The sequence below is a fragment of the Schistocerca gregaria genome, chromosome 4, assembly GCF_023897955.1.
Source record: "Schistocerca gregaria isolate iqSchGreg1 chromosome 4, iqSchGreg1.2, whole genome shotgun sequence".
Lineage (NCBI taxonomy): Eukaryota > Metazoa > Arthropoda > Insecta > Orthoptera > Acrididae > Schistocerca > Schistocerca gregaria.
Window position 1 is genome coordinate 206,903,844 of NC_064923.1, and position 288,358 is coordinate 207,192,201.

Here is a 288,358-nt window from a genome sequence, read left to right on the forward strand (position 1 = left end):
GTAAAGTTGTTGTTAACAGAGAATCTGAATGATAATGAGAAGGAGGGCTAGACAAGTAGACTGGGAGCGGGAAAATAAAGCATACGTCACGGAGGAACAGCGAAATGAAACGGTTGAGGCACAGTTTGAACGGAGGGAGGTAGTGCTGTTGAACGGAATTAGCAACAATGAGGCCTATAACATGGAAATCAGGGAGACGAAAGTGATATGTCTTTTCTTGAGGGGACAGACAATGTCAGATCGAGTGTGGTAGAAGATGTGAGCGTACCACAACGTATCAAGGAAGATGTGATTGTTAGAAATCCGGACAGGAAACACAGGGCGGTATCAGAACGCAATGATGTGGACACGAAACCAGAGAATTCCTGTATGACTTCGAATGATCACGATACGTTGGGAGACGAGTAGGACTTCAATCTAGTTGCATTTTTAATGGGAATGGAGATGAAACCAGACAGACTAGAAGGAATGGAGGAGAAAATTAACGAGAGGAGGACGGACATAACCTAAGGACATCACATACATCCATGCCCGAGGCAGGATTCGAACCTGCGACCGTTACGGTCTCGCGGTTCCAGCCTGTAGCGCCTAGAACCGCATGGCCACTCCAGCCGGCGAGCACCTGAGCACCAATATTTCTTATGTCCTTCCTCGTCTCGTTAATTTTCTCCTCCATTCCTTTTAGTCTGTCAGGTTTCTTCTCCATTCCCATTAGAAACGCAAGGTCATCAGTCCCCTACAATTTAGAACCTAACTAACCTAAGGACATCACAAACATCCATGCCCGAAGCAGGATGCGAACCTACGACCGTAGCGGTCGGCGGTTCCATACTGTAGCGCCTAGAACGGCTTGGCCTCTCCGACCGGCGATGACCTCAGAAGTTCAGTCCCATAGTGTTCAGAGCCATTTGAACCATTTTTCTCAGGTAAATCAGATGTGAGAGGAACACAAGTTATGGGCAAATAAACTCCAGGAAGACCTGCGCAAAGTAAACACCAAGGCAATGAAAGGTTTAAATATTGCACATGATGCTAAGAAGACAGCAGAGAGTGCCAAGACAGTTGCAAGTTGCGCAGGACGAGTCGCAGCTGAAGCATCGAAAACGAGTAAACGGATGGCATTGCAAGGACGAGAGGCGGTGATCATTTTGAACAAGACGGTCAAAAGCGTAGAAAAGCGACAAAATGACGCTGAGGAGCGCATCGACACAAAAATACGTGAAGCCATGGATTTTCATGCTACAGCGGTCATGGACAAATTACAATCTGAGCTGCGCAATTTAGGGACAGTTTCGGAGGTAACAACTGCAACTCCAGTGAGCGAGACTCTCCCTTCATTCAAAGTGCAACAGAAAGCGATCAACACGCGCATAGAGAAGAAATTGGAGGAAGCGCTAAAGAAACAAACTGAAATGCGGCCAAGCGCGAAAGCAACAGCACCTGAAACAAATTCAGTCGGGACGGATAACTGTATACCGTTAGCAGGAAGCAGAGGGTATGATGAGACAAGCGTTACATTTTCTCGTAGCCGTGGAGGGTCCACAAATGAGGGGACTTCGAACGAGGACCTCCAAAGGTCACATATTTTCCAAAGGACAGAAGTTGTCGATAAAACGCCATTTGATTTTAAACACTTCCTACAAGTCCGAAAATTCGAACTTTTACGAGATGATGGTAATTTTACTCACCCACGGACTTGGATATCGCAATTGGACATTTCTTTACCACCAAATTGGCCATTAAAATACAAGTTGGACTTTATTTGCAGACACTTGCAAGGGTCAGTTGCGGAGAAAACGTGCGGAATATCACCAACGTGTAGAAGTTACTAGGAGTTCAGGGACAGCTTCCTAAATATCTACTGGTCCAAGGAGACGCAAGAACGCGTAAAATACGAGATCATTGTTGGGAAATATTTCGAGAGTTCAGGCTACAAAAGCCCTCTCAAGTTCCTTGATGCAGTGATTGCCAAAAACGAATATCTTGACCTGCCATGCTCTACCGGTGAAGTCATTCGTCACTGCTACACCAAACGTCGGTCACAATATCAACAAGTCCTAGCTGGCAGGTGTAATGTGGAGCTCAGTACTTTCCGTAACACACTTTACGAATTAGAGTACGCATTCCGAGCAGAGAGCATCAGAGAACACAGAGGAAAGTCTGACAGATACGACGCAGGCCATGTATCGTGTCCACAGTATAACCATTGCAACAATAGGAACGGAAATGCGCGGAATGGAGCGCTTTACGGAAACCATTCAAGGTCGGGAAATTTGAAGTTGAACAACGCAGAGACTGAAATGGGAACTGCAATAACTATGTAATGCGCAACAGAGGGTGGAATGGAAGAAGGAATGAAGGCTACGGGCCACAAAGCAATGGATGGCAAAGCCATGGTTCCTGTTTCAATGACAACAGAAAATGGGCGCAATTGAATAACGGAGGAAACGGAAACAGAGCTCCGATCGAGGAAATTGAGATTCGGTGAAAAAACCCAGTTCGAGGGGCGCTAGGGAATGCTAAGAACCGCCACTGACATTCTGAACAAGCCACAGATAATTTAATGCTCGAGGATAGCCGAACATAAGCATTGTAGCATAAGTTTCTTTAGTTACAATAATTTTAAAGATAACAATCATTTCTTTAGACATTTTGTGGTTCACCATGGTAATTAGCATAGAAACTTCTCCCACTACTGCAAGGTGTAAGAGTTGGCATTGTTAAAATTTCACTGTACCAGTATTTCTTCGTAGCTTGTATCAAGTTTACAGATATACAGTTGGTCAAACCAGAGCTGAATCAATTACAGTTTTTGAGAGTAGAGGTGTGCCGATTTCACGATGGAAACTTCGTTGTTTATTTGTGTCCTATTTCGCGTGAGTAATATGTTATCTTAGCAGTTTTGCAGTTTGCACGAAACGACAGAATGAGGTGTCACAACAACAATGTTCGAGTACAAAAAGAGCACGAGTATTGGGGACGGAGTTATGCTCGTAACATCTTAGAGATCAACTACTAGCACATTTCTTCTGTTCATTGAGTATGAATCACAGTACACGCCCTTGAACGATCCGGCATATTATTAATTCATAGTGTCCTGTGTGAGAGGGGCGTAGTTGAGATTAGTTTGCTAGATTCTTGTAGGTATTTTGGAGGATGGTCGTGTAATGTCCATGCTAAATGCGTGTAGACTTTCTTGTGTGTTTCTCTGTGGTTTCTGACTAGTGCCCACAGCAATGTGTCTTTGCTGTGGGCTCCTTATTGTTATCAACAGTGGCGCGATGTATTTGTGGGATGTTTTTGTCTGTGGATGCCGCCTTTATTGCGATGTTTCTAGCGAATTGGATATTTTATTTGAGCGTGGTTAGACAAATGGGCTATCGTGTCTGATGCGGTTGTGGTTCACTTTGATTTATTTTTTCGCTTTTGGTTTTCGCATGTGGTTTCCGCACTATTGGGCGATGATATTCGTATGGGTTTTTCGAGTAAGAGTGGTTGATCTTAAGCGATTGTTTGTACTATGTGGCGTGAGCACGGAATGTGTGAGTCACATTGCTATGTCTAGGCAGCGTAGTGGGGCGCAGATTAATTTGTGAGAAAGGGATGAACAGAAGATGTCTAACTTGGTAGTCAATTGTCGTTAATATCTTGTGCTTTATGTGGAGTGGAAAATGTTGTACATCAAACTGAGAAAGATTTGTGTCAGTTTCAGCTAAAAAAAAGGGAGAATTTCGAAGCAATGGTTTTAGGGAAGAATAGCGAGCAGATTCGTGACATAGGTTCTCATCCAGATTCATGCCATGCACCAGCGTTAGTGCCACATTAACGTCTACAAGAAAGGGAGTAAACTAATTTGTTTATCTTAAGCAGCAACTGGGTAGCATGAACAAGTAGTAGACTTAGATGGAATGAGTATGAGTGAAGTGAATGTGTAGTGTAAGATGGCTAGTATTTTTTGTTCATGAAAGGTTAGAGGGAAATTACCACTACAATATCATGCAATACAACACTTCATCACCACTTAAGATTATAAAGAAATTTAATCATTTAAAATTATCACTGTAATAATATCATATTATTTATGTAATAGAATAGGATTATGTATTAGATATTGTCAACCCTTTATTCTCTTATTCTGGGAGTAATCTTTCATTACAATTCATTGTATTAATATTGTAAACACATTTGTAAAAACACAGCACTGAATCTCCTTGAAAGGTTTGTACAGACTATTTGCGGCTGAGGCATTTTGGAGAGACTGGTGGGCAGCTGGTAGACATGACGTCATCAGCTGCTTCAATAAGAGTCCGAGGACCTTCGGGCCTCGAGCTGTCGACATGGGCCTGGGGTGGGTGACAACGGAGCACTTTCACTGCCGGTGCCATTACTGGGTCCTTAAGGACCCTCCCAATGAATGGAAGCCCGAGACCGGGCCAGCAGGACGCACTTGGTGTCCGCTGAATGGAGGTAGTAAGTGTCTGGTGACATGCTCGACAGCGATGGCGGGAAGTGATTCTCCTCCAACCTGGTGTCCAAATGCTGCCTGGTTCTTCCCCAGCAACGTTTGCAACAGCAGCCACGCATTGACGACCACCACGTCATCCAAGACAGTCAGTAAACGAGATGCCAATGATTGCTGCCAGAGATAAGGTCGTGCTACACGGCAGGGCTGCCTGTACTTGGCAAACTCATCCCACATACCTGCCTCATCCAACCTGTTGTCTGACGTGTGTAATCCCGTGTTTTCATGTGACAACTGTAAATTTATAAAAAAAATATTTTGGACTCCCTAAAGACATTTGAGAAGGAAGCTGTAGGAGGCTTTATTCTGATTGCTGCCTTATGTGTGTATATATATATATATATATATATATATATATATATATATATATATATATATATATATATATATATACACGTGTCTGAAATGTGCCTTACTGTTTCCATCTTACACATTTACATGTTTTCTCTATGTTTTATTATTATTTTTAGTGTTAATGGACTCATATATTATTTTCGCATTTGGTGTAAAGTTTCACTTATTTGTGACACTCATATATTGTTTGATTATGTTGACACTTATATCTGTCCATTTAAGGGACAGATTTACACATTTTAGATAAATAGGAAGCACAGATAACTCGCAAAATCTTACCTAGTAACAGTTTCCTTTCGGATGAATGTGAGAGCGTGTGTAATCAATGTTCTGTCAAGGAATGAATGTAGCCATGTTATAACTGGGCAGGGGTAGTAATTTTTCCAAGGGGCAGAGAATCCTCAAGACCACAATATTATATTCAAGTAAGGCAATAACCTTCTCTGACCCCAAGTATGGATGAATGATTAAATAAATGCCTGCATGGCCCTGTAACTGATCAATAATTGTTATTTAAATCTGGATTTTCAAGAATATGACCCGATGGAATACCCATCACACTTTATTTTTCATTTATTTTTGTGGGCATGCAGCAGATAGGGTATGGATGACCCCTGGTTGAACGTCATTAAGATAGGGGATAACACTGTGCTGGGATTCATGACGTAGGAAGATTGATTCATGTTCATTTCTTTGATAATGTCTCTACTAAGTGTCACAATTTATTCTGCTCCATGTCACACTAACATTTTTAAAGTGCGACACTCCACATGAATAAATTTGAGAGGAACGGGGAGGCTGTGAGAGACTGCAGTTCACTCTTACTTCTAATTTGGTGTATAGAATACGATCTACGGCGATTTGACTTCATAGATTGTGATGAAATGGTGGGCAACAGTTTATGGTCTTGTTTGCGTGCTCTGGGGAAAGAAATACGGTGAACTTTACCTGCGTTCAAAGGAATAGGGTGCCGACTCAAATGACTGCAGTAAAAGCACGGCGTCAGAGAGGGGGCAGACGTCCAGGTATATGGCCCAGCAACAAAAAGTCGCCAAAAGAAATGTAAACGTTCTGCAAATGTCTGTGGGACAGAACTATTGGCGCCCAGACGTCCAGACTCTGTTTCAAAACATGTTTTGTCAGTGCGGGTTTATGGCTGTACTTTGCAAACTTTGAAATGGACGCAACAGGGGAGATAACAAGCTGTTTATGGAGAGCTGAGCTTCCACCCTGTATTGCGTTAGCAAAAGACACAGAAACGTGTGGAAAAGATGCCGCAAAGCTGAATTTTTCTGTTTGCTGCCAATTAACTTCAAAGTCTCTGATTGGTCAAATCCGTTTGCAGTACAAAGACCATTCTCCAAGCTTAGAATGTCAGGCTCCAGCTCGTGATTGGCTTATGCGAAGCGGGAGAAGTCAGAAAAGAGAAATGTGCCTTTGGAAAGGAGCTGAGGGGAAAACGGGGAGAAAGCAAGAAAGAGCACTCTTGTACAAGTCTCTTGTACTGGCGCTTCGCTAGTAAAGAACTGCAGGTCTCTACCTAAACGGTGAGACTTGTGTCCATTGCCAGGGTGCGACTTAGAGCCTGTGCCAGTCACCTTATGAACTGTCAGAGGTACTGCTGATATCATCACGGTCACAACGAGTGACGCTTGCATGTATTTATTTGTCTTGAGTCGGCCATGTAAGCATTTGACGTATTCCGACACGCACAGTTGCGGCACAGAGTCAAATTGGTTTAGCAGACCAGCAAGGAGGTCCACCTGCACATTGGAATCCATCGGGGTTTCAGAGGCTCTTAGGGAAGTACCTGCGTTCTGAATTAACCGAACTGGACACAGTGTACTTGCATATTTAGGGAACGCGCATTTAATAACAGGTTGCCGCTGTCCAAGACTTCAGTCGCCCAACGCATCATGGTGTGCTGCCTTTACCAGTAGCTTGCTAAAGTATTCGCAGCTGCGACGTCGTGCTATAATATCTGTTTCTCAGCACCCTCTTCTTTTGAACCATATTTTTCCTTTTTTTGTATGGTAGAATATAGATGCTCTGTGATGTCGTAGTTTGATGCCATAACTTGGATTCACGTGCAGGACGTGAGATAGAGCGAGTAGTATTCTGGTTAGTGTCGTGTGTCGATCCCCTTCAGATCACTTTCTCTAACATATATCGAATTTTAGTGAGGCTTTTGTCAAATAAATATATTTTTTGTATGATGTTTCTTTAATTATTTTGTTGTCATGTTTAAGATCGATAAATCGATTTTGAATTAGACTACCATTTCTCCCTGAGTTCTGATTAACAGTTCCTTTGCATTTTTATGGCAGTCTGGATCAGAAACATAAGGAGTAGCATTTTCACTTGGTGTCCACTGCGTGGATCTTTACTTCATTAACAATAGTCTTCTTTCGGTCTTAAATATGATATATCGTCCTCTCCCTTCTTATTGTCTTTTCCACACGCTCCTTTCCCCATCGATTCTGAAGTGAACCTTCTCATTCCTTACCTTATCAGTCCACCTGAATTACCGTATCCTTCTGTAGCACTAGATCTCAAATGCTTCGATTCTCTTCTGTTATGGTTTTCCTACAAACCATGTCTCACTGCCATACAGTGCTGTGCTTCAATGTACATTTTCAGAAATTTCTTCCTCAAATTGAGGCCTGCGTTTGATACTAGTAGACTTCTCTTGGCCAAGTATGCCCTTCTTCGCCATAGCTAGCCTGTTTTTTATGTCCTCCGTGCTCCTTCCGTCATGGGTTATTTTGCTGCCTAGATAGGAGAATTAATAAACTTAATCTACATCATCTGCGATGTTTAGTTTCTCTTTCTTCTTATTTTTGCTGCATCTCATTACTACCGTCTTTTTTCGATTATACTCTCAATTATAATTCTGTACGCACTAGACTGTTCATACCATTTAGCAGATCATGTAAATGTTCTTCACTTTCACTCAGGACAGCGAGGTCATCAGCGAATCGTACCTTTTATACCTTTTCATCATCGATTTTAATCCCACTCCTTAACCTTTCTTTTAGTTCCATCACTACTTCTTCTACGTTCAGACTGAAAAGCAGCGGCGAAAGATTACATACCTGTCTTACACCTTATTGGCTCTCAATTTCAGCAGAGGGCTCAAGGTGTCTCCTCGTAGCAGCTTTAACTAGACAGTAGTGAGTCGGTTCTGAAAGACAGGCACAGTCGAAGTTGCTCTGGGAGAAAACTTGTAAAGATCTGATTGAGTCCTTTGAAGTAACTTTTTTTAGACCAGTTCCCTAATGGAGAATTCCCTAAAATATTACTTAACTGGCTGCCAATCTGTACAATACAGTGTCCTCCCTCATCAGACATCACAACCTTTCTATTATAATTCAAAATCTTTCGTCAATCCCAAGTGAAATGGTCGTTCCGAGTTCTATCTGCAGAAAATGAACTAGCTGTGCCCTGAAATTAAACTAGCGTTACCCAACGTAGCGCAAACTTGCTAATGCCTTATGTTAGCGATTACCAGATCTTTGCACGCAGTTGGTACCTTTCCGATTAGTAACACCGACTACGACTATGTCTCACTTGTAAACCGGTAATTTTAAAGAAGCATGCAAAAAACAACATTTATTAACGTTCTCTTGACCATTTGGCAAAAAAAGAATGTATATTTACTTCATGTAATTGGTCTGTACGCATTCGCAGCTGTGGCCAAATACGGGAAATTTCAGCGTGCAATATACTATGTGCACTGAGCAATCAGAACATTGGTGGGGATGTTAACCACGCAAATACGACACTTGCTAGGAAGCTAGGAGAAACGAAATCGAACACGGATACGTTAGCAATGAAACCTACAGAGCATGTTCGAGGCAAACCTTTGGTACTTAATTTCGAGGCAAAATAATTCTGGAAGAAGAAACCGGACACTCGCACCAGCTAAAACAATGATTCTCAATCGTCTCATAATTTAGCTTCTATCGAAAGGAGGAAAGTTGAAAATAGTAACGAGGATCTCAGGGACTCTGGAGTCCACAACTCATTGCTAACCATGCTTACCACCACTTGTGTATTGCCACTTCAGTGGCTCGCTGCAACTGCTCCGGGTGCCAGCAACCTCTGTGGTCTCATTTACTGTGTCCGACATGAATCTACTTCGGTAAGCAATGAGAATCTTCAGATCTGCAGCAAATCATGGGAAATGGACTACAACAAGTGAACAGATTACGTATTACAACAATAAAATATGCCATAACGAAAAATAGTTACTCTCATGGATATGAAAACACGTTAAAATATACCGAGACGTACTTGTTTTAGATCTTGTTCTAAAATAATAAATCTATAGTGGCATCGCCATAAAACACACATAAAATGAGCTTACCATCCAGCTTCCACTCTCGCAGGCATACCTTCAATCAGGTGCTGGAAAGTTTCTTGGGGAATGGCAGGCCATTCTTCATGGAGTACTGCACTGAGGAGAGGTATCGATGTCGGTCGTTGAGGCCTGGCACGAAGTTGGCGTTCCAAAACATTCCAAAGTGTTCTACAGGATTCAGGTAACGACTCTGCGCAGGCCAGTCCATTACATAGACATCATTGTCGTGTAACCACTTCGCCATAGGGCCTGAGTTCTGTAAAGGTGCTCGATCGTGTTGAAATATGCAGTCGCCATCCCCGATTTGTTCTTCAACAGTGGGAAGCAGGAAGGTGCTTAAAACATCAATGTATGTCTGTGCTTTGATATTGCTAGGCTAAAAAGAATGAGGTGCAAGACCCCCTCTATGAAAAACACGACCACACCATTAACACCACCGCCTCCGAATTTTGCTGTTCCACTACACATTGTGGCAAATTACGTTAACCGGGCATTCGACATACCCACACCCTGCCATTGGATCACCACACTGTGTACCGTGATTCGTGACTCCACACAACGTTTTCGCAATATTCAATCGTCCAGTGTTTACGCTCCTTACACCAAGCGAGGCATCATTTGGCACTTACCGGCGTGATGTGTGGCTTATGAGCAGCCGATCGACCATGAAGTCCAAGTTGTCTCACCTCCATCCTAACTGTCATACTACTTGCAGTGGATCCTGATGCACTTTAGAATCCCTGTGTGGTGGTCTGAATAGATGTCTGCGTATTACACATTACGAATCTTTTCAACTGTCGGCAATCTCTGTCGCTCAACAGATGAGATCGGCTTGTACGCTGTTGTGCTGTACATGACCCTTCCCGTTTCTACGTCACTATCACATCGGAAACAGTGGACCTACACTCCTGGAAATGGAAAAAAAACACATTCACACCGGTGTGTCAGACCCACCATACTTGCTCCGGACACTGCGAGAGGGCTGTACAAGCTATGATCACACGCACGGCACAGCGGACACACCAGGAACCGCGGTGTTGGCCGTCGAATGGCGCTAGCTGCGCAGCATTTGTGCACCGCCGCCGTCAGTGTCAGCCAGTTCTGATGTCCGGAATTAAAAAAAAAGGGGGGGGGGTGGTAATTTTTTGTTTTTATATTTGTTGAAAAGGGAAGAATGAAAAAAGGGTGAATAAAGGTGAAGGGAAGTGGTTCTATTTTTACTGGAATGAACTTATTGATGGACATCACAAAAATGTATTATACCTATATTTTTTTTACTCATCGAAGAAGACAACACAACACATATAAAAGAAATCATCAAACTAATATTGTCCACAGAATGATCGTTTCACAACACACTTTCTAGCTCGACTGACTCTTAAGACTGAACAAGACTCGACTGACTCTACTCTCTCTCTGGACCACAGCCTCTTCACGTCCCTCTGGACCAGAGATTACAACTGGGATTAGCACGCCGATTATTTAATTAATCGTACAGCCGCTGGGCGCGCGCTTGGCGCGTCATTTAAATGGGGTTAAACGCACACCGCGAGAGGCGTGGGCTAGCGGTGTCTTACAGGTATTTTCACACAGTTTTCCGTGGCATACGGAGCTCCAACGCAGTCTTTAACACTGGTAGAATGCCGCGACAGCGTGGACGTGAACCGTATGTGCAGTTGACTGACTTTGAGCGAGGGCGTATAGTGGGCATGCGGGAGGCCGGGTGGACGTACCGCCGAATTGCTCAACACGTGGGGCGTGAGGTCTCCACAGTACATTGATGTTGTCGCCAGTGGTCGGCGGAAGGTGCACGTGCCCGTCGACCTGGGACCGGACCGCAGCGACGCACGGATGCACGCCAAGACCGTAGGATCCTACGCAGTGCCGTAGGGGACGGCACCGCCACTTCCCAGCAAATTAGGGACACTGTTGCTCCTGGGGTATCGACGAGGACCATTCGCAACCGTCTCCATGAAGCTGGGCTACGGTTCCGCACACCGTTAGGTCGTCTTCTGCTCACGCCCCAACATCGTGCAGCCCGCCTCCAGTGGTGTCGCGACAGGCGTGAATTGAGGGACGAATGGAGACGTGTCGTCTTCAGCGATGAGAGTCGCTTCTGCCTTGGTGCCAATGATGGTCGTATGCGTGTTTGGCGCCGTGCAGGTGAGCGACACAATCAGGACTGCATACGACCAAGGCACACAGGGCCAACACCCGGCAGAATGGTGTGGGGTGCGATCTCCTACACTGGCCGTACACGTCTGGTGATCGTGGAGGGGATACTGAATAGTGCACGGTACGTCCAAACCGTCATCGAACCCATCGTTCTACCATTCCTAGACCGGCAAGGGAACTTGCTGTTCCAACAGAACAATGCACGACCGCATGTATCCCGTGCCACCCAACGTGCTCTAGAAGGTGTAAGTCAACTACTCTGGCCAGCAAGATCTCCGGATCTGTCCCCCATTGAGCATGTTTGGGATTGGATGAAGCGTCGTCTCACGCGGTCTGCACGTGCAGCACGAACGCTGGTCCAACTGAGGCGCCAGGTGGAAATGGCATGGCAAGCCGTTCCACAGGACTACATCCAGCATCTCTACGTTCGTCTCCATGGGAGAATAACAGCCTGCATTGCTGCGAAAGGTGGATATACACTGTACTAGCGCCGACATTGTGCATGCTCTGTTGTCTGTGTCTATGTGCCTGTGGTTCTGTCAGTGTGATCATGTGATGTATCTGACCCCAGGAATGTGTCAATAAAGTTTCCCCTTCCTGGGACAATGAATTCACGGTGTTCTTATTTCAATTTCCAGGAGTGTAGTTATGTTTAGGAGTGTGGAAATCTCGCGTACAAACGTATGACGAAAGTGACACCCAATCACTGGACCACTTTTGAAGTCCTTGAGTTTCGCGTGGCGTCCCATTCCGCTCTCTCACGATGTCTAATGACTAATGAGGTCACTGATCTGGAGTACCCAGCAGCAGGTGGCAGCACAATGCACCTAATATGAGAAACGTTTGCTTTTGGGGTGTCCAGATACTTTTGATCACAAAGTGTATGTCTGTACCGTAAGCTCTTGAGACATCGCTGCTGTAAGCCTACACATATTTGTCAATTATAAAAACTGTGCAATATACAATAAGTAAAGAGTAAAATAAGGAGGATCTGTAGGGAGCTGGCCAAACGTATAAGTTATTACAATCACGAAGTCCAATAATTAAAATACGATTATAGTTAAATTTAAAATTGTTAGAAGGAAATGGTTAAGTGAAAATATATGATTTTGAGATGCTGTTGTGGTCATTGTAGATAAAACTATTAACATACATAAGGACAGGCTTATCCAGGGTGTAAATTTTAAGTTGACAAACCAGAATAACTCAAAAATAAAATATATGGATTCCAAAGTTGATTATTTTCTAGAGGGACAACTGCTGGTGCTAAAATTAACTCGCCACCCCAACCTATGGGGGTAGGCGGGAAGCAACTTCAAAATTTCAAATGGGAAAAATCGTTTTTTATTGCGGAATCAGATTCTACATAAAAGCTGGGTACATATTTTCTTAAGTGTTTCTTTTGAGTCTTGGTAGTTGGCGCTAAAATTCAAGATAATCCATGTTCTCACATTTTGCGTGGAAATGGTTATGGATTAATAAAAAATACTTATTTACTTCTTAAATTTTGATTCGATAAACTAAAACTCTCCCTCTCTCCCCATAGGGTGGGGTTTGAGAGAGAGAAATTAGAATATTGGAAATATTGACCCAGTATCAATTTGTACCAGAGATTGGGCTAAGTTTTGTTTGTTTCTTGGCCAACGTTTGTAAAACAACGTTTGAACTACCAAGAATCAAAAGATATGTTTAAGAAAAATGTGTATAATTTTTATGTAGAATCTGATTCTGCAATAAAAATTGGGTTTCCCATTTGAAATTTTAAAGTTTCTTTCCGCCTACCCCCAGGTGGCCAGGGTGGCAGGCTAATGTTAGCACCAGCAGATGTCCCTCTCGAAAATAATTAACTTTGGATTCTACACATTTTATCGTGTGACTCTTATTTTTAGAGCTATTCTGGTTTGTCAAGTTAAAATTTACACTGCATATAGCTAATTTAATATCATGAAACTGATACAATAACCAAGGAAACAAGCGAAAAAGAATGGTAATAAAAAACTAAATTAAATAATCAGCTACATCTGTTTGGAGGAACTTGACCTCCAAGAGGGCCTCACGTACCTGCGACACCCTGTTGCGAGATAAGTATAATAAAAAACTGTAACAGTCATTTAATAAGATTATCTTGCTAATGAGATGTATTACATAAATAGAAGAGTGGCCTAGTGCACATCACATTTTACGTGTGTGCGACTATCCTATGTTTATTTTGTGTGTATTTTGTAACGGTGCCCCAATGGCTTTATTATTTTAGTAAGAGTTAAAAAGCAGGTATGCCTCGTCATATTATAAGGGATGCTGTGGATTGGAGCCCCACAACTTCCAAATCAGAAGATTCTGCCGCCTGGGCTACTCTCAGGGCGAGATCGACGTGTTTTGAAGAGCCCCCCGTCGCCGTCTGCCGCTGCCGTCTGCTGCTGCAGTCCATCCCCCGTCTGCTGCTGCTGTCCAGCGCCGCCACTGCTGCCGCTTCAGCGTCGTTGTCGCCTCTGGAGGCCCCCGTCGTATTTATTCTCTTTCCCCACTTCAGTGGCACCTGTCGCCAGTGGACAGCACATTCCACCATGGAAACCTCCACTACCACCATCATTTACACCTCCCCTTTCCCTGCACCCACCGTTACCTCGTGGAGAGCCTCCTATAGGCTTCCCCTGTCTACTCCACCTCCCTCTCCTTACAGTCTCCTCTTCTTATCCCTTGCCCACCCTTGTATCACCACCTGTATGTTGCTCCTGCATTTCCTCATGCTCCTCCTCCTGACCATCCCCTGTTCCCGCTCTAGCCCTCCCTCCCGCCCCTAGCACCCATTGGAAAAACTTTCCCCTCTCCCCATTCACCATTCTATGACTGCTCATGCTTCCCTGGCAGAGTCACCACCTGCCACACCATAGTCGCCACCACAGTGCCCAACCTCCGTCTGACATAAGGGGCCTGTCACCTCACCCCTCTTCCCAGCCCACCTCCACCAAAAAACCTCCCAAGTGGCCACCTCGCCTACAACCCCTCCTCCAAAAAACCACCACCACCCTTCTTCCTTCCGATCCATGCCCAGGGACACCACACCACCTCTCGCATCCCCAGCCACCAACCAGTATACCTATGTCCTTGCCAACCCCAATCCCAAATTTTTCCTAGATGCCCACACCCTCATCCTCAAAATCAATAAGTACATCCCCAGTGCTCATATTGCCCAACTTATCCCCTGCAGAAGCTCTGTCCCCACCCTCACCCATTTCCTTACCTCCTGCTCTCCTCGTCAGCCATAACCCCCTCATTGTCTGCCAGTCCCAACTGCCAGTCTTGTGTTCATGGAGGCGGCGGTTCTGGCAGAACTGAATGTCCACCCATGCTCACCTCACCTGGAAATTCACTCAGCCTTCCATATCTACAACAGCTCTGGCCCTACCTTCCTCATGTGTGTATTTACAGAGTCTACCTTCTCCATAGATCATCTCCCATCTGGAAGCCCTGATTTTCAACTGTCACCACCCCATTGAACCTTTCCATACCCCACCTCAACCTTACCATTGCCAACACTGTCTCCTCTACAACGGTCACATCACCCAAAACTGCAAGACCCCTCACGTGCTCCCCACTGTAAAGCCTCCCACTTCCTAAAGCAGTTTCCTAACCTCATCTCCTCCTACCTCCTGCAACACCTACAACAAACCCCACTCCACCTACTCTTCCAAATGCATAGCAGAACTCCCTCCCACCAATCCTCAGCTCCCTTTTCCCATTCTCCCCATCGACCAGCGTATCCACCCAACAATTCCCTCTGCCCTCCCCCAATAGCTGACCATCGTGTTGTCCAATATCCACCCCCTTCAAGTGCCCTCACAGCGTCCAATAGATCTTCCTTTTGGCATGCCCCATCTTCTATTTGAATACCTATGCCATCTACTCCCACATCCAGGCCCACTTTACCTTCTCCCAACTAGACACCCTTTTTCTAAGCCCCTCTCTCCTCCTCTATCCGCTTCCTCTGTCCCTCCTACCTCAGTATCGTCTTGTATACCTAAACATTCTATCCCTCCCTGCCAAAAAAATACCTCTTCATATATACCCTGTCCCACAACAAGGTCAACTCCTTAATCCTTAAAGAAACCTTCCTCCAACTTCACCATGATGTCTGCACCTCCCCCTATCTGCTTCACTGCACTGATAATCCTCATCCTCTCAAATGAGGTGGGGTCACTATTGGCCATCTGAAGCACATCCCTGTCTGCACGCTACCTATGCTCAATGACCCAACCGAACACCTTCTCCTCAGCATCTTTTTTCCCTCCATCACCTGTGCCACTACCTATTCCTCTCTGCCTGGGGGCTAGGTGTTTGTGTTGTCCTAATCACTCCATCATCATTCATGAAAAGAGGCCAGATAGGACTGTTTTCAGATTGGGAAAGTGCAGTTGAGTGCCCCACATCATCATCACAACACTATCTATGTCTGCCCCAAAGTTCCTCTCCCTTATGATTGCCACTGACCTCATTGTCAACAGACTTGACCCTGCCACCATTCAGCATTTGCATCAGTTCCTTGCCTCCCTCTATGGTGACCTAGTTCCTCTCCCACGGCACATTTCCTTACCATTATCTCCTCCATCAAAAATGGTTCAAATGGCTCTGAGCACTATGCGACTTAACTTCTGAGGTCATCAGTCGCCTAGAACTTAGAACTAATTAAACCTAACTAACATAAGGACATCACACACATCCATGCCTGAGACAGGATTCGAACCTGCGACTGTAGCGGTCGCTCGGCTCCAGACTGTAGCGCCTAGAACCGCATGGCCACTCCACCTGGCCTCTTCTCCATCCATCACCCCCCTCCTTCCCCCATCCTGCTGCCCCTCCAAATTCTGCCCATGACTTCCATGGCACCAACTGGGATGTTTACTGGGAATCCATTGCCTCACAGGTCGAAAGCCACCCACTTACCTTTCACTATCCCGATTATGTCACCAGTGCCTCTTCCTTCCTCTAGAAGATCATTACTGATTCCATGGAGGCCCACATTCCTACCAAACACTCCCACCCTCACCTCCCTACACTTCCTCCACAAACCGTCCTTCTCCCCCATAAATCTACTGCTCCTTCCTTCTCACCCATGATCGGGATACACTCCTCTGCCACCAACAATAATAACGATACATCCAAAACCTCCTCATAGCAAGGGATCACTGGGACTAGTGACAGACACATACGCACCTTAGCTCTGCCCTCCCTGTCAACTCATGTAAGTACCAGTTGCCTTCCATCACCTTACTGGTAGCCATCCCATCCCACATTATCTCTTCTCCATGACAGCTGCCTCTTCCATGACAACCTCAGTAAGGTTATCCATTTTCCTTACCACGTATATGAGATCTTTTCCATTCCTGATGTTCCCCATTTTGAGTACTCCTTCTTTACCACCATCCTTCAATGCACTGATACCTCCATCCCACCATTTGCCACAAGTTTCTGGTACTGAGTTGTACTGTCGGTAGCAGAGCCAGGATGGGGAAGGTGTAGGCACATTTACTTGGTCCAAGCCTTGTCGACACAAATTTATTATTTAACACTAATTGGTTATACATCCAAGTTAATACAATTAACAGTTGAAAGGAAATTGTAGCAATAGAGTTTAATTTTTTTTAATTTTTTTATTTTTTATTTTTATTTTTTTTTATTTTATTTTTTTTTTTACAGAAGACATGCAGCTCCACTCTGAAACATTACATAGAGGTACTGTTAGTAAAATGTATGTTATATATCATGTGCAGTCATCAAGACCTCAAGAATATTGTTTTGGTTCAACATAAGGTGAAAACACCCAAAATGCACAGATCTTCAAAACAACTTACAAATAAACAATTTAACACGTCACTCACAAAACTACACGAATTATTTCATACATGCAGTCTATTACGAGCTCAACAGTCATTCCTGCCAGCTGTGTGATACCTAAATTTGATTGATACAGAATAAACGCAGCTCAGAAGAATGATCTTTCAACATATTATAAAACAACTTTATAATAAAAGATGAGTGCTCTTTTTCCCATTCAAATTTCTGACTGGCTATTTTTGTACTAGCAAGTTACAGTTGCTGCCTATCACTTGCTACAGACAGACAAACACATCTGTCATAAAATGATTGATTAACGAGGTGGCAATTCAGAGCTAGCAACTTCTTGTAACAACTGATTTTCAAATGCTGCCACGAAAAACATTCTACAAAACAGAATCACACAAATCAAAGTACCACTCACTCCCAAAATCAGACAAATCACACAATATAAATAATGGTTATTTCGCAACAATGGAACTGAAACAGATTACACACTTCTATGTGCTTCTCACTCACAACAGTCCTTTTAAGTGCATACAGCTCAAAATCTATCCCAAGCAGTATTAGTAGAATAGGGAATTTGCAATTTAAACACTCCATGTTTAACAAGATGTAATGTAACAATAATTTGAACAGAACTTCCATAAAATGATCGATGATAGTGGATACCGTGCCATACACTATGAAACAAATTATGAATTATTCACAGTAGACACCTGGCACGTGATGATATTCTGAATTGTTCCAAATCACAAAATGTTGGCTACAAGTATCAATCCCACAATAAGTAATGATCATGAAATTTAATAAAAGTGTATGAAAATTTCGGCCTTAGCCAGGTGACGAGAACAACACCAATGGAGTTTACTGTTACACTCGAGTGCTAGGCCCAACAAACAACGGCTGGTCATGGAGAACCACGCTAAGCAAGCCAGGATTCCGTCCTCCCCACGTGCTCGCAAACAGCCATCTTATCGCAGTCCCCAACGACAGGCACCAGTTGACTCCCAGCCTCTCCCGTCCTGTCGCCATCCGACAACCAGTCGACCGATCGACCAACGGCCTTCCGTCTGCGTCGACCACAGCCCCGGCGCGTACTTGCACCATGCGGACGTGCCTGCTGCTGACTGCCAACTCGCTCAACCGTGGAGTAGCGACGAAGCAAACTGAGACTTAGAGCCGACCGAGTAACATGCGAGTGTCTGCTTTCTGACTGACTCTGTCGCCTCACTGTACCAGCTCCCAGACCGAGCGACTAACCGACTGACCAGACTCGCCGAGACTCACCGGTCCTCTCGCCATGTCCCGACCGATCCGTCCTCCCAAAACTATTGCTACGCGCACCAGCGACAACAGAGCTCAGCGGTCACGCCCCCTATCGCTGCGGCGAAAACAAGTGAATAATCATATGTGGTAAATCAAATGAGCTGAGCCTTGACGCGGCTCAGCCCCCTCAAGACATAAATAATCTCGTCACCACACATGACGTAACACTAGTCGTCCATTTCGAATGCTCCTGGTCACAATTGTGTCACCTACCACCACCTCAAGTAATCACCCCCTCCTCCCTCCTTCCTGGCTGCCCTTGGTTCCATGTATAATGTCCTCCTCTCTGGCTTTTCTCCCCTGCGGAAGGCTTCTCATGTCCTGCTTTTCCTGAAACCCGAAAAACCGATCTGCCTCACCTCGGTGTTCAGTAAGGTCTTTGAGTCCATGCTCTCCCACTGGATTCATCACCACATTAAGCAGCACCACTCGTTCCCCTTACCCAGTGTTTGCTCCTGGCTCCTCTTTAAACGCCAGACCTATGCTGTATCCATCAGTTTCATCAATCTCGTTGCTTCCTTCCTCTCCCGCCATCCCTCCTAACTCGCTATCGACAATACCAACTCCCATACTTTCTATCCCAGTTCCAGTGTGCCTCAAGGCTATTCGTTACGACATCGGCGGACGCTGAGCCATGTAGGCAGCACAGATATGTGCGCACCGCTGGTGGCTCGAACAGACTTTTTAATGTGGCGGTGCCGCTATTGTGTCACGAAAGATAACGGAACCTCCCCAGTGTTCTCTCTCCTCTCACCAAGGCAAATCAAAAGTCTGTCCAAACAGGACACTGAAAAATCAAAAATCAAACGCAGGATACGTCGTCACTTCTCCTGGGTATCTGTATTTCTCCACAGAATTGAAAACAAACAGAAACATAATACCATTATAACAAGTTAATCGATCGTTGAATCCTAACATTTGTGAATTTCGAAAAAGAGTATGAGCCTGTGTCTGTCAACTCATTATGGGAAGCGGTGGAGTAAATAGGTGTAGAAGCACGCCAAATATCCCTAATTCGGACAATATACCACCAATCGTCCAGAGTAGTTAAAGTAGAGGAAAAATGAGGGAGACATTAGAAACACCGAGAGAACTTAGACAAGGCTCTAGAGTGTCGCCGATCCGCTTTAAAATATACACTCAGTACTTATTGGAACGGTGAATCAGTCACACAGAGTGTTGGAATTCCTTTCCAGCACGGTATTACATACTCAGTATCATCTGCCAATGTTACTGACAGCACAAATTAGAGGGGATGTCAAATTGTTGATAAAGAAGTTACGGGAAGCATCAGAACGAGCTGGGCTTCTAAATATGAGGAAAACAGAATATCTAGTAGTGGTAGGAGAGGGAAGGGGTATGGTACTGTGGCAAGAAACTGTTAAAGCTATAAAGCAGCTAAGATCGATCATCCATTCTTCGAAAAGTTGTGATGCAGATGGGGAACGCAGGATCCAGCAAACAAGAAGAGCAATTAAGGTGCTAAATTGACTTCTGGTTAAAAAAATGGTTCAAATGGCTCTGAGCACTATGAAACTTAACTTCTGAGGTCATCAGTCCACTACAACTTAAACCTAACTAACCTAAGGACATCACACACATCCATACCCGAGGCAGGATTCGAACCTGCGACCGTAGCGGTCGCGCGGTTCCAGACTGTAGCGCCTAGAACCGCTCGGCCACCGCGGCCGGCTGGAATTCCGGAAGCTGGGCAGTATCAAAAGAAACAATGAAGAGGACTCTAGAAGGAGTATACTAACATACAGTGCAGAAGGACTGACCTTGGGGGACGGCAGAGAATATGGAGGGCAATCAGAGTATGCAGAACAAAGCGGAGAAGAAGGGAGGAGATTTTTGAGATGATGAATATGGAACAAATAGTCGTACAAATAATTCAGAGTAGATCTTCAGAGATATAACCCTGCACAGCGAAAGGAACAATGATGATGGCCGAAAGCAGGCCTGGGACAGTCGCCGCCAGGAAGGAGTTCTCGTGAACGGCCGAGATTAAAACGGAGAGCGGGAATAATTGGAATGATGAGGAAGAGAGATCTGGAAGAGGAAGAGTGATGGTGAAAGCTGGATAATGGGACTACATGGCAACTTCGGAGAAGTTGAAAAGCCCTTAAAAGTAAAAGTAAGGAGAATCAATGACAGAGGTACAATAAGTGTAGAAAGCAGTGTACTCCCTTCCCCGCCGATTTGAGACCGTTGTCACTGCCAGTGGCAGTATTACACGGTATTAGTGTGTGTATCTTACTTATTGCCCTGTCAATGAACTCAAACGCTATTGGATTGCAGCCTTTAAGGATTTGTCGGGTGAGTCGCATGGCTCCTTAATAACAATACCATCGGGCCGTTCGTCCAGAAAACCCGCGTTACTGTCGTCACAACGGTAGTTAAGCCCCACAGCGAGGAGCAGCCATTTGCTTTCGGCGTGCTGGTCTCGTACCGGCGGCCATGAACGCGAGATGGGCCCCCTCGCAGCCGGCGGCCGGACGCGCGCTGCAGTTGATCCCGCGTTTTAGAGGTCCCAGAGAGCCGCCGGCCCCGAACCTCCGAAGGGGAGCGAGGCGGAGCGGAGCGGCCTGTCTGCCCCGGACTGAAGAGCGTCGTAAAAACTAACATAAAACTCTAGTGATAAGGGCTCTCTCAAGTTATCCCCCCAATTCCGCGCTTTCTTTCCCTGAGGAGGCCGCCTTATTTAACGGACCTCGCTTCGAAACGTTGGCTGCCGGAAGGCGCTGCATTTGTGTGGCTACCACTGCACTACCATTGTCAGCTGTGTACTGTAACAGACTCCCCATAAACTGCAGTTGAAACCTTGTTCAAATGGAGCTGATGGTCTCTTTTGTTTAAAACGAAGCAAGGTGCAGGACAAGTGGCTGTGGATTGTAAGGCTGGCCCAGGAAACTTGCAAGTGCATGTATTCATAGGTAAGTACACTAACTTTCTTATAAATCAGATTACAAATAACGAACACGTTGTCCAGTTGATTAGAAACCAGCTTTAAACAGAAAAAGACATGTTATGCGAAATCAGTTTTTTAATAGAAATACGTCTCCTAGAACAATAATAATGATAAAGCTGTAATTAATAATTTTTCCCTACATAATAATAATGACAAAAACTTATGAAAATAAGTTTTTTTTAAATACACTACTGGCAATTGAAATTGCTACACCAAGAAGAAATGCAGATGATAAACGGGTATTCATTGGACAAATATATTACATGTGATTACATTTTCACGCAATTTGAGTGGATAGATCCTGAGAAACCAGTACCCAGAACAACCTCCTCTGGCCGTAATAACGGCCTTGATACGCCTGGGATTGAGTCAAACAGAGCTTGGATGGCGTGTACAGGAACATGTAACCATGCAGCTTCAACACGATACCACAGTTCATCAAGAATAGTGACTGGCGTATTGTAACGAGCCACCATTGACCAGACGTATTCAGTTGGTGAGAGATCAGGAGAACGTGCTGGCCAGGGCAGTAGTCGAACATTACCTGTATCCAGAAAGGCCTGTACAAGACCTGCAACATGCGGTCGTGCATTATCTTGCTGAAATGTAGGGTTTCGCAGGGATCGAATGGAGGTAGAGCCACAGGTTGTAACACATGTGAAATGTAGCGTCCACTGTTCAACTTGCCGTCTGTGTGAACAAGAGGTGACCGAATCATGTAACCAAAGGAACCCACTCTATCAAGCCGGTTGATACGTCAGAATGGCGATGACGAATACACGCTTCCAATGTGCGTTCACTGCGATCTCGCCAAGCACGAATGCGACCATCACGATGCTGTAAACAGAACCTGGATTCATCCGAAAAAATTACGATTTGCCATTCGTGCACCCAGGTTCGTAGTTGAGTACACCATCGCAGGCGCTCCTGTCTGTGGTCTCCGAGCTGAAAGTCCATGCTGCTGCGAACGTCGTCGAACTGTTCGTGCAGATAGTTCTTGTGTTGCAAACGTCCCCATCTGTTGACTCAGGGATCGAAAGGTGGCTGCACGATCCGTTACAGCCATGCGGATAAGATGACTGTCATCTCGACTGCTAGTGATACGAGGCCGTTGGGATCCAGCACGGTTTTCCGTATTACCCTCCTGAACCCACAGATTCCATATTCCGCTAACGGTCATTGCATCTTGACCAACGCGAGCAGTGACGTCAGGATACGATAAACCGCAATCGCGATAGGCTAGAATCCGACCTTTATCAAAGTCGGAAACGTGATGGTACGCATTTCTCCTCCTTACCCGAGGCATCACAACAACGTTCCACCAGGCAAAATCCGGTCAACTGCTGTTTGTGTATGAGAAATCGGTTGGAAACATTCATCATGTCAGTACGTTGTAGGTGTTGCCACCGGCGCCAAACTTTTGTGACTGCTCTGAAAAGTAAATCATTTGCATATCACAGCATCTTCTTCCTGTCGGTTAAATTTCACCTCTCTAGCACTTGATCTTGGTGGTGAAGCAATTTCAATGGCCAGTAGTGTAGTTAAAATGTTGAAACAGTAAACCAGCTGAAAACGGTATATTACAATAGGTAAATGCAAATACAACCTGCGGCCCCGCAAAAAGGCACACGAAGACCCTCTTCTGTAGACGACATACACTTCACAGCCCCGCTAAACAGGCTGCGGGCCGATAATTCCACGTGTATCCATACCTATGACACTCTAGACTGGCCATGAGTGACCGGCAATGGAACAGATACAAGTCACACAGTGTTCATACACAGGGCACAGCATCAACTACTTCCCTTTCCCTCCTCTCCCTTACCTTCTTCAGGCCCTGGATGGAAGCAAGGAAGCTTCAGAGCGGCCCGGGCAAAGCCTCGGCGAGCGTAGCCACGCCACAAACAGATACACGAACCACTAGGGCGATTTTAATAACAGTAGTGCTCTCTGCACGGCACAAGAGCCTCACTCTCCACACAGACCTGTTCGCGGGAGGCGGTACTCGCCTCCATAAGAAACAAAGTATGTATGAAGCCGTCAGCAAGCTAATGCAGTTGTCCTGTCCAGCCCAGGCAAAATTCGTAGCTTCTGCTAAGAATAAGGCCAGCACACACTCTGCCTAATTTAGACTTCAAGACGATACTATTACACGTATTAATGAGGCATTAACAAGATAAAATTTAATCTTGCATGTCAGATACCTAAACCACAAATCAGAAATAACTGATATAACTGCTCTTAAATCTACACTAGACGCTCACATCTCCAACATTAAAAAAGACTAAAATCAACTTATTTAAAAGACATAAACAAATTTTAGAGCCTTACTTGTTTTGCCTAGTCTAATCATAAAATACACTTCCTCGTAAGTCCAAGCTAGTACGGTAGAGCATACAACCAATAACCAACCAAGGGAGACCGGGGAAACAACAAAGCAGCTAGCACAATGCATAGCGCAATGGGTTCACTTTACGTAGGGCATGCAGCCAGCAAAGGGCCCCCCTTAGCAATGTTCGAAATAACTATCACACTGAAAATGTAATTACAAGGTGAGACAGTATATCAGATGGGTATCGCACAATCAACGATCTCACCCACTCTCACTTGAAAGCACCAGCCACCAGCAAACCCAGGGGTAAGAAATTACCAGGCCGGTGGAGTGTACTAACTGCTCCATAGACAGGCCACCCAAGTGAGTCGGTCAAGCAAAAGCCCCACTCTGGCTCCACCTGTCGAGTTTGTTACACTTGCACGGAGTGACACTTGTACGGAGATAGGAAGTGTTGGCACTTGCACGAAGCGCTGTACCCTGCAGATAGTGGACAGGGTGTTCCAAAAGTACGATACACCGACCTGTCCGCCGCTACCTGCGACGTTCCCCGCACGGAGTTCCCTGTCCCCGCACTAGTTCGTAGAGCGAGTGGCTTTCTCCCGGAGTTCAGTACTGCAGTCGACCTCTGACTGGTAAGTAGTGTTCCGTGCTTTATTGCTGAGATAATGGAGTTCACAGAGGCTACCGAAGGAAGGTATTCAGCGGGCACCATTATATAGTGGACTGCACAAACCAACAAGAGGGAATTGTTGGCGACGTGTCCTTTAAAAACAATAAATGCGAAGAAAGACTATCCACAGGAAATTAAGCAGTTTTAGTGGAAGGTATACACGTTTGTATTCCAGATGAGGAAGCAAATGAAGTGCGAACACATTTTGTGAGCGCAAAGAAGCGGGAAAAAAGAAACAGACGGTACATATTCTTCAGTTTACGTTGGAGAGGTATGACAGTTCTTCAATCAAGGCTACAACTTAGTATCTTTAACATCACACTGAAGTGGGAAGCAATCGTTACCTCGCGTTAGGCGAAAATATGTTGGAACTACAAAATATCACAGAGATTCTGGAGAAATTTTCTTCCATGAAAATTCACTGGTGTCCAAAATTAAAGCAAGAGACTACTGTTTCATCTTCCTACGATTAATTTACGACATAATCATACAAAATGTCAACAGACGTCCGTACGATCGTGTTCTGCACGGAAAAGGGCATTCTTGTCAACAGAAAACCACGCAAACGATTGTCTCACGGCACCTATCAAACGGAGTAGTGTTTCTCCGGTTGTCCTACATCGAGAAGCAAAGGGCTCCGTTGCAATCTTCGAGATAACTATCTGAAAATTTATTTACAAGGTGAGACAGTACATCAGATTGGCATCGCACAATATATATATATATACACTCCTGGAAATTGAAATAAGAACAACGTGAATTCATTGTCCCAGGAAGGGGAAACTTCATTGACACATTCCTGGGGTCAGATACATCACATGATCTCACTGACAGAACCACAGGCACATAGACACAGGCAACAGAGCATGCACAATGTCGGCACTTGTACAGTGGTCATCCACCTTTCGCACCAATGCAGGCTGCTATTCTCCCACGGAGACGATCGTAGAGATGCTGGATGTAGTCCTGTGGAACGGCTTGCCATGCCATTTCCACCTGGCGCCTCAGTTGGACCAGCGTTCGTGCTGGACGTGCAGACCGCGTGAGACGACGCTTCATCCAGTCCCAAACATGCTCAATGGGGGACAGATCCGGAGATCTTGCTTGCCAGGGTAGTTGACTTACACCTTCTAGAGCACGTTGGGTGGCACGGGATACATGCGGACGTGCATTGTCCTGTTGGAATACCAAGTTCCCTTGCCGGTCTAGGAATGGTAGAACGATGGGTTCGATGACTGTTTGGATGTACCGTGCACTATTCAGTGTCCCCTCGACGATCACCAGAGGTGTACGGCCAGTGTAGGAGATCGCACCCCACACCATTCTGCCGGGTGTTGGCCCTGTGTGCCTTGGTCGTATGCAGTCCTGATTGTGTCGCTCACCTGCACGGCGCCAAACACGCATACGACCATCATTGGCACCAAGGCAGAAGCGACTCTCATCGCTGAAGACGACACGTCTCCATTCGTCCCTCCATTCGCACCTGTCGCGATACCACTGGAGGCGGGCTGCACAATGTTGGGGCGTGAGCGGAAGACGGCCTAACGGTGTGCGGGACCGTAGCCCAGCTTCATGGAGACGGTTGCGAATGGTCCTCGCCGATACCCCAGGAGCAACAGTGTCCCTAATTTGCTGGGAAGTGGCGGTGCGGTCCCCTACGGCATTGCGTAGGATCCTACGGTCTTGGCGTGCATCCGTGCGTCGCTGCGGTCCGGTCCCAGGTCGACGGGCACGTGCACCTTCCGCCGACCACTGGCGACAACATCGATGTACTGTGGAGACCTCACGCCCCACGTGTTGAGCAATTCGGCGGTACATCCACCCGGCCTCCCGCATGCCCACAATACGCCCTTGCTCAAAGTCCGCAAACTGCACATACGGTTCACGTCCACGCTGTCGCGGCATGCTACCAGTGTTAAAGACTGCGATGGAGCTCCGTATGCCACGGCAAACTGGCTGACACTGACGGCGGCGGTGCACAAATGCTGCGCAGCTAGCGCCATTCGACGGCCAACACCGCGGTTCCTGGTGTGTCCGCTGTGCCGTGCGTGTGATCATTGCTTGTACAGCCATCTCGCAGTGTCCGGAGCAAGTATGGTGGGTCTGACACACCGGTGTCAATGTATTCTTTTTTCTATTTCCAGGAGTGTAGAAAAATAACACTAGTACACCTTTAAGTATTGGGCCTCTAAAGTGTTGCAAATTGCAATGCATATATCCACAACAACTTTTGAAATGGTGGGTTGTGCTATTCTGTGGCTAAAAGAAAGACTCTTGAAAGATTCCCCTGCAGCCAAGTTACGTAATGTTACAACCAGCCTGCAACGTAACAGGGCATTTACCGGTATTTTTTTTTTCTGTGATATAGGCTGGTATGTTCACAAAACGTATAAGTGTATGACTTCATATGATTTAATTCTTACTTTCGAGAATGTGGGACAGCTCCCCTAATGACTGTGTCACACCTGCTAATTCCATCTTCTATCATTGACAGCAGCTTCTCGAAACAGAACGTGTCCGTCCTGACAAAGCTTCGAAATTCTTGAGGATCTTCGAGCTTCAGTTCTTTCATAAGCAGTGAATATAATCGCCCTGCTCTGTCCCTTCTCTTCAGCCAGGATCGAACTCAGAAAAGTCTGGTTTTATGTTTTCGCCGTCGTTCTGCCCTAATCCGAAGCTTTACTGTCACCGCCAGGGCAATGGCTCCAAAAACAAGTGGGAACTCCATGAGCAAAATGCTGTATGACTACATATACCTGTTTAACCAAGTGTCGTAATATAAAACTAACAGTTGAGTCTGTAATTCAGAAAAGTAGTAATCTACATAAGAGAGTAACACTTACTTGATAAGTAATGATAAAATCAATTCCTTATGAAATAGTAACCTTGAGTTACATAAATAATTTGAAGTGACGTTCCCATAAGTTCCACGGTTCCCCTTGTGTTCCGCGCAGTATAACGAACGACTTGAGAAACGATCAGACAGTTCTGTTTGCGTTTCGCTCGTGATCACTGTCTACTGCGTATGTGCGGCAGGTGTATCCCGCGTGAATGATGAAATAGGACTACGTGAACCACCCTGTAGATAGTCATACTTGGGGCGCTGGTGCATAGGTCTACGTAGAGAGCCTGTAAGAGGGAGAGAATGGACAATGGTGATAGCGTAGCTAATTGGCTGAGAGCCGAGGAAGCCATGTTTTTACCGAACTGACGCTGACATTGTGGTATCGATTTCTACGATGCCACGCCGTAGGTGAGCTCTGCTAGGTTGGCACTACGACATACACCGACGACAGCGCACTCTAGCTGGCGCGGGAGAGCTCTACGAGCTCCGCTCTAGATTCTCCCCATCCCATCAAGAGCAGACGGCCTGGAAACATCGCTTCAGCCACAGCTTGCTATTGAGACTATGTACTACTTACGACGGGTCTAAGGCTTCGCACCTCTTCACAAAGTTATGTATTCAGTTAATACTGTGATATAATAAAACCATTTCTAAGAGCAGTACCGAGAGTATTTCACCTTTTCCTGATCCTACTCACTTCCTACATTCGGCCTACCCGTCAGTTTACAGGAGCAGACCCACGCGCCGTCTTCCAGGCGGGATACAAAAGATTTGGTATGATTATAACTAGGTACTGTGTGTGATTCTGTATTATTGGTTCTCTTCAAGGCTTCGAACGCCAATTCCATTGTACAATTTCTTACAGGTTGTAATACGGTAAGTATAGAAGCACTTTTGCATGTTCTCTGTCGGTTCTATTTATGTAAATTACCTTACAATCACTCTGTTGGTCGGATCTATGACAATACTTTTAGAATTTCACTGCAATTTTAGAGGCAAAATTTTTATTTAAAGTGAATTACTGAGGGTCACTAGTAATATGAATTACAATATCATCAAGGCCAGTCAAGAGGAATGTCTGGTTACTCTCCTGTTGGGCGCAAAACCGAAGTGAAAATGGATATATGATGCTCGTTTTCCCAAGAAACGAAAAAAAAAAATGGTTCAAATGGCCCTGAGCACTATGGGACTAAACTTCTATGGTCATCAGTCCCATAAAACCTAGAACTACTAATACCTAACTAACCTAAGGACATCATAAACATCCATGCCCGAGGCAGCGAACGTAGCAGTTGCGCGGTTCCAGATTGTAGCGCCTAGAACTCCTCGGCCACCCCGACCGGCCCAAGAAATGAAGAAGGACGTAAACAGTGGGCAGTGAAAGTCAACCGAGAATCGTAAAAGCAACTTACGGAAACCAAGAAATTATTTCTTTGTGTGTGAAATAAGTAACTTTCTCCTGTTGTATGCCATTAGTAAGGCCCAGGCAATAACATTTTGTTTTACTTGGAAGGTTCAGAGGCTGTTTACTTAAATAGTGCCTTTCTATGAGAGAAAATAGTTCAATTTCTTTTTAATTGTAATAGTAATTATAAGCATTTTGATATTCTACATTATACAGTAAAATACACGCAAATATCCATAGTTGTGCATAGAGATATTTGCTCATAAGAATAGTAAAGTTTCATAATTAGCCATATTGTTGTCCTCTTAATTTTTAGTTCTGCTTGCTTTTCTTATTACTTTATGTGCTATATATTAGCCACCGGTTTTTCCCTATCTAGTGCACCTCTATTTTTATTGACTCATCTATGTCATCTATATCTCTAAAAGATAATGAGATTTGTAGTACACTCGTGACCCTATTTTACAGGTATGTTTGTCTCATTTTCCTTTAGCAAACTGCACAAAATACTTTTTTATGATTGTAAGCAGATAACATAAAACCACTACGTTTATCCTGGAAATGAGACAGAAAGAGGTTCATGTTTAGACATTGTTCTTTAAAAAAGCTAAAACTGTTAGTTTCTTCTAACTGAAGGCAGTAATTCAGGGGAAAGTGAATGTTAAGATGTATTGGGTTGTAATAGCAGTTAAGTTCTTAGATTGCATCCATTAACAGAGTAAAAACCTTTTATGGTTTTCAGTATAAGCAATTTAATCAATGTGTGTGTTTAGCTTGTAATACTACTTGGTATTTCTGTTTTACATTACTGCTTTTAAACGTTTCAAACAGGTCACAGTTTTTTTCTCCTAACAGGAACATTTTTCTGATGATTAGTGGGAGAAAGCCAGTGTTTATGGAAAGAACAAATCAAAGTGTAATGCTGTACCCACAATTTTCTCCCACTCTGTGACAAAGATACCAATAAAGAAACCCAAGGAGTACCACCTGCCATGTCCTCCTGTGCATAGCAAAGAGGCTAACATATCTACTGTAGTAGATATGAGTAGGTGGAGAATGCACCACACTCATCAACTTCGCAGATGTTGAAAGCCTAAGAAACAATGACAGTGAATATAAATTGCAGATAAGAAGGTTAGAAGATGTTATTAAGAACAGCTGTTGAAATTCGGCAGACATACACTCTGCTTCATGATACTTCCATTTTCTCACAATTTTATTAGGTCTACATAAACATAGACGAATGGCATTTGTTTTAGACATGTACGGAGTATTAAGCTAAAAGATTTGCTTTGGTCTCGTGCGTCAAACATATGCCTTATTTTGCTCGTGTAGTGGCTAGCTTTCTGCTTACGTCGCTACCTAATTGCACGTCCGGTGAGGAATCTGGTGAAAACACGGCGGCCACTGGCCGATTGGCCACTCTCTCGCTATATAGGCTCTCTAGGTCTATGAGCTATGATTTCAGAAAATCGTTTCTCTCTGGTGTGAGAACAACAGTAATAACTTAATCCCCTTAGAATTGATCTTAGTGCCGTGAAGCGGGAGGGAAATAGGAAATTGGGTGGGGGGGGGGGGGCGGGGGGGACGCTCCAGATTATTTTTGGCAGTCAATACGAAAGTTTATACAATGGCGGACGTTAATATCCCATTTAGCAGGGACTATTCTGCTGACAAAAATTATTTGCTTTAGAAAAACTCTCAGTAGAAGAAAAGACAAAACAGTAAGGATGATGGTTGAGTGGAGGTTGAGGGATGGAGAGAACACACCTCGACCGTTAAATAAAAACACCTTTATGGCTCATGATTTCTATACTAAATATAAATTTTGGTTGGTTACAAAGGCCAGAAAAGCCCACCCGGTTAGCCGTATGGTCTAACGCTCCGCTTTCCGGGCGGAAAGGCTTGCCGGTCCCCGGCACGAATCCGCCCAGCAGATTAGTGTCAGCCGGCTGGTGTGGCCGAGCGGTTCTAGGCGCTTCAGTCCTGAACCGCGCGACCGCTACGGTCACACGTTCGAATCCTACCTCGGGCATGGATGTGTGTGATGTCCTTAGGTTAGTTAGGTTTACGTAGTCCTGAGTTTGGGTTACTGATGACCTCCGATGTTAAGTCGCATAGTGCTCAGAGCCATTTGATTAGTGTTGAGGTCCGGTGGGCCGGCCAGTCTGTGGATGGTTTTTTCAGGCAGTTTTCCATCTACCTCTGCGAATGCGGGCTGGTTCCCCTTATTCGACCTCAGTTACACTCTGTCGGCGATTGCTGCGCCAACACTTTTTCCACGTACGCGTACACCATAATAACTCTACCACGCGGACATTGGGGCTACACTCGTCTAGTGTGAGACGTTCCAGGGGGTCCACTGAAGGGCAGAACCGCACAGTAACCTTGGGTTTGGTGTGGGGCTGCGGTGGGGTGAGTGTACTGCTGTAGCCTGTTGCGGGATTGTGTACCACTGAAGGCTCCGGCAGGGACGAAGCCTCTCTGTCGCTTCTAGGTGCCCAGTTCCATACAGTAGTATAAAAAACAACACAGGTGAGGTAATACTTTGTGGAATACGTACATACGAAGGTAATTGAAACATTTCTCGGAGAAAAGGGAACGATAAAACAGTGGGAAGGTCATTGGCTTTGACTAACCATCGCGTGCACTTATATTAAGAGGAAAACCGAATCGTAATCTACGAAAATATTAGCTCATGGATATTCCGCCGATAGTGTTTTGGATGTTGTGGACAAAGCCCGGCTTACATTCTCAAAAGCGGAGCCTAGCAGAGCATGTGTCCGATTTAATACCACAGATCACATGAAACTACCTTCTGCTATTTCAAAACATTAATGGCTACTGGCCAATACTGTGCTAACTTCTCATTCTACGACAGTTTCTGTTTCTAGTTGAACTGTCAGTGATAAAATAACATCTCAGAACATGCGTGATAGGTACAGTATGAGTTAAACCGTAAAAAATTGAGCATCAAATTCTTCCGTACGTAGCTTCGGCCCAGGAAGAGTGACGTATGAAATCATCCTCCACTTCCCGGGGCCAATCAAACTGCAGAGTCCTAACAGATAGATCCTTCTTTCTTTCATTTGGGATCGCCAGGATGGACCCGTAGCGTGAATGAAATCGTTGAGGATAATTAATTGAACTAGCTATCCTATAGGTTACCACTTCCATATCAGCAGATAAAAGATACCTTACATGTGCAATTCTGTCCCATGCCCGTGGCTCCAACGGACATCGAAACTACAGCCGGCTTTTCATCAGAATAATTTACGTAATGGGGAACAGGGAGGAAGGCTAAGAGCACGGAACAAAAAAGCAGTGAATGAGTGGAATTATCACATATTGACCATTTAAGAATACATCTGAAAGCGAGTATGCCATGTTACTGTATAGGACGACTGAGCCTTGTAAGATCGTATTGATTGCGGTCGGCAGATCGTCTCATTTTCCCTCTGTTCGACAAGCTGCGCTGTTGCGCCGCGCCTTCCGGTTTGAACGGTTGCGACATGGGCAAGTGGGGGATCAATCAGTCTGCGGGAGACTTGGAGGAAGGAAGTCGGTTGGAGGAAAGGCGTTTGTCACGCGCAGATGATCGGTGCGTTGACCAATTCTCTCCATTCGTACCAGTGAGAGGTGAGCTAACAGCTCACAAAGGATCTGCGTGTGCGCTTAGTCACGGTCGAAATCGAACGCAGCTGCTCTGTTCTTTAGCCATTTATGCCATTTATGCCATCTTGCGACGTTTGTAAACTATTTGTTCGATCCTATGTCTAACAAAACATCATTGGCTGCAAAAGTCCGCGAAAAATTAATATGGTAATAGAAATTTTTATACTTAGTTTTCCCAACTGTGCAAATATGTATTTGGAAATATTATTAACAGAGTAATTATATACGCTGTTTTTGTAAGAACTAGACGACACACCACCTGACGCTTCTTCATCTGTGGGTGGGGATACAAGATGCCCTTATTTAGCCGGACATGACCGACATTTTGTGGTCGTGTCCGATCAAACATATACAAGTCCGGCCTGTCCAGCTTTTCATGGGCTTTTCACCAATGAAGTAGAGAATACAGAACTAACCCTTGATTCAAACTAATAACGTAAATCACTAATCAAAGTTCTTGGAATTTTGCTACAGTCGAAGGTTCGAATCCTGCCTCGGACATGTATGTATGTGATGTCCTTGGGCTAGTTAGGTTTAAGTAGTTCTAAGTTCTATGGGTTTGATGACCTTAGATGTTAAGTCCCATAGTGCTCAGAGCCATTTGAACCATTTTTTCTTGGGTTTTTAAAGCTATTATCAGAGAAAAATCCAAATCAGGTTGAAGAACATAGAACAAACACAATATATATACATAACCGCCAAAGACTACTGGAAACATTTTAATTTAGCAACAAATTAGAGCATTTTCAGTGGATGAGATGAACTGTTGCTACAACTCAGTAACGAGCAGGAGAGACTATTTATATTTTGTCTGGAAAAAAATGTGAAGTTGAATGACAGATGACAGTACATTCTTTGATTAATGGCAGATTAATGGCAAAATTTCTGTGATTGGAAATAAGCCGTCCACATTTCTCTCTCTCTCTCTCTCTCTCTCTCTCTCTCTATATATATATATATATATATATATATATATATATATATATATATATATAGAGAGAGAGAGAGAGAGAGAGAGAGAGAGAGAGAGAGAAATGTGGACGGCTTATTTCATATATATATATATATATATATATATATATATATATATAGAGAGAGAGAGAGAGAGAGAGAGAGAGAGAGAGAGAGAGAGAGAGATGTGGACGGCTTATTTCCAATCACAGTGTAATGAAGAACTTTAATCGGAATTATTGAATTATTGACATTGGCAGAATATTACCTTGCAACTCCAGACCATAATGCCTACAACAAAAAATAGTTCTACTTCATAAATGCAAAATGGCCAAAAGTAGACAGTACATAGTAAAGCGACACTATCACAAATACTGTGGCGTTGTTATGTAGCTTAGAAATATCGTTCCAAGAGTTCAATGAAATGATTTCCAAGAAAAATAAGGTTCTCGATATGGTAGAGAAATGTTAAACCTTAACCGAGAAATGTTAATACTTAACAATGGGCTGCTCTTCTTTCTTAAGATTGTTATTGAAATGATAGCAGGTATAGCGTATGTTTTCGTTTTTCGTCCCACAAGAAAGGATAATTGTTTATTTCGTTTAATGAATAGATTTTGCTCTATCTTCACGTAAAATTTTCTTAGGAAGAAGACCAAAATGAGAAGGCCAAGCACTTAGTTGCCATCATAACAGCCAGTTTGTAAAGCTTTTTACGCTTTATTATAGTTTAAGCACCTCTTGCAAACAACTGAATGTAATTGATTATTATTAAAAGAATAAAAATACCGAACTACTTCTATTTGAAGTAGGTAATCCGGCTTTAAGCGCAAAATACCTGGCTAAATAAACTGCCAAATCCTGTGGATGATACATCAAGGAAAAGTCTCAGGTTTACAGACTTGCTGTCTAAAGATAGTGAGGCTTCACATCTGTCCACGCAAAGCTACAAACGGCTTCAGTGTGATTACTCAGTTCTATAATATCTCGCTTCCCGCTTGCTGTAAGTCTGCAAGAATACGTCACGGGTTGCTGATGCATAGAGAAGCGAGCTAGCGGAGACGAGGTGGCGGCCCGGCGTCGGGACGGGAGTAGAGGCGGCGTCGACGTCGGCGCCGGCATCAGTCACGCTAACGAGCGGCAGCGGGCGTCGCCCGCCATTAGTGGCGGCGTCGCGGCGCGCCCAGACAGGGCAGGCCCGCGAGATCCGCCAGCTGTACTTCTGCTGTGGATGCTGCTACACTCCTCTTCATACTCGTGCATACAGTTCACACCACGAAGAAATATGGGCCTGTTTAAGGATGGGGCGACTAGATGAGAAGCGCGCAAGAACTGGTGTACCAATTACAAACGACACATCACGCTAGAAGTCGGCGATTGGATATGTGGCAAGGTGAGTGGGATGTTAGAGATAATGGGTGTAGACTGCATGACTTTCTCCATGAAATAAGGGAGCAGTTAAGAATGTAACACATCGATCCAAGCCGCGGTATGGCACATTTGTTAACTGGACACGGAGCTTATCCACGCACTTATGCCTCGTGAGTCTGAGATAGGCAGCTACGTCTACGTGCGGGAAAGAAGGCTCCCGAGAACACACAGTCTTCTTCTGCGGCCAATACGTGAAAAGTAGACATACATTACACTTAGACTACACGGAAACAGACATACGTACATACTCATCAGTAAGAACGAAGAACAATGGGCACAAATAAATGTATTAACAAACAATATTTCAAAACCAAGACATGAAGAATACCTGCGGGCACAGCATAACAGACATGACTAAATGCAACGTAATAATGATCTCCAGATAGAGGACAGCGACACTCACAGTGACAGCCAAATCAGTGAAACTGAAAAGGGACACGATGAAGAGGAAGACGAGATAGAACAATAAATAATATACCTAGAATTATGAATCAAACATAACATGCCAAAATGCACTGATAAACTGTACGTATCAGTCAAATAATAGTTAAGGATAGTAAATACTAGAGCAAAAGTAGGGTAAGGTGCTGGCAATCTAGCCAAGAAAGCACTCAGTGTTGTAAAGGGATTAGTACCTGATGTTAACGCACACGATTAGCAATACAATCTTTTTACTACTAACTATAAACTATTTTGTTGTGAGTGACACGATCAACAGATCAAAGTAACCATTCCGAGGTATTCACCGCCAGTCACAATCGGTGATGGCGTTAACAAATAATTTTACTCTTTTTGCATTCTTATTAAAACTCCAAATGTTATTTATACCTCAAACTGAAGTAGCTGTTATTTTTTAAAAGTATTCTTCTTTGTCAATTGTTGCGGGTAAAAACAAAAAGAAACAACATAAAAGATGACAAACGGAAACTGTAATATGTGCAACCAGTTTCAAAAATCCTGTTACAGGTCTTTAAATTTGCAGTGAATCAGTAAATAATAAAATAAATAATACATTCATAATTCACGCACTGTGTTCTTCACGGTCAGGGGAGAACGTGGTGCTCCTTTATAGTGCGTGTCGTGTCGGAAGGCTGTTTAGTTTCCGTCCTTCTTCACGTCCCGGTGTAGAAAACTATGACATTTTCATTGAAAATTTTGAGCAACAGGCATTAAGTAGTGCTCCTTTGAAGCCTTGTTCTCGGTTCCTCTACGCGAACGATACATTTGTTATATGGCCACACAGCGAACAAGAACTTCATGCGTTCCAAAATTTCTTAAATAGAATTCACCCCAAAATCAAATTTACCTTGGAGGTTGAGAATGAGGTTGGTCTCCGGTTCCTAGATGTGTTAGTATACAGAAGATCCGATAACACTCTAGGTGTAAAGGAAGCCGACTAAGACAAATAGGTATTTAGATGCCTCTTTGCACCACCACCCAGCCCAGAAGCAAGCAGTACTCAACACACTGTCTTCACGTGGCTTCCGTATCAGCGATGACGACAACTTGGAATCGGAGTTGAAGTTTTTAAAGAGGTCACTGAAGGCAAATGGCTAAGATAGTTGTTCAATCTACAGGGCTTTTAGGCGTAATGTTAAACACGCTAATAAGAATGTCGAGGAACCGCTTTCTCCGTTAGATTACCGTTCGTTTATACAGGCGAAAGGCGAAGAACCGTTAAAGAACGCATTAAGGAACACGAACGGCACACGTGGCTAAAACAAAGCGTAAAATCGGCAGTAGCGTAACATCAACAGAACTGAGGCTCTGACGTCCATTTTAATAACATACGTGTGCTGGACAAGAAGCAAACATTTACAGAAGAAAGTTCCGCGAAGCGGTAGAAATTTTCATGAATGCTTCTAATTTCAATAGAGAGGACGGCTATAGGCATCCGGCATCGTGCCTCCCCGCCATCAATGAAGTGAATATTCTGCCTTGGCGTGCGAATGGCATAAACAAGGTGCTGCAAGTCACCGGGGCGGAAAAAAATATTTTGGGTAAACATTCCCGCTCTCCAGTTCTGTCCGTTTTGCATGTAGCCAATGATGACGGCCAACCAATAGCAGTAGGAGGAATTTCAACCAATAATCCAACTCCAGCGTGTGGTATAGTGACATGCTATCCAATGACGATGGGCCACCAATATTATACCTTCTTTTGCATATGTACAGGAATATTAGACTATGACGATGGCCTACCACTGGTAGCCACAAGAATCAAAACTCCCACTTCTTGGGCACAAACGCGGGAAAAGTCCTCTTTATAAGAGAACGCGACACCATTTTCTGAAACTGTTCTAGTAATAGTGGACTCTGGAACATCCTGAAGAAGATCCCAGCAGAGAGGTCGAAACGTCGATTATTTTAGAGGAAGTATGATGCGGCCTAACAACCCTGAAGATTTTAAATTTAGTGACAACGGACACGAGAGCCTGCAGACTCACATAACTAACGGGTGGCTTTACAGCTACAATTGACTTGAAGATGCTCGAAATTTGAACGATACCAACAATCCTTATTAGGAAAAACGCTATGGTAAACTGCAAAAAAATATTACAATAATAACTGATAAATGGCGTAAAAGTATCTTCAGCTGACACCGTGTCGAGCTTTCGTAAGTGAATAACACTGTTTGGGCAATAAAATATGAGCGTGTCACGGTCTCGAGGAGAGCATCTGTTACCGTAAAGCGGTTTCACGCAAAGGCGTCGAGAGGCATCAAAATTTGTTTGTGTGTCATGGCATTCTGGAGGGGGACGCGCAGAAGGTAGGGAAACCGAGCAGCCTTCCGACGTGTTTAGTTTGTTATTCATATCTGTCGACAGAAACTCATCCAGTTAGTAAGGTAACTTGGGACATTCTCTCTCTCTCTCTCTCTCTCTCTCTCTCTCTATCTATCTATCTGTCTATCTAGCTATCTAGCTACCTATCTCGCTTAGCACAGAGCCACTTACTGATGTGACGCACACAAAAGTCTGTTATTTTGGAGAAGAATACTAAAGTAACGCTGGACTAAATAAATTTAGTCTTAAAAATAATGATTCACAATTCGTTGTCTTTACTGCAACCGAGGCCATCGACTGGTTCCAGGATGTGGACGAACTCCTGGCCTATTACGTAAAAATGTTAAGCGGAACACACAGTGTATATAAGGGTCTTGTACAGGCTCGTGGACGTTTAACTTACGACGTCCCATAGCCCAAGGTGAACAAATTTTTAAAATACTGCGATTTCTGGTAACAGTGATAAACTGATAATTATTCAGTTACACGATATGAGAAACGATGCAGTCAAGATTGAATTAGTTAACTATGAGAATAGAAGCGTCTTGGTGAAGTACGTGCTCAGGGACCATACGCGAGAGATGCTGGACAACAAGAGAATATCCAGATCCAAAGGCAGGTATAATTGCTTTTTTTGGAATATTAACTGATCTAAGTCATGGTCCGCTCTGTGAGTAACACATTACTACTTTAGAATTAACTGGTACGTGTAAATAATAAGAGAATATAAGTATTTATTTTCACTACAGTGATATCGTACAGGACAATTTTGATAGGATGAGAAGAGCTTTGTTCGCCCAACACAGAAGACGGCACGTAATTACAATACAATGGGTTCATAATTTTTGAGGTAATAACTTGAATAACAGCGATATGGTATCGTGATTGAATAAAAAAGAATCAGTCTAAATCACAAATGCTTGTTTCTGTTTCTGGTTACTGGTTTGCGCCACAGACCATCTTGAATCCGGTATATAATTTATCTCCATTGACAACACGTGGAGTCGATGCGTGAAGCTAACAGGCACCTGGCGTCAGCACACTGCTCAGACAGCAGTTGACGAAGATGTGTCTCAGCATATACAACGGCTCCACGCATCGACTCCACGCGTCAGCAGTGGAGATAAAAAATGGTTCAAATGGCTCCGAGCACTATGGGACTTAACATCTATGGTCATCAGTCCCCTAGAACTTAGAAATACTTAAACCGAACTAACCTAAGGACATCACAAATCCATGCCCGAGGCAGGATTCGAACCTGCGGCCGTAGCGGTCACGCGGTTCCAGACTGAAGCGCCTAGAACCGCACGGCCAAATCGGCCGGCGCAGTGCAGATAAATACGGTCTGAAGGTGGTATATCTATGACTGAAACCAGTTACCAGCTGAAGGTGGTACATCTATGACTGAAACCAGTTACCAGAAAAATAAGCACCGTTTGCACTGGGGAAAGAATCTTCTTAAATTATGGTGCACTCAAATGCAGAATTTTTCCCATGCCAAAGTCGTAGTGGCTTTACAGACATTAGGGCGTTGACCTAATGGACGCATGTAATGAATATAAACTGAGCCGTGACGCAAGGATCGATATCTCGCGCAACGCTCCTTGGCTCCCCACTTTTTACTCCCTAGATCGTCCACCGCAAGGAGGCTCGCATGTTGCGAGCCCAGAGCTCTCTTACCCCTTCCCAAACCTGACGTCTAATATACATTCCGTAACAACAAAATTATTTCGTTCACACTTGAGGCTCAGTCGCCTAATTACTGGACACCTGTCACTTTTAGTTTCATGATTCTTGCTGACCTCTCTCGCTGGAATGGTGTACTTCATCAGGAAACAGTGAAGATGGCGGACCCATTGCAAAGTGCTGAGGATGTCATATTTACGTAGTACTCATTGCAATAGGCACGCTTTTTGGCGCTAAGAACATCTTGACAAAGAGGTTCCTTTAAAAGATTGGTACCTCACAATAAGGATTGGGATTATTTTAAGGAAAAACACGGGGAAGATGAACCCACATATTTCGTAACTTGTCATTTCATGGACTATACTTTATTGTTTAACAAAAATTATTACGATTGAAAATTAAAAACCTTGTCATAATTGAATAACCACGCTCAAAGTAATTTAAAGATCTCGAAGTGGATCAGTTCATTAATAAAAACTTTAACGGTGTATACCGTTAATAACAGGGCTTAAATCCAGGAATATACAAGAGATTTCAAATACATCTAAGACGTCACACCAACTAGATGCAACTGGAAGTTCGTTCAAAAAATGGTTCAAATGGCTTTGAGCATTATGGGACTTAACTTCTGAGGTCATCAGTCCCCTAGAACGTAGAACTACTTAAACCTAACGAACCTAAGGACATCACACATACCCATGCCCGAGACAGGATTCGAACCTGCGACCATAGCGGTCACGCAGTTCCAGACTGAAGCGCCTAGAACCACACGGCCACGAAGTTCGTTCAACAAACAGAATTTCACCAGTAGAATGAATTACAAATAACTGTCACTAAAAGTACTAACAATTTCCAAGCATGGATAACACTTTAAACAAATAGACAACACCCATCCAAAATGCAGAGAGGATAACAAGTCACAGCAGTGACTATGACTGTCGGAAAGCCCTTAGCAATATGTAAATCTTACTAAAATCCCTCAGGTACAAAATTTACAATCCCCTAAGATACAAGAAAAGTTACGAAGGCATGGAATTTAAACGTGACTCCTAGCTGGTACACACCAGCAGAAACATTAGTAATGGCCTTTAAGTAACTATACAATTCCACAACATATAAGAAAAGTGGCAAATTACAACAAACACACAAGTTTTACAACGAACTGAGTTATTTAATGACTGTGGATAAAAAATCTCAACAGTTCTTGCTCATAAGTAAAAGGCTTTGAGACATTACACGCCTCGGAACTAGCAAAAGAAGGGCCTGCAGGATTCAAAAAATCAGATATAGTCACAACGAACTTCGGAGTTGCAGAACACAACTTGAAGCTTGCGTGCTTGCTCAGCTCTCAATATTTGAATAGATCAAGTGTTCCCGAGTTAATTGGGCGACACTCCGCCGTGGCACGTACAAAATGATCAAGTTTACTTAACTTAAGCTAACACAAAGCAGTTGACAGAGGCACGTGGCTGCGGGCAAACCTAGGCGTCGTGCGACGATGGAAGTGCTGCCACAGTAGGAAGAAAACACGTCTCTGCTCTCGGCCCAGGAAAGAGAAACGGATCAGGAAGGAAACAGTAACCTGACCAAATAAGGCTACAAACGAAAATATCTAAGAGGCAGGAAATTTAAACATTCTGCGGAAGTGCCTACTCATAAAATTGGCTTCACATACAAGTCACGAGCATGACGCTCCTTAATATTACATGAAAACTGACGAAATGAACTACAACTATCTGCAATTCAAAATACCGGGGCACATCCTCTTTTGAATGTGCATAGTCTGCGGCACAGACTGTATTGCAGTCCCAATTACATGAAATCCATTTACAACAAAGAATATTCCTACAATTGCAGTGAATATGATCTGGAAAAAAAACAGATTAAATCAGTTACACTGATCGGTGACCATCCTCATAATTTCTCGCAGGCGTAATGAACATGACAAGTCTAATTCAGGATTAATAGAGACGTGGGCTTACGATAACAATTACGAATAAAAGATCAACACCTAACTCCCCTCAGGTGCGAAAGCCTCCAATTCGTGCAGGTGATCTAAAAGTACTGTAATGTTTCAGCCTCCAGAGCTGGCTAGGTGCTTGCTGATCAGGTTGCAGGCAACGTCACCTGCCCTTCCAGAAACTCGCCCCTGTCAGTACTTAATCCAGCGGAAAAATTTGGCTGCGACCAACTTAACAACTCGCGGCTTCACGATCTCCACGCCCGGGCAGCAGGAGCCCCGCAGAAACCAACACGTCATCCACGTGGCCTCCCGCTAACTGCCACTACCACAGCCCGCCAAACCCAACAACTCACTCGTCGACCAGTAACCCTAGCTCTGTCATAAGACCAGTAACGATGTCGCCTGTGCAACTAGTTAGTGGCGCCAGTGGAGTGGGATTCCCGCCCAATTTAAAGCCGCCATGGCTCAATGGTAACTGTTGACTTGTTTCGCAACCACAAGTACATTACAGATTCAATGTTCAATTTATTGGAGGATTTTTTAATTTTTGATCCAAGTATGACGAATCACCTTCACCAACACCAACTCACTTATCTCCTGTTCCCAGATTCCATCCTCTCTCCTCTCCTGTATGTCCTCTACACCACCGACATGCCAAAACCCACCCCATCTCCTCCAGTATGCCGATGACACTGCCTTCCTGGCCCATCAGCCTACCCTCCAGAAACCCCACCGACCTCTGCAGCTCAATCTCAATCACTCCACCTCTTCGTGCAACCTTAAAATCAATCCCACTAAAACCTAGACAATAATTGTAGGCCCAACAAACCACAGTTTCCGTCCCACCGACATTTACCCTTACAATTTACAAACGTCTTATCCAGCTATCCATCGCGCTGAAATACTTTGTACTAACACTTGATCGCTGAGTAAGATGTAAGTCCCATCTACTAACAGTTCAAAAGAAGGCCCACAATAGATTAAAATTATAGGAAAAACTAACCGGCCAAACATGGGGATAGCATCCTTCCACAATTCACCACACCTATAAATCCCTGATCCGACCCATCCTTTGCTATACAAATAGGGCGTAGACTTCCGCTCCTCTCTCCTTTTATCAAGCTCTACAGACCCTCGAATGTCAAGCTTTACAATCCGCTTCCCCACCCCCATCCGCATCCTCTACCAACTTATAAAATTCCCCTCCCACCTCTTCCACACTGAACACATCCGAGTATCCTAAACGCGAAACTACCCACCCCCTACTCCCCCCTACTACCAGATCCTGGTACTCTGCCGCGCTTCTGTCACCAAGTCCACCAAACGCTACACCTCCACATTCTCCACATCCTCTTCCAACTAAATTTTAGTCGCCTTCCCTTGTTGTTGTTGTGGTCTTCAGTCCTGAGACTGGTTTGATGCAGCTCTCCATGCTACTCTATCCTGTGCAAGTCTCTTCATCTCCCAGTACCTACTGCAACCTACATCCTTCTGAATCTGCTTAGTGTAGTCATCTCTTGGTCTCCCTCTACGATTTTTACCCTCTACGCTGCCCTCCAATACTAAATTGGTGATCCTTTGATGCCTCAGAACATGTCCTACCAACCAATCCCTTCTTCTGGTCAAGTTGTGCCACAAACTTCTCTTCTTCCCAATCCTATTCAATACTTCCTCGTTAGTTATGTGATCTACCCATCTAATCTTCAGCATTCTTCTGTAGCACCACATTTCAAAAACTTCTTTCTCTTCTTGTCCAAACTATTTATCGACCATGTTTCACTTCCATACATGGCTACACTCCATACAAATACTTTCAGAAATGACTTCCTGACACTTAAATCTAGACTCGATGTTAACAAATTTCTCTTCTTCAGAAACTCTTTCCTTGCCATTGCCAGTCTACATTTCATATCCTCTCTACTTCGACCATCATCAGTTATTTTCCTCCCCGAATAGCAAAACTCCTTTACTACTTTAAGTGTCTCATTTCCTAATCTAATTCCCTCATCATCACCATACTTAATTCGACTACATTCCATTATCCTCCTTTTGCTCTTGTTGATGTTCATTTTATATCATCCTTTCAAGACACTATCCATTCCGTTCAACTGCTCTTCCAAGTCCTATGCTGTCTCTGACAGAATTACGATGTCATCGGCGAACCTCAAAGTTTTTATTTCTTCTCCATGGATTTTAATACCTATTCCAAATTTTTCTTTTGTTTCCATTACTGCTTGCTCAATATATAGATTGAATAACATTGGGGAGAGACTACAACCCTGTCGCACACCCTTCCCAACCACTGCTTCCCTTTCATGTCCCTCGACTCTTATAACGGCCATTTGGTTTCTGTACAAATTGTAAATAGCTATTCGCTCCCTATGTTTTACCCCTACCACCTTCAGAATTTGAAAGAGAGTATTCCAGTCAACATTGTCAAAAGCTTTCTCTAAGTCTACAAATGCTAGAAACGTAAGTTTGCCCTTCCTTAATCTAGCTTCTAAGAAAAGTCGTAGGGTCAGTATTGCCTCACGTGTTTCAACATTTCTACGGAATCCAAACTGATCTTCCCCGAGGTCGGCTTTTACTAGTTTCTCCATTCGTCTGTAAAGAATTCGCGTTAGTATTTTGCAGCTGTGACTTATTAAACTGATAGTTTGGGATTGGAATTATTATTTTCTTCTTGAAGTCTGAGGGTATTTCGCCTGTCGCATACACCTTGCTCACCAGATGATAGAGTTTTGTCAGGACTGGCTCTCCCAAGGCCGTCAGTAGTTCCAATGAAATCTTGTCTACTCCGGGGGCCTTGTTTCGACTCATGTCTTTAAGTGTTCTGTCAAACTCTACACGCAGTATCGTACCTCTCATTTCGTCTTCATCTACATCCTCTTCCATTTCCATAATATTGTCCTCAAGTACATCGCCCTTGGATAGACCCTCTATATACTCCTTCCATCTTTCTGCTTCCCCTTCTTTGGTTAGAATTGGGTTTCCATCTGAGCTCTTGACGTTCATACAAGTGGTTCTCTTATCTCCAAAGATCTCTTTAATTTTCCTGTAGGCAGTATCTATCTTACCCCTAGTGAGATAAGCCTCTACATCCTTAAATTTGTCCTCTAGCCATCCCTGATCAGCCATTTTGCACTTCCTGTAGATCTCATTTTTGAGACGTCTGTATTCCTTTTCGCCTGCTTCATTTACTGCATTTTTATATTTTCTCCTTTCATCAATTAAATTCAATATTTCTTCTGTTACCCAAGGATTTCTACTAGCCCTTGTCTTTTTACCTACTTGATCCTCTGCTGCCTTCACTACTTCATCCCTCAAAGCTACCCATTCTTCTTCTAATGTATTTCTTTCCCCTATTCCTGTCAATTGCTCCCTTATGCTCTCCCTGAAACCCTGTACAACCTCTGGTTATTTTAGTTTATCCATGTCCCATCTCTTTAAATTCCCACCTTTTTGCAGTTTCTTCAGTTTTAATCTACAGGTCATTACCAATAGATTGTGGTCAGAGTCCATATCTGCCCCTGGAAATGTCTTACAATTTAAAACCTGGTTCCTAAATTTCTGTCTTACCATTATATAAATTATCTGATACCTTTTAGTGTCTCCAGGGTGCTTCCATGTATACAGCCTTCTTCTTAAACCAAGTGTTAGCTATAATTAAGTTGTGCTCTGTGCAAAATTCTACCAGGCGGCTTCCTCTTTCATTTCTTTGCCCCAGTCCATAATCACTTACTACGTTTCCTTCTCTCCCTTTTCGTACTACCGAATTCCAGTCACCCTTGACTATTAAATTTTCATCTCCCTTCACTATCTGAATAATTTCTTTTATTTCATCATACATTTCTTCAATTTCTTCGTCATCTGCAGAGCTAGTTGGCACATAAACTTGTACTACTGTAGTAGGTGTGGGCTTCGTGTCTATCTTGGCCACAATAATGCGTTCACTATGCAGTTTGTAGTAGCTTACCCGCATTCCTCTTTTCCTATTCATTATTAAACCTACTGCTGCATTACCCCTATTTGATTTTGTGTTTATAACCCTGTAGTCACCTGACCAGAAGTCTTGTTCCTCCTGCCACCGAACTTCACTAATTCCCACTATATCTAACTTTAACCTATCCATTTCCCTATTTAAATTTTCTAACCTACATGCCCGATTAAGGGTTCCGAAATTCCAGGCTCCGATCCGTAGAACGCCAGTTTACTTTCTCCTGATAACGACATCCTCTTGAGTAGTCCCCGCCCAGAGATCCAAATGGGGGACTATTTTACCTCCGGAATATTTTACCCAAGAAGAAGCCCTTATCATTTAATCATACAGTAAAGCTACATGCTCTCGGGAAACATTACGGCCATAGTTTCCCCTTGCTTTCAGCCGTTCGCAGTATCAGCACAACAAGGCCGTTTTGGTTAATGTTACAAGGCCAGATCAGTCAATCATCCAGACTGTTGCCCCTGCAACTACTGAAAAGGCTGCTGCCCCTCTTCAGGAACCACACGTTTGTCTGGCCTCTCAACAGATACCCCTCCGTTGTGGTTGCACCTACGGTACGGCTATCTCCCCACCAGCGGCAAGGTCCCTTACCGACCATGAAATCTGCCCTGATGTATATCCGTCCTACCAGATCCAAACAAAAGCACCTCACCTCTCCTGTTCAGAGCTCTCTTAACCTTCATTCCTCTCCACCCACGTGCTAAGCCTTGGTCGGGACCGGCATCCCTCTTCACTCCCCGCATTCCTCCTACAAAATCAGACAACACAAACAGCCTTTTACGCACCATCCCAAGTCTTACGTTTCCGTGATATCTGTTTTGCTTTAAGTCTGGGACCAACCATCATTTCACTCATGTGTTTCTCCAAGTTATTCTTTTTAATTTCCGCAACTGTCCTTCTGTCTTCTAACTTCTGTGAAACGTTCAGTTAACAATTCACCTAAATCAAGCTTGTACTTTATCACCAAATCTCTATTTTAAATGTTTTAAAACATACAACTGAATCTATGTCTTTTTTATTGTGTCAGACATTCAGTTTGTCAATTACAGTGTCTAATTTTATAATATGGTTCAAATGGCTCTGAGTACTATGGGACTTAACTGCTGAGGTCATCAGTCCCCTAGAACTTAGAATTACTTAAACATAACTAACCTAAGGACATCACACACATCCATGCCCGAGGCCGGATTCGAACCTGCGACAGTAGCAGCCTCGCGGTTTCAGACTGTAGCGCCTAGAACCGCTTGGCAACTCCGGCCGGCTTTATAATTTACAGCCATGTGACTGAAGAGCGGCGACTTGTATCCGCTGATAGCCCACAACCCCACCCTTATCGGGCGATATGAATGAAATAACAGAAAAGGAGAAAAAAGTATGACAAATTTTAATTTTGTTCAAATATGCAAAAAGTAGGTACTTATACACACTGATATCCAAAATGAAAGCAACAAAATAAAATTTTGCAACGTTGCGGCTTTTTTGGGACAAAACAGTATAATCCGATGACAGTAAATTAAAAACAATGTTAAAAGTATAGAACGCAAACAACTGCAATGTACATAACGGTAGACAAAAATGTTCATGGTTGTTTTTCCAAGTTAATGGATTTGCGCTCACATTCCAACAACTGTTAATGTGCTCAGTATGGGGTGTCATCAACTCCGCCGGCAATATAAGCCTGACAAGGACGGACCATGCTGTGGATGATATCATCAGTGACGTTTAAAGGCAGTAGCGTCCATTCTTCCTGCAGAGCTGCTCGCAGTCTTCGAGAGTGGCTGATGAATGCTGGCATGACGTAAGCCCTCTCCCTAGTGCATCCGAAACATGCTATGTGGGATACAAATCAGGAGATCGAGTAGGCCACGCCATTCTTGCAACTCTTCCCTTTCCAAGGAAATATGAACCACCCATGTTCTATGAGGCTGCGGATTTTCACACATGAATGCGGTGTCTCGGCCCACAGCACCGCAAATGAGGTCCCAAGATCTCGTCACGATGCCTGATAGCAGTTAAATCTTTCCAATTCGCCCGTGCAATTTCATGAAGGAGGAGGGGGGGGGGGGGGGTACGAGTGGTACACGTAATCCCTGACCACACTATTAGGGGTCCTTTTCGATCTCGTTCTCTTTCCACAATGTTTGGCCCCCGAAATTGTGTTTCCCGTCCGCTCCCAATGCGAAACTATCGAGAATCACTGTCCAGACTAAATCGGGACTCATCTGTGAAAATAACATCGGCCTACGGTTCGACCGTCCAGATGGAATTTTGATGACTCCATTCTAGACGTTCCCTTCTGTTAAGACAGGTCAGCGGTAGACATACAGCATGTCTCCGATAATAAAGGCCATTCTGTCAAGGCTTCTGCACACCGTTTACCTCAATAGAACACGTCCAGTGGATTCAACAAGCCCACATGGCAATTGCCGTGCAGTACTAAGGCGGTAATTCCGTGCCCTGACAGCCAAGTAACGATCCTCTCTTCTGAAGTCACACGTGATCGACCCTGCTGCGGTCTTCGGGATACATTTTCGGTCTCTATATAGTATCACTGTATCCGGGTAACAATAGTTCGCTTCGCATTAAGCCATCAGCCATTGGGCCAAATCACGTTGTTACTGTCCTGCTTCCTTTCATTCTATGTCCCTCCATCCCGGAGAGTGCCATACTGCACTGTTTGTGACTGTGTACACAGCGATTGTGAATGTGGGGCAACCCAGCAAAGACTACCTCGTTTCTTAGGTGCCATGGCATCATCGTTGGCATGGTTGTCCGTTGACCAGTATGCAACTACCCTGCAGAACACGACTGTACGGACATCTATTCGACAGTTTGTATGATTATATCGTGAATTACACACAAGACAAGGAAATGGCGGTTTGTTGCTTTAATTTCGGACAGCAGTGTGCATGAAGAAATGCAGGAATATTTCTTTTCTATTTTTAAAATAATTCATGACTGAAGGGGTTAGCATCACAGTAGCCTAGAGGAGGCAGTCTGTATGCGGAAGGATATGCTTTCTTTAGCAGCAGTGGCAGTAGGTTTTTCCGTCTGGAAGAATGAACAAGCAACCGGAGTTTGCTGGAGCGCGACCGCCCACACCGACAAACGGAATACATCAGATCATCAGTGCCCCGTCAGCTTAGGAGAGGATAGCAGGTCGTGTAGAGGCAGCAGCTCATGAAGGAGGGAACCATTGGTCGTTGGGGCACGGCCACGATGCTAATGCGCCTATGCTACTACCGGCAATGCCCCTGCCAAAATACTACACCGGATCAGTGCGCTTTTGAAGAGATTGAAAACTGTGGTTGCTCGACTGCATTGTGGGAACTGGAATAAAAGAGCACGTTCTCGGCATCTATTCTGGGCGGGAATGTTGTATGACTGACACCTGCAAGCAATCATAATTGTGTGCCGTTGTGTCATCCACGTTTAAGCAGCGGATGTAATGCTGTTTGGTTAAACCAGTACTAATTTGAGATTCTCAGAGGTTCAGTGACTCGATCACCGGTATAGTTCAGTCTATCGCGGTGCACATTTACTCATTTGTTTTGTTTTTGTTCTCTATAGTTAATAATCAGCTTTTGGAGTTTTTTAAATTGTACAGTTATGGAGGACGAAATGTTAGCTGAATTTTCTCATGTTATTTTATTTGTGGGTCGAGACTACTTTGGGCAGCATTAATAATTTGTTCCGCTATTTCGGTTCTGATTGATGGTCTGTGTCTGTTCTAAGAAATTCTTGCTTTTTGCGCCAGCCACTGTGGCCGAGTGGTTCTAGGCCCTTCAGTCAGGTACCGTGCTGCTGCTATGGTAGCAGGTTAGAATCCTCCCTCGGGCATGGATGTGTGTGATGTCCTTAGGTTAGTTAGGTTTAAGTAGTTCTAAGTCTAGCGGATTTTAAGACAGTCTGAGTTGATCACTCCGTGTATTCGCCTTTGTTATATGTGTCTAAAGATACCTTGTATAAGTGTTCTAGAAGTGCCTGGTGCTTTCGTTATCCGATCAGTGTGTGCTGTGTCGCATCCACATTAGAGAGTGACGCCAGGGTTTGAATCCTGTGTCACTGTGGAGCCGACCTACTGTTCGGCAGATACACCTGACTTTTAATTGTTTATTCAAAATATTATTTTGTTTATCTGCTTACACCCCGGCAGGAGGTCAAATAAACTGTGTTATTGCTTCGAATGATTTTCAGTTTACCACTGACCGGTCATTCCATACCTTAGGCAGCCACTGGTGGCTGATCATGTGTCAGAATCAGTTGGTGGTGAAGAAGCTAAACAAAGCGGCCACATTTGCGAACAGGAGTCACCACGAATGCTGATCTGTGTGACAGGTGAGTGACAAAGCAATGTACGGTTAAACGCTACAACAATAAGAAGGCAGACTGGTTGCTAGTGAAAAGCAAGTCGTTAGTACCAAGGCACGCTGGAAATATGACGGTAGATGAAACTACTGACATTTTTGGTGGGAATTTCAAGGCTATAACGTTTACCGGAAGCATAAGGTCGATAAAGAACACGCCAAGGCGAGAATGTTTAACAAATGTAAGGAAACAGTTTATAATTAAAAATCATCGGCGATTGTGGGACAAGAGAGAGGAGGTGGGGCGGAGAACACATGACTATCAGGTACAAAAGTCAATATCACATGGAGAAAATGATTAAAACCAGAAATAAGTGGTGGAAAAACTACATTAATACCAAAAGGGCCTTAATCCCTTGGGGTGTACCCTATAAGTTAACGACCTGGACTATTGTCAACTCTGCAACGAGAAAAACAGAGAAACGACCAAAGACTGGCATGAGTATGCCTAAATCTCGATGCAAGTGTGATTACTGAACAACACCGTAGGCAATGAATATAGCCATAAACAACGTCTGGCAAAGATGGATCACGACTACGATAATCATAATGCGGTGCTATAGTCACTGAAAGATGACACCATTTTTGACAAGTTCATTCAGTGCTTGTTTTCAACATCATGGAATAAAGCTGAAGTTGGCATCCTTCAAAAGAGGAAGTTGAAGATTCTGCTATCACAATTACATCTCAGCCCATTTATCTAGAAAACAGTTTAACAAAAATACAAGATCTCTTTCTGTATATGAACAAAAAGTGTTTAGGTTCAAAATGGCTCTGAGCACTATGGGACTTAACTGCTGAGGTCATCAGTCCCCTAGAACTTAGAACTACTTAAACATAACTAACCTAAGGACTTCACACACATCCATGCCCGAGGCAGGATTCGAACCTGCGACTGTTGCGGTCACGCGCTTCCAGACTGTAGCGCCTAGAACCGTTCGGCCACTGCGGCCGGCAAGAGTGTTTAGGGCCAAAACTATAATGAATACGGATTCAGAAAGGGACGTTAGACGGGAGATGCCATAAGCCAGGAGCCCTTGAGAGGCGGCACGTCATTCTCACTTTAACAATATTGTCAGGCAGCCTGGGAACCCCGGTGCGACATCTGGATTGGCCTCCACGCCAACAGAACAGTCAAGAGGCGAGATTAAATGAGCAGAGGAACGTTCGATTGATTTGTGCAATTTGAGGGAGGTTTCGTTTTTGCTACCTCGGCTCCGTACCGAGGCTTGGTGGAACGTGGTTGTGATTCTTGGCCTTCTTCGTTTTCTGGGCCTCCTCCGGTGGAGAGCAGATCTTCTACTAGTGGGTCTGGACGAAATAGCCGGTGGCAGTTTCCGTCTGTACCGATAGCAGAACTGCATATCATCTCGGACATCTCGTGTGTGACGTGGGTGAACTTATTCATACTGTGTCGGCTGTCCTACGTTTGACAATTCCAGCTTGCACCGTCATGCCTTGAGTAACATTGGTTTGCTCAATCTGTAAGTAGGCTGTTTAGGTTTTCTTATTGGTAACGCCACAAAGCGCTCTGAATGAAAAATCACTGGCTGTGCAGTGCGCAGTCTGTGGCTAGTTTGCATTGTTGTCTGCCATTGTAGTGTTGGGCAGATGGATGTGAACAGCGCGTAGCGTTGCGCAGTGGGAGGTGAGCCGTCAGCAGTGGTGGATGTGGGGAGAGAGATGGCGGAGTTTTGAAATTTGTAACACTGGATGTCATGAACTGCTATATGTATAATGACTTTTGAACATTATCAAGGTAAATAAATTGTTTGTTATCTATCAAAATCTTTCATTTGCTAACTATGCCTATCAGTAGTTAGTGCCTTCAGTAGTTTCAATCTTTTATTTAGCTGGCAGTAGTGGCGCTCGCTGTATTGCAGTAGTTCAAGTAACCAAGATTTATGTGAGGTAAGTTTGTGAAACGTATAGGTTAATGCTAGTCAGGGCCATTCTTTGTAGCGATTACTGAAAGTCAGATTGCGTTGCGCTAAAAATGTTGTGTGTCAGTTTAAGCATAGTCATGTATAATTTTTCTAAGGGGACGTTTCATATGTCGACCCTTAGCCGAGGATAGCTCTCTGGAATCTTCTGATTTTTTCCCTTAGTTTGTGTAAATGGTGTTGCTTTTGTTTATTGCTAGCGCGTAATTGTAGAGAGAATCTCCTTTGTAGTTGTCTTTCATTGTTGTACAGTAAAATAGTTGTGGCATGCATGTAGATTTGCACCAAATATTTCGCAGCTGCGCTTGCAAGTAACTAGATATTATTTTCAGTGCTCTGTTAATATGTTCTCTTATTTTTGCTCTTCAAATTGTGTTTTTCTGTGTTGTCGTGTGAAATATTGTGACAATAATGGCGTGTGGAAAACGTAATACTAGACTCCAAAGTAAACTGAGAAATGACAGTGAAGACGAAAGCAGTGTGTTAGCGCCGCCGAGTAATGAATTAACTAATGTTCAAAGTAGTAAAGTAGTAATTCGGTAATTGTGCATAGGGAAATGGAGCGGCTGCAAATAATGATGTAGGCAGTGAAACAATTAGTAAACAGGGAACCATTATCGATCGATCGGTCGGCAACAGCTCGCCTTAGGAATCCGAAATGACAGAACACAATATTGCAAATACTGTATACTTAGGTTTTGGGTCCTCGCCGTTTTCTCAAATGAGTCAAGACACGTTTTCTGCTTGTCAAAATGTGAATGTTGCCCGTGAAAATGCACTGCCAAAAAGCATAGAGAAACAGATTCCAGACGCTAATTCATTATTATTGCAATTAACGCAACAAATGGAACAAAATCAGAGACAAACACAGCAAAAGCTTCAAACGTTAGACACAATGGAACAAAATCAGAGACAAACACAGCAACAGTTAGACACAATGGAACAAAATCAGAGACAAACACAGCAAAAGCTTCAAAAGTTAGACACAATGGAACAACACCAGAGACAAACACAGCAACAGTTAGACACAATGGAACAAAATCTTCGGAAGGCAGACACCACACTTGAACAAACGCGTGAAGATTTAACTACTGAGTTACATAACATTGAATCGAAATGTCAAAAAGTCTGTAATGACGTAAAAACACAAATTTGTGAGCATTTTCAACCTATTTTTTAGCGGCATGAAAATGCATTACAGAATCACGAAGCAGCCAGAAAAGAACTGCAAACTATTTTTCGTGAAAATCACGACACCTTGCAAGCTAAAATCCACCGATTCGGTTACGCAACTTGCAAGAACTCAGGAAAACTTAAAGGACACAGTAGGTTCGATTTCGACACAAATGGACACTCGGAAACTTGGTCCACAAAAACACACTGATGAAATGTGTTCACTATCGGAGAAAGTACCCGAAATGTCGGATCAGTTCACTAACTTATCGACAAAGGTAGATGATGATCTGAATGCACAAGACCCGTAGCCATCACTGACACAGAAGAGTATGAACAAAGTAGAAAATTCAAACAAAATCAATATCAAATCAATACACACTACAAAGGAGAAATCCGGGAAGTACAAGATCAGTTGACGCAGGTAATACAAAAATTACATATTTCAGAGGACACTCGCGCTCCAACACGGGATGAGGGACTTAGAAGTACGGAAAAGCCACAAAATAATAACACAGGGCATTTCGGAAATTATGAAAGAAATTGGCAATGTGCACCGAATTTTGAGGTGGAACCGCCGACACGACGTAACAATGACCGATATGCTACTCGCCGACACGATGATTTTGACTATAAGCTGTTCATTACTACAAGTAAATTCAATACATTTAAGAATTCTGGCAACGATATTCATCCACAAGCGTGGCTCCATCAATGCTCTCATTGTTTTCCTCCCAACTGGTCATTAGAGTACAGATTAGAATTTATGTGTGGCTACTTAGAGAATGAACCAGCTGCAAGAATGCGGTCGGTCATTCACGATTGTCACAGTGAAGGAGAATTTTATCATGCCTTCCTCTCAGAGTATTGGTCTCAAGCTACACAGGACAGAGTAAAACATAGCATCATAACGATGAAACATTTAGAACAATCTGAATTTTGCAGTCTTGTGAAATATTTTGAAGACATGTTGCACAAGAATCAGTACCTGTCAAACCCATACAGCCCCTCAGAACTCATCCGCATTTGCTTAATCAAACTACCTGAACATTTACGGCATATTGTTGTGGCAGAACGTTGCAAAGACGACATTGAAGTTTTTCAGGGACTCTTACAAGAATTGGAAACCGACACTGACAATCGCGGGAAGCGAAAACAGGAAGACAACAATAACAGGTCATATCCGTCACAATTCCTCGATGACAGAAATAATAACCGGTCACGACAAGGCTATTATTACAACGCAAATCGCGACCAAAACAGACACCACCCGTATGACAACCGTTGAACACTATTAAGGTAAATACATTGTTTGTTCTCTATCAAAATCTTTCATTTACTATGCCTATCAGTAGTTAGTGCCTTCAGTAGTTTGAATCTTTTGTTTAGCTGGCAGTAGTGGCGCTCGCTGTATTGCAGTAGTTCGAGTAACCAAGATTTTTGTGAGGCAAGTGATTTTTGAAACCTATAGGTTAATGTTAGTCAGGGCCATTCTTTGTAGCGATTACTGAAAGTCAGATTGCGTTGGGCTAAAAATATTGTGTGTCAGTTTAAGCACAGTCATGTATAATTTTTCTAAGGGGACGTTTCAGAACTAGTGATCAGGTGCGCCTCACACTGAAAACTACCAGGATTTTCCTCGTTCTAATTGTCAGAACGCCAGACGGCGTGGTTTGCAAATTGTCGTGGACGCGTCAGAACATTACAGCTGCTGCAGCGCACCGCTCCTCCCCACAACGCGACCTTTCCGCTGCTGCCTGAATCTAGGTGTAAGGAGAAATTAGTGCTGCACTGGTATAGGGTTGTTAAATGATATTCACAGCCCCCTGGTCTCAGATGAGCCATAGTTTGTGGTGTACTTGGTCGTAGTTGATTCCATTTGAATAGAGCTGGGCCACACAGTGGATTCATGAAAACAAAGTTTGCGTTGTGAAAGAGATTAAGTGAGGAGAGAATTTGTTTAGCTTCCACCCCAATGTATGCTTTGCCAGTCAAACACCATTCCTTTTCTGTTTTATGTTCGTCATTTTTGTGCAAGATTTATCAGCTCGTTATTGTTACAATAGGACTAATAAAACTTGTCATTATTTTGTAAACGTAAATACGCTACTGCTCTCATTCATAGTCCATCTACTATTCACTGTTCACTGTTTTTGAGTACACCAGCAATTTAACGTTCAGTCTTATTAAATTAGTTGATTTGATTATTAATTTGAGATCTGAAAGTGACCACACCCATAGGCAACAAAAGTGCCGTGAGTAAATTCACTAATTGATATATAAAAATGAAGTACATAGATTCCGATCTGAAGGTTATTGAGAAGATAATAATTTTTTATGTAAAGATAGTAACATTTTGTTTCACTCAGACATAGATTTATGATTAAATCAAGCAACGGCTTGCAACCTTCTTCAGGACTCAAATGAATAGTATGCCGTGGGAATAATGGCCATCATCGCAGACGCATTACACAAAAAATGGTTCAAATGGCTGTGAGCACTATGGCACTTAACTTCTGAGGTCATCAGTCCCCTAGAACTTAGAACTACTTAAACCTAACTAACCTAAGGACATCACACACATCCATGCTCGAGGCAGAATTCTAACCTGCCTAGAACCGCTCGGCCACTCCGGCCGGCCCGCATTAGACAACGTGTGGTGCCTGGCTTTTCTCTTGTGACTGCGTGAATAGGAATATCTTACCGCACTGTATAGGATCGTAAGGGGGTCATTGGATAAAACGGTACGCAAGGCTTGCATGCCCAGCTGAAAGCATACAGAAAGCTGTTACTAAAGGTTGTCATCAGGGTTCCATCTGTGGGCCTATATTCTGACGTAGCGGCTTAGAACACTTACTGGAGAAAATTTGTGTCCCAGTAGACGTCAGTGATTGACTAGCGCATGCAGATGAAATTGTAATAAATGTGTGACGAGTATGTACCTACATCAAAAACTGCAGAAAGGGAAACAAATGGAATGCATTTTTTATTTGTCTGGTATCAGATATTTATTTCAACTAGAAGTGCCTACTCAAAAAGCAGTTCATCTATTGTTCAAAGGACGCACATTACTCACTTGATACCCTACAATACAAAGCTGTAATGAATCAGTATGTAGGATAATATTAAATGGAGGCACTCTTGTCAGCCGCGCAATTGGACTCTGAAATAATCCAACACCTGGACGAGTACTGGAATCCAGATATCCCGCTTCACACGAAGGTTCGCTTTAATCGCTTCGGCTACCCGAGCATGCATCACGTCCGTCCCAAATTCTCAACTTATCTCATACTATGTTCTAGCATCTCTGTCTGCTTTACCTCATTTGCTCTTCGCAATTCTTGTATTTCCGCAAGAGATGCGGTCCCTATTGTGCATACGCACTGAGGGTATCTTAGCAGTCAAGCTTACAGCAATACTATATACGTCTGGTGTATGTTCTGTGGGACAGGTCGGACAGAAAATGACGCCTCTTCAGGTTTATTCCACGACCGTGAAAGGTAGAATGGGCAGTATCGCGCGTAAACTGTTAATCTCTTTAATGTAGATCGCTTTCATCTAGTGTGTACTCTATAATGAGAATCAGCTATTATTTCTATACTAATGCCTGATTCTCCGTATGTTCTTTTATTCACGTAGTACTGAAGAGAGCTACACAGTAGCTGAATATGATCTGCATTAATGAAATTAAAAACTTACAATCGATGCTGACTTTCGTCTTACCTTGGGCCACAGGCTCAGCTTTTATATATATATATATATATATATATATATATATATATATATATATATATATATATATATATATATATATATATATAAGGCAAAAACATCTACATTTCGAAGGAGGTCATGACATCAGCAGCTGCTGGGCGTTGAAATATATATCAGCGTTTTCAGAGAGGTACAGACGCCAGCTGCTACTGGACATAGGAATAATTCAATGACGCTAGTTGAAAAATTGTGCCAGACTAGGACCTGAACCCGGTCGGTCACCTTAACATCTTTGACTGTTCGAGCACGCTATACAGCGACTCAAGTTTCTGACTTATTAACATTATTGATAGTTGTGGCTGAAGTGTCAAAAATACTGGGTCTGTTCTATCGAATATGGCCGACAGAACAGACATCACATGTAAATAGCATATCTGTAAGTTTGACTGTTATGAAAGCTTCAGGGACGATGCACAATAGCATGCGAATCTGTTGCAGGAATGCAGGAAACGTTACTAGCAATTGAAGTAAAATTGAGACGGGCACTATTGCACATGGAGGAGTAAGCTCAGAATGTACACTAAAGCGCCAAAGAAACTAGTATACCTGCCTAATATTGTGCAGAAGTGCCGAAAGACGACGTGGCATGGACTCGACTAATGTAGTGCTGAGGGGAACTGGCACCATGAATCATGGAGCGCCGTCCATAGCTCTGTAAGAGGACGAGGGAGTGGAGATTTCATGTAAACATCACGCTGCAAGCCATCCCAGATATGCTGAACAATGTTCATGTATGGCGAGTTTGGTGGCCAGTGAAAGGCTTTAAATTCAGAAGAGTGTTATTGGAGCAACTCTGTAGCAATTCTAGACGTGCGGCGTGTCGTAGTGTCGTGCTGGAATTGCCCAAGTCAGTCGGAAGGCACAATGGACATAAACGGATCCAGGTGATCATACAAGATGTTACCGAAGGTGTCACCTGTCAGACTCGTATCTAGATGTATCAGGGCCCGTACCTCTTCAACTGCACACGTCCCACACCATTACATTGCCTCCGCCAGCTTGAACAGTCCCCTGCTGCCACGCACGCTCATGGATTCATGAGGTTGCCTCCGTACCCGTACGAGTTCATCCTCTCGATACAATTGAAACGAGACGCATTCGACCAGGCAACGTGTTTCCAGTCATCAACAGTCCGATGTTGGTGTTGACAGGTCCAGGCGAGGCATAAAGCTTTATTCCGTGCAATCATCAAAGGTACACGAGTGGGCTTTCGGCTCAGAAAACACGCTGTCACTTGTTGATGGTCCAGCGTTGAAATCTGCAGCGATCAGCGGAAGGGCTGCACTTATATCACGTTGAACGATTCTCTTCAGTCGTCGTTGGTCTCGTTCCTGCAGCAATTTTTTTTTCAGACCGCAGCGATGTCGGAGATTTCATGTTTTACCGGATTCGTGGTACTGATCTTACACTCGTGAAATGGTCATACAGGAAAATCCCCAGTTCATCGCTACCTCGGAGATGATCTGTCCCATCGCAAGTGCACCGATAATAAAACCACGTTCAAACTCACTTAAATCTTGATAACCTGTCGTTGTAGCAGCAGTAACCGATCTAACAACTGCGCCAGGTACTTGTTGTCTAATATAGGCGTTACCGACCGCAGCGCCGTATTCTGCCTGTTTACACATCTCTGTATTTACGCATGCCTATACCAGTTTCTTTGGCGCTTCAGTGAAGATCAGACAAGATGAGTGCTCGGATACCCGAAGCAGATAAGGCGACTGCTCCCGTAAACCAGGAAATTTGGTTTCGAGTCCAAGGCCGAAGCAGATTCCAGTTTTCGCCATTGAATTATTCCAGTGCGTAACTGAGGCTGACGTCCGCACGTCCAGTGAAATATTGACAGTTACGACCGCTGTCTGTTGTGTCGGTCATGTCCAACAGGAAAGACACCACAGATATATATTTGCAAGCCTTACTTCTGTGCCATCCTCAGTGCATGTGCATGATAGGGTCGAAACCTTTTGCAAAATTACAGGAAACCCTGTGAACAAATGACGTAAAATAGACATGGGTACTACTACTTAGTGTGCAGTAAATAGAGGCTTTGGCAGGACGTGAAGTGTACTCAAATAACCGAAGGTGTATTATAGCATTCGAATTATCTGTTGCAAGACGACGACCCTGTGCCAAAAAACAGTTTTCTTCTTCCGGAAATATTATGGAAGTGATTTTTGAGGTGCCAGAGGCATTGTTTCTACTGATTACTTTGTAGAGGGTTAAACTGTAACTGGAAAATGCTGCGCAAGCTTTTGTGCCCACTGGACGAAAACACGTCAATTCAGAAACCCTAAAGCACATTTCTAGAAGAGATAGTTCACAGATGTGCCATAACAGCAGGAAAACATGGATTTTTGGATGAACTGTTAGAACAGCCATCCCCTTGAATAGATCTGAACAGTCCGCAGCTCGTGGCCGTGCGGTAGTGTTCTCACTTCCCACGCCCGGGTTCCCGGGTTCGATTCCAGGCGGGGTCAGGGATTATCTCTGATTCGTGATGACTCGGTGTTGTGTGATGTCCTTAGGTTAGTTAGGTTTAAGTAGTTCTAAGTTCAAGGGGACTGATGGCCATTGATGTTAAGTCCCATAGTGCTCAGAGCCATTTGAACCATTTGAAGAACTGAACCCTTGTGATATTTTACAGCTTGTGATGAAATTTGTGGCTGGTCAAAGTTCTGTGCTCATGAAAAAGACATTTTTTTACAGACTATCACTTTTCAGCTACGAAACTACTGACGGGACAGACGTTGGCAAGTGGGTTCGCGCTAAACGGAACTGCGTCGACAGTAAAAGTTCACACCTTCTAAGCTAGCCAACTTTCTGCGCCTTAAACAGTCCAGATAATAATTCCCCACTCTTCTACGTCCACTGATGCATTCACACTGATCTGTGATGTTTCGTCGATATGCTTTGTGTTCCGAAATGTAAGAAGAACTGTTAAACGCATTGTGCAAATATTGGAAAACGTCGTACTAATAGTCGCCTTAAAAGCAAATAAAGTGTGACACGAGCGTTGAGTTTTCTGTTGGGTTGTTTTGGGGGAAGATACCAAACTGAGAGGTAATCAGTCTCATCGGAGTAGGGACGGATGGGGAAGGAAGTCGGCCGTGCCCTTTCAAACGAACCATCCCGGCATTTGCCTGGAGCGGAGTTTTCTGTCCTACCATGTGTAGGTTGTGGTGTCCTGCACCCAGTGGAATCTGCACCAAGTGAAATATGCACCTAAAAAGGTCGAGAAAGGATCCCCACGTCCCAACTACGCGACTTGGTCGGATCGTGGAAGAGCCGATGGCCCACCTCAGCCCACCTTTACGTGATGTTCTGATGAAGAGGACTGGAGATTCTCGAACAAGAACTGTAATGTCATTTTTTTAATCGGAAGTAATTATTACATTTTTTTGTTTTTCGTCGGACCGAATAACCATCTTTTTAACGACCAGATCTTCAGAAAAATACAATGGAAAGCATTAAAAACGAATTACAAACACGGATATTAAAGATCGTATATCTTCTACTCGGCAAAGCACATTTTTAAATAAAATGTTGTATATACCCGTGGATCAGCACACGGTACATACAATGCACACAAGATACTTTTCCATTCTACCTAAAAAGACATTATGCTTGCCTAAGGACCTAACTGAATTACACCAGTAACATGTTGTTCGGGAATGCACCACTAGCCATTATAATTGCTACACCACGAAGATGACGTGCTACAGACGCGAAATTTAACCGACAGGAAGAAGATGCTGTGATATGCAAATGATTAGCTTTTCAGAGCATTCATAGAAGGTTGGTGCTGGTGGCGACACTTACAACGTGCTGACATCAGGAAAGCTTCCAACCGATTTCTCATACACAAACAGCAGTTGACCGGCGTGCCTGGTGAAACATTGTTGTGATGCCTCGTGTAAGGAGGAAAAATGCGTACCGTCACGTTTCCGACTTTGATAAAGGTCGGATTGTAGCCTATCGCGATTGCGGTTTACCGTATCGCGACATTGCTGCTCGCGTTGGTGGAGATCCAATGACTGTTAGCAGAATGTGGAATCAGTGTTTTCAGAAGGGTAAGGCGGAACGCCGTGCTGGGTCCCAACGGCCTCGTATCACTAACAGTTGAGATGACAGCATCTTATCCGCATGGCTGTAACGGATCGTGCAGCCACTTCTCTATCCCTGAGTCAACAGATGGGGACGTTTGCAACACAACAACCATCTGCACGAACAGTTCAACGACGTTTGCAGCTGCATGGATTATCAGCTCGGAGACCATGGCTGCGGTTACCCTTGACGCTGCATCACAGACAGAAGCGCCTGCGATGCTGTAGTCAACGACGAACCTGGGAGGACGAACGACAAAACATCATTTTTTCGGATGAATCCAGGTTCTGTTTACAGCATCATGATGGTCGCATCAGTGTTTTGGCGACATCGCGGAGAACGCACATTGGAAGCGCGTATTCGTCATCGCCATACTGACGTATCACCCGGTATGATGGTATGGAGTGGCATTGGTTATACGTCTCGGTCACCTCTTGTTCGCATTGACGGCCCTTTGAACAGTGGACGTTACATCCAGATGTGTGACGACCCATGGCTCTGCCCTTCATTCGATCCTTGTGAAACCCTACATTTCAGCAGGATAATGGACGACCGCATGTTGCAGGTCCTGTACGGGCTTTTCTGGACACAGAAAGTGTTCGACTGCTGCCCTGGCCAGTACATTCTCCAGATCTCTCTCCAATTGAAAACGTCGGTCAATGGTGGCCGAGCAACTGGCTCGTTAGAATACGCCATTCACTACACTTGATGAACTGCGGTATCGTGTTGAAGCTGCATGGGCAGCTGTACCTGTACACGCCATCCAAGCTGTGTTTAACTCAATGCCCAGGCGTATCAAGGCCGTTATTACGGCCAAAGGTGGTTCTTCTGGGTACTGATTTCTCAGGACCTATGCACCCAAATTCCGTGAAAATGTAATCACGTCATATTTGTCCAATAAATATCCGTTTATCACCTGCATTTCTTCTTGGTGTGGCAATTATAACGGCGAGTAGTATATTTTCCAATTATTTTACTATAGGGCATTCAGTGGTTCGTTACAGAGTTTTTACACTGTGTTCGATTTTCGATTTTTTTATCCCTTGCAATGTCTTTGTGAATTCCTAAGGGATCAAACTGTTGAGGTCATCGGTCCCTAGACTTACATACTACTTAAACTAACTTATTCAATCCGTGACATGCCGCCTCAAACCTCGCGGCCACTCCGCGTGACCCCTTGCAGCGGTATTGCATTGATAATATCTTCAGAGCAGCGCAAATGTCGATAATATGCAGCTTGCGACTTCTTTGAAAATCAACTTGTATCCACTCACGGTACATGCCGTTGACAAGAGTAAGGCCTACGTTATTCTTGGTGCTCCATCTTGCATTCAGAATTGCTCGGTCCAGTTTTGGATTAGTATCTCCGGCAGTGCTAGTAGTACACTAGCGGTGATGCGCCAAAGTATGCATGGGTTTAGTGACGAAAAATTGGCAGATTTGCATTTTGTCCGTGGGTTTACTGAATACAATAGAAGAACGACACGACGACAATGTGTTGATATGTTCCAGCAGCGACTGCAGCCACAACACAGTAGTTGCGCATTGTGCGTAGGAGAAAAGAATTAGCGGAGCCTTTCGTGTTTTTCAGATTTGGTGATTGCGAATTACAGGCTTTTTCGGTTCTGTGGCAGCTTTTTAACAGAAATGAAGATAATTCGGGTAATAAAGCCTATTACGGCGTACTTGCATTATTACTTTGTAATGGCCATCCGGAGGACTGGGTCCTTACACCAAAATACTCAGCAAATATCCCCAAACAAACTGTGAGATTTTGTCGTGGAGTTCTGATTCACAGTGTATATATAGGTGACATGAGTGTGCGCACCTGCTTCTCCCAACCCTAGCGCAACGTGTGCGCTTCCTCTATATCTGACTTATAAACAAGAAAACAATTTTATTTAAAACATCCGTACCGTGCAAACGGCTGTGAAGTGTATAGCAGAGAGTCCGTCCAAGTTGCTCACAAGAATAATACACTGGATAACGGAAAAGAAAATTGAGGATTTGTTAGATGACGAACAGTTTAACTTTATCGAAGATAAAGGCACCAGAAAGGCATTTATGACGTTATGGTTGATACTGGAGGCAAGACTGCAGAAAAACCAAGACGTGTTCATAAGATTTGTCGACCTGCAAAAGGAGTTCGACATTGTCAATGGTACAAAATGTTGTAAATTTTGAGTAAAATAGTGATAAGCTATGGGGAATGACTGCTAATATACAAAATGTACAGGAACCAAGAAGTAAGTATGAGACTGAAAGACAGAGAACGAAGTGCTCGAATTAAAAAGGATGTAAGGCAAATTTGTAGTGTTCCGACCCTACTGTTGAGTTTATACATCGAAGAATAGATGACGGATATAAAAGAATTAGATAGTTTGATTAAAATTCAAGATGAGAGGTTATCAATGACTAAGATTCGCTGATGACATGGTTATCTTCAGCGAACTTGAAGAAGCATTGTGGGTTGTTTTGAATGGAATTAACAGTCTAATGAGTACAGAACATGGACTAAGGATAAATCGAAAAAAACAATAGTAATGAAAAGCTACAGAAAATGAGAGGTTATCAATGACTAAGATTCGCTGATGACATGGTTATCTTCAGCGAACTTGAAGAAGCATTGTGGGTTGTTTTCAATGGAATTAACAGTCTAATGAGTACAGAATATGGACTAATGATAAATCGAAAAAAACGAAAGTAATGAGAAGTTAAAGATTTTTTTTTTGGTCGTCAGTCTACTGACTGGTTTGATGCGGCCCGCCACGAATTCCTTTCCTGTGCTAACCTCTTCATTTCAGAGTAGCACTTACAACCTACGTCCTCAATTATTTGCCTGACGTATTCCAATCTGTCTTCCTCTACAGTTTTTGCCCTCTACGGCTCCCTCTAGTACCATGGAAGTTATTCCCTCATGTCTTAGCAGATGTCCTATTACCCTGTCCCTTCTCCTTATCAGTGTTTTCCACATATTCCTTTCCTCTCCGATTCTGCGTAGAACCTCCTCATTCCTTATCTTATCAGTCCACCTAATTTTCAACATTCGTCTATAGCACCACATCTCAAATGCTTCGATTCTCTTCTGTTCCGGTTTTCCCACAGTTCATGTTTCACTACCATACAATGCTGTACTCCAGACGTACATCCTCAGAAATTTCTTCCTCAAATTAAGGCCGGTATTTGATATTAGTAGACTTCTCTTGGCCAGATATGCCTTTTTGCCGTAGCGAGTCTGCTTTTGATGTGCTCCTTGCTCCGTCAGTCATTGGTTATTTTACTGCCTAGGTAGCAGAATTCCTTAACTTCATTGACTTCATGACCATCAATCCTGATGTTAAGTTTCTCGCTGTTCTCATTTCTACTCCTTCTCATTACCTTCGTCTTTCTCCGATTTACTCTCAAACCATACTGTGTACTCATTAGACTGTTTATTCCGTTCAGCACATCATTTAATTCTTCTTCACTTTCACTCAGGATAGCAATGTCATCAGCGAATCGTATCATTGATATCCTTTCACCTTGTATTTTAATTCCACTCCTGAACCTTTCTTTTATTTCCATCATTGCTTCCTCGAAGTACAGATTGAAGAGTAGGGGCTAAAGGCTACAGCCTTGTCTTACTCCCTTCTTAATACGAGCACTTCGTTCTTGATCGTCCACTCTTATTATTCCCTCTTGGTTGTTGTACATATTGTATATGAGCCGACTCTCCCTATAGCTTACCCCTACTTTTTTTCAGAATCTTGAACAGCTTGCACCCTTTTTACTGTCGAACGCTTTTTCCAGGTCGACAAATCCTATGAACGTGTCTTGATTTTTCTTTGGCCTTGCTTCCATTATTAGCCGTAACGTCATAATTGCCTCTCTCGTGCATTTACTTTTCCTAAAGCCAAACTGATCGTCACCTAGCGCATTATCAATTTTTTTTTCATTCTTCTGTATATTATTCTTGTAAGCAGCTTCGATGCATGAGATGTTAAGCTGATTGTGCGATAATTCTCGCACTTGTCAGCTCTTACCGTCTTCGGAATTGTGTGGATGATACTTTTCCGAAAGTCAGATGGTATGTCGCCAGACTCATATATTCTACACACCAACGTGAATAGTCGTTTTGTAGCCACTTCCCCTAATGATTTTAGAAATTCTGATGGATGTTATCTATCCCTTCTGCCTTATTTGACTGTAAGTCCTCCAAAGCTCTTTTAAATTCCGTTGCTTTTAATGTCACCAAAGGTTGTTTTGACTTTCCTTCCGACAATCATATCTTTTTCGATGTCTTCACATTTTTCCTGCAGCCATTTCGTCTTAGCTTCCCTGCACTTCCTATTTATTTCATTCTTCAGCGACTTGTACATCTGTATTCCTGATTCTCCCGGAACATGTTTGTACTTCCTTCTTTCATCAATCAACTGAAGTATTTCTTCTGATACCCATGGTTTCTTTGCAGCTACCTTCTTTGTACCTATGTTTTCCTTCCCAACTTCTGTGATGGCCCTTTTTAGAGACGTCCATTCCTCTTCGACTGTGTTGTCTACTGCGCTATTCCTTATTGCTGTATCTATAGCGTTAGAGAACTTCAAACGTATCTCGCCATTCCTTAGAAATTCCGTATCCCACTTCTTAGCGTATTGATTCTACCTGACTAATGTCTTGAACTTCAGCCTACTCTTCATCACTATTATATTGTGATCTGAGTCTATATCTGCTCCTGAGTACGCCTTACAATCCAGTATCTAATTTCGGAATCTCTGTCTGACCATGATGTAATCTAATTGAAATCTTCCCGTATCTCCCGGCCTTTTCCACGTACACCTCCTTATCTTGTGATTCTTGAGCAGGGTATTCGCTATTTCTAGCTGAAACTTGTTACAGAACTAAATTAGTCTTTCTCCTCTTTCATTCCTTGCCCCAAGCCCATATTCTCCTGTAACCTTTTCTTCTACTCCTTCCCCTACCACTGAATTCCAGTCGCCCATGACTATTAGATTTTCGTCCCCCTTTACATACTGCATTACCCTTTCAATATCCTCATACACTATCTCTATCTGTTTATCTTCAGCTTGCGATGTCGGCATGTATACCCGAGCTATCGTTGTCGGTGTTGGTATGCTGTCGATTCTGATTAGAACAACCTGGTCACTGAACTGTTCACAGTAAACACCCTCTGCCCTACCTTTCTATTCATAACGAATCCTACACCTGTTATACCATTTTCTGCTGCTGTTGATATTACCCGATACTCATCTGTCCAAAAATCCTTGTCTTCCTTCCACTTCACTTCACTGACACCTACTATTTCTATATTGAGCCTTTGCATTTCCCTTTTCAGATTTTCTAGTTTCCCTACCACGTTCAAGCTTCTGACATTCCACGCCCCGACTCGTAGAACATTATCCTTTCTTTGATTATTCAATCTTTTTCTCATGGTAACCTCCCCCTTGGCAGTCCCCTCCCGGTAATCCGAATGGGGATTCCGGAATCTTTTGCCAATGGAGAGATCATCTTGACACTTCTTCAACTACAGGCCACGTGTCCTGTGGATACACGTTACGTGTCTTTAATGCAGTGGTTTCCATTGCCTTCTGCATCCTCATGTCGTTGATCATTGCTGATTCTTCCACCTTTAGGGGCAATTTCTCACCCCTAGGACAAGAGAGTGCCCTGAACCTCTATCCGCTCCTCCGCCCTCTTTGACAAGGCAGCTGGCAGAATGAGGCTGACTTCTTATGCCGGAAGTCTTCGGCCGCCAATGCAGATTATTTATCAAAATTTAGGCAGTAGCGGGGATCGAACCTGGGACCGAAGACGTTGACTATGAATCAAAGGCGTTCCCCCTAGACCACGGGTTGATAGAGTTATAGATACGAGAACGAGAAACTTAACATCAAAATTGGGTATCACAAAGTTGACGGAGTTAAGGAATTCTGCTACCACGGCAGCAATATAACCCAGGACGGACGGGCCATTGACGGGGTAAAAAACAGACTAGCACTGAAAAATAGTTCATTCCTGCCCAAGAGAAGTCTACTAGTATTACAGATATCTCTTAATGTGAGGAAGACATTTTTGGAAATATACAACTGGAGCACAGCATTGTATGGCGTGAGACACGAACTGTGGGAAGCCCGCAACGGACGAAAAGAGAGGCATTGAGAGTGGTGCTAAACAAGAATGTTGAAAATTAGGTGGAGGTACGATGTAAGAAAATAGGAGGTTCCCCGAAGAATCAGCGAAGAAAGAAACTATGGAAAACACAGGCGAAAAGAGGGACAGGAGGATAAGATATACGTGAAGACATTAGGCAATAACTGCCGCGGTATTAGAGAGAACTGTAGAAGGAAAAAACTACAGAGGATGGCAGAGATTGGAATTTATCCAGCAAAAATTGAGGACGTAGGTTGCAATTGGTACAGTGAGATGAAAAGTTTGGCACAGGAGAGGAGTTGTAGACGGGTCGTGCCAAATTGGTCAAAAGACTGATGACTCAAAACCAAACAAGACAGAACAGACAACGATATAGAAAGTGGATAGTCGAAGGCAGAGTAACCTTATCTTAGATCTTTGCCTGAACCAAAATCTGCACAGCGAATGTATGACTTTCAATTCTTAGTCACGCAATTGCCCAAGAGGCGGTGGTGAACACATGAGATTAGCGTGTTATAGCATGACCTTAAATGCACCATACTTAGTTGTCACAGAGGCGTGAGCGGAGAATTAGGTTACGTTGCAGTCTTGAATCTGGCGTCTTACCCGCTCTCATACCCTACCCTAATCACGAAATGAATTGCTCAAAACCCAATTTTCATAGCCAAACGAGCAATAGTAAATAAAAAATAGGTTATCATGTTGACGAAAGTGAGGTCTAATTTTGCAAAGAATGCCTTTTTTGCATTCAGGTAATCGTGGTAATTAAGATAAATTTATGAATGAGTTGAGGGAAAATCTTTGACCGAATTCTCATTGCCACATGAAGAGTGGGAAAGAGGCAACTGGAGTATCAAATGTTTGATTGATTTTAAATAATAACGGTTAATCAAAAATGGGATCAGTGATTTGAGGAAAAATTACACACTTAATTATGGTCGGAATTTTTATAGTTAAAGAAGAATGGGAAATAGTCAAGTAAGGAAGCAAACTAACCGGAGTGATGTTCCGTTTTTTTTTAAAAAAAAAGCATGAAAGTAATAAGAGTAACTGAGAAAAACTTGTAGAGGGTACTTAAATATTTCAGAAACGACAGCTCTTAGGTACGCAAATAAAGTTTCGAAAGTTACATCTGTTTAAGAACTAGTTATTTAGTGCATAAAATGTTACATTTGGTGATATATTACTTTAAAAAATGCTTATTTAGAATCAGGTATTAATTTTTGGATATTCCGAGAACAGAAAACACTAGGAAAACAACGACATCTTGGGTTGTTGGGTGTTCTGCCGGATATCAGCGTCGTACTTGCACGATATTTCGGTCACGTAGCTCGTAACCTTCATCAGGTGCGACCTGAGACTGCTCCTCTAGTGGACCTGGTCCAGTTGGCCGTTGGTGGAGGGGGAAGGACTTAGGCATAAATACTGGACCAGGTAAACTCGAGGAGCAGTCTCAGGTTGCACCTGATGAAGGTTACGAGCTACGTGACCGAAATATCGTGCAAGTACGACGCTGATATCGGGCAGAACACCCGACAACCCAAGATGTCATTAGATCGCCGGGAGAGCCTGAAGAGTTACACTAGGAAAACAAATGAGGTGCCCAGAGGTTTATTTTTTCAAGTTTTAATTGTTTAGCTGTTTTGTGCATAAAATGTAAGGTTGGTGTGATATTTAACTGTCGAAATGGTTTCCATCTATTCAAGTACAGAATTCAGGACATTTCGAGAATAGAAGGTTCCACGATAGCGAAAGAAGTGATAATAAGATGACACATTATAAACAAGTTTGAAAATATTTTTAAAAAATTAAAATATTATATGTCAAATGGAATTGTGTAAAAATAAAAAATGAAATGGATTAGAAAACATTTGACGCGCCTCTGAATAACGCTCGAAATCAGGTGCTGGAAATGCGGTGCATCAGTTATTTCTTTCGCCTGGTTTGGACAAATCGTTTCACATGAAAACTGACAGAATTTTGCTAAATTTATTTTTTTGTTTTATTCGGGCTTTTCGAAATTTCTGTGTCCGCGGACTGACATTGGTGAAGACGGACTGTATGTTTATACTACGGACAGCTGTTGCGATACGTTGAACACAACCCTCAGTGGCATAGGACGCAGCGCTGTGGAGTGCCGCCTCCACCACTCCATCAGCAGTGGGAAGCTGGCAGCTGCTCAAGTCTCAGGCAAGGCCTTGCTCTTCCCGGAGTCAATACAGCTCCGTCGCTGGCCCCTATTAATAATTTAGACAACTCTGGCTGTCGTTCGTCGTTTGCATCTCGCCTGCAGGATTCTTCTGAAGACAGACGATGCACCCATGACGCATTCATGACTCCCGTCACACTGTTCTGCTTTCTGACTTTCTACAGCAGCTCTCTGTTGCACGGTATTGCGAATTCAAATAATATAGTAAAGACGGGTAAGGGATAGTTCCGTACCGGCTCTTACATTTCAAAAATCTTCAGAAATGTATCTCGGCTTTTTATTATGAGGCCAGAATATTCCCTAGCTGGGAGACTAACAAATTGGTTTCAAGGGATATTTCAATTTAAAATGTATGTCACTGGTGTAAAACAACAATTTTGCTTCTTTACAGACGAAGTCGGGAAAGATCAGTCTGGATTCCGTAGAAATACTGGAACACGTGGGGCAATACTGACCTTAGGACTTATCTTAGAAGAAAGATTAGGGAAAGGCAAACCTACATTTCTAGGATTTGTAGACTTAGAGAAAGCTTTTGACAATGTGGACTGCAATACTGTCTTTCAAATTCTAAAGGTGGCAGGGGTAAAATACAGGGAGCGAAAGGCTATTTACAATTTGTAACCAGATGGCAGTTATAAGAGTCGAGGGACATGAAAGGGTAGCAGTGGTTGGGAAGGGAGTAAGACAGGATTGTAGCCTCTCCCCGATATTATTCAATTTGTATATTGAGCAAGCAGTAAAGGAAACAAAAGAAAAATTTGGAGTAGGTATTAATATCCATGGAGAAGAAATAAAAACTTTGAGGTTCGCCGATGACATCGTAATTCTGTCAGAGACAGCAAAGGACTTGAAAGAGCAGTTGAACGAAATGGACAGTGTCTTGCTAGGAGGATATAAGATGAACATCAACAAAAGCAAAACGAAGATAATGGAATATAGTCGGATTAAGTCGGGTGATGCTGAGGGAATTAGATTAGGAAATGAGACACTTAAGGTAGTAAAGGAGTTTTGCTATTTGTTGAGCAAAATAACTGATGATGGTCGAAGTAGAGAGGATATAAAATGTAGACTGGCAATGGCAAGGAAAGCGTTTCTGAAGAAGAGAAATTTGTTAACATCGAGGATAGATGTGGCAGGAAGTCGTTTCTGGAAGTATTGGTATGGAGTGTAGCCATGTATGGAAGTGAAACATTGACGATAAATAGTTTGGACAAGAAGAGAATAGAAGATTTCGAAATGTGGTGCTATACAAGAATGACGAAGATTAGATGGGTAGATCACATAACTAATGAGGAAGTGTTGAATAAGATTGGGGAGAAGAGAAGTTTGTGGCACAACTTGACCAGAAGAAGGGATTGGTTGGTAGGACATGTTCTGAGGCATCAAAGGATCACCAATTTAGTATTGGAGGGCAGCGTGGAGGGTAAAAATAGTTGAGGGAGACCAAGAGATGAATACACTAAGCAGATTCAGAAGGATGTAGGTTGCAGTAGGTACTGGGAGACGAAGAAGCTTGCACAGGATAGAGTAGCATGGGGAGCTGCATCAAACCAGTCTCAGGACTGAAAACCACAGCAACAACAACATCATTATTTTAAGTAGCATGAAACATTATCTCACCTATGTCAATAGTCAATGAACATTAGTCACATTCTGAAATATGTTTTAATTACCGGTTTGTCAGTCCGATGAATAATTCATTTCTCTTGTGTTCATTCTGGGTATATGGAAACCGGTTTGAACGTGTATTCAGTTTTCTACATAAGACGGTTCAGACACTCTGATGAGGGAAGACGTTGTGATCATTGTCGATTGGGAGACTGACTGCCGGTTGTGGATATTGTGGTTACGTGGCGCGAGGAGGAAAGTAGGTAAACGGAGCAGAGACGACTGGGGAATCATTCTAGCAACGACACTTCCCGAAAACGGGGAAATTCACTGACATGCGCAAAGCTGAGAAAGGGTCGATTGTTACCACCAAGCGCCTAGGAACGATTATGTCGGACATGGGGAAAATAAACCGCTGTTCGAGCGTTGCCTTAGTGAGCATTTACGGAAAGTGGTTGAAGGAAACCCACGAATAGGCGATGAAGTGGTGGACGTCAACCCCTCATCACAGAATGTGAAGGCGGATAGGTGGTCATCTGTCGCTAACTGACGACATAATATAATTATGGTGCAGAAACGTTTCGGAGCACATTACTCATCGCACATTACTGAGAATGTGGCTCCTTAGCAGACACCACCTATGTGTCCCAAATTGACTCTAAGACATCATCAGCTACGACTCCAGTGGGAAAGGGATTATCGTGACTAGATCTTGGATAAATACAAATGTGTCGCCCGGTCTGTTAAACCACGCTTTTTGTTACATCAGGCCGAAGGTCGACTGATTCAGGTGAACGGCTATTCGAAACACCACACAGTGGGCCTGTGGGAACAATATTTGACAACGGGGGATGTCCTCCTGGGCTCACTTGGCAGCTGTAGCGGCAATCGAAAGCAGAGCTACTGAGTATTACGTGAACATTTTGCGGACCACCTGCGTCCCTTCAATCTTGATGTCTTTCCCGTCAGCGATGGCTTCTTCCAGCAGGAGAACTATCTGTGTCAGCCGGCCGTGGTGGTCTCGCGGTTCCAGTCGTTTCAGTCCGGAACCGCGCGACTGCTACGGTCGCAGGTTCGAACCCTGCCTCGGGCATGGATGTGTGTGATGTCCTTTGGTTACGTAGGTTTAAGTAGTTCTAAGTTCTAGGGGACTGATGGCCACAGCAGTCGAGTCCCATAGTGCTCAGAGCCATTTTTGAACTATCAGTGTCACCTTGCCAGAATCGTGAACAATGGTTTTACGAGCATGATAGTGCTCTCACTGTGATGTCTTGTACACAAAACCTACCTGATCTAATCCTGATGAAAGAGAGGTTGGATACTGTCTGATGCAAACTCCGCCCATGAACCACTGACCCATAACCTTTTTTCTGGTATCACATATCTCCGGAAACCTACCAAGGACTTGTATAATCCATGCCATGTGGAATCGCTCCCGTATTACGTTCAAAAGGTGGACCAACGCTGTCATGTATTGATGACTTACTGACCTATTCATTGTCCAATCTGAGGCAGTTAGAAGCCAGCCATAGCATTCAAATACAGGTAATCACAGACACAATTCAGGTGGATAGTTGTAGACGGTAGCGTTTAGGCACACTAACGGTAGAGGCCTGTAAATTGCAGGTGCTCTAGACAGCCGTCCAATGGTAGAAGTTTCAGTTCAGAGAATTTACTAGTTACTCCACACGCCACCTAGACGCCGTTGTAAGGCGCTGTAAGTGCGGCAAATACACTCCTGGAAATTGAAATAAGAACACCGTGAATTCATTGTCCCAGGAAGGGGAAACTTTATTGACACATTCCTGGGGTCAGATACATCACATGATCACACTGACAGAACCACAGGCACATAGACACAGGCAACACAGCATGCACAATGTCGGCACTAGTACAGTGTATATCCACCTTTCGCAGCAATGCAGGGTGCTATTCTCCCATGGAGATGCTGGATGTAGTCCTATGGAACGGCTTGCCACGCCATTTCCACCTGGCGCCTCAGTTGGACCAGCGTTCGTGCTGGACGTGCAGACCGCGTGAGACGACGCTTCATCAAGGCCCAAACATGCTCAATGGGGGACAGATCCGGAGATCTTGCTGGCCTGGGTAGTTGACTTACACCTTCTAGAGCACGTTGAGTGGCACGGGATACATGCGGACGTGCATTGTCCTGTTGGAACACCAAGTTCCCTTGCCGGTCTAGGAATGGTAGAACGATGGGTTCGATGACGGTTTGGATGTACCGTGCACTATTCAGTGTCCCCTCGACGATCACCAGAAGTGTACGGCCAGTGTAGGAGATCGCTCCCCACACCATGATGCCGGGTGTTGGCCCTGTGTGCCTCGGTCGTATGCAGTCCTGATTGTGGCGCTCACCTGCACGGCGCCAAACACGCATACGACCATCATTGGCACCAAGGCAGAAGCGACTCTCATCGCTGAAGACGACACGTCTCCATTCGTCCCTCCATTCACGCCTGTCGTGAAACCACTGGAGGCGGGCTGCACTATGTTGGGGCGTGAGCGGAAGACGGCCTAACGGTGTGCGGGACCGTAGCCCAGCTTCATGGAGACGGTTGCGAATGGTCCTCGCCGATACCCCAGGAGAAAGAGTGTCCCTAATTTGCTGGGAAGTGGCGGTGCGGTCCCCTAAGGTACTGCGTAGGATCCTACGGTCTTGGCGTGCATCCGTGCGTCGCTGCGGTCCGGTCCCAGGTCGACGGGCACGTGCACCTTCCGCCGACCACTGGCGACAACATCGATGTACTGTGGAGACCTCACGCCCCACGTGTTGAGCAATTCGGCCGTATGTCCACCCGGCCTCCCGCATGCCCAATATACGCCCTCGCTCAAAGTCCGTCAACTGCACATACGGTTCACGTCCACGCTATCGCGGCATGCTAACAGTGTTAAAGACTACGATGTAGCTCCGTATGCCACGGCAAACTGGCTGACACTGACGGCGGCGGTGCACAAATGCTGCGCAGCTAGCCCCATTCGACGGCCAACACCGCGGTTCCTGGTGTGTCCGCTGTGCCGTGCGTGTGATCATTGCTTGTACAGCCCTCTCGCAGTGTCTGGAGCAAGTATGGTGGGTCTGACACACCGGTGTCAATGTGTTCTTTTTTCCATTTCCAGGAGTGTACGTACGCCTTATCATGTGAAGCAAGTATGATACTAGTTCATGAGAGACGCTATGTTAGTGGATTCATAGAGGTTAGAGTGGTATAGGAAATATGTGAAACTGCTGGAACAGCAGTTCCCACTCCAGAGAGACATCTCCATCCATAGACCCGGGCAAATTGTTGTAAAGCACTGTTTTTGCTAGCCGTAATAGGAAGGATAATGACATTTATCTTTCAACTAAACACTGCTGCTACAAAACATGGAGTTTGTTAGCATAACACGGCTAACTACGGAGTACTAGAAGGGGATGAACTCAACAACGTTGCTTAATGAGTTGCAGAGTCGCGCATGAGATCACTCAGTCAGACGTCGGGTAAGCTAGGACACAAGTCTCTTTTCCCACTTAAAGTGCCGGTGCAGATGTTTGTGATTCACTGCTAGTGGTCGTTATTGCAGTTACCTCTCGCCACACAGACTCAAACACTGACTTTCGTTGCGCCAATCTTCGAATTCTTTGCTTCATCTAATGCTTGAAAATCCCGTTCAGTGTAGTAGTTAATTTGAATGCAACAAAGAAATTTATTTAAGACCCTTGAGTCTCGTGACTCTCCTACTAGTATGCTTATCTAGTAAATAAATACGCATCCCTCGTAGGTGCGCCTTTACAGTTTAAGGTGCTGATCCCAAAAATCCTTTGATGTTCCTGAAAATTTGTGTTTTGCATGTGCTCCTAACCGCTGGAAATTGCAGACTGACCTAAACGCCGCTTTAAGCCCTAATACATTTTCTCTATCGTATGGTAGGGCATGAAAGTGCGTTAATAATCAGGTAAGTGAATTTTATCCATGCTGTTGAGCTCCGTGACGCCCTATCAATCAGGTAGTTTTAAATTTTTGCTTATTCAGGTTTTCGAGTCATCCGCTACAGTCTTCCAGCTTTGCAACATTCCTATGAATAACAGCATCGTCCACAAATACCCTCATGGAATGTTCATCCGTATCCACTAGATTATTAATATTAATTGAAAACAATAATGGTCTCATCACATTTTCTAGGGTACCCCTCCATTGAATTTGTCGTTTTTGTTGCGTTTAATTTATGTGTTGAGTTTTATCTGCAAGGAACTACTCAATCCAAAAACAGCATTGCCCGATACTCGGTAAGCTCCAATGGTAATTTCCTTTGGCGCTCTGAGTTTCATGGTCGAACCGAACCAACTGAGTTTCTGTTTACGGAATAGATGTTAGGTTTTTTTAAAGTGGAAATACCGAAAGCCGCATTACATGCTCCGAATTATTTGTGGTACTTCATCATCGACGGGCATCAGGCCTGTGACGTGCCCAACTGTGTTCTGTCAGCACAATCAGCCATTGATTTAGTAAGAGTCAGTTGATTACCTTGAGACAGGGAATATGGCATCGAAACCTTTACGAGTAGCCACCCTGAATATGGGACTTAGGACCAGACGCCGCCACTGGGTGCGTCTAAGTCAGGCCTGGTCAACATTTGCACTCCCGATTCTCCTCAGCGCTCCCGCCACCACCACCACTGCGCTATTCGTAACAGCTGTGTGAGTGAGACGGCAATACGCCGAAGTCTGCACATACGGGTAACTTACGAAGACGTGTTTGCAACAGAGTGCAAGTACTTGTAACAGGCGAATATTGCAGCATAGTATCATAAGCAGCATTTTATCACTTGTGTTTATTTTCTACTTCTTATTTTTCTGCCAAGTAAAAACTTTTATTTGTCGATTAAGTAAGGTCATTAGATAGTCCTAATGACATGAGTGCAACTACAGAAAGCTTTACGTAAAAGCACTGAACACTAAGGTCTGATGTTTGTATAATATGTAATATATGTGGGACAGGGGGAATAATTCTGGTAAAAATCAGTGAACCCTTAATGTAGAAAACACTTTGTGAATTTCATAACAGAGAATTAAAACGTTCGCTCACATGTGTTGATCAAACAATGAAGTACCTTTAGCGGCTTGTCTGTCCGTCCACGATATTGCTCTTCGGATAATATTATATCAAAGTTTTTAAATTTCGGGATTGGGCAAACAGGTCTTTGAACTGAGTGCTACACAGTATGTCTCTCACACCAAATCGGAAGTAATGAGGCGCATTAGCAGCCAAAAGAGAGAGCGACCTGAAAAACAAACAGAAATACGTTTCGTGTGACGTAATGCCTTTCAGAACTCATCAGGAAATATGTTTATTTTGGCTGGTGCCGCAGTTAAGGTAAATTTTGTAAATGATGCTGCTGCCATTTGACTCCAATAACTCTTATTTTATTTGTTTTCAGTCCGGATTTTGGCCTCCGGCCATTTTCAAGAACAAAAATTTATTTATGTGACAAAAGACAAGTTTCATATCTTTTGTCACATAATCAAGTTTGTGTACTTAAAAATGACATAAGGTAGGAACGTGGGTTTTACAAGAATACAATAAAATTATTGACTTCAAATGGCGACAGCATCATTCAAAAATATCATGTGAAATATTTCAACCTCCAAGACGTAATCAGTCATGTCTCGTCCACAAATAACTGTATTGACTGTCATGAACGTGAATCTGAGTTCTTCATATGATTACTTTTTGGTTAACAACAGATGGGGGAGGGGGAGGAACCAGACTGATGAGGTTGGGGGAAAGATTGGGAGGAGAGGAAAGGAAAAAAAGGGATGAGACAAGAGAGGAGGATATAGAAAAGAGAGGTCTGGGCAGATGCGGGAAAGAGTGGGAAAGGCAGTGGAGGGGAGAGCAGAAATGACTCTGGGGAGAGAAAGAAGGCAGAGACAGGGTAGGCGAGGAAGAAACAGGAAAAGGACAGAGGAATGGAGGGGGCCTCGGGCATGGATGTGTGTGATGTCCTTTGGTTAGTTAGGTTTAACTAGTTCTAAGTTCTAGGGGACTGATTACCACAGATGTTAAGTCCTATAGTACTCAGAGCCATTTGAACCATTTTTGAATGAGGGGGAGGTGAGGATCAGAGTTGACAGGAGGGGTAAATGGAGAGAGAGAGAGGTCATCATCCGGAAGTCGACGAAAGACACCTTGGGAAAGGAGAGGAATGGTGTGGATGTGGAAGGGGGTAGGGTGGACACAAAGGTGAAGGCGCGACATATGGCAGGGGTTGGAGAAGAGAGGAGCAACCAGGGATGAGGGGGATAAAAGTGGCAGGAGGGGTGGAGGATGCAGATATGTTCGAGGAAAAGCAGCAGATGGGAGAAAGGTCTTAGAGGATCCGCGTGGGAGATGGGAGTTGCATACAGAAGGTGAGGTGGAGTGCATGGCGCTCGAGGATCCGGAGGGATTATAGAATATGGGGTGGGGGTGGATATCTAGGTGGGACTGGCATAACAGAGGATGGGATGGATTAAGGATGTTTAGGTGTGGAGGATGGTAGAGGGGTTCAACCCACATGTCCAGAGTTTGAGGAGTTGGAGGCGGTTGTGGGCTTTGGATTAGATAGAGTGGAGGGATCCAGGTGAGGTGACGGTCAATGGTGAGGCCAAGGTAAGTGACAGTGCGTGAGAGGCGGACAGGATGGGCGCAGATGGTAAGGGAGAGACCAAGGAGCTGGAAGGAGCGAGTGGTACGACCTATGATTATTGCCTGGGTCTTGGAAGGATTGATTTTCAGGAGCCACTGGTTACACCATGTTGCAAAAAGGTCAAGGTGACTCTGGAAGCTCATAATAGTGCAATGAGATATTAAGCACTTTGCTTGTGCCTTGGAACATAGGAAAATTAATGCAATTCCCATTAGGTACTAAACGATTTGGCTTCTCGATTTTTTTTTTTTTTTTGTATTTATTTCTCACAAGGGCTTAGACGACATAGTATTTCAGATGCAGAACATAAATCTAACGCAAGTAGTACTGTCAGCAATCTGCTTGCCTTCTGACAAGGCGACTGCTGTCCTCTAGCGGCCTTTATTTTCCTTTTCCTCGCCTTCACTGAGCCGCAGTCGCCGCTGCTTTCGCAGCGCTAGGCAGGGGCGCGCTCGCGGAGCGCTGTTTGGCCAGGCCTGATCTAACCCGAATATTCCGAATGTCCCTCCAGTGATTATGAAATTCCAACACCGGTATATTATTATGGACAGTTAATTTCATGTTGTTGAGTTATTTTTTGCAGTGAACTTTGTTGAGTACCGGCTGCGAATTATTTTTATGTTGGCATAGTTTAGTTATAGTACCCAGTGTCGGAAATTAACGTAAGTTTATTGACACAACGACTGGTTTTTAATGCAGCTCCCCACGTTGGTCTATCCCGTGTAAGCCTCTGCATTTCTCCACAACTTTACAACTACATTAAATGGACTTTGTTACTGTCGTCAAGCCATGGGTCATAATACATTTTTTTTATAACTAATAACTATCAACATTCTCTGTAGTACCACATTTCAAAATTTTATACTGTCTTCTGTCTGAACTGTTTATCGTCCACGTTTCACTTCTGTAGAAAAGAGTCTGAGAATACACAATATTTCGTTTACACCTGATGTTAACAAAGTTGGCCCTTTCAGAAACTCTATTCTTGTTGATGCTGGCCATCATTTTATGCCTTCTATACTTCGGCAATAGTCAGTCATTTTGCTGCCAATCTATCAATGTTTATCTAATGCTTTTAGTGTCTCGTTTCCTAGTTACATTCTCTTAGCACCGCCTAATTTAATCAGACATCGTTCCACTATCCTTGCTCTTCGGATATTCATCTTCTAACCGCTTTCAGTAGACTATTGATTCCTTTTAGCAGATCTTCTGGTCCTTACAGATTTGTCGATAGCGTTGTGATTCAGGCAGAGCCTTAAAAGTTTTATTTCTTTGTCCGAAACTCTCAGTATACCTTTTAAGTAATTTTTTGATGATTTTCTGTTCACTTCTTTCAAACACAAAAGATACTCTATCTTCCGCAGAGGCCGGCCGTGGTAACCGAGTGGTTCTAGGTGCTTTAGTCTGGAACCGCGCGACCGCTATGGTCGCAGGGTCGAGCCCTGCCTCGGGCATGGCTGTGTGTGATGTCCTTAGGTTAGTTAGGTTTAAGTACTTCAAAATTCTAGGAGACTGATGACCTCAGAAGTTAAGTCCCATAGTGCTCAGAGCCTTTTTAACCATTTTTTGTTCCGCATTATCTTTCCGCCTTTAGACACCATCGTCCCTACAATAGCACCATAGTTGCTTTAATAGCATGACGGTTGAAACGTCCCCTTAGAAAAATTATACACGACTGTGCTTAAACTGAAACACAATATTTTTGGCGCAACGCAATCTGACTTCCAAAAATCCCTACGAAAGAATGGCCCTGACTAACATTAACCTATACGTTTCACCTCACAAAAATCTTAGTTACTCAAGCTACTGCAATACAGCCAGCGCCACTACTGCCGCTAAATAAAAGATTCAAACTACGGAAGGCACTAACTACTGATAGGCATAGTTAGCAAATGAAAGATTTTAATACAGAACAAACAATGTATTTAACTTAATAGTCATAATATATATAGCAGTTCATGACATCCAGTCTTACAAATTTCAAAACTCCGCCATCTCTCTCCCCACGTCCACCACTGCTGGCGGCTCACCTCCAACTGCGCAACGCTCTGCGCTGTTCACATCCATCTGCCCAACGCTACAATGGCGACTATTACAACAATGCCAACCAGCCACAGACTGCACACAGCACAGCCAGTGATCTTCATACAGAGCGCTACGTGGCGGTCGCGTTACCTATACAAGAACCTAAACAGCCTACTTACACGGTTACTAATCGTTGACTCCTTTGTGATCTAAAAGATCACTTGACTTTCTAGGTAAACGTCTGAAATATTTCTTTCACGTAAAGGAGCTGTTTGAAGCAATCGTATGATACTGAGTTCAGTAATTCGTTGGAAGATTGATTCACTTTACTCGCAGTTAGCCACACGTTATTTCCTCAGTCGATACTGCACGAGCTAATCACCGCTGCCTCTACCGAATTTTCGTGCTACCTACTTACGACTCTTTACTGCCGACCTCTAGCCCAAGTGAGGTCGGATTCATTTTCGACGTAGCATCACCTAATGTTTCTGCTAGAAGCATTGCATCTCTTGGGTAGTCTAATATTTCTTTCAAATACAAGCGCCACAGGTTGTCCAAAATTTCTCTGCTTTCTATTTCGGCTTTCTAATTACAGCAATTGGGCAAAAAGAAGCCCACCTGAATATAAATGCAGATGCTATCGAAGCATGGAGGTTGCACTGTTGTATTTGATCACGAACGGCACCAGTGCAATATCCTCGACATCATCAGAACCGTTTTCTGGAAGTTGTGTCGAAGCTATTGAATTCGAACATGTGCATAATATTTCTGCTCGTGGGATGGGTGCTTCAGCAACCCAGGAACCGAAATGTTTTCGTTTCCACAACCATCCTACCAAAGTTTCATACTGCAAACAGGGAAAGTGGTAAAACATCATTCGGCAAGTCACAATACGGGCAGAAGTCTGTGCTGAGTGGTAGTGATGGAGTGTCATTGAAGAGGGTTGTGACAAAATATCAGAGGACGACAGTCGCAAAAGTCACTGGATGTCGCACTCACGAGGCCAGTCGGCACCAAAACAATACCAATGAAGCTCCATAAGCAAGGAGTTACAGGGAATTCCAAAGTTTCCATCGATGATACAAATGTCCATAACAGCACAACGTGGTGTCGTAGCCATAAAACCTGGACTACGGACCAGTGGAAGAATTTCATTTGGTCGGATGAGTCTTGTTTCATGCTTGTCCAGATTTCTGGCCGGATCTACGTCCCGAAAGCGAAGCACGGCGGGGACCGGGTGATAAATGAGCTGCCACTACGTGGTGTCCCATGGGCCCCATGGTTACTCTGCAAGGTCTCTCATTACTGCCATGTAACCATTCTGACTATTCTGGTTCGTCACGTCCATTCCATTGTACAATGTTTTTTCATCAGTGGTAATGCTCTATTCCTGGGAGTCAAGGCCCTTGTTCACACAGCTCGCTTCATCAAGGACTGGTTTTGAGAGCAGGGTGATGAATTATCGATTCTCCCATTCCCACCACCCTTACTAGATACCAATATTTTTGAGCCTTTTTGCTCTGTTTGGATAGAACTGTGCGTGTTCGCTATCAACGTGCATCGTCGTAACCTGAACTAGCCATTATTGGGCAAGAAAAATATGTTCGGCGCACGGCTGCTTCCTGGTACAGATCTAAGTTCTATTGCTGTCATGCGACCGCATGTTACGAATACATCAATATAACAGGTTATTTAAGACCAGATGAAAAAATAGGAAAATTATTCTAGGACTTGAGAGAGCTGAGAGCATGGTTAAGAACTCTGATCATTTCTTGTAAGGAGGAAAGCTAAAACTTCAAACTAAATACTTAGGAACATCACACAAAAAGAAAACTACAAAGGAAACAGCATGGAAAACTAACTCAGAAAATCCTAGGGTGGGAAGTCTATACCACACGTGTATAATATTAAATATAGTGAAAGTAATTATACTATATGCATCGAATAGAATGACAGAAACTAGGTAGCTTTCAAAAACATGAACAAAAGAAATAAACATGAAGCAGAAAAGGAACCTGATTTTTGCAGTGAAGAATTATAATTTTCTGTTCAATGGAGAAAAGGAGCTATGTTACAGAGGCTCGTGACGAAGACTTCTCACTACAAAACAACAAGGAAAGAAAAGTAATAAATTAGTAAGATCTGCACATAAAGGAAGCTGGGAAAGATATAAAGACATACATGGACGTCCATATACTGCATTCATATTTAAAAAACCAAAACAAGGAAGAAAGCAATGCGGAAAATTGAGATTTAAGCAGACAAGACTGGATGATGTTCTGTGAAAATGTGTGGTCCGGAGAAAAAGAGAAGGAGAATGTGGAAGCTGTAGAAATAAATAGTTGGCTTTCAGAAGGTGATAAAATAGACTGCGAGGAGTTTCAAGTAGCCTTACAAAGCTGTAAGAACGGAAAGGCTGCTTAAGAGATAATCTAAATGAACATTTCAAATACTTCTCAGAAGAAGCTATGTATTTGTATATGCTTTCAGATTTATTAAATCAGTGCTGGCAACAAAGGAATGTACGTAAACGGAATGAACGAAAGCAATAGAAACACTCATTTTTAAACGAGGGTCAGGAATGTGGAAATTTTAGAGGTAGCCTATAAGTCTCTTAAATAAGATATACAAAGTACGAGTATATACGATGTATATTCGTGGGAAAAAGAGAAATAACACCACATCTGATCGAAGTTATCCGAATTATATATAAAGGTATACAGATAAATGTAAAGTGAAAATCTGTAGGTATTAATGAAGGATTCAGACAAGGGTGTTGTATATCACCGATACTATTTGTTTAGACGACGTTGTGAGGAACAGGAAACTACGGATTATAAAGTTTTACATCGAAGACAGCTCCAAAGGAAAACATGGTTTTCTGGTATCCAGAATATAGGTGCAGACAGGATGGCTATTATTGAATTTCCCTATCCGAGACAGTAGTACCCAATTTTATAGCAATGATGTTCATACTTTACACGACTACCATTATTATTGTTGTCAGTGTCACGACCTGCTGTTAGGCGCCGGTACCGGTACGGCGACTTAAGTGTGAAACACAAGCATTACAATTCCACAATTCAACATGGGTATGAAAAGGGGAGCAGGGCTTTACCCGCAAAGATCTTTTACCAAACAACATCAATAGTACGGCGCGTATCGACGCATCAGAGGAATAAGGATAAGTCCTCTATCCGCATCGGGATGAAGAGCAGCAATAGAAAGTAGTAAAAAGCTCCTGGAAAAGGCCGATGGCCAACTGTGCCACAAATTGTTGGAGAAATTACTAGTGTTTTTAAGATTGTGACTGCTGGACGCAATGTGCTTGCTTCAACCAGTGCACGGGCTGCATCGTGACACCTGAACATCCCGTGCTGTTGTTGTTGTTGTTGTGGTCTTCTGTACAGAGACTTGTTTGTTGCACCTCTACATGCTATCCTATACTGTGCGAGCATCTTCATCTCGATTACATACTGCAACCTGCATCCTACTGAATCTGTTTAGTGTATGCACCTCTTGGAATCCCTCTACGATTGTTACCCTCCACGCAGCCCTCCAATACTAAATTGGTGAGCCCTTGATGCCTCAGAACATGTCCTACCAACCGATCCCTTCTTCTGGTCAAGTTGTGCCAGAAACTTCTCTTCTCCCCATTCCTATTCAAGACTACCTCATTAGTTATGTGATCTACCCATCTAATCTTCAGCATTCTTCTATAGCACCACATTTCGAAAGCTTCTATTCTCTTCTTTTCCAAACTATTTACCGTCCATGTTCCACTTCCATACATGGCTACCCGCCATACAAATACATTCAGAAAAGACTTCCTGACACTTATATCTATACTCCATGTTAACTAATTTCTCTTCTTCAGAAATGCTTTTCTTGCCATTGCCAGTCTACATTTTATATCCTCTCTACTTCGGCCATCATCAGTAATTTTCCTCCTTAAATGGCAAAACTCTTCCACTACTACACGTGTCTCCTTATCTAATGTACTTTCCTCAGCATCACCTGATTTAATTCAACTACATTCCATTATCTTTGTTTTCTGTTTGTTGATGTTCATTTTATATCTTCCTTTCAAAAACTGTCCATTCCATTCAACTACTCTTCCAGGTCCTTTGCGGTCTCTGACAGAATTACAATGTCATCGGCAAACATCAAAGATTTGCAAGTGCTGCTTCTCTTTCTTGCCCCTTATAACTGCTATCTGGTTTCTGCACAAATTGTAAATAGCCTTTCGCTCCCTGTATTTGACCCCCTCTACCTTACCCCTGCCACCTTCAGAATTTGAAAGAGAGTATTCCAGTCTACATAGTCAAAAGCCTTCTCTGCAAATTCTAGAAACGTAGCTTTGCCTTTCCTTAATCTATCTTCTAAGATAAGTCGTAGAGTCGTGTATTACCTCACCTGTTGCAACATTTCTACGAAATCCAAACTGATCTTCCCCAAGGTCGGCTTCTACCACTCTCTCCACTCGTGTGTAAAGAATCCGTGTTGTTATTTTTCAGCTGTGACTTATTAAACTGATATTTCGGTAATTTTCACACATGTCAACACCTAATTTCTTGGGTATTGGAATTATTATATACTTTTTGAATTCTGAGGGTATTTCGCGTGTCTCATATATCTTGCTCACCAGGTGGTAGAGTTTTGTCAGGGCTGCCTCTCCCAAGGCTATCAGTAGTTCTAATGGAATGTTGTCTATTCCTGGTGCCATGTTTCGACTGAGGTCTTTCAGTGCTCTGTCAAACTCGTCACACAGAATCGTATCTCCCATTTCGTCTCCATCTCCGTTCTCTTCCGTTTCTACAATATTACCCACCATACATAGCCCTTTTATACACCCTCTACGTACTCCTTCCATCTTTTTGCATTCCCTTCTTTGCTTAGAACTGGTTTTCCATCTGTGCTCTTGATATTTATAGAAGTGGTTCTCTTTTCTCCAAAGGTCTCTTCAATTTTCCTGTAGGCAGTATCGGTATCTATCTTATCCCTAGTGATATGTGCCTCTATATCCTTACATTTGTCCTCTAGCCACCCCTGCCGCCTGCTTTATTTGCTGCATTTTTATATTTTCTACTTTCATCAATTAAATTCAATATCTCTTCTGTTACCAGTGGATTTCTACAAGTCCACGTCTGTTTACTTACTTGATTCTCTACTGCTTTCACTATTTCATCTCTCAGAGCTACCCATTCTTCTTCTATTGTATTTATTTCCCCTGTATTTGACAATCGTTCCCTAATGCTCTCTCTGAAACTCTTTACAACCTCTGGTTCTTTCAGTTTATCTAGATCCTATCTCCTTAAATTCCTACCTTTTTGCAGTTTTTCAGTTTTAGTCTACAGTTCATACCAATAAATTGTGGTCAGAGTCCACTTTTGCCCCTGGAAATGTCTAACAATTTAAAACCTGATTCCTACATTCTGTCTTACCATTATATAACCTATCTGAAACCTTTCGGTGTCTCCAGAATTCTTGCACGTGTACAACCTAGTGTTAGCTATGATTAAGTTATGCTCTGTGAAAAATTCCACCAGGCGGCTTCCTCTTTCATTCCCTACCCCCATTCCATATTAACTTACTACTTTTCCTTCACTTCCTTTTCCCACTATCGAATTCCAGTCTCCCATGAATATTTAATTTCTTCAATTTCTTCGTCATCTGCGGAGCTAGATGGCATATAAACATTTACTACTGTAGTAGGCGTGGGCTTCGTGTCTATCTTGGCTACAATAATGCTTTCACTAGTAGTAACATACCCGCGCTCCTATTTTCTTATTCATTATTAAACCTACTCCTCCATTACCCCTACTTGATTTTGTATTTATAACGCTGCCACCGAACTCTACTAATTCCCACTATATCTAACTTCAAACTATCCATTTCCCTTTTTAAATTTTTTAACCTACCTGCCCGATTAAGGAATCTGACATTCCAAGCACCGATCCGTAGAACGCTAGTTATGTTTCTCCACATCACGTCGCCCTCCTGAGTAGTCCCCGCCCGGAGATCGGAGTGGGGGACTATTTTAGCTCCTGAATATTTTACACAAGAGGACGCCATCATCATTTAGTAAATCCTCATGCCCTCCGGGAAACTTATGGCTGTAGTTTCCCGTTGCTTTCAACCGTTTGCACTTTCAGCACAACAAGGCCGTTTCGGTTGATGTTACAAGGCCAGATCAGTCAATGATCCAGACCGTTGCCCCTGCAACGACTGAAAAGGCTGCTGCCCTCTTCAGGAACCACAGGTTTGTCTGACCTCTCGATAGATACCCCTCCGTTGTGTTTGCACCTACGGTACGGCTATCTGTATCGCCCAGTGGGGCATGCAAGCCTCCCCGCCACCGACAAGGTCCATGGCTCATGAGGGGGGGGGGGGGGGGGGGACATCCCATAGTTACATTGTTTCGGACAGCAGCAGAGCAGTATCTCTAGTACAGTTTCAGGCTGTTATGGATGCAGATGTTTGTCATACTGACCAGCGTTTGGAGTATGGTACGTAAACATAGTCCGTAGTCAACAAAACTTACCCTTTCTTGTGGAAATTAAAATGTGTTTCCTTGCGATGGTTTATTCGTTATTTCTTGTCCATCCGTCCTTACAAATGTTTTCATAAAGTTTGATTGTCCTAAGATTACACGTTTATCATGGGGGCCATCTCAGGTAGCGAAAGTTTAATTATAACCACCTGGTATTTAAGATAACCTGTGGAGCGTTGTAAATGAGCTTCATAGAATAGCATGGCAAGACAACTCAAGCATATCGATAAATAAAACCATGTCCATTGCATTGCAAAGTACACATCTTTTAAGATGTAAATTCATTTTATAAAACAAAACTCTTGGGTAAAGTTTTATAAAGTTATGGCAGCTCCCTGAGAACCATATGAATGCAAAACATGACCTATGAATTCTAGAACACATAGGAGGCTCGAAGCAACCCACATGAGGTTTTAGAGAACAATCCAGGCTGTAACAGGTAGGTACAAACTCAAAAGATAAAAATGCATCAGTTTCCGATATACGGCGTGAGTCACGTAAGAAGTAAGAGCCCTTTTATTTCGTGAACGACGTCACATATCGAAACGCGCTATTCATAAAATGTTAGAGCGCCGAAAGGCACGTATTTTTTTGTTTGAATGTTTTTAGCGCTGTTATCAAAGGAGATATTGGAGTAAGTACGTTTTTTAATGGAACTGTATACTTTTCATAACTGCATTAGATAGCTCTTGAAAATACAATTACAGTGATATAGCATTTGTGAATGTTGACGTAGAAACACGTCGTAAAAAAATTCGAGAATGTGCTAGAATTTTAGAGCACGGTGGCTGGAAACGGCATTTGCGTTGCAAACACTGCTATGCAGGGGTTTCGGAACAGCCTGAATGGTAGTATACCGTACGATAAGCCTCAGCTGCGAGAATAAAGCTTTATATCCTCTTGAATCTGATGACTTAGATACAGCTTCCGCTATAAATGTCATTTATGGAAATACGACATGGGCTAGGATCTGGTGTATCACAAAGGGCTTGGGAAAACTGGTTCACATTTGCGTATCCTCTAAGATTTACATGAGTTCAGTCGTCAGAAATAAAATTTGGAATGTTACGGACTTTACGTAAGTCGTTTCAGTGTATAATACTCCCCAATCACTACCTTGCTCCCCTTGTTGCTGGATGTCTAAATTCAGTATTTATCTTCAACACTACTAAGAGTGTACTAATATCAACCTGTGTTAACTATATCAAAACACAAGGAAAATTTCTCTAAAACATATCGTTGCTGCTTTCCATTTGCAGAGTTTTTGAACTTTTTAACTTTTTCTTAAAAGCGTAACATTGCACAATACTGACAAGGTAGCAAACGTTTAACGTTTTACTGAAAGTAATTTGATATTAAATTATTTCATTATTATGATTCCATATGCTGTACGCAAGTGTGGAATATATGTACTGAAAAGACTTGCACGAGTTTCATTTAATGTTTCTTTGATTAAATATGAAAACCGTTAGTCTAGGTAACCCCAGATAAAACAAGACGAATTTATGTTGTCTCCTTCGATGCGATTGCAGCCAGTGCACTATCTGATCGTGTTACAATCTCTAATATAGCTGTCTGATTCCTATTAAATGTACAGGTTGAGCCAACCAGTGACGCTACGAATTTTACTATTTGTCACTGTTTGCGTAAAATAGAGCCAGTCAAGCCTTTCTGAGGTAACGCAGATATGTTATGATGAGCGTATGTCATAAAGACAGCGATCATAATCGCTCAGAATTTACTGGACAACCAAAACTGTCTAGTCATGGACAAACACTTCTCGGCGCGATAGATACCGCTTACCCGACAGAGATTGAGGTAACCTCAAATGGAGAAAGTTCACATGGGCTGCAATGAAACCCAACTAATTCTTCCTTCGCTTCTCGCATGTGTACGATACGTGACCTGCCGCCAGATAAGGTTCATCCCGTCGATCGCTTCCAACGCCACGCTGACAACTTAAAGAATCGGAGAACCTCGTTACTTCAGCTTGATTGAATAAACGCTGCTTGGACATAGAGTGTTGCTGAGAGAAGTTTCAAAAGTGTCACGAGAAATTTCTGTGTTGTTTGGGCTGTATTAATGGACCATACATCTGCGTCTCTAAGATGAACTGTCCCGGACATGAATATGAAATGCCTTGAAGAATTTCATTAGTATCTGAACCAAGTACTTGTTGGTTTCGACAACACAGTACTAAGCTGGACGCTAACAGAAAAAAGGGTACAATGTGCAGACAAGATATTGTTCTAAAATGGTTCAAATGGCTCTGAGCACTGTGGGACTTAATTTCTGAGGTCATCAGTCCCCTAGAACTTAGAACTAGTTAAACCTAACTAAACTAATGATATCACACACATCAATGACCGAGGCAGGATTCGGACCTGCTACCAAAGCGGTCGCGCGGTTCGAGACTATAGCGCCTAGAACCGCTCGGTCACTCGGCCGGCAGATATTTCTCTCTGTAATCGTATCTGCAGCATGTGTTATGTTCGAAGCAAGATAAAGAAAAAACAGATTTACTTGGTCATTGTTCTTCTGTAACGCAAATTACAAATTAAAGAAAATTGGTGGGTGAGGCCTGACAGACACATCATTGTAGGAATATGCACAAAATATTTTATCAAAAACACAAAGTTTGTCAATTAGACACGTAAAAATTGAACACTTTCCGTTGCAAGAGTAGAGCGTAGCCATGGGGTTACTAAATATTTTAAAATGAATAAATGTAGTTAAAATATCACTGTATAGGAATAGATTGTTAAAACTGATCTCTGATGTGAAGAGGTAGAGGATATTAAACTGTGCTCTTTGTGATAAGAAACAGGCGGTCTCGAATAAGTAGTTTTTTTTATTGACACAGACGTGTCACACCTTATGGGAAAAATTTAAGGTCATAGTAACTGTTCAAAGTCTTAACTGCCTGACTCATTGCACGTATTAAAGCTTCATATAGAATCTGGCCTCTCTCTCTGTCGAATATCTATCTTGCCTGTTGTGCAATAAGATAGGGAGTTGGGACTCCACCGGTTACTGAGCAGTAACGCGTCGTCTTTGACATGACTCATACACTGTAAACAGTGACACATTCCGCCATGGACACGTACAGACGTTGGTGTACTTTTATCAACAGTATCGCCATGAACTTGGAACGGGAGGGCAGCTTCCCACAAAGTGGTTTATCCTGTTTGCACTTTATAAACTGAGGGGTTATTAATGACATACTGATCCAGTTGTGATTAAATGATGCTGTCATGGATGGTGTGTTTAGTCACTCATTTGTTTCCTTTTTTCTTCTTCTTTTTTTTATTTTCTGTTATCAATGTCTATACATAAATAACAAAATTGACGGAAACTTGCCATTGAAGGAAAAAAAGTGGATTTTTGAAGTGTTATTGGAAATGTGGAAACATGCAAGAACTGCCGAGACGAAGGCGGTGAGAGTTTTTTACCGAGCCACCGTTACGTGTAACGATAACAGATTTAAGCGACAGATTTCAGAAGGAACATTGGACGGTGTAGCAGGAATAAATTACTGAAGGAGTAAAGGGAGGGGGGCGGGCTGCAGTGGTACAAGTTTCCACAGGTTCCCCAAATAAGTTCGTACGGCGAGCTTCGCGTCAATCAGGTTTAGGCAGATCAAGTGTCCACCGCACTTTAAATTTAAAAAAACCGGAAATCCTGTATTCCCAGGTTGACTCATGTGACGACTGAGGACGATCTGAATAGGCGCCTCGAACTTTGTGAATGTGTTTCCTATAATGCATAGCTCGCTAATATCATTGTTTGGTCTGACGAGGTGACGTTTAAACTTACTGGAACTATAAATCAGCATAACTGAGTCAGCTGAGCGGGACATAATACCCCTGTTGTGGGAGAACGAGATCTTAATCTTCGTTGGATCCCAGTGTGGTGTATGTCTGATAGAGGACGTGTAGGGCTATTCTTTTGGGAGAAGAGTGACAGGTGTAAAGTACCCTACCAGGCTGCAGGAACGAACTGTACCGAGATTAAGTAACAGTGTGATCTTGGATCAAACATTTGTTGAGAGATGGGTTGGCTGCCGAAAAAGAGCTGAATTTCCCCACAGATCTCCTGATCTAACGCAGTCAGACTTCTTTCAGTGGGAAACTGTGAAGAACACTGTCTATGCAACAAAACCACGTACGCTGGGTGATATGGAAGAAGCGGTTGTGACTTCCTGTGAATCCATTCTAGTGCCAAGAATAACATTTGTGTGTGTCGATATATTCCGCAGAGTTGCAGATGCTGTACCGCTGCTGATAGATGAACTTTGAACATCTTCAACAGTAAAAAATTTTCAGAAACGTCGTGACTCTCTATGTGAATTAAAAATTAATAGTTCCTTGTTCGGACTGTTAAAGATGAAATAGTTTTTGGGGCACCCATATCAAATCCCATAGCAGAGATTTGTGACGTTACAACTTACACAAAAACAGAAACAGAGCCAGACCCCAACCCCACGACAATGAAGAAACCAATGAAGCAAATTAAATAAAGTCAGCTAAGGTTCGTCTTATGCAAACACACAATTCATCACTGTGGAACACAGTGATTTAAGGAGATTCTCACATTAATCGCCTTCGGTGCTCCACTGGTACTGCAGCGGACGAAATCTCGAAAAGGTACATCCTTAGGTGCAGGTGACTTCCGTCTGTCACCAACTCCTCAAACGCAGTAGAGCAATTACGCCTCCTCCAAGGGGCGAGTCGAACATCACGGCGCACAGCAGTGGCTGGGCATGCGGCTATCTACGCTGGTCAGCGGCAACACCAATACCCCAAGGCCGTCAGCGAGGAAGACTGAGGGTGTAACTGTTGCGCAGTGCTCCTAAATCTGGCAGATTGGACAAGGCACACCCTGTAGAGGAATGTTACAACACATCAGAGGTGTAACAGAGGGCGACATCTATCGATATGTATCAATACACCCCTGAATCATGCAAACTGCAAAGTGGGTTAATTTTAAAACGGGGAGGTGGGCCTAGCAGATGACGAAAAAATACACCTCCATAAAAAATTAGTACACTCTTTATAGGTTAAAATACAAGGTGAAAGGATATCAATGATACGATTCGCTGATGACATTGCTATCCTGAGTGAAAGTGAAGAAGAATTAAATGATCTGCTGAACGGAATAAACAGTCTAATGAGTACACAGTATGGTTTGAGAGTAAATCGGAGAAAGACGAAGGTAATGAGAAGTAGTAAAAATGAGAACAGCGAAAAACTTAACATCAGGATTTTTGGTCACGAAGTCAATGAAGTTAAGGAATTCTGCTACCTAGGCAGTAAAATAACCAATGACGGACGGAGCAAAGAGGACATCAAAAGCAGACTCGCTATGGCAAAAAAGGCATTTCTGGCCAAGAGAAGTCTACTAATATCAAATACCGGCCTTAATTTGCGGAAGAAATTTCTGAGGATGTACGTTTGGAGTACAGCATTGTATGGTAGTGAAACATGGACTGTGGGAAAACCGGAACAGAAGAGAATCGAAGCATTTGAGATGTGGTGCTACAGGACGAATGTTGAAAATTAGGTGGACTGATAAGGTAAGGAATGAGGAGGTTCTACGCAGAATCGGAGAGGAAAGGAATATGTGGAAAACACTGATAACGAGAAGGGACAGGATGATAGGACATGTTCTAATAGATGAGGGAATGACTTCCATGGTATTAGAGGGAGCATCAAACCAGTCAGTAGACTGATAACAAAAAAAAAGAAAAAAAAAGTTTCCAATTCACTCTAGACTTACTGCCGGCTGGTGTGGCCGAGCGGTTCTAGGCGCTGCAGTCTGGAACCGCGCGACCGCTACGGCCGCAGGTTGGAATCCTGCCTTGGGCATGGCTGTGTGTGATGTCCTTAGGTTAGTTCGGTTTAAGTAGTTCTAAGTTCTAGGGGACTAATGACCACAGCAGTTGAGTCCCATAGTGCTCAGAGCCATTTGAATATTTTTTTTTTTTTTTATTTTTTTTTCCCAGATATCGACCCATGCTGAAACACACAAGTGGTGTAGCGATTCTGAGGTCCCAGATATCGACCCATGTTGAAACACCCAAGTGGTGTAGCGATTCTGAGGTCCCAGATGTCGAGCCATGCTGAAATGCCCATGTAGTGTAGCGATTCAGAGGTCCCAGATATCGACCCATGTTGAAACACCCAAGTGGTGTAGCGATTCTGAGGTCCCAGATGTCGAGCCATGCTGAAATGCCCATGTAGTGTAGCGATTCAGAGGTCCCAGATATCGACCCATGCTGAAACACCCAAGTGGTGTAGCGATTCTGAGGTCCCAGATATCGTCTCCACGGACGGAAATACAGGTGCTGACTCTGGCATCCAGTCGATTGTGCAGACAGCGAACACTGTCCTGGAATACGTCATGCCACGCCTGCTCGACTTGTTCACGTAGTTCTGTAATAGTTGTTGGCTGACATGGCGCACGAGTCACCTCTGCCCCATAGTATCCCACACGTGCTCAACTGGGGTAAACACTACATTATATGCAAAGTTTGTCCTAAGAAATATATAGGGCAGAGCGGTAGAGTTCGAGTTTAATCAATTACACTTAAACACCACAGCATTCTAGCTAATTTTCATCGTTTATGCGATCAAGTATCAATAACTAATAAAATTCAGTACTATTCTGGATTGTAAACGGAGAAACGCAGCGCTACTAGCCACGAGTACAGCACACAATGCACATCCACCATCTCCGTTTCGCCAGCAGTTTAGTTCGACTTAGTCGCTTTTGAAGGCCGCTTCTTCAATTTCGAACCTCGGGTTGCTCTGCCGTCACACCGGTAAGATAGTCCCACATTATACTACACTACATAGTGTCTCCACTAAACACGTTATTAGTGACTTTTTTACTGTCAGTGTGCCTTTTTCTTAAATTAAGAAATTTATATGAAATTAACGAATCACGACTTTGTCACTCTTCGTTCGACAATATAATGCACACAGTATTCACTGAAAAGTATGAGTTGACTAGGAGCTATGAGTATATCTAAGACCTTTTAACATTGTGGCAATATTTTAGATACATTGTGGCAATATTTTAGATATTACCTTTATTATAAAATGTCGAATCAAAGACACCTTCACCGTCTACTTTTCCAGTTTTACTTGATTTCTGCAGTTTCGGTTTTCACTACGTCATCTTCAGGCCTCCTTCTAGATGGGTAGGAAGAATCCAACTTCTGTGCAATCGAAATAGGGGCCAGTATTCAGTGACTTGTATTCTAAGACTTCATTCACACAACGTGATCCCTTCATTGATTATTTTCGAAAGTGGCGTCTTCGTGTACCCCTATTTAGATTCCACACGGGGTTGAGTTTTTCTTACATGTTGCTCAGAAACTTGACATAGTAAAACGCCGAAACTACTCACAAAAATTAAACCAAAATTGCAAATATAGACTGCTAAATGTGATTTTGGTTTGATTTTACACTACTGGCCATTAGATTTGCTACACCACGAAGATGACGTGCTACAGACGTGAGATTTAATCGACAGGAAGAAGATGCTGTAATATGCAAATGATTAGTTTTCAGAGCATTCACACAAGGTTGGCGCCGGTGACGACACCTACAACGTGCTGACATGAGGAAAGTTTCCAAACGATTTCTCATACACAAACAGCAGTTGACCGGCATTGCCTGCTGAAACGTTGTTGTGATGCCTCGTGTAAGGAAGAGAAATGACTACTATCACGTTTCTGACTTCGATGAAGGTCGGATTGTAGCCTATCGCGATTGCGTTTTATCATATCGCGACATTGCTGCTCGCGTTGGTGGAGAACCAGTGACTGTTAGCAGAATATGGAATCGGTGGGTTCAGGAGGGTAATACGGAACGCCGTGCTGGATCCCAATGGCCTCGTATCACTAGCAGTCGAGATGACAGGCATCTTATCCGCATGGCTGTAACGGAACGTGCAGCCACGTCTCGATCCCCGAGTCAACAGATGGGGACGTTTGAAAGACAACAACCATCTGCACGAACAGTTCGACGACGTTTGCAGCAGCATGGACTATCAGCTCGGAGACCATGGCTGCGGTTAACCTTGACGCTGCATCAGACAGGAGGGCCTGCGATGGTGTACTCAACGACGAACCTGGGTCCACGAATGGCAAAATGTCATTTTTTGGGGTGAATCCAGGTTCTGTTTGCAGCATCAAGATTGTGGCATCCGTGTTTGGCGACATCGCGGTGAACGCACATTGGAAGCGTGTATTCGTCATCGCCATACTGGCGTATCACCCGGCTTGATGGTATGGGGTGCTATTGGTTACACGTCTCGGTCACCTCTTGTTCGCATTGACGGCTCTTTGAACAGTGGACGTTACATTTCAGATGTGTTACGACCCGTGGCTCTACTCTTGGTTCGATCCCTGCGAAACCCTACATTTCAGCAGGATAATACACGACCGCATGTAGCGGGTCATGTAGGGGCCTTTCTGGATATGGAAAATGTTCGACTGCTGCCCTGGCCAGCACATTCTGCAGATCTCTCACCATCTGAAAACGTCTGGTCAATGGTGGCCGAGCAACTGGCTCGTCACAATACGTCAGTCACTGCTCTTGATGAACCATGGTATCGTGTTGAAGCTGTACACGCCGTCTGTTTGACTCAATGCCCAGGCCGTTATTGCGGCCAGAGGTCGTTGTTCGGGGTACTGATTTCTCATGAACTACGCACCCAAATTCCGTGAAAATGTAAACACATGTCAGTTCTAGTATAATAAATTTGTCCAATGAATACCCGTTTTCATCTGAATTTCTTCTTGGTGTGCAATTTTAATGGCCAGCCGTGTATGTTGAACACCCGAAGTCCCACAACCATGCTTTATAGCGATGGACTTATTTACTTTTATTAATTTTAATATTCAAAAAGTTGAGGCACTGTTCTTTACAATGTAGGTTGCAACCGATGATATGGCTTTAGGTGGCGAAGCCGGTCGTGTATCAATAAAACAACAATTTTACAAGCTGTCCGCGGAATTCTTCTTAACGCCATGCCTTTCAAAAGCTGCGAATGCCCAGAATATAAAGTACTTTGTAGTCACGTATGTACTAAGGGCCGCGGTGTTATACGATATGAACGTGATGTGCCCTGGAGGTAATATATCTTATGTCTAGTGTGCTTATCACCACAATGCATGTCGCTGTGCACATAATAGGTCTCACCTACTTCCAGTTTCCCGTACCTCAGTGGCCGAACAGAACGCAGGCTTCGTGTATTAGAACACCCCTTCCTGCTAGAGAGTTCTGCCACGTTCATCTGCAGACGGAGCACGGTGTAGTCTCAGCAGTGGCTGTTCTCAGGAGCTGTCACGTGCTCAGAGAACGGCCGCTGTCTGGGAAAGCGGCTTCATGGCTGCGCTTGTACGAGTACGCCCACGTCTCAGATTCCCATTAGCGGCTAAGCCGGGGGCACTCGTTCTCATTTAACCGGAAACGCCAGCTAGCATCTTCAAAGCGTCGTAAGCTGCTTCATGCACGAAGAATTGATAAAACGAGGTTCCCCTTCTCCACGCTATCTCTCCGTTCCTGTGGCAGTGGCCTTCTGTGTCACCCAATAAAGCAGATTCAACACATCTACATCTGCATCTACATGATTACTCTACACTTCACAACCAAGAGCCTGGCAAGGGTCATCCAACCACCTGTAAGCTACTTATCTAGCACTTCACTCTCGAACACCGCTCGAGAAAATGAATACTTAAGTCTTCCCGTGTGAGCTCTGATTTCTCTTATTTTACTACACTGAACATTTCTCCCTGTGTATGTGGGCGCCAACAGAACATTTTCACTCTCTGAGGACAAAGTTGGTGATTCAGTTTCATGAGAATGTCCTGCCGCATCCAAAAACGCATATGGTTTACTGACTACCACCCCAATTCGTGTATCATATCCGTGGCACACTCTCCCCTGTTTCGCGATAATACAAAACGAGTTGCCCTTCTTCGAACTTTTTCGATGTCCTCCGTCAATCGTATCTGATCCTGATCCCACAGCGCACAGCAATATTCCAGATGTCGGACAAGCGTAGTGTAAGCAGTCTCTTTGGTATACCTGTCACGTTTCCTAAGTATTCCGCCGATAAATTGCAGTCGTTGGTTTGCTTTCCCTATAACATTATCTACGTGATCGTTCCAATTTAAGTTATTCATAATTGAAATCGCGAAGTTTTTAGTGGAGCTTACAGCATTTATATTGGTGTGATTTGTCGTGTAAATGAAATTCAGCTGATTCTTTTTAGCACTCATGTAAAGAGATTCACACTTTTCTTGATGTAGAGGAAACTGCTACTTGGTGCAACATACAGATGTCTTGTCTAAATCATTTTGCAATCCGTTTTGATCATCTGATGATTTTATATTACGGTAAATGAGAGCACCAACTGCAAGAAATCTAAGAGGACTGCTCAATTTGTTTCCGAAATAGTTTATGCAGATCAGGAGCAACAGAGGCCCTATAATATTTCCTTGTCGAACGCCAGATATTACTTCTGTTTTTGTCGATGGATTTCCGTCAATTATTACGAACTCTGACTTTTCTGACATAAAATCACGAATACAGTCAAACAACTGAGATGTTATTCCATAGGCACGCAATTTAATTAGAAGTCGCTTGTGAGGAACGGTGCCAAAAGCCTTCTGGATGACTAAAAATATGGAATCAGTTTGGCGTCCCCTGTCAGTACTACTCGTTACTTCGAGAGAATAAAGAGCTGGTTGTATCTGGCAAATTCTGCGCAACATACCTACGATGTTACAGGGTGGACTGTATGTTTCATAAATTCAAAAATATTTTGTCACTTCTGTAAATTTATTTTGCATACTAGGACAGCACCATATCAACTCTCTCTTTCATTTAATCACTTACCTAAGTAGGAATTATAAATGTTTACTCAATAATGACAGAGATATAAATAACTGAATAATTATACACTAACAGAAAAAGAAGGTAGCGATACGGAACGAAAGTAAGGGTAGAAGTTATGAGCAAAAGAAACAAGACTTTTGGGGTTTAGGACACTCACTGCAAGTCGTCTAGCGTGCTTGCTAAAACTAGTTGGAGACGATGTGATTAAACGTCCGAAGTTTAGGCTGAGCATACAACATATGCTCAGCTAAATTCGTAATCCGTATCTCTCATTTTCACTCATTCTCATCTGCAGAATCAGAATATCACTCAAAGAATAACAAACATGAACGTAGTCGTTGTTTTGAAACTATATTATAGGGTAGCTGCAACGGCCTAGAGAAGGCTAAAATACGAACTCAGAACATCGTGGAAAGTTGTTCCTTTACAAAAGCTTGGATGTGGTAGCTACCCCAAGAGGCATTAAAATTTACTTCCTCAAAGAAAAGGAAAAGATAATAGAAGGTTTAATGAAAAAATCATGAGAAACAATGATTAGATTATATGTACTATTCGTTCTAAGAGATTCAAAGATTTTCCAACAATAAATATTTACAAAGAAAACTAGGTATGCCAATGAAGCTTCCATTGATCACAAGTGGAATAGTCCTCTTAGATGTGAAATAATTTTAAAAAGTTTTAAACTTGTTTTCACTGATACGATAATAGGAAACTATTCCCTAAACATATAAATGTTCAATACAGGGAGGTGCATATGATAATTCTTAGACTAATAAAACCATGATCATCACTTATATAAATCATTTTCCAACATTTATTTTCGAGAATGCTGGCAGTAGTGAAATTCACCGGAGATTTTGTCGCTTAACTTAGGCATATTTGAGTCACTCAGGTACGGTTTCATTGATAAATTATTGCTTACACAGAGAACTTAATATATTTCTAAACTCGGAAGCAAAATTAGTGCACGAAGACCGTCATTTTCTTACAGACGCATTATGTCCTTCTCTTTTTATTTAGAAATAATATAAAGATATTTGTAAATTCTATTTTATTTTATTTTGTTTTATTTTATATTTGTTTGCAAGTTAAGAGATTAATGTCCGAACGCACAGTTCTCATGTTGTTCAGCTATTAAAATAGTGACTGCACGAGTTGAAACAAGCGGTGAACAGCTTCAGAACAAAAGCATCACCAGAATGGGTAATGTTCATTGCTAGGCTTGTATGCTGAAGATTAAATGAAAATCAGAAGGGAAGTGTCTCTATCTTACAGTGTCTGCATGGTTTGATGCAATATTGCAGCGTACTGTACAGACACTGTAAGATACAGACACTGGCATACTGCTTTAAATCACTTCGAAGCAAGGCAATCTGACGAGTAAGTACAGTGTCTCTCATTGTGCTGGAATCATACGATTTGTAAGTGAGCACTGGGGGACGTAGACACTAGGACATATGGAAGTTAGGGTCTGGTCGTAAGTCGTGCACGGATAGACAAAGCAGTCATGGTGACCACTCGCGTAAAGGGGTGAGATCAGGGTTCGAGCCCCCATCCGGCATAGATTTCCGAATGTTACTAGTAAATCGCATAGCCTACATAGACAGGAAAGGTACTCTGAAAATTGTGGCGAACTCCTATAGAGCACGACTGAATTTCTAAAGTGTTTTCTTGTCAGTATTATTAAAGGTCTTTCTTGACTACAGAGTAAATATATGAGGCCAAGCACCCATGCATGGTCTTGTGTAGCGTCTTTTACTCGTAATGAAAACATCCTGGGTCCCGTGAACGAACGCCACTACAACTTAAATTCTCAATAAAAATCATCAGGAATGTCGGCCGAAGACCTCCGAGATAAGAAGTCACCATCATTCTGATAAAGGCCATAACAAGGAGGACGGAGGAATGTTCAGGACACTCTCTTACTCTTGGATTGGGAGCCTGCCCCTAAAGGCGGAAGAATCAGATATGATCAACTGCATAACAACGCAGAGGGTAATGAAAACCACTGGATTAAAGATACATAATATTTATCCACAGAACATGTAGCCTGTAATACAAAAAGTATCATTATAATCTCTCCATTGCCGTAAGATTGCGGACTAGTCCACCATTCTGATATCCGGAAGGGGACTTCCAAGCAAGAAATAACAATGAGAAAATGATTGAACAGTCAATGAAAGGGTGAACTGTCTGCGAGTCGGTTGGTTACGGAAGCTATAAAATCTGAAAAGGGAAATGCTAAGGCTCAATCTACAGGTAGCTGGGATCAGTGTAGAGAAAGGAGGAGAACACAAGGACTTCTGGTAATACGGCTATCTGTTGACATCAACATTTGCAGGTAATGGTATAACGGGAGTAAGATTCGTTATGAATAGGAAGGTAGGGCAGAGAGTAAGTTAATGCGAACAATTCAATGACAGGCTTGTTCTCATCACAATCGACAGCAAGTTACAACCGACAGCAATAGATCAAGTATACATGGTTGGTTGGTTCATTTGGGAGGGGACCGAACGGCGAGGTCACCGGTCCCAGCGGGCTAGGGAAGGATGGGAAAGGAGTTCGACCGTGCCCTTTCAACGGAACCATCCCGGCATTTGCTTGAAGCGATTTAGAGAAATCGTAGAAAACATAGATCTGGATGGCCGGACGCGAGTTTGAACCGTCGTTCTCCCGAATACGAAGTATACGCGCCGACGTCACAGGTAGAAGATGAAGAGATAGAGGGCGTATATGAGGATATTGAGAGGGTAATTTAGTACGTAAAGGAGGTGAAAATCTAATAGTCATGACGGATTGGAATGAGTTTGCAGGGGAAGTAACAGAAGAAACGGTCACGGGTTAATATAAGTTGGTAGTAGGAATGAGACAGGAGAGAGACTAATTGAGTTATGCAATAAATTTTCGCTAGTAAAAGCGAATGCTCGGCTCAAGAATCGCATGAGAAATACTTGGAAAAGGCCCGAAGCTACGGCAAGATTCCAGTTAGATAATTTCATGACCAGGCAGAGATACCTAAATCATATATATTATTGTAAGTCTGACAGGAAGCAGATATAAACCCAGATCACACTTTGATAACGACTAGGAGTAGGATGAAATCTAAGAGACTAATCAGAAAGAGTCAGTGTGTAAAGAAGAGCGATACGAAAGTAGTAAGGAATGAAGAGATGTTCTCTGGGAGTACCCATTATTTTTTCTCTTTTAGTGAAAGTGTTTATGTGAGACTGCTCAAGCGGTCTTGTAAGGTGCCAGACAAATCCAACACCTTCCATGAAACCCCAGACATGATAAGCAAATCCAGCAGTATGTCACATAGCTCCGAATAAATCCTGACATTAAATTAACCAAAGTAATAGGATCAACGAGTGAGCAAATGGAATACCACAGACTAACACAAGAACGCCTAAATGCATGACATACCTTCCCACCGTGAAACAGACGCAGTTCCGGGGGGAGAAACGAGAACAGAAATCAAGAGCAGAAATGTGTTAAGCTAGAAGGCGTGATGGCAAGGGACGGACTGGACACCCATGTCGCCTGATGACCACCAGGACCAGACCCCAGCCCATGTTAAAACATAGAACCCTCTAGAAGAACAGTATAGACCTTACGATAACACTAAATGGGCCACACCAGCTGCAAGTTTTAGCGTGAGACTTTTTCGCGTGTCTGTTATGTTGCAAACTTTAAAAACATTGCCCCACCACGAAAAGCAGAACGTTTCTCATTGGATAGACAGAATTTTGTAGGCGGAGCTTAAGGTTAACATTGAGACGCTGATTGGTCAGTTGAAAACACAGCCAGATACTTTTTTTTAAACCAACTTCGGTAAATTGTAGTAAGGAGAATGGAGAAAAGAGTTGCTTCCGAGACGGCGATGTGCATGCAGCTGTGCTGCCCGCTGCCCCTTGACACTGCCTAAACACCGACAAGGTAATGAACGCACGCGATGCCGTATTTATGAGCGCATAAGGCTTCACTCAGAACTGCAGGAGTCTCATCTGTGACATGCCCTGTTTACATAATACTAGTGTCGATCGTCAATTAAATCTCATGGTGTTCACATTTGCTACTTGAAGTAAAAATCTCAAACGTGATGATTTTTCTGTTATATAATTACTGAGAAGCCACATCAGCCACTGTAATTTACGACAAGTTAGATAAGTAATTAAAGAAAATTGAGGGTTACTGTAGACCATTTTGATAGTTTTCTCTTTTGTGAAACTTAATTTAAATCTAGATTAGAGATATAATATGGCATAGGTCATCCTCCGATCCATTGTAGAACTTGCAAACCCATTCAGGGAATTTTCGTTCACATTTTTGTTGAACGCAGTTGGTTTTTATCATCCTGTATTAAAATATTTCCTTTTATCAATAGTACAATTTATAAACAATGTTTTGTGAGTAGAATAAAATTTCCAATGGTAAACGTAACTGCTTTTTCGACGTTATTTTAGCAGCTAACTAAAAATAGGAAAGCCTTGAACCCCTTCCACTAAATTTAGTTAGTATTAAGATTCTTTTACAGGGATTGCAGTGGAGCTGACGCTGAAAACATTAAGTATTTGATTATATCGTTGCTAGTCTCAGTAAACTCTTCTGAACTCTACATGTCATATGTGGCCTGGCGTCTCCTTACCAGCAACAGGTCCCAGGTTCAAACTAGTCAATTCCCTAAAAAACACGCTCAGAGCGTCGTTGCGCGAAAATGGTAGGGACACACGACTTAGAACAAACAGACACCACGCAGAATGTTAGAGTCTGTATGGATAAAAAACTCATTACGACTCCGACAGAGAAAGATTATCTCTGCCTCTTGATATGAAAACTCTGCCGATATAATGTGGAACATCAGGTGTACTATGAACTTACTTATTTCAGATTTAGCAATTTCGCAGAGGAATCGGATGGTATGATTGCAGCTAAACTGTAAATAGCGGCATTGTTGGAAGCTACCAATTTGACATAGTATTTAATTTGATTAATTACGATAACATTTCATATCATATAACTGAATGATGTATCCTAAAATGTAGCTATGAGGATCACTTATAGATAAATATAATTTTATGAATGGAAAAGATACGTTTAATTCTTTGGTTATTTTAACGTCTCCCTTCTCTGTGGCTCCGAAGATTATTTGATGTCTCCTAACTCGTAGGGAACTTTGTATCCTAGGAAATCAGTAAAGCGTGCGCCACGGTCGTTTATATTCTATTTGGCGATCACAATTTGTGGACTTCCATCGAAATTAATGCACAACTTGGACACTGATTCCCATGCTACAGAGTGAATACGTCATAGCACCCAAAGATGCTTCCCCGCGGCTAACGATTATTCCTCTGAGTATTTTAAGAATTTGCAGAGCCTACGATTGTCGAAATTCTCCAGAGCCGCTGCAGTGTTACTCCAGGAGGCTGACCTCGACATTGAGAGGCAGACAGAGTGTGATTAAGAACTCTAACTGTCCTTTAGATACCATTAATCATTTTGCTTTCTAGACTTGAGAATTTAAACAGGAATTAAATTAATACCTTTGAGTCTGGGAGATATTTGTGTTAAAAATATTGGGGCAGCTACTTCTCTCGGCCAAAAGTTTCCATTCAAGTAACCAGGTATTATTCAGTCATAATAATTTAACTTCAATTTAATGGAGAGAGAAGTTAAAGTACCACGATTACGAATAGCTCAACAAGCAGTTTAGTCGAAGAGTAATAGATATCTCTAAAACGGATATCCACAAAATCTGGATAGCAAAACACAAGTACAAAGAAATTAACTGTGAAGTCATCATGGAAACTGAAGATATACTTCAGTTAATTGAGGAGAGAAGGAAAACCAAAGATGTTCTGGAAGATTCAGGAATAAAGAAACACAAGTTATTTGGGAATGAAATGCATAGGAATTACAGGGAAGATGAGGCGAAATGGCTGCATGAAAAATGTGACGAAACCAAAAAGAGATTATTGTCGGATGGGCTGACTCGGCATATAGAAAAGTCAAAACAACCTTAACCTTCATTGAAATTAAAAGCAAGGGCAGTAACATTAAGCGTATGACGGGAATATCGCTGTTAGTTGTAGAGGAGTGAGTTCAAGGGTGGAAAGAGTACGCTGAGAGGAGAACTTGTCTGATGACACAAGCCGACAAGGAGGAGACAGGGCGTCCAGTATTACAATCAGGATTTATGAGAGCTATGGACCACTTAAGACCATATAACGTAGACGGATAGACAACATTGCATCGGAGTTTCTAAAATCACTAGGAGAACAAAACGACTGTTCACGTTGATGTTTAGAACGTACAAGACTGGCGATATACAATCAGACTTTCGGAAAAACATCATCCACACAAATCAGAAGGCAGCAAGAGCCAAAAAGTGCGAGAATTATAACACAGTCATCGTATCAGTTAATGCATCCAAGATGCTGATAAAATTAATGTACAGAGGAGTGGAAAAGGAAATTGTCGATTTGTAAGATGACAATCAGTTTGGCACCAGAGAGGCAGTTCTGACGTTGCGGTTGGTAATAGAAGCAACAGTGAAGAAAAGTAAAAACACGTTCACATGATTTATTGACCCGGGGAAAGTGTAAAATGATGCAAAATACAAGAAATTTTGAGAAAAATAGGGGTAAGCAATAGGGAAAGACGGGTAATATGCAATATCTACAACAACCAGATCAGATAGTAAGAAAGACAAAGAACGATGTGTTCTGATTGAAATGGATATCAATGGCAAATGCGCTGATGGCAATGCTAACGTAAATGAAAGTGAAGAACTAGAGCATGTGTTAAAAGTAAAGCACAGTGTAATAAGTACAGAATACCTACACAGTAAATCAAACGAAAGCTAAAATAATGACAAGCAGCGGAAATGAAAACAGCGAGAAACCTGACATCATAATTGGTGATCACGAAGTAGATGAAGGGAATTTTACTACGTAGGGAGCAGAATAACCAGTGATCGACGGAGCAAGGATGACATCAAAAGCAGTCTAGCACTTCCAAAGAGGGCATTCATGGCCAAGAGAAATCTACTGGTGTCAAACATTTCTCTGAATTTTAGGAATAAATTTCTAACAATGTACGTCTGGAGCACAGCGTTGCATGGTCGTGAATCATAGACAATGAGAAAATCAGAACAGTAAAAAATCGAATGATTTGAGTTGTGGCACTACAGAAGTATGTTGAAAATTAGGTAAGCTTATAAGGTAAGGAATGAGGAGACTGGCTGCAGAAACGGCGAAGAGAGGATTACATGGAAAACACTGACGAGAAGAAGGGAAAATGATGTGTTAAGAGAGGAGGGAGCAACTTCCTTGAAATGACATAGCTGTAGAGGGTAAAAACTGTAGACGAAGACAGGAATTTGGATACATCCACCAAATAAAAGAGGATGTATGTTGCAAGCGCTACTCTGACATGAAAAGTTTGGCACGGTAGAGGAATTCGTAGCTGACAGCGTCAGACAAAAAAAGAGGCAAAAAAAGCAGCAGAAGCAGAAATCATTGCTTCACAAATGTTGCTTTACGTCAGCACATATTGTCATGCTGAACATGCTGATACAATCATTGGCTCGTATCTGTGCCTCTGATATTTGTGTTCATTTGCTTCCAAGTATACTGTTTACTTCAGTGCAGTATGGGGCCATGCCTTAATCACGAAAACACTTCCATATTGTAATACTACTAGGTACTTCACTGTTGCCGGTACCCATAAACCAAGTAACGTTCTTAGCGTTCTCTGTGCTTTAGCTAAGCTCAAATCCAATCATTGGATTGACCAGATGCAGCATGGTTCATCACTCCAAATTCCTCGTTCCCAGATATCCACTGATCAGTGGCGTTGCTCTTTTCCCCAACTCATGTGTCAGCACCGACTACAGCTATGCGTGGCTCATGAGGGCTGATCGCCCATTCCGCCTCATTATTTTTATTCCGCCCGCACCGTCATTGTGCTATCTAGATTGCTGGTAGCTCTTGGTAATTTAGTATTGCTTATGTTGATTTCATACACCCTCCGCAATGCTGGACGCTTCATGTCCGTCAGTACATGACGACTGCCCGGTCTTGGTTTAGCCGTGATTGCTCCTTTGCGTTTCCACTTCACAATCACAATACCACCAGTCGAATTGGCCAGAAGGATAAGGATGTCACTGATGGATTTGTTGCTCGGGTGACATCCAATGACAAGCCCATTTTCAATGCCACTGAGCTCTCCTAGCCGCCCTGTTCTGCAGTTACTGCTTCTCTACTGTCAACGCAATACTACCCGCGCCCTATCCTGCAGTTACGTTTCCTCCGACGGCTACTTACGGTGCGCCAGGAGTATAAAACTTTGTCCACATCATACACACCTGCATACCATACCGTTGCTCAGCTTCCTCTGGCACGGCTATTTCATAACTAGCAACGAGCGACGCGCCCTATGGGATTCGCGCACAAGATCGCCTCTCTGCGATGTATATGGCTGGTCTTCATGTTTTCCGTCGCGGTTGGAGCAGATTTCCACCTTGGCTCCTTCGGAGACCCAGACTTATTTTAGATTTGACTAATTTTAAGAAAGATAGTACACCAGATTTTACATTCCAATCTCTGATTTTGACACTTTAGATGTGCATCACGGTTTTACCGTCGTTTACACTGATGGCTCCAAACAGGAGAATTTCTTTGGTTGTTCTGTAGTGTTCCCTGATCATGATACCCGTTTCCGCAGCGGAGCTCCACGCGATCCTGACGGCAATGGAGCGGATGAATCGTGTTCGGGGCAATCGATTTCTCCTCTGCTCCGATTCTCTTAGTGTCTTACAATCACTGCAGAACTGAGGAGATGGTCCAGCTGATATATGACCAACTGTACTTGCTCCAACGTCGGGGTACGGAGGTGTCCTTCTCCTGGGGGCCTGGTCATGTAGGAATATGGGGCAATGAACAGGCCGATCGGGCTGCCATGGAGGCCTGCAGAGGGCAGGATGTGGTCCAGTGTCCTTTTCCCTTGCAGTCTGTCATTTCTGCACTCCAATAGAAGTGCATGGAGTTGTGGGAGGAAGAATGGCTAGCTGTCACGGCCAATAAACTGCCGTTGGTGAAGTCAACAATTCGGCCGTGGCGTTCCTCCTGCCGGTTGCTCAGGCGGGAAGAAGTGACCCTCACACGTCTTCGGATCGTTAAATGTCCTCTCACACATAGCTTTCTATTACGGCGGGAGGATCCCCCATTTTGTGATGCTTGTGGTATGCACATATCTGTCCGGCACATTTTAACAGACTGTATTTTATACCGTGATGCAAGAGCAGAAGCACAATTTGATGGGGATCTGCCCTGTATTTTAGCTAATGATGAGACGTGTATGTCTAGGGTTTTAAAGTTTTGTGATATGTCTGGATTCTGGCCTAAACATTTAGGCTGGAGGTTTTAGTGTATTGCGAAGTGACTGGTTCCTCTTTTTTTTTCCTCGCGGTCAGCCCGCCACTTCCATGTGCTATATTGTTTTAACATCCTCTACCACTTTGTTCCCGTGTTGTCCATGTTTTACTGCTGACGGCATGCTTCGTCCCACGCTTCGGTCTGGGTAGACACTATTTTTCAAAGCTTGTTACCTGTGTTTTACGTTCTGTTTTATCTTACTGTTCTGAGTCTTTTCTTGACACCAGTCTCAATCTGTTACTGAGCGGGCGCTGAAGACCTTGCCGTCGTGCGCCCACACAACCCTCTCCATCCATCCATCCATCCTCTGAGGACACAAGTCCCCCTACGTCGTTTTATACTACTGGGTCATCATCTCGCGGTATCTAGGAGTCAATTCCGAATTACGTAGCGGGCTGTTCGGATACTGTTGATCAGTTAGAGTACAAGGAGCTAAGTGACAGTCTCAGTTTTAATTTCAGTACCGATTATTTCTTTACAGGCCAAGATGGAAGAATCAGTACTCCACGGACGTATTCTCCTTTTATGCAATCTCTAACAATAAAGATACAAATCAAGCTTAAATTATGATTTTGGTCGTGGCAACAGGACTGTAAAAATGGAAATTATTAGGTGGGTGCATGAGTTCACTGCGTTTTTGTTTTGGATGTTGGTATTCAGGTTCCTATGGGTTTACGTATCGATTTTAATTTTTTAATTGGGGTTCAGAATCGGTGTTAGAGTTTATATGTTGTCATTTTATCGCTTGGAGACAGTACGTGTATCTATAGACGCTAGAAAATTGAGTGCTAAGTGGTGATATCGGAACATTTCCGGCATATTCTTCTGTTTTAGTTCAGTAGAGGGGTGAATGCTGTGGAGACAGCCAGAAACACTTGCACCATGTATGGTGGTAATGCCTTTGGACAGGATAGGGCAAGACAATGATTTTCCCGTTTTAAGGAGAATCGTTTTGACATAAGGTACAGGATGAGCTTCAGAGTTTTATAGCGAGCGTTTAAACGCATTAATCCACAATAATCCACGTGAGAGTGCTCTAGAACTGGCAAATGTGACAAACTGTTACCATTCCATCAACGTGAGAAATTTGGACGCTAAGGGGAAGGATCAAAAATCGGGTCTTTGAGTACCGCATGCTCTAAGACAAAATCACAAAACCAAAGGGTGGCCCCATATTGAAATTCTGATAGCTCGTCATCAACTGACTAGTGAACAACACCGACCATTCCTACCCCTACTGGTGACGAGAACTGAAGAGAAAAGATTGGTTTAGCCCAAAGAAAGCAGAAACTCCCCATACAAAAACCTACAGGCATCCACAAAAGTTGTGCCTCTGGAGGGACAGCGACTTTGTGGTATACTACGAAATTTTCCCCCGAGGTGTTCCCATCGCTGCTGACATTTGTTGTCAACAACTGAGACGTCTTGCAGACGTAATCCAAGAACAACGACCAGGAAGACTGCGTGATGTGATGCTACTCCACGATAACGACAGTCCGCATTTTTCTGGACTTACAAAAAAAAACACTATACAGTTGGGTTGGTACGTCATTCCACATCCACTTTACGCACCTGATGTTTGGCCCTCAGATTTTCACCTTCTCCGCTCTCTATCGACCGCCCTTCAAGGAACTTCCATTTCATATAAAAATGCACTCCGAACATGGCTCGACGAATTCTCCGTCTCAACACCATGTGATTTCTACAGTCGCGGAATCTAAAAGTTACCCCAACGTTGCCAGAATGTTGTGAACAATGACGGAGACTATTTTATTGTCGATTAAAGTCTTCGTTATGTGTACCTGTTGCGTTTACTTGTAAACTTGTAGAAAAACGCTACGAACTTGTGCGCCAACACAATATCTTACTGCATTTCATGTTAACAGGACGCCATGCCACTTATGGAGTAAGGGTCTTTGATTTGGAATTAAAAATATTTGAGGTTTGCTCGCAACGTTGCTTAAATACTGAATGAAAATCATCAGCAATGGCGGCCGACGGCTTACGGTGTAAGAAGTAATTCATGTATCAAGCCCATCAGTTCCATTTCGGTCATCCAGTAGAATAGCCTACCGCATTATGGGCACGTTCCAGTAATGCCGTCAAACTCTGTTCAAATCTCGCCATGGCTATGGTCTATAATCTTTTGGCTGATCATTGTGAGCGTCTGGTGTGTACCGGTGGGGGACAAGTGACTGGGTTCCCTTCAACATTGACGGCATAAAAGCTGAAGTTTTAGCTCAGTTTGTGGAAGCAGAAGGGGGAGGGGGTAATAGAGTTCAGAAAACAAGGCTTCATTGAATTGATTCAGATGTGTCACAGAAAAGAGATACGATTTTAAAATTCACAGGTGCCAAATACGTCTATAAACCAAAGTCCAATCACACTGTCTGAGAAGGTTGGAAAAGGGAGGATAGATAAAACACTGAAACGTAGAGGAACTATACCAACAGAAAAGGCTGTGTCGCTAAAAATACGTAGTCTAATAATTAAAGCGACGACGAAAACGGTGATCAAAATTTTATTTAGAGAGGAATGCTACAGGCAATAAACTTAAGAGAGACGAAACAGCTCAGACAGAAACTATGCAGTTCATTTCCGTAATGCAAAGAAAAGTTTTTCTACAGACTTTTCTCACACCACTTGTTTCTTGGTGTTGGGAACAACAGTCTTTCCCGACACGTAGATTACAATGTTTATTCACATTAAACACTATTTCAATTCCTGAAAAAAAATTGTTTATCTAGGCGAAATATGTCCCCTATTCGAAAAATGTGCTGCGTTTGTCATACGGAACCAAGGAACTATAGTGGAAGCGCATATCAGTTCCCGACAGAGTCGTCCGCTGGAAGAATTAAGATAAGCACGTGCATGAGAAATGATGCATGGAGACCAATGTACCGTAGCTCACTATTTCACATTTCGCCGCAGAGACAACGACCATCATTAGTGAACTCCAGTTCCGCCAACATTTTGCGGTAAATTGAGCCTCAGCTTACTGTGTAAGTCCTTGTAAGGATTCCATAGTTTTCTGGATTTTATTGGAAAGCTCTGCTGCCACATTTTATTCGAAAAGACTCAGGTCGACATCCTCACTGTATTCTGAACACTGAGATATAATGACGGGAAAATGTCGCAGCACCAAGAAGAAGTTGCGCAACATAAACAAAAGCTGGTAAGCGTGTTTCTAAAACTCAAATTCGGTATCAAATTTCTTTCCAGTCGCATAAGCATGGCGCTTCAAGAGCCACTATGAGCGTGAAAATTAGATTTGCTTTCAATACACGCTGTAACGGGCCTGAGTGTTAGTTGCCTTTGGGATTGAACGTGGTGGTCAAGGAATTGTGCAGTCGCAACAACACTGGTCTCTAGGCGGCCATATGCCGCTAACGAGAAGGAAGATCATCGTGTTCGACGTATGGCTCTGTCGCAATGTACCGCATGTGCAGCAGCAATTAGAGCATCAGTTTGCACCACACAGACACAACGACATGTTACAAATCTATACGAAGAAACCAGTCATCTTAGTTACTGTGTTAAATTTTATTATTATTTCACAATGAAATTTTTACCTTTATTTAGACATCTTCGGATTGGCTGGCATTTGGGAGAGTTGAGTTCTGCGGTACCGCATATAAAATATCCCAGCTGGAAAATGGCTCTTGTCAAATCTTTAAAAACACTGCACGGAGATATTTTATTATGGTATTTCTCTCGCAGTCCGATGTTAACCAAACTGGATCAGAAGCACACTAAATCTTTAATTACTGGAGTCCTGATCCCGACTTATTAGCACAGGACTGCGCTACTTGCCGTAATAAGGACAGGGCGCATCTTTTTTAAAGCTTTGATAAGGGGCATTTACCTGCTGGTCTAGTTTATGCGCCTTGGCACATGTGCCCTCCCCTACCAAACATCAACCAATCAGAATATGACTAAATAAATGTGAAGTGCGTCCTAGAGGAATGATACAAAATTTCACACCTCAACCAAGTCTTCTTGTTTCTTCATATCATACTTATAGTAGCTGTAATAACCCTTTTATGAACTGGAAAATGTGTTACAAATTGGTTACTTCAAGAAGAGCTTCGAGCCAAAGGCTTTACAGCGTGCAATCCACTGATCGCAAACCACGACCATTGGCAACTTCAGTGGTGTGACGCCCGAGTTCGTATTTGCGATGTGAAATCGATAATGATCATTGAAGGGGAGGCGGGGATCTGTTGAGTTTTCTGATGAAAGCTGGTTCTTCCTCGGTGTCAGTGATGGCCGTTTGTTGGCTAGTAGGATGCCAGTTGAGAACTTGCAAACCAATCTGTCTGCGTGCTGGACTCGCTGGACCTACACCTAGAGTTATGGTCTGGTGCGTGATTTCATATGATAGCAGAAGAACTCCCGTGGTTGTCCCACGCGCCCTGAGTGCAAAACGGAAAGATAGTCCGATGATTCGGTTTGTTGTGCTATCACTGATGAATAGCATTCCTCGGCGTAATTTCCAACAGGATAACGCTCGGTCAATTAATGCTGTTTTTACCCAGCACGCTCTACAAACTATAGACACTTTGGATTGGAGTGCTCGATCACCAAATCTGTCTATAATCGAGCGCATATGGGACATCATCGGCCGACAATTCCAGCGTCATCCACAAACAGTATTAACTGTCTGTGTATTGACCGACCAGGTGCAACAGGCATGGAACTAAATTGTACAACGCAATGCTTGCAAGTTTGTATGCTTTCATTCGACGTTCTGTCGGTTACATCAGTTATTAGTACACCAGCATTTGCAGTGGGTTATCTTGGATTTATATTAGCTTTTAATCTTGCAATGTTAATCACTTAATCCTGTTACCTAGAGGAATTTATTCCAGACATTTTATTACTCGACAGTAATTATTTTTGGTGTTGCGATTTTTTTCCCTCAGTGTGTATAAGAACACACGTATAAATGTTGCGAAATATTTTCCGTAAAATAAATAAATATGCAGTCACTTCTATCGCTTGTAAGATATGCCTTGGAACACACTTCTAGCGTAGTTTCCAGCATTTCATTTGCCATACGTACTGTGTTCAAAACCGAGGACTTGAACCAATTTTTTCACGGTAATGCATGCATGTCTCTTACATATGATTTCTTTTCGCATCTGCTTAGTAACTAATTTCAAACTGATATACCATTTATCGAGGTGAGCTGTACGGCCATTACTCCACCATTTCAGCATGTCACACTTCATTAAGTACGTCTGTTGAACCTCCATCTACATATCACTTGGAATACGAGGCGTTCGGCTTCAGTGCGCCAGTGCAAATTCAATCTATATGCATTATTTTTTAGGTACTGTTTTAATTGTAAACGATCACACTGAAATACCTTACCTTCTATCAAGAGGAATTAGAAAACCTTAAAAACCAGCAAATGCATCAACCATGAATAATAATCTAAGTGTTCGATCAACGTGGGCCTACTTCTCCTGAACTCTATGGGTTTCCTGAACTAAACTGCTATGCGACCTATTGTGCCCACCTACACAGCTCCAGACTGCAAAACTGCTAAGAAAATGCATTTCTGTATTAAAACCATTAAATGCATAATCCAAGTGAGGAACTGAAAACCCAATGGATCTTGTATATATCACGAAAGTTTCCTTAATAGAACGCTAAACTATTATATTTTGATGTTAGTAATGTATTTTCATACATGGAATTTCAAGAATGTCTCACTGTTCTGACAGAATAGATAGGTGAAATTTAGAACAGATATGTAGGGAGCGATCATCAATTTTCCAACCTTAAATAGAAACTGTGAAATTTAGATCAGATATAGACTGAAGCGTCAAAGAAACTCCTATATGCATGCATATTAAAACACAGAGATATGTAAACAGCCAGAATACTGTCGGCAACGACTATATTAGACAACACGTGTCTGGTGCAGTTGTTAGATCGGAATTTGGACGGCGAATCTCAGACCGGGGAGAAAGGCGATACGTCTGTACAAAATCACAAAAGTATCGCGCGGTCCGGGCGAACTACATCAGTTCGCCGAGAGGTTTCTTCAAGGTAGAGGACGAAACGGATGGTCTGTAAAAAACTTGAGAAAGTACACCTATTTGTACGACACCAGTTCTAGAAAAATATGGTGAGAAAAGCAGACTCATGAGTCATGACTGCAGAAGAGCTGAATGCTACTAGTAAGGACGAATATGTTTTTATTTTATACAATTATTTTATTATGTAGTTGTTATTTATTATTATGTACCCCTTACATGTATTTACAAACTATGTCTATTGAAGTGATAAAGTAGATTATCCCGACGTATCAAATACTGATGATTTTCACGGGTTTGCAGCCGGGTTCCATCGTCCTGACGACAACACTATATTATGGCTGACCATCAGGCCGCCATCTTCAGGTGAGATTGAGTGCACAATCACGCCGGAACTGAAGGGACCTCAGATTCGGCGGCTCCTTTACACCGCGGGTACTGGCCGTTGCGCGTGCGCGAGCAACGGAAGAGCTGCCCTCTGTGAGGCGAAGAATTGCAGCAGCGCCAGCGGTTAAAACTGTCAAAAGCGAGGAATCGCAAAATTAAAATGCAGCCGGTCGGAAACCAGACCGTTGTTGTTTTATCTTTGACAAAATACGATGACACATCTTGCTTAAAGTAAAACCCTTATCTCTGTTAATAATATCATCAGACAGACGTATTTGAATTGATTCTTTCAATGCACAATACCAGTAACGGGAAGCCGAGGCAACTATTTGCGTCTCTTTGAAGGACATATTGTGCCCTTCATTAAGACAGTGTTCGGCAACGGCTGACTTTTCGGGCTGCAGCAGACGTGTATGCCGTTGATGTTCTACACATCGTTCTTGAACAGTACGAATGGTCTGTCCAATGTAGGCCTTGCCGCAGTGACAGGGAGTCTTGTATACCCCAGGCTTCCTCAGTCCCAAATCATCTTTAACCGATCCAAGAAGGGATCTGGTTTTGGCCAAAGGCATAAGGACGCTTTTAATATCATATTTCCTGAGGATTCCTGAAATTTTCGAAGAAATACTTCCCACAAAGGGTAAAAAAGCAACAGATTTGGAGGTGTCCACCGTTGGTTCTCGTGGGGGTCCAAATTGAAAAGTACGAGTAATTTCGTGATCACAATACACATTCTGCCTGAAAACAACCTTAAGGTGATCCAACTCCTGTTTCAAGTTATCGGAATCCGAAACAGCATAAGCCCTCTTGACCAGTGTGCGTAAAACTCCCAAGCGTTGATGTTGTTTATAACAACTTGTGGGATGGAGGTATGAGTGGGTTTTCGGTATACACTGTGGCCCAAACTCCCATTTTCTTTCTTATGAACTAAGACATCGAAAAAAAAGGTAATTTGACATCATTTTCAATTTGCATCGTAAATTTGATTCGTGGATGAAGGCAGGTAAAATTATCTAAAAATCGATGAAGAGATTCCATTCCATGTGGCCAAACGATGAAAATATCATCCACATATCTCAAAAAAACATGTTGATTTAAGAGAAGATGTCCTAAGTGCCATATGCTCACAACCTTCCATAAAGAGATTGGCGACAACAGGGGAAATACACTCCTGGAAATTGAAATAAGAACGCCGTGAATTCATTGTCCCAGGAAGGGGAAACTTTATTGACTCATTCCTGGGGTCAGATACATCACATGATCACACTGATAGAACCACAGGCACATAGACACAGGCAACAGAGCATGCCCAATGTCGGCACTAGTACAGTGTATATCCGCCTTTCGCAGCAATGCAGGCTGCTATTCTCCCATGGAGACGATCGTAGAGATGCTGGATGTAGTCCTGTGGAACGGCTTGCCATGCCATTTCCACCTGGCGCCTCAGTTGGACCAGCGTTCGTGCTGGACTTGCAGACCGCGTGAGACGACGCTTCATCCAGTCCCAAACATGCTCAATGGGGGACAGATCCGGAGATCTTGCTGGCCAGGGTAGTTGACTTACACCTTCTAGAGCACGTTGGGTGGCACGGGATACATGCGGACGTGCATTGTCCTGTTGGAACAGCAAGTTCCCTTGCCGGTCTAGGAATGGTAGAACGATGGGTTCGATGACGGTTTGGATGTACCGTGCACTATTCAGTGTCCCCTCGAGGATCACCAGAGGTGTACGGCCAGTGTAGGAGATCGCTCCCCACACCATGATGCCGGGTAATGGCCCTGTGTGACACGTCTCCATTCGTCCCTCCATTCACGCCTGTCGCGACACCACTGGAGGCGGGCTGCACGATGTTGGGGCGTGAGCGGAAGACGGCCTAACGGTGTGCGGGACCGTAGCCCAGCTTCATGGAGACGGTTGCGAATAGTCCTCGCCGATAACCCAGGAGCAACAGTGTCCCTAATTTGCTGGGAAGTGGCGGAGCGTTCCCCTACGGCACTGCGTAGGATCCTACGGTCTTGGCGTGCATCCGTGCGTCGCTGCGGTCCGGTCCCAGGTCGACGGGCACGTGCACCTTCCGCCGACCACTGGCGACAACATCGATGTACTGTGGAGACCTCACGCCCCACGTGTTGAGCAATTCAGCGGTACGTCCACCCGGCCTCCCGCATGCCCACTATACGCCCTCGCTCAAAGTCCGTCAACTGCACATACGGTTCACTTCCACGCTGTCGCGGCATGTTACCAGTGTTAAAGACTGCGATGGAGCTCCGTATGCCACGGCAAACTGGCTGACACTGACGGCGGCGGTGCACAAATGCTGCGGCCAACACCGCGGTTCCTGGTGTGTCCGCTGTGCCGTGCGTGTGATCATTGCTTGTACAGCCCTCTCGCAGTGTCCGGAGCAAGTATGGTGGGTCTGACACACCGGTGTCAATGTGTTCTTTTTTCCATTTCCAGGAGTGTAGAACTCCCCATAGCCACATCGTCAGTTTGTTCAAAAATTGCTCCATTAAATAAAAAATATGTCCATGTCAATACATGGCGGCACAGCTCACTAGTTTTGTCATCCAAGAGCTGACCAATTAGCAATAAAGACTCCTCCAAAGGTACCTGAGTAAAAAGTGAAACAACATCAAAGCTCTTCTGCAGTCATGACTCACGATTCTGCTTTTCTCACCATATTTTTGTAGAACTGGTGTGAAGTGTCGCACAAATACGTGTCTTTTGAAGTTATGTCCTACTGACAAAATCGTCAAAAAAGTTTCACAGACTTGAGTTGCGACATGGGTTGATCTCTGACTGGTAGTAAGTATTGGTAACAGCGGTTGCATAGGCCGTATGACTTCTTTTCGATCATTAGCTAAACATTCAATGTCATTCTTCGTTATAATGAAGTTTTGCAAACAGGGAGCTGCTTAAACTATGCAATCCGCGGTTGACTTATCTGTATTGGTCTCGGAAATACGACAATTTAATAGCCAATATACCGAACATGTTTTCAACGACACGACGTACAGGCAAGAGCTATAATTTTTTTTTCTCGAGGATCGGAGATCATTTCGTCTTTTGAGTAAGGTGTCATTAGGTCCATTTGAAGTGCAAAGACTTCGTCACCAACGACAACGTGAGGAAAAGCGATATGTGTGCCAAGTAGTGGTTTTGAAAGCAGACTTGTTTCTTCAACAGTTTATTGTCGGTAGAATGTTGAATTCTCAAAAATAGTACCCTCGCTATGTCGTCCGTAGGTTTATATATCAACGACTATGAACTTCTAGAGTGTGTCCACTAACACTAAAAGAAGGAGTGAATAATGATTTTCGAAACAGTAGTAATCAGACCCACTTTTCTTGGGACATTTTAACTTAATGTGTTTCCAACAAAGTTTGGAAAACCTCTTAGCGCTAAAAAACCTTCCTCATCTTTTTTCCACATCTGTGTCGTGAGAGGGGGCAAAAAGTTGGACTGTAAAATATTCCACATTTGTCGACAAACTTCACTCACTACGTTGGAAACATTTGAAAGCTCCAAAAAGCGATGGTCTGTAAACTGTCACCTGAAGCTAAATACCTCCACAGATGCTGAAAATTACAATCTACGAGTGTTACACAAACAAAGGAGGAAGGGAGAAGGAACAAATGGTTGAAAAGCATAGCTGCATGCGTTGGTACATATGACATACGCTATTTCTCGCTTCAGCGTGAAAACATTTCGTTATATTACAATTTTGCAGTGAAATCTATGGAAACTCATTTTCGACTACTCCGTTAGAAATAAAGATATCTTAGGGGATGAAAATTTCCATGGAAAAATCACTATTTAACAGGCAGCGTTATAAAAACCTCGATACATTGTAATATCTGTGTATTAATCTCCGTCCATTCATTGTTTTAAACTTCATTATTGTAATCTCACATTGTCACGTGTTCCTGAGACATACCATGTTTTAATAATGAAAGTCATGTAACTTAAATTCAAACTTTTTTTAGGTGATGGAGCCAAATCAAAGTGGAAAAATTTACGGGACAGTTATTTGAGACACAAGAAAAGCTTAAAACCTTTAACGTGACAGGCTAAACAGGATCATGCGTGGCCGTGGGGTGAATACACGCAGTTTTTTAACGATAAGCTTCGATCCCGCTCTACGATCAGCGATATATAAAATGTCGACATTGAAGATTCCAGATCACTTGACAACGAAACTGCTAAACCTGAAAGTGAAATTGAGTTAGAAGTAGCTCTTCACTCTCCATGAATGCCACCCCCCTCCTCATAGGGAAAAAAATGAAAGCTGGATCTATAGCCCTAGATGATCCATCTCAAAACTTTTTAGTTGACAATGTCACTGCTAATTTGCAAGCAAACCTGCTAAACGTGACTTTGATGGCGTATATCACTTGTTTCTCAGTTATGCAGACACGTTCAGAAAATTCTAGCCAACAACACAGGCAATGCCGAAGACAGAGCTAACTACACTCACAACAGAAATTAGAGAACTTGGTACACCAGTTGAATCACCTGAAGTATCCACACTTCGCTGTCCATTGCAGTCTGATAATTCTTCAATGAATAATAATATGGCATTTGGCTCACTAGATACGTCGCCAGATTATGATAGTATGAATCCCATTGGCTCATCAAGCAATGTTTGTAATGTACATTACTTTTTACTATCTTCGTAATGTTACCTTACATATTGAAATAGAGTTCATATAACATAGGCACGACTACATTTTTGATTAACTTACCTCAAAGAAAGAGCTAATCTTTTCCTAGTTTCAATAGGACTCCTCCAGTTCGTATTTGATTTCAGAGTCCTGTTGCAGTGGATCATTTAAATCCTCCAAACTTTGACAGCCGGCCGGGGTGGCCGAGCGGTTCTAGGCGCTACTGTCTGGAATCGCGCGGTCTCTACGGTCGCAGGTTCGAATCCTATCCTGCCTCGGCATGGTTGTGTGTGATGTCCTTAGGTTAGTTAGGTTTAAGTAGTTCTACGTTTTAGGAGACTGATGACCTCAGAAGTTAAGTCCTATAGTGCTCAGAGCCAGTTGAACCTTTTTTTTTGTCTTGACATACGAAAATGTACAAAACATCTATCTTCATGTAACAGCAGTTCCTTAAAGAGACGGTGGTATTCAGCAAGTTGTTTTGTTTTTTCATTCATCAGGTGCATCCAATAACGTCTTTTCCTTCTGCTGCACTTTAGTGCTGAAAGAAGCGAGAGTTGCTACTCAACGGAGCTACTCGTTTTCCAATAAAAATCTGAAAAACAGTTTACGCAGTGCAAAACACTACTGTGAACCTGCTCTGCGGAAAACTGCCACAACACTAACAAGCCTTTAATTGTCCGCCGCAATTTCTCCAGCGTTGCGCAGTAGCGTTCTTTAGCGTTGGAGACACAAGGTTCGTTGAAATAGAAGGGAGAGTAACAGCATGTTGGTCCAGGTTGGATGAATTTGGTGATAATGTGGCCACAGTTGGTGTTTCGACATTTCCCGCATGCATGTCAGAAAGACACATCCGTCACACTAATCCCTTGCCTATAAGTCGCTGCTTATCGTAGTAGCGCTACTTTGCAACAGTGCAGCTACACTTTCGAACTGAAAGTAGCGCATTGTGTCCAGACAAGTCAGCCCGTGTATCAGCGTACTTCTTTTCCATTAATTTACATTTCAATTTGGCACTGGTGCGGTGACTCCCTTAATCGAACATTGGATGTCAGTTTCAATACCACAAGCGTTTTTGATAAAATGCTGGAGGTCAACACGGAGTACAGCTTTCCGCTACTATGCAAGCGGATTCTAGTAAATAGCTCTACATGAAAAGCCTATTCGGGTAATACCTCCTGGATTTCCAATTGCGTCCTGATGCCCGCATGAAGTGTACATACAGAAAAATGTGATGCGAACTTATCGTTTCATGGTTTGTTATTCCAGATCATGGACGAAATTCCAGATTTATTCAGATTTCAATACGAACCCCTATGTATGTAGATATAATCGGCTCAGAACAGTTTTGAAGCGGTCCCTTAAAGCCGCAGTTCAGACGTAGCTATTTCAGTAACGGACGAGATAAATCAGCTACGAATGATGCTATCTCGTACTCTGTAAGTAGAGGAACGACAGACCGCTTTGACAAATTCTTCTTTAATCCCTCTTTGTATTCATCAAACGCACTCATATTTGGCTGGCGGGTTTCTGTGTTGAAGAATTAAGGTTCAGTCTCACACAGCGTATTAAGATCAGCCGAATAAATACGAAAAGTCGCTTTTTCGTTCGGGAGCGGCCTTCGTGGAGGAAGAGATTTGCATCACTTTTTTATACAATGCTCAACAGAGCAAGAACTTTCATCTCCCTCTCGGGAGGAAACATCAGAAGTGAACAAAAACGATACGAGTATTCTCTCAAAACGAGTTAAAACGGTGCCGCGACAAAATCTGATATGCTATTTTATTTCCGTGAAGGGACCTGGGTGGAGCGTAGATTCTGCTCGTCGTGGCGGCGCCAACCTCAGGAAACACGCAATTATTTTAAAGCGGGCGCGAGGATAAAGTTGGCACGGAGCCGGTGAGAGCGAGCCAGATACAATTGGAAGTGGATCTAAAGCGGCCCATCTGTCTGCTCGCAGTGTTGGGTAGAGGGGGGCTTGGGGCGGCCAGGCAGTAACGCAATTAAACTTGCAACTTCTTAGGCCTCGCCGAATGGCGGCTGCTGTTGGCTGCAGGTGTAATTACGCCTCCCCTGGGTGCATTAGGCCTACTGTTGTGCCCTGCAATCTCTCCTTCTGCCTGCGGCCAACACACAAACACACACACAGGCGCTAAGCCGCGGATCAAGTCGCATTATTACGCCAGTCTCTACACCGATAAATACCGCAGGCGTCATAACTGGTGTATTTGTACTTCGTTTGTTTACAACTCTGTATGATGAATTACGACACCAGATATATTTCATTCTACTTGCACTGTCATAAATTTAACTCCTTCAACTCTCTTTTAATCATTCACCACTCTTCCAACTAATCTCATGCTGTCCACCCCTTATTCTTATCAGGTGCCAACTTCCCCGTGTCACAGTAGCCGTACACTGTACGTCCTTAACTATTATTTGTTGGATGTATTACAGTCACCGACTTTCCTCGAGTTTTAACTCTCTAGGGCTCACTAAGTTTATACATATCTATAGAGTGAGCATAGGCTACTGTGAATGTTTTCAACTTCAAACCAGGCTAGTCACGTCATTTTGGGACGACGCTGCTTGTCTGCAATCTGCGATAATAACGAAAAGTTGAATGTTACATTATTCACCTTGTTTCATACACATTTACGCACGTGTGAGTTTCAGTAACAGCTATAGTGCAGTACTGTCGTTGCTACGTGTGTAAAGAGAAGTTACTTTCCATGAGTATGTACAACAAACGTATTATTGCAAATGTCATAATAATATGAGGCACTTCATATGTTGAAAAATATCGACACACGGGACTATGAATTTTGTACTGTAGACATAATTTCTGTTATTATATAGCCATCTGTTTATGAGACAACTGCTAGATAAATTTGAAAATGTGTCTGAGTAAACCTCCAGTCGGTGTATACAGACCAGTGCTAAGTTCGTATGCAGATAAAATCTGTACGTGACAGGCCGATTAATCTCCAATTTACGCAGACCCTCAAACTCTTGTGTGAGTCTAAGGTTTTCTGCATGGGAAAGTTCCTGTACAATGTAATTGTATAGTAATTTATTAGAACTGATTTAATAACATGAGTCAGTGAAACAGAAAATGTAAAAAAAAGTTGTCTGTTTCTTTTTTTCCTCCAAAATTAGAGCAATGATCATGTATTCTTTTTTTAATTTTTTGATCATATTGTGTTTTTTTTACTTTCATAATGAGATGGCGAAAATATGTTATAGTTATTTTACTTGTATATAAAAACCAGAAGGGCAAATAAAGGAAACATGGACAAGCGAGTGGTATAAATCCCTTACTGTTGTTACTATAACAATTTCGTAGTTCCGAAAGAGTTGTTTTCTGTGACACTTAGGTGCTGTCTACAGTGACATTGTCACAGAATTAATTACAGCAATGATTCGACAATATGAATAAGTGCAATAGAAAAAAAGGAGAAAAAGATTCTTGGCTGAAACTTCTTATCGCGTAACCGAAAAAATTTATATAATGTGGAATCTGAACTACCATGTTGTGGCGAAAAATTACAATTCTATTGCTCTTCGATTTTTGGTATCAAGGTTTAAGATGTCTTTAAATGTTTCCACGAAATTTCGCTTTACTTCTGAAAGTGATCCATGTGTAGTGGCTTTGCAATAACATTCGAAGTACGCTAAGTGCTGTACAGGCTAAAATGCGCCTTCGCAAAACCACGTGATTTGGGCTGCTGCAGATATTGCTGACAGAATTCTCGTTCCGTGCATCTGAATGCCCACTCCATAGAAATTTATACTATATGAGAGCTCCCTCCAGTACATCGCTGCTAGCCGGGTACCTAATTCGTCAATGCTGTAGGCTCGCTACTCGCTGGATGCTGCGAGTAATTACCCTACAGTTGTTCAGATATCGAGTAGAGTGCCTGCACAGTGTAACGCCGCACGGCTGAAGTGACCTTGAAGCAGCCAATCAAGGCCCAAGTTTCATGACATACGGCGATGGTCATAGTTCGAGACACTAACCAATGCCTAGCGAGTATCGAAACGAGCAGCTAGACGAACAGCGGTCGAACGGAGAGGGAAGACGCAGTGGGTTTGATTCGTTACCACCGTGCCATGCCGGTAAGCAGGAAGCAACGAGCTGCGAGGTGGCAGCCTGAATACACGCTAGCGTCCTGCGGATGTGCAGGTTTGCGGCTATTTGAAGGGATTTATCTAGCTGGCTGTTCCGGGTGGTAATAGTGTCACACGCCGAGGGCATAGGTGTGGTCGCTGTTGTTGGCGGACATATACTGTGAATGTCTCGGACTATGTCTCCAGAATTATGTCTCCCCTCTGCTTCTGTGGCTGCGCTTTGCATTTTCTGACACGGCACAGTTCCAGTTTTGACTGCTTTTGTTATTGGATGTTGTCCTGCCAACACTTCTTATTTACCAAAGGCCGAGAATGGAAACAAATCATGAGCGCCTTATTCTGTCCGTAAATAGCTGTTGTACGCGATTCATGAAAACCCCTGATCCTTTCTCGTGAACTTGTCGCTGGCATGTTCCTCCGGGCATGCTCGCATGTTTTGTCATGTATGGAAGTTTGGGTGTGGCCGTGAGTCGTGCTTACAAAGCGTAAGTCGTCAGCAGCCTACGTGCTGCAGGCTATTCGCTTTGCGGTGCGCTTGGGCATCTAAACGAGTCAGGCAGTTTTTTACTGCAAGTGTTGAAACGTCCCCTTAGAAAAAATGTACAAAACTGTGCTTAAACTGACATACAATATTTTTAGCGCAACGCAATCTGACTTTCAAAAATCCTTACAAAAGAATGGCCCTGACTAACATTAACCTATACGTTTCACAAATCACTTATCTCACAAAAATCTTGGTTACTCGAACTACTGCAATACAGCGAGCGCCACTACTGCCAGCAAAATAAACGATTCAAACTATGGAAGGCACTAACTACTGATAGGCATAGTTAGCAAATGAAAGATTTTAATAGAGAACAAACACTGTGTTTATCTTAATAGTCATAATATATATCAGTTCATCACATCCAGTCTTAAAAATTTCAAAACTCGGCCATCTCTCTCCCCACATCCAGCACTGCTGGCGGCTCACCTCCAACTGCGCAACGCTACGCGTTGTTAACATCCAGCTGCCCAACACTACAATGGCGAGCTGTTTAGGTTTCTTTATTGGTAACGCCACATAGCGCTCTGTATGAAAAATCACTGGATGTGTTGCGTGCAGTCAGTGGCTGGTTGGCATTGTTGCAATACTCGCCATTCTAGTGTTGGGCAGCGGCAGCTGGATGCTAACAGCGCGTAGCGTTGCGCAGTTGGAGGTGAGCCGCCAGCAGTGCTGGATGTGGGGAGAGAGATGGCGGAGTTTTGAAATTTTTAAGACTGGATGTGATGAACTGATATATATTATGACTATTAAGATAAACACAGTGTTTGTTCTCTATTAAAATCTTTCATTTGCTAACTATGCCTATCAGTAGTTAGTGCCTTCCATAGTTTGAATCGTTTATTTAGCTGGCAGTAGTGGCGCTCGCTGTATTGCAGTAGTTCGAGTAACCAAGATTTTGGTGAGGTAAGTGATTTGTGAAACGTATAGGTTAATGTTAGTCAGGGCCATTCTTTTGTAAGGATTTTTGAAAGTCAGATTGTGTGTCAGTTTAAGCACAGTTTTGTACAATTTTTCTAAGGGGACGTTTCAGTGTTCGTTCATGATCAAACCAGTTCACACAAGTTTACTACTTTATTTGAAGTATTTCTTGCTTTTAAGCACACGGTTTCGTCTGAAATGAACAGAGTGCGAATTATAAATTCATTGTTATTATGTCGACAAATGAAAAGGAGAAGAAATAATCGATTAATTTGGGTTTATCCAATTAATGAAAGAAGAGTTGAGGCAGGATGACACGAAATTCTTCAGTTATTTCGGAATGTCGGTGTCTGCCTTTGACAGGCTCAATGGGCAGTTGAAAGATACTATTCAGCGGAAAAATACCAAAATGAGGAATTGTAATCAGCCTGTAGAAATGATGGCAATAACACTGAGGTAAGTTTGGGATAATCATTTTCAAACAAGTTTTCAAGTAACGGTAGTTATTGATAAAATTCCGAAGAAAGATACAAAATACCTACATTATCAAAACTTTAAATAAACAAACACAGATTAGTACACAATATAGTATTAGAAATTGATGTCCATTGTAGTCGACGAATTGTAATTTACTGAAGAACTACTTTCAAAATCTCCTTCAACACTCACAGGAAAATTTTCATAATGTTCAGCTGCAGATTTTTTTTTCCTTTGTGGGTTGGGAAGGTGGAGGAGGTAGTTCATCTACGGTAGACATCGAGGAAATTGATGGTGCGTCATAATCTGGGTGATGCAGAACTTGTGAGGGATACAAAGGCAGAGTTCTGAATGCACAATGCATTCGCCCTGGCTGGGATACTGGAGTACATACAGCATTATGAGGTGAAACTGAGGGAATCGTTGGTGAGGCATAATGTGAGTGCTGTGAAGTGATAGCAGTGAAATGTTGTTGAGGTGGTACGGATTGGTATGTTGTTGGAGATGGTATGGCGTTGATTGGCTATGTTGCTGGGTGTGGGTAACGGATTATGTGGTGCCACTTTGATAGTGACAGGGAACAACCTTCTGATTCTTAATATTGGAAATCACTCTTACAACTTGAATTTGAAACTGTAGCCATTCATTATTATCAATCTTCTCGGTATGTGGTAGCAGACTGTGGTAGAAGGACATTGGGGAGTTTGGTTTCTCAGGTTCTATTTTTGCCAATGCCTTTAAAAGCCTGAGATCTATTTCGTCCGTTTTCTTGTACTTCATTCGAGGTTGAGTAATGGACAGAGATTTTTTCTTTGTTCCAGCTGTTACGTTTACTTCATGTTTATGTTCTGACGAGGTTGCGAAGGGGCATCAGTTTCATCCTTGTTCTTTTCTTCTACGCTGAAACTTTCTGTAGTCTCTGTTGTTTCATATACTTTTTTAAAAAAACTGGCGTTCGAGGAGGAGGAGATAGTGTTCTACATTCGGCCTGCCCTTTCAAAGAACCATCCCGGCATTTACCTGAAACGATTTAGGGAAATCGCGGAAAACCTAAATCAGGATGGCTGGAGACGGGATTTAACCGTCGTCCTCCCGAATGCGAGTCCACTGTGCTAACAACTGGAGTTTGTAGCTTGTGAATCGCTCAATTTGCTTTCTTTTGCCCTTTTTTCCTTACCTAAAAATGAAAATAATTAACACCTACATTAGCTGTGATAAAATACACAGTAATAATTCGTTAACTATTCACATTTTAAATATTTTTTTTTTATATCAAGCAAGTGGATGTACTTTGACCGACCTTTATTATTCCCTCAGAGTAGGAATCTCAACCGCAATAGTGATAGAGACGTTTGTCGAGTACTGTGGAATGTTATGCAAAGCGAGTGCATACCTCCCCTTACAAATGAAATGTGGCAGTCAGTAGCAAATGGATTTGAGCATGCAGCAAACTTCCCTCATTGCATTGGGGCATTAGATGGAAAACATGTCTGCATTGTGAGTCCAATAGAAAGTGGATCTATGTATTTTAATTATAAAGGATACTACTCAGTTGTGTTCATGGGCACTGTCGATACGAAGTACCGATTTGTTTGTGTGCATATTGGTAGCAATGGAAAAGATTGTAACTCATCGATTTTTAAACAGACTCAGCTGTGGAAATGTACCTGATGAGAAGTGCCTACTAGGCATAGAAAGTCCGAAAGTGCCACTTTTTTTTGTTGGTGATTCAGCATTTGGGCTACATAAACATCTGCTAAGGCCTTATTCTGGAACACATTTAACAATCGAGAAACGAATCTATCGATTGCGCCGACCAAGGATGTGTTTTCGGCATTCTTACTAACAAATGAAGAATACTCCATCGACCATTAAATGTCCAACCACACTTTGCCAATGACATTGTTAAAGCCTGCATTATTCTTCATAATTATGTTAGGGATAGAAATGGATACATTGTTGAGGATACATCGTCAATTATAGGGCTGGAAGATATTCAGGCAGAAAATACTGTAGGAGGAAGCCTCAAAGCAAACAGTGTGAGAGACATTCTGTGTAAATATTTTGTTTCAAATGTAGGAAGCATTTCCTGGCAGAAGTCCATGATATAAGGGTATTCCGAACGGTATGATGTCGAGAACATATAACTGTGGAATAGACCGCCTGCACATTGAACACAAGCATTCCAGTACACGACTTATTTTTCGTTATTGTATCATTAGAAGTAAGTTGCAAAAATAATAATTTTGAAAAATGTGACATTGATACTGTTGTTCAATAATGTTCGTTTTTGTAAAATAAAACATTTGTTAATAATAGCCTACCATGGTTGTCACGATAATAAAAAAGTAAATAAGTAATTAAGTCAGGAAACGCCTGCAATGTGAAGATCCTGTTCCACTGCAAAGATTGAGCGCCATCACTTCTAGATTCTATAAGTCGAGTTTCTTCTAGTACATATATGTGAAAAAGCATGTCCTTACCAAAATCATTCCTCTCCCTTTCGTCCAACACATCAAAGTAGCTACGAATTCCCTTGCAAGCTTCATGCCAAGCGTTTCTGACAGCACCTCTGTCTTTGTATATGTCGCGGGTTTTGCCCCACAGAAAAGGCCTTTCTTGAATTAATGAAATTAAAATTTCATTATCTATGTCTAGATTACTCATGTCTGAAAGAAGAAACCAGTTAACAAATGTGAACACCACGACTCGACTCTATTCACACTGAACATAACAGCTGTCGACGGTAGAAAAACCGCTACGTGTGTAAGCGTGCATTTGGTCAAGTGCGCCACTACTTTGGCTGTGGCGGTAGAATTGCGGTCGGCGCCAGAGGCAGCCGGCGGTCACACAGCTACCGCCGACAGCAGATTTACCGCTCGTTTTTTCTTCCGCTTAATGTGCAAGCTCTGACTTACTCCTGTGCACCACTGCTGGAACGGCGGTAACGGTCAACTGACCGCTGCGGAAAAATCCGCCGTGTGTGCAACCAGTCTAATAGTAAGGCGATCGCTCGTGACACGCAAGAAATCCGGGTTCGAGTCCCAGCTCGGCATAAATTTTCATTGTGATCATTTCATTACACAGCTGATGGTCCTCCGTATTCACAACAGCGAATATACACAGACGGGAAAAAACTCCAACACCAAAAATAATTAATGTTGAGCAATGAAATTTGGTGAATACATTTGTCTAGGTACATATTTAGGCATTTAATATTGCAAAACCATAAGTTAATGTAAGCGCGATATACGCCATTGCAGACGTGAAATGCTGGTACATAAATAACTAGTGTAACCACCAGAATGTAGAATTCAAGCGTGCAAAAGTGCTTGTACTGTGCTGTAAGCGTGCCGGATGTTAGTTTGTGATTTCTATGCCTATTGCACTTGGTCAGTCAATACAGAGACGGTTAACGCTGGTTGTGGATGACGCTGTAGTAGTCATCCAATGGTGTTTTATATAAGCTCGACTGCAGACATATCGGATGACCGAGCATTCCAGGGCAACATGCCGACACTCAATAGAGCATATTGGGTTACAACAGTGGTATGCGCACAAGCGTAATCTTCTGGGAAACACTCCCTGGAATGCTGTTCATGAACAGCAACAAAATAGGTCGAATCACCAAATGAGATACAAATTTGGAACTCACCGTGCATAGGATAGCAACGAGAGTACTCATGCTGCCATAGGAAATCGCAGCCCAGTGTGTCTAGCACCCAGATAGATTGGTTACTGAGCTTCAACTGGTATCCTTCCAACCACGACACGGCCATCACTGGCGCAGATGCAGAACGTTCTTTCATCAGAAAATACAACAGACCTACACCTTACTCCAATGAGCTCTCGCTTAACACCACTGAAGCCGCAAATGGTGGTTATTTGGGGTCAGTGGAATGCACGCTACAGGTCATCTGTCTCGGAGCTGTCCTATTTGCAACAGTTCGTTGTTTCACTGGGGTGACAACTGTAACTTAAATTGCTGCCGCACATGCAGTACGATGCGCCTCTGCCATATTCCGAACACGGTGGTCTTCCCTCTCGCTAGAGCCACGCGGCCGTCCGGATCCCGGTCTTGTTTCTACCTTTCATTCCCGTGACCACTACCGCCAGCAATCATGTACAGTGGCTACTCTCCTGGCAAGTCGGTCTTCAGTATCGCAGAAGGAACATCCAACTTCTCGTAGCCGTATTACACGACCTCGTTCAACTCAGTGAGGTGTTGAAAATGATCTCTACGTCACCTTAGAGGCATTCCTGGCTAACATCAAATCTCCGAGTCCAGTCTCAATGGTAACTAAAGCTACCACCGCAACAGCGTGAATTTAAAGAAAACCTGATTTGCCTCCTAATAGTGACGCTACTATCGCCAATCTTAAGCGAGTAGCGCGAAATTTGAATAGATATTTCCTAGAAACAGGCCTACCAACTTTCGTTTATGTCGCATAACTCTTTCTTCTTCTGTTTCATTTTCTTCTACTACTGTCAATAGAGGAGTGGAATTGCAGTTTTACTTTCTTTCAGCATAATACATTGTCGCCTATAAAACTTTTAACACCAAGAACGAAAAAAAATATAATCTCACTTATTGAACTTACATTTTCGTACAGTGTATTAGTAAGAAGATACGATTAAAATTATACGTGATATGATATCATCATCATTAATTTTCTGCTGCATTAGAAGCTCCTTTTTGTCTCAGTTTGCTGCGTTCTAATTCTTCCTTCTTAATGTTGTTGTATGTGCCGCAGTTCTTCACAACATCCAAAATCTGAAATCTCTTCCTCCTTTATCTCTTCTTTCCATCACTATACTCTTGTAAGGTTGTTTTCATAATTGCCAACTGGTAGAAACAATGATTTTGACACTGCTGATCTTGGAGCCAAACTGACACGGATGACAGCCACATGTACCTACTGAGGTACCTCCATGCCAGAGTTCGTGAATCAGCGATTAGTACCATGAACGTCGTTCACGAATATGTCACCAGACGTTTTCAGCGGGTAAGAGATATGGAGAAGCTGCTGCCCAGGCAACATTTGAAGAATCTCTTAATCAAGAAGTGTCAGCACAACACTTCCAATGTACGCCTTGCGTTACCTTTTTGATACATACCGTCACAACGACATTGAAGGAAACAGCCACCAGCCTTTGATATCAGAGTAGCATTAGCAACCTAAGTTCTCAGTTGTTTACTGGATGCATTTCAACCTCTGTCTTCCACTAAAGTGTCTACAGCTCGCCCTAGTATCATACAAGTAAGTCATTCCCTAACGTCTTATGAGATGTCCTATCATCCTCTCCCTTCTCCATGTCAGTGTGTTCCATGTATTCCTTTCCTCTCCGATTCTGAACCAAACCTCTTCATTATCAGTCCACCTGATTTTCAACAATCGTCTGTAGAACAGAATCTCCAATGCTTAGATTCCCTTCTGTTCCATGTTTCACTATCATACAATGCTCTACTCCAAACGTACATTCTCAGAAATTTCTTCCTCAAATTAAGACCTGTGTTTGATACTGGTAGACTACTCATGGCCAGGACTGCCCTTTTTGCCAGCGCTAGTCTGCTTTTTCGACTGGTTTTGTTATTAGATGTTGTCTCCTTTTGGTGTCCTCCTTGCTCTGTCCATAACTGATTATTTTGGTGCCTAGGTGGTAGAATTCCGTAACTTCATCTACTTCGTGAACATCAACCCTGATTCCAGAACGAAATTTTCACTCCGTAGCGGAATGTGCGCTGATATGAATCTTCCTTGCAGAATGAAACTGTGTCATATCAGCGCACACCCCGGTGCAGAGTGAAAATTTCATTCTGGAAACATCCCCAGGGTGTGGAAAAGCCATGTCTCCGCAATATCCTTTCTGGCACAAGTGCTGGTTCTGCAAGTTTCGCAGGAGAGCGTCTGTGAAGGTTGGAAGGTGAGAGATGAGGTACTGCAGGACGTATAGTTGTTAGGACGGCTCGGGAGTCGTGCTTGGGTAGCTCAGTCGGTAGAACATTCACCTGCGAATAGCATAGGCCCTGAATTCGAGTCTCTGTCTGGCATACACTTCCAGGAAATATCAACCCTGATGTTAAGTTTCTCGCTATTTTCATTTCGGTTATTTCTCATTACGTTCGTCTTTATTCTATTTACAAAAATGGTTCAAATGGCTAAGAGCACTATGGGACTTGATTTATAAGGTCATCAGTCATCTAGAACTTAGAACTACTTAAACCTAACATAAGCACATCACACACATCCATGACCGAGACAGGATTCTAACCTGCGACCCCAGCGGTCGCGCGGTTCCAGACTGTAGCGCCTAGAACCGGTCGGCTACCCCGGCCGGCTTCTATTTACATTCAATCCATATTCTGTACTTATCAGGCTGTTCATTCCATTCAGCAGAACACGTAATACGTCTTCATTTTTACACAAGATACCAATGTCAACAGCGAATCGTATCATTGGTATCCTTTCACCTTGAATTTTAATCCTGTTCTTCAACGTTCCTTTCATTTCCATCATTGCGTCTTAGACGTACAGATTCAACAGTAGGTCCGAAAGACTGCATCCCTGTCTCACATTCTTATGGAGCACTTCGTTCTTGGTTGTCCACTCCTATTATTCCAATTACGTCCAGCTTTGTCGTGAAAATATTTGGTGTCTAGAAAACCTGTGATCTCGGTTCGCTAGACGAACACCCAGACAAATCTAAATAATGAGTTTTATAACGAAATGAAAAGATACAGTACTCAACTTTGCAATTACACTGATGTGTCGCAAGTAAAGGGTGACATATGAAATAATTCTAAGTCTATGCTACATATAGATTACAAGCCAGGTGACTGGATTTAACGCTTCTGGAGCTGCTGTTACACCACTTTACACTGTCGAGCTCTTTTTCCAGGTCGACAAATCCTATGACCGTGTCTTGATTTTTCTTTAGCCTTGCTTCCATTATCAACCCAACGTCAGAAGTGCCTCTCTGGTGCCTTTATCTTTCCTAAAGCCAAACATATACTCATCTAACACACTCTAAATTTTCTGTTCCAATCCTCTATTTGTTATTCTTGTCAGCAGCTTGGACGCATCAGGTGTTGAGCTGATTGTGCGAGAATTGTTGCAATTGTCAGTTCTTCCGATCTTCGATATTTTGTGGATGATATTTTTCCGAAAGTCAGATGGTATGTCGCCAGACTCAAACATTCTACACACAAACGTGAATAGTCGTTTTGTTGCCACTTTCCCAAATGATTTTAGCAATTCTGATGGAATGTTGTTTATCCCTTCTGTCTTCTTTGATCTTAAGTCTTCCAAAGGTCTCTTAAGTTCTGGTTTTAATATTGGATTCCCTATCTCTTCTACCTCCACTCCTGTTTCTTCTTCTATCACACCAAACAAATCTTCCCTCTCATAGAAACTTTCAATGTATTATTTCCACCTATCCGGTCTCTCCTCTGCACTTAAAAGCGGAATTCCCTTTGAACTCTTTATATCACCACCCTTACTTCTAATGTCACCGAGCGTTGTAATGACTTTCTTGTATGGTTAAGCTGTTCTTTCGGCAATCATTTCTTTTTCGATTTCTTCACGTTTTTCAGGCAGCCATTGCGTCTTAGCTTCCCTGCACTACTATTTATTTAATTCCTCAGCGACTTTTGTTTCTGTATTCCTGAAGATTTTTGTACTTCCTTCTTTCATCGATCAACTGAAGGATTTCTTCTGTTACCTATGGTTTCTTCGCATTTTCCTTCCTTGTACCTATGTTTCTCTTTCCAACTTCTGTGATTGCCGTTTTTAGCGATGACCATTCCTCTTCAACTGCATTGCCTACTGAGTTATTCCTTATTGGTGTAGCTATAGTCTTTGAAAAGTTTGAGCGTATCTCGTCATTGCTTAGTAGTTTCTTATCCCGCTTCTTTGTATATAATTCTTCCTGACTAATCTCTTAAACATGAGCCTACTTTTCATCACTATTACATTGTGATCTGAGTCTATATCTGCTCCTAGGTTCGTCTTAGAATCCAGTATCTTATTTCGGAATCTCTGTCTGACCGTGAAGTAATCTAACTGAAATCTTCCCGTATCAGCATGCCTTTGCCAAGTATACCTCCTGCTCTTGTGATTCTTGAAATGAAATGGAAAGAAGACAAGGATTTCTGGTCACATGACTGCAAGTAATACCAACAGCAGCAGGAAATGACATAACGAGAGTAGGATTCGTTGTGAGTACGAAAGTGGGGCAGAGAGTGTGTTGCTGCGAACACATCAGTGGCAGACTTCTTTTTTTTCAGAATCGACACCAAACCAACAACGATAACGATAGTTTAGGTATAAATGCCGACGTCGCAAGCTGAAGATGAAGAGACAGAGAAAGTATATAAGGATATCGAAAGAGTAACGCAGTATGTGAAGGGGGAAGAAAATCTGATAGCTGAACCGGCCGCTGTGGCCGTGCGGTTCTAGGCACTTCACTCTGGAACCCTGCCTCGGGCATGGATTTGCGTGATGTCCTTAGGTTAGTTAGCTTTAAGTAGTTCTAAGTTCTAGGGGACTGATGACCACAGGTGTTAAGTCCCATAGTGCTCAGAGCCATTTGAATCATTTTTGGTAGCTGCGGTGGCCTGAATATCAGTTGTAGGTGAAGGAGTAGAAAAAACGGTTAGGTGAATATAGGCTTGTGACAAGGAATGTGAGAGGAGAAAGGCTAACTCAGTTCTGTAATACATTTCAGCTAGTAATAGTGAATACCCACCTGCTTAATGTGTCATAAACGTAACTCCTGTTGTCAACTTGCCGTCTGTGCGGAGCAGAAGTGATCAGGTTCTGCATCCAACGGCACCACACACCATCACGCTAGTTATTTTGCCCATAGGACGATGTCGAATGCAATGTGGCAACGTTTCTTCTCCACGGCTTTTCCACTGAGTAATACGTTATACAGGTGCTGTACATGCAACAGATATTTGGCTTTGGAGGTCATGTGGTGCTACCTCCAGAATTGACATTGGTCGTCTTGCTATCAGAACGTCACTCTCTGCTGCCACGTCAAAGTAAGTCTGCGGTGCTACACACTTCGCACTGTAAATAAGCTGCAAACAAGACCATTTCATGACGCAGGGTGTTCGAAGGGGCTATACCACTGTGACATGTCAGCACTTATCGTTGGTCGCGGAAGATGACAATGACCTGTCTTCGTGCTGGGAGCTCTGGAAGGCTCTCGGGCTGCTGTGGACGGCGGCGAAGAAGTGGTGTTGACTGCAGTGTGGCAAGACAGAAGCCTGGCGGGCAGGGCGTGGCTGGCAGGCCGAGAGAATTGGCCAGGATCGGGTGGTGTACTTGGAGTCCTGCCCAAACAGTGTTATTGCGGAAGTATTAATGCTTGATCGGAGAACGTGATAGCTGCATTTTGTGGCGACATAAGTACGTACGAAACCGACGTTTGAATTGAGGTATGATTGTAGTGTGCCCCTTTTGAGAGTTTACTGAAGAATCCTCTTGGAACGCTTCACTGCTGTTGTCACGGTCTGTCTCTCGTGAAATACCGAGTACTGTTTTTGATTCGGAGAAAAGGTGCTGAATTTAATAGTGGCCAGACGTTCATTCATGCGTCCTACGTCCAGTAGGAGGGCGAAGCCGCTCAGGAGGAGGGAGGGGGAGGAGAGGGAGCCCTGAGGAGGAAGCAGTAAGAGGGGGTTGGTAGTAAGGGTAGATGTCAGGGCGAAGCTCATCATGCGGGAGGGGTAGACGGTGGAAGTTGCGTTGGTAAAGGAGATGGAGGGTGCTGAGATGGAGAGGGGGTGGGACAGCTAAGGCAGGACCAGAGCCACCTATTTATGCCAGTGCGCTTGCGCGGAGGCGCCAAATTCGATGGCCAATAGCGACGATATCAACCGATAGCTGCAAAGGACAGCGACGCCACCTACAGGATGAAGAACCAAAGACTTCGGCGCACGCACGGAGGCTGCCGCTGCTGCTCTGCGCCGCCATCGGCCGCCCCAGCGACCTCTGTCGGAAGCCGCAAGCAAAAGTGCTCGTCCGCGTAGGCGCGTGATTATCCTCTCGTTGTCAACGGAATATTTATGTTGCTGGCGAATCATCATCCGTCGTATGACCAATACTACTCCCCTCTGATCGATGCGACTTCAATATGGCCACTGCTGCATCCCAAGCTGTACTGAGCTGAAAGCCTGTGTCCCTTTTTACAAGTGCCAGCCGCGGTGGTCTCGCGGTTCTAGGCGCTCAGTCCGGAACCGAGCGACTGCTACGGTCGCAAGTTCGAAACCTGCCTCGGGCATGAATGTGTGTGGTGTCGTTAGGTTTAAGTAGTTGTAAGTTCTAGGGGACTGATGACCATAGATGTTAAGTCCCATAGTGTTCAGAGCCATTTTGTTTACAAGATTCCTCGAGCTACATATTTCCACTGCTTCCTTAGTAACACTGTCCCAGTACGAACTCGTCGATGCGTGAACTTTGGTGTGTTGGTGACTCGAACAATGGCCTGTACTGAGACAATGCTCGGCCGCTGCAGACTTCTCTGGTTGCTCCAGACGAGTGTAGCGTCGGTGTTCAGTACAGCTCTGTTCTACAGTGCGACAAGTTTGTCCGATGTTCGACATGCCGCAGCTACAAGGAATCTCGTGAACACCTGGTCTTCTTAGGCCAAGTCTGTCCTTAGATGACCCCAAGAGAGCTCTGAGTTTTTCCGGCAGACGAAAGACACACTTAACTTTATGCCTCTTCAATAATCTTCCTATTTTTGAAGAGACACCGCCGATGTGTGGGAAGATGACCATTCCCCTTTGTTCTTCGCCTTCTTCCAGTTCCTCACGTTGGGTAACCCGCTTCGGGTGTAAGGCACGGCGAATCTCCCATTCGGAGTATCCATTTTGTTGGAAAGTTGGATAAGCTGTCTGAGTCTGATGTGGTTCGTGCACTGTGAACCAACGTCCTTCGTTGCGAAGGATGGTAACAGCTAGTGGCATGTAAGAGTAAGTCCGTGTATGTTGGTTTACGGTACACTGCGTGACCTAATGTGCCATCTTCTTTTCTCTGTACCAACATGTCCAAGAATGAAAGTTCGCCGTTTTTCTCCATCTACATAGTGAACTTGATGTTGGGATGAAGCGAGTTAAGATGCTCAAGAAAAACATTCTTGAGGCGACTAATAAAGTCTTGTGAGTTACGGATAGGATGCTCACACTTTCCTACTAAAGGGCTCAGTTGTGTTGCCAGATGTTTCGCGAGATTATACGTTGGTGACCCAAATTTTTCTTTGCTTTCCTTTACAGCCTGCTCAACGTACAGGTTAAGTAACATCGGGAATAGGCTACAACCCTGTCTCAGTCCCTTCTCAACCACTGTTTTCCTTACGCGACCATCGACTCTTGTAAGTGTCGCCTAGTTTCTATACAGGTTGTAAGTAGCCCTTCGCTCCCTTTATTTTACGCCTGCTACCTTCAGAATTTGAAAGAGGGTATAGTAGTCAACACTGTCAGAAACTTCCTCTAACTCTACAGATGCTGTAAACGTAGTTTTGCTTTCCCTTAACCTCTCTTCCAAGGTAAGTCGTAGGGTCAGTATTGCTTTGCTTATGCCCATATTTCTCCGAAATCCAAAATGATATTCCCCAATTGTACCAATTTCTCCGTTCTTCTGTAAAGAATTAGTGTTAGTATTTTGCAACCATCACTTGCTGAACCGATAATTCGATAGTATTCACACCTATCCGTACCTGCTTTCTTTGGAATTGGAATTAAATTCTTTATGAAGTCTGAAGGTATTTTGCCTGTCTCATACATCGTACACAAGATGGAAGCATTTTTTCATGGCCGGTTCCACCAAGGCTATCAGTAGTTCTGACGGAAAGTCATCTACTTCTGGGGCCTTGTTTCGAGATAGCTCTTTAGTGTTCTGTCGCTTTCTTCTCGGATTATCATGTCTCGTACCTCATTTTCCTTTACGTCTTCGTCCATTTCAATAATATTACCCACGAGCACATTTCCGCTGTAGAGACCCTCTGTATATCCTTCCCACCTTTGAACTTTCCGTTCTTTACTGAAGACTGGTTTTCCATCTCAGCTGTTGAAATTCAGACAACTGCTTCCCTTTTCCCCAAAGGCCCCTTTAAATTTCCTACAGGCTATAACTGTTTTTTACCATTGTGAAATTTGCTTTTAAATGATAACATTAGTTCTCTAGATATTCCTTCTTAGCCGTTTAGCACTTCCTGTCAGTTTCATTTTCAGACGTTTGTATTATCTTTCGCCTGCTTCATTTCCTGCATTTTTACATTTTCTCCTGTCATTGATTAAATTTAGTATACCTGTGTTTGTAGCAAGCTTTGTCTTTCTACCTATGTGATCGACTGTTGCCTCCACTATTTCATCTCTCAAAGCTACCCATTCGTGTTCTATTGTATTCCTGTTCTTATCGGCTGTTTCCTAATTCTCCCTCATTCTCCCTCTGCCAATCACAACAACTTCTGGTCGTTTCAGTTGGCCCATGTCCCATCTCCTTTACTCCCTAACTTTTTGCAATATCTTCATTTTCAGTCTGCTGCTCATAATCAAAAGATTTTGGTCAGAATCCGCACGTGCCTCTGGTACCAAGCCATATGTCTTACCATAATATAATCAGTCTGAAATCTTTCATTGTGCCCAGGTCTCTTCCACGTGTACAATCGTCGTTTATTATTCTTAAATCGAGTGTTACCGATGATTAAATTACGCTCTGTGCAACATTGTACCAGACGTCATGCTCCTTCATTCCTTTTCCCCAATCCAAATTCACGTAATAGTTTTCCTTCTCTTCCTTTTCCTATTATCAAATTCCAGTCCACGAACAAATGTTCGAATGTGTGTGAATTCCTAGGTGACCAAACTGCTGAGGTTATCGGTCCCTAGACTTACACACTACTTAATCTAACTTACGCTAAGGACAACATACAAACCCATGCCCCAGGGAGGACTCGAACCTCTGGCGGGGGGGGGGGGGGGGGGGGGGCTAATCCGTGACATGGTGCCTCTGTTCGCGCGGCCACTCCGTGTTGCAGTCCAGAACACAATAAAATTTTTTCTGTCGTAACTGTTGGAATAATTTCATTTATCTCATTATTTATTTCTTCAATTTCTTCATCATCTGCGGAACGAGTAGACGTACGAGCTTGTACAGCTGTGGTGGGCGTGGACTTCGTGTTTATCCTGGCTATAACAATGCATTAACTGAGCTCTTCATACTAGCTTACCCGCATTACTATTTCCTATGCATTATTAAACCTAGTCCAGTTCCCCCTATTTCAATTTGTGTTTGTAACCATGTATTCCCCCGACAAGCAGTCCTGGTAATCCAACTTCAGTCGATCCATTTCTCTTTTCAAATCTTCTAACCTACCAACCCGATTAAGCGATCTAACATTCCATTCTCCGTTCCGTAGAACGCCATTTTGTTTATCTTCTCATGACGACATCCTCCAGAGAAACCACCTCCCGGATATTAAAAGGGGGACTATTTTACCTTCAGAATGTATTTTACCCAAGAGGATCATTTAATCACACAGTAGAGCTGCAAGCTCTCGGGAAAGATTACGGCCGTACTTTCACAACGGTTTGAGCTTCATTATGCCTCCAATAACAAACACAACACCTATCTTTCCTGTAACATATGAGACAGAATCTACAAACCGCCAGAACTGAAGGAATACCGCTAATTTATCACTATGCAATTAAGCCCCGAATGACTTGAGAAGCTCCAGAACACGGTACCCGTCGCGCTTACATCGGCGACACATGAGCTCCAGCAACACGCCGACGTTCCTCCGTGAGGACGGTAAGAGGCGCGTGCGTCGCTCGGGGTGTATTGTGCCACGTCGTTTAGGCCTCGCATGCGCGGTGGCGCGGCATCAGCTAACACAGCGCGTACCGTCGGCGCCATCCGTATTTGCTGAGTATTAAATTAAACTCTCTCTGATGCGAGAGGACTGTGATAGCGGCCAGGATGAGCCAATGTTAATGTTTTGGTTGTTCCAGAACTCCGGTCACCTTTTTTCACATTTTAAATATTTAATTATCCTGTAGGAACTGGGCGTAATTCGTTTCGCGGAGGCGAGATGTAGTACGATATTCGTACCGTGCAGCCATTCGGAAGAGCAGTGATGGTGTAAACTGCCTCCAGATCTCAACTTGTACGTAAATAATACTTGGCTGTGAGACTATGTTTTGTCTTTACAGCGACAAGTGAATTCTTGCATTTTAACTTTTTTTTTGCTTGCGAAAGGTACATCGAATACATAAGTTCTTTTTTGTGTGTGTGCTTTTTTTTTAAAATCCTTTCGGAAAGTACATCGAATTCACAAGTTCTTTTGTGTGTGTGTATGTTGTGTGTGCGTGCTCGCGTATGTGTGTGTGAGTGTGAGTGTGAGTGTGAGTGTGTGTGTGTGTGTGTGTGTGTGTGTGTGTGTGTGTGTATGTGTGTGTGTGTCCGCTACCAAACAATACAATCTAGAAGCTTCTAAGGTTAAAGGCAAGCATCAGGAAAATTTACTAGTACTGCCAGCGACCGTTACAGTCATAAATGAAAAAGCAGCAAAATTGTCTTGTTCTCATTCTTTATTACAGCCAAACACACCATATCTTGTAATTACGTCCGTACATCGCACTCTCGAAAGTTATTTTGAACTGTATTTTTAGTAGTTACGGCGGACATAAATCTAAACATGAAGCTCCGCCAAGAATGTGCAAGGCTATTCATTAGTCTCTCGAAAGATAAATCACGAGGGGCGTGTAATGTCCCATGCATTAACCAAGGAAATTATGCCATTCTTTTATCTGTTACATGTCCTACCGGGTGGTAACATTCACAAAAAAAATATGACTTTAACGTAATCCAAAAGTGAATACGATCTTTGGAAAGAAAAAGCTGTAGAAGACAGAATCACACTACGTCACACTCTATAATATTGAAAATCATTAATTAATTATTGATCTTTGATGTTAATGACTGAGTTATATGAAATCACGCACGCTCACACAATAAAGTTCAGCTAAGTGCATTCGTTCATACTTGAGTAATACAATCACAACAATACTTCTTCACATGCAGTTGCTTGTTTCAACAATCGAGACAGAGTGGACTTTCTGTTATATGAATATCATTTTATCTTTCTTCCATTCAAGCGAGTCTAAAGCAATGACGCACGAAATCCTACATTATTGAGTATATAGTATCTTTGGATTTCTGCTGGCACACCAGCAGAGATAAAAACTACCCGAGGTACGCGCTCGCAACTTCTGCTACATCGACCCAAGGGGCGTCAAATATTGTTTACAACGCTAATAGTTATGGTGCCATTCTGTACTGTTCGCTTTTAAGGATTAAAATATATTTTCAGTATGTACAGGGTTTTATCTTTGCTGGATATAAGTATTTCAGTAGGGGAAGGGAGCGTAAGGCGAAATTGAATTTTCATGAAACTATGGCTCTTAACAGAAGCTTGTGGCATAAATATCTCGAATCTACAAACTGTAAGGTATCACACCAAATATTTATAGCTAAGGTAAAAGTACATTTTATAGGATATATAAACGTTTTGCTGAATATTTGCATAGTGGTCACTTTTCCCTACCTAATGGGGTACAGCGGCGTGTTCTCTGCTACCAAACCGAAATGTCATAGACTTATAGTTTTTAGTTCACCTCTGATTATTATTAGGAGAACAGTAATGCAAGTGAGAAAGAAACGCGTTGCCATACATTACTGGCACAAAAACATTAACAAATGAGAAGTATTGATTATTCCTAATGATGTATAATGTGTGTAGAAACCTTGCGTAATCGGTTCGCAAGACAAGTTCTCGAACAACAAGACAAGTACAAATACTTAACTTCGATGGATATGTCGCAAGCAAAGGGCGACATACAAAATAAACAGTCTTCTTCAGAATAGACAAACGCAAGTCTGTGATACTTAGATATTGCTAATGATAGAGGCTACAATGCATCGACTAATGAAGTGGTTAACGTTGAAGCTGCTATCGAAACGGGCTGTCACCTGACAGATGCGGTGTTCATGTCTCCTTCATCTGGGGGACGGTGCTGTCGCATTGTCGTCCTAGAAGGAGGTCAGTTAGCGATTGGCTGACCTCTTCCCACAGGGGTCTTTTCTTTTCCCTGTCGTCCCGAAAATAGACGGACCGTCGCGGTGTATGGAGCACGACTACTGGGGAGGGGGGAGGGGACAGAAGCCTGGAACGGAAGCTGTGGCTGCATGCGAAGTCACTTCCGGTCGAAACCTGGCGTCCGGGAGTCTCTCTGGTGGAAACGTCCCCCGAAAAACGCCTAGAAAGGTATATGTCCACCTTGTGAGGGCCATACCATGATGTAGAAGGTGTCTTCCGGTACGGCATGGGCGGGTCCAGCTCTATCGGTAGAACGAGAGGAGGCGGAGGGGCTGAAGGCTCCGTCTCCATGCGGTCTTCCTGCGGTGTATTGTTGACACCGTCTGGTGGCCGCTGTCACCGCACTTTTCTCGCGATCCGTGAATCTGGCGGAAAAACATCACCGTTCACATGACAGTAGCGAATTTCTTTGTGATGTCGGCGCCGCAATCATCTGGGCCTAAGGTGGGATGGATGCGTGCGCCAACTCGACGAAGGATTTGGACTCGCGCCCGCCGTCTGCTGCCGCTAAATCCTATTAAAATCACACTATCATGCGGCACGAAGCGGTACTTGCGGCCTTCCTTCGGCGCCGGATGCTGAGGAGACTGGAGCAGGTGCAGCAGCGTCCGATGGCAACGGCAGTGAAGCAGTTCCACCGGCGATGGTCCATCTCGTGGATGTGAACGATAGGAGACGAGAAACAGTTGCAAGGCTGGCGTGTGCGGTGAGAAGTTTGTCCATCTCCTGCTTGAAGGTTCTGTCAAAACGTTCCGCTTCACCATTTGACTTTGGATTGAATGGTGCACTAATTAGATGCTGTATGCCATTGTCTTCACAGAATGTTCCAAATTCATGTGACGTGAACTGAGGACGTTGTGCGACTCTATGACTTCAGGAAAACCTTCGAGGTAAAAAATAGAGGACAACGCCTGATCTGTTGTCGAGTTCATTGGCACACCAAAAGGAAACTTTCTATAAGTGTATACTACAGTCAACCAACTAATGTTCGAACGCTCTCGCAAACTCTATGTGCACATGTTGCCATGGTGATTGCGACTTAGGCCAAGTAGAGAATTTTTGGGGCGGTGCGGACAGATTTTCCGCACATGCGTAACCCTGTGACGTCACCTTTCTATTTGGACGTCCACACCCTCCCAAGTACAGTGTCGACGGGCTAACTGTTTCGTTACGATGCCTCAGTGTCCTAAATGAAGTAATTGCAACAGTTCTGTTTGCAAAGCTTTGGACATCAACACACGTGACTGTCCACTGTCATTCTGAACAAGAATCACGCCTTGCTGTATAGTGAGGCTATGCCGACGTGCAAAGAATCGGCGCACTACAGAATTCCTTATGCTATGCAATGAGCGAGGCCAAGATGTGCGAATGTATTTTAGCAAAATGTTCAAACCCGAATCAGCTTCCGTGGCCTGTGCAATTTTCTATATTTCAGAGGAGAGAACTGAAGCAATTCAAAATCGTGTGCATCGCTGTGGCAAGATGCAGAAGAAGCGTCAAAGTCTGCATCAGTACCAATCGGATGACGTGAAAGTTAGTCCGAATGACCATATTGAGCTGTCAAACGGTACACGATCTCGTACTGGTATCGAGGCAACAAAAAATAGTATCGTTGCAATTTTTAGGTAGTTCTAACAGGAATCGGCTTCGTCGGATGAAACATGGACTGCAGTGGTTTGGGAACCGTTACTAAATAGAATTTTATGCCATACAAATAGTGGTGGAATTTGGTAACACTATACACAATAGCCAATGTCTCTTTACTTGTTAATAGTTAAACTGAGCTGTTGACAACACTTTTGATGCGAAAGCAATAGGTCTCTCTGCATCACCAAAACTGTACGAAAGCACTGCACTGATTCCCTAAGAGGAAGTTTGACACTTGCTACACAACTGGTTTGTCAGGATCGAAGTGAACCAAGCATCGTTCACTGAGCATTGTGTCTTTAAGTTTTTGAAAAGCTACTTGGCACTCATCTGTCCCAACAAAAAGGATGCAAAACAACCACGATTTGCGCAGCATTCGGTATGAACCGAATATAACAGTTCATTTTCCCTAAGACTGACGGCAATTCTGTGACACTGTGAGGAACGGGCAGGTCACGTATGGCTAACAAATGTGACTGAAGAGGAGGAACACCTTGACTATTTATGAAATAACCGACATACTGAACTCAGGTTTAAAAAATCACAGTTGTCCAGTCTACACCTTAGTCCTGCATCAGATAACACACAAAACAAAGCGCGAAAATTTGCAATGTATTTTTCAGGTGTACGACCTGGTACGACAGTATCGTCCAAATAGTATGAACAGTTTGGTACTTTATCAGTCAGCTGTTCTAAATACCGCTGGAACATGGCGGCCACGGAAGCACTGCCACAAGGCAAACGCAAATATTTAAACAAGCCCAAATAAGTGTTCACAACGTACAACGTTTGAGATTCTGCATCTAGTGGTATTTTAAGATTTTGCAAGCTAGTTTTAGACAGTTGTGGGGGGCTTAACAGTTCACATGTGTTGCGATTGACCAATGTAACAGAGGCATCCGTGTCCAATAGAAATTTCACAAGTTTTCCACTAAGATGCAAATGGACAAAAAGTTTACTTGATACTTTTGCTAATGCCTGCAGCAGGCTTTGAATACACTGCATTGAGTACGTGGGGCCTTGTGACGAGATTTTCGTGAGTGGGCGGAATTCTTATTTTTGCTCCATTGCAAACATTTGGATTATACGTGACGTTTCTTGCCACAAGCGCAACACTCTGCTTGTCTGGACGGGCAGTCTTGGCGTGTGTGCTGTGAGTATTACCAAGGGCATGACTTAATACTGTTCACTGATGTAGTCGCCTGTTTAGAGAACTGTTTACGTGGCTTGGTGCAAGTGTGCTGTTGCTGCTTGCTGGGCCGGTCGTTAGCAAGGGACGACTCAACCCATCAAATTTATTGGCCGCTACGGCACCTGAACCATACTGATCTAGAATTTGGACAATGTGATGAAATGATGGATCTGACTGTTTCAGAATCAGCTCTCTATATTTCACATCAGTTATATTGTACACGATTGCATCACAAAATAGCCTGAATATAAAGCACCACAAGCAAATTTGAATTTGCATTACCTCTCCGTATCCTGTAAATCTGTTACCCACTCGCGATAAGTTTCTTCTGACCTTTTCATGCAACTAAAGAATTGATACCTAGCTGCCGCCACATTTACTTGTTGCTTGGTGTGTTATTGCGTTCGACATATCGAAATTAATTAAACAACCAGTTCTTAGTTGCCATACATTTCTTTATTACAAACACATACTCTTAATCAAAATAACAGTAACAACGATTATAATAAAAGGCACCTGCCCTACAGAACTACCACTAGGACTCAGACGAAAACATTAATCCAATTAAGCCGGCCGAGGTGGCCGAGCGGTTCTAGGGGCTACAGTCTGGAACCGCGCGACCGCTACGGTCGCAGGTTCGAATCCTGCCTCGGGCATGGATGTGTGTGCTGTCCTTAGGTTGGTTAGGTATAAGTAGTTCTAAGTACTATGGGACTGTTGACCTCAGAAGCTACGTCCAATAGTGATCAGAGCAATTTGAACCATATTACTTACATATACGAGGTTCACATACACTTCATTCCCTGAATATAGTAATAACATATAAAATATTCTTAAAATGGGGCCATTTCCATTTTAAGTTAAAAATTAGTGATGGACGTGAGCAGGCCGAAAGGTCCTAACAGACTCAGGAGATTCAAGGAACAGAATGAGAAGTAGAACTATACTCAACTTTGAGCTACAATTAAGCTTCCAGAAAACCACAACCCTCCACCGGAACATGGAATTGCAGGACACTAACAATGTAACCATAGACACCGATCCAGGACCCTCTTCCACCATGATACCCGGATCGGAGTTTGCTAGCGTCGACCACTGTCAATTATCTGAAACATAACCACATCAGCGGCACACAACTTTCTGGCGCATCAGGTACAAAAAACATATCTGCCCAACTGGTTATAAATAAACCTTTAATTATACAAAGCACAAAATGAACCCAAGCAGAACTAACCTACGTGACCCCTTTCCCAGTAACGGCTCTTATAATTTGATTACCCAATTCTCTAGAACAAACAAATAAAATAATGACATAGAAAAAGGAAATAGGGAAAATTATTTCGGCCCAGTCTCGAACGCCAGACACAGACTTACGCACTACTTGATATGAACACTAGCTACGCATTAAGCATGGGTTCATGTCTATTTGTTGCGCCTATCTAGCACACTCTTAAATGCCGTCAACTTTTTCAGGCGGCTAGACCAAATACAGTGACAAGTAACTGAAACAATAAAGATAGTTTTCAGCGCAATTGGGGATTCTATTAACATGCACAGAAGTCACCAAGGAACAATTCGACGACTGCAGTTCATTCACTTTGAGTAGCATGTAACAGCTGCGAAGGAAATCTGTTCATCAATCTCACGGAAACCCCAAACACCGTCGGGAGCGGATCTGCATTCAAACGGCTAAACACGCCACAGCAGCTGCCCACGCTTCTCCGTCGTACCGACTCGGCCACTCGCCACGCTGCATATATCCAAAGCGCCATATGTCACTGGCGCTCACACGGCTGATACCCGAACTCAAGCCGAGCAGAGAGCGCGCGCCGCAGTTAAATAGACATCCCCCAAAGATGCGCAGAATACAAGCAGGCATCGAAAGTCCACTCACAACGATCGGGATGACAAATCGATGGAAACTGGCACCAGCAGCGCACCGGGTCATTGCTCATAATAGTTCGTTAGAGAACCTACAACCTGATCATGGGAAAGTTCACTCAGAGTGGCGTTAGGGAACAATTTCTGAATGGAGCGTAAGACTGCACTACCAACAACTGACGAAAAGAAATGTGCACTACTTGCTACAGCAAGAAGAAATGCAGATGATAAACGGGTATTCATTGGACAAATATATTACACTAGAACTGACATTGTTTGTAGGCTGTTTAGGTTTTTATATTGGTAACGCCACGTAGCGCTCTGTATGAAAATCACTGGCTGTGCTGTGTGCAGTATGTGGCTAGTTTGCATTGTTGTCTGCCATTGTAGTGTTGGCCAGCTGGATGTTAACAGCGCGTAGCGTTGCGCAGTAGGAGGTGAGCCGCTAGCAGTGCTGGATGTGGGGAGAGAGATGGCAGAGTTTTGAAATTTGTAAGACTGGATGTCATGAACTGCTATATACATTATGACTTCTGAACACTATTGAGGTAAATACATTGTATATCCTCTATTAAAGTCTTTCATTTGCTAACTGTGCCTATCAGTAGTTAGTGCCTTCTGTAGTTTGAATCTTTTATTTAGCTGGCAGTAGTGGCGCTCGCTGCATAGCAATAGTTCGAGTAACGAAAATTTTTGTGAGGTAAGTGATTTGTGAAAGCTATAGGGCCTTTCTTTTGTAGGGATTATTGAAAGTCAGATTGCGTTGCGCTAAAAAACATATTGTGTGTCAGCTTAAGCACAGTCATGTACAATTTTTCAAAGGGGACGTTTCAACATGTGATTACATTTTAACGCAATTTGAGTCCATAGATCCTGAGATATCAGTACACAAAACAACCACCTGCGGCCGTAATAACGGCCTTGATACGCCAGGGAAGTGAGTCCAACAGAACTTGGATGGCATGGAAAAGTACAGCTACCCATGCAGCTTCAACACGATACCACACTTCATCAAGAGTAGTGACTGGCGTATTGTGACGAGGCAGTTGCTTGGCCACTATTGGCCAGACCTTTTCAATTTGTGAGAGATCTGGAGAATATGCTGGACAGGGCAGCAGACGAACATTTTCTGTATCCAGAAAGGCCCGTACAGGACCTGCAACAAGCAGTCGTGCATTATCCTGCTAAAATGTAGGGTTTCACACAGATCGAATGAAGGGTAGAGCCACGGGTCGTAACACAGCTGAAATGTAACATCCACTGTTTAAAGTTCCATCAATGCGAACAAGAGATGAGCGAGACGTGTAACCAATGGTATCCCATACCATCACGCCATATGATACGTCAGCATTGCGATGACGAATGTGCGTTCACCGCGATGTCGCCAAACACGGATGCGACCATCATTATGCTGTAAACAGAACCTGGATTCATCCGAAAAAATGGCGTTTTCCATTCGTGCACCCAGGTTCATCATTGAGTACACCATCGCAGGCGCTCCGATCTGTGATGTAGCGTGAAGGGCAACCGCAGCCATGGTCTCAGAGCTGATAGTGCATGCTGCTACAAACTTCGTCGAACTCTTCGTGCAGATGGTTGTTGTCTTGCAAAAGTCCCCATCTGTTGACTCAGGGATCGAGACGTTGCTGCATGATCCGTTACAACCATGTGGATAAGATGCCTGTCATCTCGACTCCTAGTGATACGAGACCGTTGGGATCCAGCACAACTTCCCGTTTTACCCTCCTGAACCCACCGATTCCATATTCTGCTAACAGTGATTGGATCTCGATCAACGCGAGGAGCAATGTCGCGATACGATAAAGCGCAATCGCGATAAGCTACAGTACGACCTGAAACGTGATGGTACTCATTTCTCCTCCTTACACGAGGCATTACAACAATATTTCACCAGGCAACGCCGGCCAACTGCTGTTTGTTTATGAGAAAACGGTTGGAAACTTTCCTCATGGCAGCACGTTGTAGGTGTCGCCACAGGCGACAATCTTGTGTGAATGCTCTGAAAAGCTAATCATTTTCATATCACAGCATCTTCTTCCTGTTGGTTAAATTTCGCGTCTGTAGCACGTCATCTTCGTGCTTCGTGGCGTAGCAATTTTAATGGCCAGTAGTGTAGTTCTGAAACTGAAACACCTGTGTTAGCTGCGCTGCATCTATCACTTGCAGCTGTGGCGGCTGAGCAGGAGGTGTGAGAGGTCGGTTGCTTATTTTGGAATAGGCAAATGCGGTAAACAGACAATGCAAGTAATAAAAAGAAGCCACAAGCAAAGAACGTTTCTGCAGCGCCCACCTGTAAGCACTGAATAACAAAAACACCAAAAGAGACACTGTTAAATTATGTAAACACCTCCCCCCCCCCCCCTCCCTCTGCAAAGAAAAGACAAGGCGTACTTAATGCGCCGGCAAAACATAAAAGCCCACGACAAACCACGCTCTGGGTTTATAGAGTTAACAGGTTGTCGCTATGTTATTGCTCTACTATCACAGCACCAATTTATTCGCACATATGCTCGCCATTTTGTTGTGTCTTGGAATGCTGCACACTGTGTTCACGAGACAAAAAATCTAACAACTCGTATTGGTTAGTTTTATTACAACGAGACAAGAGCAAATACTTAACGTTGATAGGTTTGTAACAAGCAAAGGGCGACACACAAAATAATCAGTCTTCTTCAGAATAAACAAATACACGTTAATTCTGTGTTGTAAGAGGTCCATAATTAAAGAATTTGTTGCTAGCGCACTCGAGCTGATGTAATTTCAATGTATTGCTCACGCGCTGCCTGCGATATGTAAGCCAGAAGAGAATCTGAGACCAAAGAGTAGTATTGACTGCAGTAGGAACTTGTGTATCAGTAGCAGTAAGTAGTTGCTAGCGAGCAGTCGTGTCTGGTGTATGGTGTTGGCTGGGCCGGTCGTGTGCAGCGATGGCAGAGCCTGAGCGTTGTAGGATAAGGTAAAAGCAACCTCGCGCATATGTAGTGTTGTTACATCAATTCCCATGAAAATGTTTTAAAAAAATCTGTTAATAATAATCTTTGTCATAAAAAGTAACTTTCGACATTCGTCTCAATTTAAAGAATTCACTAATTTCTCCAATCCTTGACCATCCCGATTATTGAAAAGAAAAATCAGTTCTTTCCTTTTATATAAACAAATACATCGGCCAGCATTGCACTTAGCTGCGCCAGGAAAATTTCTTATAGGAGCAGATATATACGCGTTATCCGGCGATCTAATTAAGGTAAGATTTTTCAGTTTATTCAGAATGATGTATCAGGGCCATGACGCAGCATTGCTGACGTCCAAAATTTATCAGGTTAAATTGACTGTCAATTATTGAAAAGTTATAAGTGACCCACATTTTTTTTTATTGAGAGATTAGTCACATTTTATTATTGATATGTTACGCAATTTTCCTGTTGTTAGGTTATACTGAATGTGAACGACATAATTATATTTTTTTACTGTTGAGAGATTTAGGAATTTTTCTGCTTTGAGGTTACACTAAATGAGAATATTATTCATATTATTTTATTTTGTGGGGAGGTTACACTTGTCGACAACCGGCCAGAATCGTATTTTTGTGAATTTCTGAGAAGTAGTCAGCTATATATCTGCTCTTATTTACCTAATATTAAAAGTAGTTTGCATTTGGCGCAACTCATTTACTAATTTGTCACTGTTTCTTTCACAGACCATCGGCAATTTATTGCTCTTTGTTGTAATTGTATTTGTTCCAATTTGCTTTGTCCTTGTTTGATTTTGTGCTTAGCTTTGATCTGTGAAAATGCCGCGAAAAACCGCTAACAGTTCATCACGATGTGCAATGAGTGAAAAAGCTGACTCGAATAATTTGACCGATCATACTGGCGACAGTCAGTGTTATAGTGATAATCCTCTAATTACAGATAATCAGTGCGTGCCGATCACTAGTAATGATTTTAATGCTAATGATGAGCAAACAAATTCAATTGTGTCCTCTGTTAATTTAACGACAATGGATGACGTGGCACGTTCCGTTACAATGAACGCTGCCCAGTTTAACACACCTGATTTGCAAAATTTACACAGTAAACAGATAAATTTTTCTCACGAAGATGAACAATGTAGTCAAAATACGTCAGATTTATTTGATTCCGAGGTAGTGACCCTCAGTGCACATCCAATTAGCAAACCTTTTCGAGAATCAGACAATGACCAAATGGTTTCACAAAACGTGACAAATGCAGACACACCATCACACAGTACAGAGAATAGAGTCGGTAATTTTGGCTTGGATAAAGTTGTAGCATTATTGCTACAATTCAATGAAAAAGAAGACGTCAAAATCTTCCGGGTAGTTAGGCCGCGTTTTATTTCCTTCTAAAATAATCGACGTTTCGACCCCTCTGCTGGAATTCTCTTCAGGATGTTACGGTGTCCAATATAGCTAGAGTGTTCTACCAATAGTGGACACCATAACATCGTGAGGCAACGGCCTTGCCGCAGTGGATACACCGGTTCCCGTCGGCACTTGGATGGGTGGCCATCCGGACCGCCATGTTCTGTTGCCAGCCTCGTGATGCCAATTGAGGAGCTACTCGACCGAATAGTAGCGGCTCCGGTGAAAGAAAACCATTGTAACGACCGGGAGAGCGGTGTTCTTAACCCACGCCCCTCCTATCCGCATCCTTATTTGAGGATGACACGGCGGTCGGATGGCCCCGTTGGGCCTCTTGTGGCCTGATGACGGAGTGCTATAACATCCTGAAGAAGATCCCAGCAAAGGGGTCGAAGTGTCGATTATCTTAGACAGAAATATGACGTGGTTTAACAACCTAGAAGATTTTGACTTCCGTGACAACGGCCGCGTACGCCTGCAGATTTACACACTGGCCTTAGCTTTTGGTTTTCTTCAAACTTCCATTTCTTCATTATAAGTTCTTCATCTTTCTTTCTTTTAGCGTCAGCCAACACATTTTTATAAGGGTTTGAAGTGACTATTGCAGTCTTTCCTTTCTTACTCCTAGCTTGTCTTTGATTCATTCTTTGTTTCTTAGGCAAATGTTTTACATCCTTTGTGCTTGTGTGAAACATATCTGTTGGACGCTGAGGGGAATCTTCTCTTGGCTTATCACCTATAACTGAAGGCAACCTGCGCTTGAAGACAGCTCATACGTTGATTCTGGAAATGAATCAGTTGGCCTATTTTAAGAAGGTATAGCAGTTTGGCGTCCAGACGGAGCAGCACTTGCAAAAGACTTAGCAATTTGGCAATCAGAAGAAGCAATATTTGAACAAGACACAATAGTAGGTCGCTATGCAAAGGAATGTCAGTAACGTCAGCTGCAATAGAGTCTTCATCGGTAAACACGTTAGGGTCTAGAGGGAAAAATTCCACCCTTTTTAAAACCGTTGATTACTGTCATTGGAATGGCTGCTCGAAGAAACGCTTCGCTCAAGAGTGCAGATATCTGAAACTGTGTAATATGTCTTCCTGGATTACTGCGAAGAAATTTTTCACAAGTTTGTGCGCAGGAAGTTTCAAAAGGAGACATAAATGCCACATGGAAAGGTAGGAGCTTGTGGCTGTAGTGTGGGGGCAACCGCACAATAGTTGTATGGTTTTCTGTGGCCGTATCAATGAAACCTACGTCCTTAGTATGAGTAGAGTGAGCGTCTAAGATTAGTAGAACTGCATACTGAGCATTTAATTTTGCATATTTTGAGAAAATGTTCAAACCAATCCAAATAGCTTTCACTCTAGGGTGGCACGGAAATTCGGTTCCTCACGGAGCCCCATTTTTAAGGTCAACAGTCAATCTTCGCCTAGGGAAGATTACAAAAGGTTAAACGAAATTTCCACCTGAATACATGCCCACTACAAAAGTCGACAGCAAACCTTCGTCAGCTGAAGAAGGGGATCCTTTGAGTTCAAACACTTTGCTGTACTTAGACTGAACTGTCAGGAAGACCGGTTTCATCTACATTATAAATACGATACGCAGAATGAAATCGTTTATTAGCAATGTTTTAGGGATGTCAAAAATCTTTTCTGCTTTCACCTTGTTAACGCTTCTACTCCAGTCACAGAGGTAGTCCTGGCTTCCAAGATCCTAATATTAGGATGCCGTTCTCCAAAAAACGCCATCAAGACATTGCCTGCCACTTCAGACGATGGTATTTTGTTGCGCTCTGCCATCTGGAATGCTAACCGTCGCCGGTCATTCGCTCGAATTCCTTAAAATCTGTTTTCAATTAAAAATGTAATTAAATATTTCTTGGTCTTGTTCTTCACTGAACACTACCCTTCAGATGTCCATAACCTTTTTATTGCCAACTGCTTCTCTGTTTTTTCCTATAATTCTTTGTTTTAGAGCGTTACGTGCAATGTCGAATTGCTTAGCTGACACTGAAAAAAAGCATATTATCATTCTTTACTGTTTTACTTGCGTTTTGCATCGCAATAGGGTCCCATATTTGTATTCTTGGCGCCCTGAAGCTCTTAAAATCTTTGCAGAAGAACAGAATAACGGATATTAGTTTCGTGAGAAAAGCTATTTGTAATTTTTTTAATTCAGTTGATGTTGTTGTTGTTGTTGTTGTCTTCAGTCCTGAGACTGGTTTGATGCAGCTCTCCATGCTACTCTATCCTGTGCAAGCTGCTTCATCTCCCAGTACCTACTGCAACCTACATCCTTCTGAATCTGCTTGGTGTACTCATCTCTCGGTCTCCCTCTACGATTTTTACCCTCCACGCTGCCCTCCAATGCTAAATTTGTGATCCCTTGATGCCTCAAAACATGTCCTACCAACCGAACCCTTCTTCTAGTCAAGTTGTGCCACAAACTTCTCTTCTCCCCAATCCTATTCAATACCTCTTCATTAGTTACGTGATCTATCCACCTTATCTTCAGTATTCTTCTGTAGCACCACATTTCGAAAGCTTCTATTCTCTTCTTGTCCAAACTAGTTATCGTCCATGTTTCACTTCCATACATGGCTACACTCCAAACAAATACTTTCAGAAACGACTTCCTGATACATAAATCTATATTCGATGTTAACAAATTTCTCTTCTTCAGAAACGCTTTCCTTGCCATTGCCAGTCTACATTTTATATCCTCTCTACTTCGACCATCATCAGTTATTTTACTTCCTAAATAGCAAAACTCCTTTACTACTTTAAGTGTCTCATTTCCTAATCTAATTCCCTCAGCATCACCCGATTTAATTTGACTACATTCCATTATCCTCGTTTTGCTTTTGTTAATGTTCATCTTATATCCTCCTTTCAAGACACTGTCCATTCCGTTCAACTGCTCTTCCAAGTCCTTTGCCGTCTCTGACAGAATTACAATGTCATCGGCGAACCTCAAAGTTTTTACTTCGTCTCCATGAATTTTAATACCTACTCCAAATTTTTCTTTTGTTTCCTTTACTGCTTGCTCAATATACAGATTGAATAACATCGGGGAGAGGCTACAACCCTGTCTCACTCCTTTCCCAACCACTGCTTCCCTTTCATGCCCCTCGACTCTTATTACTGCCATCTGGTTTCTGTACAAATTATAAATAGCCTTTCGCTCCCTGTATTTTACCCCTGCCACCTTTAGAATTTGAAAAAGAGTATTCCAGTCAACATTGTCAAAAGCTTTCTCTAAGTCTACAAATGCTAGAAACGTAGGTTTGCCTTTTCTTAATCTTTCTTCTAAGATAAGTCGTAAGGTCAGTATTGCCTCACGTGTTCCAACATTTCTACGGAATCCAAACTGATCTTCCCCGAGGTCTGCATCTATCAGTTTTTCCATTCGTCTGTAAAGAATTCGCGTTAGTATTTTGCAGCCGTGGCTTATTAAACTGATAGTTCGGTAATTTTCACATCTGTCAGCACCTGCTTTCTTTGGGATTGGAATTATTATATTCTTCTTGAAGTCTGAGGGTATTTCGCCTGTCTCATACATCTTGCTCACCAGCTGGTAGAGTTTTGTCATTACTGGCTCTCCCAAGGCCGTCAGTAGTTCTAATGGAATGTTGTCTACTCCGGGGGCCTTGTTTCGACTCAGGTCTTTCAGTGCTCTGTCAAACTCTTCACGCAGTATCGTATCTCCCATTTCGTCTTCATCTACATCCTCTTCTATTTCCATAATATTGTCCTCAAGTACATCGCTCTTGTATAAACCTTCTATATACTCCTTCCACCTTTCTGCCTTCCCTTCTTTGCTTAGAACTGGGCTGCCATCTGAGCTCTTGATATTCATACACGTGGTTCTCTTCTCTCCAAAGGTCTCTTTAATTTTCCTGTAGGCAATATCTATCTTACCCCTAGTGAGATAAGCTTCTACATCCTTACATTTGTCCTCTAGCCATCCCTGTTTAGCCATTTTGCACTTCCTGTCGATCTCATTTTTGAGACGTTTGTATTCCTTTTTGCCTGCTTCATATACTGCATTTTTATATTTTCTCCTTTCATCAATTAAATTCAATATTTCTTCTGTTACCCAAGGATTTCTAGCAGCCCTCGTCTTTGTACCTACTTTATCCTCTGCTGCCTTCACTACTACATCCCTCAGAGCTACCCATTCTTCTTCTACTGTATTTCTTTCCCCTATTCCTGTCAATTCTTCCCTTATGCTCTCTCTGAAACTCTGTACAACCTCTGGTTCTTTCAGTTTATCCAGGTCCCATCTCCTTAATTTCCCACATTTTTGCAGTTTCTTCAGTTTTAATCTACAGGTCATAACCAATAGATTGTGGTCAGAGTCCACATCTGCCCCTGGAAATGTCTTACAACTTAAAACCTGGTTCCTAAATCTCTGTCTTACCATTATATAATCTATCTGATACCTTTTAGTATCTCCAGGGTTCTTCCACGTATACAACCTTCTTTCGTGATTCTTAAACCAAGTGTTAGCTATGATTAAGTTGTGCTCTGTGCAAAATTCTACTAGGCGGCTTCCTCTTTCATTTCTTAGCCCCAATCCATATTCACCTACTATGTTTCCTTCTCTCCCTTTTCCTACACTCGAATTCCAGTCACCCATTACTATTAAATTTTCGTCTCCCTTCACTATCTGAATAATTTCTTTTATTTCATCGTACATTTCTTCAATTTCTTCATCATCTGCAGAGCTAGTTGGCATATAAACTTGTACTACTGTAGTAGGTGTGGGCTTCGTATCTATCTTGGCCACAATAATGCGTTCACTATGCTGTTTGTAGTAGCTTACCCGCATTCCTATTTTCCTATTCATTATTAAACCTATTCCTGCATTACCCCTATTTGATTTTGTGTTTATAACCCTGTAGTCACCTGACCAGAAGTCTTGTTCCTCCTGCCACCGAACTTCACTAATTCCCACTATATCTAACTTTAACCTATCCATTTCCCTTTTTAAATTTTCTAACCTACCTGCCCGATTAAGGGATCTGACATTCCACGCTCCGATCCGTAGAACGCCAGTTTTCTTTCTCCTGATAACGACATCCTCCTGAGTAGTCCCCGCCCGGAGATCCGAATGGGGGACTATTTTACCTCCGGAATATTTTACCCAAGAGGATGCCATCATCATTTAATCATACAGTAAAGCTGCATGTCCTCGGGAAAAATTACGGCTGTAGTTTCCCCTTGCTTTCAGCCGTTCGCAGTACCAGCACAGCAAAGCCGTTTTGGTTAATGTTGCAAGGCCAGATCAGTCAATCATCCAGACTGTTGCCCCTGCAACTACTGAAAAGGCTGCTGCCCCTCTTCAGGAACCACACGTTTGTCTGGCCTCTCAACAGATACCCCTCCGTTGTGGTTGCACCTACGGTACGGCCATCTGTATCGCTGAGGCACGCAAGCCTCCCCACCAACGGCAAGGTCCATGGTTCATGGGGGGAGGATTCAGTTGATATACTATTCATAAAACAAGGAATTGGCTAAATCAATCTTCGGAAGTAGTGACCATCTGTTGGGAAAACTGACCACCCTGTTCACTGTTCCCGGCTTGTTGCGTGGCCAATTTTCCCGACCGGACCCCTTGTTTGTATCAGTGGTTCACACGTGAAGCAATACCACCGAAGGAAACGACTGATATTTGTAAGCCGCATTGCGTGAATCGTGGTATCGTAAATACTCATTGGTCTATATAAAAGTGCAGCAACTGAAGTAATATCAGTGATATCAGTGACTTACCTTATCCTCTAACGTCAGCAGGTATCATACTTGATACCTCTAATCTAAAAATTTTTCGACAGCTTTAACGAAAGCGCCTACCGGCATCACAGAGTATACATTCAGCGCAATCTGCTCGTCATTTGTTTAAACTTCTTCACGCCATCCACAGGTAGCAGCAGTAGCTGGAAACTGAGTGTTACGACGGCATTCAGCACGTAGGAAATTAAAAAAAACGTAGATATGCTTAACATTTGCAATTTCACACATTTAGAAGCATATTTGTAATCGCAAATGTTTCATTTATCTACTTAATTGCAGATATCATTCCTGATACCTCGGGACTCTCTTTCTATAAATCTCCTGTCATTGTTTATTTGGTTATAGTGGCGCGTGTGCCTGTTTCTTCATTTTTTACTAAATGTTCTTCTGTTTGTTGTCGTTATCTTGTATTAAACTACGTGTTTCCCTTACACTGAAATATATTGGGTATTTATTGTATTACTTTGATTAAAGGAATGAACCCAGTAATCTCATTTTTCCCTGCTGTAGGGCTAACTGATGAGGAGATAGCGGAACTTTTGGCAGTTGAAGATCCAAATATTCCTGAATTTGAGCTGTCTGAAGAAGAAGATGAGACTGATGAGCTGTCAGATCATAAACTCCAGCAGCTGAGTAATCATCTTCCGTATCAGATGACGATAGAGTTCCTTTGAATCAGTTCCAACACAGAGGTGCAAAACGGAGACACACAACAGAGTTAAGTAGTTACTAGATACAAATTTGTACCGCATATTTAACATACAGTTTGCAAAGATTTACGTTACTTTACATTAACTTCTAGGTTTAATCCTAAAGTACCAGAATTTGCAACACCTGAAATTCCAACTGGACAGTCACCATTTGAATATTTCACGCAATATATTGACCAAATATTGTTTGATGATACGGCTTATTTTATAAATTTACGTCATGTTACACTAACAGGACTGTAGTGGAGCAGAATTAGGGAAGTTTTGGAGGAGTTAGTATGTTGACTGCATTACCTCGGTTCCCTAGATTGAGAATGTGTTGGGAAAGGCGAATACGTCATCCACCGATTGCAGATAGAATTAGCAGGGACAGATCTTACCTGATAAGAAATAATCTGAAACTGGTTAATGAGAAGGCTGTATTAGAGGAAACCAAACGAAGTGACAGTTATTGGAAGATACGACCACTCCTTGACAGAGTAAGAGATGCGTTTCGAAACCATCCCCGACCAACTCATGTATGTATAGATGAGCAGATGATACCGTTTACAGGTTTAGTAAGAACAAGACAGTACGTTTGGGGTAAAATCCATTCATGTGGCTTGAAAAACTTCGTGCTAGGTACAGCCAACGGTATTCCATACTTGACTTTTTGCTATACCAAAGAAAGGGTAAAGATATCACGCCTGGAAAAATTCCAGTATGTGACAACCTTGATATTGCTCTAAAACTTTCAAATCCCTTGCCGTCTGGGTCACATCTGTCCCCTTACTAGGTAGTCTCCTAGCTCATGGGTCAGTCTTAGCAACTGGAACTATCATGCATAATCGTGTTCCAAAAGCTGTAAATGTCAAGAGAGATTTAGATTTGAGAAAGGAGGGGAGAGGTTCTTTTGATCAGGTTGTAAGGAGTGATGAAAAAATAGCTGTAATGAAATGATTTGACAATAAATCTATTTACGTTGCATCTTCTTCTTTTGCTGTTCATCCCACTGTCCCATTTCAACGTTGGTCAAAGAAAGAAAAGGTTTATGTCCAAAATTTTAGGCCAAATGCAGTTACCAAATAAAACATATATGGGCGGTGCGGATCTCCTGGATAGTGTAGTGGGAAAAAACACATTGAGGAGCAGAACTAACAAATGGACAGTACGCGTGATCCGCCACTATAGATTTTACTGTTGCAGCAGTTTGGGTAGAATATAGGCAAGCAACTCAGAGTAATGAGAAAAGACATCATGCAATATCAAGAGTTCAAGCCTGATGTTGCACAAAATCTTATTTTCTATGGTGTATCAGATAATGAGCAAAGATCAAACTCGGGCATTGATGATGAAGAGGGTGATGCTGATGAAGATCCACCAGCAAAACGGGCAAGAGCACCAAAAGCTTTACCATCTTTGCCATTTCGGGTATAAAATGCTAAGCACATGCCTCAGATGATGAACAACATATAGATCAAAATGCAGGTTATAGGGCTGTAAAGGTCTAAAGTTTGTACAATGCAGCACATGTCAAATGTTCCTGTGCTTTACATTTGAAAGAAATAGTTTTGCTCTTTTTCACAACAAGTGAATTTGAACTTATGTTTCTCACTCAAAAACAGGATTATTTTATATGTTAAGAATAATTTTGTTGTAACACTCATACATATTACTTTGTATTATATATGCTTATATTATATATGCTTATATGTAAAAATGAAAATAAATTTTTTCTCTGAATTTTTGACTTATTTGTGCCCATATCGCTTGTGACTATCAGTTTCAATAATATCAGACTTCCGACCAATCTTCAGGACTCGAGAGGTTATAAAAAACAATCGAAAGAACTAAACGTTTTCACAGAAAGGTAAGGCAGCAAGCTTCTTTTGTCAACATCACTAACAATACTATTGGTGTCGATTATACCTAGTTTGGCCACTTCTCAGTAGGAAGCAGCATTATTGAAGACATCAAAGAAGCAGTGGCCACTTTTCCCAAAGTGGACACTTTACCCGTATTTTCCCTACATTCTTTTCATTCGTTTGTTTTGCACCTTTACATTATCATGTATAGCTCTCTCACATGAAGCTTTTATCATTTAGGTAGTGAATAATGTAGTTTTAACTATAGCAAGTGATATTCAGATCATACATATTTCCCTAGGCAGTTCGGCAGTTTCATCGGCTGAAGAGCACTTAGAAAAATTTTGCTTGTTATTTCGTTACATTTGAAGGAATACATTCCTTCAGCGTCATAGTTTTGGTTTCTAGTCATGAGATTGGACTGCTTTTTGCAACCAAGATATGACTATGTTTATTATGTATACCTCACCGTTTCGGCTTGTTCCGTGGAGAGATAGAAAGGCCAAAAAGAAAAAAATGCCTGCAGTTCTCGAAACAGTACGACGAACGATTATTGTTTACAAGAAATACTTCAAATTAACTCAGATTTTTACATATGAAATTTCAATTTACAATCAAGAAAAATAAGCGAAAAGTATACCTATTCAAAAAAGCACATAAAAATTCACTTGGCGCCTTCCTGAGAGACAATCCCCACTCATTCCAAATTAATAATACAAGTGTAGATCAGATGTGACTTAAATTCAAAGAAATAATATGGCAGCAATTGAGGGATTTATACCACATAAATTAACAAAAGACGGAGCTGAGCATCCTTGATTCACAAAACAGGTTAGAACACTGTTCCAGAAACAACGAAACAAACATGCCAAATTTAAAAAGACGCAAAATCCCAAAGATTGGCGATCTTTTAGAGAGGCTTGAAATTTAGCGCGGAACTCAATGCGAGATGCTTATAACAGTTTCCACAACGCAACTTTGTCTCGAAACCTGGCAGAAAGTCCAAAGCGATTCTGGTCGAATGTGAAGTATGTTAGTGGCAAGAAACAATCAATGTCTTCTCTGCGCAATAGCAATGGAGATATTATCGAAGACAGTGCTGCCAAAGCAGAGTTACTAAACACATCCCTCCGAAATGCCTTCACAAAAGAAGACGAAGTCAATATTCCAGAAGTCGAATCCAGAACAGCTGCCAACATGAGTAACATAGAAGGAAATATCCTCGGAGTAGTGAAGCAACTTAAATAACTTAATAAAAGCAAGTCTTCGGTCCAGAGTGTATACCAGTTAGGTTTCTTTCGGAGTATGCTGATGCATTAGCTCCATAATTCGCTCGACGAAAAATAGGTACCCAAAGACTGGAAAGTTGCATAGGTAATACCAACGTTCAAGAAAGGTAGTAGGAGTTATCCAGTAAATTAAAGGCCCATATCGTTAACGTCGATATGCAGCAGGATTTTACAATATATGTTGTGTTGGAACTTAACGAATTGCCTCGAGGAAAACGGTCTATTGACACACAGTCAACATGGGTTTAGAAAACATCATTCCTGTGAAACACAACTAGCTCTTTATTCACGTGAAGTGCTGAGTGCTATTGATAAGGGATATCAGATCGATTCCGCATTTCTGTATTTCCGGAAGGCTTTTGACACTATACCACACAAGCGGCTCGCATTGAAATTGCGTGCTTATGGACTATCGTCTGAGTTAGGTGACTGGATTTGTGATTTCACGTCAGAGAGATCACAGTTCGTAGTAGTTGACGGAAAGTCATAGAGTAAAACAGAAGCGATTTCTGGCGTTCTCCAAGGTACCGTTATAGGCCCTTTTCTGTTCCTTATCTATATAAACGATTTGGGAGACAATCTGAGCAGCCGTCTTCGGTTGTTTGCCGATGACGTTGTCGTTTATCGATTAAGAAAGTCATCAGAAGGTCAAAACAAACTGCAAAACGATTTAGAAGAAATATCGGAATGGTGCGAAAAGTGGCAGTTGACCTTAAATAACGAAAAGTGTGAGGTCATCAACATGAGTAATAAAAGGAACGCGTTAAACTTCCGTTACACGATAAATCAGTCTAATCTAAAACCGTAAATTCAACTAAATACCTAGGTGTTACAATTGCGAACAATTTAAATTGGAAGGAACACATGGAAAAAATTGTGGGAAAGCCTAACGGAAGACTGCGTTTCATTGGCAGGACACTTAGAAAATGTAACAGACCTACTAGGAGACTGCCTACCCTACGCTTGTCCGTCCTCTTTTAGAATACTGTCTCGAGATGTGGGATCCTTACCAGATAGGACTCACTGAGTACATCGAAACAGTTCAAAGGAAGGCAGCACGTTTTTTATTATCGCGAAATATGGGAGACAGTGTCACTGAAATGATACAGGATTTGTGATGGACATCTTTAAAAGAAAGGCGCTTTTCGTTTCGACGGAATATTCTCACGAAATTCCAGTCACCAACCTTCTCCTCTGAATGCGAAATATTTTGTTGACACCGACTTACATAGGGAGGAACGACCACAAAGATAAAATAAGGGAAATCAGAGCTCGTACCGAAAGATATAGGCGTTCACGAGATCGGAATAATAGAGAATTGTGAAGGTGGTTTGATGAACCCTCTGCCGGGCACTTAAATGTGATTTGCAGAATATCCGTGTAGATGTAGATGAAGATATTTCTTTCTGGTAATTGTGTGTATTTAAACCGGGGACCTAGGAACGATGGAGAAACTTCGTCCCACCGTAGCCCTCAGTAGTTCACAATCCCACAGCAGGCCATAGCAGTCGACCCATCCCACCCCCGCCCCGCACCGAACCCAGGGTTATTGTTCGGTTCGGCCCCCAGCGAACTCCACCCCGGGAACGTTTCATACCAGAAGAGTGTAAACCCAAATGTTTGTGTGGGAGAGTAATCATGGTGTACGTGTACGTGGAGACAGTGTTCGCGCAGCAATCGCCGCCATAGTGTAACTTAAAGTGGAATAAGGGGAACAAGCCCGCATTCGCCGAGGCAGATCGAAAACTGCATTAAAAACTATCCACAGGCCGGCAGCAACACAGGACCTCGACACTGATCCCCTGGCCGGATTCGTGCCGAGGGCTGGCACTCCTTCCCGCTCGGGAAGCAGCGCTGCAATTATAAAATATTTTTCATACACCCTATGCCATTCGCTGTATGTTCATGTGTTACAAGTTTAATTTGTCGAGAGGAGGAGTGTATTTTAGGATATGTGTCTTTCATCAATAATTTCAGAGAATCAATCCCTTTATCAGTAGATTTGTTGTTGCATTAGTCTTGTAATATTTTTTTCTTTTTTATGCGGTGCCGTGACGTAATCTTGATCGGTAGACAGGTGAGGTTTTCGGATGGAAAAGTTCGTTGAGCATCAGCCAAGGTTCTTACTTGTTGGTAGAGCTCACTGAGTTCCACCAAAGAAAATGGTACTGTTTGGTTCGCCACCCAGTATCGGATGTCATTGAACATGAAACAAGAAAAAACAAGTCAGATTACTTGCTTATTCAGGAACAATTATGAAATTTACGAACCTACAGCAAGTTGAATATTTGTCTGTCAGCAACTTCTGTTAATCAGAACAACGAAAAGCCAGTACAAAATATCAACTTTTACTTTTTTTTATTCACTCGATAACAAGTTTCTGCATCTACATCTACATTTATACTCCGCAAGCAACCCAACGGTGTGTGGCGGGGGGCACTTTACGAGCCACTGTCATTACCTCCCTTTTCTGTTCCAGTCGCGTATGGTTCGCGGGAAGAACGACTGTCTGAAAGCCTCTGTGCACACTCGAATCTCTCTAATTTTACATTCATGATCTCCTCGGGAGGTAAAAGTAGGGGGAAGCAATATATTCGATACCTCATCCAGAAACGCACCCTCTCGAAACCTGGCGAGCAAGCTACACCGCGATGCAGAGCGCCTCTCTTGCAGAGTTTGCCACTTGAGTTTGTTAAACATCTCCGTAACGCTATCATGGTTACCAAATAACCCTGTGACGAAACGCGCCGCTCTTCTTTGGATCTTCGCTATCTCCTCCGTCAACCCGATCTGGTACGGATCCCACACTGATGAGCAATACTCAAGTATAGGTCGAGCGAGTGCTTTGTAAGCCACCTCCTTAGCTGATGGACTACATGTTCTAAGGACTCCCCCACTGAATCTCAACTTGGTACCCGCCTTACCAACAATTAATTTTATATGATCATTCCACTTCAAATCGTTCCGCACGCATACTCCCAGATATTTTACAGAAGTAATTGCTACCAGTGTTTGTTCCGCCATCATATAATCATACAGTAAAGGATCCTTCTTTCTATGTATTCGCAATACATTACATTTGTCTAAGCTAAGGGTCAGTTGCCACTCCCTGCACCAAGTGCCTATCCGCTGTAGATCTTCTGCATTTCGCTACAATTTTCTAATGCTGCTACTTCTCTGTATACAACAGCATCGTCCGCTCAAAGCCGCATGGAACTTCCGACACTATCTGCTAGGTCATTTCTATATATTGTGAAAAGCAATGGTCCCATAACACTCCCCTGTGGCACGCCAGAGGTTACTTTAATGTCTGTAGACGTCTCTCCATTGATAACAAGATGATGTGTTCTGTTTGCTAAAAACTCTTCAATCTAGCCTCACAGCGGATCTGATATTCCGTAGGCTCTTACTTTGTTTATCAGGCGACATTGCGGAACTGTATCGAACGCCTTCCGGAAGTCAAGGAAAATAGCATCTACCTGGGAACCTGTATCTAACATTTTCTGGGTCTCATAAACAAATAAAGCGAGTTGGGTCTCACACGATCGCTGTTTCCGGTATCCATGTTGATTCCTACAGAGTAGATTCTGGGTTTCCAAAAACGACATGATACTCGAGCAAAAAACATGTTCTAAAATTCTAAAACAGATCAACGTCAGAGATATAGGTCTATAGTTTTGCGCATCTGCTCGACGACCCCTCTTGAAGACTGAGACTACATGTGCTCTTTTCCAATCATTTGGAACCTTCCGTTCCTCTAGAGACTTGGGGTACATGGCTGTTAGAAGGGGGGCAAGTTCTTTCGCGTACTCTGTGTAGAAACGTACTGGTATCTCGTCAGGTCCAGTGGACTTTCCTCTGTTGAGTGATTCCAGTTCCTTTTCTATTCCTTGGACACTTATATCGATGTCAGCCATTTTTTCGTTCGTGCGACGATTTAGAGAAGGAACTGCAGTGTGGTCTTCCTCTGTGAAAAAGCTTTGGGAAAAGGTGTTTAGTATTTCAGCTTTACGCGTGTCATCCTCTGTTTCAATGCCATCATCATCCCGGAGTGTCTGGATATGCTGTTTCGAGCCACTTACTGATTTAACGAAAGAACAGAACTTCCTAGGATTTTCTGTCATGTCGGTACATAGAATTTTACTTTCGAATTCACTGAACGCTTCACGCATAGCCCTCCTTACGCTAACTTTGACATCGTTTAGCTTCTGTTTGTCTGGGAGGTTTTGGCTGCGTTTAAACTTGCAGTGAAGCTCTCTTTGCTTTCGCAGTAGTTTCCTAACTTTGTTGTCGAACCACGTTGGGTTTTTCCCGTCCCTCACAGTTTTACTCGGCACGTACCTGTCTAAAACGCATTTTACAATTGCCTTAAACTTTTTCCATAAACACTCAACATTGTCAGTGTCGGAACAGAAATTTTCGTTTTGATCTGTCAGGTAGTCTGAAATCTACCTTCTATTACTCTTGCTAAACAGATAAACCTTTCTCCCTTTTTTTATATTCCTATTAACTTCCATATGCAGGTATGCTGCAACGGCCTTATGATCACTGATTCCCTGTTCTGCACTTACAGAGTCAAAAAATTCGGGTCTGTTTGTTATCAGTTGGTCCAAGATGTTATCTGCACGAGTCGGTTGTCTGTTTAATTGCTCGAGGTAATTTTCTGATAGTGCACTCAGTATAATGTCACTCGACGCCCTGTCCCTACCACCCGTCCTAAACATCTGACCGTCTCTAATGACCTAGTTGTCGACGGGACGTTAACACTAATCTCCTCCTCCTCCCCCTCCTCCTAAACATCTGAGTGTCCCAGTCTATATCTGGTAAATTGAAGTCTCCGCCTAAGACTATAATATGCCCGAGAAAATTTATGTCCAATGTATTCCAAATTTTCTCTGTTTTTCTGCTACTAATGCTACTGAGTCGGGAGGTCGGTAAAAGGAGCCAATTATTAACCTAGCTTGGTTGTTGAGTGTCACCTCCACCCATAATCTTTCACAGGAACTATCCACTTCAACTTCACTACAGGATAAACTACTACTAACAGCGACAAACACGCCACCACCAGTTGCATGCAATCTATCCTTTCTAAACACCGTCTGTGCATTTGTAAAAATTTCGGCTGAATTTATCTCTGGCTTCAGCCAGCTTTCTGTACTTATAACAATTTCAGCTTCGGTGCTTTCTATCAGCGCTTGAAGTTCCGGTACTTTACCAATGCAGCTTCGACAGTTTACAATTACAATACCGATTGCTGCTTGGTCCCCGCATGTCCTGACTTATCCCTGCACCCTTTGAGGCTGTTGCCCTTTCTGCACTTGCCCGAGGCCATCTAACCTAAAAAACTGCCCAGTCCACGCCACACAACCCCTGCTACCCGTGTAGCCGCTTGCTGCGTGTAGTGGACTCCTGACCTATCCAGCGGAACCCGAAACCCCACCACCCTATGGCGCAAGACGAGGAATCTGCAGCCCACACGGTCGCAGAACCGTCTCAGCCTCTGATTCAGATCCTCCACTCGGCTCTGTACCAAAGGTCCGTAGTCAGTCCTGTCGACGATGCTTCAGATGGTGAGCTCTGCTTTCATCCCGCTAGCGGGACTGACAGTCTTCACCAAATCAGATAGCTGCCGGAAGCCAAAGAGGATTGCCTCCGATCCATAGCGACACACATCATTGGTGCCGATATGAGCGACCACCTGCAGATGGGTGCACCCTGTACCCTTCATGGCATCCGAAAGGACGCTTTCCACATCTGGAATGGCTCCCCCCGGTATGCACACGGAGTGCACATTGGTTTTCTTCCCCTTTCTTGCTGCCATATCCCTAAGGGGATTACGCGCCTGACGTTGGAGCTCCCAACTACCAGTAAGGCCACCCTCTGCGACTGCCCGGATCTTGCAAACTGAGGGGCAACCTCTGGAACAGGACAAGCAGCCATCTCTGGCCGAACATCAGTATCAGCCGGAGACAGAGCCTGAAACCGTTCAGCCCTCCTGAATGTCTTTCACCCCCTGCCACACCTCGAGACAACCTCCCACTCTACCACAGGTGAGGGATCAGCCTCAATGTGGGCAGTATCCCGGGCAGCCACAGCCGTAGTCCGATCGGGGGATGCGTGGGACGAGCTGGCCGTTCCCGATAAACCCCCATCCGCACCCCCACAGTGATGCCCACTGGCAACAGCCTCAAGCTGTGTGACCGAAGCCAACACTGCCTGAAGCTGGGAGGGAAGGGATGCCAACTCAGCCTGCATCCGAACACAGAAGTTGCAGTCGCTATCCATGGTAAAAACTGTTGTGCAAAAAACGTCTGAATTAATCTACAGAGAGCACAAACAAATCGACACAAAATGTAAACGGTTATTACAATACAAGATTGCCTAGTAAATTCAGTAATGCTGCTACTTGCGCACTGTTGACACACTGCTTGGCGGCGGAAGGAGACTACGCGATTTTACACTATTCAGGTACTAAATCGCGATGCTACAACTCAAATACTATAATACGCCCGAAATTTATGAATTAAACAATGCAAGTACCAAAAACACGCAAAGAAATTAAGAATTAAACTATGTAACAAATGAGTGAGCTAGGAGTATACGACTTTCTGCTGGCAGCTGCTTATCCAACGGCGGCAGGGAGCACACCTATGCTTGCCTTTTATGTGCACACCTTCCTTATCTCCACCTTCATGCCAGTTCGCTTACTAGTGAATACATATCATAGCACTTAAATGTTCATGTTGGCGCTTAGCATACATCAATCCGTTTTATTTCTGTCGCATGGTGCCATATGATCCTCCTAGACCGCCATCCCGACTCTCATGTTTATTCAAAACGAACTCATTTCACAACTAGACTGTGAATTAAAATATTCCGCTAATACCTCTGCTTCACATCGTCTGGTGGGGGCGTTATTGGTTTAGCAAATTTTCACATAAATGGAGAACTCAGAGGGTGTCGTTTCTGATTTTTATCCCTTTACTAGCTTTGCGCCAGCGGCTTTGCTCGCGTAGACTGTATGACCTGCCGAGACTTTTTATTGTTTTTATTTAATTGAATCTCTAAATTCAAAAATTACATGACGTTTTAAGCTTTCCACGCTAATTATGGCAAGCATAGTCGCCGAATATACTTCTCACCAGAAAGGGATTATGGTAGCTGGGATCCAAAGTTCCTGCTAATCATATGTTTTGCGTTCTTGTAGAGGTATTTCCATAGCAACTTCCATCCCGTAACAGTATTCCTTCACATCTAACCACAAATACCAATTGTCATAGATACAACTTTAAAATTTTTTGAAACGTAATGAAAAACTTTCTCAAAAATTTTCATCCGCTACTGCACTTCCTTAGGGGCTGAATTTCCAGAAACACTAAAAGACATTTTTTTTTATTTGTAACCGAGATGTGAAATACCAGTTGTCATAGACGTAGCCTTAAAAATTCTTTAGTAGTTCTTTAGTAATCATTTATTTTCAAAAACCATTCACCCATTATTTTACTCTCTTAGTGGTTGATCTTTTAAAAATGCTGAAACACGTCATTTTCATTTTCTGACTGAGAAAATTAATACTAGTTTTCGTAGTTGTAACTTCAACATTCCCTTGACAATGACATACTTTCAGAAAGCGTTTCATCCGCTATTTCTCCCCCTTAAGAGTTGAATTTCCGGAAACAGTGAAACATGCCTTTTTTCATCTACAACCAAGAAGCCAAATACCAATTTTCAATTCGCAATGAAACATTTCCATAGAAGTTACACCTCCCTCCTTCACCCCCTTAGGGGCTGAATTTCCAAAAACAGTGACATGCATATGTTTTATTTCTAAAATAGAAAATGCTTGCACAGTGAAACATTTCAATAAAAACTTTCTTTCCCCATTTCTTCTCCATAGCGGTTCAATTTCCAAAAACACCGAAACACGTACTTTTCTTTTGTAACCAAGAAGTCAAACGGCAATGTTCATAGACGCAGGTTTAAGAGTACTTTAGTTTTTTAATAATTTAGTTCATTTATAATGATATATTATAAAAGAAAGCTTTCGCCCAATATTTCACCCTTATAGGGTTAAATTTTCACAACTGCTGAAGTACGTATATATTTATTTCTGACAGAGACCAAACACCACTTTTCGTAGGTCTCTCCTTAATAGTGATATTTTTCCAGAGTACCCTTCATCCCCTATTTCACCCTCTTTTTAAACGACGCCAACTGTATAAGACGCATATTTTATGAAAATTTCAAGTTTCTAAACTTAGCGGTTGTAGCTGGGCGATGACGAGTTAGTCAGAAAATGGTTCAAATGGCTCTGAGCACTATGGGACTTAACATCTATTGTCATCAGTCCCCTTGAACTAAGAACTACTTAAACCTAACTAACCTAAGGAAAGCACACAACACCCAGTCATCACGAGGCGAGTTAGTCAGAATATTGCCTTATATATGTAGACATTAGCCCGAGGCACCACACCCCGTGGATAAATTTGTCATGAATGCTATACTCTGGGCCATATAGCATGAGCGTAGCGTAGCTCCACGAAGACCCTCCATGGAAAACCGTAGGATGAATGCTTTTAGCAAGCAGAAACGACTGAAATTAGCTATTCCACACTAATTTTTCTTGCGTAAAGTGCAAAACACCTCCACAATCCACTGAAGGACCATGCAAAATAACATGTGCACCTACATAGTTCTCGATATTAATAGCAATATTATCAGTTGCTTTATACATTGTAGGGTGGGTACGCCTTCTTCTCCCGTAATTTCGTGGTGGCATCTTCTGTGTGAGCGGTCTATTGCTGCTGGTCGCGCGGCTGTACCAAGACTGACGCCTTCTTACCACAATCATTACTTATATAAACGAAACTGTTGCATCTTTGAGCCCCCCGTTCTCGATGTACTCTTGTCCGATTCGTAGCTGATGCTACAAATTTCCAAGCCCGGCGTTGTGTCATTGTAATGTTGTCGCTTTAATTTGTTATGTGGAAGCGGTGCTGATAGACAATAAAAGAGGGTTAAAAGCTGTGAGCTATCTGAGGAAGTTAACGTTGCATTACTGAGCAACTGTTTCACCAGGTATCCAATCTAGCTTACCAAATTTCCAACCAGACTAACATTAATTATAATCTTTTAATAGTCATACGAAAACCGGTGATACATATATAAAAAAGAGAATTTAAATAAAAATAAATAAATCAGTTTATATTTGGAAATTCATTTTAACATTGATCATTGAAACTTCAGCATATTAAACTTGAGTCATAACTAAGCTGGTGCCTTATTTTGGATAGTGAAAATGTGAGTTTGTAATCTTACGGAACACATCAAATAGGGAGCCAAGATTGGGAGACTACATACAACACTACATTCATAAAATAACACACGAAGAACATTGAAGCATATGTAAGAGAAAATTAACCACAACCAACCGATTCAATTTTCACCCAAAGAAGTAACGTTCGTAGCGCAATCCTGTCCGTCATGTAGTTACCACACCCTGGTATACTAAATTCGTATGAATCTCTGTGAAATCTTCCCGAAAAGAATAGCTGAGAGCTACTTTGATGATTACACCACATGCTTCACGTGGTTAACTTGCTTTACACAAAGAGTGTAATGCCACAATAATTTTGATAATTAAAATAAATTAGATCAAAAAGCAATTTACAAAAGAAAAACCTCGAACTGGTTACTATCGTCTTACTATTAACCTGATGGGTCAAACAATTGTATAAGCACGTGGTACTGGTCTCACGAAGTACACCCCACGTGGATTGAACATAAAGAAAAGTTGCTATATTGAAAAATATTGTTAAGGCAAGACGTTATAATCTCAAGCACATTCGCATTTAAGATTGATGATCTTAGTTAGAGTTACTGATCAACACGTGGTTCCACTTTACTCACAAACTAGTGACAAAGCAACTATTGTAAAATAATCTGAAGTTCGCACTCGAAATACACTGCGTTGCAACTTAAGATAACATTAGATATTTTAGAGATAAACCTGAAATAAAGTTGATTAAATTTTCAGTTAGGCTGAACTTAAGAAATCCATTGTCCTGCGGACTTAGCAGACACGCGCTTAGCCGGAGATCTTACCACTTCAGACGCTCGCCGCGGACAGACTGACCTGCGCTCCTACCGAGCGTGCTTCCCGATACAAAACGGAAGTGACCAGAGGGGCAGCTTCCTATACCAACATGACAAGGGACGGACAGAACCATACTAAGGATAGAAACCTCTTTGCTTTTAGAAAGCATAGCTACCTGTTCCGACGTTGGTCCTACTGTTCTCTAGCAGACAGGCTTGTCTGCTACTCTCAAGCATGCAACTAGAAATACATTTGCTCATTCATCCTCTCACACAGAAGGGAAGGGGGATGACAGTATCTTATCATATACAGTACATAAAAGAAAGCGGATGTAGGTTCCGTATGAGACTGTGTGACATGAATTGCATATAAACTGTGTTTTAATGTGTAGTAGTGACAGATCGTTCTTGTTTATGTGGAAAAGTAACACGTTCCACTACTCAGTCTCCTCGCAGATAGTCAGAAACGCCACAGTAAATTTAGAAGAGGAATTTATGCCGTAAATGACAACAGATTTAAGAAATTAACATGAAAGGAATCTAACAGAGACCTTTCATCATCATCCCGTAAACATAGTGTTGCCCCCACATCGCGAGGTGAATTGTGCCATACAGAGGCTGACGCGTCTAGTTGTGTCCGTGGTGTTTTACTCCACATCCGGCCGGGAACATAGTTATCCACAGAGCCTAGTGCGACTGATCTGTTGTCATTTACTGTCCTTTACTTCGGCTAATTCCTTATTCATCCTATTGCATTGGTCGCTAACAGCGTTTCTCCGCAGCAATAAGCCTCAGTTTCGTTTTTCAGTCTTTTTTATTTTGGTTTATTTTTTTTTATTTTTTTATTTTTTGAGACATCAGTCTTCTGAGTGGTTTGATGCGGCTCTCTACGAATTCCGCTGCTGAGCCAACCTCTTCATCTCAGAGTAGTACTTGCAACCTCCGTCCTCAGTCCTCTTATGCAACTCTGTATCTATCAAGCCAGGGAGATTACGTTCCTCCGCTAATTTTGTGTAAATCCTAATAATCGCTTCTTGGGGCTTCGCATCAGCGAGATGGGAAATTTCTTTGTACTTTGACGACGTCCAAGAAGTAAACTCTGTGACTCGAATTGATTACATGTTATTTTCTCTTATTCAGAAGCGAGTTTATCTACTGTATTTGCGTATTTGCTAGCTCCCGAATAATTTATGATAAATCGCACTTCATCTGCTTTATCTCACCAATTTGTGTACCTTTTCGGTCTATTGACATGCGATAATTTTAACATGGCTATTTCATGGAGATTACGCCTCAGTTTCATTGAGGAAAAAGAAACAATCTCACCACGCTGGGAAGTGTCACGTTTTCCCTGACCTGCATCTCCACATTCTTCTCTCTTTCTGGTGTGCAAAACGAATTAAAAATTCTGCAGATCATGTTCAGATCAATCGAATCTTTCTCTGATTTATCAAGGGAATTTAATAACAGATAATAGGAGTGACCGTAAGGTCATATCCACTACTTCTTCTCTAATTAACAATGTGGGCTTACGCAGTGAAACAGTTTTCGGTGAGCAGTCGAAGCAGGGGGTCACGTGCAGTCTTAGGACACAAAAAGAGGGGCGGGGGAGATGCACGGTAATGTTCAGTTGTGGCGCCACAGTGTGGAGAACGAGGCCCACTAGAAAGACAAGCCGTGGTGCGTACGTCATAACAAGGGACACTGCAGGTTTGTCCGCCCCGATAGCTGAGCGGTCAGCGCGACGGATTGCCGTCTACAGACCCGGGACCGATTTCCAGCTGGGTCGTGGATTTTCTCCGCTAAGAGACTGGGTGTTATGCTGCCTTCATGACCATTTCATCCTCATCCGGAGCGCAGGTCGCCCAATGTGTCGTCGAATGTAATAAGACCAGCACCACGACGGCCGGACCTGCCCCGCGAGTTACCTTCCGGCCAATGACGCCAAACGCTCATTTCCATTTCCACTGCAGGTCTTACGAGTACCAACTTCCGTTTCCGGCGGGAGCGAGTAACTACACTGAAGCGCCAAAGAAACTGGTATAGGCAGGCGTATTCAAATACAGAGATATATAAACAGGCTGAATACGGCACTGCGGTCGGAAAAGCCTCTATAAGACAACAAGGGTCCGGTGTAGTTGTCTATCGGGTACTGCTGCTAAAATGCCAGATTTCAAGATTAAACGAGTTTCAACGTGATGCTTAAGTCGGCGCACGAGTGATGTGACAAAGCATCTCCAAAGTAGCGATGAAGTGAGAATTTCCCCTTACGACCATTTTACGAGTGTATCGTGGATATCAGGAATCGGGTGGAACATCAGACCTCCGACATCGCCGGGGCCGGAAAAAGATCCTGCAAGAACGAGACCAACGACGACTGAAGAGTATCTTTCAACGTGTCAGAAATCCAGCCCCTCGCCAAACTGCTGCAGATTTCAATGCTGGGCCATCAACAAGTGGCAGCGTGCGAACCATTCAACTAGACATCATCGATATGGATTTTCGGAGCCGAAGGCCCACTCGTATACCATTGATTGACACAAAGCCTTACGCCTCGCCAGGGCCGTCAACACCGATATTGGACTGTTGATGCCTGGTCGTCGATTCAAATTGTATCCAGGGGATGGACGTGTACGGGTATGGACACAACTTCATGAGTCCGTGGACCCTGCATGTCAGCAGGAGACTATCCCAAGCTGGTGGTGGCCCTGTAATGTTGTGAAGCGTGTGCATTTTGAGGGAAATGGGACCTCTGCTATTTCTAGAAACGGCTCTGACAGGTCTCACGTACGTAAGCACCCTGTCTCATCACTTACATCTACAGATGTCCATTGTAGATTCCTACGGACTTTGGGAATTCCAGCAGGAGAATGCGACATCCCAAAGGTGGTATAGATTGTCTCCAGGAACAGTCTCCTGAGTTTAAGCACTTCCGCTGGCCACCAAACTCCCCAGACACGAACATTGTTGAGCATATCCGGGATGCCTTGCAACGTGCTGTTCAGAAGAGATTTCCATCCACTCGTACTCTTACAGATTTATGGGCAGCCCTACAGGTTTCATGGTGTCAGTTCCCTCCAGCACTACTTTACAAATTATTCGAGTCCATGCCACGTTGTGTTGCGGCAGTTCTGAGTAATCGAGGGGGCCCTAAACGATATTAGGCAGGTCTACCAGTTTCTTTGGCGCTTTACTGTTTTTCTCCTTAATTGCGTCTCTAAATGACTACAAGTTATCTATAGCGCACGACAAAATTAAGACTTTTTTCTGGGAACCTTTTCAATCACGTATCGGTTTCCTGTGGGCGCTGCCCGGTGCCGAGCTTTCGTAAAGTGTGGTGGAGAAGCCGACTAGTGCGACGTCACGAGTTCGTTGCAGGGCTGATATATCTCATTGGTCCCGACGGAGAAGATCAGCTTTTGCCAGCGAGGAGACAGTACTGACAGACAGGCTTCCACTAAGACAACACTGTGGCGAATGTTACCTGCATAGGGACGACCTACGTTTGCCATGCTGCTCCCTTAGGAAAACATGGCCTGTTTTTCAAGCCTTGTTTAATATCCATGGGAATTAGAAGCATAAGGGAAAGAGGGGGAATGTTTCCGTAAATGCCTGGACAGAAAACAAGTGAAACATTTCGTAGTATGTCCGTGTGTAAAGCGACATGCGGGCGCTGCTACCGTGAGATGAGAGAAGCTTTGCCACCCGCTGGCAGAAAGAAGCGTCTAGAGAAGTCGTGAAAAACAGTGTCATTTCAGTATTTTTCTACACTGCGGACATCGAATTGAAAGCTATTTTTACAACCCATAGTAGGAGTAGAACTACAAACACTTTTGGCGGAAGCTAGGAAGAAATCTTATCTTTGGTGGACAAAGCTTTTTAGCCTCAAATGACGTGGATAGCATTGAGAGCGCGGTGTTCATTTCAGATTTAACTTCACTTCAGACTAAAAGCGGCTTATCAACTTCTTAGCAACGTTTGCAGACTCTTACAGACTTCACACTTTAGCCAGACTTCGGCAGACTCCAATTCAAACTTCACATGGAAGGAGCGTGAACGGTAGTGGAATTAGAGAACTAGATTGGCATACTGTAACTAGATTGGCAGCTGTGGGAATTTTGGTGACTGCTGAGTTTGCTCAAAAATGGCTCTGAGCATTATGGGGCTTAACATTTCAGGTCATCAGTCCCTATAACTTAGAACCACTTAAACCTAACTAACCTAAGGACATCACACACATCGATGCCCGAGGCAGGATTCAAAACTGCGACCGTAGCAGTCGCGCAGTTCCCGACTGAAGCGTCTATAACCGATTGGTCACAAAGGCCGGCTCCACGTTTGCAGCCTGCTCACAATATCGGTAAGATGACACAGACCCTTCGGCGATCTAGAGCGCTTAAGGTAGGACTTTGCTCGACTGAAGTAACTTCACGCAAGCTGAGAATGATTGAATTCACAGGTAAGTGCACCTGTTGTCTCTTCCTTTCTCTCAATTACGCTGTCACTGTTTTCATTTCCATGAATCTGTTAGGAACAACTCCTTATCAGACAGCCGTCTCAGACCATCAACCTACTTTCGTTCGTAATCGATTTCATGTTTCAGTTTAATGTACTTGAAGTGTGCATCGAAATGTTAAAATATTTTCTGATAACCCATGCACCTACAATTACCTAAAAGGAAGTAGGGATTTTACTTGTACGATGCATTTAATTTTGTAAACATAACAACCCTCCCACGAAATTATTCAGTATAATAACTGTGGAAATGTTGGTTCTTGAAATTCAGTGCTACGGCCACCTTTTTGCGAAAACAGTGTGAAATTTAACTCTCCTTGCGTAACTTCACTAAACATTTGGATTTCAAGGAGCGATCTGCCTCTAATTAAGTCCAGATGATGCAGATCAGACAAGCTTACACGACGCATTTCGCAAAGTCTTGGCTAATTTCTTGAGACGCCGCCTAAATCTAATCTATCCCCAGTTCAAAAATAAATATTATAGCAGTAAATGGCTTTCAATCTAATCTGTAAACTGCGGCACAGACTTGTGAATTATTTTAATTGAGAATCTGATCCAAGTAAGCCAGTATGAAAAAAGTATGAATAGCCACTTGCGTTTGGCCACTCCATCGACGAAGACGTCCTTCCCTTGGGATGCTGTGGCTTGACTTTTTCATTAGTTTTCCTTCTCTACTTAAGGCTCAGTTACTGTGGTTCCAATGAAAACAAAACTGCACACAGTATAGTACCGGCTGATCAAAAAGTCAGTATAAATTTGAAAACTGAATAAATCACGGAATAAGGTAGATAGAGAGGTACAAATTGACACACAAGCTTGGAATGACATGGGGTTTTGTTAGAACCAAAAAAATACTTAAGTTCTAAAATGTCCGACAGGTGGCGATACATCTGATCAGAATAGCATTAATTAGCATAACAAAGCAAAGATGACGTTCTTCACAGGAAATGCTCAATAGGTCCACCATCATTCCTCAACAATAGCTGTAGTCGAGGAATAATGTTGTGAACAGCATTGTAAAGCATGTCCGGAGTTATGGTGAGGCATTGGCATCGGATGTTGTCTTTCAGCATCCCTACAAATGTCGCTCGATCACGATAAACTTGCGAGTTCAGGTAACCCCAAAGCCAGTAATCGCACGGACTGAGGTCTGGGGACTTGGGGGGCCAAGCAAGACGGAAGTGGCGGCTGAGCACACAATCATCACCAAACGACGCGCGACAGAGATCTTTCACGCGTCTAGCAATATGAGGTGGTTGTAATAAATCCCCATGTCATTCCAAGCACGTGTGTCAATTTTTACCTCTCTATGTACATTATTCCGTGTTTTGATAATTAAATGGAAACCATAGCTGCAAATAGGCGTTGATGTACTTCATTAGGGACATGTTGAAAATACATACCCCGACCGGGAATCGAACTCGGGTCTCCTGCTTACCTGGCAGACTCTCTATCCATCTGAGCCACCGAGGGCACAGAGGATATCGCGACTGCAGGGACGTACCCCTTGCACGCTCCCCGTGAGATCCACATTCCCAACATGTCCACATCACTACATTCGTAGTGCTCCTAAGAGATGTTTGGCCATCGTACTCATTACTCGTGGCAGATTAATCTACCAAGTCCCGTACGAGTTCGGGCATAGTGTGTGCGTTTGCACAAGAAGGTCACTGGCCGGGAAGCCATATTTTAACTATACATGACGACAGTATCTGTTTCCGAAAGAACAGTTACCGTAGATGACGATGCAGCTTTGCTAGAAATGAAACGATAATTAAATGGACACCCTAGCTGCAAATAGGCGTTGATGTACTTCATTAGGGACACGTTGAAAATGTGTACCCCGACCGGGACTCGAACCCTGGATCACCTGCATACATGGGAGACCCTCTATCCATCTGAGCCACCGAGGGCACAGAGGATAGCGCGACTGCAGGGACTTATCCCCTGCACGCTCCCCGTAAGACCCACATTCCCAACATTTCCACACCACTACATTCGAGTGCGCCTAAGAGATGTTTGTCCATCATACTCATTACTCGTGGCAGATTAATCTACCAAGTCCCGTGCGAGTTCGGGCATAGTGTGTGCGTTCGCACAAGGTCAATGGCCGCGAAGCCATATTTTAACTATACATGACGATAGTATCTGTTCCTAATGAAGTACATCAACCCCTGCTTGCAGCTAGGGTGTCCATTTAATTATCATTTCATTTCTAGCAAAGCTGCATGGTCATCTGCGGTAACAGTTATTTCGGGAACAGATACTATCGTCATTCCGTGTTTTATTAAGTTTTTAAATTTATACTGACTTTTTGAGCACCCGGTACATACAATACGCTAAAAATAAACTTTCCTCGTCCTCGGATGGGCGCCAACTACAATTTGCCTCGGATCGGCGAAGCAGAATATCACGTTCTTTTATTTGCTACTTGAACTCTCTGGTAATAATATTCATAAATTAATCTGACTTTAATGTAATTCATAAACAAAGTTTAGGTAGAAAAGTCTGCTTTGAAGTGCAGGTTCATTGTCGCAAAATAAAATTAATGTCGTACACCGATTTAATAATGAACCCTTTAGGTAGAATTATAATGCCTCACACTCTGTAATATCTTCCGGTTGCGGCAAGTCACTAATTAATTTTGATATTTGATGTTAATGTCTAGATTTACGAAATCATGTACACTGACACAATTAAGTTCACCTAAACGCCATTCATTCATACGTCAATAACACAGTGACTGTACGTTATCAATGAGCACTTGCTTATTTGACAAATGCAGGCAGAGAGAGATTTTCGATATACGAATACCGTTTCATGTTTCATTCATTGTTATAGTGATTCAGAAGAAATAAAGCACGAAACCCTAAATTCCGCTGCATATAGTGTGCTTGGATTTCTGCTCGCACACCAGCAGAGAATGAGGCAGTGCGAAGTACGCGCTCGCTACCTGATCGACTACCAGTACTAAGGGGTTTTTTATGAAGCTCAACGGTTTTCTTGTTTATGAAAGGGGTTTTATCAAATCACTTGCGATTGGGAAAGTAAGGACAGGCGTAAATTCTTATAAGAAAGGACAGATACTGTGGGTGAAAAAGAGGACTTGATAAAAGTTCCATTAATTCAGTACAATGCCCGTATTACATGACTAGAGAAAACCCAAAGGCAGGTAACTGTGAAATGCGCTCATATAATTCAACTTTTGAATGAACCGCATTTCGTACAATTGGTGAACAGAAACAAATCTTCATCCATTCCTATGGCTGAAAACTCTGTTAAGACATGCAACGACTACAGAAAATGGCCTTTCTTTTCAACGTATGTGATAGTAAAATGAGATAACAGTAGAGTCTCCGCAATAAGATACGATTACGCCACCTTCCATAGAAACTCATTGTTTTAGGGAACAATGTACGAAATCCTGAATACCAAGTGACATAGAACGTACACCTAATATTGCACAGGGTCTGACTATTATGAAAAGCATGAGAGTTTATTCTGATAATGTCACTCTCCTAAACCGTATAAATGTAACGTTCATCGATCGATTGAACACTTTGTGTCTTACACTTCATTTATATTTAAAGGTATTTAAGTAAAACATTACATTAAAATAACTTTTTAATGAACAGCAATGGTGCTTGGGTCTATGATACTAATCTAAAAATGTATTAATGTGCAAAAGAAATTTTTATTTTGTACTTAGGTACACGTCGAAATACCTATAGGAAGGTGTTCAACGTATGTGGACATAATTCTAGTTACAGAATTTTGCATGTAAGTCACTCTCCCTTTTTACTTTATATTTGTTGACTTCTGAGGTACGAGGGAAAGTTTATTTACTCCATTCCTTACTGAACTGTATTCAGCAGAACCTGGTCATTCATTTGTAGTTAGAGTCTGCTTACGTGGGACTAATAGCAGAAGATCGCCGAAATACGCAATTACGCCCAACACTTTCTGTTTTTCTTGTACCCTTTCCAAATAGGGTTACAGATTAATGTCCCAAAATTTTGAGGCAATGATTGAGTCCTGAGGGGCTTTTTGTTGAAACTTGATAGAATAAATCCACATAAGCCCTGTAGTCTAAAGACATTTATAAATTAACCTAGAGAATTAAGGTGCCTCAGACACGCAAATAAAGATGACTTCCATAGGTTGGCCAAGGCACCCAGTATATCAGTCACAACAGTGGCCACTGTGCCTCTGAAGGATAGTATGGGGTAAGATGCCCTATTTTCGGATGGTGGTCTAATTCCGGACAGGTGGTTATTTGCTCCCTGGACAATGCTGCAGATGCAGATCCTTGTGCTTCCGCCATATTAGTGTACTGCTAACTGCGAAGCGCATCAGTCACATTTTGTGCTCGCAGTTGATTTTTCGTTAGTACCTAACATTTGATTGTAATATTTTGTAGGAACGACGAAAGCATCACTGCTGCATGAAAGTAGCTTGAAATTTTAATCCTATTTATTAGTGATACATTCAATGGAATTTGTGAATAGGCATTTCTAATCAGATTGTACAGAAGCCCAATTTCGACCCACATAAAATGTATCTATAGATTTCGTTCTTTATTACTTCTCAGGAGACGGCAGGGAGGAAAAGAAAGTGATGATTAGAGGAAAATATGAGAAAAGCAATGGAAACTGTTAGAAATAAGGAAACGGAATTCTTACAGGCCTCCAAAGTGTTTTAAGTGTTAGAAACTACACTTGTAGATTACGTAAAGTCAGGAAACCTGGAAGAGAAACTGGGCTCTGGCTTAGTAGGCAGAAAATGTGCTCTAGGAAGAGCTCTCAGCTTCAGATAAAATTCAAAGGAGCAATTTTAAAAGATCTAGGAGAGTTTTCAAAAAATCGAAAACATCAAAGTACTCAAATGGCAAGCCAGAAGCACACATAGGTTGTTAAAATGAGTAGGCGTAAAGAAAACCGACATGTGAGTTACCACGTTCTAAGGTCAGCGAATGTTCTATTTACCTTGTCTCGACAGACGATAAAGACAACGCATACAAGGAATGCATTTGTTGTTTTATTCCATACCAAGTAGATTAATCGGAGAAAAGATTGGATAAGGCGTTTAATATGTTTGCGTTGTGTAAATGAAATGTGTGCTAGGACAGGGAAGCATGACTGCAAGATGTACAAATGTGAAAACTGCAAATGATAGCCCCAATGTAGTTATAAGTGTATCATTATTGTAGTCAAACTGTTATTTTTGTGATAAAACTAAATTACTATAGATATGCAATCGTCAAGGTTCCCAGTGAAATAACCCTATCAAAAATTAAGATCTACACTTGTAAGTAGGCTGTTTAGGTTTCTTTATTGGTAACGCCACATAGCGCTCTGTATGAAGATCACTGGCTGTGCTGTGTGCAGTCTGTGGCTGGTTGGCATTGTTGTAATACTCGCCATTATAGTGTTGGGCGGCTGGATGTTAACAGCGCGTAGCGTTGCGCAGTTGGAGGTGAGCCGCCAGCAGTGGTGGATGTAGGGAGAGAGATGGCGGAGTTTTGAAATTTGTGAGAATGGATGTCATGAACTGATATATATATATATATATATATATATATATATATATATATATATATATATATATATATATATATTATGACTATTAAGGTAAATACATTGTTTGTTCTCTATTACAATCTTTCATTTGCCAACTATGACTATCAGTAGTTATTGCCTTCAGTAGTTTGAATCTTTTATTTAGCTGGCAGTAGTGGTGCTCGCTGTATTGCAGTAGTTCGAGTAACCAAGATTTTTGTGAGGTAAGTGATATGTGAAACGTATAGGTTAATGTTAGTCAGTGCCATTGTTTTGTAGGGCTTTTTGAAAGTCAGATTGCGTTGCGCTAAAAATATTGTGTGTCAGTTTAAGCACAGCCCTGTACAATTTTTCTAAGGGGACGTTTCATATGTCGACCCTTAGCCGAGAATACCTCACTGGAATCTTCTGATTTTTTCTTGTAGTTTGTGTAATTAGTGTAGCTGTTCTTCATTGCTAACGCGTAATCATAGAGAGAATTTCCTTTGTAGTTGCAGTCTTTCATTGTTGTACAGTAAAACAGTTGTGGCATGCATGTAGGTTTGCACCAAGTATTTCGCAGCTGCGATTGCAATTAACTAGATATTATTTTCAGTACTACGTTAATGTGTTCTCTTATTTTTGCTCTTCAAATTGTGCTTTTCTGTGTTATCATGTGAAATATTGTGACAATAATGGCGTGTGAAAAACGTAATACCAGGCTCCAAAGTAACCTGAGAAATGACAGTGAAGACGAAAGCAGTGTGTTAGCGCCACCATGTAATGAATTAACTAATGTTCAAAGTAGTAATTTGATAATTGTGCATAGGGAAATGGAGTAGGCTGCAAATAATGGTGTAAGCAGTGAAACAATTAGTGAACAGGGAAGCATTATCAATCGATCCGTCGGCTAAAGATCGCCTCAGGATTCCAAAATGACAGGACACAATCTTGCAAATACTGTAGATTCAGATTTTGCGTCCTGACCGTTTTCTCAAATAAATCAAGACACATTTTCTGCTTTTCAAAATACGCATATTGCCGGTTCAAATGCACTGCCGAATAGCACTGAGGAACATGTTCCAGACACCAGTGCGCTGTTATTACAGTTAATGCAACAAATGGGACAAAGGCTACAAAAGTTAGACACAGCGCTTGAACAAAATCAGAAACAAAGGGGACAAAATCTTCAAAAGCTAGACACAACGGAACAAAATCAGAGACAAACACAGCAACAGTTAGACACAATGGAACTAAATCTTCGGAAGTTAGACACCACACTTGAACAAACGCGTGAAGATTTAACTACTGAGTTACATAACATTGAATCTAAATGTCAAAAAATCTAATGACGTAAAAACACAAATTTGTGAGCATTTTCAACTTATTTTTTCGCGGCATGAAAATGCATTATACAATCACGAAGCAGCCATAAAAGAACTGCAAACTATTGTTCGTGAAAATCACGACACCTTACAAGCTAAAATGTACTCAGTTGCATCCACCGATTCGATTACGCATCTTGCAAGAACTCAGGAAAACTTAAAGAACACAGTAGATTCGATTTCAACACAAATGGACCCTCTGAAACTTGGTTCAGAAAAACACACTGAGGAAAGTACTCACTATCGGAGAAAGTAGCCGAACTTTCGGATCAGTTCACTAATTTATCTGCAAAGGTAGATGATGATCTGAATGACACAAGACCTGTAGCCATCACTGACACAGAAGAGTATGAACAAATTAAGAAATTCAAACAAAATCAGAATCAAATTAATACGCAATACAAAAGAGAAATCCGGGAAGTACAAGGTCAGTTGACGCAGGTAATACAAAAACTGCATATTTCAGAGGACACTCGCGCTCCAACACAGGAAGAGGAACTTAGAAATACGGAAAAGCCACAAAATAATAACACAGGGCATTTCGGAAATCATGAAAGAAATTGGCAAGGTGCGCCGAATTTTGAGATGGAACCGCCGACACGACGTAACAATGACCGATATGCTACTCGCCGACATGGTGATTTTGACTATAAGCTGGTCATTACTGCACGTAAATTCAAAACATTTAAGAATTCTGGCAACGACATTCATCCACAAGCGTGGCTCCATCAATTCTCTCATTGTTTTCCTCCCAACTGGTCATCAGAGCACAGATTAGAATTTATGTGTGGCTACTTGGAGAGTGAACCAGCTGTAAGAATGCGATCGGTCATTCACGATTGCCACAGTGAGGGAGAATTTTATCATGCCTTCCTCTTAGCATATTGGTCTCAAGCTACACAAGACCGAGTAAAACATAGCATCATGATGATGAAACACTTTGAACAATCTGAATTTTCCAGTCTTGTCAAATATTTTGAAGACATGTTGCATAAGAATCAATATCTCTCAAACCCATACAGCCCTTTAGAATTTGCTTAATGAAATTGCCGGAACATTTAAGGAATATTATTTTAGCAGGACGATGCAAAGACAACATTGAAGCTTTTCAGGGACTGTTACAAGAACTGGAAATTGACACTGACAATCGCGGATCGCGAAAACAGGAGCACAACAATTACAGGTCACACCTGTCACAATTCCGCGATGACAGAAATAATACACGGCAAGGCTATTTGTACAACGTAAATCGTGACCAAAACAGACACCACCCATATGACAACCACTGGCAGAGTAATAGTTACAGAGAAAGATCGCATTTTCGTAGTAATGAATATTACACAGACAATCATAGAAACAGACAATATGGCAACCAGAACTATTATTATCACGGGAGACAGAATAATGTAAGACGCAACGGTCCAGCGCGCAGTTACGATTCTGGGAGAAATTCGCCATCACTTAACCGACAAGAAAGAAACTACAGGAACTACCGACATGACGACAGACGATATAATCATAACGACGGACCTGAATTTCATCAGAACTGGCGAGATTCAAACAGAGCAGGGCCTTCTCGGCAAGGTGATTTTGTAGAAGTTAGGTCTCCTAATCCCAATAACGACTCGCACCAACAAAGAGACAATGACTCGCACCGCAGGCAGCCACGTGCGCCGGCTGGCTCCGAGAAAAATAACATAAGACACTAGCCTTGAGAAACATTTTTGCTTTCCTTACCGACGTATACAACATAATTGCTTTTCAGTTGACAGTCTGCGTACTAGGAAGAGTAAAGTTTTACACCGCATTTCACATGTAAAACCGTTTATTGAATGATAATCTGCTGTTTAACTTAGTCTTTGCCATAACATTTTTCACTTCACATTACTAGTATGCTTTGTCAGACTTAAGAAACTGTTACTATGCAACAATGTTTGAAGTTAAATATCCAGTCTAGAACCTAGGGAACATTTTTATACAGAAATTACGAATGCATTGTTACAGTGAACAGACGACATAGTGTTGTACCTGTATTTGTACAGTCTTGCTTGTTAGTTGCACGATTACGTAACGACTATCAGGCTTACATATTTAGAACATATGCTGGTACTGCTAACGAGATTTTAATGCAACATTTTGGTTTACTTGAGAACGCATTCTGGATTTAAAGTACTTTATTTGAGATTAAAGATGACTTAGTATTTGGTTTCTTTGACAGCTACGCGATTATATCACGACGCTACTAATGTGTGACAATTTACATTGTTGCTTTTGCGGTGCATCTGTTTTATATCTGAACAGTTTTTCTGAATTCTTCTGGAAAGTAAAACATGTTTTAATAGTAACTTTTGCGGTATAGCTACAAGGAGACAGCCTTTTCCGTAGCTCAACAATACGTTACAGCACAGTACTTTCTTCATCATGGCAATAAGCGTAATAACTAAGATATCTATACGCAAAGCATTTCAGTTTTGTTTATCATGAGGTAAGTACATTGACTTCTTCAGAACTTAGCTTTCGAAGGACGATAACTACGACACTTCCACAGAGATTATCTTGCAAAAAGACGCATGGTTTAGCGCTACAATACACGTATTTGAGTGATTAATTTTGTACTTAAGACATTTATTTGTAAAGATATTTGAAGTACAATGATACAAAAGTTTTCCGTGATATATTTCATTCCATTGCTGTAACCTGTAACGCTTGAGGGTATAATTACATTAATCCTCAGGGGGGTACACGCTTACTTTGTGTACCATGTGTATGGCAAGCACAAGGAGCCCTAGGTAATATGGTATTTGCTTATACAACTTTACACATCGGTACCATATTTCTCTAACACAGAATTACACAGCTATCTGATCATTTAACTGAGAGAGACAAATATTTATTTTACTACATCAGTGGCAGATGTTTACGTAATCACACGGTTGGATAACTTCACACTTATGAAACTGTATCTTGTCTGTACTTTGGGAACTGTTCATATTTTTTCGGAACCATTTTGATACTATGAGAGCTTTGAATGATGTATTTGGTATGGAATCGTGATTTTTTTAGTACGTTTGAGGCAGATGACACTTTTGACATGAGCAGAGTTTTTTTTAGGTTTTGAAATTATTGGAGGAAGCTACGACGATTTTGAGAATTTGACTGAGGTGTTATGATGTTATTACGATGATTATGTATTACGCTGTTGCGGTATGTGTATGATCAATAGGCTGATGCTATGTGAGGAATTTGATTATGCTACATATTTATTATGATGAAATATTGAAGAAGTGTATGCGAATATGTATATGTATAATAAGGTAAGGAATAATGAGTAGTGGTTAGGGACTCTGATTTGTGGAAAAGGTTGTTGGAAACCAAGAATCGAACTTTAAGAGTTATGAAATGTATGTAAATGTGTGAATGTATTACAATGCCGACGAAAGTTTTTTGGACACTGTTATATCAATAGGATTTTGTTTCTACAGATGAATAACGCAAATTCTTGACATGTGACATTTTTATATGAGGCTGCCACTGTAGCGGAAACTGGTGTCGTAAATATTTCGGTAAGAAAGTGAAGTAACCACGTGCAATTAATGCGTCGTGGGCACCCAGCTGCGCGACAGCCACCTGGAAACAAACCATTAGTGTGTGCCTTTCAGAGGCCCAAGAAAAAAAGAAGCCATTATCCTCGCTATTGATATTCCTTTGTAGGAAGCATCGCAAAAACGACACGCTCATTACTTGGGAAAGATACTTATTTACATCTGCACACCTGATAATGACAAGCGTCTTTCTACGAGAGTTCAGAGAATTTGTACTAACTTAAGAAATGTCACATGACTATTGAATGATATTTTTATGCCTTGCCTTTCATAGTTGCTTATTTCATTTGATATCTGGTTTCCAGCTGTGTTGCAACATTCGTTTTATGAAATAAAATTAAATGCATTTGCTAATGTAAACACTTTCTGTCAACAGATCTATTAAATAATCATTTTATGATCAACGTTCTTCGAAAAAGGAGCACTTCAAAAGGAAAGAACAATAAGAAGGGATTAATAACAGTCGCTGCATACTTCATTTTCTTTTCAACTACTTGGTAATTTTTTGTAGAATTAGCTTTTGTGGTGCACCACTTTAATGACATAGACATTAAGATGTGAATATACATTTCCCTTATCTGCATTGTTGTCTTTACTGTAATATTTTTTCTGCTTGATATTTGTCATGTTTAGATATAAGTTATTGCATTTGCTGCTGCTGTTTGCCAGGCATAGTGATACTAAATTTCACTTTGTATTACTCTGTTAAGCTAGTTTTACTACTGATTTATTTTTCTTGTTTGCTGCTCATTGCCTTATATTTGTTGTAATATTGCTGCTTGCTTTGACAATTTCCAATTTTTTTTCATTGCTGTTTGTATTACATGTTTTGTGCTGCTGCGTTGCGTCGTCCCTTAGTTTAGCATCTGAGCTCAGTAGGTTTAAGTTAGCTTAAGAGGGGGTAGACTATATAAGAAAGTAACTATGATGAATTGGAAGAAAAGCATTGAGAAACTATAAGAAAATGGTTTGGCCAAAAAAAGTAGTGTACAGTGGAGAAAAACTATTTTTGAAAGAGAATGTGAACAGAATACAGAAAGCATGCTAGGATAGGATTTTTTTTTGGCTGGAGCAAATGCTGACATAAGAGGGACTTGGCATGAAGTTTTGGGTTGGACTGCAGTACCAAATGTTAACCTGAAAACAAACCCTGTCCTTTCATTTTGTGTTATCCCACTATATGTTTGGGTACCCTTGTGTATTTGTTTTCTTCCTGTCTCTGTGTATGGTTCATAGATTTTTTTCTATTCTAATACTAAGCTAAATTCACTATGAGGAGGAATACTGTTATTCTCAAATATAATTCGCATTAATAACATGTTATTTACTTCGTAAAGATGTTTACACATTATTTATTCTGTTTTGTTCTAATGCTCATGTGTGAAGTTGAGGTTTCGAAAGCTATTCTGACATTTTATATATTTACTTATGTCATAATTCCTGTAATACTGATGTATATGTTATTTCGTTTCTTTTGTAAGACCTGCATTACCACAAATGTTATATGTATTGTCATGTTCTTCAGTGATGTATTTTGTACCTTTGTTATTGTATTCTCATGTTATAAAATTGTAATTGACACCAGTTCATCAAATTAAGTAACTTGTAAATTACATTTCACTGCGCACGTTTCTGTTGGTCATAGAATATGGACAATATGTGAGAAGTAGGGACTAATAGTGTTTGCACGTGTGTTAATATTCAGCAAGGGACTGGATAACAGCATTGCTGGTTCTAAGGACATTTCAAACAAATTCTTTGTGAGTGGACAAGTGGTGGTTTATGGACTTGCTATATTGCCCACAAGACTCTTCGATGGTGATTGTGCACCTGCACAGTCGCAACAGTTGGCTGCTAGCCATCTCTACAAGGACTGAAGTGGGTCTGCACCTTCGATGGCACACCAATACCATTATTTCTACAAGGACTGCTGTGGGTCTGCACCTCTGGTGGCCCACCAATGTCATAATCTCTACTAGGACTACAGTGGGTTTTCTCTGTGATGACCAACCTTCCAATAGTCTTCAAAACTTCGACTGACTCTGCTGTGGGTTTGCTCTGTTGTGGTCCATTACCTGTCTGCATGTCAAGTGTCAGCACTGTCTTTCTGTTGGAAGGACAACACTACTTCTTCAACACTGCATGGAAATCCACTACTTCCATGTGCATTTTCTTTTACTGCTCAGACATTGAAACACTGCTATTTTTCTGTGATGAACGTTCAGGACTGTCTTTATGGACTGTGAGAAAATTTTAGCTTTTGACCAACATTGTATCAATAAGTGTGTACATTTTATTTCTTTGTTATTGTAATTATAATTATGAAAAATGTTTTCAAATCTGTACTGGCCACTGCCCAAAACAATTTGTAAAATTTTTTGTGGGGAGCATGGGGGCTATGTAAGTAGGCTGTTTAGGTTTTTTTATTGGTAACGCCACATAGCGCTCTGTATGAAGATCACTGGCTGTACTGTGTGCAGTCTGTGGCTGGTTGGTATTGTTGTAATACTCGCCATTGTAGTGTTGGGCGGCTGGATGTTAACAGCGCGTAGCGTTGCGCAGTTGGAGGTGAGCTGCCAGCAGTAGTGGATGTGGGGAGAGAGATGGCTGAGTTTTGAAATTTGTAAGAATGGATGTCATGAACTGCTATATATATTATGACTATTTAGGTAAATACATTGTTTGTTATCTATTAAAATCTTTCATTTGCTAACTATACCTATCAGTAGTTAGTGCCTTCCATAGTTTGAATCTTTTATTTAGCTGGCAGTAGTGGTGCTCGCTGTATTGCAGTAGTTCGAGTAACCAAGATTTTTCTGAGGTAAGTGATATGTGAAATGTATAGGTTAATGTTAGTCAGTGCCATTGTTTTGTAGGGCTTTTTGAAAGTTAGATTGTGTTGCGCTAAAAATATTGTTTGTCAGTTTAAGCACAGTCCTGTACAATTTTTCTAAGGGGACGTTTCACACTGTCTGAAATCGAGCACCCTTTTAGTACAGTCTCCTAAATCCACAAATTCCTTAAACATAAATTATGAAACGTAATCTGTTGACTTTCACTGTAAAACGTCATATATAATCAAAATCTATAATGCTTTACATAGGTCAGTCAGTTTTGGGGGCTTTCAGATGATTGCTTAGCTATCCAAAAATAGGGCACTTTAATTTATGCAAGTTTTGGGGTTGTTTGGACAAATTTACTTGGAAATCGATCAAACGTTTCAAGTACAGTGTAACTGACAATGGTGCATTGAGAGCACTGTGATTACATTTTCATTACAGTAGTATTTTATTAAATGAAACATTAGAGATACCCTCAGTGAGCGTTCGTTTTCTCTTTCACCTATGCAACATTCAAAATCGATGAGCGTTCCAAGCAAACTTTTCCGTTTTGTGTATGTTCTAAATCAAACTTGTAAAAGGTTTTCGCACAATTTCACATGAGTGGTGTGACAGGATTTTGGTGATCATGGCCTATTCATGCATGAATAAAATCATAATTTCCCTTACAACCCATTTGTCACACTCTCAACACAATGGCTGGTTCAAATGGCTCTGAGCACTATGCGACTTAACTTCTGAGATCATCAGTCGCCTAGAACTTAGAACCAATTAAACCTAACTAACCTAAGGACATCACACACATCCATGCCCTAGGTAGGATTCGAAGCTGCGACCGAAGCGGTCGCTCGGCTCCAGACTGTAGCGCCTAGAACCGCACGGCCACTCCGGCCGGCACATTCTGAACACACTATTACATTTTCCTCTTTTCTCATCCCTTTTCTTAACGTATACAGACATTTCAAGCAACAATAATGGTAATGTTCCTTGGTTGCTAAACAATTTGGTTGGGTAACTACCCCGGAGGTCCTTTCGCTGACCAACAACGGTAAAAATACCGTCTCGATTTTCCTCATTATAGTTACTTTCTTATGAATATTACTTCTCCGCATCCCCTTTTCTCCGTACTTATTGTTATCTGTCGCATACTTGGGGAGCAAAGGTTCTTTGCAGCTGCTGTGACACTGAGAACAACCACTGTTTATTTGCTATTCTTGGTCCACAACGGACATTTCATTCACCTGACAGCAAGCACCCACCATGTGTCTGGGCAGAAACCATTCCACACTAGTCCCATATCAAGGAAAAGGTTCTCTCATGGTCAGGATCCCTTTTACAGATTAATGTGAGTGAGAGGGGGAACCAAGTTTGGCGGTCAACAACAGTAATTATCAGCTTTATCCGAAAGACAAATAACATAATTTTCAACCCTGTACCATGATCATCCAACGCGACGAAGTCGGAAACACAACAGAATTTACAACAGAGACTGACACACCTGACTTTGTACTCGACGGATGTAGGAAGTCATTCTCGAAAAACTCAGAGACGAGTGTATTTCTCAAAGGTAAGAGAACTCTAAAACAACGTCTATGTAATATGTAACACTTCCAAAATAGTCACTGTGAAACTCAGAGTTCAGAAATTGTTCTGTTTCGAACTTGTCATAGACTGCAGAGTGGAATGTGTATGAAATATCGATAGAAATTTTTCTGTTTAATATTTTTAATATGACTTTCTGAGAAGCACCAATTTTTCTGTCCTTTTTTGTTACCCTGATATGCTTCGGCAGCTATGACTTATCTTTGTATTTTGCGTTATTCATGGAAAAAATGCTGTACTGGCTTGAATGGCCCACGTTATTAATGTAGGCTTAAAGTTACAGGATACGCGCCTACCTCTGACGTGACTTGTCACTTAAAAGTGGATCAATCAATAAATGTATCATGTCGGTTTCTTGATCAAATTCAATTAGTTTTGTTGAATCTACCAAGGAATCACAAAGTGTCAAAGCATATTAGAGGCGAGAATTATGCCGGCTATTCTTGTAATTTTCTTTTTTGGAAGACTTTTTTTTTTAATATTGCCCATCCAGACGGTTATTCACGTCTTGTACGTATTACCTCTCGACGACGAGAGTGGGGGACTAATGAGAAAAGCGGAATGCCAGTATTTAAAGCGAACTGAACTCATCGTTACTTGAAGTATTCACGGGCAAAACATCAAAGCAGTGTTTGTCTTGTTAATGTAATGTCTAACGACGAACTAAAAGCTTCAAAGTCATTTATTTTTGCATTTCATTATGTACTTTCAACGAGAGTTCACAGCTTGCGTACAGGTACTTTGAGAGTGAACTGTGGTCAGGCAGCGCATAGTGGACCGAAGCCTGGGGCCCTGTGGAGCTGCTGCGGTTAGACGCATATTAAAGCGGTAGCATCTACCGGCCGCCGCTGTTCCTGCCAACTTGGTGAGCGCTCATAAGCAGTCGGGCAGCCGTGTAGAGTGGCCGGCATACGGCACTGACGGACTCCTGCAGAAGCAGTTCTCGTCCACACCAAGGCACGACGATTTTGCAGTTCCCTGATACCAGCAAAATAAACGCGGTATCTAATAATTGCACCAAACTGTTTTTACGAGCCTGTTCGTTCTATACGTATTTGTATCCATACTCCGCAAACCATCTTAAGGTGTGTGGCGGTGGGTTCTTCAGGTACCGATCGCACTTTCGCCTCCCCTCCTCCATTCGCGAACAGTCCAGGGAAATAAGAATATTGATACTCTTTCGTATGGCCTTTAATATCTCTCATTTCTCCGACATGGTCATTTCGTGAGGTGTGTGCAGGTGGAAGTATGTTGTGCGGCTCTTCTGTGAATGTACGCTCTTGGTTATTCATGACATTTAATATTCCAGAATTCGGAACAAGAACAGCTGCCAATACTCGCGTAGCGAAGCTTACATCATGTGATAAAATTAAGTAGAATCCGCGTCAGATGGCTCAAGAAAAACTAATCAAGTCCTTTAGTCCAGATTGTTAGGTATGCTGATATGGGAGCCCCATACTTAACTCTCATATACAACTGCTAGCGCAACGAAAGATCTGTACCTAAAGACTGTAGAGCTACACAGAGATCTGTACCTAAAGACTGTAGAGCTACACAGGCCATGCCCATGCTCAGAAAAGGAAATAGGAGTAACCTGTTTAATTATAGAGCTATATCACTATGGTCGAATTACGGTCCGAAAATTATGAATTACCTAGACGAAAACGATATGTTGACAAATTGTTTGGAGGGACTCTGAAAATAACGTTCTTATGAAACATAACGTGCTCTTCATTTACACGAAATAATGAGTGCTATTGACTGATTCCATATTTTTAGATTACAGACGAATTTTGACACAGTTCCTCAAAAGCGAACTCTAATTAAACTGAACTTTCAGCATTGCAACGCGTCAGCAATCATAAGTACCGAAATAATTATGAAAAATCCGCCTCGATTGCACAAACTACCTGGTGTTTAGCTAGGTTTCAGTGTGGGTAACCACGCCTTCTTCAGAACAAATATAAAACAGCTTGCCTAAATAGGCATGGTCAAAGGCTGAAAATCAAGCGGCAAGACCACATATTTTTTTTTTTTTTTTTTTTTTTTTTACAAATAAACGGTACATATGTAGCAAGTCAATAACATTACTTATCTCATGAGATAAGTAAAAAACAAAAAATTTTGGGGGTCTTGCCGCTGTAGGTGTTGACTTTAGCCTTTGACTATGCCTATTTAGGCGAGCTGTTTTATATTTGTTCTGGAGAAGGCGTGGTTACCCACGCTGAAACCTAGCTAAACACCAGGTAGTTTGTGCAATCGAGGCGGAGTTCTCATAATTAATTCTAATTAAACTGCTTCCCTACGGAGTACCGTTTAACTGGATTCATAATTTCGAATTAGAAAGGTCACAGTTATTGTACCCGACGGAAAGTGCTCGAGTAAAATTGAAGTGATATCTAGCGTCCTCAAGGGAGCGTTGCACACCCTCTTCTGTTCCCTTTCCGTGTGAACTATTTAGGAGACAATCTGAACACCCCTCTTCGACCTCAGGTGTTTCTCTCGTTTACCGTGTAGTACAGCCATCACAGGATAGGAACTAGTAGCAAAATGATTTAGACAAGATATCTGTATGATTCTCAACAAAAAGTGTGTAGCAATCCATATGAGCGCTAGAAAGAATCCGCTAAATTCCGGCTGTGTCTTAAAATACACAAATTTAACTGCTGTGATGCCAACTAATACACATAAAAAAAAGTTTTGCATGACCTCGGTTCCCAGAACTCGTGAAGATAAACATTGACTGCGGATGTTGTATCATAGACACAGTACCTTTGACTGTTCAGAGATGTCACTACACCCGTGCAAAGATGTTAACAACCATGCAAGAGCAGCGCCTATTAGACGGAGGGGGTTCAACAAGCGATCAGTTCCAGTCATTCCACCAGGATGGAAACACACGGCTCGTATTGTCTACAGTTCAACCATGCCTAGATTATCAATACCACGGCTCGATCGCGTCCGCGTTGTTACTTTGTACCACGAAGGGCTCTCAACAAGGGAAGTATCTTGATGTTTTGGGGTGGCATTAGGTGGGGCCGACGTACGCCGCTGGTGGTCATGGAAGGTGTCATTTCGGCTGTACGATACGCGAATACCATACTACGACCGATAGTGCAACAATATCAGCAGCAAATTGGGGAGATATTCGTAATAATGGACGACAATTCGCGCCCCCATTGTGCACATCTTCTGAATGACTTCCTTCAGGAAAACGACATCGTTCTACTAGAGTGGCCAGCATGTTCTCCAGATATGAACCCTATTGAATATGCCTGGGATAGACTGAAAAAGGCTGTTTATGCACGACGTGACCCACTAACCACTCTGAGGGATCTACGCCAAATCGCCGTTGAGGAGTGGGGCAATCTCGACCAGCGGTGCCTTTCCAAACTTGTGAATAGTATGCCACGACGAATACAGGCATGCGTCAATGCAAGAGAAAGTGCTACTGGATATGAGAGGTACCGGTGTGTACAGCAATCTTGACCACCACCTCCGAAGGTCTCTCTGTATGGTGGTATAACATGCAATGTGTATTTTAATGAGCAATGAAAGCGGAAGAAATGATTTTTATGTTGATCTCTATTCCGATTTTCTATACAGGTTCTGGAACTCTCGGAACGGAGGTGATGCAAAACGTTTTCTTTGATGTGTGTACTTACAGAGTGCATTTACGAATAATTTAAATTTGAACGATCATGTAGATAATATCGTGGGACAGACTAACCAAAAACTCGGATTTATTGGCAGGAAAAAGATGTAAAGAGACTGCCTGAACTATGATTGTCAGTCCTGTCTTGGAGTACTGCTGTACGTAACAGGGTCCTCGTCAGATAGGACTGACAGAGGACAGCGAAACAGTTCAAGCAGGGGGAGCTCGTTTTGTATCATCTCGAAATAGGGGACAGAGTGTCACGTTTATGACACGATAGCTGGGGTGACAATCATTAAAACAAAGGCGTTTTTCGTTGCCACAGGAACTTTTCACGGAATTCCAATCGTCGTCTTTCTCCTCCGTATATGCATCTTTTTTCTTTTTTTTTTTTTGTGCCCACCTACACGGGGAAAATTATCATCATAATAAAATAGGGGAAATCGGAGAGCGCACGGTAAATTTTAATCTTCCTTTCCTGGGCGCTGTTTGAGAGAGGAACGGTAAAGCCTCACTGCAGAGTTGTATTTCAGTCTGATGATTTGACGTGTTCTGCTACCATTCATGAGGAGTATTCCAGGGAGTACTTTTGAACAGCATAACTGTCGCCACATCCCGCTGTTGTAACCCAACATGCCCTGCAAAGTGCCGACATGTTGCATTGGCCTGCTCGATCACCAGATCTGTCTCCAATCGAGGACATATGGTACATCATCTTACGACAACTCCAGCGTCGCCCACAAAGAGAATTAACCGTCCCTTTATTGTCCGACCGAGTCCAACAGACATGGAATGCTACCCGACAAACTGACTTGTACAATACAATGCATGGATGTTTAGATTCTTGCTTTCAACAGTCTGGAAGCTACAGCAGTTCTTAATGTACCAGAATTTCACATTTGCGATGGCTCATCTCGCGTTTACATTAACGTGTGCTCTTGCAGTGTAAATAACTTAACCCTGTGTTTGGTAATGTTGCTCTGAAGCAACATGCTCTCTCTTACGGTCTTGTGGACAGCCTGGCCGGATACGGGCCGCTTCTTGTCAGTGTTGTTATCTGTTGACGCTCCCTGAACACGATTCAGCATATATTTGTTCTAGTCGTTGGCAGAGAGGAGCTCAGAAATCGTTTGTTTGATAGCGTGTAACGGTTAGATATGACTAAGCTGTCAGTATTCTAAATTCTTTTATGGTTTACGTGGTAGAACTTTGAAAAAGTAAGTTTATCTGCAATTTAATTATAGAATATGTCTGCCATTGTAATATGAGGTATTATTTGGGGTTCATAAGGAAATCTGAAGGGCAGCGGAAAGACACATTGTACACGTTGCTTTCGAGCAACATTGCCAGTAAAAGTAATTGGAAAATAGCATCACGGCTGATAGATACGTTTGTTTGCAGCTAAAACGAAGATGCATCCAGTGAGTTTTTACGGAAAAAGGTAGTGTAAAACCACCAAATTTCCTCCTCCGGACCCTTTGCTTTCTAACTGCGACAGCTCAAGTGCGGAACTAGATATTCTAGCGGACAATTCTGATGAATATCGGGATCACCAGCTTCAAATTTCGCGAAATAATACGTTGATAATCGTAGCAGAAACGGATACTGATGATGAAGTGACAACACACGAAGTAGTGCCACATCACGAATGTGACATAAGTGGCACACCGGGACCATACACCTCCACCAAGAACAGAGCTCCCCCATCAAGTCAGTTCAAATTGGTGAAGGAAGATCTTATGCGTGTGTATTCAGACGTGTCTCATGAATTAAGTGAATCGTGTAGTGAAACTCCTTTAAAATATTTCAGGAAACTATTTGACTCTGAAATAATAAGACTGATTATTGATCAGACAAATCTATGTTCTCTGTAGCAACATCGTCATCGCTGAATACAAATGAAAATGAAATGGAGCAATTCATTGGCATGCTAATTTACATGAGTATAATAAATTTGCCTTCATATACTGATTACTGGGCTCTGTCTACTAATACAGAAATTATCTACAGTTTTATGAATTGGAAAAGAATTCAGAAACTCCGCAGATACCTTCACTTCTTGAATAATGAGAATTCTGACAGTCCTAGCGACAGGTTGGTGAAAATTATACCTGCCCTGGACACTGTAGTAAGCGAGTGTCGAAATCTTGATGCAGAAAATGTATAGTCAATTCATTAAATTGTTGTTCTGCAAAGAGGTACCAGTGTATTCAGAACAAACCGCAGAAATGTGGCTTCAAGATTTTTGTACTAGCAGGAGTGTCAGTAATTATATGCGATTATATTCCACATACTGGTAAAGGTATGAATGCAGACTTATCAGAAGATGAGAAAAATTGGCATTGGTGGCCAAGTTGTAATTCTACTATGTAAGACAATAGCTCAGCCGCTCAACTCAAAGGTGTATTTTGACAACTTCTGTTCTGTACTGGAACAGTTCATTTTCTTGAAGAATAAAATTACATAGTTTCTCTGACAACAGTACGTAGGAATCGTGTAAAAGATTACCCGGCTACTGAAATTATGATTACAGGTTGTATGAAAATTCAGGAATTATAGCAGTTAGGTAATGTGCTAAGCAAGTTCATTTTGTGGAATAGAGCCAGTTAAGGCGTGAAACTTTGGAATACTGTTCGAAAACGAAAGACATATGTGCCATATCCGAATACTGTCAGTTTCTACAACAAGCATATGGGTAGGGTAGACCTTGCAGGTAGCGCCTCTCAAGTCAAAGCGCTGGTATCTCAGAATTTGTGGCTGGTTGTTGGACCTATGTGTCGTCTGTGTATGGTTACTTGACAATTGCGATACGAAAATTTCATTAAAATCATTTCGAGTAGACATCACTAATGCTTCGATGGGTGCAAACAAAAAGAAAGCATAAAAACATGTAAGGAATCGCCACCTCCCTAGAAGAGAGCAGAGATTCCAGAGCCCGTACAATACGTGGGGTTTATAGCCTTGACCGCTGTCTTATTAATGGATCAAAGGGTCAATGTCGTTATTTACAAGTTGTTACTCAACAGTCGAGTGTTATAAGTGCAATATAGTTCTGTGTCTTGTGCCTGGAAGAAATTGCTCCAAAGCTTTTTATTCAAAATGTAATTGATATGTGAAATTATCCATCATTGGTAATCTTTGTTTTCAGATTTAGTGTGTATCATGAGATAGATATTCTCATATATGAAGACAATAAGTTCGTTGAGGACGCATTCATCACAACTGAACTTAAGTGAAGCAGAAAGTAGATTCTATTCAAATATTGGTACATCAGTTTCACTGTTTGGCAAGGTTCCTCTGAAGCAACATTTTTTTTATATAATGAATAAATATTACAATTAATACATTCATTATCGTCATTCTAAGTCTATACAATGGGGATAAAGAAGTTACTTTTTTTCCACAACTTTTATATTTGCGAAATAAAGAGTTAAATATGTTACCTTGGCAAATGTAGTGCCGGAGTGTTAATAGTGTACATTAATATTATTCTTTGGTGTTGCGTTTTATTTTTCTGTCGCTCTGTTATGCCTCCCAACTTAGATAATTTTCGCTGCTTACATTTGATACAAATAGTGCACGTAAATGTGGCAAGCTGTAGTCAGGAAAAGTAACTAACACACTTGATTCTAGCATGAATAGTCAATGAATTGGGTAGGTAAGGATGGCGTCCGTCTCGGTAACTGAGTATGCAGTGCGGCAGACTGCTATGCTGGGGACTCGTCTTCGCTTTCCGGTAGGGGGGAACTGAACAAGATGCACTCAGCCAACTGAGAAACAACTCGACCAAACAATAGTGGCTGCAAGTTCAAGAAACCCGACAATGGCCGGCAGACCAGTTTGTTGACCACAGGCCTCTCGATATCGCATCTGATGACGCCATTGACAGAGGACGACACGGCTGTCGGCCGTACCCGATTGACCATCTAGGGCCACTACGTCGAACTTTACCTTACCTTACGTAAGGACTTTAATTAAAATTCACTACAATTGCTTATATTAACACTTTTAACATCCATTTTGGACCACACCTTGTAGATAGCTAGAATAAAATTAATTAATAACATAGAATGAACTTTTTGAATAAAGACAGTCCGCGATTAAAAATACTGACATGTAAATTCTATTCACACTTACGACAAGTCAGTAGCTTTGGTGTTCGTTACTACGACTAATCAAGACTAACGGAAAGTTATCGAGCTGACTCAGCTGGAGTACTTCAGTACATGTCACTAGTAGACGTGCCCCTCGGTCGGTGTGCTGTCAGCGCGGTGGTTTGCCAAGCGAAGGGGCCCGGGTTCGATACCCAACCTAGTCGGGGATTGTCTCTGTTCGGGGACTCGGTGCTGTTTTTTCCTCATGCCCGTATTGTCATAACTGACATGCCACTGTTAAGCTGGCTGAATGTGCCCCTCCATAAGGTCAGTAAACTGAAGGAAAGAAATATTAGACAATCACCGGCGTATTGGTATCGGGTGAAACGTGGAAAAGACAGCATCCTTAGGTGACGTGGGCGGTTTTGTGTATCCGTGGCCAGGTCAGACTGAAAGAAATCTAACAGCAATACGTCCGGCGTAGCCACGCACACAAACACAGTCTGCAGCGACATCCCAACTGTACACAAAGTTTTGCGCATCAGACGTAACAGAGAGAATGTCTCCCAAGAGGAGTGCAACTAAACTTCATGTGTCCTGCGAAAATTTGCCCTTCTAGCATCCGAACTTTTGATTAACCAAGCTTCAGTGTTTCAGGAGTAACGGTACAATCCAATGCTAGAGACATATTTGCCAAAACTACGCTAAGTCTAAAAGTATTCCAAAGTAATGTTTAGTTAACCTTTATGTCTCCCATAACCTTTAAATGCCACTACTGCAGTATCAATTCATTTAAAGATCCCTGATCACAGTTTTGGGCCGTCCACTGTGCACAATCAATGGCCTGTGGACCTACATCAAGCGAGAGGTCACTCCCACAAATGCAGCTGTGTTTTCTGGGGGGTGGGAAGGGGGATGGGGGCGAACGGGGTAGGGGGGTGAAGATAAATGAGGTTTGTTTTGTGTTTCATTGTCTGGAGAGATTCAGTGTTCCTTACATAGCTCCCATCTGAAACAAAACTTTACGGCATCTAAATGTTTTTAAATTTCAGGGTGTAAAAATGAAGTCTCATATTGTCATTCAGTGGCCTACACAACGGCGTCATTAGTACCCTTTGCACTTGGGATTCAGTTCACAAAGATTGTATGGTGCAATGATAGAACGTTCTGGTCACCATTTCCCTAAACTCGCTTTATCTTCATACGAACACATGAAACAAAACTGAGTCTGCAGTAGTCGAAAATATACCCATTTAAATGAATGAAAGCTCGAAACGAAAGAAGTATTACTTACCCTGAGGGTTTACGTGTGTGAAAAAATATGAACTCAGTGATATAATAAATATGTGATATAAGAGATACTAAGCATACTTTAAACTTTCTAAAGCCCAAGAGCTACATGCACATATGTCTCAATCACGTGATCTCATTAAAATTTTGTTCGGCGACACCCTCGTCTCAAACTTATCATTTGCTAAGAATTAAAAAAAGATTCCTATACATAAAGTGTGGGCTATCGCTAATACAGTATTAGATAGGACAGTTTATGCGTTGCAGCTTATCTTGGTTATTGCAAAGATCAAACAGAGAAAATATGAACGAACTTCAAGTGTTGCCTCGAGTCATAGTATTCTGGATCATGGTGACAGTTTCCTGTATTTAGTCAAGGACTATAATGAACATGGGACAGTTGCTTGTGGTGCTATTGATAACCTGATAGAGGTATCGCAATATCTCAGACATGTGACACTTCTTGAGGCTTTCTAGGCACAATTGAGGACTGCACGTCCAACATATGGTGAACCGATATCCCCGGAGCTGCAAACCAGTTGTGTGATCGATATTATTGTTTAAGGCGAATACAAGGACCGACTAGATAACATCACAGTTAGAAATAACACATATAAATGTAATGCAGGCAAATTAAGAAAATATAAAATTTATGTTCACACAACTGATAAGAGCATGCATAATACTGCATGTTTAGGCACTGTCATTGATAAACTGCCTTGTAAGGCGGTTGTAACTACGAGAAAGCGGTCATTAAGTTGATAATTAGCTATGCGAATAACCTCTATGCATCCGCTTTATTATTATCGGTACTGTGTTGCCTTAGTGCTACTACAAAGGGATGTGGTCCTGCGGCTTAGCGTAGCTTTCTGTAACACTCCAGTAGATTAACTACAGGTAATCCTAGGGATTCAGTCTACTTATAAAGCTGGAAGATACCACTACTGCGCTGGCCCGGAGTGTGTCCATGATATCACTGGACCTTCAACCACGAGGGAAAACCAGACAAAGGCCGCAAGAGATCTCTGTTTCCTTGACATGTTTGAGATATAGTAGCGCATCTCTTGTTACATACAGTAGGCCCTTTAGTATGAAAGGATGGGATAGATTGACTGAGCTTAGGTTAAAAGTAGATAGTGTCGGAAGTATCATGCGGCTTTTCGCGGATGATGCTGTAGTATACAGAGAATTTCCAGCATTAGAAAATTCTAGCGAAATGCAGGAAGATCTGCAGCGGATAGGCACTTGGAGCAGGGAGTGGCAACTGACCCTTAACATAGACAAATGTAATGTATAATGAATACATAGAAAGAAGGATCCTTTATTGTATGATTATATGATAGCGGAACAAACACTGGTAGCAGTTACTTCTGTAAAATATCTGGGAGTATGCGTGCGGAACGATTTGAAGTGGAATGATCATATAAAATTAATTGTTGGTAAGGCGGGTACCAGGTTGAGATTCATTGGGACAGTCGTTAGAAAAAGCACTCGTTCGACCTATACTTGAGTATTGCCCATCAGTGTGGGATCCGTACCAGATCGGGTTGACGGAGGAGATAGAGAAGATCCAAAGAAGAGCGGCGCGTTTCGTCACAGGGTTGTTTGGTAAGCGGGATAGCGTTACGGAGATGTTCAGCAAACTCAAGTGGCAGACTCTGCAAGAGAGGCGCTCTGCATCGCGGTGTGGCTTGTTGCACATGTTTCGAGAGGGTGCTTTTCTGGATGAGGTATCGAATATATTGCTTCCCCCTACTTATTCCTCCCGAGGAGATCACGAATGTAAAATTAGAGAGATTCGAGCGCGCACGGAGGCTTTCAGACAGTCGTTCTTCCCGCGAACCATACGAGACTGGAACAGGAAAGAGAGGTAATGACAGTGGCACGTAAAGTGCCCTCCGCCACACACCGTTGGGTGGCTTGTGGAGTATAAATGTAGATGTAGATGTAGATAGACGTTTATACATTATTGACCCCTTGGACAGGAAATACAGATGCACTTGAACTAACAATCTGTCCAAATAACTGAATTCGTAATTAAGTACGGCAATGAATTGTTAATACAACGTAAATTGAATAAAAATTTGTATGAATTTAGTGCCATAATAAAACAACCACAAACAAGTTGAATCAAACAACGTTCAGTATACACTCGGTTTAAAATTCAAATATTTAAAACAAACTCTAACCAAATCGACTGAAATAGCAATCAGTTTTTTAATCAAGCCTCACACCAAATACAATGTAAATAAATTAAAAAAATATGGTTTGAAAACACAGTAAAGAATAAGTCAGTGAAAGCAACTTCAGCAGAATGTGATTTTATGCATATTAGAACGATGAAGAGAACTTCAGCTTCCCTTGTAGACCACGGCCCTTATCCGCTGCATTCTTCCACAACTTTTATCTTCATATTTGAACATCAGTCCTCTTCAGCATATATAAACACATACAAAATACCGCAGACTAGGATGAAACAGTTCAGTATTAGAAACGAGCGACAACTGTTCTTATTCTCTTAACGAACAAGTGCAGTGCCACATCCACTCCTACGGTACCATTAATCACAATGTAGGGAAATATGTAAGAAACGGACTGTCCGCTCAATCACACACCAGCTGAACGAAATCTGTATTGTACACAGTACACTGTAGGCAGCCAACTTAATGTGTTCTATTCACAGATAACTGTCCGAAAATTCCAATTTAAGAGGAAGCACATCACAGTGTCTGTTGAGGAGAGAATGCTCACTAACACAGCTAGCGACATACATAAATCAAATGTACAAAGTGTTTCTGTCACAGCAGGAGCACTGACACACTACAATAATGTGACAAACGTCATGGGTTACATCCTAATATTGTCAGACCTTTTTCCGGGTGCAATGCAGAAACCCTAGAAGTCGTTGGAAATCACCTGCAGAAATACTGAATCATGCTGCCTCTATAGCCGTCCATAAATGCGAAAATGTAGCCGGTGCTGGATTTTGTGCACAGACTAACCTCTCGGTTGTGTCACATAAATGTTCGATGAGATTAATTTCAAGTGATCTGAGATTACATTCGCTCGATTTGTCCAGAATATTCTTCAAACAAATCGTGAACAACTGTGGCCCAGTAAATTGGTGCATTGTCATACACAAAAATTCCATCCTTGTCTTGAAAAATGGAATCCATGAATATCTGTATATGGTCCCCAATTAGCAGTTGTAGCAGAAGACCCAGACCATTCCATGTAAACACAGCCCACACCATTATGGAGCCACCACTAACATTCACAGGGGCTTGTTGACAACATGGCTCCATGGCTTCGAGGGGTCTGCGACACTCTCGAACTCTACCATCAACTCTTACTAACTGAAAACCGCACTCATCTCACCAAGCCACGGTTTTTCAGGTGTCTACCGTCCAACCGATATGGTCAAGAGCCCAGGAGAGGCACTGCAGCCGATATCTTGTCATTAGCAGACATTCGCTCCGGTCATCTGCTGCCATAGCCCATTAACGCCAGAATTCGCCGCACTGTGCTAAAGGATACGTTCATCATACGTCCCACAGTCCTACTTGCCTGTTAGCAACGAAGACTGCACGCAAACGCCGCTGCTCTCGGTCGCATTGCCCGAAATCTGGTATTCTCGGCACACCATCGACACTACACATTTCGGAATACTGAATTGCTAATCATTTCCGAGATGAAATGTCCCATGCATCCACTTTCGAAGTCTGTTAATTACCTTCGTGCGACCATAATCACGTTGGAAATCTTTCCATATGAATCACCTCAGTACACATGTGAGCTCCGGTAATGCACTGCCCTTTTAAACGCTGTGTACGTGAAAATACCGTCATCTCCAAATGTGCATAGCGCTATCCCATGACTTCAGTGTGTAACAGTTTCCAATAGCTCTAGTCCGTTCATGCCAGCCAACGCCCATCCAGTGCTGTTCGTACCGCGACCATTGTGCATGTCGACGAACTTGGGCAATTCCAGCAGGACTATGCGACACTCCACACGTCCAGAACAGCTACACAGTGGCTGCAGGAACACTCTTATGAGTTTAAACACTTCCGCTTCCAGCCCACTTATCAGACACCAACATTTTTGATCATATCTCGGATGTCTTGCAACATACTGTTCAGAAGAGATTTCCAACCCCTCGTACTCTTATGGATTTATGGACAGCCCTACAGGATTCATGGTTTCATTTCCCACCAGCACTTCTTCAGACATTAGTCGAGTCCATGCCACGTCGTGCTCACGGGGAACCTACACGATACTGGACATACGTACCAGTTTCTCTGCATCTTCAGTGTATTACGTTCACTGGATATATCTTTCCAATAAGTTTATATACCATGATCCAAAGCAGTTCTGTAAATATTTCATTCTTGACAGTAATCATTTTGTCTTACCAAATAACTCACTCTTAAATTTCCTGCACTCAATTGATCACGACGTAAATCACGCTTCCCCAAATGACATGCGCGGCATTTTCCTGAATGGCATAAACCTATCGATCGAAACATTGTTTTATCAAGACATTTAATATGTAAGTTTATTGTACGACGCATTTTGCCTATTTAATGTCAGATGCAACAAATTATAATCAGTTTAAACGCTACCAGTAAATGTCAGCGATTGCAACGGTGGACATCTGTCGCTTATGTCTACCGGCAATTCGAGCGATGGGGAGCGTAGCGCAGTTGTTACCTTATTCTCGCCACATCACTTAAAACTTCCGAACTGATAGGCTGTGAGTGATGTATAAAACTTTCTCCTAATGTTTTCTCTCCGACCGCGGGAGACGTCTTCAGAGGTAAAGAGGCGAACAGTAACCCGAATTCTAGGGGGCGCTAAATATATGGGCAGTTTAGAGGGCACTGTAGTCTATCACGTGACGACGGCTACAAGAGTATCGGTGATAGTACCAACATTCTCGACTGGAACTAATCGATCGTCTTATATGTTGACATCTAAATTTTATCTAATTCAACACCTTCCTCTTTTCTGTTAAAATTATTACAATTTCTGTAAATCTCAAGTGACTCCCTATACATTTGCGCATGATTACCTATGTTTTCGATATGGCGATCGTATCGCTGAGTTGTGTAACAGAATCACCCTCTTGGTGAACATCTTCATCTAAGGTCGATTTATCCGTAAGTCCCAGGCTGCAGTTTCTCTCGAGTTCAACGAGACGGGTGTTAACACTTCTCTTCGTGGTACCAGTGTAAACCTGTACACAATTGCAAGGAATTTTATATGCACCCTGATTTGTCAAAGGATATCGTATATCTTCTGCTAACCTTAAACATTATTTTATCTTCCTAGTGATTCTGAAGCTACCTTTCACGTCATACTTGTTCAATACTTTCCCCCTCGTTTCAAACCAGACGCATCCAAAAAATTCAGTTGCCGTTATTCTCCATCTCAATAGAATCAACCCTAAAATACAATTAACTGTGTAGACGTAAGTAATGGGCAACTGAATTTTTTGAATATGTCTCTTAACAAGAGAGGGGACGTTGGATCATAGGGTATACGGAAAAGCCACGCATACTGACCATTACCTTCATAAGGACTCTAACCACCACCCCCGGCAAAGACAGTTGTGATGAAAACCTTGGTAGACAGAATGACCAAAATTTGCGTACCGACTAATGAAAAATATGAAGTTTAACATCTACCGTCGAAAGTAAAGAAGAATGGTTATTCCAATAAGGAGATAAATAGAGCACTTCGCCCTACGGAAAAACACAGGGTCGACGAGGAATAACGGCTGCCCAAGGGGCAACGTTTTATTACCGTTCATCAGGAGATTACAGATCGAACTGGGAAAGTATTGAGCAAGTATGGTGTGGTAACTACCTTAAGACTCACCAGTAGGATAAAGTAAAGACCGGCAAAAGATATACAACATCCTTTAGCTATAGCGAGTGTACTTAAATTCCTTGTAGTTGTGACCTAGTTTATATTGGTACTACGATAATAAGTGTTATCACCCGTCTGTTTGGACACATGGGACATACGGATAAACCGACCGTAGCGGAACATATTTACCAACAGTTGGGTTAATGAGTACAGTTTTCCGAAATTCTTCCACCGAAGAAGAAAAGTACATATTTCAGAATTTGATTGAAGAACAATTGCCAATGTTAGTAATTTATAAGTAGATATTTATACGTAGATATTCTCGATGTAGTGAAGTATGTTAAATCACTTCATAAAGGCACTCCTGTGTTCCAGATTGTATACCAGTTGGGTTTTTTTCAGAGTATACTGATACAGTAGCTCCATATTCAGCAATCATATACAACCGCCCGCTTGTCGAAAGATTCGTACCCAAAGACTGGAAAGTTGCGCAGGTCACAAGATTACTCAAGGATGGAATGCAAAAATATCACGTTGATGCCCACCTGCATAAAAATAAATGATTGTCGTACTAAAATAATAGAAATCAGAGCTAGTACGGAAATAATAAAGTGTTCGTTTTTCCAGCTAGATGTTCGAAATTAGAGTGGTAGAGACAAATTTTGAAAGTGGTTCGATGACCTCTGTGCTACGTACTTAATTCTGAATTGCAGTGTAATGATGTCGATGTGGACATTTTCAGATCTGCAGAGGTGTGCTCCAGCCGTTGCCAGTATCTTCTTTGTTCAAGCAGCTCCACACGTCACAAGGGACCCCGTACAGGGAAAATTTCTGTGGAGCTGAATCGAATCCAGGTCCTTCCAAGCCGAAAGCAGCGACGCTAGCCATTCGGCTACACAGGAGACCTATGTAATAATTTTTCAGACTTTAAATTTTATTGGGAAACAAGTACTTTACAACCCGGCATAGAAAACTGCATTATCAAAGGTCACTTCAGTACTGGGCAGCAGGGTTCCGTGCTTGAATAAAACTGAACTTTATGCTGATAATAGCGTAACTGACAACAAGGCTACCCAACCAGACAGGCCTCAGAAAAGGAAGCAGACGAAATGTATCCCACATAGGGAAAAGGGTCTCCTCTGGCGTAGCGAAGCAGATGCCTCCCTGATCTCGAATTTTTGTCCTCCAGATCCCGGCCCAACAGCCCCCTACCCATAAAATCATTCTAAGACTTGAGAATTTAAAGCGAAAAGGAGGGATGGAAATATATTACGATAATTACTGGCAAGAAAAGAAGATATTGGGAGTCATTGCATGGAACTTTCCTAGAATGACAAGCAAATACATTGGAATAGAGAATGAAATGAATCGACTGTAAACAGACGTAATTGTTTTATTTGAATCTAAAGGAAAGGAAGAAGGAATTAAAAAGACTTTAAATTTTATCCATTTTTTGGTCTGGGGTTGATAGACATAAACTGACAAATGCTGTTGTTTCCATTCTAGTAAAAAAACGCTCTCAGCACTTGCATCAAAGGCTTCACATTTTTTAATGAACGAGTTGTCATCGTTAAAATTATTTTATTTGGAATTTAAATGGTTATAATTCATGGGTATGCGCCGAACTATGGTATACCACAGCAAAATAAAGATCATTCTGCCAGAACTTAGATCACCTACTCGAGCAAGTTAACAACCACCAAGAACTAATAACAGAAAAAGACTTTAATGTAACAGTGTGCTCATAAGAAAAAGGTGTATTAGTAAGGGAATGTGGAGAAAAAATGGTTGAAGGACCTGGAGAAATCTCATAGAAATTACGGAATTCTGTAATCAGTATAACTTGACAATTCTGAAAAAGCGTTAGTAACATAAATATACTTACAGACATTCATGGGAAAGAAACTCATTACAGAGAAATCATCAATTGATTGCATTATCACTAAACTAAGGTCAAAAATTGTAGTTTTAAACTGTAGATTCATTTAGGGACTCAACTGTGTATCTGATCAGCACTTAGTTTATTTGGGAGAATACCTCCCTCAGCTTGACAACTGGCTAACGATAGAGCGATAGAAACTCAATGGAGCAGGTAGGTTACAAGCCCTTTTCCCTGAATCGATTGAGAATGACCGATTTATTTCAACGAATGCCAGAGGATAACAGTGTGGGAAGATATATTGGGAATATTAAACAAACGGTCAGGAAAATTCTAGTGAATGTACTGGGAACTACGAGTAACAGCGCAGATAAACAAGAGCCTCTGTGGCTGTCGGATGGCCTTAAGAAAAGAGGGCACACAGAAATTTTTACCAACTAAATCACAACACAGAGAATATTAGCACACAATAAATCAGAAGTTAAGGAACAGCATTAATCAAGAAACGAACAAGATACTGGAATCGGAACACTTTCACATTTGGTGTTTACTACATGTATTACGAACTACAGAAGTGTAGTATGCAATTACGAATGTGGTGCGAAACAACGTTGCATTACACAAAACTGGCGCTAATAGCATAGGCATTTAGTGAACACACGCGATACAGATCTGTAAGTCTATGGTATAGGTGATAAGTTGAGAAAACCGCCCCGAAACACATGAAGCACAAAATGCCACTGTTTCCTGCGCATGTAATCCGACATTAGTATGGGATATGATCACCATGCACACGTACACAGACCGCACAACGGCTTGGCATACTCTGGATCAGGTGGTCGAGCAGCTGCTTGGGTATAGCCTCTCATTCTTGCACCAGTGCCTGTCGGAGCTCCTGATGCTTCGTAAGGGTTTGAAGACGTGCAGCGATACGTCGAGCGGGAGCATCCCAGACGTCCTCGATGGGAATTAGGCCTGGAGAACAAGCCGGCCACTCCAGTCACCTGATATCTTCCGTTTCAAGATACTCCTCCATGATGGCAGCTCGGTGGGGCCGTGCGTTATCGTCCATCAGTTGGAAGGTGGGACCCATTGGCCCCCGGAAAAGGCGGACATACTGGTGCAAAATGACGACCCCATACACCTGACCTGTTACAGTTCTTCTGTCAAAGACATGCAGAGGTCATAATGCCACACTACACCATCAAACGACGACCTCCATACAGGTCCCTTTCAAGAACATTAAGGGGCTGGTATCTTGCTCCTGGTTCACACCAGATGAAAACCCGGCGAGAATCACTGTTCAGACTATACCTGAACTCGTCCATGAACGTAACCTGGGACCACTATTCCAATGACCATGTAGTGTGTTCTTGACACCAGGCTTTAAGGGCTCTCCTGTGACCAGGGGTCAGTGCAATGCACCTTGCCCAAGTCTCCGGGCGAATAAACCACGTCTGTAGACAGTGCGTCTGGAGACAACTGTTCCAGTGGCTGCGGTAAGAACCCGAAAAAGGATACCTGCAGTAATTCGTGGCCGTCTGCGGGTACTGATGGTGAGATGTCGGTCTTCTTGTGGTGTTGTACACTGTGGACGTCCCGTACTGTAGCGCCTGGGCACATTTCCTGTCTTCTGGAATCGTTACCATAATCTTGAGATCACATTTTGTGGCACACGGAGGGCCTGTACTACGACCTGCTGTGTTTGACCAGCCTCCAGTCGCCCTAGTATTCTACCCCTCACAACGTCATCAATATGTGTTCTTTGAGACATTTTCAACACACAGTCACCATTAGCACATCTAAGAATGTCTGCACACCTCCTCGCTGCACCGTACTCTGCAATGCACCAACACATCTGTGCGTATGTGGACTGCTGCCAGCGCCACCGTGCGACGCCCGCAGTTCAGATGCACCGCATGCTCATACCCCGAGATGATTTAAACCCGCAAACCGCCCACCAGAGCGTTGTTTCACCATGTATCGGGATTATCCTTAATGTATGAACATGAGTGTATATGAGTAATATGACAAATGAATATTACAGATAGATCTGTAGATCTCGTAGTGAATAGTGGCACTAATTTTGAAGTACAGATTAATGACGGCACACTTATGATACAAGTAGAAAAAATTAAATACGTGACGCATATTTCGGCAAAAGTGGATTGGGTAACGCAGAAGTAAAATACAGAACCAATAAATAGGAAAGTAATTGGCTGTATGAAGTGTTTGGTGGGACAAGAATATTTCCCATAATAATAAAAAAAAGACTGTGAGTATTCAGGCTTTCTCAGTAAATCTCGATGATAAAATGTGTTGTTCTCCAGCAACGTTTCAGCAATTTTCTTACTTGCCATCTTCAGGCGAAGTGTCGGGTTCACGTCTCGTCTGAATCTTTATAGCCGTTGGACCACGGGCTTCTCTGCATCCTTGGAAGGCCAATCATGCGCGAGCGCAATCGGCGTGGTGGCGTGAGGTTTGGGTGAGGGGGACGGTGTGAGGGGGTGGGGGGGGGGGGGGGGCTTGCAAGCCGAGTACTGGCGTCTCGTCTCGGCGCTGCCTGTTTATTCCATCCACCGCCACCGACCTGCCCCCATCGGTGTGTTCCCTTATTATTCATGATTAGGCTGTGTTCCATGCGTTGCTGAATTGTAAGGCACTATCCCGATAGACCAGGTTATAGCTGACCCGTATCTCCACTGCCTCCTTAATAGTAGAGTCCTTTCGCTCTGTACAGTCTCTTCGTTTCTGCACCGTACTCTGCAATGCACCAACACATCTCTGCGTATGTGGACTGCTGCCAGCGCCACCGTGCGACGACAGCAGTTCAGATGCACCGCATGGTCATACCCCGAGATGATTTAAACCCGCAAACCGCCCACCAGAGCGTTGTTTCACCATGTATCAGGATTATCCTTAATGTATGAACATGGGTGTATATGAGTAATATGACAAATGAATATTACAGATAGATCTGTAGATCTCGTAGTGAATAGTGGCACTAATTTTGAAGTACAGATTAATGACGGCACACTTATGATACAAGTAGAAAAAATTAAATACGTGACGCATATTTCGACAAAAGTGGATTGGGTAACGCAGAAGTAAAATACAGAACCAATAAATAGGAAAGTAATTGGCTGTATGAAGTGTTTGGTGGGACAAGAATATTTCCCATAGTAATAAAAAAAAGACTGTGAGTATTCAGTCTTTCTCAGTAAATCTCGATGATAAAATGTGTTGTTCTCCAGCAACGTTTCAGCAATTTACTTACTTGCCATCTTCAGGCGAAGTGTCGGGTTCATGTCTCGTCTGAATCTTTATAGCCGTTGGACCACGGGCTTCTCTGCATCCTTGGAAGGCCAATCATGCGCGAGCGCAATCGGCGTGGTGGCGTGAGGTTTGGGTGAGGGGGGTGGTGTGAGGGGGTGGGGGGCTTGCAAGCCGAGTTCTGGCGTCTCGTCTCGGCGCTGCCTGTTTATTCCATCCACCGCCACCGACCTGCCCCCATCGGTGTGTTCCCTTATTATTCATGATTAGGCTGTGTTCCATGCGTTGCTGAATTGTAAGGCACTATCCCGATAGACCAGGTTATCGCTGACCCGTATCTCCACTGCCTCCTTAGTAGTAGAGTCCTTTCGTTCTATACAGTCTCTTCGTTTCTTCATAATTGATACGTGTGTTCCTGACTCAGGCTGATTTTGCTACCGCGAATTTTTCTTTTTGTCCGAGGAGAACACTTCTCACATGTTCAGAGATGCGTTGTGTTATGCAACGCTGCGTCTGTCCAGTATGTTGTTTCTCACATGCACAGGAAATGCTGTAAACACCCGGTGTTCTTAGACTCAAGTTGTCCTTCATTCAGCGCAGCATATTTCTGATTTTTGCTGGATGATGGAAGATGGTTTTTGTCTGGTTCTTAACCAGTAACCTGGCAATATCTGCTGTGGGCGGCCCTACATACAGGAGGAACGCCAGACCTTTGTCGTTCTCTCCTTCCTAAAGGTCCTCCTCATTCTTCTTCTTGCTCATCTTGAGGGAACGTCTAATCTGCGTTTCGGTCTATCCATTCTTCTGGAAGGTTTTCTTCAGGTGCTGAATCTTAGTAGATAAACTGTCCTTGTCGCATATGTCTGAGCTCTCAGGACAAGCGTAGTGAGCATGGATTTCTGTTGTGCTGGATGATGGCAGTTGTTGGCGTTGAGGCACAGGTCTGTGCGTGTTTTCTTTCGGTAAACCGAGAGTCCCAGTACCCCATCCCGTTTCTTCATTATTAGGATATCGAGGAAGGGCTGAGAAATTCCGTTAGTGTGTGTTCACCTTGCGCCCAGACCGCAGAAGTATCGTCCACGTTCCGATAAGAGACGTTGGGTTTAAAGCGTGCTGTTTCCAAGGCGATATCCTCGAAGTATTCCATGTACAGACTGGCGATACATGGTGCCAGTGGGGACCCCAAAGCGACTTCATCCAACTTAGTTTCAAGGAGTCCTCTAACGGTACTGTCTTGAAGACGAATGTAACATCAAAGCTCTCCATAGTATCATTTTTGTCAAGACGCCACTCAGTGACTGTCTTAACAAAGTCCGTGGAATTCTTAATGTGGTGGGGACAGTTACCCACAAGAGACTTGAGTAGTTGTGTCAAGTGTTTGGCTGTACCATAGGTAGGAGAACGTTTCTACTATCGGGCGTAGTAGACACTTTATCTGTAGGTGGCAAATAAGAAACTTCCTTAACCCTTGCTGGAGAACAACGCATTGACTCACTAGACTGTCAACCCGAGAAGATTTTATCGAGATTCGCTGAGAAAGGCTGCATTCTAATAACGTACACATACGGGGAGGACATACATTGCACTGTCAAATCGCGGCAAATACTTCGGATCAAGAAGGTAAGTTTGCTCAGCACACTCGCGTTCTCGCCACTTTGTCGGGATAAGGACGTACTGCCGCAGTTCACACACCTGCGACATCTTATCTATACAGCAAGAACCAAACGCATCCTGCAACGAGCCAGCTCGGCACTGGTGAGTGAGCACACACACATCACACGGTCTGAACTGGACAAAATTGGACGGAGCTTACTCGCATGCCATGTGAAACTGGCTTCGACACTCTCACCTTTCACATTGGAGAGAGTAGTTGGCAGTATCTTCGCCTCCAGTTAACTGTGCAAGAGTAAGGCCACCAAGAAACAACAAAACAAGTTCCAACGACTAATAGGTGCGCAAAGGCAGGAGCCTGACACAGGGGATTCGAGGACCATTGTCAACCCGTATCTTCGCCTCCAGTTAACTGTGCAAGAGTAAGGCCACCAAGAAACAACAAAACAAGTTCCAACGACTAATAGGTGCGCAAAGGCAGGAGCCTGACACAGGGGATTCGAGGACCATTGTCAACCCTAACAGCAAGGAACTGGATGAGGTTTCAACGTCTGTGCTATTCCAAGGATTAAACTTTGCACCGGTTCCGAGCACATTACGAAAACTAGAGATCATCAGCAGCGTCGTACAGGCCATACGCGGGCTGCCGTCTTAAGCCGCTGAAGAGGTGAGGCAGGAGACCTGCAGAACACCAGACAAAGTAAGAACGCCAAAAACCAATATCTCGGAGGTGGAACGCAGAGCGATACGCAGCTTCAGAGAAGGGTGCAAATACTGTCATTCTAGCAGCTCGTGGCCGTGTTGCTAAGAGCGGCTGATTACTGGCATAAGATTAATTCGCTGCTGCAGGACCAGGCCTACAAACAGGTGGAGAAGGACCCTACAACAGCTGTGACTAGAAAGACCATCGGTCACCTTAACAACTCAGGTCTGAACCAGAAACTGATAAAAAGGATTTATCGCATAGCTCCGATTCCACCACGGTTATACGGCCTAGCCAATATCCACTAGAGGGAGGAACCACTATGACCGGTAACAGACATGATCAATTCTCCCACCTATGGTACAGCCAAACACCTGGCACAACTACTCAAACCTCTCGTGGGCAAACTTCCCCAACACATCAAGGTTTCCATGGAGTTTGTTTAGACACACAAGGAGTGGCGTCTTGACAAACATGATATTATGATCAGCTTTGACATAACATCTCTGTTCACGAGAGTACCGTTAGAGGACTCCTTGGAAACACTGGTGAATCACTTCGACGAAGAAACAGTGGAATTATTCCGCCATGCACTCACGACAACGTATTTCCAGTGTGGTGGAAGTTTTGCCAACAGTTGGATGGAATCGCTATGGGATCCCAACTGGCACCATGTATCAGCAATCTGTACGTGGAATACTTCGAGGATATTGCCTTGGAAACAGCACGCCTTAAACCCTAGGTCTTGTATCGGTAAGTGGACGATACTTTCGCGGTCTGGCCGCACGGCGAGCCGACTCTAACGGAGTTTCTCAACCATGTGAACAGCAAACACGAGAACATCAAGTTCACAATGGAATTGGAAGAAAATGAGTGCCTACACTGCCTCGATATCCTCATAAAGAAGAAACCAGATGGCACACTGGGACTCTCGGTTTACCTGTGCCTCAACGTCAACAACTGCCATCACCCAGCACAACGGAAATACGTTCTCACTCCTGATAGCTCATGACATACCCGACAAACACAGTTTATCTACTGAGATTCAGCACCTGAAGAAAACCTTTAAGAAGAATGGATACACCGAAACACAGATTAGATGCGCTCTCAAGATGAACAAGAAGAAAAAGAAAGAGGACCTTCAGCAAGAAGAGAACAACCAAAAGTCTGGTCCTCTCGTACGTAGGGCCGCCCACGGGCAAGATTGCCAGAATACTGGAGAAGAACAATATAAAAATCATCTTCCGTCCTCGAGCAAAAATCAGAAATATACTGGGTTCAATGCAGGACAATTTGAGTCTAAGAACACCAGGTGTCTATAGCATTTCCTATGAATGTGAGAAACAATATACTGGACAGACGCAGCGTTGCATAACACAATGCATCTCTGAACATGTGAGAAGCGTTCGCCTCGGCCAAAACGATAAATCCACGGTAGCGAAGCACAGTCTCAGTGAAGGACACACGTTTCAATTTGAAGAAACCAGTAGACTGTGGGGAGTGAAAGGCTTGTGGGACTGGAGATATGGGTCAGTGATAACCAGGTCAATCGGGATAGTGCCTTTCAACTCAGCACGGCATGTAACACAAGAATAAGACCAGAGAGCACCGATGGAGACAGGTTTGTGGCAGCGGATGGAATAAAGAGACCGCACCGAGACGAGACGCTAGGCCCCAGCGCTGGGGCTCTCACGCCCCCCCCCCCCTCCCCGCCCCACCCAACACATCCCACCACGCCGATTACACTCGCACCTGATCTCCCCGACCGACGCCGAGGGTGCAGAGAAGTCCGTGGTCCAACGTCTACAAAGATATGGACGAAACGTGAACCCGACATTCACTGAGTGGCAGCCAAGCGTGGAGCATTGGTTCCGCTTACTCGCCCTCGTTCAGCCATGGGGCAGCGCTTGCACGGAAGTAAAACGAGGAGTGTATACCGGCTCTGTTTTTATCAAAACATTGACGGGAACTATCAACGAGGTCTCGCAGCGTAGCAAATGGCACTTGGAAAGTTTTGCATGGCGTCACCTGACAGCAGGATTCTCGTGTCTTCTCTTCAAATGGGAATGTCGAGCTTGGAATGTGCCTTGGTGTCGCAGCAGTCTACCACTGTGGTCAGAAGACGCGTCTTGTTGTTGACTGTTGATGCAGGCCTCTTCGCAGGTGTCTCAGCTGCCGCAGAGCCAGGGTGTGAAACCCCCCCCCCCCCCAAGCTTTGGGAAATAGTGGTCCAGAACCTGGCAGCTGGCCGCGGAGCCAACGAGAAGGTTTCTGTCGCCGCCGTCCAGACCTCCGCGTCCGCCAGCACAGTAGATCCAACAATCCAAACGGATAACCTAACGGTGCTGGCAGCAGCCTCCCTTTCCGCTCCAGACATGGCACAAACACACTTACTGCTGTAATACAAAAAACGCCAGCTCAATCATACATAGTCAGTACTTGTGATCCCATCCCTCCTCCCTTTGTCCTAAGTCCGCTCCTGCTTGCCAATGTCAGAAATAACATCACAGATTACATGTTATCCCTGAGTAAAGGCAAGCAGACGAACTGTCAGCCAATCTGAATCCTCCCGAAACTCACCACCTGCACCCAACCCTCCACCCGATCCAAATACCCAAACACCCCACCACCACCACCACAAGTCCACTCCATCAAAGCAGCGGCATGCAAAGAAGGAGTAGGATAAGCATTCCAACAGAAATAAAATGTCCACCACAACCACTCCCTCCCCTCTGAGGAGCCGGCACCCCCGACAGTCAGTTGCCTCCCAGGGAGGGAACGAGGAAACCATAACCCCGGAAGAGTACTGTGTAACCGGGCAAGATTTGGATGGTTTCTTGTTGGCAAGGAACACCTTTCACCAGCTGAACCTTCCGGCGGCCCGGGTAGTAGAACCCACCCCAAACAGGTTTCAGGGGCTGGCTGATGAGCACAGACAAGAAAAAACAACAAAACAGAAACACAAACACAGAAATATGTCACCCACCGTCTCCCTCAAATTGTCACAGCGCTTCCCTCAAAATTACAAGGAACTCTTCGAGCTGTTAAAAATGGAAATCGGGGGAGACAGTTTCAAGGCAAAGCCTGCTGGTAGTGAATAAATAAAAATACCTCTTCACACACTGGAAGACTACAACACAGTCAAAACACTTTTCACCAACAAAAAGATACCCCATTACACGTTCTGTACAACTAAAATATTGTCGTCAGTGACCTCCCAAGACAACTGTTCCCACAGGCCATTAAAACAGACCTGACTGCCCAGGCATTCGTCGTCAAGGGTGCTCAGCGGATGGACAAAATTGAAAGTAAATGGCCTTAACTCCAGGTTACAATGCCAGATATCCCCCAGAACACCACTGAGCCATTGCGCTGCAAAAACAAGATGGTGCAGTGCTTCAGGTTCATGGGCTGAACCATATCGCCGCATACTGCACAACGGCGGTAACATTCATGACGTATGGCGAGGCCCACGACACGAGGTCCTGTCCACTAAAACCCACAGACCCACAAATATGGTACACGCTGTGAGGCAAAAACCACAGAGCGGCTTACCAAGGTTGTGAGGTCCACAAAAGACATACACAGGAATCAAAAGGCGCAAAGGCCACCCCCCCCCCCCCCCTCAAGCACAAAAGCAAAATACCACCACCACTTCTAGACACACAAAGAAATGAAACACATCAACACATGCAGACAAGACTTGGGGTAAGAAAGACCCGAAACCCCAACAAATCCCGCCAGAGTGGTCTCTCCACAAAGAAGCTACGAAAGCGTAGCCCTGTCACCACAACATCAACCACAAACCCAAAAACTACACTAGGTAAGACAAAACAACAAAGACTAGGTGCCCAGCAGAGAAAGCGCTAGCGAACCTGTAACACAACCTGCAACAGAATAAAAACTTTTCCAGCAGTTCCCAAACACTCCCCTCCCCCCGCTGGATCAGCTGTTAGGTATGATGGTCCAGATGATGAACTTTGTCATGGACCCTCTGCGACTTCACTAGTAGCAGCAAAACCCTATCATGGATAGACAACCAAATATCCAAGGCCTAACAATGTGCGCCATTACGCAGACGGCATTGTTATTCAAGTGGTCGAATTCAGATAGCTGATGAAGGAATTCTCAATCGACATATGCATGACGGCTGAAACCCGCCTCAAGCCAGGAATCAAAGTGACAATTCCCAGTTACAATAGTTACCATGTACAGGCCAACACAAGGTACATAAAAAGAGGGATCCCCCACCACCAGTTATACATACCAGCTACTAATGAAATTGAAGCAGTGGCAATGGAAGTTACCACTGCCACCAGACCCCTAACAGTAGTTGCAATCTATGACCCCAAATGAAGAGATCAATGAGGGAGATATGGCAGCTTTAGGTCAAACTGAAGGCAAACTCCTAATCGGAGGCGACTTGAATGCCAGGAACCCAGACTGGAACTCTAGAATAACCTCCAGAGCAGGCGCAAAACTGCAACAACTAGCCCGCAACCACCACTTTGAAAACTGGGTTTAAGTCGAGCCCACTCACTTTCCTAATAAAGGAGGTAGGCCCAACGTATTAACATAGCTATTACTAGGATGATCACATTGTTTGTGGCTGTGAAGACAATCAACAGAATGTCCTCTGACTACAATCCTGTCATCTTTGGTGTGGGAGAATGGGTAGCAGTCCTGTGGTACCAGTCACCCCACAAACGTACAGACTGCCAGCGATACCGAAAACCTGTCACCTCGGATATCGCTCGCTCTCCGCCACCTGCTGCCCTAACAGTAACAAGCGCTACAAGACCTAACAGACACCATTCTGCAGGCAGCGGAAGAGGCCATCATCCCACAAACGGACGGGCGGCCCCCACAAATACAGCTCCTGGAATATTTGCTAACTCAAATTCATCACAAGAACAAATTGGCAAAATAATGGAAGATCGGGCGGTCAGGAGGCTGCTCAATCGTGTACAGAGAGAGCTGAATGTAGCGCTCATTGAGCACAGAAACCAGCAATGGAACAACGGCATCGCCGGCCGAGGTGGTCTAGCGGTTCTAGCCGCGCAGTCAGGAACCGCGCAACTGCTGCGGTGGCAGGTTCGAATCCTGCCTCGGGCATGGATGTGTGTGATGTCCTTAGGTTAGTTAGGTTTAAGTAGTTCAAAGTTCTACGGGACTTATGACCACAGATGTTGAGTCCCATAGTGCTCAGAGCCATTTGAACCATTTGAACAACGGCATCACAGCTCTCAGAGTAGACGATAACACCCTGTGGCAAGCAACCAAGCAATTCACAAAGAGACTCGCTAGGATGCCGCCATTCCAGAACACGACAGTGTCACTAACCAGTTAGTTAAAAACCTCACACCCATGGCGATCACACACCTCGCGAACGTCTTCAACGAGATTACTTGTTCCCACGAGTTCCCAGCTTCCTGGAAACATGCGGAAGTGGTAGCGGTAAACCAGAGAAAGGCCCTCTATTCCCACAGCATTACAGTCCAATTAGCCTCCTGCCAACTCTCAACAAGATCTATCAGCGCCTCCTGCTAATACCCATACAGGGATGTACCACTACAGAGCAACTTCTGCCGAATTTCCAATTTGGATACCAACTGAACCACTCTACCCCACAACAGATCACGAGAGTGTTTGAAGCAGCCACAGAGGGCCTAAAACCACAGAGGCTGTCTCAGGATAGTGCTGCTAGACGTAGGCAAAGCCTTCGACTCAGTACGGCATAGAGAGATAATATACAAGTTCTACAGACAAGGGTTCCCTGGGAGCATAGTTAAGCAGATTAAAAGCTATCTAACGGACAGAACATTCTCTGTTAAAGGAGAAACCGCCGCCTCCACCAAAAGGCGTATTCGTGTTGGGGTGCCACAATGATCGGTCCTGGGGTCCATTTTGTACAGCCTGTACAGTGCAGAGACACCATTGGCCCCCTGGTGCACACCGCACAGTATGCAGATGACACAGCCTTCTACACACATAATGCGAACAAGGACCTGGTCATTCATAGGCTACAATGGGTTTTAGATCACACAGAAACTTGGGCCCATCGCTGGCGCATCACCATCAACTCCGAAAAGAAGCAGGCTATGCTGATCACCTGAGGCTCGGAAGGCGCGGACCTCCTCAACGCCCCCCCCCCCCTTTACAACTTCCCCTTAACGGATCCCCAGCTCTTCTGGGGCAGAACTGCCAAGTGGAAACCCCAAACAGACAAGGTCCACAGAAATATCCATTCTACACCCAGTCCTCAACACAACCAGCTCCCTTCCCTACTCTATAGGAGCAAATGCTTATGAGGTGCTTATACGGCCACTAATGGAGTATGCATACCCTGTCTGGGATACGCCGCGAAGCAGCACCTGGACAAGCTCCAGAGGCTGCAGAACCGCGCCCTCAGGAGAGCACGGCATCGACCCCTGGGATTCCCCAAGACGACCTTCACGCCGCAGTTGAAATCCCACTCCTAAAAGAGCGTTTCCAAAATCTGGCAAGGGCCTTCTACGAAAGCTCTTACAGGTCAGGAAACGTCCTCATCCACTCCCTAGGTCGGTATGGCATATCCTGCGACTATCTCAAACGCCCAATGACGATCTTCGAGGAATAAGTCGAAGAGAAAGTCAGTGCATCCAATCCCTAATCCTCATCCCTCCACCCTAATATCATTCATCTTGCCAACACCATGCGAGTACCAGACACACGCAGGACATTCACCACATTATGCAGACACCCAAAAAACACAGAAATAATCACACACACTAGTAAACAAGTGGAGTAATACCCGATAGGCTACAAACTCCCCTACACACTTCCCCAAAGAGGGGAAAGTATCTGATGAGAGTGACTGAGTGTGAACCCGACACTTTGTCTGAAGATGACAAGTAAGAAACTTATTGAAACGTTGCTGGAGAACAACGCATTGACTCGTCTGTCAACCCGAGAAGATATTATTATCAAGAAAAGACTGTGTAGGAACACGTCCTACACTAGTGGTCAGAACTATGGATTTTAAATGCTGATCTCAAAAGAAGACCAATACCAGCGCAAAAAAAATAGTTACAAAGGAGTGCCACAACATCAAGAGTTGAGGAAAATACTAATGATAAATTACGACCTAGTATTTGGAAAAATGACCAGTGATAGATAGGATTAAAAGAAAGTAATACAAATGGTTTGGACCTTTGTTGAAATTGTCTGATCAGCGATGGCCAAAGAAAATTTTTGAATGAAAATAACTTGGAATACGGAAACAAAGCAAACCACAACATTCTTGGAAGGACCGTTTCAACAAAATAATGGCGCATCGTGAAATGCAGCAAGTTATTACGAGATGACATTCTTTGCAGTGAGGCAGGCAGCTGTCTAGTACGCTGGCTGCAGGATGGCTACACTTTTTCGCTCTGCTCACAGCACATATGACGCTGCCTGCCATGAGAACTACATGGCGTAACAATCAGTGGATAAGAAGATTCACACCCTCTACGAATCTAAATAATCTATATTAGTTATTATCCAATTTTGTTGGAATTTGGTACAGAACCTATTGTTATTAATGGAAAGATTCTGTCAGAATTTCAGGGTTTTATTTATTAGCCGGCCGCGGTGGTCTAGCGGTTCTAGGCGCTCAGTCCGGAACCGCGCGACTGCTACGGTCGCAGGTTCGAATCCTGCCTCAGACATGGATGTGTGTTAGTTAGGTTTAAGTAGTGCTATGTTCTAGGGGACTGATGACCACAGATGTTAAGTCCCATAGTACTCAGAGCCATTTTTTAAATTTATTATAGTTTAGGAGATAAAGATAATTACCTAAAAGTCTTAAAACCTACGCTCGTTTTTTTTTTTTTAACCAAGTTAGGAGCACTAACAGATTGACTTTCATTACCATTTGCAACCATTAGAAAGTTGTAAGAGCATAAAAATCAATGAATTAGAATTTTAAAACATTAGTCACTTGGCATTACGTAAAAAAAATCAGTCACAACTATTGTTTGATTATACACTCCTGGAAATTGAAATAAGAACACCGTGAAGTCATTGTCCCAGGAAGGGGAAACTTTATTGACACATTCCTGGGGTCAGATACATCACATGATCACACTGACAGAACCACAGGCACATAGACACAGGCAACAGAGCATGCACAATGTTGCCACTAGTACAGTGTATATCCACCTTTCGCAGCAAGGCAGGCTGCTATTCTCCCATGGAGACGATCGTAGAGATACTGGATGTAGTCCTGTGGAACGGCTTGCCATGCCATTTCCACCTGGCGCCTCAGTTGGACCAGCGTTCGTGCTGGACGTGCAGACCGCGTGAGACGACGCTTCATCCAGTCCTAAACATGCTTAAAGGGGAACAGATCCGGAGATCTTACTGGCCAGGGTAGTTGACTTACACCTTCTAGAGCACGTTGGGTGGCACGGGATACATGCGGACGTGCATTGTCCTGTTGGAACAGCAAGTTCCCTTGGCGGTCTACGAATTGTAGAACGATGGGTTCGATGACGGTTTGGATGCACCGTGCGCTATTCAGTGTCCCCTCGACGATCACCAGAGGTGTACGGCCAGTGAAGGAGATCGCTCCCCACACCATGTTGCCGGGTGTTGGCCCTCTGTGCCTCGGTCGTACGCAGTCCTGATTGTGGCGCTCACCTGCACGGCGCCAAACACGCTTACGACCATCATTGGCACCAAGGCAAAAGCGACTCTCATCGCTGAAGACGACACATCTCCATTCGTCCCTCCATTCACGCCTGTCGCGACACCACTGGAGGCGGGCTGCACGATGTTAGGGCGTGAGCGGAAGACGGCCGAACGGTGTGCGGGACCGTAGCCCAGCTTCATGGAGGCGGTTGCGAATGGTCCTCGCCGATACCCCAGGAGCAACAGTGTCCCTAATTTGCTGGGAAGTGGCGGTGCGTAGGATCCTACGGTCTTGGCGTGCATCCATGCGTCGCTGCGGTCCGGTCCCAGGTCGACAGGCACGTGCACCTTCCGCCGACCACTGGCGACAACATCGATGTACTGTGGAGACCTCACGCCCCACGTGTTGAGCAATTCGGCGGTACGTCCACCCGGCCTCCCGCATGCCCACTATACGCCCTCGCTCAAAGTCCGTCAGCTGCACATACGGTTAACGTCCACGCTGTCGCGGCATGCTACCAGTGTTAAAGACTGCGATGGAGCTCCGTATGCCACGGTAAACCGGCTGACACTGACGGCGGCGGTGCACAAATGCTGCGTAGCTAGCGCCATTCGACGGCCAACACCGCGGTTCCTGGTGTGTCCGCTGTGCCGTGCGTGTGATCATTGCTTGTACAGCCCTCTTGCAGTGTCCGGAGCAAGTATGGTGGGTCTGACACACCGGTGTCAATGTGTTATTTTTTCCATTTCCAGGAGTGTATTTTGTTGTGTGAGTGCCTGAGGATGATTTAGAGAGTGCATGTGGGACATACGTTAAAATTTAATATTTCATTTCACGTAAAACCTTGTTCAGACGACCCGTGCGAAAGTTATGTTGCAGCCACGATTGTTTGCGTGAGCACGCTTTTGTATAAAAGCAGCCAGAATGGAAGTTAGAGGAAGAATAAGTTTTTTTTTTCAATTTGAAGAATATTTTCGCGCTTTGCTTATTTATATTTATACAAGAAATTGAAGTTTTGCTGACATTAATTACCATCAAATTAGTGATTGGGTAAGGCAAGATTTGTCTCGATAATGATCAGGATGGAATGTTTTGATTGATCGTTTAGATCAACAGCCAATCAGAACTAAGCTGTTCCCGCACGAATAGAGGAGTGGGCAGAGAGTCGCTTGCTAGCCGGCCTTGGGATAACACGATGTTAGATCGCTAATCAAAAATGCTCTGAAAGATGAGGAAACAGTGAGCTAATTTCGGTTCGAAAGATTGTGACTGAAGTGACTGGAGCTACGAACATTTAAATGAAAGTTTGGTCTTTCTGAGTTAAATACTTTGAGAGATATGGGCGTGTGAACTTTCTGGTAGTAGTAACAACCCCGTGTGGCGTGTTTCGCGCTCTGTATGGAATATTTTGGCGAGCACTTCTGAAACGACTGAATGTCTAACTCTCGAATAGTTGTGGGTCTGTGAGTGGTAGAACGAGAGAATTAGTTGGGGCTGACTTGCTAAAATTTTGGCTGCTTTTTCGAGTGAATATTAATTATACAGACAGTAAACTTCCAATGATAACGTTTCACCATATTAAATACGGAGTTGATAGCCATTTAATGTGTTTCAATATAAATAAAAAAACTGAGTTAATCTAATTTTAAACGCTTTTCTGCAATTTGACTGAATATCCCGAACGCCCTATTTTTTTTATCATGAAATTTCATGAACTGACTTTCAACTCTGTGTGGTAGGTATTAGGTAGTGGTTTTATCCACGCTGCTTTACACTGCCTAGCACGTATATGCTACGACAGAGTGAAGGGACATCGCAAGAATCTTATCGAGGCTGGTGGACTGAACGATAGCGTTAACAACAACGCAGACGACCGACCCCGCCCTGCCACAATCGCATTGTACGCAAGATTAATGCCCTGAAAAGAGAGGTCGGGCAGAAGATGATAGGAATATAGAAATATCTTGTTATTAATTGCCGTTTTATTAATTATTTGCAAATAATAATAATAAAAAATGCTAAAGAAATATAAGCAAATTTTTGGTATAAATACAATGATGAACTAAAACGGCATCAGTACTTGCTTAATACCGTGTACATCCACATTCGGAACGCAATACAGCACCGATTCTGCGTGGCATAAATTCGATACATATTCACAGGGCACGCAATTTCCATAAATAACATGGATCTGGAGCCGGATATACCATTGTCTGTACATACGGTTTCACGCCAAGCAAGCTTTTTCGCGTCGGCCAGAGTGGCCGAGCGGTTCTAGACGCTACAGTCTGGAACCGTGCGATCGCTACGGTCGCAGGTTCGAATCCTGCTTCGGGCATGGATGTGTGTGACGTCCTTAGGTTAGTTAGGTTTAAGTAGTTCTAAGTTCTAGGGGACTAATGACCACCGCAGTTAAGTCCCATAGTGCTCAGAGCCATTTGAACCATTTGAACCAAGCGTGTTCGCCTAGATATCAACATGAGTTCACCATAAAGCTCCTCAGACTATTGAAACCCGATTCTGCCTTTGTTATGAGGTAAGTTATCCTGCTGGAATACGCCATCGCCAATCAGGGGGAACTTTGACCATGAAAGTGCATAATAGCTTTCAAGTAGAGGTGCCTTCGATTAGTACTACAGATTTAATAGAAGTCCAAGTGCAAGTCCCCCATGGCTTATTGCCTCACCTGACTGTGTTATTGGCGTGGTGCATAGCCTATTACGAGCAGCAGTACGTCTGGACGACGGCACGTCCAGATAGGGCCTGATGTATCAAGAAAAGTGAATCATCCGACCAGGCGACAAGCTTAGATTCGTTGACGGTCTAATCACGGTGACCTCGTGCCTACTGCAATCGTAATTGATAATGTTGTCTAGTCAACATGCGAAACTGTGCGGATTGTCTGCCATAAAGTATCTAGGCGAAACTATCCGGAACGACTTTAACTGGAATTAACACACAAAACTGATAGTGGAAGAAACAGATACCAGACTCAGCTTCATCGGAAGAATCGTAAAGAATTGTAACGCATCCACGAAAAAAGTGGCTTATAAGGCGCTTGTTCGCCCGATTTTTGAGTATTGTTCCTCTATCTAGGATCCCTGTCAGGTAGAACTGATAGAGGAAATAGATAAGATTTTGTCGCGGGATCGTTTATGTGGCGAGTGGGCGTTACGGAGATTCTAAAACAATCCACTGGCAGACGTTAGAAGACAGGCGTTGTACAATATGGAGAGATTTACTATTGAAATTTCGGCACAGCACTTTTCAGGAGGAGTCGGACAGCGTATTACATCACCCCACGTAAGTCTCGCGCATTGACCACGAGGAGAAAATTGGAGAAATTAGAGCCAATACAGAGGCTTGCCGACAATCATTCTTCCCATGCAGTATTCGCGAATACAACTGGGTTGGATGGATGAGATATCGGTACCGAATGTACCCTCCGCCGCATACCATTAGGTGGCTTGCTCAGTGTGATGTAGATGAGCTCTGTGTTCATCGTCGTGCACTGAACTCCGCCTGCCACAGTTCGCCGTCCACCGTGCTTTATAGAACTTGTAATTCCACTGCCATCATCTGTGCTAAAGCGAGGACGTCTAACATCTTGTCACCCACTCGTGGTTTCACGAGCACCTTCCGTAGATACTCACAGCACTAGCAAGCCATCAGCCGACCAGTTTCGCCGTTTCCAAGATAATCGTTCTCAGGAGCCTGGCCGTAACAGTCTGCCCTTCGTCAAAGTAACTTATGTCAATGGATCGCCCATTACTGTCCCGTATCATCGTCAGAACGATTTCCCACTCGTCACTATTTCGCTTCTAGACCTTTCCTACAGCGATACGACCCGCAACGCCACCACGTGACAAACAGATTCGCGGTGGGCAATGGTCATGACGTACTGGTTCATCAGGTGCCGTACTTTTCATCCTAGGGTAACTCCTGCTACCTACGTCCTCAAATATTTGCTCGGGTAACTCCTGCTACCTACGTCCTCTAATATTTGCAGGATGTATCTACATCTCTGCCTTCCTCTACAGTTTTTACAACTCATGTCGAATGTTCTACCATCCTATTCCTTCTTCTTTCTGTATTTTCCATATAATCCTTTTCTCGTCAAGTATGCGGAGAACCTTTTCATTGCTTATTTTATCAGTCAATCCAATTTTCAACATTCTTCTGTAGTACCACATCTCAAATGCTTCGATTATATTTTCTTCCGGTTTTCTCACAGTCCTTGTCTCACTACCATAAAACGCAGCACTCCAAACGCACATTCTCAGAAAGTTCTTCCTCATATTGAGGTCTATTTTTGATACTAGCAGACATCTGGTGGCCTGGAATGCCCTTTTTGACAGTGGTAGTCTCATTTACATGTTTTCTTTGTTCCCTCCGTCATAGCTGATTTTGCTGCCTAGGTAAGAGACTTCCTTAACTGCATCTACTTCGTGATCACCAATTTTGATGTTAAATTTCTCATTGTTCCGTTTTCTGCTGTTGCTCACTACTTTCCTCCTCCTGCGATTTATTTCCAATCCATATTTTGCCCTTATTAGATTCATCATTCCATTTAACACATGCTGCAATTATTCCTCACTTTCACTGAGGATAGCAATATCATCAGCGAATCGCATCATTGATATCCTTCCCACCCTGAATTTTAATCCCACTCCTGAACTTTTCATTTATTTTCGACATTATTTCTTCGCTGTCTAGATTGAACACTACTGGTGAAAGTCTCCAGAGCGGTGGCGGGTTGCCGGCATCGCCTCTCGATTTCCAAGCGCCACTACCTCGATCTGTCGTGTGACGTACCTCTGGTTTGAGGCCACTAAGATCTTTGCTCGAGGTTGTTGATGAGGACGGGGAGTGTTTTGGCGCGGCGAGCTGCAGAGGGGTAACGGAGCGAGGAGGACGGTTTGAGAGGTTAGCCCGGCGAGTAAGGCGAGCAGCTGCGCGAGCGTCTTGGGTACGGAGCCCGGCGAGTGGTTGCTGGGCATATTTCTGGGCCGATTTGAACCCGTGGCTGTCTTCGAGTGCCGCCTTCGTACACAGACGTGGCAAACCGATGAAAGAGTTGAAGCTAGTTTCACTGTGCTGAGTTCTGGACCCCCTTTGGAACCGGCAAGCTTCAGCTTGGATTCGTGAACTTCCGTTACACTTCAGATTTTTATGTGTTAACTGTTATTTTATTATTGATACTTATAGGTCTGTTACGATCATCGCGATTTCTTAGCTCATCTATTTGACCAACAGTCGGTTCCTTCATTGCAACTGTTGTTTGCTTTTTCTGAGTCTATATTGGCCTTGGTTATCTGTTAACAGTTTTTTCCAGTTCGGCTATGAACATGTATTGATTTTTCTTCAGTCTTGATTCCATTATCAACCACAACGTCAGAACTACCCCTGTGGAACCTTTAACATTAATAAAGCGAAACTGATCGTCATGTAATTCATCCTCAGTTTTCTTTTCCATTGCTCTGCATTTTATTCTTGTCAGCAACTTTGGTGCATGGGCTATTAAATTAACTGTGCGATAATTCTTGCGGTTATAGGCTCTTGATGTCTTCAGAAATGTTCGATCATGTTCCCAAAGCGCGATTGTATAGCGCCAGTCGTTAATAATCGCTTTATTGTCATCCCCCCCCCCCCCCCCAAGATTTTAGAAATTGCGGTATAATGTTGTCTGTCTCTTCTGCCACATTTGATCTTAAGTCTTTCAAAGCTATTTTAAATTTTGAGTCTTATACTGGGTCTCCTTTTACTTCTTATACTGGATCTCCTATCTCAGACAAGTCTTCTACCTGATACGCCGCTTCAATCTACTCTTTCCACTCCACCTATCCGCTCTCTCCTCTGCATTCCCACTTCACTCTTAATGTTACCACTTTTGCGATGTGAAATGGAAATTCTGTGTTCAAAGTGAAGAGTATCAAACAGATGGAATACCGCATTTTACTTTTTAGCTTTGTAATTACATTGATATGTTACTCATTTTTATGACAATATGGGATTCTCTTATATTTGTTAATTTTCATTGTAATATAGGTACAAATATCAACAACAAAATTAAAACGCAAACAAGAACAATAAACAGATTGCCGCAAAGAACAACACAATATAATCTAACACAAACAAATACACTAATATCGTGACAACAACAAAGAATAAGCAGGACAAAGAATAAGAAGACTTATGATCACACACAGTGATATACCAATATGAACACAAACACACAAACTCAAACACAAAATCATCTCTGTGAGGCTGGTCCCGTCGGAGGTTCGAAGTCTCCCTCGGGCATGGGTGTGTGTCCTTAGGATAATTTAGGTTAAGTAGTGTGTAAGCTTAGGGACTGATGACCTTAGCAGTTAAGCCCCATAAGATTTCACACACGTTTGAACATTTTTTTTAACAAAATTATCTTTTCTAAAAGACAAGGCCCAAGAATAGGACACAAAACACACAACTGTATCGAGAAACATTCATGACCGAGCAAAAGAATTACATTTCAAAAATGTAATATTTCCGCCATGAGCTGGTAAAATTCTTTATTTATACAGCCATTTTCGGTCGACTAATTATCATCACGCTTATCCAAATATTCTGAGTTTCATGTTAGGTGGGATATCAAATTATTGTCGTCACATGATTTAACCGTGAAATAGATACTATTATTTATTTATTTATTTATTTATTATCATATCATAACATAAATTACATGCTCAATCTATAAAAACTGTGCTAGGTTGTGGATGTAATTTATATTATGATATGATAGCAATGTCTAATTCATGGTTTTATCATTTGGTGATAATAATTTTATATTTTGACTACTACTTTTGTGAAATTGATGACGGTCAGTCGACCGAAGCTGTTTGTATAAACATAGAATTTCACTAGCCAGGGAGCCGATATTACGCTTTTCAAATTCGTCGCGCACCACCTCCTTCGATGTACACCAGAAAGGAGGAATGTGTAAAGTAGTGTCGCACATGTGATAGGAGGGACATATCAAAAACAAGTAGAACGATATCCCATACAAAGAAAACATGAGAGGCTGCAAGTGTGAGACCAGTTACTTCACGTTTGCAGAGTATCTCAAAGAACACAATCACAATCCAACTTTTAGGGAAAAAGAAATTAAAATAAAAATGGTAAACAATAAGAAACCCCTTCTAGCCAACAAAGTAAATATCATCTACACAAAATCACAGTAGAAGAGATACCATTTTAAACAGTCAGACTATCATGACAAACACAGTGTTCGTATTAATAGAGAGTAAAACAAAATTCTGACAATTGACGTTTAGCACATTCGCGCGCAACCTTATTTGGGCCTACTACTCCGAAATTCCCTCAAGATAATTTTTGAACCAAAAGTCGTCTAAACCTATGAACCATACACACACACACACACACACACACACACACACACACACACACACACACATACACACACGCACGCACGCACACGCACATGCACAAACACACACACACTCACACACACACACACACACACACACACATAGGGAGAGGGAGAGAGAGAGGAGAGAAAGATAGAGGGAGAGAAAGAGAGAGAGAGAGAGAGAGAGAGAGAGAGAGAGAGAGAAAGAGAGAGAGAGAGAAAGAATATAAATTAACACACGACAGGTTGGCAGCAACATTTAAACACAAAAAAACACATGAGGTGTATAGGTGAACAATCGGTGTTACGGAAATAAGTAAGTTAATTCTGATATTTATGCCAGATTAGCAGTGAAGTGTTTATATAATTAGTTTAAAAAAAAGATTTCGAAATGATTATGGTGGAAGAGTGCCCATAACCTGTGATCAGGAGACAGAAAACGCAGATTTTGGCAAGAATGACGAATAACTGTAAAACTTATGGTGTAAACTGTTTCATTAACATGTATTTTCCAAAAAAAAAATCCAGAAATAATAACTTAAAAATACTCGCAAACGGCTAAACATATCTGGACGCGCAAATAAATATTACACTGCTGCAAGGAAAAGAAACCATAAAATAAAAATTTACTAGCTGCGGAAAATAGCCACAAGAGCAAATCAAGATTCTTGTGTTATTTAATGAGTTTATGAGTAATAAAACCACACACAAATATGGTTGTTGAAATTTTAATGAGTTATTGCTGTTGATTTTTTCACATATCCAATGTATTATGTATGTTATTTTCGGCATGCCAACCGCATTACGAAATAAATAAAATTCCTCACTAAATACACAGCTACATGTTAACTGCTTGGATGGAAGATATTACAATCAGTTATTTACTTAAGTCATATTACTTTATCTCATGACACTCATTCACGCCAACACATACACATGTACATATTAATGATTCAAGAAATATTCTGTGGAATACAAATGCTTCTCAGGCAAAAATGAGTCCAGCGTGTAGTTAAAGTTGATGTTATTGGCAGCATATTTAATTCATATGAAGTAGGCTGCATAATATTACCTTCTATGTCTAAGTAGTGAACAGTCATTCTTATGACAGTGATGTATTTATAAACATTACTATTTCCAAAGTCGGAGCTCTTGGCAATATCAGAAGTAAATGTATTGTGGATTAGTTATTTGTGTGGTATACTACTTCAGCAATGGCATGCTACAGTCTAGAAAATGTACACCACATATATTCCTTGCAGTATGTGATGGGTAATTCACATATTGCGGTTTTAGCGGAAAGACATACCTGCAATCTAAATTAATAACTACTCCATATTTTATTTCTGCAGATAATGCTTTCCAGATCTTTAGCGAATGGTGTTAAAAGTTCAGTTCGTCAGTAGTTAATATCTGTGTTATCCTACGTCTGAAAGGGGTTTCTAAAATAGGATGTCGGACACAAATGTATAACGCTATTGTAACATGTATAACGCATGTTTTGTTTTCTGGAGTTAATCAGCTAATGAAGTATTATAAGAGATTTAATCGTTTTCACAATTTTTATCTAGGTTTTTGACTAACAAAATACTGACTGGATATGTGCAAGACTGATTGTCACAGGAATCTCAGTGATTTTATGTTTTACCGATTGCACCAATTATCAATATGTTTACTACCATATGTTCTCATGTATCATATGGTAATTTATCTTAATATTATAATGACTAGATCTTTAGTTGCCGTTTTGAGTGCCCTGTATACGGTCTTAATTTGACAGTCAGAGTTATTAGTATATTTTTAGCTACACATTCAAATTTGTTTCATTAGCAGCAAGACATTATTGACTCCTTTTGTTAGTAGTGGCGTCTCTAATGATAAGTGGAAGATTAGCGTTTAACGTCCCGTTGAGAGTGCGGTTATTAGAGACGTTTCACCAGCTCGGAGTACGAAACGATGGGGAAGGAAATTGGCCGCGCTGTTTCAAAGGAGCCATCCCGGAATTTGCCTGGAGCGAATTGGGGAAATCATGAAAGCGATGCTACATTTAAGTTTTCACTGGAAGACAGCTGTTAAAGGTTGTATGAAACTCTCAATTTATTAAACTTACAATAGCCACCTAATGTATAGCGTACATCACTCCAGCGGATCTTGTGAGATTTCACTTCAAATAGTTATGAAGACGTGAATTATCCTGTATTGTCTACATTGGCTACTGAGTATCCATTATGGCAGCCGAAGTGGCCGAGTGGTTCTAGGCGCTACAGTCTGGAACCGCGCGACCACTACGGTTGAAGGTTCGAATCCTGCCTCGGACATGTGCGTGTGTGATGTCTCCGTTGCTCATGTCTGGGCATCTGCCCATGTAGTTTTTAAAGGTCTTGTGGCTTTTGCCTTAATGCCTCCTGTCTCAGCTAGGGTTTCCAGATGCATGGTTTTGTTGGATTTTAACATTTTTTTATATATATTTTCTTTGTTAATTTTTTTGTGTATTTTGTTTATGTTTTACTGTGACGTAGTACCTAAAGTGTCTGGTTAGTGTGTTCTTAGGGTGTTTATAGTTAATATGTAGTGGGTCAGATCCCAAGCTAGTGATGGTCTCGTATGGTGAGTTTTCTGCATTTGTGTAGAAAGACTGTGTTCTTTGCTGGATGACTGATTGTGGGTGTGTTTGTGTCTATGTGAATGAGTGTGTTTGGTACGAACCAGGGAGCGTCTGTGATTATCCTGAGGGCCTTGTTTTGTACTATTTGTACTTTTCTAAAGTGAGTGTCTGCGGCCATGCACCATATCTCACAGCCATAGAGTATTGCATTAAGGACCACCATCTTCCAGATTTTTAGCTTTACTTCGGTGGACAGTCCGTTGCCCTTGAGCAATGGATATAACTGGTACAGCCTAGCCGAGCCCCGATTACATGCGTCGGCTATGTGTGCATTCCATAAAAGTTTGCTGTCAATTTTCAGACCAAGGTACTTTACTGTGTCACACCAGGGAAGGTCCCTTCCATCGATGGAGAGTTGACGGTTGGGTGGCCTTCTCCTGGTTGTGAACATAATTGCATTGCACTTAGTTGGATTTAGTTTGATTTTCCAGAAGTTGCACCATTGCGTGATCTGGTCAAGATGCCTCTGGATGTTTAGAACGATGTAATTTGTCTTTAGGTTAGTTAGGTTTAAGTAGTTCTAAGTTCTAGGTGACTGATGACCTCAGAAGTAAGTCCCATAGTGCTCAGAGCCATTTTTTGTCCATTGTGAATAACCATGTATAGCTGAGTGCATATTAATTTCGTTCAAAACAACTCTATACGTAAAAACATTCTATATTTTTATGAAACTGCTGTGCAATTTAGGTATAAAGGTTACTACTGAAAACAGTTTATAAGTGTTAAGTAATAATTATGTGTCTGTTGTTATGGTCTGATACTAAAATCACCATTATCTCGTTACTTGTCTCGTTTTTTCCCATGTATGTCTCACTAATGCGTCGAAACTTTCTAGACACATTAGCACATTTTACTAAGAGAAATTCTTCAAATTACCGTATTAGTTTATATCCATATGTTTCTATTTGTATTCCTGCTCGATGATCACATCCTATTAAGGCATAAAGTCGACGCCGGTACGCCAGTCGGCAATGGGAAGAGCAGGAATGGCTGTGAGAACAGGTCAGCCAATCGCATACTGACCGACCTCCCTCCAGGACGACAACGCAACAGCAGCGGCCTATACGTGATGATGACAAAAGCGCCGCACCCGACTGGTGGCAGCGCACTTCGATAGCCGACGCTTCGTAGCTAGATCAGCAGTCCCTAACGTTCAGTTGAATTTGTATGTCGCCCTTTGCATGCGACACATCCATCAAAGTTAAATATTTGTATTTGCCTAGGTGTAATAAAACTCATTAACACGTTTGATTGCATGTCTAGCGAACCGAGTATGCCGGACTCTTAGACACAACAACAAGGAGACGAAGAAGTCCAAATAATATGGTTCCGACGATATAAGAACAATAACATGGCGACACTCTATTAACGTTTCGAAACCCGATCCACCAGTTGCCATAGATTGTCTCTGTTTTGTTGTGTTGTAGGCCTTTGTATTTTTATACGCCTTAATTCTACCGTGTCTTTTCTTGGCAGGAGTGTATTGACAAGTTTTAATAGTGTTTTTTAAAGTTTTTTTTCTCTTCATCTTTTTCAGAAGGGCATTGGAGAAATTTTCTTTGCTCTTGTGCTTACTTGTATTGCATTTGCCTATTCCTTAATAAGCAAGCCACCTCTCCCACCCCCTGCTCAGGCACCTCAGCTGCAATCATAAGATGCAACGCAGCTAACACAGATGTTTCAGTCTCAGACGAAGCAGATTCATCCCTTCTAAACACAGAGCAGCAGTTACTGGCTGACTAAGCGACCAATGTAGCACGCCCAACAGACTAACATGCAATAACTGTAGCTACCAGTGGCATACCATATTTCCGCCAGTTTAACGGTAAAGAAGAGGAATCGCTCGAGTGGTTGCAACAGTATGAAGCCCACAACATTGCTCAAAACGTATCCGAAACTGTGAAACTACATTACCTTTTGTCAATGGTAGCCTCATTAAGAAATTGTTTCCAGAATGAGATTTTCATTCTGCAGCGGAGTGTGCGCTGATATGAAACTTCCTGGCAGGTTAAAATTGTGTGCCCGACCGAGACTCGAACGCGGGACCTTTGCCTTTCGCGGGCAAGTGCTCTACCATCATTTTTATTTATTTATTTATTTTCCATAAAGATCACTCTGTTGAAAGGAACTTGTAGATCATTTCATGGTATTGTATGTGCATTAGATATTGAGCGGTGAGAGAAGCGTGAGGTTCATTATCAGCTGTCAAATGTGCACACCGACTGCACGCGGTACATCCTAACTGCGTGGGGGGAGGGGGGGGGGTCGTGGAAGACTACCTGAAGATAGCTGGCAAAGGTTTTCCGATAGTGTGACCATCTATGAACCTCATTGTGGGCTTGCTGCAAGAAATACCAAAAGTCAAGTCGCATAGAGGTACGCGATCGTCCATCCTTTGACCCAGATGATGGACTGTGATTTAGTCGCCGGAAAGTAGTCACTCTCCGGATGTAAGAAGGAAGCAGGTGTAATATGTTGCGGGGTCACACGGAGGTAGCAAGCCACCATCTGTCTTCCTAGGAGCCATACTTCATCCACCGCGATACAAGTTAAGCGGTGATGGTCGTCATCCACTTGTGGAGTGGAGTGTCCACTAGGCCAATTGCATGGAGCCGTTGGTTGGTGTTGAACTTGCCACAGTGCCCGAACGAAGGTAGGAAAGCATTTTTGGTACACATGTCTCCAAATCTTCGGCCAATGCAACTTGGGGTGTTTGAGTTCAATGACATTAAGACTTATCCGTCGTAGCAGCCAAACATAAAAATCCTTGGCGCATGGCGGTCTCGTGGGCGGAAGCTCGTCTCTGATATAACTAAGTTCCACGATAAATGTTGATACATGGGCAAAATGTGGCGTACTGTTGCCCACCGCCACCGGAGGTGTGAGGGACGCTGGAACTAGGAAATCCAGTAGGCGGGATGTAAGGGAATCACGCCCGCTACGCCATTGCTTGTACATCGTGGCTAGAAGGAGCGCCGTCGCTCGGCAGCGAACATTCGTAAGTCCGAGTCCCCCCTTGTCCGTAGGGAGCGTGAGCGTTGCGTATCGCACCTTGAGGGGCGACCCAATCATCACAAAATAGCCTAGTGCTGATTGAAGTCGATGCCCGAGCGTGAGTGGTAGGGGCAGGATCTGCGAAATATGCACCATTCGAGAAACCACATAAGTGTTCAGATATTCAACTCGCTGCAAAGGATCAAGGCGCTGTAGGAGATGTTGGCGGACCATGGTACGTGTTGTCCGTAAAATTCGTCGGTAGTTAACTGCCGCAGTATGTTTCACAGATGAGGTAAAGTCTATGCCGAGATAGCGGAATCGGTGCACATAACGAAACGGACTGATTTCTTCCGGCGTAAGGCCCCTTCCAACCGGCATTGCTGCCGATTTGTTCATGTTCACTGCACTACCCGCAGTCACACTGTGGTCCAACAACAGTTGAAGGACCGTCATCACCTCTTCCTCAGAACGAACGAGCAGCAGGAGGTCGTCCGCATAAGCACGACATTTGAAGGTGTAGCCCCGCAGTTCATCCCAGAAAGAGAATTTGTTAGCCTCCCAATTAATGGTTCCAACGCTATCGCGAACAGCAGCATCGAAAGAGGGCAGCCCTGGCGAATTGATCGTCGAATTGCAATGGGCCCAGCTAAACGCCCATTAACCTGTACCAATGATTGTGCGTCCCCATAAATCCTTCTAATGACACCAGTAAAACGGTCTGGAAATCCCATTTGTTCCAGTACAGCGTACAGATAGTTGTAGCGCACCTTCTCAAAAGCACTGTCAACATCAACCGCCACCATCGCCGCTTTAAGCCGGCACTCCTCCGCCAGCGCTATCACATCACGGCATTTGCCAGTAGCTGTTTGCACATTCACCGATCCACCCGGTGTCGTCTGTTCGGGAGAGAGAACGCTACGAATTAACATACGACATCGCGACGTAGCAACCGTGCAAAGATCTTACAGTCGGAATTAAGCAGGGTGATGGGGGGATAATGTGTGACCGTAATTCCTAGCTTCGGTTTATGTAATGGCACCAAGAGGCCTTCCATAAAAGCCGGTGGAATAGGCACATCGGAAATTAACATCTCGTTGTACATATCCGTCCATCGCGGTGCCATATCGTTGCGAAATTCTCGATAAAATTCAGCAGGAAGTCCATCAATGCATGGGTACCGATTCAACGCACTCTTTGCGATCGCATCATGTACTTCCTCACAACTAATAACTTCCAGTAAGGTTCCCGCGGCTTCCACCGTCAGTGTACGGGAGACGTACGTGACTATACGTTCGAGGTCATCGTCAGAGGCTGTTTCTTCCCGATAGGTGTGTTAGTAATGGTCGACGAATGCAGAGACAGTGTCCGCTTGACGCGTCACTTTTCGGTCTTCGCGCGTAATTAATTCCCGTACCAAAACGCGACGTCGGTGCTTTCGTTCATTCACGACGTGGTGCATGGAAGGAATCTCGTGCATTATCGTATCGTGACATCTGGCGCGCACCATGGTTGCCTGAAGATTTTTCCGAGCTAAAGCCACTAGTTTAGCTTTTATGCTTTTGCGTTCGATCCAGATGTCCTATCCTGGCCGACCATCATCCAGGTCGCGCAGCGCTGCAAAATAAAAGTCGGTCGTACGGCGGCGCCATTCTGCCATATCCCTGCTATATGAGATGAACGTATGGCGAAGCGCCGGTTTAGCATGAGTCAGCCACCAATCAAGCTTCGTCGCATACCTTCCAACCCTTCGCTCGCACATCGTCCATGTCTCAAAGATCCGTGGACGGCATTCAGGATCTTGTAGATATTGAATGTTTAGTTTCCAAGGGGCCACACCTCTCTACGGGGAAGAAGCACCGTACAGATGTAAGCCTTGTGATCGGAAAATGCCAATGGCCAGCGTTCCGCGTCCTGGACATCATCTGCATGATCCCGTGAGATATAAATGCGATCTAACCTGCTCGCCGAATGACTTGTCACATAGGTGTATCGCGGTGCATCTCCATGTCGTAATTCCCACGTGTCACTAAGTACAAGGTCGTTGACTACGATTCGCAACTCCTGCGTGATGTTTGCTTGCGGCCATTGTCTTTTTGGCTGAGAACACAATTGAAATCTCCACCAGTTATTACACATTCATAACGTCCATGGAATAGTGGGGCAATGTCTTCTGCATAAAATCGCGCCCTTTCCCGCCGCCGATTGTTTCCCGACGGTGCATAAAGATTGATGATGCGTGTCCCGAACGTCGTGAAAGCCATTCTCCTGGCCGACGGAAGATAACACACGTTTTCCACTGGGAAGCCATCTCACACGTAAACTGCTACCCCACTCCCACTGTGATCTCCATGAGACGAATACGATTGGTAGCCTGCGATGTATGGGAGTGCAGCTATGTGGACTTCCTGCAGCAAAGCAGTATCCACATCAGACGCCCAAATCGTTTCCTTCAGTAAATGTATTTTGGCCAGTGAACGCACGTCATTTATATTTAATGTCGCAATACGGTTCGCATGGCGTTGAATCCCACTCTGTCGAGGCGCAACATCTCCCTGCATCGGCGCTGGGGGCTGAGTTAGGAGATTTTCTCTCGCCCCTCTCCCTTCACCTTCAGCAATTATTAGGCCGTCTTCGTGAGTGCCGGCTGTCTCTGTATGACCTCCGGCACCTCCTCAATATCTTCATACCACATCTTTGCAGACAGTGATACATTCGTGTCCATAGCCACAGCATCTGCATCTGGAAGCCAACTTATTGTGATTCCTCTTCAGCATCACCACGTCCCGGTGCCGTCAATGTGACACCGCTGCGGGTCTGATCGAACAGTTTCCATTGCATAATCCTGTTTCGTAGAGGCTGTTGTGTCGTCTTGGGTCACAGTCACATCGTCGTCGGGCAAGGGGAGTCATCCCTAGGAGATGTCGTGCGACGACGTCGTTTCCTCCTTTTCGGGGAACATTGCTTGCGTGATCTTCCTTCAGTGTCCTCAGATTGTAGGGGATCACGGTTGCCCGACAGAAAAGCATCCGTAGGAACTGGAAGTGTTTCGAGTCTCATCGTTTTACTTGGCGGGAGTTTGGTCGAAATTGATGTTGTCGTCACAGAGTGTGTTCCAGACGGAGCAGCATCCGTAGTGGCTGGAACTGCTTCGTGTACTATCGGTGTGCTTGGTGGGAGTTCGGTCTCATCTGATGTTGTCGTCGTAGATTGTATACTCGATGAAGCAGCATCCACTATCATCCCGACGTCTGCTACAAGGTTTCGGAGAGTGCCATCTTGATCTTCCACCGGGGCTGTGTCCTTTCGGTCATCAGCGGACGCAGTAAGGGCTTTGGCATAGGTGATCGGTAGTACTGTCATCGCCAGCGACGGCTCCCGCACATCTGAAGGCAGTTGCGTAATCCGCCGTTGCCTACAGTTCGACCTGATGTGTCCCTCCTGGCCACATCCAGAACATATTCGTGGTTGCCCATCGTAAATCACCACCGCCCGACAACCACCAATTGTCAGATAGGACGGTACATGCTTCTGAAGATCAATAGTGATCTGTCGCACTCCGTTAAGAACGGAGTACATGGCGAATTGTGTCCAGCGTTCTGCTGTGTGGCCATGTACCGTGCCGTATGGCTTAAAAGCCTCGATAACTTCGTCAGCCGGGAGCTCAAATGACAGCTCAAAACACGTATTGTCCGTACACCCAGAACAGCATGTTCTACAGTTACCGTGCCGATATTCCCGTCACTATGGCAAAATCGGAGACCTGCTTTTGTCGCCTGTAGAATTCTCTCACACGTCGCGTCATTTACCATCTTAACATACACTGTGGGACTAATGATGGACAGGTGAATTCCGACAATATCGTTTGGCGGTATCTTGACGTCCTCTCGAATGAATCGTTCCACAGCTAAAGCCTTTGACCGTTCGTAGTCTTTGCAGAAATTGAATCGTAATGTAGTTTTCCTGTACTTGTTCGCCATGATCGTTGTTACTAGCCCGCGCGTAGACTAAGTCTACAAGTAAACAAACACTCACACATGCCGCACAGGCGGAAGTATCGGACCTCCGCTTCGCACGGCCGCTAGCCCCGAACTACGACAGTGGCATACCACACTGTCGCCAGTCACAATGTTGGCTTATTTTAAAGTGTTCAATTTCTATGTAAGAATAATAGTCTAGGAAAGTAGCATGCCTATTCTGCATAATAAACGATGCTGTGTGGCCCATGATCCACGTTGTAGCGTTGTTTTTTGCTCGTGGATACCTCAGTTTTTGTGGCTGAGTGATCTCTAAAAGGTCTACACCACTGGGCGTCGTACGGTCTATCACTGACAATCGTTGACGAAGAAATGTTGTAATTTCTTCTGCATGTCTGCACGTGAACCTATGAAGGAGCGTATCGACTCTTCGGCATGCGTCCCAGTTGGGCGTTGAATGAAGGCCTATTTTATGTAGCTTTTCATTCGTTGCTACTTTATCGTTGACTGTGACGCGTGATGGTAACATGTCGTTGTGCACATTCCCCCGTATTATATTCCAATGTGTATGTGGATGTTTTTCTTCGAGACGATTCCTGTGGTTTGCTGTCATGAGAAGGTCATAAAGCTTCCTGTTCGTCAGGCTTCCGGTATCGACGATGTTGTGTCGAATGTAGCTCATTTCCTTGTAGTACAGTCGCACATGTCGGTAAGAAAGTGGAATGCCGGCGATACTGACGGGTGGGTCAAAGCTATGAGGCTTCCACCGCTGAATGAGGTTTGTGATGAGACTGGTCCTCCGGGTACGAAACTCCTTCCTGATGCGATTTAGGAGCAGGGTGACACATTTTTTGTGTACTTTAATGAGGTTAAGGCCACCTTTGGACGAAGATAATGTTAAGGTATCGAATTGAACTTTGAAAATATGCCCCCTAAAAATAAACCAACATAACGCTTGTTGTATACTCTTGGCTAGGTGGTCGGAGATTGGAAGAATTTGCGCCAAATAACTCATCTTGCTCGTAATGGCGATCTCGATGGTCTTAACTTTCTGTAGTATGTTCAAGTCACGGTCGGAGTGAAGCATCAAAGCAGCACATAATTTATTAAGCATGTGTGACCAGTTCTTCGTCAGGAATTTGTCTGGTTTGGCCTCAAAAGTAACACCGAGGGTTGTGTGAGAATCCTTTACCTTGCACCAGGTAACATGGGATATGTCTCCGATACCGCCAACGATCTGCAAAACTGTGGTTTTATTTCTATTGAGTATTGTTCCTGAAAGAAACGTGAATGTTTGTAGAAGAGTTGCTGCTGACAGAAGTTGTTGCGATGACGACACAGTTACGCATATATCGTCAGCATACGCAATGCATGGGATAGTGACAGACTCGACGCTAAGCCCGATCCCCCTTTGCGCTAAGTTGTTCAGTAGCGGCTCTACTGCAATGGCGTACAAAATCATTGACAGAGGACATCCTTGGCGGATGGATTGCTGAATGGAAACTTCTTTTGTAAAATGGCCATTAATGAGAATCCGTGAAGAGGCGTTTGTAGTAAGTTTGCGAATTAATTCTGTGAGATGAGATCCAAATCCTAGTTTGTTCATGCTTTGAAAGAAGAAATCATGACGTACACGGTCATAAGCCTTCTCAAAATCTAGAAAGATCAGAGCGCCCTGTCCTTTAGTTTCAGCATATGAACAGATGATGTCCCTCAAATCGCAGGCAGTTGAGATTGCACTTCGACCTTGCACTGCACTGCACTGTACTGGTAACTGCCTAAAACCTTGTACATAACGGTTTGCATCCTTAGCTTAATCGATCTGGTGATGATTTTGAAGTCGGCATTCAGGAGTGTGATGGGTCGCATGTTTTCGACCTTCCTGCTGTTACCTTTTTTTCGGTAAGGGCAGGATGATACCTTCCGTAAATGCCTTGGGTATGACTTCCAGGTGCCAGAGTTCATTCGCTATCTCTAGGAGTGTCGGACCGAGGAGGTTCCAGTATCGCTGGTAAAACTCGGCACTGAGACCATCGGGTCCTGGTGATTTCCCTTTCTTTGCACTGTGGACCGCCAGTCGGATTTCGTCCTCTGTGAAAACAGATTCCAGCTTTGCATTATCCTGTTGTGACAAGCGACAGCTCAGGGTCCTAAGAAAATCCTTGCACGAGTGTTCATCAACGGGTTGCTTCTTGTAAAGTTGACTATAATATTCGTAGACGTGCGAGATGATGTCACGTTGCTTCGTGATGGCATTCTCAGCGTCATCAACGACGGCTTCAATCAACATGGCTTTACACCGTTTCGTCGTTTTCACGATGTGGTACAGAGAGGCCCGTTCTTCGGCGGCAACGTCCTTAGGGTGGGCTCGCACGATGATGCCATGCATTCGTTGGCGTTGTATCGCCGTGATTTTCGCTTTATATCGTTTGATCTTTTCTTCGATGTCGCGAGAAGGATTGTTAGTGCGACTGTACAGTTCTCTCAAACAGCGATAATAAAATTCAATAGTCTGTTTCTGCGAAAAGCTTTTTTGTCGGGCGTAGCTCATGAGGGTGAGGCGTAATTTAGGCTTAGCACACTGAATCCACCACTGTAGAACGCTAGCGTAACGACGTCGGTGCCGCTGGAGCTGTTGCCACGTTACGTTCACCTCCTCTTCAAGTTGGGCATCCTGCAGAAGGCTGACATTCAATTTCCAGTAGCCCTTCCCGCGGTAAATTGGCTGGCGTTGTAGGTTGAGGTAACACTGATATGCACAATGGTCGGAGATGTTGACAGGAGCTATGTCACAGTTCACAGTGTGTCGCTGGAGGGCATCGGACACATAGATCCTATCCAGCCGACTGGCAGAATGACTGGTTACGAAGATGTACGCTACCTGTTCACCGTGTAGTTGTTCCCATGTATCGTGAAGACGCATGCCATGAATTAAATGTTCAAGTTCGATACATCTGTTCGTGTTAGGAGTTTGGTTTCTGTCGTTGAGCACACAATTGAAGTCACCACCAAGGATGAGATGTTCACGATAAGCGCTAAGAAGGATGGGAACCACGGTTTTATAAAATTTTGAACGATCTCTCTTATGAGTGCTACCTGAGGGGGCGTACACGTTAACAATCTGAACACCGTTCACTCGAAGAGAAATGCCACGATCACTGGGCAGCCGCTGCACATCCGTAAAGGGTATACCGTCGCGCAGAAGGATGGCAGTGCCTACAGCATCCTGAAGATTGATGTTATCAACAAGAACGTAACCGGGCACTTCTAAGGCTGTGACTACCTCCTGTAGGAGGGCAATGTCAACGCTGGTACCATTCAAGAAATCAGTTAGCGAATGGAGTTTCACCGCACTTTGAATTCTATTGACGTTAAGTGTGGTAATGTTTGTTGTAGGTTTGGCTGTCACCCACGATGGTTCAGAGGACAATGAGCTCTGAGTTTCGGATCGTCCTTCTCTCCGGCTTTGAACCAAACTCGTTGGTAACGTTTGGAGTACGAAACGAAATGTCAAAACCAATAACGGGTCAGGGAGGGGAAGGTCGCAGCGCGATGGTCATGCGCGAGAGCAGCTACTGCTGCATCTCCTCGTTCTGCTGCCACCACGGCTCATTGCTGTCGGGGTGCTACGCGGTGCTCGCACCGTCCTGCCCGCCACCGCCGGTTGAGTCTGTCAACGTGGTCGCATCCGCCTAGCCACCACGCGGGCCTGCGACTGACAGCGAGTTCCTACGGGAGCGTTGCTGCAGCTGCTTGCTGCTCTGCTCCCTCTTCATCTTAGGCGTTACGGTGCTCTGATCCCTCTCAGCGCTCAGTAGTGCCTTCAGGTGTTTGGTTTGTTCACGAATGCGTTCTTGCCTCGCGGTGTCCTCGCAGCGCACGGAGCAAGAAGACTGAGGTTCAGTCTCGCTGCCACTTTCTGACATGTGTACGGGTCTCAAATCATTCGACTTTTCCTCTTTGTTACTATTCCATTTGCTTCTCCTTCGGCGGCCTTTCTTCGTGTCTGCTACAGTCTCTACCGATAGGGTGGTTCAGGCAAACTGATCTGCACCCGCTCCTGTAACTCACACGGCTTAGTTTCAGAGGTGGCTGGCGCATCGTTGGTATCCAGCGGTAACTGCCCCGGTGACGATGACGGTGCCGAATCGACGTCCGTCCTACCGCGAATGTCTTTGGCACTGCATTCCATATGAACTGGTATCTCCACCTCGCTAACATGTTCCGCTAACATGTCCCCGCGACCACCTCACTCAATAGTGGAACAAGCTTTTCACTACCGTCTGCAGCACATTCCCGTGGAAGTTGAAATGGACGTCGACGTGTACAGTTCATCCGCAGATGTTGAGTTGAATGGCAGATCGAACAGGTAGGGGGTTGGCCAATGTAAGTTACCTGTGCACGACAGCCGCCAATGGCAACATACGAAGGTATATGCTTTTTCAAGTCTACACGTACACTTGGCACCCTGCTGTTAACTTGGTAGCGATAGGCACTCGACCATTTTTCATTTGTAACTGACAAAACAGCGCCGTACAGTGACAGAGAACGTGCAATCAGATCATTAGAGCACTCAGGTGGCACATTAAATACCCTGACGGTTCTTACTCCGTATCCCGAAGGTACGATTTGGACATTACTAATACTGCCATCATTATGGCGGAATGGTCTCACACCAACATGCTCCTCAACGAATTTCTCATAAGTGTCACTCGAAATAAATTTGATAAATAACGAGTACTGCACAAGTCCAACTGGAACGTGTCGACTATATCTTCAGGCAATTTCAAATCCTCAAATATCCACTCGTGAATTTCAAACGCCGTCGGTCGCAAGGCAGCGCGATCGAAAACACACTGAACGCTGTTCGCTCTGTTATTTGTCGACATCTTACTTACAACAGTTATACAGAAACAAACGTTAACAGCGCTCGCACACGCTGCTCAGCTCTCCACCTCAGCACTGCTCGCGACGTAAACACTGGCCCGCGCTACCGACCGTCACCGCGCGATGTGCACTGGCCGAGTGCCGGAACACGACTGAACTGAGCTACTGAAGCACGACTCATGCCCGGTACTCACAGCTTTATTTCTGCCAGTATCTCGTCTCTTACCTTCCAAACTTTACAGAAGCTCTCCTGCGAACCTTGCAGATCTAGGTTCGCGGGAGAGTTTCTGTAACGTTTGGAAGGTAGGAGACGAGATACTGGCAGAAATAAAGCTGTGAGTACAGGACGTGAGTCGTGCTTTGGTAGCTCAGATAGTAGAGCAGTTGTCCGCGAAAGGCAAAGGTCCCGAGTTCGAGTCTCGGTCGGGCACACAGTTTTAATCTGCCAGGAAGTTTCAAAAAATTGTTAACTAAAGCCACTCCAAGTGAACGTTCCTACAATTAGGTTGTAGATGCACTAAGTAATTACTATGAGCAACGAGTGAATGTGGTGGCAGCTAGGTACCAAATCTTTCTTATCAAGGGAGGGTTAGGACAAACGTATCGCGAGTAGGTAACAGATTTTCAGGGTATGATAAGGAAATTCAAATGTGCGTATATTGCTTTATATTCCGATGTTATGTTGTGTGATGCGGCCGTGTACAATGTAACTAATGTCAGAATTAGAGAACAGATTTTTAAATAGTCAGATCTACCTTTTCATCACATAGTGCAAATTCTAGATCGATATGATTCAGTTGCTGTAGCGGCTAATAAATGTGATGGGTTGAGTCGTCCCTTGCTCATGACTGGTCCAGTAAGCAAAAACAGCACGCATGTGCAAGCCATGCAAACAGCGCTCTAAACAGGAGACTACATCAGTGAACAGAATCATTTCATGCCCTTGGTGATATTCACAGCACACACGCCAAGACTGCCCGTCCAAACAAGCACAGAGTTACGCTTGTGGCAAGAAAAGTCATGTATAATCCGTATGTTTGCAAAGGAACTAACATTAACAATACCGCCCACTCACTAAACTCTTTTCACAAGGCTCCACGTTATAAGTGCAGTGTATTCAAAGCCTGCTGCAGGAATTAGCCAAACTAGCAAGTAAACAGTTCCTTCAGTGCTACGCCAATCCAACAAACGTTTTGTTTATTTGCATCTGAGTGGAAAACGTGTGAAAGTTCGGTTGGACACGTGTCCTTGTGTTACATTGCCGAATGGTAACACATATGAAATGTTAGGCTCTCTACGCCTATCTAAAACTAGCATGCACCTAAAGGCTTATAATGAACAAAACAATCCCATTCTTGGAAAATGTACTTTCCCTCTCATGTATAGCTCTCATATTCGAACTGTGACTTTCACTGTGCTACAATCACACGATACTGGGAAAATATTTGGCCTTACTCGTTTGATTCGTTTGGCATTCAAATTCATGACAATGTGTTGTCAGTGACTGCATTCAGTGCCAAAGACAGTATTGATAGCTTGCTGAAAGGATTCCTGGAAGGCTTTCCAGAAGGTTTAGGCAGGTTAACAGTTTTGTTGCACATATTACTATGAAGGACAACGCTCAGCCGAAATTTTGCCGTGCCAGAACTGTTCCCATTGCATTACGGGGCGAAGTGGAGCTATAGCGCGCATTTAGCTAATCAGTGGGCAAATCTAATGGTTTTGTTTCCCAAACCGTAAGTTCGTATTCTCCTCTGAGTTAACTTTAAGTATACAGTCAACCCACAATCTGTGATTTATACTTACTCAGTGCCTCGCCCAGAAGGTCTCATATACACATTAGGCGCTGGTTGCTACTTTTCAAAAATTGATCGGCGCGACGCATATCTCCAAATACCACTAGATGAAGAATCTCAAACGGTGTGTGTTGTGAACATTCATTTGGGCTTGTTTAAACAGCGGCGTTTGCCTACTGGCAGTGCTTCCGCGCCCGTCATTTTCCAACGGTACTCGAAACAGCTGACTGCTCAAGTACCAAACTGTTCAAACTATTAGGACGATATTGTCGTAGCAGGTCGTAAACCTGCAGAACACATTGCAGATGTACTTGCTTTGTTTCGTGTGTTATCCGATGCAGGACTAAAGAGTAGACTGGACAAGCGTCATTTTTTAAACCTGAGTTGCAGTATCTCGGTCATAAACAGTCAAGGTGTACACGCCCTTGAGTCACATTTGTTAGCTATACGTGGCCTGTCAGTCCCCGCAATGTCACAGAATTGCAGTCAGTCTTAGAAAAAATGAAGTACACTCCTGGAAATTGAAATAAGAACACCGTGAATTCATTGTCCCAGGAAGGGGAAACTTTATTGACACATTCCTGGGGTCAGATTCATCACATGATCACACTGACAGAACCACAGGCACATAGACACAGGCAACAGAGCATGCACAATGTCGGCACTAGTACAGTGTATATCCAACTTTCGCAGCAATGCAGGCTGCTATTCTCCCATGGAGACGATGGTAGAGATGATGGATGTAGTCCTGTGGAACGGCTTGCCATGCCATTTCCACCTGGCGACTCAGTTGGACCAGCGTTCGTGCTGGACGTGCAGACCGCGTGAGACGACGCTTCATCCAGTCCCAAACATGCTCAATGGGGGACAGATCCGGAGATCTTGCTGGCCAGGGTAGTTGACTTACACCTTCTAGAGCACGTTGGGTGGCACGGGATACATGCGGTCGTGCATTGTCCTGTTGGAACAGCAAGTTCCCTTGCCAGTCTAAGAATGGTAGAACGATGGGTTCGATGACGGTTTGGATGTACCGTGCACTATTCAGTGTCCCCTCGACGATCACCAGAGGTGTACGGCCAGTGTAGGAGATCGCTCCCCACACCATGATGCCGGGTGTTGGCCCTGTGTGCCTCGGTCGTATGCAGTCCTGATTGTGGCACTCACCTGCACGGCGCCAAACACGCACACGACCATCATTGTCACCAAGGCAGAAGCGACTCTCATCGCTGAAGACGACCCCGTCTCCATTCGTCCCTTCATTCACGCCTGTCGCGACACCACTGGAGGCGGGCTGCACGATGTTGGGGCGTGAGCGGAAGACGGCCTAACGGTGTGCGGGACCGTAGCCCAGCTTCATGGAGGCGGTTGCGAATGGTCCTCGCCGATACCCCAGGAGCAACAGTGTCCCTAATTTGCTGGGAAGTGGCGGTGCGGTCCCCTACGGCACTGCGTAGGATCCTACGGTCTTGGCGTGCATCCGTGCGTCGCTGCGGTCCGGTCCCAGGTCGACGGGCACGTGCACCTTCCGCCGACCACTGGCGACAACATCGATGTACTGTGGAGACCTCACGCCCCACGTGTTGAGCAATTCGGCGATACGTCCACCCGGCCTCCCGCATGCCCACTATACGCCCTCGCTCAAAGTCCGTCAACTGCACATACGATTCACGTCCACGCTGTCGCGGCATGCTACCAGTGTTAAAGACTGCGATGGAGCTCCGTATGCCACGGCAAACTGTCTGACACTGACGGCGGCGGTGCACAAATGCTGTGCAGCTAGCGCCATTCGACGGCCAACACCGTGGTTCCTGGTGTGTCCGCTGTGCCGTGCGTGTGATCATTGCTTGTACAGCCCTCTCGCAGTGTCCGGAGCAAGTATGGCGGGTCGGACACACCGGTGTCAATGTGTTCTTTTTCCATTTCCAAGAGTGTATTATATTCGGTTCATCCCGGATGCTGCACAAATCGCAGCTCCATTGCGTCGCAGGAGCGTCCCCTGTGTTTGAACAGATGAGTGCGAAGCAACTTTTAAAAAACTTAAAGATGTATTGTTCAGTGATCGATGCTTGGTTCCATTTGATCTAGATAAACCATTGTGTTCCAGGTTGCCGCTTCCTCTTAAGGAAGTGGTGCAGTGTTTTCACACAGAATTGGCGATAAATGAAGGCCTATTGCTTTCGTATCAAAAGTGTTGTCCAAAGCTCATTGTAACTATTTACAAATAGAGAAAGAGACATTGGCTATTGTGAACGGTGTCACGAAATTCCACCACTATCTGTATGGGAGAAAATTCTACTTAGTGACGGATCACAAGCCTTCGCAGTTGTTGTTTCATCTGATGAAACAGTTTCCTGTACGAAAAGCCCAAAAAATGCAAAGAACGGATTTTTAGTTGTCTCAGAACGGGATTATGTGTGGTCCGACAGTTCCACATAGCAATTCGGACGCACTTTCACCTTTTTCCGACTGGCCCTGATACAGACTTTGAAGCTTCTGCTGCATCTTGTTGTCACATCGACTGCTCAGGATTCTGAATTGCTCCATGCTCTTCCTCTGAAATACTGAAAAATTGCACAAGCCACGGAAGCTGATTCAGATTTTATTTTGCTCCAGTCGCTTATCTTGGCCTCGTTCATTGCACAGCATAAAGAACTCTGAAGTGGGCCGAAACTTCTCACATCGGCTTAGTCTCCCTATACAGCAATGTGTGATTCTTGCTCAAAATGGCAGTGGACATTCACGTGTATTGATCCCTAAGTCTTTGCAAAAAGAAGTGTTGCAGTTACTTCAACAATGACACTGGGGGATTGTTCGTATTAAACAGTTAACGCGTCGACACTGTACTTGGCGGGCAATGAACACCCAAATAGAACATATGACGTTACAGTGTCACGCATGTGCAGAAACTCAGGTCGTTCCGCTACAAAAATTCCCTGCTTGGACTAAGTCGCAATTACCATGGCAATATGCGCACATAGACTATGCGAATCGTTTTTGGAACATTCGTTGTTTGATTGTGGGAGACTCTTACAGCAAGTTTCATTTTTCTGTGCCAATGACCTCCACAACGTCACACAGCACAGTTAAGTTGTTGTGCTCTATGTTTTGCCTCAAAGGTTTGCCTGAATTCAAAGTTACGGACAACGGCCCTCAGTTGACGTCAAATGAATTTGAAACATTCTGTCAACGCAATGGCATAGAGCATCTAACAAGTGAATCCTCCCATTCCCAGTCCAACTGGGAAGCGGAAAGTTTTGTCAGAACCTTCAAGCAGCAGATGACCAAACTTCGCACCACACACACCAGGGATCAAGCATTGCAACTGTTTCTCGCCTCCTGTCGTTCGCATCCACGAAATGGACCATTGCCGGTGGAATTGCTTCACGCCGACGCCATCGGACATTGCTCCACCTGCTCCACCTTCCTCACCATTAGGCGCCGTAGGAAGGACGCAAGTATTGCTCCGCGCTTCATCGTATTGTGTTTCTCAGTGTATTTAGCGGCAGCAGATGGTGGGCGCGAGGCGAGATCCTTCGTCGACTCCGCGCATGCGTGTATCTCATTTCAGGCCCAGACGGATTGCAGCGCTGACATCACAATCGAATTCGCCATTTTGATGTGCACGGTGATCTTACTGTACCTCTTCCCTCAGATTCACCGATCCCGACGTCAGCAGCCGCCAGGGGGTTGCCATCACGACACCGCGGGACGACTCCATGGAGACGAAGCCTTCGCTTCCTCCGCCTTCTCTCGTCTTACCAAGGTCAGCCGGCCGGGATGGGCGAGCGGTTCTAGGCGCTACAGTCTGGAACCGCGCGACCGCTAAGGTCGCAGGTTCGAATGCTGCGTCGGGCATGGATGTGTGTGATGTCCTTAGGTAAGTTAGGTTTAAGTAGTTCTAAGTTCTAGGGGACGGATGACCTCAGAACTTAAGTCCCATAGTGCTCCGAGCCATTTGAACCATTTCGATGGAGGTGAACCCCTCACGCCGCAGCGCCCGACATCTTCTACATCATGGTATGGGCCTCAGGAGATGGGTATTTCCTGGGACGTTTGCACGCCAGAACGGAGGCCGAATGGCGGGGTACGACAGGAAGTCTGACGTCCCCTGAAGCCACAGCTTCCGGTCCGGTCCATCAGAACGTCACGATCCTGCCTACCCCCTCCCCCACCCACCCCCACCCTTTGTCGTGCACCATATACGACGACAGTCCGTCGCTTTTCATGGAAAGGGGGGGGGGGGGAGGAACGTTACAGCCTAAAGTCAGCGCCGACGGCTGTAAGAAGAGCTAATCACAGGCTAATCGACCTCCCTCTAGGACAACAACGCGACAACAGCAGCCTCTAGGTGAAGAGGACGTAAGTGCCGCACCCGGCTGGTGGCAGCGCAATTCGATAGCAGCTTCCACGTTAGCCACTTCCTTAGCCGACGAATCGTAGCCTCTATAATTAGCAGTTAGAGATCAGCAGTCAATGCCCTTCAGCTGATTTTGTATGTTTGCTTGCGACAAATCTATCAAAGTGAAGTATTTGTATTCGTCTAGTTTTAATAAAACTCATTAACACGAGTTGTTTTATTGCTCGTCTAGCGAACCGAGTATATATACAAGACATCCGTCTCTCTCCACAAGCACGTTATAAACAGCTCTTCCATACAGTTTACAAGTAAATTTAGATTTTCCATGTCTGGCTTTTATATACACCTCCATGATGGATTCATGACAGAATTACTTGTACCACATTAACAGCAATGTCATTGTAGATAAACACAGACTGTGAGCGCTGTCTACCGAAAAACACGTAAAATTCATCCTCTGTCCAAAGAAATGTAGTGTCTTGTCGAATGCCGTTGTTAGCGTGAATTTAGTTCTGAATTTCAAGCTCTGGTGACGCTGCCTACCCTTTGCTTTAATAAAACGGGCTGCTCTTTGTACCATACTGAAAAAACAACGTCTGTCATTATAGGTATTTTCAGAGGTTTTAGTGGCGGGTTAGTCTGAAAGTTACGTTTGCGGATGAATTTCATCTACGATGGAGTCACTAGGCAAATACAATAATAAATTAGGTCTGTCTCAGAAATGTTTGATGGAAGCCTTGTTGTCCATATCTTGTATTAATGATTTGTCAGACGGTATTAATATCTCAGACATTTTTCCAGGAGGTTCTCTTACCTGTTACCTTAACTGCGGAAATATCCAATCTGTCCTTGTAAGATTACAAAGTGGCACATAAGATCGCTATCTTGTTTTAAATGTTGATCGAGGACAAACTGAACATTTTACAATGAGCAGAAACTTGGAAAACAAAATTATAGTTTAACAACCAGGAACCACCATATCATTTGGCTGGAGTGAATTAGGGAAATCAAAAACATAAATCTCGATGCTCGGAAAGGTGACTGGACAATCGTGGTCCAGAACACAAGTCCAGTCTGCTAACCACTGCACCACCTCGTCCGAGGCAAAATAATGGTTTACTACGATTATAATGTCAGTGAGTCACAATTGGAACCAGTGAACATGTAACCTCCTCTTCACTTATCGACCTTAATGACAGTGAAAAATTAAACCGCGTGTACCTAATGGAAATTTAAGAAAAGCAATCGTCACCGAAGATAATTTGTCGGTAAAGAGGGAGGAAAGGGTCACATCTAAATGAAACGAAAAATGCAAATGAAACTGGTGGAAATTAATTTTGAAAAGGGATAAAGTTAATAAAAAAAGTAAATGTGCGGCCGTTACGTTAACAATTAACAAGCGGTAATTAGATATTTGAGATTTGGGGGAAATTACGGTCGCCAGTCCTATGGACAATTACTATAGTCGCTGAAAAAGAAAGGTTATTACACATATAATTAGCACTAGAAGCGTGGCAACTGAAGGTTGACACGTGTAGTGTGAAAACTGAAAGTTTGTCAGCAGTAATAAATTTCGCTACACTCTGACTTAATTTAGCAAAAGAATTAATAAAACCGGAAAACTGAAAGTTAATTTAGTGACTGAAATTGATAGTGAGCTTTGTTTCTGAAGCACATCGAAATTCAGTAAAATACGGTTAGTCTTGGGCTACCTCAACAATCATTTAAAAAGCTACTTGAATCTACGCAATTTAGAAATAGGAGATTTAACTTTGAACCTGAATTAAATGATTCTGAACAATTAACAATAGTAAAATTTAATACGTACCAAGCTGAGCTGTAGTCACAGGTAAGTTAAAATATGGTAACAAAACTCGCACTCTTAATTAGTGCTTGAGTAATCTAAATTTTGTAGCCAGCTATGAATACTTTAATTGAACTTTGAAATTAAAGCAGTGAAATGGAATGATATTACTTTAATGCTGGCGTTTGAATTTCAACGACACTCGGGATCATTTCGGAAAAGGAAGGGACCCTGCTTGGTAATGCAAATGGGACAATGAGGAACAAAGGTTCATGCTAAGTTGCTGTAATTTTGATGCAACAGTTTGAAAAGCTGAGGTCTGCCATACAGTTCTAAAACTTTACGTGCTTTTAGCCTTCCTTGTGGTTGATTGAAGGTTTGATGTCGTCGATCGAGGAGGTGGCGACAGTCACTCATTGTCGGCCGTCGCTGTTGCAGAAGCTGGATGTTGGCACGGCCACCAGGCGAAACGGGCTCTTGATATGCACCAGCTAATGCTTCCTGTCCGCGACACCGTGTCAGAAAATAACATAGCAAGTCGAGCGCAATTACATGCTGCCAAACCCTGAAAGCGCGGCAACTCGCGGGAGCGTCACACAACACAGCTGTTCAACCGCATTACCCCGCGGCAGAGTTAACACTACCAAAGATCCTAAACACTTTGGTTCTCCACACGACCTTTCGATGTATTCGTTCGGTAGCATGGTTTTCCCTAGGCAAGACCCAGCGTAAAAATACAAATAATATTTACAAAACATTACAAAACAAACCAATTATATATATATAGTAAAACAATTACAGTATATAAAGACACAGAAATGTCATATCTTGATTGAGGTAGCAAAACAAGGAAAAAAATTATAGTACAATAGATGGAAACAGGAGGATATGCATTTCCGTCGTTATACAAATAAACGGATCTCACAATGTGTGGGGATGGGAAGTCGAAAGGGTCACGTAAACGAATCACTTTAATAGACGTGGCACACAGACGTGACCTAACAAACTGTACTGTAACACTCATTACACTGTAATCCGGGAAAATTATCCTTTTCTCTTTTCTTTCAATACCTACAGTAACTCTGACTGTAGTTTGATAAGAATGAAAACCGTAGCGGGCGGTGAACTCGATATCTGCAGCGGAGACAAAACCCTAAGTGAGGCGCGGTCTTATTAGTGAACGAGGAAAGCAGTGGCTCGCTGGGATGAAAGATTCCAGCGCCCGCTGTCAGAGACAATGGCGCCTTCCAACAAAAAGTCTGCCCCCCCTTTTCGGTCTTTTCTTCGCCCGCTGCCTCTTTAAAACAGCCACCAAAGAGAAAGGTCGCAGACGGCGGTTTGGTCGGAAAAGTAGCGCCACAAGAGAGAAAGCAGGTTAATGAGGGTGAGATATGACCCGCTCTCCGCTGCCCGCAAACGGCTGCGGTACATCTGCCCGCCCGCCCTGGGATCACGCCGGGAGGCAACGCGTTGTTTAAGGGGCCCAACTCGTTTCCAGCCCCGACGACGTGGCTGGCTTTGCAGAGGAATTATTTAGAGGGCTACTCCCTGTGGCGCGTTAGTGCAGTGGGCGAGCAATGAGACACAGTGGCTTGTTTCACGTAACATGCATCGTTAGCAGCGCTACATTCTGCAGCGCTCCGATGGCTATGTTTTGTTGCACCGCACTTAAGATTTTCTTTACTTCTTTTGGAAGTCTGACGACTTTTACGATACAGTGAAATCCAAATGACACTAATTCGTCTCCTGTCTCACGATGACAATAAGAAATAAATAAAATATTGTCCCGATTATAGATTTCCTTTATCTCTTTCGCAAGCACGCGAGAGTTATAAATGATGTAGACATACTGGACAACAGGGAAACAAAAAACTGGTTCTCCGGGTTAGTAGCAGCCTTAATAGAATGGAAAATGTCGATAAAGGATGTCGGGTGATGTACTAGCCAAAATGAGAATTTGGAGCTACGGCTATTAAGAGTTTGAATGATTAATACGCGGTGTCTAAGGACATTAAGTTTGAAGAAACTGGAAGAGAATCAGGAACGCATGGAGACTTGCACTACAGATCTTGCGTCCAGGAAATTTGCCATAAGGCACCCAGAGCTCAGCAGCACAGGGAGTTTATTCATCGTTTTGGTGAAAAATTGTGTCTGTGAAACACTTCAGCACATCACCAACGGTAGAATGTTACAAAATAAGAAAGTACTATTGATTTAAGATGGAGTCCTCAAATTCTGTGTACAGAAAATGTTCGTGTATTGACACGTTCTAGTGACGTGGATACTCTGAACGCATGCTGAGGGTTTCTCACTAAAGAGCAGAAAACGAAGGCACAGTTGAGATAGTAATTTCAGCATTGCGTATAGGTTTACCTCTGCAGCTGTACTCCGCAAGCAAGTTGAGGTGGAGGCTACTTCGTATAGCACTGTCACTTCCTTCTTTGTTTCTTTTCCAGTTGCGAAAGGTTCACACAAGGAACGATCCCTGGTAAACCCCCGCGTGGGCTCGAATATCTCTAAATTTATGGTTCAAATTGCTCTGAGCACTATGGGACTTAACATCTGAGGTCATCAGACCCTTGAACTTTGAACTACTTGAATCTAAGTAACCTGAGGACATCACACACATCCATGCCCGAGGCAGGATTCGAACCTGCGACCGTAGCAATCGCGCGGTCCCGGACTGAAGCGCCTAGAACCGCTCGGCCACCGTGGCGGATTCTAAATTTATCTTCATTGTCTTTGCATAAGATATAACTATGACGTAGCAATACATTTACTGACTGTTCTAGGAAAGTTTGCTTTCGTAATAATATAGCACCTCGTTATGCAGCGTTTGTAAAATGTATTGGCCAAACTTCTCGTTACGCTACCGCATAAACTAAGTGAACCTATAACGAAATGCGCAACTGTTCTTTGGATCCTCTCTATTTCTTCCCTGGGTTGTATGTGGTCCTCATCCCAGGCTGACGATAAATATTCAATTATTGGTCGAATGAAGAATTTATAAGCTGCCTCCTTTGTAGGTACTACAATTCCCGTGGATTCTTATAGTGAGTCTCAAGCTGCCATTTGCCTTGCATGTTAAGCATACATGCTTCTAGATGTTTTATGAATGTGACTCCTCCCATTGACAGTTCTGCAATCGAGTGATGGTTCTTCCTGTCTTTCCATGCACAGTAAGGGACATTTATTTGTGTTGAGGGTCTCTTAACAGTTCCTGCACCAAGTGTCGATGCTCAGCAAGTCTTTCTGCATTCCACTATAATTTTCCAACTCTGCGACTTCTCTGGCGTCTGCAGTCTTCCTACTGCCGCCGTCGTGGGCAATGCTCGATCTCTGGGACCGCATCTTTCTCTCCAGGCTGAGTGCAGGGTTCCAAGCCAGACCCCAGTTCAGACCCAGGCGCCGCTTCCCTCACCACCTCCAGTAGCCGCGTCGCCGGCAGCACCATAGACACCAGGAGAGGAACGGTGGAGGGGGTAACGGCTAGTATATATAGGGCGCCGAGAGGAACAGCACAGCATTCGCGTCAGGAAGCGGCTGAAGATGGCAGTGTGTACGTCTGCCGAAATATTGTGGAGAAATTACGACGCTACCCGGTCGGATACCCGAGAGTTGTTCAAATTGGAAATACTCCGGCAAAACTTAAGATAGCTATCATACTTGCTACTGAAGGTGCGGCCAGTCACTTTTTGCTAGTTAACAAATAATTTTGTGTCCTTGATGTTGTTAGACGTGTACTTAAATCTCTCGGCCGCCTGTACCAAATCTGATTTGCTGTAACTTCGCATTTATTGTATAATGCAGCTACTATTCTACAGCCACGCAAATTACTTCTTTTTAGCGTTTAGTTTCCCAGTATTTAACACCAGCTTACATCCGTCATAAATATAGCACATAAAAGTAATGTTCGTGCCAAAAGACAGACTTTTCGAAAGCCCTAGATATGGTACAGACCGTGTCAGAGATTTAGAAGCCAATGGGATCATTTAGAGCAAGCATTACTAAAGTCATAAGAAAGTAAAACGCGGAAACCATCACCAATAAACATAATGTGTATTATCTTTTATGTGAAACGACAATAATTTTGATTGCATTCTCATGCACTTAACTGATAGATCGACAAACGTGCATGATCAAGCAAATTGTACAAGCATGTTAGACTGTCCATAGAGAAATTTTGCGCTAGCAACTATTGGGACTGTTCAAACTGCATCATGCTTAATCGATTTTCAGTCACGCAGGCCTATCCAAGCATACAAAGTACATATGCTTGAGCGCGTGAACCGACAATGTGCACGCTTGTACAAGCAAACCACACTTGTGAGGCAGGCTTCGTAGCGATCCTAAGTAGAGCGACATAAAGTAGATCATAGAAAATTGCGGGACAATCTTATTCGCTTAAATTAAAGCAACCACTCTTGTAACAGCGTTAAATCGAAAGCCTTTTACAGTAAGGCAGAGAGGGTTGATCTACATGTCTCACTTTTAGCAAAACAGAAAAGTTAATTCAGGTATAAATAACAACAGTAATAACTTAATGCATAAACAAAACTTCAGCATATTAGATAAATACGTCGGTAAAGAGTGCAGTCGTTACGTTTACTATTTTGCGATTGGTTGTTGATGAAAAGCGCGGACTGACGCGGGAGAATGTTGTTTTTCTATTGGCTGGTGAGTAAACTGTCCAATGGTAAACCAATATTCTTCGCGCGCCTTTCTCTGCTCGTAGAGAAGACTTAGAGTATTCTAGAGAGGAGTCGGAGCCTATCCATGAAACAGGAAATGATAAGTTGCCGGATCTAGCAGTATTTCATACATTAAAATTGTTGTAAGGTGACAGCACATTTATTCCGATGGGTGTGTAGAAATTACGGAATTTTTAAGTGAATTTTGTGACGAGAGAAGAGATAACTTCCGCGTGGCGTATTGAGCAGGTCGGTGGCTAAAAACTGTGACTGCATGAGGTACCGACAGACTTAATATTGGTCTAGCATTCTCAATCAGAAACAATCCATATTTTTGTAGCTATTACTTTTTCGCGAACTGCAACACTATAAACTAGCTAACGTGAGTGAAAGGGATTGTGAGTGACTGTGTTAAGTCTAGCACGGGCTTGGCAGTGATACTTGTTCACCCAAGTTTCAGAATATATTAATTAAGGACAGAATTTATAACCTTTCATTTCGTGTGAAAACTTTCTCCCGAAACGTAGATATATTTTTGTCATCAGTCTACTGACTGGTTTGATGCGGCCCGCCACGAATTTCTTTCCTGTACTAACCTTTTCATCTCAGAGTAGCACTTGCAACCTACGTCTTCAATTATTTGCTTGACGTATTCCAATCTCTGTCTTGCTCTACAGTTTTTGCCCACTACAGCTCCCTGTAGTACCATGGAAGTCATTCCCTCATGTCTTAGCAGATGTCCTATCATCCTATCCTTTTATCAGTGTTTTCCACATATTCCTTTACTCTCCGAATCTGCGTAGAATCTCCTCATTCCTTACCTTGTCAGTCCACCTAATTTTCAACATTCGTCTATAGCACCACATCTCAAATGCTTCGATTATCTTTTGTTCCGGTTTTCGCACAGTCCATGTTTCACTACCATACAATGCTGTACTCCAGACGTACATCCTCAGAAATTTCTTCCTCAAATTAAGGCCGGTATTTGATATTAGTAGACTTCTCTTGGCCAGAAATACCTTTTTGCCATAGCGAGTCTGCTTTTGATGTCCTCCTTGCTCCGTCCGTCATTGGTTATTTTACTGCCTAGGTAGCAGAATTCCTTAACTTCATTGACTTTGTGACCATCAATTCTGATGTTCAGTTTCCCGCTGTTCTCATTTCTGCTACTTCTCATTACCTTCGTCTTTCTCCGATTTACTCTCAAACCATACTGTGTACTCATTATACTGTTCATTCAGTCCAGCAGATCATTTAATTCTTCTTCACTTTCACTCAGGATAGCAATGTCATCAGCGAATCGAATCATTGATATCCTTTCACCTTGTATTTTAATTCCACTCCTGAACCTTTCTTTTATTGCCATCATTGCTTCCTCGATGTACAGATTGAAGAGTAGGGGCGAAAGCCTTGTCTTATTTCCTTCTTAATAGGAGCACCTCGTTCTTGATCGTCCACTCTTATTATTCCCTCTTGGTTGTTGTACATATTGTATATGACCCGTCTCTCCCTATAGCTTAGCCCTACTTTTTTCAGAACCTTGAACAGCTTGCACCATTTTATATTGTCGAACGCTTTTTCCAGGTCGACAAATCCTATGAACGTGTCTTGATTTTTCTTTACCCTTGCTTCCATTATTAACCGTAACGTCAGAATTGCCTCTCTCGTGCCTTTACTTTTCCTAAAGCCAAACTGATCGTCACCTACCGCATTCTCAATTTTCTTTTCCAGTCTTCTGTATATTATTCTTGTAAGCAGCTTCGATGTATGAGCTATTAAGGTGATTGTGCGATAATACTCGCACTTGTCAGCTCTTGCCGTCTTCGGAATTGTGAGGATGATGCTTTTCCGAAAGTCAGATGGTATGTCGCCAGACACATATATTCTACACACCAACGTGAATAGTCGTTTTGTTGCCACTTCCCCTAATGATTTTAGAAATTCTAATGGAATGTTATCTATCCCTTCTGCCTTATTTGACCGTAAGTCCTCCAAAGCTCTTTTAAATTCCGATTCTAGTATTGGATCACCTATCACTTCTAAATCGACTCCTGTTTCTTCTTCTATCACATCAGACAAAAATTCATCCTCATAGAGGCTTTCAATGTGTTCTTTCCACCTATCTGCTCTCTCCTCTGCATTTAACAGTGGAATTCCCGTTGCGCTCTTAATGTTACCACCCTTGCTTTTTTTTAATGTCACCAAAGGTTGTTTTGACTTTCCTGTATGCTGAGTCTGTCTTTCCGACAATCATATCTTTTTCGATGTCTTCACATTTTTTCTGCAGCCATTTAGTCTTAGCTTCCCTGCACTTCCTATTTATTTATTCCTCAGCGACTTGTATTTCTGTATTCCTGATTTTCCCGGAACATGTTTGTACTCCTCCTTTCATCAATCAACTGAAGGATTTCTTCTGTTACCCATGGTTTCTTCGCAGCTACCTTCTTTGTAACTATATTTTCTTTCCCAACTTCTGTGATGGCCCTTTTTAGAGACGTCCATTCCTCTTCAACTGTGTTGCCTACTGCGCTATTCCTTATTGCTGTATCTATAGTGTTAGAGAATTTCAAACGTATTTCGTCATTTCTTACAACTTCCGTATCCCACTTCTTAGCGTATTGATTCTTCCTGACTAATGTCTTGAACTTCAGCCTACTCTTCATCACTACTATATTGTGATCTGAGTCTATATCTGCTCCTGGGTACGCCTTACAATCCAGTATCTGATTTCCGAATCTCTGTCTGACCATGATGTAATCTAATTGAAATCTTCCCGTATCTCCCGGCCTTTTCCAAGTATACCTCCTCCTCTTGTGATTCTTCAACAGGGTATTCGCTATTACTAGCTGAAACTTGTTACAGAACTCAATTAGTCTTTCTCCTCTCTCATTCCTTGTCCCAAGCCCATATTCTCCTGTAACCTTTTCTTCTACTCTTTCCCCTATAACTGCATTCCAGTCGCCCATGACTATTAGATTTTCGTCCCTCTTTACATACTGCATTACCCTTTCAATATCCTCATACACTTTCTCTATCTGTTCATCTTCAGCTTGTGGCGTCGGCATGTATACCTGAACTATCGTTGTCGGTAGAGGTCTGCTGTCGATTCTGATTAGAACAACCCGGTCACTGAACTGTTCACAGTAACAGACCCTCTGCTGTACCTTCCTGTTCACAACAAATCCTACACATGTTACACCACTTTCTGCTGCTGTTGATATTACCCGATACTCATCTGACCAGAAATCCTTGTCTTCCTTCCACTTCACCTCATTGAGCCCTACTATATCTAGATTGAGCCTTTGCATTTCCCTTTTCAGATTTTCTAGTTTCCCTACCACTTTCAAGCTTCTGACGTTCCATGTCCCGACTCGTAGAACATTATCCTTTCGTTGATTATTCAATCTTTTTCTCATGGTAACCTCCCCCTTGGCAGTCCCCTCCCGGAGATCCGAATGGGGGACTATTCCGGAATCTTTTGCCAATGGCGAGATCATCATGACACTTCTTCAACTACAGGCCACATGTCCTGTGGATAGACGTTACGTGTCTTTAATGCAGTGGTTTCCATTGCCTTCTGCATCCTCATGTCTTTGATAATTGCTGATTCTTCCGCCTTTAGGGGCAATTTCCCACCCCTAGGACAAGAGAGTGCCCTGATACTTTATTCGCTCCTCCGCCCTCTTTGACAAGGCCGTTCGCAGAATGAGGCTGACTTCTTATGCCGGAAGTCTTCGGCCGCCAATGCTGATTATTTATCAAAATTTAGGCGGTGTCGGGGATCGAACCCGGGACCGTAGACGTTTTTATTATAGATCAAAGACGCTACCCCCTTTTTTTTTTTAATTATACCTGTATAGCTTTTCCTGATTCACATAAAGCCAGTTGCGTCTCTTGCAAATTATAACAAAGTGTAACAGTATCTTGGTTTATGGCCTTTAGATTTAGACGGGTAGTACTCGTAACTAAGATAAATATTTTAATTTTACTTGTGTAAATTGAAATATTTAAACGCATTTAAATGTTATAGGTAATGGTGTATCATTTCTGGGAATAAAATAAAATGAAAAATAAGTGTTGGTAATAGCGGGAACTGAACCTAACTAGACGAACCACCAGTCTATGTGTTAGACCACTTTTTTTTTTGAGAATGTATAAAAAAAAAACAAGGCAGCCATGCGCAAAAAGTTGCCAATAAAGTGAACTGAAAAGGGCCATCTAGCTCGCCGCGGTCACATTGCTAGGCGGGCGGCCAGGAACGGGCGGTCGTCATTACATTGGACATCACCAAGCCACCAATCGTTGGAGCGCCCGGGGCCGCTGCACACAGTCGGAGACTGTTTCTGTTACCATAGGGGAATCGTGGAAAGATCACATCTACAAGTTAATGTCTTCTCACACCCGGCACACCCCAGCTGGGTGGTGGGTCCATGAATGACGAACCCAAATAGTTCGCAAAAAGGTTCCGGCAATCCTGTCTGTTCGTTAAGACCAGAAACTCGTCGATCATATAGTACCATAAATCGAGGACGTCTTTGTCTCCATCGCGGTATATGTAGTGTATCGCCATTCCTCGTACCCAATTAACCGCATTCATTCGGGTCATAGGGAAATAGACAGCGTCGGGATGAAAGAGTTCTTGGGGTAAAATCGAAACGTATGGGCGGCGGAGCAGGAAAGCCAGGATCTGGCGGATCAGTTTCCAGCATTCGCGCGCGGGGCCACAGTTCAGTCTATGTTCGTCCGTGTCTAACGTCGTGCAATGGGGGCACACAGGGTCGTCAATTAGGTGAATGGCATGCAGCCGTTGTCGGGTTGGAAGTTTCTCGTTAACGACCACATACCACGTCGACCGCACGAAAGTAGACAGGAACGGCGCGTGGATGGCTCGCCATACCCGTGGCCAGTCGACCGTAGGGTGGCGCCGTACAATGACGTTATCCGGAGTCCAGTGCTGGAGAGCACTATAATAAGTCTTCGCTGTCGGATTCCGTGTCTCCGATATAACCCGCAACACATAGCTATGCTCTACGAAAAACGTTCTAATATGTGACAGCGAGGGCGATAAATGTCCAACTGGTACCGGTGGGTACAGCGTACGTGGGGCCACTTCTTCAATCAGTAGGCTGGGGAGACTGGCTGTTGGTGAAAGCCAGAGTCGCCTCATGGAACGGAGATACAGTGCCAGCGCTCTGTGCTTGACGTGAGTGAGTCCAACACCGCCTTTGTCGAAGGGTAAAGTAAGCGTAACAAAACGGATCTTGAAAACCGCACCATCGTTCACCACGTGTCCAAACACTGCCTGTATCCTGGAAGCCATCGTGTCCGTTATCGGCAGTACATGGGCGTAATGGTTAAGGTGAGAAGCCATGTACACATTGACGTATTGGGCGCGTTGCAAAATGTTCAATGATCTGAATTTATTGAGACGAGCCTCTAAACGGAGTCGTCGTAACACCATACGATACGTAAAGGCCGCCGTGCGTTGTATTTGTCGATGGAGTGATATCCCTAAACACTTGAGCATCGGGACCTTTGTCAGAGATACGGCCAGACCTGCAGGCATTCCTCGTCCTACCTCCATGTAGCGTGATTTCCGAAGGTTGAGCACACTGCCTGCCACCGCCCCATACTGGTGGAGCCAGGAAAACGCCGTGTGTATTTCGTCACCAGACCGTGCTAAGAACATCACATCGTCGGCGTATGCACCACATCGAAAGGTTACGGAACGGAGGGTAAGTCCTTCTAAGCGTCGCCGTAGTCCGTGAAGAGCTGGTTCGAGGGCAACGGCGAAGAGCATGGCAGAAAGAGGACAACCCTGCCGGACGGACCTGTTGACACGGACGGGGGCGGACCGACAGCCGTTGATCATAATCCTCGTGACAGCCCCATGGATCAATCGAAGCACAACAGACGTCGTCAGACGCGGGACACCGATGTGTTCCATAACAACACGCAGGAAACCATGGTTAACGCGGTCGAAAGCATGGTCGAAGTCCAGCGCAACAAGAGCGCCTTGGAGGCGGCAAGTTTGCATGAGCGCCACCACGTCTCTATAGGTGCTTAAAGTCGTAAACACATTAGTATCGCCCCGAGGCAGGTTTGATCAGTGTGATTGGCCGCCATTACCGTAGGTTTGAGCCTCTCACGGAGCATGCGTGTCAACAGCTTATAGTCAGTGTTTAGCATTGTCAACGGGCGAAAATCAAGAGGGCGACGGCCTCCGCCGGGTTTGGGCACAGGGATCAAGAGACCCTCAGTAAAGTCAGATGGTACCTGAAAATCGGCGTCCAGGAGTTCACTGTACATCCTGACCCACATTGGGCCCATGAGATCAAAGAACCGCTTGTAAAATTCAAGAGGGAGGCCGTCAGGGCCAGGCGTTTTGTTGGGAGAGCCACGCAACAGAGCCTCTCGCAGTTCTTCCAAAGTCACCGCCGACAAGAGCGTAGCATCATCTTGCAGGTTCCGAGAGACTGGTCGGTCAGATAGGACTTCCCTGACCCCTACATTCATGTGGGACTCCCTCTCGTAAAGAAATTTATATGACTGTGTGAACGCTCGGACGATATCCATTTGTGCGTCAACGCGTCGCCCGTCCTCCGTCTCAACCTCGGTAATGAGCTGCCTCTTGCGTCTTCGGCGTTCTTGAATGATATGGTGGAGGGAAGGTCGTTCACCACGAACATCATCAGTCGTCCTCGCTCGCACCCGCACACCCGCAAGACGTACGGCGTTGATACGAAGCAATTGTGCCTTGCCGCGTTGTACTGCTGATTGTCGCTCTGGCGACGGCGGTTGTACAGCCAGTTCGCGGAGCGCAGTATAGTAAAAATCAGTAGTCGCAGTATACCAGCGCGCTCGGTCGCGTCCATAGCTGACTAATGTTCGGCACAGTGCGGGTTTTGCACACCGTAACCACCATTGAAGTACAGAACGGTAAGCGGGTAAACGCCGGTGGCAATTGCTCCATGTGGACTCGACTGCGCGTCTGCAATTTATCTCATCAAGAAGCGCCACATTGAGGCGCCACGGGCCCCTACTTCGGCGGACGCGCTGGCGGGGAAGGGTGAGAGTACACACATATGCGAGGTGATCCGTGAACGCTGCCGGCCACATCTCAGCGTCGACAACGGCCGATCGTAGGCCGCGGGTGACGTAGACTCGATCCAAACGGCTCGCGGAGTGACTAGTAAAGTAGGTGTGTGCTCGACGGTCGCCGTTTTGGATGATCCAGGTGTCCAACAAGGCCAAGTCCTGTACAAGTGCCTGGAGTGCCGGGCAGGTGGTATAGTGTGGCTCCTGGTCGGATGGGCGGAGCACACAATTAAAATCGCCGCCTACTACCAAGTGGTCGGTATTGCCCTGGAAGAGCGGGGCTATATCTTCGGCAAAAAAGGTGCGCCGTTCTCTCCTTTTGCCGGTGCCTGAAGGAGCATATAAGTTCACCAGACGTACTGTACCAATCGTGAGTGCGACCCCCCGGGCCGACGGTAAATAGGAGACATCAGTGGCCATTATCCCTTCCCGCAGTAGAATCGCCGTACCTCCGCCGCCCACATCTGCAGGCATAGTGTAGGCGTCATATCCGTAGGCATCGAGACAGAGTCCTGATCGGACTTCTTGAAGGAAAACAACGTCCAGATCCGCAGCCGTAACGTATCCTTCAGCATACGGGTCTTGACATCAGATGTAATGCCATTGACGTTGATCGTGGCGAGGCGGTATGCCTGGTCCATCAAGTCTCGGGAGGTGACCATGGTATGACAGGAGGGCAGTAGTCGTGACGTGGAGCGCCGGTCTTGCGAAGTGCTAGGCAGCGACGAGAGGTGCTCATGCCGTCCTAGGCGACTGTCGTCGGCCGCGTAGACGCTGCCATCGGCATCGGTGCATCGTCTTGGTTGTGAAACGCATCCTGCAACTCCATCTCCTGCGCCCAGTCGCCCAGGGACGTTGACACCACTGGATCTCGAGAGGCAGACGGAGGCAAGGGTGCATCCCCGGTGTCGGAGCTGCGGTGATCTCCCGCATCCCCATGTGGTCCAGACCCAGCGGTAGTGGGAGAAGACGTCGAACCGTGTGAGACGGTAGGGTCGCCTGTGTCGGCGCGGTGGAGCGGTTGAGGCACCTCGTCATCCATCGGTGTCGCCTCGGGCTGTTCTACGTCGTCGGTTGTCTTGCGCCGCTTCTTATGACGCTTGGGTGATTTCTGCTTACGCTGCCGCGCCTCTGTTTCCGACGTAGGGCAAGGGGAGGACGCTGCATCCTGTGCTTCAACTTCCATCGCACCGTCGGCGAGCCGTTGTGACGGTGCGCCGGGGTCCGACGAAAGGACATCAGTAGCATCAGCACTGAAAGACGCTTGGGGCTCCGTGGAAGCTACTGCAGGGTCCTCCAAAGCTCGCACCAATACAGTGGGGTCGTCATATACATCTGGCGTCTCCCGTCTCGCCGCCGCAACATACGTAATCGGCAGAGAGGTCGGTGTCGACGGACGAATCTGGTCGGTCGAGGGTGTCTGCGCGAGACGGCGTTGCAGGCATTCGGTACGCATGTGTCCCGTCTGGCCACAACCGGAGCAGGTTCTCGGCTGACCGTCGTAAATAATTATTGCCCTGCAACCAGCGATCGTGAGATACGAAGGAATATGGCGATGCAGGTCAATACGGACTTGTCGCACCCCGTTAAGGACAGGGTAGGTGTCGAAGGTCTTCCATTTTTCGGCCGTGTGGCCGAGAACTGTTCCATAGGGTCGAAGAGCAAGGGTGACCAAATCCGCTGGAACTTCAAAAGGGAGCTCAAACACGCGCACATTTTGGATTCCCAATCCAGCACGTTCAAGCGTCACCACACCCACGTTTCCGTCTGAGTGGCAGAACCGATAACCTGCCGTCGAGCATCTGAGAAGTTTGTCACATGCTTCGTCGTCAGTGAACTTAAGATATACGACGCTGGAGACAATAGATAAGTGGATACCGATCAGCTCGTTAGGATCAACATGTACCACATCGCGTAAAAAACGCTCTACTTCGTGGGCCTTGGGTCTAGAATACGTAGTGTCGAACTGCAGCTTGATCGTGGCTTTCCGATACGAAAGAGCCATCGTGTGTCAGGAACGTGACGGCAATACGTAACACTAGCGCGCCGGCGCGGTAAACAACAACACACCCGGAAACGCGACACGGAGCGGCCGGGACGTACCGCACCGCTCCACTCGCAGAATGAGGCTGACTTCTTATGCCGGAAGTCTTCGGCCGCCAATGCTGATTATTTATCAAAATTTAGGCGGTGTCGGGGATCGAACCCGGGACCGTAGACATTTTTATTATAGATCAAAGACGCTACCCCTAGGCCACGGGTAGACTTTAGTTGCAGTTTTCTTCAGTACAGTAGCTTTCGCTCGGCTTCCCTACTGTTGATATGCTGAGACAATGTTCACAGGTAGATGCAGGTTCGTCGTGAAGGGACGGAAGGGACCGCGCCGCTGCACTCTCTACTTCTGCGCTTGACCTACCACTATCGGCAAGACTGCACTAGCAACAACAGATTCCGGCTACCACTAGAATAATCAGTGACACGTACTGGATTACAAAAAAGGTAGAGAACGCAGGGAGGAGACGCCACTGAGAATACCGATCATAAAACTAATCTCTCGCTGCCGAGAGTTATGCTACGTTCAGAGATAGCGAGTTGTTCCGCAAAACAACAAAAACTTTCAAAACCGAAAATCTTTGTGCGACATATCTGACGGATCCGCCATAGTGATCCCATAGATAGTGTGCGAAAGTTTTCTAGATGTTTGCTTATCGAATAACTGAGCGGGACACAGCGGGAAATCGCCTAAAAACCGTGTCCAGGATGGACAGCACACCTGCCTTAGTCGTTAATCCTGCAGGTGAACGCGGTTCGGAGCCAACGTGCCTCCCAGAATCCCTTAAGCGGCGTGCCAGGGTGTGCGGCTATCCTGGCAGGTCTGTTATGGTCTTCCACGCAACATATCTGTGGTCAATATCCTATGGTCCCTAGCAGACTGTGAACAACGTGATCTACTCAGAATTCTCATTATATATTCATAGGATACCAAAAGCGTTGCACGCTCCCTGTCTGTCTCTCTCTCCTTTTTCTTCCCCGTCAGAGTGATTCCGTTGATGGAGCTCGACACCTCTCCATCAAGGAGTGACACTGACACCCAACGCTTCTTGTCATTTGATAGATATATTCCAATCTGTTCATTCTCCTACAGCTTTTGCCCTCAGCGGCTCCCTCTAGTACTGCTGCACTTATTCTCCAGTTTCTTAACACATGTCCTATCATACTGTTACTTTTTCTAATCACTTTTTCTCGCATACTCGTTTAGCCGCTGAACCTAGTTAGGAATTCTTCCTTTCTAACAAGTTCAATTAATTTTCAGCATGCTTCTGCAACACCATACCTCAAACGCTACGATTCTCTTCTTTTCCAGGTTTCTCACAATCCGTCATTGACCACCATACAATACATTCCTAGACATTTCTTCGTCAAATTAAGAACAGTTTTCATACCAGTAGACCTATTTTTACCAGGTACGCCCTATTTGCCTGTGCTAGTCTCCTCTGTATTTCGCCCTTGTTTCGTCCGTCACGTTTTATTTTGTTTCTAATGGATCGAAAATCCTTCACTCCCTCTCTTTAATGCTACTCTGTTTTCGTGTTAAGTATTTCTTTAGTTTTATTTCTGCTACACCTTATAACCTTCATCTTTCTTTAATTCACTCTAAGTCCATGTTGAGTGCTATAGACTCTTCATTCCTTTCAACAGTTTCCTCACTTTTACCGTGAACAGCTAAGTCATTAGCGAATCTTATCACTGATAGCATTTCACGCAGAATTTTAAAAATACTCGTCAACCTTTCATTAATTTGAGTCAATCATTCTTCAACGTACAGACTGAACTGTTTGGCAAATAAATCACATCTTCTGCTAACTCTGCTTAACTATAGCACTACTTCGTTCTTGGTCTCTCGTTCTTATTCTTTCCTGTTTATTTTTGTTCCTATTATTTTCTCGCTTAGCGTATACACATTTTCTGATAATTTCATAGAGCTACCTACACATATGTCTTGATAAAGATGCAAGAGTGAGCTCTAAATAATCCTAAAGAGGAATGATAGAAACACTTTGAAATGCTGTTTCTACTTGTGAAATACCATATAACAGCTACCAACATTATTTTTGTTGAAATGTTTACGCGATAATGTTAACTCTACAGAATGAGCAGCAAAAACTGTTGCCTTTGCTTGTACTTTTGTTGAAAAATCAATATTTATAACACGCTGATATTATGCCACCCTTTTTTCTTCCCCCATTAGTTCTATCTGAGAGATAGGCGACACTACGAGAGATGCCCAGAAAGTAATGCACCGCATTTGTTTACAATCAACAATTCTTTATTGAATATAACGAGAATCACACAACGAAAGAATGGCATTTTGTCTACACTGCCCTACTTTTCCAGGTAATCTCCATGCCGTCCTATGGCCTTCCTCCAGCGCAAAAACACGACTTTATGCCCTGTCGATACCAATCCTTATGCTGGTGGTGGAGTCAGTGCTTCATTGTGTGAACCACCTTCAGATCGTCCTCAAAATGTCTTCCAGAAATGTCTGTCCTCGTGAATGACAACATCAGCTCGCTGCAACATGTCAGGTATGACAGCCGTGGATGGTCTCCCCGACCGCGACGAATCGTGAAGCGCCGCACCGAACCACCTTCTGATGACCTCATCCTCCGTGTACTCTCGACAGAAGATGCTCCATAGACTTTCCACAAGCGTTTGTGAAATTTCCAACTGTTTCTTTCCCTTCAGTGAAAAATTCAACAACGTTACGTTGCTTGCAACGTACATCACCTACAGACGCCAGTTTGAAACTGTCCTGCAGCTACGCTATCCGTCGGAAGCGAAGGAAAATTGGCGCGCTCATTCAGGAGACTTCAAATAATACAAACGTAACGTTTCGCATTCGTTCCACTGTTTTCGGCTGAAAAAACGTGCGGTGCATTACCGTCTGGTAAACCCTCTTAGACTGTCTGTTTCTTCTCGTTCTGGCACCAACACGATACAAATAGCGATTCGATTCTTCCAAGTTTTTCTCAAATATTATTGGAATCATGAGAATTCATCTTCCAAAGCGAAACCTGTTCATTCTTCTGTCACGTCAGCAAACAATTCCTGTCTCTCATAAAAGTCCTCAATGTATTCTTTCCGCCTAGCTTCTCTCTCCTCTGTCTTCAGAATTGGACTATTGATAACGACACTCTTGCTTACAATTTCGCCGAAAGTTTCTATGAGTTTTATATACGCTTAATCTCTTCTTACTACTGCCATTTCCGTTTCAATTCTTCGCATTTTACTTGCAGCCATTTTGTTTTATTACACGTGTATTTCTTAGTGAGTCCTCGAAGTTCACTACCAGTTACCTTTCTTAATGCCTAAATTCCTCTGTTCAGTTTCCATGATTGTCTATTTATGATGTCCACATCTCTCCAGCTGAAATGGATGTTGTGTTGTCATTATCGCATCATGTAAAGCCTTCGAGAACTTCAAACTCATCGTCCATCAATACTTCATTATCTTACTTTTTAAAACATATTGTTTCTACTTGATGACTCTCTTAACTTTCAGCCTGCTATTTATCATTACTAAAGTGTTCCCCTTGCTACTCCGTACAGTTCAAAATCTCATTTCCGAAATTCTGTCTCCTCATGATTTAACCCAACTGGTATCTTCCCACGCCGTCTGACGTTTTTCACTCCTCTACTACGCGAGGAACGTCTTCATTTGTAATTGTAGTCTTCCACGGTACCTAAAGTACCTTGTCGTAGCAACATGTGTCAATGCACCGGTTGTTCCCAACCTTTTGTATCCTAGCACTAAAGTTTCGATCACATATCGATTTCGATCATTGTGAAATGGCTCGTCGCTTTGTCGTAAATTGTTTTAACCTGATTTCCTCTTTACTTCAAATAGCTTAGTCTCCGTTTAACTGCTATAACCGTGGTTCTCTCTTACTTTTTGCGTTCCCCACTCTGTCCAGCCGTTCTTACTTGAGTCGTATCAGGCCTTGTTACGTGTGTTATTATTCCAGATAGTTTTATTTTTTTGTTCACTTATCTTCAAGTTATATTAGTAGGTCAGAATATTTATGTCAGGATAACTGCAGTATTGTCCGCAATATTAGACATATCAATTCTGTCTGCCTGACACTTGCTTCTAAGCTTCACTTTTCTCCTCCTTCATGTAAACTTGCTTAGGGAAACACAGGTAACAATGTTGGCGTAAGTCATCTGTCTCGTCTTAGTCGTCTTCTTATCAAGGCTTCCTGTTGACCTTCTGCCAATCTCAAATCTGGTACCATTGTGTTAATTCCGCTCTGGTCTATCTTCGTTTGACTCTGTCCACTAAAAAACAGCTGCACCTAATTCAACATAGCATATGCTTTTCGCTGTCTTGTTGAATGATTTTTGCGTGCTTAATTGTTGGTCTGCGTTATTAAATATCGTTAGTGTTTATCGAATAATCACAAGTCAATATCGTTTTGCGAGACTGTGTGATGTTATCTTAAGTTTTGTCTTTTTATCTCAGAGGTACAGCTGAATCTACGTGTGCAACAAATGTGAACCACTTTCCTTTCCGACAGCAGTGTGCAAAGTAAGAGACTCGAACATTGATGAAATATTTCTCACTGGGCAGCAATGAGTCAGATAATCCGTGCGAAATGTGAATCTACATTTAAATCACTGGGATGGGATTTGAACGGAATTCCTGCACACCATTTTCAATTCTGTCGTACTTTACCAACACAAATCACGTCCCATCGCACCATTTTAGTACGTTCGGGAAATGAAACAGTTGCAAATACCCTCCAACTCTCGAACCATTTGCATCTGCGAGTTCGCTTATAAATATGTACTGCACGTTACAGGACCTTTGTACTGTCGAGTTACCTCTGGCATGGATAACACATAGAATATCTTCCCGTAAAATAGAGAATACATTCATTAGCATGTAATCATATATCGAAGGATATCATGTCATTCTTTACAGAAATAACATCACTCTAGGGAAAGAAAATAGCATGTTAATAGTCGTCCAGTCATTGTCGGAGGGACCACATGTTACAATTCTTTGTTGAAAGTCCTGCGATAAATTCTTAGTGAACTTAAGTAAATTCCTGGACCAACTTTGCAGTCACATTACTTCTGTTTTGATACAGATCTGCCTAGAGATGGATTTTTTTTCTAATCGAAACTGTAAATCCTCGACTGGTTACTTTCTGCCACTTCTGAAAAATTTGTATTTAACCGTTAATGGAAGGGATGACGATACGAAACAAGCACGAGCCGCCTAGCGTAGTTACTGTCGCTGGGACAGAAGGGGTGCAGTCTCTCGCAATGGGTATCAAAGACGTGCTTCGTGTTTGGTAGCAAACTGTAAAGTAATAAAAAAACGTCTCCCAGAAGAGACATATGTATCTACCGTCGTAGCACTCATTTTTAAACTGATAAACGTACATCATCACACGACTTTCGCTACGTAATGGTTACTCCAATGGCTCAAAAAGAATTTTTTATTTTTAGAGATATATGATGTTGGCAGTTCAAATGGCTCTGAGCAATATGGGACTTAAATTCTGAGGTCATCAGTCCTCTAGAACTTAGAACTACTTAAACCTAACTAACCTCAGGACATCACACGCATCCATGCCCACGGCAGGATTCGAACCTGCGACCGCAGCGGTCACGCGGTTCCAGACTGTAGCGCATAGAACCGCTCGGCCACCCCGGCCGGGTGATGTTGGCAGTACAGTTTGTCTTAAGAACTGGGTCCGTCTTTTCGTAATAGCTTGCCGTCTGTTATAAGACCTTCTTCTTATTCAATTCATATATTAGGCAATTTACCTATTACGGTACTCCATCTATTGTATGGGCATCCTGCAGTCCTTCTTCCATTGCATTTATAACAGAGAGATTACATCGGATGTCTTTCTCCACTCATGCGGTCTACATGTTCCTTCCATTTCCTCCTATTTTCCTTTTGTCACATTTAGATTATATATCCTAAATCCCCCTCATGAACCATGGACCTTGCCGTTGGTGGGGAGGCTTGCGTGCCTCAGCGATACAGATAGCCGTACCGTAGGTACAATCACAACGGAGGGTTATCTGTTGAGAGGCCAGACAAACGTGTGGTTCCTGAAGAGGGGCAACAGCCTTTTCAGTAGTTGCAAGGGCAACAGTCTGGATAATTGACTGGTCTGGCCTTGTAACATTAACCTAAACGGCCTTACTGTGCTGGTACTGCGAACGGCTGAAAGCAAGGGGAAACTACAGCCGTAATTTTTCACGAGGGTATGCAGCTTTATTATATGATTAAATGATGATGGCGTCCTCTAGGGTAAAATATTCCGGAAGTAAAATAGTCCCCCATTCGAATCGGACTACTCAAAAGGATGTCGTTATCAGGAGAAAGAAAACTGGCGTTCTACGGATCGGAGCGTAGAATGTCAGATCACTTAATCGGGTAGGTAGGTTAGAAATTTAAAAAGGGAAATGGATAGGTTAAAGTTAGATATAGTGGGAATTAGGGACGTTCGGTGGCAGGAGGAACAAGACTTCGGGTCAGGTGACTACACGGTTATGAACACAAAATCAAATAGGGGTAATGCAGGAGTAGGTTTAATAATGAATAGGAAAATAGAAATGTGGGTAAGCTACTACAAACCGCATAGTGAACGCATTATTGTGGCCAAAATAGATACGAAGTCCACACCTATTACAGTAGTACAAGTTTATATGCCAACTAGCTCTGCAGATGACGAAGAAATTGAAGAAATGTATGATGAAATAAAAGAAATTATTCAGATGGTGAAAGGAGCCGAAAATTTAATAGTCATGGGTAACTGGAATTCGAGTGTAGGAAGAGGGAGAGAAGGAAACGTAGTACGTGAATATGGATTGGGGCTAAGAAATGAAAGAGGAAGCCGCCTGGTAGAATTTTGCACAGAGCCTAACTTAATCATAGCTAACACTTGGTTTAAGAACCATAAAAGAAGGTTGTATACATGGAAGCACCCTGGAGACACTAAAAGGTATCAGATAATTTATATAATGGTAAGACAGAGATTTAGGAACCAGGTTTTAAATTGTAAGACATTTCCACGGTCAGATGTGGACTCTGACCACAATCTATTGGTTATGACCTGTAGATTAAAACTGAAGAAACTGCAAAAAGCTGGGAATTTAAGGAGATGGGTCCTGGATAAACTGAAAGACCCAGTGGTTATACAGGGTTTCACTGAGAGCGTAAGGGAACAACTGACAGGAATGGGCGAAAGAAATACAGCAAAAGAAGAATGGATAGCTTTGAGAAATAAAGTAGTGAAGGCAGCAGAGGGTCAAGTACGTAAAAAGATGAAGGCTAATAGAAATCCTTGGGTAACAGAAGAAATATTGAATTTAATTGATGAAAGGAGAAAATATAAAAATGCAGTAAATGAAGCAGACAAAAAGGAATACAAACGTCTCAAAAATGAGATCGACAGGAAGTGCAAAGTGGCTGATCAGGGATGGCTAGAGGACAAGTGTAAGGATGTAGAGGCTTATCTCACTAGGGGTAAGATAGATACTGTCTACAGGTAAATTAAAGAGATCTTTGGAGGCAAGAACATAAAGATCTCAGATGGAAACCCAGTTCTAAGCAAAGAAGGGAAAGCAGAAAGGTGGAAGGATTATATAGAGGGCGATGTACTTGAGGACAATATTATGGAAATGGAAGAGGATGTAGATGAAGATGAAATGGGAGATACGATACTGCGAGAAGAATTTGACAGAGCACTGAAAGACGTGAGTCGAAACAAGGCCTTAGGAGTAGACAACATACCATTAGAACTACTGACGGCCTTGGGAGTGCCTGTCCTGACAAAACTCTACCATCTGGTGAGCAAGATGTATGAGACAGGCGAAATACCCTCACACTTCATGAAGAATATAATAATTCCAATCCCAAAGAAAGCAGTTGTTGACAGATGTGAAAATTACCGAACAATCAGTTTAATAAGCCACAGCTGCAAAATACTAACACGAATTCTTTACAGACGAATGGAAAAACTAGTAGAAGCCGACCTCGGGGAAGATCAGTTTGGATTGCGTAGAAATACTGTAACACGTGAGGCAAAACTGACCTTACGACTTATATTAGAAGAAAGATTAAGGAAAGGCAAATCTACGTTTCTAGCATTTGTAGACTTAGAGAAAGCTTTTGACCATGTTGACTGGAACATTCTCTTTCAAATTCTAAAGGTGGCAGGGGCAAAATACAAGGAGCGAAAGGCTATTTACAATTTGTACAGAAACCAGATGGCAGTTATAAGACTCGAGAGACATGAAAGGGAAGCAGTGGTTGGGAAGGGAGTGAGACATTGTTGTAGGCTCTCCCCAATATTATTCAATCTGTATATTGAGCAAGCTCTAAAGGAAACAAAAGAAAAGTTCGGAGTAGGTATTAAAATCCATGGAGAAGAAATAAAAACTTTGAGGTTCGCCGATGACATTGTAATTCTGTCAGAGACAGCAAAGGACATAGAAGAGCAGTTGAATGGAATGGACAGTGTCTTGAAAGGAGGATATAAAATGAACACCAACAAAAGCAAAACGAGGATCATGGAATGTAGTCGAATTAAGTCGGGTGATACCGAGGGAATTAGATTAGGAAATGAGACACTTTTAGTAGTAAATGAGTTTTGTTATTTGGGGAGTAAAATACCTGATGATGGTCGAAGTAGAGAGGGTATAAAATGTAGAATGGCAATGGCAAGGAAAGCATTTCTAAAGAAGAGAAATTTGTTAACATCGAGTATAGATTTAAGTGACAGGAAGTCATTTCTGAAAGTATTTTTTTGGAGTGTAGCCATGTATGGAAGTGAAACGTGGATGATAAATAGTTTGGACAAGAAGAGAATAGAAGCTTTCGAAATGTGGTGCTACAGAAGAATGCTGAAGATTAGATGGATAGATCACATAACTAAAGAGGAGGTATTGAATAGGACTGGGGAGAAGAGAAGTTTGTGGCACAACTTGACCAGAAGAAGGGATCGGTTGGTAGGACATGTTCTGAGGCATGAAGGGATCACCAATTTAGTATTGGAGGGAAGCGTGGAGGGTAAAAATCGTAGAGGGAGACTTAGAGATGACTTCACTAAGCAGATTCAGAAGGATGTAGGTTGCTGTAGGTACTGGGAGATGAAGAAGCTTGCACAGGATAGAGTAGCATGGAGAGCTGCATCAAACCAGTCTCAGGACTGAAGACCACAACAGCAACATCCTAAATCTTTCCTTGTATCGTCATATCTTTCTCAATATTCCCTTGTACATCCTTCCACTCTTCTTAGAAATCTAATTTCTTGAGCTTGTATTTTCCCTATTTAACTCTCGTCACTTTTCCACACACATTGTCAGTAGTTGATTGTCATTTCCTAAGTCTTGATGTATCTTCAGATATTAGCTTTCCCATGATATTTTTAGGTCCTGAATTCAGTTTTTTTTAATATAATTTATAAGCTGAATCCAGGAGGCTTATACCTTGATAGCTACTACATTTGTTTTTATCGACTTTTTTAGAAATATATTTTACTTTGACCCTTACCCAGTCTTTTGGTACCTTCATATTTCCCCAAAATTGATTAAATATGTGAAATATATGAAGAAGTGGGAATACAAGTCGCTGTTAAAAGATGGTGGAGTATATTCCAAGCTGAAACATAACGACGTTTTTGGATGCAAAAGAAGTGCGAATTCAGGATTATACAGTACGTGTGAAGTACAGGTGGTGTTTTACGCTTCTGAGCTCTTCCAAACAGAAGATGGAGTTAAAAATATAGGATAAGTTGTATTAGACTCACAAAACACGTTATTCCATGTCGACCAAATGGATGTTCATACGGGGAATGTTTACGTATAGATTGTAGCATCAAGGATACAGTTATAGGCATGCGTATTTAAATGCGTAGAAACGTAAAAAACGTAAACTCCGTCCACAGGCGCTGGCGGACCCAGTGGTATCGACCGGCCGCCGGATCATCCTCAGCCTACATACGTCACAGGATGCGGAAATGGAGGGGCATGTGGTCAGCACACTTCTCTACCGGCCGTATGTCAGTTTCCGAGACCGGATCCGCTTCTTCTCCTTCAAGTAGCTCCTCACTTTGTCTCCAAAAGGCTGGGCGCACCCCGATGGACAACAGCGATCAGCAGACCGGATGGTCACCGATCCAAGTGCTAGCACAGCCCGACAGCGCTTAAATTCGGTGATATGATGGAAACTGGTGCTACCTCTGTGGCAAGACCGTTGGCATTCAAATACAGAGATATGTAAACAGGCAGTATACGGCGCTGCGGTCGGAAACGCCAAGCGTCTGGTGCAGTTGTTAGATGGTTTACTGCTGCTACAATGGCAGGTTATCAAGATTTAAGTGACTTTGAACGTGGCATTATAGTCGGCGCACAAGCGATGGGACACAGCATCACAGCGATGAAGGGATTTTCCCCTTAGAACCATTTCACGAGTGTATAGTGCACACCAGAAATCCTGTAAAACGTCGAATCTCCGACTCTGCTGCTGCTGCTGGGAAAAGATCCTGCAAGAACGGAACTAACAACGACTGAAGAAAATCGTTCAGCGTGACAGAAGTGCAACCCTTCCATTAATTTCTGCAGATTTCAGTGCTGGGCCATTAAGAAGTGTCAGCGTGCGAAACATTCAACGAGACATCTTCGATATGGGCTTCTGGAGCAGAAGGCCCACTCGTGTACCCTTGATGACTGCTCGAAACGAAGCTTCACGCCTTGCCTGGGCCCATCAACACCGACATTGGACTGTTGATGACTCGAAACATGTTGCCTGGTCGGACGATTCAAATTGTATCAAGCGGATGGACGTGGGCGAGTATGGACACAAGTTCATGAATCCATGGACCCTGCATGTCAGCAGAGGACTATTCAAACTGGTGGAGGTTCTATAATGGTGTGGGGAGTGTTCAGTTTCAGTGGGACCTCTGCGACTTCTAGGTACGACGTTTGCATCCTGTCTGATTACTTGCATTCATTCATGTCCCTTGTGCATTCCGACTGACTTGGGCAATTCCAGCAGGGCAGTGCGATATCTCACACGTCCAGAATTGCTACAGAGCGGCTGCAAAAACACTCTTATGAGTTTAAACATTTCCGCTGGTCACCAAACTACCCAGACATGAATATTATAGAGTATATCTGGGATGCCTCGTAACGTGCTGTTCAGAAGAGGTCTCCTCCTCATCATACTCTTACGGTTTTATGGATAGCCCTTGCAGCATTCATAGTGACCACTTCAGCACCGCTTCAGACATAAGTCGAGTCCATGCCATGTCGTGTTGCGGCATTTCTGCGTGCTCGCGTTGCCCTACACAATATTAGGCAGGTGCACCAGTTTATTTGGCTCTTCAGTGTGTATGTTTGTTTCGAAGGGTGAGAGCTGATAGAACTCAGTAGGCTATACACGATGCCAACTGTTCAACGAAAATGGTTGCAACAAGAGAGGTCCCCCAACAACGATTAGCAACGTTTAGTTGATTTGTATTAATACTTTATCTAAAACAAAGTCAACAACTTTTGCAAATTGTTTGAGAAGAATCTGTTGTCTGTAGTAAAACATCGTTACTGAATGATCATGAGAAAATGTAGAACGACTTAGAATTTAATAGCAGTCATTTCTTGGTGTTAAATAAAAAGTGACAGTTTTGAGCTTGTCGCAGGACTACATAGCTAGTAAATGATTTGAAACGAGCTGAACACGTAAAATTAACAGTAGGGAAGACGAATAAGAGATTAATTGAAACGACATAGTCATTCTTGTTTCCCGCGACCTGTCTTTTGGAATTATCGAACGTGATTACGAAACCGAATGTGACTCTCTTTCTTCGGTGGCGAACCTCTGAAGGACGCATAAGTGAGCAGAAGTATTTATTTATCATGATGGACCCATTTAATCGATTCTTCTGACTGGATGAGTTAAAAAGTCCATACTAAAAGTTCTGCGAGGAACCAGAGGGCTGTCCACTGAATGTTTGATCTTTACCAACTTAACACAGCTTTGGTTGTCGGGTACAGCAGTTAACTGGCAGACAAAACGCGTACCGTTTCCGTCAGATCACATCCAAACGGATGTTGCTATCAAGTGACGATTTCATTTCCTCTTTAGTTTCCAGGAGGAGGCGACTTGGGAGAACCCTGTTCGACCCGGCTTATGTTTAGGAATTAAATAAAACAGGGAAGAATAAATGCCAAGAGCTATCGAACCACTTACTCCTTGAGTATCAGGTGATGGCTCCCCAGAGCTTGTTGTTATATATTGGAGCTGGGTAGCGACTCGTTTCATGTCAACATGAAGTGGATACCACCCTGTTACAGATAGAAGTGTGGGGCGATGGCATGCCGTACTTCGCGATTATATTATATTGTTGCCTTAGTTTAAACTTCATGTGTAGAGATGGTCTTAAGATGGAGGGTTCAGTCCATGGAGAAATGCAACCCTTCGATAGTTCGTGGCATTTACGCTCCTGATTGATACGTATAGTTGTTCATGAGAGCTATGGAGGTTACTCTTCCGGAATATTCGTTATTTTTGAGCATTTTAAGCGGTACTTTAGACTTTGGTCATTTGCCTGTTTGTGAGCCATGTGGTACTATGGCTGAAGTCATTCTAAATTGACTAATTTCATCATTTGTCGAGCATTTGTTTGAAGATTTCACGAGAGTTAGGTGTTTCTTTTCAGTGTTGAACATAGCATTGTTGGGCAGTTCATGCCACTTGCCGGTCACTTTGTACCCATAAATTAACACTGTGATGCATTCTGTTACGTTTTAATCGACTTCCAGTGAGCCAGTTCCTTATAACTTTTTATTTATAGACTTTTAACGCACTTTTGTCTACATGGTACATGTGTGGCAGTATGCTAGTGTTATCATTTTATATACTCTGATGGGGTCAATTGCAGTAGTTTTTCCACCCTCGGAATCTGAAGTTGATTACGTATGAGAGTACATATGAATGATTGCCATTACCAATTTATATCCACTTTAGACCTGTGCGCATCCGAGGGAAACCATGTCTATAGCAGGTTCCGTAAATCCAGCGTATTGTTTATTATCTTTGTTAAGAGACCATTTAATTATGTCTTTACTATCATTGTTCGCACATCGAGTGTCTTGTGACCTAAAGCCATTTTGTTCCCGCGTTATGAACATCTCTGCTAGTCTTGTGCTCTAACCATAGATAAATTACCACCCTGTTTAATTACCAAGCCCATCTTTTCCTGATATTATGAATAAGTCGTAACTTATTTTACATCCACATGTTTAATCCGATCCAGTGGTGTGATTGTTGCTTCAACGAGTTAAAAAGGGAATGAAAATTCATTTACAGAGATGCATTCTAGGGAAATCTACGCGTTATAACGACCATTCAGCTTGCGTAAATCCAAGTTATCCGTTGCTCATCAGATCAATACAAGTGGTTTTTTTTTTTTTTTTTTTCAGTGAACACCATTCTATGGAGTCAGAAATTCCATACGAACCCACTGTCTGCCTCAGCACACTCCTTATTTGTCCACGGCAGCCCTGGTAGGTGATATTTCGGTACATAATTTATTTATTTACTTTTATACAGAATACTATGAGGGTTATTGGAAAGTTCCCTGCGACTGTACAGGAGACCGCGTACAAGATGTAAATATGGACAGTTCTCGAGCACACATCCTATCTTCTTGAAGGCATGAAACCAGACATCGAAGGAATATTTTAATGAAATTCCAGCATGGTGGAGTAACTGGTCAGCACCTCCTGTTTATTCTCTGGATCACTAGTTTCGGGCCGGGACACATTTTAAAATCATCGTACTATAGCCAAAATTGGTAATTCCGAAAATGCAAAAAAACATGTCAGAAATGTGCAAACGAACAGTTACAGCGCATAAAGATAACTGTTGTACTGATGTTTCAATGACGCTCTATTACTGCCGTAATAAACTACCGGCTACCGTTTTCTCGCGAAACGCTGCTGCAGGAATTTAGAAAGCTATTCTAAATCCTCGTACATATTTTCTTGCCAGCTTCTCGATCAGGAGGTCGCAGATAAAGTAGCAGTGAATAAAACATGTAGTAACAGATACGGCATATGTTTAAATCACAGATGGCATAACTAGGAAGAAGATAAGCTACATTTTTATGACTCCGCTCACTCACTACTAACTGCTCGCAGAAATTCCCATTCTCACTGCCACTGCTCGATCATGTTTCCAGAAGACGAGTGAGCTCTCGACTGATCCACGATCTTTCAGTATTCCGATGACGTAGCGCAACTGCCTTCTGCGAGCTGGAATCTCTCCTTCTACACCCAAACCTTCCTACTGGGCTGAATCAGAGATTGCAAATATTCGTTCCCAGGAAACGCCAACTTCTCACAAACACCAAAAGCGTCTGTTCCGACAGGAAGCAGGCTGAGACGTACTCCGACATGTCTGCTTGGGCTTATCCCACTCAGGTTCTCCCAGCATCAGGCATCTGCATCTACATCACATATACATGGCTACTCTGCAGATCAGATTTAAGTGCCTGGCCGAAGGCTCTTCGAACCACTTGTACAATAATTCTCTATTATTGCACTGCTGAACAGCTCGCTGAAAAACAAGTACATGTGTCTTTCCGTGCGAGCTCTGATTTCCCTTACTTTATTATGATGTCTACCACAGATCCCTTATCATGTCAATGACATTCTCTCTGTTTCTCGATAGTACAAAACGCGCTCCTCTTCTTTGAACTGATAAGGATCTCACATCGCGTAGCAGTATCCCAAAAGAGGACGGACATACTTTGTATAGACAGTCCCTTCAGTAGATGTGTTACATCTTTAACTGTTCTGCCAATAAAACGCAGTCTTTGGTTCACCTTACTCACAACGTTTTCTGTGTGTTCTTTCCAGTTTAAGTTGTTGCTAGTTATAATCCCTAGGTATTTCGTTGAACTTACGACCTCTCGATGTCACTGACTTACCGGATAAAAGGAATTTAACAGATTAACGGATTTCTTTTAGCACTTACGAGGAGCTGCACCCGTGGCCTAGGGGTAGTGTCTTTGATTCATAATCAAAAACGTCTTTAGCCTCGCTGCTAGAATTTCGAATAATAATCACATTTGGCGGCCGAAGATTTCCGCCACAAAAAGTCAACCTCATTCTGCCAACGGCCATGTCAAAGAGAGCCGAGGAGCGGACAGAGCTTCAGGGCACTCTCTTGTCGTTGGGTTGGGAAACTGCACCTAAAGGAGGAAGAATCAATCCCTTCAGTGGCATGAGGATGCAGAGTGCAATGGAAACTACTGCATTACAGACACGTAGCGTGTATCCACAGGACATGTTGCCTGTAATTGAAGTAGTGTCATGATGATCTTTCCATTGGCAAAAGATTCCGGAATAGTCGCCCATTCGGATCTCCGGGAGTGGACTGGTAAGGTGGAGGTTACGAGAAAAAGATTAAATAATCAACGGAAATATAACTTTATACGCGTCGGGACGTGGAGTGTCAGAAGCTTGAACATGGTAGGGAAACTAGAAAATCCGAAAAGGTAAATGCAAAGGCTCAATCTAGATCTAATAGGGGTCAGTGAAGTGAAGTGGAAAGAAGACAAGGATTTCTGGTCAGATGAGTATACGTTAATATCAGCAGCAGCAGAAAATAGTATAACAGGTCTAGGGTTCGTTATGGATAGGAAGGTAGGGCAGAGAATGTGTTACTGTAACAGTTCAGTGACCGGGTTGTTCTAATCAGAATCGACAGCAAACGAGCACCGACTACGATTGTACAGGCATACATGTCGACGTCGCGAGCTGAAGAAGAACAGATAGAGAAAGTGTATGAGGATATTGAAAGGGTACTACCGCATGTAAATGGGGCCGCAAATCTAATAGTCATGGGGGACTGGAAAGCAGTTGTAAGAGAAGGAGTAGAAGAAAAAGTTGCAGGAGAATATCTGCTTGGGACAAGGAATGAGAGAGGAGAAAAGCTAATTGAGTTCTGTAAGAAGTTTAAGTTAGTAATAGCGAATACCCTGTTCAATAATCACAAGATGAGGAGGTGTACTTGGGAAGGAAGGGTGATACGGGAAGATTCCAGTTAGATTACATCATGGTCAGACAGAGGTTCCGAAATCAGAGACTGGTTTGTTAGGCGTACCCAGGAGCAGACATACACTCAGATCACAATACAGTAGTGATGAAGAGTAGGCTGAAGATTAAGACATTAGACAGGAAGAATCGACACGCAAAGAAGTGGGATACGGAAGTACTAAGGAATGACGAGATACAGCAATAAGGAATAGCTCAGAAGCTGTTGATTCGATTCGGAAGATCCTGAAGAGGAATGGACATCTCTAAAAATGGCCATCACAGAAGTTGGGTAGGAAAACATAGGTACAAACAAGGTAACTGCGATGAAACCATGGAAAACAGAAGAAATAGTTCATCTGGTCGATGAAAGGAGGAAGTACAAAAATGTTCTGGGAAACTGAGGAATGAAGAAATACAAGTGGCCGAGGAATGAAATAAATAGGAAGTGCAGGGAAGCTAAGACGAAATGGCAGCAGGGCTGGGGCCCTCGTTCCTTACCTTATCTGTCCACCAAATTTTCAACATTTTTCTGTAGCGAAACAACTCAAATTCCTCGATACTCTCTCCTTTACCGGTAATCCAAAAATCCTTGCTATGCTGCAAACGTATATTTGACAGGATGTCCTCCTCAAATTAAGGCCTGTATTTGATATTAGTAGATCTCTTGGCTACGAATGCTCTTTTTACCTATACTAATCCCTTTTTTTTTGTAATCTTTGCTCCATCCGTCGTTGTTTATTTTGCTGCCTGTATAACAGAGTTTCTTAACATCCTCTACTTCGAGATCACCAATTATGATGTTAAGTTACTCGTTGTTGTCATTTCTACTGCTTTTCATGACTTTCGTCTTACTTCGATTTACTCTCAATTCACATTCTCTACTCAATGGACTGTTCATTCGATTCAGAAGATCCTGTAAATCTTCACTCTCACTGAGAATAGCAATGTCATCAGCGAATCTTATCATTGATATCCTTCCATCTTGAGTTTTAATTCCAGAATTGAACCTTTCTTTTAATTCTGTCATTGCTTCTTCGATGTACAGATTGGACAGCACTGGAGGAAGACTACGTCCCAGCTTTACACACTTTATAATCCGAGCAGTTCTTTCTTGGTTTTCGCCTCTTATTATTCCCTCTTGGCTCTTGTACATATTGTATATTACACAATGTACCCTATAGGTTACCCATATTTTCCCCAGAATTTCGAATATCTTGCATCATTTGGCATTCTTGAACGCTTTTTCCAGGTCGACAAATTATATGGAGGTGTCTTGATTTTTCTCTACTCTTGCTTCCATTATGAGCAGCAACGTCAGAATTACCTCACTGGCATATTTACACTTCCTGAAGCCAACCTGATCGTCATCTAATACATTCTCAACTTTCTTTTGCGTTCCTCTGTATATTATTCTTGCAAGAAACTTGGATACTTGAACTGTTAAAGCTGATTGTGTGATAAGTCTCGCAATAGTCGGCAGTCTCCGGAACTACGTGGAGGACGTTGTTACGAAATTCAGACGGTATATCACCAGATATACATTCTATACATCAACGTGAATAGACTTTTTATTGCCGTCTTCACCAATGATTTTAAAAATTCTGATGAAATGTTGTCTACCCCTTCTGCCTTATTCGATTTTATGTCCTCTACTGATCTTTTAAATTGTGATTCTAATAATGTATCCCCCATCTGTTATATATCGACTCATGTTTCCCTTCTATCATGTCATCAACAAGTCTTCGCCCTTATAGAAGCCTCAATGTACTACTTCCATCGATTCGCTCTCTCCTCTGCATTTAACAGTGAAATTCTCATCACACTCTCAATTTTACCATCCTTGCTTTTCATTTAATCGAATATTTTATGACTTTTTCATATGATTCGTCAGTCCTTCAGACAATTTCTTTTTAGATATTTCACATTTTTCATGCAGCCATTTCGTCTTAACTTCCACTCATTTCCTGTTTATTTCATTTCTAAGAGATTGGTATTGTTGTATTCCTGAATTTCCCTGAACATTTTGAAACTTCCATCTATCATCGATCAACTGGAGTATTTCTTCTGTTATCCACGGTTTCTCCGCAGTTACCATCTTTGTATCTATGAATTGTACCTACTGAACTGCTTAATAAGCTGTTCCCTACTAGAGTCTCACAGAACTTCAAGCGTACCTCTTCATTCCTTAGTACTTCTGTATACTAATTCATTGCACATTGATTCTTCCTGGGTTGTCTGTTAAACTTTAGCCTACTCTTCGTCACTGCTAAATTGTGATTTGAGCGTACATCTGCTTCTGGGTATACCATATAATTCATTATCTGATTTCGGAATCTCTGACTGACCATGATTTAATCTGACTGAAATATTTCCGTAACTCCTGACCTTTTCCAAGTGTACCTCCTCCTCTTATGATGCTTGAGCAGAATTCGATCAACCCTTTTCCTCTCTCAATCCTAGTACCAAGCTCATATTCTCTTGTAAATCATTTTTCTACTCCCTCCACTACAACCGCATTCCAATCCTCCATGACTATTAGATTTTCATCTACGTTTATGTTCACCCCCAGTAGCTGAGTGGTCAGCGCGACAGAATGTCAATTCGATTCCCGGCTGGGTCGGAGATTTTCTCTGCTCACGGACTGGGTATTGTGTTGTCCTAATTATCACCATTTCACCCCCATCGACGCGCAAGTCGCCGAAGTGGCGTCAAATCGAAAGACTTGCACCGGGCGAATGGTCTACCCGAAGGGAGGCCCTAGTCACACGACGTTTACATCTCCGTTTATGTACTGAATTACCCTCTCATCATCCTCATATACTTTCTCTTCATCTTCGTCTAGCGACGTCGGCATGTATACCTCAAGGATGGTTGCCGTTGCTGGTTTGCTATCGATTCTGATAAGAACAACCTTATCACTGAACTGTTCACAGTAACTCACTCTCCAACTTACTTTCCTATTCACAACGAATCCTATTCCGGTCATACCATTTTCCGCTGCTGTTGATATTCCAGATGGCCGCCAGGTGAGATCACAGGTATTTTCTTCGTCCGCTAAAACAACTTATACTAATTCATTGCACATTGATTCTTCCTGGGTTGTCTGTTACTTAAGAGTAAATGGTGTCAAATTTAAATTTTTTTGTTTCGTATACTTGCTGTAGTGTCCGTTCTTGTCACGAAACTGAGTATTAGCGTCCAGCAGAGCTTGTTCTTGAAAAAACTTCCTGTCATCTAGAGTCCCAATAATCGCTAAATAACAAGAAATGTAGCGTGACATGAACATAAAAAATTCTTTTAATGTTTTCTTGATAGTGCCAAATTCGTTAAAAAGAAGAATGCTACTAGCGTCATCAGTGTCTACTGTAGCGATAAAAGTGTAATTAAACGTTCCTACGTCTATTTAACTAACACTTTCCGTATTGTTTACTAGTTAGACAGAAGCGATCTAGGCCTACGTTTTCCAAGTTATAAATGTTTAAAAACATGACCAAACACGCTTTATAAAAGCAAAGTAATTACTAATTCATTCTTCTGTCATTGTATCTCTGAATCAGTAAGAAATGAACAACAACCGCACATAAGACCTTTGTGTTGTTTTTTGTTTACATCCAGCCAATCTCGCTTGGTAATTTTAAAACGTTCTTTAAACTTTATTATTCTCTGGTAACTGACCATGAGTGAGAAATGTGGGAGCTGTTATAGGGTAGTGAGTACAGGGATTTGTTTCCAATGTTGTAGGAAATATTTTCACTGCGGGGGGATGCAGTGGGGAGAATGTTGGGTTAATTGGAGAGACTCTCTCCTGGAACTGCAGAATATGCAGTAGGAACATTTTGATTGGACAACAGAAAAGGGAAATCTGTACCCTTCAGTCGCAGTTGGAGGAAACAAGGTAGGAACTGATAAAGATCAAGGGAGATACAAAGCAGGAGGGTGGTTGGGAACTAGCATTAGGTAAAAGGACAGGAAGAAAGAGAACGCGATATGACAGTTTTATCATCGACACCAGAAACAGGTATCTACCACGGCCAGAGTTTAGTGGAGAAGAGCCTGAGGAGCAGAAAATGTGCACCACACTTCAACCCAGGCCAAGAAGCCTAGTAGTGTACAAAGTGTTAGGAAGAAGAAAGTGCTGCTACTAGGTAGTAGCCATAGGCGAGGCGTAGGCCCTCAGTTACAGGAAAGTTTAGGGGCATCGTACCAGGACACCCGTATCTTTAAGCTAAATGCAGGGCTAAGTCATGTGATAGAGGACTTAGTCTTTATGTAAAGATTTTACAAAAGAGGAACGTAGTGATGGTGGGTGGGGTGGGAAACAGTTTGAACAATGATGGGGCATATAACATAGACAAGAGAGCTTCCCTGATTCATGGCACCAACGTACGTTTTGTTGAGATGTTCCAGCGTCATGATAGACCACACCTCGATGGAGCTGTGAGGCGAATCAATGTGGGATTAGGGATGGCTCTTAGGGCAGCCAACTATGCTCGTGTTTCTCTGGTTCCCGTCGGGATTATCCATTGAAGCGATTTGACTAGCCATTTCCTACACCTAAACAGGAATGGGAAGGGAAGAATGGTTCAGCTTATTCATTAAAGTACACTCCTGGAAACTGAAATAAGAACACCGTGAATTCATTGTCCCAGGAAGGGGAAACTTTATTGACACATTCCTGGGGTCAGATACATCACATGATCACACTGACAGAACCACAGGCACATAGACACAGGCAACAGAGCATGCACAATGTCGGCACTAATACAGTGTATATCCACCTTTCGCAGCAATGCAGGCTGCTATTCTCCCATGGAGACGATCGTAGAGATGCTGGATGTAGTCCTGTGGAACGGCTTGCCACACCATTTCCACCTGGCGCCTCAGTTGGACCAGCGTTCGTGCTGGACGTGCAGACCACGTGAGACGACGCTTCATCCAGTCCCAAACATGCTCAATGGGGGACAGATCCGGAGATCTTGCTGGCCAGGGTAGTTGACTTACACCTTCTAGAGCACGTTGGGTGGCACGGGATACATGCGGACGTGCATTGTCCTGTCGGAACAGCAAGTTCCCTTGCCGGTCTAGGAATGGTAGAACGATGGGTTCGATGACGGTTTGGATGTACCGTGCACTATTCAATGTCCCCTCGACGATCACCAGAGGTGTACGGCCAGTGTAGGAGATCGCTCCCCACACCATGATGCCGGGTGTTGGCCGTGTGTGCCTCAGTCGTATGCAGTCCTGATTGTGGCGCTCACCTGCACGGCGCCAAACACGCATACGACCATCATTGGCACCAAGGCCAAAGCGACTCTCATCGCTGAAGACGACACGTCTCCATTCGTCCCTCCATTCACGCCTATTTCCAGGAGTGTATATGGAGTGGATCGTGGGCCACACATGGTGAAATACCTATTGTCATGGGTAGAAAAAGTAAGTCTTTTTTAGGATAAATCCAGACAACTGGTTCCCCTGCCTAAAGAATACTCCAGCACTTTAAAAAATAAAACAATCATTCACAAGACAGATTTTATCACTACAGTTATCACACATACCAGATGTCACAAAGAAAAACAAACAAAATAAAAGAGTAACACAGGACATTTCACAGACTTATCATTCCTCCATCAACACATGCAATCATTAAAAAATAAAATATAACTATTAAAAGTTGAGCTCCAATCGTTGAACTGCGCAGTAATTTGTGTTACTGAGCACTGGTTTAGAGACTCAGAAATCCTGCATGTACTGTTAGCATCATATGAAAAGGCAAACTCTTACTGCAGAACTGCTTCAAGGGGTGGAGGGTCATGCTTTTATATTAGAAAAGGAATACAGTTCAAATAAAGACACGATCTTAGTACAGCAAGTAAAAACAAACACTTTGAAATATCAGCTATTGAATTGACAGGGCTTGATACCACCAAGAAATTAATCATTTTATGTGTGCATAGATCTCCCAGTGGTAGTGTGAACACTTTTTTCAATAAATTAACGGAAGTTCTAGATAAATTCCCAAGTACAAAGGTCAACATAATTCTGTGTGAGGACACTAACATCAACGTTAACGTCATAAATAGATCCAGAAGCACCCTCATAAATATCCTTCAAAGTTTTGGCATGTCCCTATTAGTCAATAGTGCAAACAAGGGTTACTACGATGACTGCATCAGTAATTGACCATGTGGACACAAATATGGACAGGGAGAACGTGATGTTGCTGCAAAAGATTTCGCACTATCAGACCATCTTTGTCAAATAACAACAGTAAAATCAGGCATCAAATCATTCCCTAAACTACAAGACTAGAAACGACATCTATCAGAAGTCAAAACAAAAGATTTTTCGAAGGAACTAACAAAAAAAGCTGGGATGAAGTTTACAAGGACACCAAAGTGAATATGAAATTCTCAAAATTCTCCACATTACTTTAATTCAACTTTGAAAAGGCATTTCCAAAAGTATACATGTCTGTATCAACATCTCACAAAACCAGATGGCTATCAGCAGGTACTAAGAAATCCTTCCAAACACTTAAACACATAAGTTCCACGAAAAATAGTCGCAGTGACCCATAATTCATAAATTTATATCACAGATACAAAAAGTTCTATAGGAAGCAGCTGACTGCTGCAAAAAAGTCATTTAATAACAAAATAATAACTAATGCAGAGAATAAAAGTAAAGCAGTCTTGGACGTTATAAAAAGAAGGAAATGGAGGGAGGCAAACAAAAGCCGAATAACATACTGCTTAGGGAGGGTATAAGGTAATACATGATCCACAACACTTAGCAAACTATATAACTGAGCACTTCTCAAGTATTGCAGAGAAGTTACAGCAAAAATTCCCCGAAACATACAAAACGCCTGTAAATAATGTTACACTAAATACAATGATGTTACTTCCAGCCACAGAGAATGCTGTCAATAAAAGTGTTCGAAAACTAAAAGTAAGAAGTCAGTAGGCTTAGGTGAAGTACCAATCTGTATACTGAAGCAATGGATAAAGATTATACAAGGCCCTTAAAAATTTAATAAATGAATCCTCCACATCAAGGACATTTTCAGAGATGTGCAAACAGGCTGTAGATGTACCTTTTCTTATGAATGGTAATGCACAAGACGTAGAAAATTACCAGCCCATTTCCTGCTGTCACCGTTCTCAAAAATAATTGGAGGAATTATGAAAGACAGATTAATGAATTAGTTGAATTAGTACAATCTTTTAAGTAAATCACAGTTGGGTTTCTGAAGTGGCAAAAAATCAGAGTCGGCCATGGTAGAATTCACAAAGGTTGTACTTGATGCAGTTGACAGAGATGAGTGTGACGTCACAGGCATATTTTTCGATCTTTCTAAGGGCTATGATACAACTGACAACAAGATTCTATTAAATAAATTAAATGCATTAGGAACAAGAAGGGTAGCTAATGACTGTTTTCTATCATACCTAGCAGATTGGGTACAAATAGTAGAGATAACACAAACTTCAAATAGATCTAAACATTTAGTAAAACACTTATCATAACCGAAATACATTAATATAGGAGTTGCATAAGGTAGCTTATGAGGACCAATACTATTCCTGATATACATCAATGACTTTACCAGTAGTGTTACTCATTGTGAAGAAATTCTCTTTGCTGATGTCAACAATATTACTGTCACTGAGAAAACAAGAGAACTCCTTGCAGGGAAAGCAAATGAAGTTCACAAGGAAGTTTACAATAAGCAACAAAGTGACACTAAACATGAAGAAAACCAGTGCCATGAATTTCAGTCTGAAGAGGGAAAAATGACGATGTTAAATCGGCACCTCTATAGACTGCGTAACAAATGCAACATTTCTAGGAATGAACATTCGTTCACAGTTGAAGTGGTGTGAACACACAAAGGTACTTACAAACAGAATGTCATCAGTGTGTAACATGCAATGTCTTTTAGTTACATACTAATCATATGTACACTCAATTCTTCGCTGCAGAATTCTTTTTGGGGAACAAAAGCACAAAATAGGAACACAATTTTCAAACTCCAGAAAATAGCCATAAGAATCGTAACAAAAAATGGCAGTCGAGCTCATTGTAAATATCTCTTCAAAACACTGGGGATTTTAACTGTTCCATGTGAATACGTTTACAAGTCAGTTGTACACATCAAAACTGACATTGGTAATTACTGCACGAACAGTTCTGTCCATGACCATGCAACAAGGGCTAGACAACTTACATTTTCCAAGAAAAAATAAACATAAAACTAAAAACAGCATTTTCTACCAAGGTATAAAACTGTACAATAAATTACCAAAAGAGATAAAAGAATCTGCAAAAATACACTTAATTAAAAAGGCAAAAAAAGTACCTGTTATGGAATACATTTTATACATTGAAGGATTACTTAGCTAAAACAGAGTAGGGGTTTGCTAAATTAAATATTATACAAATAAATAATAATAATGTTTATAAAACATCCAATATTCCACATAACACCTTCACACTATGTTTTCGTCCTTCTTCTTTCAATTTCTGGAAAAACTTACTCCCAAGCTATATATATTGCACAATACTAAAACCTCATCCTCTTTCTCAGCCCAACATCTCACTCATTATAGAGAGACGTTGAGTCAGTTTTTCAGGATAGAAAATGGGAAGTTGTGGTACAAAAAATGTCCAAGAGACCACCGGAGTGTGTGTGTGTTTTTGTGTGCGTTTTTGTGTGTGTAGTGAATGAAGTGTTATGAAACAATGTGTGTATAGTATTTGTAGTGACTGATAGTGAGATACGAGTGAACAGTGTGACATTTCATCAGTTAATGGGTTATTTGTAGAAAAGTATTGTATACCAGGAGTAAATCTAATGATTGTCTAAATAGAAGTCTGTAAATTTATGTGTAAACGAATTAGTTAACTTTAAATTGGTCTAAGCTTCTAATTACTTTGATATATCCTATATCCTTGTAAAGGCCGGCCGGAGTGGCCGTGCGGTTCTAGGCGCTACAGTCTGGAGCCGAGCGACCGCTACGGTCGCAGGCTCGAATTCTACCTCGGGCATGGATGTGTGCGATGTCCTTAGATTAGTTAGGTTTAATTAGTTCTATGTCCTAGGTGACTGATGACCTCAGAAGTTAAGTCCCATCGTGCTCAGAGCCATTTGAACCATTTTTATCCTTGAAAAAAAAAGCTGAATAAAGCTACTGCTACTACTACTACTACTACTACTACATTATGCTATACCACCTGACCGAAAATCCGTGTTCCATTTTACCACACTGACACCCATTGTATCTGGGATGAGCATTTGCATTTCCCTTTTCCGATTTTCTAGCTTCCCTACCTTGTTCAAACTTCTGAGATCCCACGCTCAGTTTCGTAGAATGTTATTTTTTCGTCGGTTATTAAGTCTTTTTCTCTTGCTCACTTACCGCATGACAGTCACCTCGCGAAGACCCGAATGGGCTTCTAGCCTGGAACATTTTGCCAGCGCAAAAATCATTATCACACTTTTTCAAATAGAGGCCACATGTTTGTGGATACACATTATATGACTTTAATACAGTGGTTTCCGTTGCCTTCCTCATCTGCATGCTGGTTTTTCATTGCAGATTCT